We start from the raw sequence: 273,905 nt of genomic DNA on the forward strand, positions 1-273,905 counted from the left end.
TTACAGCGCTGTTCCCAGAGCAGTTGAGACAACACGCCCTTCTGCAGGGCACAGATGATGTCTCTCAGTATATTGAGGGGCTCCTTTTGTACGACAGAGAATCAGACGAACCAAAAAAGACAAAGAAGCCAAAACGGAAAGTTATTCTGAAATCAAGGAAAGTGGCATTCGTGGAACTGAAGAAAGGAAAACAAACTAAAGCTTCAAAAGGAAGACCCATTCCCAAACGTCCAGCAAGAAAAACTGAAAGAAAGAAGCCTCCTAGAGCTCCTGCACCGACTAAATCAATTTTCGCTCCAGCGTTGATCGAAAGTATTCCCCAAGTTTTCAATAATGCACAAATTGTTCTAGCCAGAGATGCCGCGAATAACGTCGGTGCGGTGCTGGAAAATGTGTTCGAAGCTCTGATGCAAATCGTTCTATCGCAGAGAACGACAGAATCCGAAGAATTAAGCGAAAAACAGATAACAGAAGCAGTTATTGAAATATTCCCAAAACAACTCGCGGAACATTCCATTGCAACTGGAAATAATAAACTTTTGACGATGGCTAAAGGAAAAAGTGATTAATACAAAATAATAGTTTTGATAAAAATATTACGAACTTCTTAAAGAAAAATTATAGATCAATAAATTGAAGTAATACCAGTGAATTAAAATGCAAAGTTTAATAACAAAACTGTAACTGTTGAAATCTACTTTAAAGGCTCTCATTCGCGTCGTTACGTATATTAACGATGGCAATCAAGTCGCCAAAATCAGAAGAAGGTGGCTGAGAAGGTAAACAAATTGTGCTTAGGGTTGTTAAAAGAACTATATCGCTTGCATATTTAAATTACCAAATGAGGTGTAAACTTAAAGTCTTAAAATAGATCTCAACTACAGTAATCATTTCATTATTATAGCACAAAATGCCGAACAACATTGTTACAATGATTCCACGACATTGGCCGGTTTTCAGAATGTCGTACAACATCGTGAAAATATCGCAAAATATCTTGTGCTAATAAGGTCATGCTTATAGTAAATGAAAAATATATTGTACAGTTGTTAACAGCAACAAAAAATAGAACACATCTGTAACTTTGTTATTCATTATCGCATCTTCACAAAATTAGTGACAAAGGAAATAGCCTAAAGGGACAGGATCTTTGAGATAGACAAATTGATTAACCTAGTTAATCAATATAATTAATTATCTCGAAATTTTTCCATTGCGGAAATCGAAATTTTTTAATAATTCCATTCAGTTGGTTTTTTTGTATGCATATGTATCAAATTTCGTTTTGAAATTCTCTGTAGTTCTTGAGTTATATTTAATTTTGTTTTCCGAAAACTCCGCCCAGAAAGAGCCAGCCCACCGGGGACCGTATATTAAGTAAATCTCAACTTGTTAATATCAAAATAAAGAGTTTTTTCGCGTTTTTATTTCAGGGATTTCAGAGGAACAAACTACACATCTCAGATTTATCTTTAATATGAGTATGATTTTTCAAAATATACATAAATATTTTTTTTCTTTATTTAAATATCGGAGCATTTCCTTTTTTTAAAAAAAGTCAATTCATCATTTAGGCTTTTTTTTAATTAATTCCGCTATAATAAATAAACATTCATCTTAATTTTTATGTCGAATGAAACACAGTGTTTAGCTCACTTCCTCTCCTTAAAACGTCACTGATTGGCAAGATGCGAATAAGCAAAGGCATTTTAAGCCAATGAAGTTATCGGTTTTTATTTCAAGGGAATCAAATATTAATCGGAAAGAAAATTTATTAAGATTACTACTTTATGCTACTGTTAGAATGGCAGAGTGATGGACTTTACGAAGCCCTTTATTATGCTAGAATATCTCGAACTAAAGATTCGAAAACTGTTTTTTCATAAACACAATTGCAAAGAGAAAATTATTTCATAACATTAAAGGAATCTTTAAAATATTCTCAACCTAATTAAAGAAATTTATGAATGAGTGCTCAACAGTAAACCAATCTGTATATAAATAATAAGCTTTAATTAATTCTCTTATTTTAGCATAATTAATTTACTGAATGGTAAGAAATGATACGGATTTCCTTGGAACTCTAATTTATTTACTTGCAAACGATGACTGCCAGTAAAGAGTAAAAATTAATTAAACATTCCTGCAATCCATCTATCTTGCAATCAAATTTTATATCGTCTGTGTGGAAAAAAGCATTTATTTTTCTTTTTTTAAAGAAAGTAAAATTCGTGTTGAATTAAAATCATTTGATCTGAAAATAAATTTAACATTTAACTAACTTCGATATTATAATGACCGTTAAAGCTCGTGCTTCATGAATTTCTATAAATACAAATAAATGTAATTTAAGCCCCTCAAAAAGTGGGTGTTGCAAATCGAATGCGAGAATTTTACAGTTTTCGTGAATAATTCGAAAACTTTTTAGGATACGAGCTCAATTTTTTGGACTCCGACATTTTAGCATGCCAGCTTTGCGTCCATGCAAAAATTTTCAATACTCTGTTTAAATTCCCTTATTTTTCCATATTCTTCATTAGAAACTTATAAAAAATTATTCTATTTATGCATTTATCTCGTGATTTTAGAAAAAAATTATAATTTTCTTTAGGTGAGTGGAAAAAGTTTTGAGAAATATATATAATAGTTTCCGAGCTGTCGCTACAGGTTCATAAATCATTTAACATTGGAAGGTGGCATTTTTGAAAACCCTATAGCTCTCGCAATTATCATCAGAATTCCATAAAATTTGTTTCAGTGGTTGATTTCATTACGATAAATCAATTCAGTAAGGGGGAAAAAACCCTTAATAACCGTAATGATATAATTTCGAGACAGCAATTAATTAACTATGTTAATTAACTTATTAATTAATTAATAACTCAACAAAGCTGTCCCCTTCAGTCATCTAGAACGACACCAAATTGTGTGAAGATGCGACAATAAAATAATAAAGTTATAGAGGTGTTTCATTTTTTTTTGACGCATGTACCAATTTTCCGTCATTGTCGGTCAAATCATGCCAAATATTAATAATTCGCCAAAGAGTTTAGGTTTGCAACAAAATCCTTCTTTTTTTCTGATTGAATATTTCAGAATAGTACTCACATCAATATAATTTTGCTGTGTGGTATTTAGACGGTGGTTAATACAAGATTTGGGCTCGATTTATGAATAATATCCATTTATCAATTTTTGGGACGACTTTTCGACAAATGCTGTTCTGACGGACTTTTTGATATCATTTATTTTGTATTTCTAATTCTTATTCATACCCGAATTTTACAACTCAACAAAAATTAAAAATCGTGCGATGTAATAATACAAAAAATTATTTAATAATTTTGTGAAATTATGGTAATTTATTATACACTAGCTTTCACCCGGCGCGTCGCTGCAGCAGAAGAAATAATTTTTGGAAATATCGTTTGAAATTTAAAATTACTGTCTGATTTAATTAGGAATGATAGAAAGAATAATTATTTTCTTGTCGACAATAAGTACATTCACTGAAATTGAATGATATATAAAGGAGAAATATAAATAATATTTATTCTATTTTTTTTACTTTATTATTCAAATATACTTGAAGGTAGGAAATATTTTTTTTGTTTTTCCGTCTTCAGCAAAAACAAATAAGTTTCTTGGCTACCCAACTCTTGAGCATCCAACATACAACTGGCGATATATTGTCTTACGGCAATACGGTACGGCAGCGCATAAAATACGAACAAACAAATATCCATTTTTATATATTAGATATAATATTTGTACTATGCCTATAACCCTCGCGCAAGTGCCAGTAATAAGCTGGCAAAGTTTTATGCCATCGGATGAACGGTACGACAGCGCATAAAATACGAACAAACAAATATCCATTTTTATATATTAGATATAATATTTGTACTATGCCTATAACCCTCGCGCAAGTGCCAGTAATAAGCTGGCAAAGTTTTATGCCATCGGATGAACGGTACGACAGCGCATAAAATACAAACAAACAAGTATCCATTTTTATATATTAGATATAATATTTGTACTATGCCTATAACCCTAGCGCAAGTACCAGTAATAAGCTGGCAAAGTTTTATCGCCATCGGATGAACGGTACGGTAGCGCATAAAATACGAACAAACAAATATCCATTTTTATATATTAGATATAATATTTGTACTATGCCTATAACCCTAGCGCAAGTACCAGTAATAAGCTGGCAAAGTTTTATCGACATCGGATGAACGGTACGGCAGCGCATAAAATACGAACAACCAAACATCCATTTTTACATATTAGAAGATATAACATAATGCTAACGTGTAATAGTTCCATGTGAGTAGTGAGAGTCATTAAGTTTATATAAAATATTTTCTAAAAATTCATTTATTGCCATTCTTACCGTTTGTGAAATTTTTAACTAAATGTTTCGACATCCAGTACCAATCGCATGTAAGAAAAAACGCTGCAGATCCTAATATTGTAAGAGCAGAAATTTTTCTCATAGCTCCGCTTTACGATATTAGAACCTAAAACGAGTTTTATTAGAAATATAAATGTAGAGATAATAATTATCGTTTGAATAAATAAAAATCACATTAATATTTTAAACAGGACAAACTACATCAAACACAAAAATTAAGAGAGGCATCAGAAAATACTATCGGAACCATTCTTTTATTGCTATAATATTTGTAATTTTAATAAATGTTTTTAAAAATTTAATCATTAAATATGATTTGAAATATGCCTCTTTTTGTTACTATAAAATACAGTTAATTTCATTGCATCTCTAATTTTTTTATCCATTTTTTTTTAAAATTATAGTTTTAAATTTGGATTTTTTGTAGTTTTTATTTTCATTTAGTGAAAAGCAGATTAGTTAAAAGTGGTCAGTTAAAAGCATTTTCTATTTAGTTAAAAGAATCTGTATTTCCATTAATTGATAAATTTACTTTTAGGTTTTAATTTTAAAATTCATTTTCCTACTTATTACAATATAAACTTAAATAATTAATTTATCTACTTATTTAACCAACATAATTAATATACTTAATTAACACAATACAATTGATTAAATAACACTTTATAATAAGTTAATTCTAATTTAAATTTAAACTAAAATAATAAAAAATGACCTTCATAAATTGTATATACAGAAAGATAATTTTTTTAAACATTTTCCTCTAAGAACCTGCTTTTAATTTATCAGAAATTGATAAAATTGCATTGATTAAAATAAATATAATCTTCATTAAATCTCATATTGTGTAGAAATAAATAGATACTGAGATATTTATCTTGTAACAATTAATGTTTTCAATTCACCAAAAATTGATGAAGAGTATTTTCAAAATTGGTTGATAATTAAGTTAATGCAATTAATATGTCGGAATTATCATCTGATCGTCGTCGAATAGTTAAAATATTATTTAGATAAATTTATAGATTAAAATAGGTAATAAATCTTTACAAAACAATACATATACTTTTTTTAATATATTAGTATATTAAAATTATGATAACATCGCGCTTAGAATTATATTGGTATGATATACTCTGACATTTTTTTTGTAACAATTAATGCTTTCATTTCACCAAAAAACGATTAAATTGCATTTTTAAAATTGGTTGATAAATTAATGCAATCAATACAGTAGAATAATCATCTAGTTTCAGTAGACGGTTAATGTTAAATAGTTATATTATTTAAATAAATTTATAAGTAAAATAGGTAAAGAATTTTAAATAAAGAATATATATATATATATTGTTTTAATATATTAAAATTATAAGCCCGGCAGCATCTATCTTAAATTAACATTGGTACGACTTATAAATATATTAAAATAAATTATATATTGAAGCAATACTTACGAAAATTTATCACAAATGATATTTCGCATAGCTTTCGCTTATTTATGTCCTAGTATTCTCCAAATACAAGTGTCCCACTGAATGTAAAGGACACAAAGTGGTGTTAGAAAATAATTGAAGCTTGAAAAACGTTGCCATAGCAACAAGAATTCCAACGCATTATGTCGTCTCACTTCATTAATTTTATCATGTAGAACATGTGTTTGGCGCTTCTAATGAAAAGGGGAAACGCTGAAACTCTACGCTTAATAATAGATTTTTTAAGTTTTGAGCTATCTTGTAGAATTTCTGTAATTTATGTTGGAAGAAGAATGTAAAAATGAAAATATGGCAAATTTTAACGCATAATGTTAATGGTGAGAAAAAATTTGAACCAAAAAAAAAAAATGTTTATAAACATTATGCGATTATATAATAGAAACTAGATTATCTATGGTTTTTCGTTGTGCTTCTTTTACTCAAATTTTGTAAACCATTCTTATACTGAAAAAGAAGAAATTAAAGATTTGGAAAAGAAGAAATTAAAAAGATTACGTTCTTAAAATACAAATATATTTTTCTCTCATGGAAGCATAAATTTTAGAATGTATCGCTACTTGTAATAACCAGTGGCAATGGCCTCCCAAATAATGTCTCGCATATTATTTAATAAAGGTGTTATACACCCTCCTGAAAAGTTGTGGACATTGGACAGGCTACGAATGCCGTATGTATTAGATTTTATTAATGAAGCTCCTTGCAATTATGTTCATTTGCATTCCGTTTGAAACATGCCGATACAAATAGTAACCATTATATCAGATATATTAATTACTAAAAACAGTTGATACTCCCGGCTTTGGTTGCATTTAGTTTCGAAGACTTAACTTCTTGCGTATGATTTTGCCAACATTATTACAACTATTTTTAAGTACCAAATTGTTAGACATTAAACCGTGTTAGTCTAATAATCTTACATATGTTCTCTTAATTGTGTGCATGAACCACCCTAATGGAGATCATTCCCAGAATTATAATGCTATTAAAAACGTAAATATCTTGACAGAATTTACGTTTTTAATAGCATTATAATTCTAAAGTAATTAATAGCATTATAATTCTTAGGATATCCCATATGATTTTAATCTGCGACGAAGAATTCGCTGAACAGTCGATGATTCTCAGATTCCAAAGAAATTGTAAAAGACAGCACTTACATCTTCGTATGGAGAATAGTCAAAATGTATAGTTGCACATATGTATAATTATAGTACAAATGTATAGCTACTTCGACGAAAACACTAAATAAGCCGTTTTTATCAATATTAATTTCTCCAAAATAAAACATGGCTCTATTGATAAACAAGATAATGCTACAGTACAAACCGAGTTAACCGAATTAAAAGTGGGGGGGGGGCGAATAAGGAGTTTTTTTTTTTTTTTTGGTTAAAAGATGAATGTCTTTGATTTTGTATCTAATTTCAGTATGTAATTCTGGAATGTTCCGAGTATAAAAAAAATTCAAAATTCTTTTGTATGCTATACTTAAACTCTTCATTAAAGTTAAAATCACGTTTTTAGGATTACACAAAGCACATTAATATAACATATGAACTAATTATTCAATAATACTTGGTAACTTTCGCTTGTTGCCTTTCTCCAAATGTTTCCAAGTATCAGTTAGTTTAAGTATATTAACGTCCCGCTTTTAAGCAACACTAGGGCTATTTTGGGACGGGCTTCGTAATTTGGAACCGCGGTTAGATGACGAGGACGATACCTGAGCTGGCATCCTCTCTCCAAACTTCCACACCACGCCACGGGAGGGCATTTGGTCCCGTCGGATTTAGCGCGCACCAGACCTGCTTACCACCCGGTTCTTCGGTGGAATCGGGTTTCGAACCTGAAACCCTTTGTTACCTTACCACTAGGCCACTGCGAACCTTCCAAATAGCAATCAACCATCATCTATTCGTTAAAAGGGCATCGATTTTAACAAGGATTTAAAGATAACGATTATTCCCATGATGTACAGTAGCTTCCGATTTCATATGTATTTCGGATAATTCGGGCTTCAATTAACAATGCTCCAAATAATAAATAAAAGTACTTTTTTTAAATCTTTATTTCAAAGAAATCTACATCTTCAATACATTCATTTAAAAACAATAGTTTTTTAATTAATATTATAGATTCTAACATGATTTAATAATTCATTCATTTTTATTAAAATCTGATCAGATTCCAATATGTATAAAGTACTCTTATTCACAAATTTTGCAACATAACAATTAAAGGAGAAACATTTCTCCAACTGAAATAATACATTTCAACCAAGCTCAGGATATCAGTTAGTGAAATTTATAGTTTTTATCAGCATCATAATTATATAACAAATAGATATGAAACATAACTCTAAATCCATGAAGATTATCTCTTGAAAATATAAACAATCGAAAATATTTTCGCAAATTAAAATCAAATATTATTTTCTAAGAGATACAATTATATTATCTTTTTAAAGAAACTTTTATTTATTAACTATAAAAACTGATCTCGTTTTTTGATTGAGGCTAACAATTAAAATTTGCCATTTTATAAACTTAAAGAGAACGATTCCTTATATTGTTAGATTAGAATGAAAATAGATGCAATTTATTATTAGAAGATTTTTTTTTCTATAGTTTAAATGCAACTTTAAAATAAGTGCAGTAATTTAATTTAAAAATTGCAATAACTCAATAAAAAATCAATAAAAGGTTGCGATTTTTATTAATAAATATATTGCTAACCAAAAAAAAAAAAAACCTGGAGAATTCATTATAATTCAATACATTTTACACAAGAAGGAAATATGTTTCAATGAAAACACTTCTCCAGTATTTCAATAAAGAGGTTCAAACGAAATTATGCTTAAAATATTAACCTATAAATACATTTTAATATTTAAAATATTTTATATATATAAAGAAAGCTTTTTCACAAAAAATAAATTTTTTTTTAGAAATTTTTATTAATTTTAATTTACAAAGTAAGTAATACAAACATCAGCCTAATGAAAATAACCATATTTTAGAGGTGTATTTTATTTTAATACTTTTAAATGATTAATAAGATAATTTTGACAGTAAAATATTATTTTCAGAATTCGAAAAATTATAAGCAAAATAAATTATAAAGATAAAAGTTCAATAAAATTAATCAAAATTTCACCATTTACCTCAGTTTATCTATAAAATAAAATTTAAGTAAAGATTTTTAGGTATTATAATCTGAAATTAATTTTAGTTAAAACAAAGAAATGTAAAGCAAAATCCCAAAACCTCAAAACAAAAACACAGTGTACTTTAATAAAACAATAGTAAGAGTATTTAGGAACATAAGTCATAATTTAAATAAACACATACATGCTTTTACCCGAACAGATCAATACATCTATCAGTAACTAGATAGCAGATTTAAAAGTTACAGCAAAAGTATATTATTTTAAAACAACTCTATGAAACTATATTTACAAAATGTAAACAATAAGTATGAGTTCCACATATTACTACATTACTACATTTACTAAAAAAAAAACCCACCTGAATTTAGATTATAATTTCTGACATTTTATTAATAAAAAAAATTTTTAAATTTAAAAGAGAAAAACAAATTTTAAAAATATAAAAACAGGCTAAAGAATTTTTAAAATTGAAGTCAGATTAATAAATTCAATAATGCAAGTAAAAAAAAAAACTGATTATATTTGATTTTTTAAAAAGAAATTTAAAAATATGAATATATATAAACATTTCAAATAATAACATACTTCTAGATTTTAAATAGAAATGAGTGATGGAAACAAAATAAAATAATGAAAATAAAGCAGGAATTAAACATAAAATAACAATGTTTACAGTTTTGAAGGCAAATGAAATCTTGGATACAGATAAAGCTTGTTAGTTTCACATTAAAAACAGCACAACAAATATTTGCAATAACTTTTCTTGCAGACAAAAAGAAAACCCTTCTTTCAATCGACATCCATATATAATTGGCCAGTGTTTGGCACTTTAAGCAAAATAAGAGAAAAGAAACGTCTTTTCAGGAACACAAAAAAGCTTTATTCAACCTAAAAGGAAGGGGGGAAAAAGATTATATTAGATTTGAAGAAGAACCAATAAGTTATGCAAAACTGTAATATGTTTGTTACATTCCAGATGCAAAGGGCATTAACGTGTATTTAAAATATTTTCGGAGCCTTTTAGAATGTAAAGTCTATATTATCAAATGTTCGATTTGATCGCGTTTTTTCTGGACTAGAAACTTGTCTCGTGATTTCCATGATAAAAAAACATTTTTGTAAAGAGTTTCCCAAAATTAACACAAGATTTGTATTTGCCACCATTCGTGCAGTAAAGTGTTGACAGCTCTATTCAAAAAAACATTTGACAGCTGATAGTTTATTGCCTAGTAAAATGGAGATTTGAATTAAAATTAATAATGGCATAATAACTCAATTGATTTAATTAATGCAAGATTTGAATTTAAAGAAAACACTGTATTTTTTTCTTTCAATTGTTATATTTTTATTGAATCGTAAAGTACACAGAATAGGATTATGTATGGAATAACACATGGAGCAAATGGCTTCTACAACTTTGCTGGTACATATGCACTCTTTTGTCGAAATATTCCATGACCATTTTGCATAAATGTGGCTGAATTTTGTTGATGCAGCATTGAATTTTCTCCTCCAATGTGCACATGTTTAAAGGCTTGCTGGCATAGACATTTGACTTCAAATAACCCAATAAAAAGAAATCCAAAGGTGTTAAATTACACGATCTAGGGGACAATTGTCAAATTTTCGAACTGCCAGATTTATCATTTTTTAAATTGTTTAACAATGAAAACATCTTGCTCTTCCATGTTCTTGTTCTCCATTTCTTTTCCTTTAAAATTGACAAGAGTATTATTTTAATTCATCTTCTACTACTTTCCCTAATTTATCAATTGTGGTGGGTTTGCATCTAGAAAGAGCTTTTTTCAACAGACAAAAGGCACAATAATCCATAGATGAAAGGCATCAGAATTCCCAGAAATGTGTTGCAAAGACATATATGCAGTATCTGCGCCAGTCTTCATTATTATAAGGAAAGTAGTTGTACCTTTTGAAGCATGATTTGTCACTTTGTTTTGATGAAGTTCTATTCTTCAAAAGTCAATTGAGATAAAGAATTCGAATTGGAATAAAGACATGAAGTTTCTTCTGTCAGTATCGGACGTAAAACTTTCTCTTGATAATACGTTGAGTTGATTTATCATTTTCACCACTTTTTAATTTCCCAATTTTTACTTCCGGAGAGAATCTTGCGATAAGCGCAAAACCCATATGCAAACTTTCTTTTCAGGAAGAACTAGGTTTGTATTTTCCCCTTCGTTTAAGATACTAAATAGACCTTCTTTTGTTGTAGTCATTTAGATTATTCCATGCTTCATTAAGAGTCATAATATATTTCCATTTATCTCTTGTTAAATAGTCTTCATACAGAATTCTACAAATTTTTCTGCGTTAAGCCACATGCCATGCAAAATCTGGATAGCATTATGTTTCCTCTAGCTTTTTTAAATTCCAGTTTTGATTTATTATTTTATTTTTCGTATTATTAAGTTATTTAAAGTTTATTAAGTATTTAAAGATTTTGAAATTGATTTCTGCTTTAGCGAATTTGTTCTTGTTACCAGAGATTTCATTTTAGAAACATTTGAGATAATACATAACTTTTTATGAATATTCCTTTGGAGTCTTCATCTTAGGTAAAAGTAATGATTGATGGATTTTTTTTTTCATATTAATAATGTTGCTTGCTTTGGAACTAATAATTTCACAATATTTTAAATTATCAAAATAGGAATATTTCACTTCGGAAAGTGCACAAACTTATCTTTTAATCAGAAAAAAAAAAAAATATTTAAATGTAGCAGACGATATTTTTATTTGAAATAATAAGTTGACAGAAATTTTTATTACAAAACATTTACTTAAAAAAAAATTCATTATCAAAATCGTTCTAAAAGTTTGTAAATATCTTCTGAAATTTAAAACTTTTTAGTTAAAATCGTATATTTTTTATCACTCCTCAATACATTTCACATTCCACCATTTCTCAGTGAATTAGGCAAAGAAGAGCAAGCCATGGCTGCTATTCTAAAATTACAGTTAATATATATAGCTATATTTTCAAATAATATCACATCAAAAACGCTTAATAGAAAAAGGAGAGTCGCAATGAAAAGCGGATTAGGTTATTGGAATACATTCTGTGCATATAACATTAAAGTATATTATGAAAACGTTTTCTTGATTCAAAATCTGAGATCGATTGAAAACTGTCAGTGTGATCCATATTTATCAAAGAAAGTCTAAATCGTATTGAAAAATATATAGTCACTCAGAATCAGTCTAAAGTTTGATTTCTTTTTTTCTTTCTTTTGTCAAAAATGTAGATTTTTAATTTTCTTTTTGAACCACATAAATATACAGCAAATTTTTGTTTCAAAGCACAAAAAGTTCAGAACACTAATTAACAACAAAAAAAATTATATCTGTGTCATAAAATTAAGGACTAATGGAATTATTATCGAATTAACAGAAATATTATCAATTTTTTGAAAAACGAAAATGTACTATTTGAAGATTTCAATTGATTCTAGCCTATTTTTATTAACAAATTTCTTGTATTTCAAAATTGAAATGTCTATTAGATCTAGGTTTTTATAAGATCTAATTTAGACTAGTTTTGGTGTAAGGAAAATAAAATTTAAAGTAAAAAAAATTGCACATATGTAATGAAATAGCAAATAATTGTATTAAGTACAAAAATGTCAAGTTTAGAATGTTAATGAACAGTAAAAAAAATTGTATCGTTTGTAAAAGTTAGGCCACTCAGAATCTACATGAAAGGACTTACTTTTTTTTAAAAAAAACAAACATTTACTTTACTTTTTAAAAACCAAATGTGTATAGTTTCAAATTTTCAATGCATCCTTTAAATTAATATTAATACTTGTATTTATATTCTACAAACAACAAGCAAGGGAAAAAAAAGAGGCAAAGGGGATTAAAAAAAAAAAAAAAAAATTTTTTTTAAGAGCAAAGTGGGTCTACAAACTACAAAATTAATGTTAAGAGCAAACTAATAATAGTTCATTTACTTAGCAATAGTTAGAAGCTAAGAATTACGAGCAAAGAGAATGAAATAGGGCTAATGTTAGGCAAACTATTAGGCTAATGTTGAAGCAATGGTTTACATGGATTTATCTAAATTGGCAGTTTACAATAATAGAAGAACCATCTCTCATAACTAACGCAAACAACAGACAGAGTCAATTATTGAAACAGGGATTAGCAATATGAAAGAGTTAAAAATAGAAAGAACTGTGAAGTAGATTGCAGAAGCTTCTAAGGAAGTTTGGGATTTCAAACAATGAGATGGGTTTATTAAATCACGGTTGATGGACAAAAAAAATAACTTCCAAAATTTGAAGCGAAATGCTAATCCACATATGCAATTACAACAGTCTAAAAATAAACATGAAATAAGACTTTAATTTTAATGGGAAAACATATAATAATTTTGAATACTGAATGATATTTGTAATCTTTTTTAAGTAAACTTTTTTTTAAGGTTTAATTATTTTTATTTTTCCGTATTTCAAAAAGTAGACTAATCTCATAAGATAAAAAAAATAAGATCAGTCTAGTAAACAGATTCAATATAGAAACGGTTTTTATTTCTGTGGTTGCAAGAAATTTGTTAAGAAAAAGAGTAGACTGTAAGTAAAAGTAACTGTTAACATCTTTAATTGTGAACAATTGGTTATTTTACTGTTACATATTTTTTACTATTAATTAACATTCTAAATGACTTTCTATTAATATTAAGAAACATTCTTTTTATATCTTTTTTTAAAAATAAAAACGTATGTTTTTACCAAAAGTAAATAAATAAATAATACTTCAAGGTCGATATCGAAAGTTTTAAATATTTTTCTAGTTTATAAAAACTGTTTTTTGCTAAGTATCAGACCAAAGTGAAGGTTTTTTTTATCTGCTTCAAATTTTGAATTAATTTATTATAATTACACCCAAATAAACATAATGAAGAGATCAGAATAGAAGTAGAAGCAATTAATACTGTAACAAACAAGAAAACAGGTAGAGCTTGAACCATTGATGTGTTCCATTTAACAATTAAATATAAATAATTAAATTTATTGTTTTATTTTTTTTCTTTTGATGATAATGGTTTATATCATTTTATCTTTCAGATTTGACATGGAAATACCCTCTTTCTTCTTAATTCCATAAGATACAATCTAAAATAAAGTGGCAGGAGTCAAAAGAAAAAAAAAAAATATTTTGCCTTGAAAAGAGTATTTTCCAAGAACTATTTAACAAGTACAAAATTATAATTAATTATTCCAAAAAAAATTCGAATTTTTTTAAATTAAAATTATTTACTAGTTGTTTTCTTAGTTGCTTTCCTTATTATCCCGCATTTTATTGGATTCATATGTATTGCAATGAATTATTATCCTTAGAAAAATCGGGTATAGCAGAATGCAAGATTTGCTTAGTCACATTTATATTCAGTTTGAAGCATAAAAGTAGAGAAAATATTCTGCTTCGATTGGCAGTTTACCAAGTTTTGTTGGAGATGTTAGCCATTGAATGGCACAGCTGGAAATGTAATTTGTTCAATTCTATGGATTGAAGCTGCTGTATAAGTGAGGATAGTTATTTTTAAAATGAATAAAGAAATGTCAATTGTATAAAAGCAAAAATAAGCAGATGATTTTTACAAATAGTGCTTATGAACAAGTGAACTTTGATTAAAGTGGATTAATATTCAACTTATTTCATTTGCCCGAGATAACTCAGTTTATTCTTCTGAGTAAATTGATGATAAAACAATAGGCATTCAAACTAAAAACAATTAAAAACTCCATGAGGAACCTATATACTATGTTTTGTTTTAGTTCCTTATATTTAATAATGGAATAAAAAGATGATCTTTTTTATTAATTTCTTCCAAAACTTTTTAATGGAAGTGGTTAACATTCAATTGCAGTCGAAAGAAAAAAAGGTAGAAATTCATTTTTTATCATAAATATATATATCTGAAAACTTTCAAATTACAAATTTTTTGAAGTTATTTAAGTATTTTTGAAATTTGATTAGACATCATATACTCCAACATTGGTTATCCAGTCATCAGTAACACTTCTTAGAGATATATTACATTTAGCATAGTATCAACAAATTATTGAAGAAGAGATATTACCAAAGAATTTTAATTAAAACAAATATTTTCAATCATTATTTAAAATTATTTAAGGTACCTTTATTATTGACCAAACAATTACTTGTTAGACATTTATCATTTTTTTTTTCATTAAATAGCAAGTACTTTTGCTTTTTTAAAGTCATCATTGCTCAGTTTTACATAATAATAAAAACCCATATTTACCCATATACATCATAATAAACAGCCAGGGACTTCAGTGTTTTTGTATTCATGATGAAAAAAGGTTCCATTCCCCCCCCCCTAACCATGCTAAAAAAAGTTTTCACCAACAGAATTGTTGACCAAAGTTTCGTGTAAAAGGTATTTGCAGTATTTTTTGTTGTTTAACCCTATATATAGCCATAGTTTCCGTTTAATTTCCTTAATAGCTGCGTAAATTCCATAACTGTTGGAGGGTATGAGAGATGCACCAGAATCTCTAAATTTTGTATTGTAATAATTTGATTTCTTCTAAGCATCAATAAATCTTATTGTTGTGAAAACTCCATATAATTATATGCTTTGAATTACCTGAACATGTTTCAGGAATATCACTCGTCCAAAATGAAGACTCCGGGCAGATTTCACATGTAGTTTGGCCTGCAGAAAGTTGGAAATGACCAATAGGACAAGGAACACATATACCATTTTTTTCAATAGTACCAGAAGGGCATTCAACTAAAATTAAAATAATAACAATAAATAAAAAAAAGGTAATCAATACAAAAATAATTATTTGTTACTATAAGCAAATCTTAGGGTAACACTTTTATTTTAAAAACATATTTATGAAAAAGAATAAAGTAAGAAAATAAATGGGATAGTTTATTTTTCATTTTCTTCACACTGAATTCATAAAAAAAAAAAGCAAATCAAACAAACTGAATTAATGAATATTTGACACTAAAATTAATTCAAGATTTTTCCCTAAATTCTTAACAAAGTATACATATTTTTTAAAAAATGATAATGTTGAAATGCATGAATACTGCTGAATAAAAAGGTATTATGAAGATCCTTACTCTTACTCTTGATTTATGAGAAAATTATTTAAATACATAAACTTAAAAACTTAATAACTTGACAGAAATGTAGCAAGATCCATTATATTAATTTTGTATGGAAGATCACAGTTTTTTAAATAATTTTTAACACCCTCTAACAATATTTTAAGTAAAGATAATTTAAGCGTTATGATTTATTTTTATTTAAAATCTCATTTAGATATACTTTTAATCTTTACTGAAATTTGTCAAAATAATTGTCATGTCTCTATATTTTTTCTTAATTCATACACAATACAGGAAAGGCAAAAAAATTCAAATAATGTTCAAATAAATATACGGCAACAGCACTTAATGCATCATTGGAAAATTCTTTAAGTTTCTTCATCCTCCCCCCCCCCCCGGTAAGATAGTTTATTTCATCATTTTTCATTTACTCTCAATTTTAACCTTATGTTATTTAAGTCAAATATATTTCTTTCTAACTAGTTATGCTTGCTAAGATTATCTTTTGTTATGTATATTAAAGTTCAACAAAGTTGGAGTTTAACTTTGATTTACTTTTCCCACAGGAAGAATAATTTGCACATGGAGACAAAGTTGGAACACGTTCCTTCACACCAGAAAGACTAGAGAAAAATCGCAGACATTTTTTCCCTTTAGTAATTTTATTAAGAGAGTTCAATATGGACTTCTTTGCCATGTGCCAATATTAGAAAGATAATCTTAGTATCGTTAAAAGGAATTCATAGATACTGGAGATTTTTATTCCTTCGTTCATTTTGTGAGAAACAAAGAATCAACAATTTTTTAAAGTGTGTGTTAGAAATAATAATAATAATAAATGAGATTTGGATCAGAAAATAAAATAAAATTTTAGAATAAAGTAACATGGAATAATTTGAGATTTAAATTTATATCTTTACATGTATCGCAGATAAAAGTAAGTTCCCTATATAATCTTTTTATCACAAAAGTTTGTAAATAATTACACCAATGCAACTATCAGTAAAAGTAATCAGAAGAAAATATTCATATATATGAACAATTTTAATAAACATTTGTGCATCATTTACCAATAATATTAAGTTTTTAAATGGAAAAGGTTTTGCCTTTTGTTATACATACCACACTTGTTTGTGCTTAGATCAACAGCATATCCATCCTTTTCACAGACTAAGAAAAAATGAGACTGCTTATACGAATCTTGGAGCAATTCCACACCTAAATTTAGCAAATCTTTCTTAAACTTAGAATCCCTTGATTTTATCTCTTTTTGAGTGACATCTAATAGTGTATCAATTTTTATTTCTGCATCTGGAACTTCAGACTTTTCATAATCAGATGGGTCATAGGAAGCCTATAAATAAATAAGAGGTATCTTAATATACACATATTAAAAATAATGGCATAATTAGCTTTTTACGGCTACCATAAAGTGCCAAAATTTTTTTCGCCAAATTATAAAAATATACTCTAGTATTATATTATATATATATATATATATATATATAAATGCCAAACTGGCAAAAATTTTTCTTGGAACTTTTTGATTGCCATTACAACCGACAAGTACCAATATAATTAAGAATATAAAAAAGTAGAAACATTTTTTCAAAAATTATAATTTTTCATGAAAAAATTATAAAGTATAATATTAAAATGTATCATAATTTAATAATGTAAATGTTTCAAAAGATAAATTATAAAACATTTTATCTCTCCTCCGATTTTAATTTCGTAAATATAACATGATTTAAATTCTGTAATAAAGGGCAACAATCAGATTAATTTATTCATATTTAGGATTTGAAATTGAAAAATTATTGAAGTTCATAAAACTAAAATTTTAAATCTCTAAAGTAAAATAACACTTTTGAGCTGCTTAAACGATAATCCTTAACATCCAACTTGTTTTAAGTTCATTATTCTTTCAAGTTTAATTTCTTTCAACATTATTAAATAATGATTTATACATAATTAAACCAAATTAGTTCTGTTTTAAAAATAACTACTTTTAGCAATTCATTATATAATTTTCAGTAGCAGGCAATAAATTAAGCAGAAAAGAACATCAGAAAATTTCACAGTAAAATATAGTGAATTTAAGATATAGGCACAACTAAAAATATTATATTATTGAATGACCAATGAAAAAAAAAATCATAATGTCAAGAATCCAAAAAACATTCAGCTTATATCTTCAGAGCATCAAGTATTTCAGCATCTTTCATTATAAAATTTTGATGTAAATAGAATGCTGTAACTGTTCATGGAAAGAGTAAGTCCACATATTATAGTTTAGGCAAGATTTCCTTTTTATTTTTTGGGTATTTATTTTTTATAGGTTGAACTAAATAGTTTAGCGATACGTGATGCACGGGGATAGAACCTGGGACCTTGCGGTTCGGAGTCCATAACTTAACCATTATGCAAAAGCCCTTGCACGTGCAGCGTAGTTCTTAACTGGCTTATATGCTATTCACCACAGATTCTCCCTCCAGTGAGTCGGAGGTGAGACGAACGATATGGGTGTTGAGTGGCGATTTATTGAGCTGTTGTCTAATGGGCCTGTACCCAGTTGAGTAGCGCCAAGTGTTATGGCGAGCGTGTGTCGGTGAGTGGTTGCTGATACTGTGTCAAGTGAGTCTGACGACTTTGGCTGCGGGTAGATGGCGTCACAACAGTTGTTACGAAAGTTGAAGGTTCATCATCCAAGGTCACCAATTTAGCGATACATGATGCGCGAGGATAGAACCTGAGACCTTGTGGTTCTTTAACCATTATGCAAAAGCAATTGCTCGTGCAGCGTAGTTCTTAACTGGCTTATATGCTATTCACCACAATAGCAAATAATATTTTTTCTTTAAAATAACGGCTAGATACTTCCATTTTTGACAATATTTCAACAATGAAATAACTGGAGAAAATCAACCAATAAATTGGTTATTTGTGCAGAATTTTATGGCGAGATATCCAGTTTTCTGAATGAAAATGGAAGCTTTCATGAATTGAGCAGGCAAAATTACATTTCTTTCTTAGTTAAAAAGATATAATTATACAAATAAAAAGATTTACAAGCTTAAAAAATTAAATAATATCAAGCATGAATAATACCAATACAATTATGTATTGAAGTTTCACTCTTGGAATAAAGTTTAAATATAAATTTTGAACTTCATAGTTTTTTAAAAAAATTATCCATTTATAAATATGTTAAATATTATGAAATATTCAAAACATCATGTATATGACAAACCCGATTGTAATGTGACAATTGTAAATTTTTTTTTAAAAACTATAATCAAGCTTGTCATTTGTTATCTAGAATTTTTATTTGATTCAAATATTTTGTTAAATATTTAATTGATTTATTTATCTTGTTTATCTTCTAATTTCCAGGTCTAAAATAGAAATTAAAATAATAAATTTTAAAAATTAAACAATATGCTTCACTTTGTATATCTACAGTCATTTATTTGAAAAAAAAGTGTAGATTTCGAGCAAAATATAAACTCTTGATTCGCAAATTTCCTCTCTACTAATAATAGGAGTCAGTTTGTTGGACGAGAGTCAGACCCTTCACAGAAAAAATCCCTGGTTTGAATCTTTGCCTGAGGGTGACCTTTGAAAAAGTCTTCGGGCCAGATTCATTTTATCTTCCTTTTTGAATTTTGACAATAAACTTAATATTTATTTCTAATTCTATTTTGGTTAGAGTATCAGTCTGTTAGTATTTACAAGAAAAAGTGTTTGAGAGCTATAACATTTGGCACAAACATATTTTGGATGGAGAGGATGTCCAATTCAGTGAAATTATTTTAAAATATTTTGATTAGAATTTTAATTAAAAATTAAGCAATATTTTAAAATTGTTTCTAATGATAATGTCTAGAAATATTATTATATAAAAATGAATTTTATGTCATTTCAAAATACAAAAAGCTTGTCTCTTTAATTATATCAATTTAGAGATGATGCAATTTTTGAATTTCAACAAAATAGATAATGAACACAAAAACGTTTTTAATACCATTTCAAAATATATATAAAAAATAGTCTATTTAATGATTCAAATTTAATTTTCTCACAAACATTTCCTGAAATTTGACAATTTTTTAAAAATATCTTTATGTACAATTGTTATTATTGCAATGAAATTCAAATTGTTTTCATTTGTTTCATCAAATATTTAATCATCAGATTTTTTTCCATTAGTAAAAGCACAGAAATATTCTGTTTAATATATAATGAGGAATAGGAAAATGAAACACAGTATTAAAAAAGCTTAGAAAATAGAAATCCTGGATAGTTATATTTTTAATAAAACTATGATGAAACTAGACTCTGTTAGGATGGTTCATATACACAATAAATAGAACAGTTCTAAGGCTGTTCAATTTCAACTCTCCCAATTTCATGACTATATATATATATATATATATATATATATATATATATATATATATGATCTTGAAGGAATAATGGTTATTAAGTCATAGATAAGAAGTTTAAATGAAATTAATTACAACCAATATTCCATACTAATTAGTTGGTGGTTAAAAATAAAAATGCTTAAATAATAAAGCAAAAATAAAAGGTAGTATTCTTAATGCTGAATTAAATCTTATTTCAACTACGATTTTTAACCAAAAATAATGTAACTAAATTTTTAATTTAAGTACTTCTTCATAAAGAATTAATTCTTTCTTTTTCTAATTTGGAAACATAAATGCAAATAACAATAATGGTAGAGTTATAATTATTAAAAGTGAAATAATCATAACTCTCTAATTATTTATCTGAAGAGAAGAAAAAAGTAAATTATTAAATGGAAAGAAATTAAACCTTTAGTAGCCAGGTGTTGTTAATTGTGTGTCTTTTATTTGAAGGGTCCATGAAACAGCTGACATTGAAAAAACTACAATTAACAGAATGGCACATTTGTTCATTCATAACAACCAATAAATCCTGGATAGTACTTGGCAATTCAGATTCGTAAATCTCATCGCAGCGTTCAACATATGCTTTGAAAGTCAGTTCTACCTCAACAAATGTGTTTTGTAATCGACCTATAAAAATAGAGAAAAACAGTTTTAAATCCACAGCTCATAAATGAGAAAATTTTTTAATCCTTTGTATAAAAAAATCTTACCCAAACACTCTGGCAGTAAATGAGAGTTGTATAATTTTTCGTGAATCCACAAACCATCTATACCATCACATTCAAGTTTTCCAGAATTTAATAGCTCATGTTTAGATGAAAATTCATAACCATCATCACAGCTGATGTTACAGTATACTGGAGGTTCATATGAGCAGTTGACAGAGCCTTTATGTGGCGGTTCAATAAGCTTACAAATTTTATCTAAAAAGAATATTTAAAAAATAAATTTGCAGGAAAATGAGAATATAAAATTATTTGCTTTTAAGGTGCCAATATAAATTATTTCTACAATATTACATAATTATGAGTACCTTTAACCCACCCTTATAGCATTGTAAATTATTCACAAGCTTAAATTATAATAAACTAAACACTCAAAAATCATTCTCAATTTCTTTGTGAACTTTTTGTGATATTTTTGCAAAATTCATCAGTGAATTTGGTTTTTCTATCCAGTTTTTTGATGACGGAACTTTATATTTCTAATATGAAAATATTCATCTAATTTACAATGACTCTTTTATTGTAAAGCTGTAAAAGATACACTTAAGTAAAATGTCTTTTGCAAAGAAAAGAACTGAACACTATTATACAAAATAAACAAATGATTCTCATATTTGGTTTTATTATAACATTTAGAAAGATATTACAGAAGAATTACTCAGCAATATTATAATAAACTAACATCTTATTTGAAGAATTCTAGCTAAAACTTTTCTTTAAAGAAATCTATAACTTATATTAATAAAATAAATATTTTGATTCTACAAAAATAATAAATTCAGCCATGAAAAGAACATTGCATCTCACATTCAAAATCTTAAATCTAAATGCATGTATAAAAACAGAATACTCTTCTACAATGCAATATTACAGTTTTCTTGAAATGTAGAAACACAGTAGTAATGTAATGACATATTTTTAGTATTTCTTATGACTAATGTAGATTAAAAAATCAGTTAAATAAAAACTTGTACTATATAATGTACCTTTACTACTTTTTAAATCAATCAAATATATTTATAGACTTTTGATGTTTTACTTCAATAGTCAAATAAGTATACTTACATGGTTGTTCTGTTGTAGAAAATATTTCAGCATGTTCTACTGTAGTTGTAGTTACTGATTTGTTGTTCACCAGATCAAGATAAAAGTGACATTTTGCAGAAGTATCAAGTTCAAGGTCCTGTGCAGTGCATTGTACTTCATATTCCCCATAATCTTCAAAGGTTTCAGGTAAGCAAGTAATATAAACTGATGTGTCGTGTGCAGTATCAAATATTGGGAGTGATATATTTATCAAAGATAAATCATTTGTGTATACAGTAGAATTCTCACATCCAGAAACCAATATTGGTGATTCAGCTGTAAAATATTATCAGAAATGAAATGAAAAGTCCATGGAGAATAAGAAAACTATTTAACACTCCATCTTAGAAAATGGATAAATGAAATGCATTTTTAACACATATTGGAATATACAAATTCTGCTCAATTAAGTGAATGATCAAAGCAAATATAGTTTCATTTTGCAGAAGATATTAGCATAAAACAATTGTATTTTAAATATATTAAAATGTAATATTAACAGGAATATTTGAACACTTTTTGATTCAAAATAACAAGACAGACTGCCATGATTTCATTGGGGTACTATAATTAAACAACTGTTCCATCAGAATTTATTTAATATCTCTATTTATAATATGATATCTTTAAATCTAATTTAAATCTTGATTTCCTAATTTTAATCTTAATTTAGCCCATATTAACTTCATTCTAACATGTTCTCTTATTTCCTGATCTAATTCCCTCTCTTTATTTAATTATTTTTAACCATTTAAATTGGTGACTTATGCATTTTTTCATGCTGAGAGTGAAGGGATAAGATTCCCTTGCCTACGTCAATATGTAGCAAAGAAATCCCTATTAGAATCTGATAGTAAAATCACTAAAGGGAAAATTTCGGTCACTTTGCTGTTATATCGCGATGTAAAGAGATGTCAATTTATCATCACCTCTCCTCTTCACAAATTACGACTACATGTAAAATAAATCGAAATAAAAATCTCAAATGTTTCTTCTTTTCCGCCAAGCATCTGCTAAAACATGTTTACACGCACATATTATATATGTTAACCATTAACCTATATATTTATATATCGGAATATTTCATGGGATACTTACAGAAGATTCATTTATATCAATAATAATATACTCCATGACTTTGCGATAATATAATTAATAAAGTATTGTGATAAATAGCAATTTGATTCATAGCAAAAGCATCTGGATGCATTCACAAAAATGGTATACAAAAGCAATTCAAAACAATTTGATATCAGAGATTATAATAAATAACAAATTTATAGTAATTTTATAATGGATTTATATGTTTAGTAAGATATCATTAAACCATTAAAAATATGATGCTAATGGAAATAATTCTGAGGACATATACAATATTTTATCTCACTACTAAAAAGCATAAAAATTAATTAAAAATTTTAAATTGAATAATATTTTATTGAAAATCATTAATCATAGCTATAAAAGAAAGATGGGTAGCGCAACATGAAAAAGTGGCAATGTTACAAAATGCAATTGCAAGCCTCAACATCTAAAACATATATTTACAAGCAGTTTCAAGACTGAAGAGAGAGAAGACACTCTGAATTTTTAAACTTTGCTTTATTTCATCCTGGGAGGCATAATTTATGTACAAAAAGTGTGGATGGAACTGATGTCTGTTCACAAGCGATACAAGAGCAGAAGCACAAAGGAGACATATATTTATCCCCAATGATTATATACTGCGAGATTCTGATAGGGATGTCTTCACATGTGTCGTTTTAGGTAAGGGAAAAGTAGGTATATTTTAAAAGAATTTGCGTAGCTTGACAAATTATTTAAATAAAGCTTAAATTATTTAAATAAAAAAAGTGGAATTAGATCAGAAAATAAGAGCAAATTTTAGATTAAGTTAATATGGGTTAAATTAAGATAAAAATTTAGAAATTAATTAGAATTTAATTTAGATTTAGAGATATCATTGCAAACATATGCTACACAAACATGACTTATTTGCAGCTACTGGATCGATGAAAGAGGCAATTTTATTAGCCATCAAATATATATGTAAACAATTATTTCCACTTTATTTTGAAATTGTTCAATTAACCCTTTAAAGGGCCATTTTTTTCTAATCATGGTATATTAAAATATTTTTAGGATTGAGATTGGCATAAGAAAAGTGATTTATTTAACTTATTAGATAAATTTAATTTGATTAATTAATTAATTTGTTTAATTAATAATTAAGTAAAAAATCAAAACATGGAATTTTGTGCGAGATAAGGAACTGAAGTATCTAAGTTTCTGTCTTATTGAAAAAAAGCATCAGAGCTAATACCAATCTATATAACTTCCTTCGAAGATTGATAAGTTTAATGGGAAGCATACTTCTCATGCCCTTGAAAGGGTTAAACAAATTCCAATTTCAACAGACTTGATTTTTTAAAAATATTTTCCCTCAAGCATATTTTTTATGCTATAAAATATTCTTAATGCAAGTTAATCGACAGTATGATCTTCATTTTTATACATAACCATACAGAATGAAAAAATAATAATTAAAAAATAAACCTACACTTCAAACAAAGAGGGTTGGATGAGACATTCCACTCTCCATTAGAAAGACATACAGAAATTGACATATTTAGTTGGCTGGTAGGAAGTGTAAATCCTTCATTACATATAATTTCACAAATTGTTCCAACTGAATAAAGTTTGGAAATGGTAGAATTACAATGTACAAATCCATTTTCAATTTTCTCTGGATATGAACAGCTAATTTCTATAACGAAATAACATATGTTGTTATGATAAGAAAAAAAACAACAACTTAAAATTGTATATAACAGATAAATATTTCAGATCAAAAAATTTTGAAAAAAATATGAAAAACAAAAACTCTTAGTATTTGATATTTCAAATGAATGTTTTCATGATAACATTCCCACTATTAATGCAAACAAAGAAAAAAAAAACATTTTATAAAAAAATATTAGTAATCATTTACTTTGCTACCTGAAACACCAATATAAAACATTACATTCAAACACACATTAATTTTATGAAATAAAATAATTCAAATTGCCGAAGAACAAAAATATCATTTAAATATCTTTATTATACATAGATAAAATTTGTCACAATAAAATTTAACTTCACTATTAAATCACTGTCAAGCCTATAAAGGGATTAAATAAGGATAAAATAATATTAAAAGTAAATCCCATGCAAAAATTCTATTTCCAAAATCCTTTTTTAGACCAAAGTACAGAATATTATTCAGATGCCTTTATCAAGGTCTCCAAAGTCAATTTTTGCAAGAAAATCGAAAAGGAAGATATATTTTATTTACTCAAAATCTAGAACAAAAGGTTAGGAATTGTCCCCACTGACCTTTGAGTAAATCTTCACCCAATCTAAAGAGTTGACCTTATCCCCATAAAAAAATTCATAGCTTTATAATTATTATATATGTATATATATAGATAATTTGCATATTAAGATGAGGATAATATAATTAAAAAAATCGTACACAACAAATTAAGCAATAGAAAATTAGATATTAAAAAATATTGTATTTAATTCAACTACCTTCTCGTGATAGTGCAGCCACATTATTTGGTACCTGAACATCCAGCATAAAAGAGCAAGAACCATTAACTCTCAATTCAGGATCATACGCTAAACAGCTTATATTCTGTTCAGCATATTCTGTGATATTTTCTGGTTCGCAAACTGCTTTAATAGTTGCTCCACTTGAAGATATAAATTGTGGAACATTGTACTGAAAAGTGGCAAGATCTTCAACAGTCACTGAATAATCAAGACAAGAGTCAGCTTCAGGAACTGGAGGTGCCTGATCTAGATAAAATAAATATAGGATTTGTATTAAGAATTGCAAATGATGATTATTTATGAGAAATATTTTGACTTTAGTATCTATCACTCTACAGGCATAACAAAATACAATTAACAAAACTTCTACAACCTTTAAATGCAATGTGTATTAAGAAATGAGGTTATACTTTTTAAAACCTTCATACACATTATAGTGAACGAACCCATCTATTATTAGTTATTAAAACCGTTGGTAGTGTAATTTTGTGTTATAAAGATATGCTTCAAGCAAACACTAATATTTCAAGGATATCGCGAAAAAGGAAAGCTTCTTTAATAATCGTCTTCTTTATAACAAATCTACATACAAAACTATAATAATCATAGACACAAAATCAGTTTATGAGCATTCCTTTAAACATCATTAAAGCATAAAATACAGAGATAATGCTTTGAATATCTCATGAAGTGATTAAGAAAAGTATTATCATGCAATGGGAAATTGAGCCATCAAGTTTTCTCTGCTAAATGATTCATCACAAAAAGAAAATGTACCCTTCTTATATACAAACACAAAATCTATCTGCTTATCTGTGATGTTCATTATTAACATTATTATAACCAAATGTAACAAAACTTTTCTAACTAGGCGTAGACTGAATAGCCCTGTGGTAGAATGCTATGAAATGAAGGTGACAGTTCACAAGATCATATCTGACTGCAGGCAAGTTGCCTAAAAATTGTTTTGTTTTTGATTTACTTTCTATTATTTCTTGTTTGTTCTAGAATGTTCTTATATTTTCTGTATCTTTCTAAATCTGGAAGATTCCAGTCATTTTGTCTTGTAGATAAAAACAAATGCAAGGTTTAATTCCTTGCATAAAGTCTTGGGTTGAAATTAGCAAGTGACTTTAGTTAATACACAGTTTATCTATGCGACAATATTAATAATGTGCCTAACATTATATCATGTCTGTGTTAACTTATTATTGACTAGTTGTTAACAACACTAACAGCAATTAGCTTTAATTGTTGTTATTTAATGAAGATAAATATTTATTTTTTTCCTATTCCGTTTATTTAGGTTGATAAAATAATATAATTTTCTACATAACTTTATGAGATGTACAAACTAATAAATAAATAAAAACTTGTAATTCATATCTTCAGAACATTATCGTATATTCAAAAACAGAATAACAGCATACATATTATGATGAAATGACATTTCTGAGAATAAGAGAAGAAATAATGCAATTACATTTTGAATTGCAGAAATGAACTACTTAACATCGATCTACACTTCGTAAAAATAACCACTGTAATTAAATTTTTTTTTTTTTTAACCATCAGAAACAAATGAAATTTTTTAGTCCACAATAAGTGTACCAAATTTAAAAACAAATAAATAAAGTCTAAAAATTTATATGGGCTCTCAAAATATTTAATTTTTATTGAAACACATTTATTTAAAAAATTGCAATAAAATGATGATGCTAAAATTGCATTGATAAAATTCCCACTTAGTTTGACATATGTTAGTATATATACATATATTTTGTATTTTATGCAAAATCCTTTGTAAGCTGTTAGTTTTGAAACTCTGGCAGGATTAATGCTACGTGTGCTGCATCTTGCAATAAAATTTTATAAAAACAGATAATTGCTAATGCTGACAAATTCTCACATGGAAGTCATCTCATATATAAACTTTCGATTATTTCTAATTTATTCAAACATACTTCTAAAATCCAAGTTTAATGACAGCACTCAAAGCATCTTAAATTTACAATGCGTATAACTAGTTGGTATCCAAATATTAAGCATAATTGTTAGTTACATGGAAATGAAGGAAGTCAGGTTAGAATAGCGGTCATAAAAAAGGAAAAAGTTAAAGTAATAATAACCACTTCTATTACCCAAAGAAAAAAGAAAAGTGAGTATAAGAGGAGTTCACACTTTATCGAAAAACAAATGAAATAAATAAGTTATGCTGCAGTTTAATAAGAATGTGTATTAAAGAATTTGAGAGCTGATGATACTTGATATGATGGTGCAGATGAATAGTAGACTCAAAGAGTTCCAAACATCATGAAGATCTCTTTTCAGTTCTGGAACAGAACTGAAAAGATGATGGACATCGATGAGCTGTATGTTACTCTAACACATTCTACATAGAATTCACATCAGATGATTGAGTAGGCCACAGTATGTGTTGAATATTTTCCATTTCTAAAAGTCATCAATCAGGCCTGGTTGGTGACAGGGTGAATTATCATTATTAAATATGAAGTCATGATCGACGGAACCTCCAAACAGGCGAAAATACAGTGATGATCAAATTTCACAGACACCATTTCAAAGATATTAAAGCGTACATGGCTATCCAGCATAATGCCTAGCAATGGCACAATTCTCTTTATAGGAAAACGATACCTTTATGTGATATTTCCCTTATGAAAAGAAATTTCAAGTACTTGTCATATCATTAGACGATGGAAATTAGTGTTCAGACTAAAGACAGATTGGTTACTGAATATCATATTGGTCCATTGTCCCATATTTTAGTACTGATGTTGCAAACTCTAGTTTAAAGCAGCGCATTTATGCTTAGATATGTGAGAAATACAAAATGTTGGTTATCTGGGATATTGATCAACATGAGTGAGTTTCCTGTAAAAAGTCTGTGTGGAAACTCGTAATTCTGTCGGGGTTGTGAGTGATGAACCAAATTCTCAGACACAACATGTCTCTATGACGTTAAACGATTATTGCCAGATATTTAGCCTCGGCAAACAGTTGGGCTCTTGGGCAACCTGGTGTAGGTGGCCTGTTAATATTTCCTGCTATATGAAACTTTTGTCATAGTGCAGAGGCACATTCAGAATCCGAGACACTTCGGTTTGTGACTGTCCGGATATAAGCTTTCTACAGCTTCTTCCATTTGCAAACACGTCCAATTGAAGTCTATGTGCTATCATTCTCAATGTACCGTCTATGGACATCTGTTTAATCGTTAACAATATTATATATATCAACTATATGCACTTTAGTTTAAATTAATTATATTAACATTCCGTTTTAAAGCAACGCTAGGGTTATTTGGGAACAGGACCTCGTAATTTTGAATCACGTTCAGATGAAGAGGATATCTCCTCTGGACTCCTCTCTCTGAATTTCTGCACCATCCAGCTGGAGGACATTCGACCCCCGACAGATTTAACCTTTAACCTTTTCGCCGTCCTCTCTAGCCCACGAAAATTTGTTTTTCGTCGCATTAGAACAAACAAAAATAAAAACTCAAACATTTACAAAGCGTTTTAAACGTTTAAAAGTTTTAAAATGTAGAACACTTCCAATGCGTTACGGCCGTCCTGCAGAAGTTGCATTTGGACGCGCTAGACACGTTATGGATGACAAAGAGTTTAAAGTGCACCAAACTCGCTTACACCGCAGTTCTTCAGTGGAATCGGGTCTCGAACTGTAACCCCACGATCCCAAAGCCGAGGCCTTATCACCACATCACTGTGGTCCTCATGAATTGTATGCAGCAGACGTCTTGAATATTTAAATTGTACATTGTAATGTTTCGCATAAAGACAAATTTTCATCAGATGATTCTTCAAAAATTATTTCGAATAAATTCACTATTATTTAAGGATTTTTATCATTTTATAAATAAAGCTTAACTTTTGGGCAATAGTGTATAACAATTTGTAACAAAGGTTTAATAAATTCTACACAAAAAATTGATTTTAAAGTTTTTCTGTATAATAAGTAGGTAATTTTTATTTAAAAAAAATCCTCTTAAATATCTCTTTACAGAATTTAAATCTCATTCCAATTCATTAAAAAAATTTTTTTTTGCTATGTACTCTTGACATAAAGCATATTTACCTTTTTGTAAATAGTAATTATCTATAAAAATTTGAAGATTATGCTTTTGAAATAAAACATTTATTAAAGCTTGATAATATCGTTATAGAAAATATCTAAAATCCTTCCGTGGGATGTACGATGAAAAGCCGAACAGGCTAAATAATAAATAATGACGTTTTATTCAATACACATATAGCAAAATACAGATAAAATGTACACAAAACAGAACTTCAACTAAACAGTAGCAGATAACTTTTAAGCAATCGTAGCAGCACAAAATATTGAGAGTATTCAACTATTCCCTATTGATTCAACTACTACTCACTACTGAATCTGTTACTCGGCTTTTCGCAATTTCCGTGAAAGGACAAAGGAGCATTTAAAAGGATATGGTACCTGTGGTCCTAACTAAGATGCCACAAAAATTCTCGAATGTTCTGGGCTCTACATTTGGATCAACTAAAATTGTCGGCAAGGCTATGGGTCATTGACTCAACATTCATTACTATATCCATTAAGCTATTTTTCTCACCAGGAGATTCATTGTGCAGGGAAGCAATATTATAAATTCTTACCAATATAGTAATTGGGCTTTATACTTTGGTCAATAAAATGAAATTAATGTTTATTTTTTTCATGTGCACTGTAGTCATTAAAAAAATTGATCTCAAGATTTTGATTTAAGATCTCAAAGCTTCAGACATCTACGAGTCCAAAAAACACACTTTTGGCCTATATCAGCGGACATGATAATTCAAACTCTCAATAAATTATAAATATAAAATTTAATCTGTAGCCTTCTCGCCAAATTTCAATGCAATTTTGGACGAGAGGCATCTATCATTCTGTCCATTCATTCATTCATTCAAGTTTATATGAACACAGTTACTTAAAAAGTCTAAAAATGAAATTTCAAATATCGATATATGATTATAGTTGTAGATTTGTATTGGATTTTGAGTCAGATCTTCCAAATAATCGCCCATCTGTTTGTCTGTATATTTACAAGTGAATGAACATACCTAAAAAATGCAACGATTTAGACAAATGAAATTTGGCACATGATCTTGTTACTATAATTGCAGATGTATCAACTTCAGACACAAATAATCGAAAGGAAACCATTTGAAATCTACACTCAATTTTCTTTGCTGTTCTATGAAGCACCATATTATGTTTTTATAAGAATAAATCAAGGGGGAAATATTCTCTCTGTTTATCTATAAATTACAAAGCCATTGAAATAAATTACCAAAAATGCTAGCCTTCACCAGCCAAAAAATTAGGAGAAATCTTGACATCTTGCAAATAATGGAGTTTAGCATAGTTTAAAAATCACCATAGTGAATGTAAATAAATAAATAAGTACCAAAAGCTCTTGGCAAGGATATATTAAAAGAGAAATTATTAAATAAGATAACAACTACTTACATGTACACATTGGAGACATTATACTGCTCCATTCCTCATGACCAATGCAAAGTTTTTCAGAATGTTCCAAGAAGCTTGAAGGAATAACATATCCATCATCACAATGATAACTACATTTTGTTCCGATAGGGAAAAATTCCTCATTCTTTGATTCTGAACAGGTCAGAGACCCAGATTCTATTAGAGGTAACTGCGCACATCCTAAAATTTCTAAAGAAATATATTATAAAAATTATGTTAAAAATTTGTCATTTAATATGACCATGAAGGAGAAGATACATAATGATTTCAGCAGCTTACCTTCTCTAGCAAGTTCAGTTATACCATTTACTTTCAAAATTTCCAACTCAAAGATACAATGACTTTTTGTTCTTAATTCAGGATCTACAGCAGTACAGTTGATATTATAAACTCCATATTCGGAAATATTTTGTGGTTCACAATTCACTTCAACTTTACCACTATAAGATTCGAATTTTGGAATTGGGACTTGGAAAGTACTTATATCATCAATCACAGTTGATCGATTAATGCAAGAATCATCAACAGGAGCTGGAGGCAATTGATCTGTATATAAAATCCATAAATTAAAGATGTAGAAATATAAATCAGGAACATAAAATGAACAATACAATCAATAACAAAATAAGGAAAATTAAAGCATTTTAATATACTTCTAATCGCTGTATCAATAAATGAAACAAAAATAATTTTTTTTTACAATTTAAAAATTAATAAAATATGAAATTTTAGACAAAATAATTAAAATAAAAATTAATGGAAAATACTGTAAATAATATGAATATGAAAATAAAATTTTCTGTATTTTTATTTTAAAAGATATTTTGTAAATGAAAAAAAAAAAAAAGTGTTATTAAGCTTTTAATTGCTGTGCTTCTGTGTCATATGGGTGTCAAATTATCGCTTCCCAAACTTATATAAGCTGACATTAAATTACCATAAGATGTTATAATTCAATACAAAAATTTTAAGCACCAAACTAACCAAATTCCACAGCATAATAAATAGGTATGAAATAAGAATTTCCATTCAATAAAATTTTGAAAATATAAATTAACCAAATTATTCCAAACCAAAATCATTTTCTTTATAAAGGAAAATTTAAACATCTGATGTCCTTTAGAAATTTTACAGATCTGAGAAATTTCTACTAAAAAAATGTTATTAACTGTATCAGTAAAATAACATATTCCTTTAAAGAAAGGTGTCATTTCATTAAATGATCATCGGCTCATTAATTTGATTTAAAAAAAAAAGTAAACAGCATTGTATGTAACAAATAGTATGCTGATATATACTAAGCTCATTTATATATTTATATTTGCTCATAATTTTGATATTATTTTGCTCATATTGATATATTTGCTCATAATTTTGATAAAGCAAAATAAAAAAAAAAACCAGTTTATTATAACAACATACCATAACATAGTTGGAAATAATATTAAAATTATACAAGCAAAGCACATTAATTTATTACTAAAAACATGGATGCAAAAAAAAAAAAAAAAAAAGTTGAAAGTACAAAATAAATAAGTATTGAAATTAAATTAAATTAAGAGAAACTATTTTACATTTATTAATATAATGATTAAAAATATATTCCAAAGTGCTTTGAGATATCTTCGAAATAAGATTTACAGTGGAGTTTCAGTAATTTATAACTGACCGGATCACTACAGAAACATTTCTCTAAAACCTTAACTAAAAATAAGTGTGTTTAAAAATGGATACAAATGGAGAAAATTATAATTTTTATAAATCAAAATTTAATACACCATTTATTTTTAATGTTTTGAGTAATAAAACAAAATTTTAAAGTGCAGTAAATGTTACTGAAAATTTTTAATTATTTTACAAGCAGCAATTTATCAAACAAATTTATTTTACTAAATTATAGAATTCATATAATGCACTCAAATATTTCAAGTAAAAAATTTGTCAATGTTATTTAGAATTAATACATTGCATAGCTAATTATTAGCATTAAATAAAAAATACAGAAAATAAAATTTTCTGTATTTTTATTTTAAAAGATATTTTGTAAATGAAAAAAAAAAAAAAAGTGTTATTAAGCTTTTAATTGCTGTGCTTCTGTGTCATATGGGTGTCAAATTATCGCTTCCCAAACTTATATAAGCTGACATTAAATTACCATAAGATGTTATAATTCAATACAAAAATTTTAAGCACCAAACTAACCAAATTCCACAGCATAATAAATAGGTATGAAATAAGAATTTCCATTCAATAAAATTTTGAAAATATAAATTAACCAAATTATTCCAAACCAAAATCATTTTCTTTATAAAGGAAAATTTAAACATCTGATGTCCTTTAGAAATTTTACAGATCTGAGAAATTTCTACTAAAAAAATGTTATTAACTGTATCAGTAAAATAACATATTCCTTTAAAGAAAGGTGTCATTTCATTAAATGATCATCGGCTCATTAATTTGATTAAAAAAAAAAGTAAACAGCATTGTATGTAACAAATAGTATGCTGATATATACTAAGCTCATTTATATATTTATATTTGCTCATAATTTTGATATTATTTTGCTCATATTGATATATTTGCTCATAATTTTGATAAAGCAAAATAAAAAAAAACCAGTTTATTATAACAACATACCATAACATAGTTGGAAATAATATTAAAATTATACAAGCAAAGCACATTAATTTATTACTAAAAACATGGATGCAAAAAAAAAAAAAAGTTGAAAGTACAAAATAAATAAGTATTGAAATTAAATTAAATTAAGAGAAACTATTTTACATTTATTAATATAATGATTAAAAATATATTCCAAAGTGCTTTGAGATATCTTCGAAATAAGATTTACAGTGGAGTTTCAGTAATTTATAACTGACCGGATCACTACAGAAACATTTCTCTAAAACCTTAACTAAAAATAAGTGTGTTTAAAAATGGATACAAATGGAGAAAATTATAATTTTTATAAATCAAAATTTAATACACCATTTATTTTTAATGTTTTGAGTAATAAAACAAAATTTTAAAGTGCAGTAAATGTTACTGAAAATTTTTAATTATTTTACAAGCAGCAATTTATCAAACAAATTTATTTTACTAAATTATAGAATTCATATAATGCACTCAAATATTTCAAGTAAAAAATTTGTCAATGTTATTTAGAATTAATACATTGCATAGCTAATTATTAGCATTAAAAAAGTATATATTTACAATAACTGAGGGAACAAAGTACAAGTAAACTAATTTTTTAAAAAATAACTTGAATCAATTTTTTAAACAATTTTTAGCTTTGACTTGAGTCAACCAAAATATATTTAACCAATGAAGTTTACCAAATTAGATTTTGATATTATGAAATAGAAAATTCAAAGAATTCAAAGAAAATTCAAATTAATAATAAATTAGAGTTGAATACATTCCAATTAGTCAAATTCAATTGTATAATAAATAGATATGAAATGTGAATTCTCATTCAGCCAAATTTTAAAATTATTAATTAAATTCCAAAACATTTTTCTATATAAACAAAGTATTAAGAGTCTCATATTATTAGGACATTCTAGGGATCAGAGATAATTCCTCATTAAAAGTGTTCAAATTAGCCATGTTCACTGTGTGTAAAACAGATTCAGATTTTAAAAATCTAAAATTAGTTTTTAAGTAGTTAATTAGGAAAAAGAGAGCCCCTAAAAAATAAATTAAACCATAGTGCAAAATAGTGATAAATAGAAATTGCAACTACAACTATTCTCATATTGAAATTGCAATTTACAACTATTCTCGTATCTTTTAAGTAAGTAATAAAAGAAAACCTTATAATGCATGCATCTTGATATTAATTTGTTGTATTTTTCTTACAAAATATAATTATTAATTATTTTTTCACCTATTTATTAATGTAAAAATTTTTTTTTACCCCAGTATTTTTTTTAATATAAACACAATTACCTCTCATTTGTTTGTATGACAATTTCATTTGTTTGACAACATATCAGATCTTAGTAACACTAGATCTTTAAATAAAAAAGATAATTACAAAAAAACTGGCAACTAAAATGAAATATTGTAATCAAATAGAACATAAAAAAATAATTGATTTAAAATACTTACAAACACATGTAGGTACTAAAGAATAATCCCACTCTTCATGAGAAACACACATTAAATTTAGCAAAGAACTGGTTGGAACGACATATTTGTCTTTACAAGAATAACTACAAATAATTCCCAGAGGAAAATAATCTGCCTTCTTGTTATTAGAGCAATTTGCTGATAGCAATGAAGCAACAGGCAATTCATGACAAAAAGAGCCTGTTGGTATTGAAATAATTATTTTTTAAAAAAAATTCTACTTTCACTGATAAAAGCAAAAATCAGAAAGAAAAAATAAACAAGTTGGAAATATCCTTGCTTCAGACTTGACTCAAGAAAGGGACAACAACAACAATTTCATAAAATAATGAATCGTACCAAACAACAAGAAGCGAAATAAATACGATTCATTGAGCACCAAGATGAATAAATTTATTCAAAAAACGCAAAAATGATCAAATTTTGATTCCGAAATTGTTGTAATCCCATTTCCACAAAAATGTGTCATGTCTGCTGCTTAAATGGCTACAAGAAACTGAATCAACTACAATAAATAAGATGCAAAAATTGCAGTCAAGCTAAACTTCAGATCTTTTCCTTTTTAAAAGAAAATTTTGTATGCAAAGACAGGTATCAGCACTCACACAATAGATAGATACATGGAAAATAATTAAAAAGGGTTTCACTTTTTAAACAAGGACTATTGACTGTAAAGAGAGCTTTAATTTTTAACTTAAATAATAAAACTATTCAAACCGAATATACTTTACTTGACCTTGAATTACTTTAGTATAACCATTGAAAATCTATTAATCTGATTTTACCTCATATAGTTGGAAGATTAACTAATAAATTTACCAATATTTATACCATTAAATAGAAATTAGTGCATCATTATTGAAATACTGGCATAAAACAGTAATTGAAAATTCACTTCTATATGATGTTTCTGTATGTTTTTTTTTTTTTTTTTTTTTTTTTTTTACACAAAAAAAATTTAGAAATAGAAAGTGTAATGTATTAAATTGCAATCAGCAACCCATCCAAATTCCTTTTTTATTTGGTTAAATTTTTCTTAATGTTTAGATTACAAGGCAAAAGAAAATTCGGAAAACATTTTCTATGGGGTGGGAAAACATTTTCTACAAAGAGGGGGAAAAGTACTTTTCCACTTTCCAAGAAATTGCAAAACAAGGTTGTCATTTCTTTGGAATGGTAATGGAATTAAAAACTTTTATTCCTGCATCAACCATCTAACTATCCATCATAGAAAAAAAAAAAAAAAAAAAGGAAACAGGACGGAAGATGATAAAGTAAGTGATCAGAGTTACAATTTCATTTAAATGGTAGATTAGATAGAGAGTTAAATCCTTACAGTTTCTTCTATGTACAGTATCTGTAATGTTTAGAGGAAAATGGTTAGTATATTTTTTATTTAATGGCATTCATAGGAATGAAAGTTAGAGGATGATTGGGATTAATCTTGCCAAATTTTAATTCATTGTTGAGGAGCATCAAATTAAATTTAATAATAAACAATCTTTATATTTTGCAATATTCTGTTAGATTATTCCTCTTTAATCAAGACGGCTTGTTTTGCAAATAAGTACTCCAACATGTCCCAAGACCTAACCCACAATTAACTAGTCTATGCTACAGCGTGTAACATATAAAAGATTGCCACACCAACTAAAACCATGACAAACATCATAGTTCCAAGTCCACTTACAATATTTATTGAATTGCAAAAAAAAAAAAAAAATCTGAACCCCAGAACAAGTTCAGAAATAAGATAGAAATACAATTAAATTTAACTAAAAGTAAAATATATGAGTAGCAAAGAATAACTGGTACTGGGACCAAGAAATCAAGGAATAGTATTACTAAAACTACATATAAAGAATCATATGCCAAAGGGGCAAAACAAATAGCACCAACTGGAGCAAAGTTAAATGGCAGATTAGATGGAGAGTAAAACCCTTATCATTTCTTCTATGTATGCATATTATACTAAACATACAATTTCAAAAAAAAATTAAAATGGATAAAGGAATGGGTTATGACATGGGGAAGAATGTCATAAAAATAAATTGATTAAGTTTATTAAATAAAAGGTATAATAAGAGGAAAGTCTAAAGAACTATTATACCTAATCTGAAATTTTTATGTACAGATTCTTAGCTATGATATGAAGAAGTATTCCAAGAAAGACATTATAGCACCTGCTCAAGTAACTCTCATAATGTCTGGAAATTTCGACAAAGGGAACACATAGAATTGTATGTAATTGAGGATTTGTTTATTTAAAGTGCCTACTCCCCCATACTGAAACATCATATAGAAGTGACTTTTCAATTACTGTTTTATGCCAGTATTTCAATAATGATGCACTAATTTCTATTTAATGGTATAAATATTGGTAAATTTATTAGTTAATCTTCCAACTATATGAGGTAAAATCAGATTAATAGATTTTCAATGGTTATACTAAAGTAATTCAAGGTCAAGTAAAGTATATTCGGTTTGAATAGTTTTATTATTTAAGTTAAAAATTAAAGCTCTCTTTACAATCAATAATCCTTTTTTTTTTCCTATTTTTTTAAATTTTATTTTGTGCATCATAGGCTACAATAGCAATTATTTTTTTCTGTTGAAATGCTAAGTTTTTGTAATTTATTTTTCAAAATGTTTCCTATGGAAAAAGAAATTTTAGGGTGTTTATGGAACACTGCATGAATAATTAAAGTAAAATCTCCTGCATAAGCTGCATCATTTTTTAAGGTAAAGAATTTCATTAAAGCAAAAATTCAACACATAAAGAATCAGATTTGAAATTTATAGATGTACAGCAGTTACCTCGATTTTTTTAGGCAATTTCTATTTTAAAAGTAATTATAAATAAAATTTGAAAATTGAAAAAGAATTTGTAAAATAGTGAAAATATGTTCCTTAGTACTAAAGCTACACATTTGCGATCCAAAATTGAAATCCCTCGTGGTTAAATTAAAAGTTATTATTCAACACTGATAATTCAAGAATTAAATCACTGGTATTATCATGTGGTTGGAAATGAATGCTAAATTAAGTTAGATATTTTTAATATTAATAGTCATACACCTCATATTTAAGATATTACATTCAAAAAAGAATTTGAATTTAGAGTTTAAACAATAAATAACACTATTATTCCTAGAAGAAGAGAGTAGTGCCCCTCCTGTTTTAAAAGAATTCAGTGACTTCATCCTCATAGCAATCGAGCTGCTAGGTGATGTAGTCATTGAAGAAAAAAATACATGCTGATCTATTCCACTTTGATTGAAATGTAATAGAGTATATACTAAATAGTAGTTAAATTTTTAATGAAAAAAAAAATTATTTTTTGCAAAAACATAAATTTAGTTTAGCATATAAAAACATTTCTTAAATCCTCTAGCAATCCAGTCATAAATACATATAAGATAAATTGAGTTAGCTTATACAAACTGAATATTTTAAAGTTCATTACTAATATTTATTAACTGAATACAACATTAAATGAAGCTTCGGTGAAGACACAGTCAGTAAGATGCCAGAAAAAATATTACAAATACACTGAAAATAATGGGAATATAGAAAAAATGATGGCATCAATTTATCTAACCAAAATGCATTTTTTAACAGTATTCTAGGACTGGATTCTAGGATAAAAGAAATTAATAAAATAAAACTCACCTCGAATGCTAATATTATATGAACATGATGAAGAAAGGCCCAGTTGTTTATCCATAGCATCGCAATGATTGGTATAGTTTCCAATGGGCAATGTACCATTTAATGAGCATTTCACTTTAATTTTGCTGCCTTTCATTGATGATTTAAATTTTGGTAGCTTTATTTTAGCTGATGCCCCATCTTTTGCTAAAAGTGATTGAGATATGCATGAACCTCTTCTAGGTTTAGGTGGTATAGATTCTGTAAAATTGATTAAAAATTTATTTAATAAAATAAATTTATATACAAATAATTTAAAAGAAAAATTGTGAACAATATTTTTATCCAGTAAACATGCCCGAATCCAGTAAACATGCCCAAATTCAAAAGGCCATACTGTACTTTTGCTTCAAATTTTAACATTAGTCATTTTCCAAATGCAATAAATAGCAAATACAAATAAATGAAGGAATTTAAAATCTTACAATGCATAATGAACCCTGATATTGAAATCAAGTTTATGGTTAAGTAAGAACACGTTGCAATAGTTTTTGTTATCATTCGAATAAAGAATTTCTATCCCATCTGAGCTTCTATCAACTTAATCATGCCAGCACCAGAAAATCAAATTATGCTTTTCAATTTTTAATAAAGTTGATGAATTTTTTAAAAATTAAAGTTGAAATTAAAGCCTCTTGTCAAGATGCGAAAACTTGTACAAGATTATAAATAAAAAAATTCTTTTTTATAGCTAAAATGGTCACTTACAGAAAAAAATTAATAAAAACATAGTTCTTTATTCAAAAAGTTTAATAATGATGTGAGCAAACTATTTATTTATTTATTACAAATGCCCAGAAGATTAGCTTATGTAAGCAAACTAAATGCTATCCCATGGGGGGGGGGGGAATGAACCTGGAAATAGATCAGAAAATTTTGTGTTGTGTAGGGGAAGAGAACATTCTTTGAGAACAAGAGCCTTTAAAGAGCTATGGAAAAAATAAAAAGAAAACAGCAAAAATCAGTAATAATTACAAAATAAGTAACTTTATTGGTAAATTTGATAACCAATAAAGTTAAAATATTAAAATCTGTTTGTTAAAATATTAATATCTGGTAATATTTGCAAATTTAATATTTGAACAAAGTAATATGAAACATTTTGGAAAGCCTTGTTCAAAGAAAAGAAGCCATAATTTAAAATTTAAACTCGATCAACCAAGTTTTCAAATATCAGATACGATTTACAGTCCCAATCGATTCGGACAAAGGAGGTTTTATTGAACATTGAACATTCTTAAATAAGAAAAGGAAAGAAAAAAATCAGCAATTTAACTATGTTACTACAGATAAAATGCAAACATATTATTTAAACCATAAATTTAAAAGCTTATGACATGTAAACCAAACACTATGAGAAACACTGCACTTTTATAAAGATGTTAGATATACTAGCAATAAAATTTACACTGTAGAGAAATACTTCTCATACAGGAATGTTACATATAAAGATCAAGGAAGGTAAAATGCAAATTATATTCAATAAAATCGTACTTTTACACTGTGGTACAGTAGTTGGTTTCCACTGCAGCTTTGAAGTACATTTTCTAGACTGGAATTTTTTTAGTCTAAGTGGCATTACAAAACCATTGTTGCAAATGTACTTGCATATAGTTCCTTTTGGGAAAGAATGAGTTCCCCCATTTTCACAGTGTAGTTTAGAATGGGAAACAATAGGTGGTGGTGGACATGAATTTTCTGAAAAGTATTTGATAATTAGTTCCATAGATATAAAAAGGAAATTTTAACACTTATGATAAATTTCTCACACATTGATAATTAATCAGTGCTAAGATCCATGCATTTCCTTTAATTTTGATATGCAATGTGGTCAATAAATCATAGGTATTTATATAGCACAAATACAAATAAATATATGAAATGATATTGCATAGGTCCAAATACAGCGTCATTTTGTATACAAAAGGAAAAATGATTTATAAAGAAAAAGTAAATCAAACCAGGTGTCACTTTCAGTGGATTATGGGTTGTAAAACAAAAATAAAAAATTAGAAATAGCTTAGCATGATTGATTAATATTTAATCCATATCTTAATACAAAAATATTCTTTATAATTATGCATATATAATTTACTCTTACGATTTATTTTTTGGAACAAAAGTATAAAGAATGTGAATTATGCCAATTTTTGTTTACCTGATCTTAATTCTGGTGACTTTCAATAATAAAATAATTTAAAATTGTTTGTGAACTATGAAAATGTGGATAATTGAGCTAAGTTATAGGTTAGTACAACATTACACATCAATTGACTAAATTGATCACTATTTTAGCAATCAATAATACAATTTTAATCACAATACAGCATATTCAAAGAAAACATATTGTAAAGTAAATTATGAAATAAAAAAAGCCAAGCTTTTAATTGCAAATGTAAAAAAATTTACTTCAATAAAAATGAATCTCTCTCTCTCTCGCACGCGCTCGCTCGCACACACACACGCACAAAGAGAGAGAGATAATGATATTGTGTGTGCTTGGTCCAATACTTTCTTTGTGAGTGAGCAGAAAATACCCAAAATTTAGTTATGAATACCCTGTACATTTAAATTTAAATGAATTAGAATAAAATTTTATCTCTATCTTTATGGTTTAAGTATACAGAAAATTTTCCATGAACAGAAGAGAGTTTTGAACATTGACTAATTTTGAGGAGAGGTAAGGATTCAGCGTTAAGATGGACAAGTATTCGCTGCATGCCTTGAAGTGGAAGAAGAGAATTTCCAATACTCACAAAAGGGAACATATAATGCTGAAAACCCACAAGGCAGATAATACAAGCATTGAATGAACAGGTTTATATCATATAGGGGCAAATAATTGATTCCCACTAATGATCAGTTTCAGTTCAAACTTTAAACTTCTGAAATGTTTTTGTGTTAATGGGTTTAAGATGAACTGTACTGTGTTAGCAAAAGACTACAGTATTCATATGATACCAGACATCTGTTTTTATAACAAGAATAGTACTATAAAGTTCATTTTTGCAAATGAATATTTCCCAACCACAGAAAATATTAATTTTTAAAAATGGGTTAGTAAAATCTTAAAAATAAGTACAAGGACTCTTGGAAAATAAAATTAAAATTTAATTTTTAAATTAAAATACTTAACCTAAAAATTAAAGATTTTAATAGTTTGATCAAAATCTCTTATTAAAATTATCCTTCAAGTCAAAGATAAAATTAATCCTGAAACAGTGAAAGAATAACATAGAAAATAGTTGAGTTAAAAATTATAATTAAAAAAATTGACACAATAACTAATATTTAAAAAAAATGAAATGAATAATTATAATATACATTCAGAATCTAACATAATTTTGTTTTACTTGATATTAAAATTGCCACATATTAAATACATTTATTTATAATATCATTCAAATTTACATATTAATGACAGTGATGTGAATTTGAAAGAACTATAAAAACAGAAACTACAAAAATTGTGTCAGAACTTATATAAATATAGAGAATTTAAAACAGGATTAATAAATTTAATTCAGAATTTTCATACCTTTAACAGTTACGCTGAAAGTGCAATGACCAGTGGTATTAAGCTCTTTATTATGTGCAGAACAATGGTTAATGTAAGTACCAACACTAATTCTTCCTGTATAAGTACAGTTTCCATACAGAATTTTATTTCCAGATGAATTCTTCATGTAAAATCGAGGTGGTTTGAGCTTTGCAAATCCACGACGATTTGCAGTAAGAATCACATCTTTGCAATCTCTAGAAAAGGGTCTTGGAACAAATTTTTCTGAAAGAATGAAGGTTTTAAGCATAGAATGGTAGATGATAATTTATTATAAAAAATCAATGTAAACAATTTATTTTATAATGAATGTTGATGATTAATTAACAGCATATTAATCTAAGAAACAGATCAATAACATAGAAAATTCAGAAAAATAACAGTAAAAATTTCCTTATTACTTAAAAAAGTATTAAAACACTTTTATGCAGACATTTATAATAATAATAAAAATAAAATTTGTTTAAAAATAAAAGTAAAATTTCCACCTACCCTTGAATTAGCAATTAAATTAGAAATTAAATTTCAGATATTAGATTTAACACCTAAACAAATGAATATTTGTATAACATTAGAATGACTGTATTTAAATTTTTTTCAATAATGAAGTCTCTTGCTTATTAGAACTTTTTGCTTTTTCAGTTGCTTTTAATGTAACCATCGAAATGCTCTAAAATACAAAGAAAAGTTTTTAATGAATTCCTTCTCAGTCTGCACATATCTGTCTACCTATACATAAACTGCTTTAAATCAAGTTATGAATTCAGAAATAATATTAAAAATAATAGAATAAGTGATATGATTTCTTTGAAAATTTCTAAGTAAAATTAAGAATATAATTGGCAAAAAAAAAAAAAAAAAAAACAATTACTGCCAAGGGGGGAAAAATATTCCTTTGTGAAATTCAAAATATCATTACTAATTTTCAATATATATAAAAAAATTATTTAACAAAATTTAAAATTATGCAATTTTTGAACTAAATGCAAATTTTATGACATCACTGACAATATCAATTTTTATATGATTATATCAATCATTTACTCAAACAACAATTGAAAAATGAAGTTTCTCTAGTATATATCATAATTTTTAGTATAAAAACTTTTGAGACAATCTACAATAAACTGTAACTGGCTATATTCTTTTATAACAATATAACTAGCAGAAATAGCATCTCTACAAATTTCTCCTATACTTTCTAATAAAAGTGTAAACCCCTCCCTATTTCCATCACAAATATTTAGGGATCTTGAACAAGACCATGAACACCATGAGTAATGAGATTTTAATTTTCATAACCTTACAAATGTGCATTTAGTGTTTCATAATACAGTGATGAAAGTATTTTCAGCAAACAGTAAAGTAGAAGAGTATGTGTTTTGGATACCTTTTTATCAATCCATTAAAAATAAAATGTGAATAAAACTATAAATAAATTTATATATAACCTTGTTACTAATTTTGGTAAAAAGATTATACATCAAATTTCATTTATTTAAGTCATTTCATTTTTTAGTTATTGTATTTACATGCATACAAATGTATAGGTTGGACAAATTTGGTTCAAAATCTGATACAGATCTATACTTTCATTCTATGATTGTGTATCAGATTTAACTTATTTATAGCTCGTATTTGAAGTTGTGTTCATTTAGGCTTATACAGACAAACTTTGTGTGAATGGATTTTAAAGAAAATTTGATAGAAATTCACAAATTTTGCTTAAGTCCATATACCAAATTGCAACTGCTTAACTCAAAAATTTTTCTGAATGATTTCACACACATACATATAGACATAATTCCAAAAGTGTTTTTTTTGGGGGGGGGGGGAATAGTTTAAAAAGATCTAAAATGTGGAGATTCCTCAAAATTTCTAGTTTTAATACTTTGATAATCGCAATGTTTTTTCCTTTAAAATTTCATTTATGAGAATAAGTAAAAAATCAGTAAATTACACATTAACAATTAATGAATGTGTTTAACTAATGAATTTTCTTCCTAATCTTATAAAGGCACAGAAGTTTTAATTTTTCCTCAAGTTTATACAAAAATATAAAATAATATTTTTTTATAAACTTATACATACAATAACATTTATAAAACAAACAAACTAGTAAAATTAGAGAATTATCATGTCAAACATTTTACACTAAACCTACGCTTACACTCCGGGATAGACGAATCATTCCAATGTGGTGCATGGCAAGTTATTTTGCTTAAATGACGCTGTGATTTGGGAATGACATAACCAGTGTCACATTGGAAATGACAGGAGGTCCCATTCTTGTATTTGGATTTAAATGATGCTTCTTTCACATCTTTGTTATGGCATCTTACTGATCCATATTCCGGCTGTCTAGGATCCGAGCAGTATGTTGCTATAAAAATAAATTATTATTTAGTTATTTTTTAATAAAATAATTTTTATACTCTAAAAGGAATTTTCAATATATATATGCTTTGAATTCATTTGAACAACTGATAATTTGAAGAAAAAAAAATCCCTGAATCCTACTTAAAAATATATTTGTTATATATTAATAATATAACTAATTATAATAAATTAATTTATTATTATTATTAATATAACACAATCACTAATAATAACTGGCCATCATTCATAGTACCTTCATTAGTATTTAAAAAACCACTCTTTTAAAGATACCAATTTAATAATCGCACACATTTTCCCTGAATTTTGACAATTTGAATATTTTCCAACATTATATCACATTGTTGCCCTGAAATTCAAACATTTTCCTACATTTCTTCAAATATTTATTACATTTTTCCGTGAAGTGAAGTTATTCCATTTTCAGAAAATAAAGAAAGATTCTGCTTGAATCTGCGAAGTTTTACAAGATAAATAAAGAAATAAAATTACAATACCACAAAATTTAGAAGACAGATAAATCACAAATATACATGTTTAATAACATTATAATGTCATGGTACAGGTCTCCATAGGAAAGAGTCATGTACAGAATGAACAGAACAGATGGAAAAAAATTAAATCTCAATGAATGAGCTGTGAACTAAAAGCGATTAGTTTTTAATAAGATTTATTAGTGTCATTATAAATCATTTTATAAATCCCTAATTATAGCATCCTCAGTATTTTCTCTAATATAAATTTTAAAAATCAGGTTTAAAGGAAATCTTAATGGACATACATTTGGCTTTTTCCCATAATCAAATTTTTCCTTACCTATACATTGTACATTGCTGTTAGGTGTCCACTGGCCATTTTTACAGACTATTAAAGCATTGCTGGTCAACAAATTTTCAATCAAAAATCCTGGATAGCAGAAAAATTGGCACACACTCCCATCTGGGTACATACTTTGACCATTGGAATCGCACACAACTGTACCATCAGAAGGCTGTCGAGGTTTCAAACATGGTAGGTTTTTCACAGATGGAGAATATTTGTATGGAATCTCTAGAAATGAAATATTTGTGGAAATTTAAGTATAAGGATAAAACAGAGTTTTTTCAAACATATTTTAATTCATGCAATATAGAGTAAAATCTATGAAAATAAGGTGACATAAAAATTTTCAATACAAATATTCTAAGAAAATTAGAATTTCAATCTGTTTATGATCCTATAATACATTGTTTTAGTAAATGTAAGTAACTTTCTTCTTGATGATCAATTAATTTAATTTTAATAATTTTCTTCTAGTATTGGTTTCAGCATTTCATATTTTTTCAACCAACATAAATTATACCTGACGAAAAATCTAGTTTATAGAATGCAAATAAAAATTAGTTTTTAAATAAACTTAAAAAAATTATGTTTTTTAGTCTAAAAAATTATAATATGTTTTTTAGTCTACTAACTATTAAAAATACTACAGAAACATCAATTAATTTAGAGTTAAAATACTACTATCATCTAAAATACAAAGCAGCACAATAAAGGTACAATAAATCATCAATTGAGTGAAAAAATAATCGCAAAATTTCATCTTCGCAAACCAAAAACTAAGCCAAATAAATGCATTCAAAAAATTACATGGTTTAAATGAATAAAAATGAAATAATTTTTAAACTATGCAATCAAATGACTTTTAAAAGAATGCTAGAAAAGACAAAAATCTATTAACTTAATTATTAAAAGGTAAACTGTAAAGGTTACAGTTAAAATTTATATTATATTATACATATGTGTGTGTGTGTGTGTATGTGGAGCAGCAATGAAGAATAAGAATGCAGTTAGAAAACAGTTTTTTTAACAACTTTATTCTGATTTTCATACATGTATTGGAATGAAATAATGTTTAAGGAAAAATCTGAAACACTAGTCAAAAAGAATGAAGTACCATGCATTTGAAGAAAATACTATATATTGCTTATTTGTGTGCGTTTAATTTACTTTCAAACAGAATAAACAATGAAGTAATTCATAATTTGAATAAATTTCTTAAGATCATAGTTAATTAACAGACAATATTGAGAAACAATAACTTGTAATTAATTCTTTTGGCTTTTTTTATTCATATGTGCATTTGGGTGCAGTTGTAAAAATTTTATATTGTAGATAACAGAGATAGAATAAAATGCAATATTATGTTGAAATGTCAGTACTATTTGGAGATCAGTGATAATAAAAATGACATAATAATAGGAAGTTAAACTTACTTTTGCATTTTGGAAAAGATGAAGACCATGACATTCCATCTGAATGTTCTTCGCAGATCAATGAGTGATGACCTATTAATTCATAGCCAACAGAACAAGAAAAATTACATTTGCTTCCCCAAATTGTTCCATGAGAACAATGCACAGAGCCATCATTTGGAGGAAAAACATCTTTGCATTTTTTCACTGAAAATAAAAAGCATTAAAGAAAAGCAATGCTGGAATCAAATACTAAATTTAATCAATAACATATTTCACAAAATCATTTCAGATTTTTTTTAGACTTAAAAACATTAATGTGGCACACAATTTCGACATATAACACTAAATATAATTTAAAAGAGACAGCTATAGAAATACTTCAAAACTTTTTGTAAATAGAAATGGTGAACAATATTTTAAATATAAATAAAAATTAAATGCCCAGAATTAAGTGGATAATTACCTACAACATCCAATGTATACTGGCATGAATGAACATGTTGATCAGCTATCCATACTGCAAGTTCAATTGGATAGTTACCTCCAGGAATTTGAGTACCTGGTCTTGGTCCAGCTGTTATAGCAACATTTATTGGCCTGTTTTGACGAGCTAAGCTTCCATAGAAGAAAACAGATTTACAGGATTTTTTTTATTGATGGAACAAGCAAATTTTAATTATGATATTCACTTATTAGCTGAAAAAATAGTAATTTTTCTTCATCTTCACTTTTAAAAAAATGATCATTATTTTGCAATATCAGGAAAATTAAAATTTATTATATGTTTGTATCAGTTCTTATTCTTAAAAAAAAAAAAAAAAAAAAGCTTAACTAATGGTATTTTCCCCATTTATTCCACAGCATGAGTACTAATAAAATATTATTTTTCTTTAACGTGGAAGTAAAAAAATGTACTATGTGTATCAATTACCGTAATCTTATGCCACAAAGTGGGTTGCTTCATAGTTTTTCATAATTCAAAATTGGTATTCTAAAACGTATTTCTTGAAGCGATACAAAATACATACAAATAATGAATGACTTAAGAGTATTTTTGTATATATATATATATACACACACACATATACTCTCCATATCAGATAAACACAGTCTTATTTTTAGACACCTTTTATAGAAAAAAGACAACCAATAAAATTAGAATGAAATTTGAATTTTCATCTTAAAGAAGTTATTTACAAAATTTTGAAATATTTCTTTCAAATCCATTTGGAACATAAAGCAGAAAAAATGTATGGAAAAAGGAAAAAAAATCTTTCTAAATCTGATGTTTTTAAAAATTAGAACGATTTTTAAAGAAATTTGCATTGTATGAAAATTGTTTAGAAAGGAACAACCATCTCTTATCTTAGCATTTGTTTTAAATTTTTATTTGATTAACTAGTTTTTATTATAAAATATGCAATCAAAATAGTTATATATAATATATATTTTTTATTGAATGTAAGGCTTTTTATTAAAAAAAAAATCAGCCAACATTTATTAAAAATTTAATGACTACAAATGTTTGTGCTGGTTGGCTTAAATATTTTTTTTAAATACAATTGGTAAATTTACCTCTGATTTTATTGAATGAAGATAAAATAAAATGTTCTCCAACCATAATGGTACATATTAAAATTTTAAACTAAGGATAGTCACAAAAAAATAAAAAGATGATTTTTGATCTTATAATGTTTATATTCATAAGATGAAAGTATAGTAATATAGATAATCATAACTTTCATATTTATTAACATAAAAAAACAGCAACTGCAAATATATTTAATATTAAAAAAAATAATAAATAGATGTAAATTTTGATCTTTTAAATAGAAAAAATAACAAAAAGAAACACCTTAACATATCTTGAAATTTAAGATGAAATTAATTATTTAATTCTTTAAAAATAAAAAATTATGAAGAAAAGTTTGCCAAATTATAAAAATTAAAGGTAGTCTCAAAATTAGCAGAAATTTCTCAAGGGGGGGGAAGAAAAGAATATTTCAAGAGATAAAATTAAAACGCAAAAGAATAACACATAAAAAAACAAAACAAGAACGCTGGACATATTTCTCTGTGTATATATATATACACATGACCCTTATTTAAACCAAGAGGAATTGTCTCCTCAAAACTTTCTTGCATATTCTCTAATAAACTTGCCTCGCTAGAGAATGTCTTATATGGCATTGGCACACAATAATTATGAAATATCAACTTTTTATATCTATCATATCATCTTTAGCGAGTTATTTAGTTATTAATCCATTATAAGTTATTTAGCTAATTAATGCATTAATAGTATCCAAAAATCAAATTCATGTTTTAGACATATTTTTATAAACTGATTGAAATACAACTGTACTTGTAGTCACAAAAAACACATAACAAATTTGATATATAAGTGGATGCATTTTTAAATTAACACGTTTCTGAAAGTACAGACCAATAGACAATCAACTTGTAGTAAAATTTGAAAGGTATCTATATTATAGATGCTGAATCTGTGACTGAATTTTATCTATCTAGCTCCCATCACTTTGCAATTATTGTGTTAACATATATTTGAGCAGCAGGACTTCCTCTGAATAGATTTTACTCAAAATCTGCAAATTTGGTGTTAAAATCCTCTAGCTCAAAGTGTATTGGAGTTATTTTTTTTCCAACAGACAGACATTTCCCAAAAAATGTGTTTTCCAAACCCCGGGAGGTCTAAAACTTGGAGTCTTGGAAACTTGCATCAAAATCACAAGTTAGATTTTTTTGACGATTACAATACTTTTTCTATATTACGTATATGGGAAAGTAAAAAGTGAGATTTTTTTAATATCTTCCCATTATTTGCATATAGCAACTATCATTATTAAGAGGCCAAATATTCAGCCCAAAATTGATAAAACAAAGAACAGCGATTCAAAATAGGAATAGTTAGAAAGAAATTAAGCTCAAACACATAGCTGAAGGATTGCTTTTATTACACAATAGTATAAAAATAAATTTACAAAAGAATATACATCTCATAACATTGTTAAAATATTCGAAATAGATTCATCAGATAATATCCAGTCATTAGTTTTAAAAAATTACTTTTGGATAAAAAAAGATAATCAACATTAGAAAAATTTCCAGTTCAAATGTTTAAAAGAGTGAATACACCCACTCTATGTATAAATATGAAAAGCCATATATTTTTTTTATACAGTCATTTCCATATAAAAATATAGTCATTTTATCACAAAAGGATACATTATTTTCAGATCCATTACAAAAACTGGAATTACATATTGTATTTTAATATAATTTGAATAATTGTAATGTTTCATATATCAACATTCATAAGAATAAAATTTCATAAGAAAAATGTCACCAATTGTAACTATGCATCAAATGTATAGCTGGTCTCTTATAAAAATAGTACATGTGAATACTTTTATGAATAGTATTTTCTTTGAAGAGATACAATAATTAAAATTGTGATGTGCATGATTAATCTTTGCTATAAATCCCAATACATACCATACAAATTATTAAATATTCTTAATACTATAAGACATTAGAAAGTATTACACTGATTATAATAAACAAGGATTGGACACGATGCAAATCACTGTAAATAATCATCTTCAAATACACATCTAGATAACTTCAATTTGAGTATTACAATGATTTTAACACCATTTTCAGAACATTTCTTCCTTTTTTCAAAATATCTTACATAAATATGTGAAAAAAAGAAAGACTATCATAAATAAATTCATGGTTTATATGTTTGAAATATTTCTATGAGTGAAATTCATTTCAATGCTCTCAAATGCCTGTTCAGGTTCCTCACAATGCTTTTAAATACTTACATCTCTCTAAGATGTAAGTTCTTGACAGCAGAAGATATCAAGAATAAATACTAGGTACAGCTTTGATATAAGTCCCTCATAAGTGATACATTTTAGATTTTTTCCCCCCCAATCGTTTTATCTTGCAACTCGGTAAAATTAAAGGTACAGGTCAATTCTAACAATACATTGTTTATATAAGCAATAAAAAAAATGCCAATAGAAAATATCATCAACGGGGGAATTATATCAAACATGCTCTAAATACTAGACAAATGCCACTTTTCTGTTAGTACAGAATTTTCCAATTATATGCCATGTATAACAATTGTATACTACAAAGCTGCGAAATAACTTCACATTCAATATCATTTACTACATGGTACATTTTGGAAGTAATTATGCTGACAGAAATACATGCAGTTTCACCAAGGCTTTTTTTTTTTTTTTAAATAGCATAAAAATAAATATCACAGTATAAGCATATGCATATATCTCTATATATATGATTAACTTCCAGGTCACCTACACAGTTCCATAGATATTCTATTCTACATTTTAAATAGCACAATTATTCATATTAGATGTGTGAGTATATATTATTATATGAATTAAATATTGGTCCCATATTGCATATAATATAAAAAATACAATCTATAGCACCTAAACCCTGCTTGTTTTTGTTTTTTTACATGGGGAAAGCAATTGCCAGCGGCAATACTTAATTTACCAAGTCATTTTCTGATATTTCATATACATTGTCATGCAAATAATCAAACACCTTTTTAATCTGAGATTCATCCACATCATGAATAGAACAATACAAGGCAAATAAATCCTTTATAGTAAACAAGGAATGTAAAGTGATACCCATTTTCCGCAAGTTTTCCTCACCACCTTGTAATCGATCAAGAATTGTAATACAATCTGTGACAACCAAACCCTCTTTTCGAAGATCTGCAACTGTTTCGATAATACTTGCTCCGCTAACGACGACATCTTCCAAAACTAGGCATGTCTCGCCACGATTTATCACTCCTTCGACCATCTTTTTTGTGCCATAATCTTTACGTTCTTTCCGTCTCACTAACATAGGAATCTCATGATGGGAACAAATAAAAGACGCAATAGGTAGAGCTGTATATGGGACTCCACAGATTGCATCGGCTTTGATGTTAAGAGCTTTCATCTTTGCATAGATGGCCTTTGATACCGAATTAAATACTTTTGGATGGCTTGTCATATGTCGAAGATCGATGTAAAATGGAGATAATGGGCCGGTTTTAAGAGCAAATTCACCAAGCTTGAATGTGTCGATTTTTAATATTTCACGCAATAAATCATTATCTGGTTTCATTTTAATGCTTCGATCAGTCGACGGATGAAGTAATTATCTAGTAATTGTCGCACGTGCAACAACCGGCCGGATATTCAAAATTAAAGATGATAATTCAAAGCCTTCACTTCACTTCTTTTTAATATCAAAGGAAGAAGCTGCTTTCACCTATAGTAGTTACGTAGTTCAAAAATCGTACTGACAATTCCAAACATGTTAGGAAAAATTCAATTTTTTTTTTTTTTTTTTTAACACACGCAAAGGCATACAAGCTCCTTTTAAGAATACATTAATTCAAACTGATGCAAAATCAACGTACATTTTGTTCACTAGAGTACGTAATCAAAGTTTATCATAGTCAAAGTTTTTAATCAAAAGATCTTCCACTTCTCGCATTTAAAATTGATGCAAACGTATAAATTCATAAATACTATAGATTTTATTTTCAAGAAATTTAATTTATAACTCCAAACTATTTGAAATTATTGATTATTTGGCAAATTAGAGCCTAACAATACTAATGTTCCGCTACACATTATTACGAGCATCTCACCAATTTTTTGGTTTAGAATCTTCATATGATTAGAGATGTATAATCCATGTTTTTTCAATTCAGTAAAATATTTAAATAATACTGTTTTAAAAAATCTCTTACGAACACTGGAATTTAATAACTTAATTTACTAAATATTTCCGAAAAAATATGTAATAAAAATGAAATAAATTACTATTATATTTTTCACTACATTTTCCCAATGGATTTTTAGTTTTTTATATTACTTATCTATCATTATTATATGCTATTATTATTAATTAAATAATATTATAATTTTGCAATGAAAATTCTATTTGATCTTAATAATTATTAATAGTGAATATTAATTGCAGTTTCGAATAATTTGAGGTGAATAATGTTTTGATATTAAATGATTACTGTACATTGGTAATTTACAATGGAATGAAGTCATTCAATAATAATCAGTGAACAGCAGAACTGCCTACACAGATTATCAAATGGAGAAAAATCAGAAAGAATAATAATCATTTAGGGAAGATTTTCCATGCTAATGAGTTGTAGGTAGTCGAAGAGGAATTACTGCTATTGTAGTATTCTTTCTTTCTTTGATAAAATAGAAAGGGAAGAAATTAGTACGTTTCTTCTCTCCATCTCAAAAATACCTACTCATATCCTGCAATATCAAGGAGATTGGATAAAAATTTGTCAATTCTGTCAATAGTTGCCTTAAACAGGAGCGGATACAAATTAATATTTAAGGATGGCTCATTCTCAAAAATATAATCTTGGATACGTAAATTTTCAGGTGGGATTTTGAAGTCAATATAAAGCATCAAACAGACCAGGAATAAGGCATTTGTGACTAAACTTTGTCATTATATGTGGTATAACTTTATTTTAAATCCTAAATTAAAGCTGATGCTTTCAAGATTCAATTATTTAATTTCGAAGGAAATAAAAGAAAGTGTTAGTACAAATCGTTACTTAAAGCTTCCAAGCTTCGACCATACAATACTTGTATTATATATATAATATCGTGAATTTTATAACTTATTTGATAATATACAACATATAGCATTCTATCATAGGCGGGCTGTTTTGTCTAAATTGTAAAGATGCATTGCACCGAGTGAAAGTAAATAGGTTTATATAACCGATTTCTATCAAAGTTTTTATATGTCAAAGAATCATATATTTATATTTAATCAAATATATACAGTGGCTCCCAAAAGTGTTCGTACACCAACAAGAATCAATTATAAACCTCATTATTTACCATTATATATTCTTATTTTTACATGAAAATTTTTTTCATAGCATATTTTTACAGTTCTTAATAAAGCAGTGAAGAATAAATTTTAATTACGATGCAAATTAGTTTTTTAAAAATGACAATAAATAAAATTGCACAAAAATAGGACACAAAAGTGATCATACACTTTAAAAAAAACATCACTAAATATGAAAGTTTCTAAATTTTTATAAATGTATAGTATTTAGTAGGATATCCTTTATTCTTTATAACAGCTTTTAAACGTTTGGGCATAGATTTAACTAAACGGTCGGTTACTTCTGCACCGATCTTGTTCCATTCTTCGATCATTACTGCTTTCAGTTGAATTTTCGATTTAATGTCGTGACTTCTTATTCGCACCTCTAATTCTTTCCAAATATGTGCTATAGGGTTTAAATCCGGTGATTGAGCTGGTGTTTTAAGGGTTTGAGGGCAATGATAGAGGCAAAAAAGATGAACATTCATGGCCGTGTGCTTAGCATCATTGTCTTGGTAATACACAAAGTTGTTTAAAATGCCCAATTTTTGTGCTGACACTTTTAAATTATTATTGAGAAAATTTATATAAACTCTATGATCCATTATACCATCAATGAATACTAAATTGCCTACTCTAGCCGCTGATATACACCCCCAAACCATGACATGTCCACCGCCATGTTTTACTGTTCCAACTAAATTCTTGGGATTAAGTTCTTCGTTTTTTTTTTTTGTTTTTTTTTTCTTTCTCCATACAATAATTTTCCCATCCGACCCAAAAATGTTAAACTTACTTTCATCTGCAAATAAGACACGATTCCAGTAGATCTCTGGCTGGTTTATCATAGATTTGGCAAATTTAAGCCTAGCAATTCTGTTCTGACTTACAAAGAATTTTCTTCGTGCAGAGCGGCCATCTATACCAGTATTCCGAAGAATTCTACGAATAGTTTCACAGGAAATAGAAGTTTCATTTGATTCATTATATTGTGAAGTAAACTTTATTGCACTCAGACGTGGATTTTTTAAGAAATTTACTCACAATATTTCTTTGACTTCTAGCTGACAGAATTTGAGGGCGACCATTACGGGGCTTGTTTGCAATCCCTTTTCCCTCTCTGTAACGTTTTATTATGCTTTGCACCGTTGAATGAGGTAGATTAATTATAGTTGCAATGCCTCTAATTGATTTTCCAGCTTTAAAATGAAATATAGTTAATTTTCGTACGTCTAAACTCGTTTCTTTACGAATGCGCGTCATATCTAAGAATAAAGTAAATAGAATAAATAATTGTGATATTAAATACTGAAATAAAAAGATTTTAGTGTATTTTTCAATTAGAAGAAAAATAAGCCGCAAAAGATATTTTTATGATGAATTTAAATAAATAATGTTTGGATGTACGAAGACTTTTGTGTTCTAATTTTGTGACATTTTTTATTTATTTATTTTTTAGAACAATACTACTTGATTTTTTATAAAAATATTTGTTCAGTTTTATTAAGAACTATTTAAAGATGATAATTAAAAAAAACCAACTAATAAAATGCTTTATTAAGAAGTATAGAACACAATTTCTGCAAATTTCTTTAGTGTACGAACACTTTTGGGAGCCACTGTATGAAGCAATAATCCCTTCCAGACTACAAAATATGACCAAAAGTTTGAGAAGGGGATCCTGATTCATATGCCTCTAACCTTTTGTATCCCCCCCCCTACTATAATATCCATGCTTTTTTTGTTCAGATCTCTTCAGTGTAAGAATATTTAATGTAAAATCAACATAAAGCAATACATTGTTAAATTACTTCACCATTTTGTCAGAAGTATCTATTTCTGTTATATTTTATAATTTGTCAAATATTAGTCATCTTTATTACCAAGAATAATGAGAGAAAAATTTTCCTTGGGAAAATCATCAAAAGAGTTCCATCGAGAAACACCTCCACTGAGCACACTAACGTTCAAAATTTTAACATAATGCCTATGAAAAAGAAATCATGACCATTTCCAATAATTTTTTTATATATAAAAAATGAAAGCTCGGTAAAAATAATGTTTGAATGGTTTGCAATAAAATAATGAATTTTAAAGTATTAAAATTTAAAGCCGTCGCCAATTTATTTTTCTTTAGATAAAATAAATTCTTTGCAATGCAAAAGCAGTTAAGGCATATTATTACGATGGTTAAAATGAATTATATATCTCTTCAATAGAGAGGTGAATCACGAATCACTTTTTAAAACATCCATTCAGGAAGAGTATCCACACGCGTTCCACTGCAGTTTCTCTTCAATACTTTCAATGTACGCCATGCTAGAGTACATCGAAAGCCTCCCTTCTCCACCCGCATTAACTGAACAAACATTACGAATGATGCTAGAGAAATGGAATGACAATTACAATTTTCTATATATAATTTTTTTCTGTCTCATTTCATGCTTGCCGATTCTGATAGATTTTTGCCATGTCGATCTGTTTGATGGAGAGTGGACAGAATTTCATGGCGTTGTGTGATTGTGAATGATTAGATTTGCATTTTTGCATGAATTGTTTTAGCTATTTGTTCCAAATTCAAAACTAATTATATAAAAATAATATCTAAGCCAATATCTATGAAATCATCATACAGCAATATATGTGAGCGGGAATGATTTCCTCAAAAGTGTTTTGCACATACTTTGATCCCTCCCTCGCTTGCTTGAAATTGGTGACCTAAAACAAGGTTGTGAATGCTACGAGTGTTCAGATTTTCATTTTCGGTGCTCCGCATACGAAAGTTTTGTTCTTTGCAGTGTAGTAAAGAAAATCGATTATGCATTTTGGGTGTCTTTTTTTCGACTGAATCAAACAAGAATACGCTACAGAATTACAATTTTAATAACTAGATAACTTATCAAATATATTTGTCTAAATTACTGTAATTAATGCGTTATATGCATATGAATGGATAGATCGGCAGATGTTTATGGATTGATTTAAATTGAAACGGATCTATACTTTAGATGTTACATCTGTGCAAGGAATTTTATCCAAGTAGCTTTTATAGTTATCGTGTTTTCTTGCACTCAAACTGTCATAAAAACAAACTTCCTGTGATTGGGTTTGCTGAATATCAAATATGTTTACAACACATACTATAAAAGGAACAGAAGAAAGAAAAGGGGTATATTTATGAGATATAATAAGAATAATGAGAAATTTATAATAAAAAAATGAACAATATCGATTTCCATCTATCAGAGTGTTCTGCCAGTAAAAAAACGTCGTTGCCATACGCAATGCTATTTGCAGTCGTTGATTGTCATTTAATTCTTTGAAAGTTTGACGAATCTTATTTTTTCACGCTCTCCCTGCCAAAGTCTCTCATCACTGATTTCCATAGAAAGCTGATAGAAACCTACAAATTTGATCCTAAGAGTCATTTTGGGTAAATCAATAGTGCGTTTATGTTCTTTTTAAAAAGAAAGATTACTATTGAGCGAAAATAAAGTACCATCCCTCAGGAGCAACTTATCTTTGCTACGCCACTTATTATAGTATAAATGAAATTATAGTAAAATCTACTGCTTACCAATATAGAATTTCGAATATTTTTATCCACTGAATTCAGAATCAATAAACATGGCAACGTTGTGGTACAACGTAAGACAGCGTACAATTAGAGGCTAAATGCACAGTTACGTTTTCCACGTGTTTATAATATCACAGGAATTGAATCTATTAAATATAACCAAAGGGAGTTGTCTTCACAAAACTTTCTTCCATACTTCCTAATAAAGGTGTTATCTCAGAGAACACATTGGAAAATATTGGTGTACAATAATTAAGAAATATTTATCATTTTTATTGAATCTGCCATGTGATAATGGTGAGTTTTTTTCGGGGATTAATCCCTAGCATGCGTTAATAGTATCCAAAAATCTGGATTTTGTTTTAGATAGTTTTTTTCCCCATCCGATTGAATTAAAAATTTGATACAAAATTACTACACTTGCAGTCCAAAAATCCCATACAAAATTTGAAATATTTAAGTCATTGCGTTTACATGTTTCAGAAAGTACGGACCAAAAGACAATCATTCCGGATTTGGCTCAAAATATGACAGCTGTCTACACTATAGATGTTAAATCTGTGTATCGAATTTCATTTATATTCATTTTTCTCTCTTCGTTTTGTAATTATTGTTTACATTTGAACAGACTCTCTTAGACTTGGATAGACAGACTCTCTTAGAACATTTTTACTCAAAATTTGACAGTAATCGGCAAATTTGGTGTAAAGACCGTATACCAAATTTGAACCATCTAGCCCAAAGCGTTTTTGAGATATCTTTGTTACAGAAAATCTAAACGAATGGGCATTTTCTAAAAATGTGTTTATGGAACTCAGGGAGTTCTAAAATGTGAAATTTTTCAGAATCCTGAGTTGCAATTTTCTGAAGAAACTATACTTGCTCTATACTGCATATACGAGAAAATAATAATTCGTTATGATATTCAATTTAGAAAAAAATAATAATTGATTATAGGAAAACATTAGCAAACTGATAAAATGGAAAATAGCAATGTCATTTATAGCAACTGCCATAGACTGCAAAACGACCTCTTTAGCACCCACTGAAGCACCTTTAGGGTGGCCTTAAAAATAGAATGAGATAATCCAGATATCTTAAAAGGTTTATAAGTAGAGAAAATACTTTTTTAAAGTCAAGTGTTAATCTGTGCTGAAATGGCTCCAAAAATAACTTCATTTACGCTTATCAGAAAAGTTGTTATTGCTTAACAATGAAGAACGTGGAATAGGATAGATATTCAAATTAGTAAACACGAGATAATGGCACACAAGGGATCATGTCATTAGTTAAACTGCGTGTCAGTTAAAAGTTAATTGCCTGTTATTTATTTCCTAATGCAAATAAAGCTATTGAATATTGATACATTTTAATAATGTATTTCGTTTCCTTGACGAAAAAATGAGGATAAATGTGAAGCATTTTTAATTTGTTTATATTGATATTCTGAAGGGAAGAAGAAATGCAGTAAATCCTTTCCTTTTCAAAATTTGGCATAAAATAATTGAGAATTGAACCTGAGATTAAAAGAAAAGAAAATGAACCGAAAGCAAGAACTTCACCAGAAAATGATGTCTCAGAAATCAAATCAAATTTTTTTCATTAGCTGAGAAATCGCTATGTTATATTTACATTTAAATCACCAAATATATTTTAATAAATATATTTCGTATTTATAAATTATTTATGACAGAAATTAATGATACAGATATTTTTATTTTCACATTTTCAAGATAAAGCATTGTAATCGTCACAAAAAACAATCCAACTCGAGATTTTGACAAATCTGTACTTTCAGACTTCCCTAATATTTCGATGAATTCATTTTAGGCAGATGCCTATAGGAAGAATACCTAATGTAATGGTTCTCATGACAAGACTTCGGTAAAGAACTGAGGAAATTTTCCTGATCATGGTCTTTAGAATCCAAAACCACCCTTCGTACACAAGTTTGTACACGAATATATATATATATATATATATATATATATATATATATATATATATATATATGCGTATAACATTTTCCCATACTATCTTTTGAACATGATAACAGGGGTAATTTGAACAGGAGTAATTTTGTTTGAATTGTAACTGGCTTGGAATGTGTTGCTAGAAATTTTAAAACATCGGACGAATTCGTAAATGGCCCATCTAGCTCAAAAGGGGTGGAAATGATGGGGGATTAAAATTCCCATTTCGCTATAATTTTCTTAAAATTGAAGATAGAAAAATAAATCCAATTAGCCAAATGAGCGCCTCATTAAGACGAACAACTTTTCAGGTTTTCCGGTAACTGCGATATCTTAGAAGTCAAAGGCTGAAAAGTGATTTTCACGCCCTGATTTTGACTATTTCTAACACGAACAATTTATGTTAACAGATAGTAACTCAGATTTAAAGGAATCTACTTTGTCTTCGAGCTTGCAGAGAGGAATTTTTTAGGATTATATTTGTCTGTCTGCCACTGTTTTTAAACACGGTAATTCAAAAACACTTTAAAATGGACGGATGAGATTTCGTATGAAATCCTTACATCACATTTTCAGGTTTATATAAAATTTTGAATGAAATACATTAGTTGGAAATTTATGTATCAGAGAGCAAGTGAAATTAATTATAAAATGCAAAGTCAAGCAGATGACATTTAATCACTAATTTTAGCATTTAGATAGTTAATGCATATCAGATTTAGAACTAAATCTGTCTAGATGCTGATAATCAGTCGATCGTTTATTCGCACATAATATAGACCCAATACATGATTATTCAAATAGACAATGACTTAAGTAATTAAAAACTGGTATGTAAGCTTGGTACTAAAATTGTAGTTCTATGTCAAATTTATGCTTCATTCAGCAGAAAAAATAGGTAACCGGCAAATCAGTAGAAAAATACTCGGGTTTCATTAAAATATTATGGAGCAGAAAACATTCGGTTACGGGACTCGGAAAATAAAAATCTGGACACTCGTACCATTCACGGCTTTGGCCAAGTTCCACGAGTACTGCACTTTGGAGGAGAGATAATACTTTTATTTGGAAATATGCGAGTAAGTTTGGGAGAAAATACTCCTGTTAATTTATAAGTTATAGCGTTTTTTTTTTTAGTTTATATATCACTATTTGAGCATTTTATATTTTAAAACATGGTTTATTACATATTATATCAAATTCCAAATAACAAGCAAAAACAAACCAAAAATTTTGGGTCCAAAGATAACCTTAAAATGATTTAAAAAATAATTTTAAAATGTCATACGGAAAAAGAAGTTTAATCTAGTAAATAAGATAATACCGTATAAATCATTCTTAAGTATAACGTTTTGCTTTTTTCTTCAAATCAATCAATCAGTTGGGCAATAGACTTTTATTGACAACATATGAATAGTCCCTAACTGCGTTTGTCTTGCTTATTGATTCATTTTTTACTTCTTAAGTTTATGTTTCCATTTTTCCATTTTCATTAATCATCGAATTCTCAAACTGAAAAAAATAAGCGAAAAGTATCGAACTTTCAGAGTAGAAAAGTAAGGAAACGATAAGAAACGAAAATTCATTCCAAAAATAATTTCAGAGGGTGCTGCAGCCCTGCTGCTCTAATCCCAAGAACGTCAGAACTCTGCGGTAACGATTTTAACAGACACATGAAAAGCGAAAAGAAATTTATATTATATATATAATGAAAAGTCCAGTAAAAAAAAAAGAAAGAAAGAAGGAGTTTTTAAATCTTAAACGAATTAATTGATTTTTAGTAATTAGCACAATCATCAGTATCTATAGCACATCTATACTGCTTCCATTTCGTAATAAATATACAGTGCCTATGCCACTTACGAAGAATTATGGCATTATTACAGTATTCAATCAACTTTTCTTAGTATTTATTATAGTAAGTTGTAGATGGATAATGTTTATAATAGTTGGTTTTGGCTATTAGCTGGTACAATGAGATGCTGATTGCTTATAGTTCAAATTAAATCACTTGCACATAACTTGACATTCAGGATTCCTTCAACAAATTATTACTTTCTTCCATACGAATTATATAGAAAGTAATACAATCGTCAAAAAATTCGAATTCGAGATTTTTACGAATTTTCAAGTTTTTTGGCCTCTTTCAGTTAAAAAAAAAATCTATGTGTGGGAAATGTATGTGACAAAGACAAATTTAAAACTCTTTGAGCTAGATACTTGGTATACTGTCTTTACATCAAATTTGTAGATTTCTATCCATTTTTTTACGAAACCAATTCAGAAAGAGTCTGTCTGTTGGAGAAAGTCTGTCCGAATACAAATGGACACAATAACTACCAAATGTAAAAGATTAAATTTGATATAGGGATTCAGTATATATAATGTAAATTCGTATCGATTTTGAAACCAAATCTGTCAAAGGGTTGACCATCTGTCGTTCTATGTATCTGCATGCATATAAACGCGATAGTTAAAAAATGTGACAATTTAGATAAATCAAAATTAGTTCATAATTTTAGCATTTAAATTGTTGATCCACGCTAAATTTTGGGAACTTGTTAAATTTGAAACTTTTAGCTCTATATCAACTGTTGATTTCAATTGAACGGAAATAAGAAGTCCAAAATATATATTCCTTTCTCTGTTAATTACATACCACTGATTATTTACCATGCATCGTACCGCAGATTCAGTGAAAACGCTAGTTCACGGCAAAGGCCGATCTTCTTTTTTGTCCGACAATGGCATGCATTTATTATACAAGCACCGATTTTCTTTGTTATATTATATAGCACACAGATACTTGTTATATTATATAGCACACAGATGTTATATTATATAGCACACTTTAGATTTCACTTGTGCGAAATTTAAAGATCTGAGCACTCGTAATGTTCATAGTCTATAACTGTACTCTTTCCTTGTGTTCTCTTCACTTATCCATTTTGTCCACGCAGATGAAGTTTGTGGATATACTTTCCTATGTGAAATCGGTTCCCTACCTCCCCACGAAAGTTGAACGATAAGATTTGAATGACCCTGCATATGTACATAATAACTATGAAAGGAAATAAAATGCTGTATGTTTTGGCAAATAAACTTAACACTAAAATTGAAGATCTTTATCAAGTTTTAGTGAGTAATCCTCGCCTATAAGGTGTATGTTCTCTATATTTGATTGTATGGTTTGATTATTTAGAGATATAGAGGTTTTCCGCACTTACCGCAATTGCTAGTGATATATTTACAATGGGAAAAAATTATTTAAAGGATAGGAAGAATTATATTTTATTTGTGTGTATTGATAAAACTTATTTTTCAAAAATTTACGAATTCTAACTTTTTAAAGGTCTTCTGGTCCTACCAATCATATTTAATTAAACATCGTCGACGCTCTGAAACAAACGATATTAAAATTTCTAACATTTTAGTAAACAAATATATTTTAATGAAAATAATTTGAAAAAGTAACACAATGGCGTATAATGTCAATTTGCAAGCGATTTCTTAAGATTGCTCTTGAGGTCCTGAACTTGTAAATGAAATTCATCTAAAATAGTGATTTTCAACATTTCATAAATCGATCAATTTTAGTCGTAGGAAAATTGATTTTTTTTGTTTAAAATGCCAGTGTTAATATGTTACCAAATATAATAGATAAACACTGGGGGATATATAAAAAGTTAGAATTTGTAACTTCTTCAGAAATACCTTTATTGACTCAAGCAACCTAAAATTAATTAAAATCAACAAATACAATTTTTTTCAGTCATTTGAAACATTTTTCTTTCCACTGGAAAACTACATTTTTATCACCATCGTTTTATAAATTAGTTATTGTGTCACGATAAAAATGCATACTTTTCATATTCACTAATTGTTGCTTTAACTCATATCGTCTTATTTTGTTTGTATAAGTTGTTTAAAAAAAGTTTTACTCTGGGTTGATAAAAAATTCCAGACTTTATGGATATGTATGTGACGAAAATTACCGAAGAATTTCATAATCACAGTTGCTTTCTTTCTTGCGTCATTTATAAAGCCGAATATCAAATGGGAAAGTGCTCTCTTTTCAATTTTCTTTTACAAATCATTTCTCAGTTTATAATTTTACTTGTCGTGCCATGAAATAAAACACAACAGTGCCACATTTATATAAATTGTTTTGGTACGCACGCTCCATTGTTGCCAAATGAAAATACTCTTACCTTTTGAATTATTGTAGTTATTTGCTTGCGCATTACGACTCCACCCAGAGTAGATATAAAATGCATTATTTGTGCTGACCTCGCTGTGGCTTTAATTGAAGACTAAAAGTGCTAAACGATATAAATGGCCTAAAAATTCGGGTATTTTTCATGAGCAATGGTTAATAACATAGTAAATTGGAAAATTCCCTCCAAGTAGTTAAAAAAAAAGAAAAAAGAGTAAACACGTTGCAAATGTGAATGTTCTTTCATCTAGGGTTTTTTTCCCCTTCTTCGATTTCCCATCATTTTCGTTTTGGGTACTTAAAACCTTTTCCATCTTTTCCCCTTTGTTCTGAATTAAAAAAAGAAGAATAGCTATTTTAACTGGCATCATGAAAAAAGTTTTTTTTTTTAATTTTAAAAAAGCTAAAAATTAATTTTTTTTTTGTAAATAACTCAACTGTAAATCTGTCATTATGGGATAGTATTTTTTTAAATTCTGAAATGCCGAAAAATGAGCCCTTCCTTAATAAATACATTCGACATATCACAAACATCAAATTTATAATATGAAAAAAAGTTATAAGAGAAAATATTTCAACGGAAAAAGTAATTTTAGAAATTTTTATCGAAGTCAATCTGTAACAATTGTTTAGATATTATTAATTTCGAGTATTGGTTATAAGGAAAAAAAAACCCCTTCTATGGAAACCTTTGAGATGGTAGAAATAAGAACATTCACGATATATTGTTTTTCTCTACAGTCTTCTGATGTTTAATTTTAATCATACGGCATAACAAATTCTTCTAATCTTCATGTGAACTTAAAGTTTTGAAAATAACATTAGCTAACATGATTCAGATAAAATAATAAAATAGTAATAGTAGTAGTAATAGTAATAATATTATTAATAATGAAGTAAAATGAAATACCGGTGGCAGACGGAAATTGCTGGAACTGGAGTTTCGGCGCGAGTTTCACCGCGTGGTGCCGTCAAAGTGATATTCTGGGGACACTGAACGCATTTGCCATCAGTGTCTTGGGATGGAGTGGAGCTACTTTCAGCTGAAAATATATAGAAAAATTAAAGTTAAAAGAAAATATCAGCATCAAATTAAAACAAAATACCATATCAATCGCGATGAAATGAAATATATCAAAGAAGAAAACCTGCCAAACATTACTAAAAACAATTTTTTTAGAAATTATTAATGAAAGTATAATGGCAATTAAAAAAATAAAATGCAGATGTTTTCATATTTACATTATCCCTTTCTATGTTTCTGGCATCATTACCACATTTTTTGATTGACCCCCAAAATTAAGTAATTGATCAAAGTGATTTTCCATGACTTATGTTACGCCGGTTTATATCATTATTAATCCGGTCCTTTAAGAAATAAAACAAGTGTAACAACGTAATATGCAGAACATCCAACGAATCGCGACTTAAAAATTAATTTCTAAAATATAAGAAGTAGGCATACATTCACAGTTGAAATAATGCTTAGAATGACATACATAATTATATTTTATATTGTTTCAGTCAATCGATGTAATTCTGTAGAAATTACGAAATTAAATTTTTACATAGTGTTTTAAAGTTTTATTAGTCATCTTTTATAAAAAAATTGTGTGTATGTGTGTGTAAGTTTTTAGCTGTTGCATGACCGAATAGGAGACACTTTTTAATTTTTAAAGCTTCCACTATTTGTCATCCAGAAGGTATATTATGCACAAGAAGCGATGATGAAACTGACGTTACATCGCGTTACAGGAGCAAAAGCGACTGAAATTTTTCCTTTCGATCACTATGATATTCTGATAACGATTTCTATGAATTTACTATGATATTCTGATAACGATTTCTTTGACACGTATCTATTTAGATAAGGGAATTTAAAAAGAATGTTGCAAACTTTAAAGATTTTTATCCCTTCACTCGGAGAGTGAGAAAATGCAAAGGTAAGCATTTTTATTGAGCTCGTGTAGCATTAATTAAATAAAAAAAGTGGGAATTGGATCAGGAAATAAGAAAACATTTTCAAATGAAGTTAATATGAGTTAAATTAAGATGAAAATTAGGAAAATTATTAGGATTAAAATTAGATTTAAAAATATCATTATATATTAAATAAAAAAAAGTTTACTCTCTTGCGACTGAAAATGATCGTATTATAAAGCTTTTCAGCCTATTTCTAATGGTTTAAAAAGTAGATATTGAATTACGATCAGAGTGGACAGTCTTTGAAAGGGTTTCCACTTAAATCGTTTACGCTTCTACCTGTTTATTTCAGAACGAAAGCTGCTATAATTCTAAAATCGATGCTAAGGTATGGTGAAATGGTTATGCGCTATGAAATGAACATAATCATTGAAGTACGAACTGATGGCAAATTCTAGAGTTAGCGTTTCTATCTTAAAAAAGGCACAAGATATGAAAATTACAATTACAAAGTTGTAGAATTGAAAAATACAATTACAAAATTGTTATCGATTTAATACAAAAATATTACACAATTATAACCCTCTTAGTTTATAAATTATTTTATAAACAATTTGAACAATGTTCCATTAATAATATAATATTGATAAATGTGCGGAATAAGCGATCATTAGTGGGAATCATAAGCTTTCATATGAAACAAAAATAAACAAAATTAGTAGTGTGACGTGGGATGGGGGGGGGGGACTTTTCTGTAGATTCTTTATTGGGGAACAAAATCAGATAAGTAGTGTTTTTGAATTTCTCTCGAAAATGAAAGACAGTAGAAGGTAATCAACATTCGATTACATTTTAAGTGGTCATTAAAAGTGTCGAAATCAGACCAGAGGTTGGTGCTAAGTAGTGATCTTTAGGTTTTTTTTCTAATTTTCTTTTAAATATACAATTTCATGTTACGTTATTTTATTTTCTGTCTCCTACAAGGCAGCAAAATTGCCACAAGAAACAGATAACACAAGGGACTTTGTTAATTGATTATGAAATAAACCTATTAAGAATATCAACATCAATTCAGAGTAGAACTCACCGTCATATCTTACTGGAATATATATCCTCACAGGCGAATGGAAAGCTATTACCGAATCCTGTCCAAGAGGTTTAAATGTGCGACTGGAGGCAATGTCTCTTGGTATAGTGTTTCCAAGGTCATCTCCCCCTTGAGCCTTGTGGGATGAATAGTGTCGTCTAGGTGCTGGACTGAAAGAATTTACACGCAAAATGATTCTAGTTGGATTATCCCTTGAATCGGAAGAGCTCAGATCACCATCGTTTCTTTTGTTCTGTGTGTCATCAGTTGGTAAGGGAGAACCTGGACTAGAGTCCACCTCGTCCAGAGGAGCGTCATTGGCAGCAAAGTAGTCATCGAGCAGTGGTTCGGGTGTCATGTGCTTGTGCATACGGTGGCGTATCCGATGTTCGGGGATAGGTGTTCTGGCTGAATATAAATAATAAAATATATTGAGTAAAAAAAATTCACATTACTTATTTTTTCATAATTATACGGAACACTAAAAATTATTATAAGGCATAAATTAATAAACCTTAATAAACTGTCATATTGTTAACAAAATATTTCAAAACTAGCCTCTTTGGTGACCAGATGTTCGACCAGATTATTGACTTTATATAAGACTAATATGGAATAATTAAGTCATAGTGATTGTCCATCTGGCTGCGGTAAAATCTATTATGACACTTAATAAACATTCTTTGTGGTGTTTATTTCTTGTTTCTTTTACATCTTGTTTTCTCTGACTGAATAGAGAGCCATTCCTCTCCCGAGCATTTCTAATAATATTTTACGATACAATTAATTAGCAAAGTTTTAAATTAAATGCAGCTATAAAAAAGTTCAGCGAAGCAGTCCGATACGTTCGTTTAGAGATTTGGGCACTTATTAATTAACGGTGAAGGATTGGCGATTCGTTGGCGAAAACAATTTTCTAAACAATTACTATTTTCTTCCTACATTATTATTATCATTATTAAAATGGATAAATTGGGATTTTTAGCAGGAAAGGTTGTCATTCACTAATACCAGAGAATCAGAGTTAATAAACATAAAAAAACTTCAGTGAACGAAGGCAAGTTTGAAGAAAGCTCTTATGCAAATCATCTTTTTGGATCAAAATTTTAAGAGACGAAATTTCTTGGTCTTTCTTTCTGTAAATTTTGCATAACAGATGCTTATATTCTGCTCATATATTAGAAATGCCAATTAGCTGTAAATTTGGTTTTGGTGCTACATTTGGCGAGTTTCGGCTCTTTCACCGTTAATTAATAAGTACCGTAATTGGTTTATATTTTATTGTTGCCATTCTACAATAAGCAATAACAGTGATTTCTTAGCCAGAAATGTTAACTTATTATATTTGTAGATTCTATTCCAAAGTAATAGTTTTATTTGATGCCTTGGGACTTAATTATCATATCAAATGGACATATTTGGGAAAGGCAGGTGATTTACATTTGACGATGAAAAAGGTTCTCTTTGTGGGACAAAGGTAATTGATATTGTAAAGGTCTGAATGAAAAAGGACTGTAGAAATAATCACCGCAAGGTAAAGTATCCTAGCATGTGATTTTTTTCTCCTATTAGCAATTAACCCTTCCCTTCATGTTAAAACACATCATAATGAACATAATTCTATACCATGTGGAGTACTTTAATATAGTGATAATTTAATCCTTTGTGTCTCGCTAATAAAAGCATTAAATGTGCAATATACTCGGAAAGTTAAGAGCTAAAAAAATACGTTCATCCAAAATTGATTTTTTTCAAATAATTTGAAAAAACATTTCCAAACATTTTCTTGATAAATGGCAAAAATCATTCTTTTTTTGCTGCTGATCAATGCTGTTTTTGATTATCAAAACTCGAATCCATAAAGCCACAACCACTTTTGACAGTAAACTGAAGAATATATTATACTAAGCTGAATGTTGTTAGCAGGTTTCCATGTAGCAAATGTTTTTCTGAATAATAAAGGCATCGATTCGGAAATTTCTAACATTCTAAGCATGTATAAGAGATTGTATTTTAATTTATTACTACTTTGATTAAATAATAATCAAGCATTTTGTAATTTGACATCAGAATCGATCCGTTATGAGTATAAAGGTGATAATAAATAAAATTATTTTTAAATTTCATCACCGCCAAATTACACATTTTATTATATTCAAGACATTTAATATAATGTTTAAATTTGTAATATTCTTCGATTAAATAATTTAACACTTCAAGTGATATTTTATGCACAGTAGCATCGCTTAAACAAAATTATTTAAATAATTTTTTTTAAATATATTATGGTTTAAAATGAAATAAAAAGTATGAAATAATTTCTCCTAGCTCTATATAAATTCCTAATCCCTAACATACTGTTCTGAAAATTTCTGATAGTGAATTTTAAAAATTCACAATGGCGAATTTTCAGAACAATTTGCATGTGGCTAGGTGAAATTAATTTATACTTTTTAATTTGTTTTAAAAATGTGGTATATTAATTATTTTCTACTTTTTAGTCGTGTGTGTATGTGCAATTTTGCAATCGATTTTAAGTTAACTTCTTGATTGGCAAATGCCTTGTCGATAATGTAAGTAAAGTCTTTGATTGATTGCAAAATTTATACTGAACAGAAAGATAGATAGACAGACAAGCAAGTATGTTAATATGGCATTGCCATCCAGTTCTGAACTTTAAACAAAGTTTTATGTGTTCTAGCTGTAACCTCTTTAAAAATCGATATCAAAATTTTCACTGAACAGACAGATAGATCGAGCAGAAAAATAACTTAATAAAAATATGCTAATAATCTTTACTTGTAATGACTTTTAAAAAAAGGTGATTTAATATATTAAATAGTAAAACGCATGCCATGGTGAATGAAAATAAGTCCATAGATGAAAAGACAGACTAATAGATATGTCACAAGGAAAATGAAAAGAGTCCACAAACCATCTGGCTGAATATATTTTCTTGTGTCTTCATCGTATTCCATCAAAATCGAAGATGCCCGGATTAGGCCTTCCTCGTGCGGATCCGGAGGTCGGATTAGGTTGTTTCTGAGTGGACCAGAGACCTTGGGGACCAGGAGCCGTACTTCCGCTTTCGAGAGTGTGTCCGGGGAAGATTCTTTATCGTAACCAGATCCCTTAGAATTAACGATCGGTATGATTGAAGCTTCGATGCGGCCCACTTTGCCAGATTTCCTAGAAGGAGGCCTCTCATGACTGTCGCTTTGCTGATGATGAAATTCATCAAGGCTGGTATTAGATGAAGTTCTGTATAAAGACAATTTAGAAATAATGTTAGCATTTGAATTTTTTTATTATGCAGTTATTAAATTTGAAATTCTTAAGAATCGTATTCTTAAAATTCTTATTTAAAAGTCTTGATTCAAACTATTTGCTCTCGTTAAAGCAAAACTTTTCATAAATTTTGGGTATAATTAATCTTGAAAATATTTTCAAGATTGTCTTTTGGCCAAATTAACAATTCATTGCCACCCTTACTTATACATAATTCTTAAATTGTTCTAAAAACACTAGAAAAATAAAACTTGTCCACAATTCTTTTACAAATCAAAAATAGCAAACAATTCCAATAGAAAATTGAATGCATTAATTAAATATACATTCTAAATATTGATGGGTTATATAGAGAATACATAATGATATTAAAGATTTAATCTATATACAGAACTCAGCAGCATTTATAAACATAGTTTTGCATTTCAGTACAATAGATAACAATTTAATGGAATTTCTAAAAATCATCGAAATTGTTTATTATATATATAATCAATTAATGACATTAATAGGTTAATATCAAAAAAAATGCGATTAATATTAATAATAGTCGGAAATTATTAATACTGTCCCCTTACATTGTGAAAAACTGATGAATAAATTTTATCAGTACCTTTATCCTCTCTTTACGAGTAAAAAAGTTAATATGTGTGCGCGTTTTTCTTTGTGTTAGTGTTGGAGTGCAACAGGCTACCAAATTTGATACACCTCGAGCAATTCGGAGCTCTTTTTCTTTGAAATTTTAATTAATAAAAATTGTAATAAATTTTGGAGTTCCTTCGAGATAATATCCGAAAATGTTGTTGAGCAAAAACGAATTTTACAATTCAAAATTAAAAAAAAAAATTGTCTTTTTAGTGATATCAATTTAATAAACGTGCAAATTTTTCTTGAATTTTGGCAAATTTTTAAATATTTTTTTCTTGATTTTTAGGACTTGATTTTTTATCTGAAATTATAACCGTTTTTCTTGTTTCATCAAATACGTAATCGTGTGATTTTCTTTCATTATTGAAAGCTAAAGAGGTAGGATACTGTTTAATACCTCTGTAGTTTTACAAAACTAAGTGAACAAATCTGAAGTTGCAATACCGTATAAGATAGAATTATACACCTTTTTAAACAGGCGCAAGGCGCATTTAAATTTTTAATAACGCTATGATGTCTTAAGATTGCTCTTCGTTAAGAAGGTTTATGTGCACAATGAATAAAACATGCAAATTATGGACATGAAGTTACATCTAAATGATTTAATTGAAATAAAATATAACAAATATTACTGACGAACCATTATTCGCCAAAGGCGACTAGTTTATAATAAACGATTTATTCACATTAACCATAACAAAGAGAATGAAAATCAATTTATGTATAGTTGTAACACAGACTATAAACTCATTGTTAAAAAAATGTTTCAGGTGCTCATGACCACTCGTTCAATCACCTTCTTCTCGCTACGGAGACACTTGAAAAGTATATAACCTACTAGACAGTTTGGTGGGGATTAAGAATTGAAGAGTTGAGTTGGAAATCTTATCTTCAAAGTCCTTGATAGAACATAGTTTCATAATTTTAGTATTATTGCATCAAATCAGCCATTCTCTTATCAATATAAGTGCAAGTAATCAAAATTTCCTTTTATTTTCCTGATTTACTTCTTAGAAAAAGTTGAGCTCGCGATAGAAATAAGCGGTTCTTAAGAATCAACTGTCTTACTAATTTCTTAAAAGAAATGTAACAAAATACATAAACAAAATTGGAGTATAAAATCTCCTTTTGCTAAAAGTTAGTATAAGAATGAAATCGAAAGTTATTGAAAAAAATCATTATATATATCTTCTGTAATATATTGTTTATGTATGTTAAAGGGCTATGAGACCTTTAAACTTTTAATTTTTCGAAATTTTCTTTATGATTTTATTTGATAATCGTAACCCTTCTGAACATTTCTTGTTATTGCACATGTGTGTACATTAATTAATTAATTTAAAAGATATGGTCAAAAACATGAAGGTCACTGTTGATTTTTCACTCAGAAATATTTATTAAAGTCATTTTTCTCAATACTACATTTTCAGAGCTTGCGCGTAGGATTAAACAAAAAGGGTTCATGGTCAATGTGAAATTTTCCAGACATGCTTCTACACACATAATAAAGAAAATCATCCAAACTCAAAGCATTATTATGTATAATTTTTTTTCTAGTTCTTGATACTGTGCTAGAAATGTATTTTAAAAAATTGTTATCAAGTTTTAATGACATAAAGGTAAAATAACTCCAGTAAATCCATTGCCTATGAAGTAATGTTTTTTTGTGAATAAATTGATGCACCATTTGTTAATATAAGTTGTTTGTTTTCAGGAAAACTTTGCGCGCAAGCAAATTCTGTCTTCGACAATTTATACGGAAAATGTTTTTTTTTCGACATATATTTTAATTAATGAAAATTATTCACTCACTCAAACATTCACAATTATAATTTAAATGTGTTATAAAACTATGGCGAAAAATTTATTAAGTTAAAAATTTTTTTCTTACGTTGGGAAGAATCCCATTTCACCGATTTTCGAGGTCTATTTTAGCCTCTTAAACAAGAATTCAAATATCAACATAAAAACTGAAGAAATATTGATTTTATTTAATATCGTTTAATTGACCTAGTTATGCATTATAAAAGTATTCATTTATTTGATCATTAAGTTGTTAAATAATGCATTCATTAAGACACCAATAAAGAATTTATTTTTGCACTTGCGTGAAACGCTGAAATAATTTCAAAGGCATGAAACCTGAAACTTTAACAAAGTAGCAGCAATTTATCTTCAAAACGCTGACTTACCAACTTTCAAAACGGAGATAGACGTAATTAAGAAAAAAATACACTTAAGTATTTCAGACTAAATTTACTTTAAGATATCCTGCAGGCTTTAAGAGCGGAAAGCTCCTTGAAGATTTATTTTAGCCAGCTCCAAAGTACAGTTTTGCGGAACTAACCTCATAATTTCAGCACCCTCTTCAATGAAAAGACGATAAAAATGCTTCATAAATCTCTTAAATATATTCATGAAATATTTCACAGAGAGTTAATTTTTTTAAAAAATATTTTTATTCGTCTCTAAATTCATTCTTCTAAATTTCTATTTTTCGTAAAATTAGTAGACATTTTTAATATATTCATTTTACTGTAATGAATTATATAATTAGAAATTTGTGTTTATTAATGAGTACTACTTCTTACATTGGTTTGAAGAAACTTTCAAAACATATTTAAACTTATTTAGTTTTTTAAGAAATTCATCGAGAAAATTAAAAGTACATTTAATAATTGATCGCATTTTTATGTAGTTTTATTGCACTCGACTTATTTTATGTTTATCATGGAATTTGTAATCCATTTTACATTCAATTCCTTATTAGCCAGATATTTTATATCTGGCTACAATGTGTATTTCTTTTTTGTATTATCTACTTTGTGTATTTTCATCAAGAATATGTATTTTAATACTTTCAAAATTTAATTATCAATCAATCAATCAATCGTAATCTATTTAAATTCTGTTGCAGTGGCTCAACTAGATAATTAATTTCAAAAATTAATTATATTTATAACTAGCCAACTTTGGCGACCACTTGGTTCTGCAGGAATATTGGGTATATTTATTTTCAAATAAATCATTAATGTACGACTTAATATACCTGATAATCCCAAGAAAATATTTGAAGCATCAAATTGTGATTGACATCAAAGCTGTGATTTTTTAATAACCGTATACCAGTTCTGTTCTAACCATACTAATAAAGTCGTACGATATCAGTACTACCAGACTAAGAGGGTTGTACAGGGCATTGCATGCGTCATAATGACATCACATTTACAGACACTCCAGATCATGCACTCGAGATTTATTGAGAAAAAATTAGTACAAAAAGTCAACGATAGATGGCCTTGCAGTTCGACAAAACGTTCTTCATAATTACTATACGAATTATGGGGTTTCTCTACAGCTCTTCTGCAAATCCAAGATCGTTTAGCATCTTAAAGTTTTTCATCAAATTAGAGGAAGTCGTGGCTTCGCTGACGGATCACCCCGTATCATTTCGTTTTCGTTCACAACCCTTTCCATTCGTTATATAGTGGATTCCACAGCGGAACGCAGTAATTCCACACTGATTCCACGAACTTGCCGAATAATGCTCCTTTCACAAGCGAGAATGTTGCGGTTTGTTCATGGTAAACCCTATCTTTTTTTAATTCCCAAAACTCAAAAGTCGTTTGGGATAATAAGGCGGGAAGAGAACAAGACTCACGACTCGAGCGAGGAGACTGGAAACTCACGACTGAACACCATTTCATCCATTTGACATAAAACATGCCTAATGTTAGGATGAATAAAGAAAGGAGCACCTCTTGGTTAAAAAAAATGCATAATAAGAATGGTAAAGTTACTACAATTCTGGGACAACAAAGGCTTTCAGAATGTACTGGAATCGTTTTAGAGCGACAGGTTTCAAATCCTATTTCAATCACCTGTTAAAAAACAAGGCCCAATGATGAATGCTATAGTGAATCCACAACGAACTAAATTTCGGAGGGTGCAAGGGCATTTGATTGATTTTATGAGTGTATTTTGTTGCCCAAAGGTGGTAGTTACGAGTATTCATTTGACCATTCAATTAGAAATTGGCTATAGAATTTCAATGGCTCTATATTTCAATAAGGTATAGAATTTCTTGGCCTTAGAAATGCTTTATGACAAAACATTATCGACTGTCCTTCGTACAAGGAACAACATTGCAAATATTTCTCAGCTACAGCGCCTTTATCGGACGTTTGATGAACATTGCATATTTTGAAAGGAAAATTAACAACAATTTTGTGGCATTAGGTAGTTGCTTCAACGACTGCAGTGGCAACGTTTTCTATGAGTGCAGATTCCACAACATGTCGCCCTATACATGGTAAAAGTCCAAGTTGCCTCATTCTTTTGAATTTTTTGATCATGCCGCATAGAGCGTAATATCACAGGTAATCAGCATTTGTTTTTCTGCCACGAGATGTTTTTTAATTGCAGCAGTGGAATCTAACAATTTTTGCAAAAAAATTTATTTATAGAACTTTGTCTATTGTCTCGGCATTGTGAATATGTACATCAGCGAAGTATTGCTCGTCTTCCATTTTTACTGTATTCGGGATTTGCAAACGATGTTCAGTCGTTTAATTTATGCAAATAATTATTTGTGTACCATCTATTGAGAAATATTTCTTTTCAAATTCATGAATCTCGTGAACAGAATCTGGAGGATAATCCAAATTTCACTTCCTTATAACTCAAACAACACACCACACTGCCGGCCGAGTTGGGAAGTAAAATGCCGGCAGCCCTCTATATCTTTCCAGATTTGGTATTCCAGATCAAATATTGTGTCTTGTGGAGCGCCCACACAAATATGCACACATTCTCTTTGCTTATTAACAAAAACAAAAATTATAAATTAAAGATTACAAAATAAAATGTTATTAAAATTAAGAAATTCTACTTTTTAGCATACTAACTGTCATGTCTCTTAACCTCCACGGGGCTGTTCCGACCCCACGGCCGAAATGAGAGAGAGAGAGAGAGAGAGAGAGAGAGAGAGAGGGACAGACAGACAGACAGACAGACAGACACAGAGACAGAGAATTGCGCAGGTGTGAGTGGCTGATACCGTTAAGAGTGTGAGTTGGTAGTAGTTCCGGAACTCCGAGAAAAGAGCTTAATTTAAATCGGAATTTAATTGCATATATGTAAATAGTCATCAATCCTTTAATCCATAAGATATAATAAACTTGTGTTGCCAAGAAAAATGTCATCATTTGTGTCAAGGCACGCGACATTAATAAAACACTATTTGTAAAAACTATTTTTATGAACTTTATTCATTTATGTATTCAGTTTCAAATTGATCTAAAATATTTCAAGAAATATAATACATGCAATACAAGTAAATTGACACTTACTTGTGGTTATGCTGATCTCGAGCACATACTTCATAAAAACATTGAAGATAAATTAAGATTGCTGAAAGAAGAAAAAAAAATACTTAATGATAATTTAAGAACTCTTTAAAATATCTTAAACATAAAATGCTCTTCAGCGACTACTATGCAGCTATGTTTGGCAAACACCAAAGATTTAAAGCGCAAATAAATTTAAATGAAAAATTAATATATATGATAAACACGGTTAACAAAATTTTCCAACAGAAATATTAGCCTTTCAGTCAGAAAATTACTATTTCCAAATGGATATGAAGTGGTTAAAGTTAGTGCTGCAAACTAATTCACACACACACACACACACACACACACACACACACACACACACACACACACACACACACACACACACACACACACACACACAGCTTAAAATTACTAACACCAATAAAATAACTGTACATATAAAATACGAAAATTATTGCCAATGTTCAAGTTTAAATCAAATACATATGTTAAATTTGAATCCAACAGAAGTGATAGAAACAACATTAAAGGGTTCCCGAATAATTAAAGGACCCAAATTCAGTATTACTTGCGATACTTTCATTTCGGGAGAGCAAATAAAATAACATTTACACTACCATCATTTTATCTTATCGTTAACGAATGAAACGTTATTTTATAAAATACCTAGGTATTTCATGAAATAATAGATCAATAATATTTAATAGTATCTTATGGTTTAAAATTCAGTGGGTAAAGTGAAAATAACCAAAAGATTCATATCAATTTTTTTTAAAGTAATAGTTACTATAATGCGGTATGAAAAGTCATTGTAATTAATGTTCCAAGTTCGAAAGACTGTAAAATCAGGGTTTTATCAAAATTTATAAAAAACACAACAATAATAATTGTACATATAAAATACATAAAATGTATATTGAAAAAGATTGTAGCCAATGCTCTTATCATATTTCCAAAATACTAGATTTTTTTTTTAATCATAATATTTCTAGGCTGGTATTCTTTCTGTAAACACCATGATATAGAAACAGGAGTTGTCTTTTTGAAACTTTTCCGCATACGCTTGTGTCTCAATAACTGTATGTCAATTGCAAAAAATATTAAGGAAAAGGCCTTTTAGAATCTGAACTTTGGCGATCAATCTTTGGGATGCACTGTGCATTTTTTTACGCCTGTTTTATCAGCACTTAAAACCAAAATTCGACACACAACTATAATGCTAGACAAAAAAAATCACATATGAAATTTCATTTATTTAAATCATTGCAGGTTCGAGTTACTACATTTGCATGCATGCATGCGAAAGTACAGATTAATAGATGGTCAACCCTTTGAGTGATTCGATTCCAAATTTAACACGAATTTTTATTATAATTCTAAATCCGTATACGAAATTTAATCTGGCTTTATTCGTTTACTAGTTATCTTGTATTCGGATAGCCAGACAGACTTCCTCTGAATGGATCTAGTTCAAAATTGGGTTGAATTTACAAATTTGGTGTAAAGTTCATATGTTAAATTTCATCTGTTTTCGGCGATTACTGTATTTGCTCCTTGTATATTTCGTACACGAGAAAATATAAATTGATATACATAAAATGCAACCGCTGATGCATTCAATCCGACGAAGACAAGATAAACAAGAGTATCAAGTACGATGTTTCGAATATAGAAGTTCGAATTACTTAATTTTTTTCAATTAATTTTAAATAATTTAATAAAAGACTAAAAATTATTATTAAATATTTCTGAATAAAAAACATATAAAGGAATTGATACTTTTTACTTAAATAATGTTTATATTTAATTAAATTTTTACTAATTACCTCAATTCTAAAATTTTAGTAATTCTAAAATTACTATTTTATAAGTATTAAATCTTTAAACAATTACTATTAAAATTAATTACTAAATTATTGATATTTTCAATTAATCTTCATTAAAATATCTGAATTAAGTATTAAATAATGTATTTTTTCCTCATATTTATATAGATACATAAAAGTCATGTTGAAAAAAAAAAGCTGTGAAATTAATGTTGGGAGAAAAAAACGTGGCCCTCACATGTATTGAGATAAGGCTTAAGAATCACCAAACCAGTTTGAATCACGAACTGAAGATTTGTTTGCCACCAGTGCTTATTGAGCTGCAAATCATTCCATATGACAACGTCCATGTTGTTGTGTCTTACTTTTTGTGAAACTCGCAGGTGCAAAAAGTGGAGTTGAGTGATTTTTTCCCCCACTCATTAGCAAGTTATTTGAATTCACATGGTATCTAGCAACAAGGTCATACAACTGATAATAATGATTAGCTTTGTTATCATTTGTAATAACATGTTATTTATGGAGAGGATATTGGTGCGTCTTCATATTTTGTCACGTACAATATCATTAGTTTGTATTCTTTATAGTCCTGCTTTTCAGAAAAAATAATTGGAAGCTGATTTTGGAATTAATGAGATTTAGTTTCATAGCATAATTAAATATTGTTTAGAAGTCAGATAAGTTCCACAAATACTAGAACAATTAGCAATAAAAACAGAACTATGCAGGTGTCGGCGTTTTGAATCCCTCAACCCAAAATTTAAAAAAAAAAAAAAAAAATAGTTAAGTAAGTCATATCACTGACTCTCTAACCCGCCCGAAGGCACACGGATAATAAATACTGAAACGCCGCAACAGCATCACTGGTGGAAAATGTGGTTGAGTTCTAAAAGCCATCACCGGCCATGGTACAACCTTTCCCTAATGAAGTATCTCCCGTCATCAATGGGAGGAGCCAGACCCTCGCCTTTTTGTGTACCCTCCAGGATGGCGAATTCCATCCACCATGCCGGAAGCATCTCATCCTCATTTTCGAGGTGCCCCCCTGGGGAAAAAGTTAGTTAAAGAATTCTTGTTTAAATCATTGTACCAACAGCGGGGTTAGTCTCTTGGAATCTCTTCTATAACAGAACAGAACGCCGTCTCATGCCCCCGTATCCGTGACCATTCTGGTCACTGAACGGTTTGGTGGGCATGTTACGGGAATTTTATTTAATTAACAAAATATTTACAGTAGGAAAACGAAACAAAAATAACTATATACAGAATTTACAATTATATAAGAAATTATATCATGATGAGACCGTTTACATAATTTTTCAACTTAGAAATATAATTTGTAGAAATAAACTTAGAAATATAGTGCTGAGAGATAAAATGTGTAAAAATATACATATAATCTGTGTTCACTTATTTTTTATGATATAGTAGACCAGGATGCAGTTAAAAAAATCAGATGGAAAAAATTTGAGAAATGGAAATGAAGACAATCTCTGATTGATTGAAATGTGTCACAGGAGACTGCGGTGCTTGTTTTTTCCCTTAGTCTTTTTTGGTATGAGACTTGATGTTCAGAGCTATGGAGGCAAGAATAGGTCTCTATTTTCACTTATAAATTTGATCTCTTCTATAACAAAGGTGTTATCCTTCTGAGGCGCAATTTGGCCAGAAAATGGCTCTTGGCCACTAAACGTCCAACAATCTCCAGGTTAAATTATGGACTTTGGGCAAGGCTGTGAAAGACGTGTTAAGATTCTTATTTCTAAATATAAGAGATGTATATCGTACTATAGTAAAGAAAACCGCTACATATCTACCCTTTGCACTCTGATGGTGCCTCTCCTTCACCATTCAAGACGGTGCATCATTTTAACGTTTTATTTATTTATTTTCAATTTTGATTGTTAGAAACGCCAACAAAATGTTAAAAAGATGTAGATTCATTTTTTAAAGGGAAATTTAACATAAAACAACTGTATGTATTTATTTTTTAATGTAAAAACAAATCCATGTCTTAAGTGAATAATTATGCATCGAATTGCTTTTCCGAGTGCAAAAGGTTAATTGCATGCTACTGGCTTACAGGTAGAGTTGCAAACAATCGATATTTTGTATGAATATTAGTATTTTTGCTGAATCTAGCATGCAACTTTTGGCAATTTTTTTAAACAATTAATTGCTTGCATGCTATTATAATGAGCACGTACAAAAAAAAAAAAAAAAAAAAAAAAAATCGAATATATACTTTGGAAGTTTTTGTTTCCGACCGATTGAAACTAAAATTTCATTTAGAGCTAAAATTGCAACACAAAATTACACACTATATTTCATTTATTTCGGTTACTGCGGTTTTGAATTACATGGAAGCAAAAATACAGAACGGCAGAGAGTCACCCTGTATCGTATATGATTTTCTATTTCATATGAATCTACATTTTAGATGGATAAAATTTGGAACTCAAGTTTACTATCTTATTCCTTTTATTTTATATTTTTCATGTTAAGTTGAATTCGTACAGCTAAACACACACCCTTGGAATGGATTTGAATTGATCTCAAACCATGAATTCCGTTCTCGATGTAAAATCAAACCGGTTTCGAACCGAGTTATAGACTACTTATAATAATTGTTTATAGAATTATGTAATATTTGAATTTTTATCTGTAAAGATTTGCAAAAACAGGAATATCTCAAAACATATATTTGGGAGTTAGTTCTCAAATTCATAAAGGCATCTGCCCTTACAAGTTACTGTGCCCGTAAAGTCATGACATGGCTTAGGAAATGAACTTGAAAAAGTTCCTTTGACTGTGTCCTTAACCAACATTCTTCAAAAATTGGAAGAACACTGCGTAGGGCTGATGATAAAAAGCAATCTGATTTTCACCAAGGAAATACAAATAGAGAGCAGTTTCTCTTAAAGTCCCTAGGAAGATAACCCATATCCAACGGAGATATGTCAGAATTCTAACTCAATGGTGATGAGTTCTAAATTTACTTTGGGAAAAAGAATATGCCTCACTTCCACTTTGTCACGAGTCCTTGTTTCATGGACTGGACAAGGACTTCTCAAATTTGTAACGTATAAATAATTATGAAAAATTTATGCATCACCATGCATTTAAACTTACAATAAAGCAAAATACTAAAGCTTATATGCCATTTAAAACTCATTTATCTTGTAAAAATTGTAGTATCAAAAATTTGTAACATTGGCATATGCACTATGGGTTTAGAAACCTTGAATTAGAACAAGTGGGTTTAGTACCGCCATGAATGATTCCTAGTTTTTATTTCAATCATCAGATATGTAATATTCAGAATGGTAAGACAAAATACATATAAGGTATTCATTCAAATCAAGGTTCAATAATTAATTTCTAAATCGTTACAAATAAGCATATAGTTCCTATTGGAAAAATGCTTTAAATGGCTAAAGAATTGGATGTTCTTCAGACAAAAAAAAAAAAATGTACAACAGAAAAATTACGATAATAATTAAATAAGTTTTATGCAACTCCAGTGCTATAAGTTCATATTTAATAAAATATATTTATATTATGATTATACGTTGATCATAATATAAAAATATTTTACGTTAAGTTACGATTATACATTGCGTTGTTATTAATATTTAATTACAATAATTAAAATGTGAATGTTTTATTGCAAAAGTTTGATTCATTTGTGATCAAAAGTCACAAAGATATGAATTTCTTTATTTTTCACAAATTAACAAACACTTCGAGGAAACAGATTCCTTTGATTGGATGATCTTACTTGATGCAGATTTGTAATTACCCGAAATAGTCATATTCATAATTTAATAACGCAGTCCATTTCGGTCATAGAGCAGGAAAAGTTTGGCTTTTCTTATTTAAAATGTATCATGAATATTTTACAAATGTAATTAATAGGATCAAGTGCTGTTTCAAATTTTATATTTCATATTTTTTTCAGAAGTATATTGATTGATTTTTTCAGAAGTATAAGATTGAAACAAAAATAATTCTTTAGGCCATTTAAAGAATTTTACATTCATTTAAAGCATAAAGCAAGAAAATATCTATCTTTTTTTTTTTAGTTTAGCCATGATTAGAATGAATATCCTGTTTATAAAGAAATCCTTGTTTTAAAGTTTACTTAAGAGGGTATTTAGATTGGTTTGGTTTGGTTATATTAACGTCCCGTTTGAAGCAACACTAGGGCTATTTTGGGACGGACCTCGTAATTTGGAACCGCGGTCAGATGACGAGGACGACACCTGAGCTGGCACCCCCCTCTCCACACCAATCCAGTGGGAGGACATTTGGTCATAACGGATTTAACGTGCAACAGACCCCCTTACACGACGGTTCTTCGGTGGAATCGGGTCACGAACCTGGAACCCACCAGTTCCGAAGCCGAGACCTTACCACTAGGCCACCGCGGCCCCAAGAGGGTATTTAGATGTCTTAAAACTCGGAGACATAGCTTCACAAATGATATCTGAATGTGACATATGACTTTATTCTAAGTTATAAGAAATTAACAATATTATTTAATAAAATGAAATTCTCGAAACAACACTGGAAGTACTGCTATTCAATCCAGTTTTAAACAAACTTTTTATGACTAAACCTACTCGAAAAGCTTGTTTCTTACACTCAGAATGAATAAAGATATCGCAAAGAATATAAACGGAATAAGTTAAAGAAAAGGAAGCTGCGAATGATTAAACGGATGATCATAAATAATAAGAAACAATGGACTTGAACATGAGTGAAACATCGTAATTAGCGTAATAACAGAACACATTATCTTTGAGTAATTACTTTTCGGCGCACATACATTCACAGTTCCTTTTTTCTTTCTTGATAAACAAGCGATCACGGCGAACATTTATTTTGGGAAAACGGAAAAACCCCGCCCATTTTTACCCCCTCTAGAGAGTCTCTGCGTACTTATTATGGAAATGAAATTATTCGGAGCCCTAAATGAATTACTTAGAGAATTAAGATGCCAAAACAGAGCTTTTTTACTTTCTCTTATAAGTAATGTAGAGAAAGTATAGTAATAGTCAAAAAATACGAACGAGAGATTTTGACGAATCTTCTCGTTTCAGAAGTCCTTGAGTTCGAAAAACACATTTTAGGAAACTATCCGCTTGTCTGTCTATCTATGAAAAACGTTAGCTCACAACCTATCCGTCTGCATGTCTGTCTATGACAAAGATAATTCAAAAACACTTTGAGCTAGACGGTTGAAATTTGGTAAACAAATTCTTTACATAAAATTTGCAGATTTCTATCAAATTTTGTGTGAAATCTGTTCAGAGGAAGTCCATCTGTCCGAATATAAATTTACACAATAACTACTAAACGAAGAGAGCTAGATGCATAAAACTTATTACAGAGATCTAACATCTACAGACAGCTGTTAAACCGTGAGCCAAATCTAACAACAGGTTGACAGTCTGTCAGTCTATCCTTTATGAAATAAGTAAACGCGATGATTTGAAAACGCAATGACCTAAATATATCAAATTTGGTATGGGAATTTGGTATCAAATTGTTGTTCCAATCGGTTGTGTAAAACGTGTCTAAAACACAAATTCGATTTTTTGATGCTCAAATGTTTTGATGATCATAATACTTTCTCTTTGTATATTTCGTGTAGTGAAGGTAAAAACACTACTACAGTGCCCGAAAAAATTATAAGGACACGCGAAAAATCGCCAAATCTAGAAGCCTTGTTTACAGAATCGTATGCAAATTTTTGCAGCAAAAATAGAAGTAAAACTAAAATATTTTATGCGTAAAGTAATTAAAATTTTAAATTTTAAATTTGCTAAAATTTAAATTTTGATTTTTAAACCTAAATGAAAACGGAAAAAAGTATAAGGACACTGCTTTTTCTCCAGTAATTATTTAAGAATTTGCATATTTGAAAGCATAAAATGACAATTCCGAGTTAAAAGATTCATTTGCGAAAAGAATTTCCCACTCGGTGACTTTCAGTGTGAATTTTTAAACGATGCCCAAAGGAACTCAACTTTCTGACTCTGAAAAAGGAAAAATTGTTGCTTTTCGAGAATGTGGATTAAGTGGATGGGAAATTTCAAAAAGAATCAAGAGATCTAAAACGGTGGTTTATAATTTTCTAAAAAATCCTGGGATGTATGGTATGAAAAAGCGAACTGGGAGACCAGAAATTCTCACTCGTCGACAAAAAAGAATGATTGTAAGGAGAGCTTGCGAGAAAAAGAAACCGCAAATGAAGTTAGACAAAATTTGAGTTTACCATGCTCAACAAGGACTGTTCAAAATGTTTTGAGTAAACATCCTCAAGTTTCTCATGGGAAATTAGTGTCACGCCCCCCTCTTACAAATCATCATAAGAAAAGAAGAGTTTACTTTGCCAAAAAATTCATTTATCTTGGTCAAAAGTGGGCTGATGTAAATTTTTTGGACGAAAAAAAGTTCAATCTTGATGGACCTGATGGTTTTCGTTATTTTTGGTATGATCTGCGAAATACCAAAGAAGTGTTTTCCAGGCGTCAATAAGGTGGTGGCTCGGTTATGGTATGGAGCGCTTTTGCGGCAAATGGAACCACTCCAATTATATTTATCAACCGTAAAATGAATTCGGACAGGTATGTTGATATGTTAGGAGAAAGTTTGTTACCTGAAGCGCCACTAATTACTTCAGGGGACTATATTTTTCAGCAGGATAATGCTTCGATACACGTTTCTACGAGTGCAAAACTCTGGTTTGAAGCTAATTCTGTAAATTTACTTGATTGGCCGGCGAGAAGTCCCGATCTTAATCCAATCGAAAACTTATGGGGATTTCTAGCCCGAGAAGTTTATGAAAACGGCACACAGTATCAATGTACACAAGATCTTGTCGTCGCTATCAAAGACGCTTGGGCAAAAAATATCTGTGGACATTTTAAAAAATCTTTCAGGATATATGACCTCTCGGCTTATTCAAGTGATTGAAAAAAAAGGTAGTTTTCTTGATTATTGAAACATTTTTTAAGTATTTTACAACATGTCCTTATAATTTTTTCCGTATTTCCTTTAATGTTAAATTTTGTAAAATCAATATTTTGAAGCTAAATTATGTTTTTTATGTGGTATAAGTGTTATCACAAAATTATGCAGCAGAAGTAAGAAATATAAAAAGTTCATTTAGGTGAAATGGAAATAAAGCATATTTTCATGCAATTACATGTTGTCCTTATACTTTTTTCGGGCACTGTATTAAGGAAAAAAAGGAAATATAGATCTTAAATAAAAATCCTTAGCATACATGTATAAAGTTTTGGATGAAATTTATAAGACGATAGTATATTGAGCCAGCTCGATGGTCTACTGTATTTTACTTAGAAAAATAAAATACAATATTTGATTTGAGAATCAAAATATGAAATTCATCAAAGTATGATTAATATGAAATTTTTGGCCAAATCTATTAAAAAGGAAATCTCTTTGTCTGACCGATATCAATTAAAAAAACGCAATAAATTGTATAAATGTAATTTTGTATACGGTTTTATCACCAAAATTATAGATTACATCAAAAATTACGCTCATTTAACCAAAGAAAAGACAGCGCAGTGAAATGAGACAATTGCATTTGTTTTACTAAGTTAGACAAGCAATTATGAAACGGTAACTTTAATAATATAAATGCAAGCTATTATGTCGATGAATATAGGTTTGCATGTTTCCATATTTTCTCGTCAACGATTGGGCCAATTTCTTCAAAACTTTGCACTGTCATTCCTTAAGACAAGAGAAAAAATACTATCATCTTTTCAAAGTGGAAAAAAATTAAATATGCAGTTAGTTAAACATCAATTGAAATTTTGTCTTCATTCGGCAGTAACTTCGGAGAAAATTTATTGCACAAGAAATATTTTATTATTAAAATAAAATTTTAAACTTCATCTTTTCATGATAGTCTATTACTTTTCACGAAATTTTTTTCTTCATTTGATATAAATTCTTTTACAATTTAAAGCAGACGATTTTGAAATACGATAGCAGTAAGAGTTTGATATACTTTACCACTAATACTTTTTTTTTTGAAAATTTTATTTCGTATCTTTCAGAAATTTTTTGTTAGTAAAAAGTAGTAATTCCACAGTACTAAAAAATTGATACACACTTTATCTTCGATTGCAACTTCGAATGCAAGCAACCAAGGCACCAGATCAATTAATCAAGTGATGTAGTATAGTAAAAGGATTATGTGTATTATAACTTATATAAAATTAGAAAAAAATATACTTGAAAAAATAAATACATAAAAATAAAATAAATATATAATTTCATATTCATTAAAAATATGAAATTATAATTCATTAAAATAATATAAATTATAATTAAATCATAAATAATATTTATAATTCATATAAATTAAAATTCATTAAAAAGAAATCATACATTTTGAATTTTTAAATGGTGCAAACATGGCTTTTAGCACTAATATCCCCAATGTCATTGAGAAAATACCTAAATATTGATAAATTTTTACCAATTAAAATTAAAAATCCTTTCTTCTTGATCAGCATTACTTAAAAAATAACTACGCGCCGAATTTAAATAATTCTAGGTTTAACGATCTGCCCATTAAAGCATTTTAAACATATTTTGCAGTAAGCATATTATGCGCGTTCTAATTTACACAGAATGTACCATCTTATTATGTTAAAAACTGCCTTAAAAATACGTAATTTTATTAAATTCTATAAACACGTATTTCAAATATATAATTCGTAAGTACTCTTTTCATAGAGCCAAGAAAAATTATGTGCATATATGCTCTTTGGTTATAACGACCAGGAAAAGTCTGCGCACATTTGAACTTCCGATGCAAATGGTTAATATATTTAATTTATTAGTTAGATACGTGGCCATTTTTAAGACAGTTCCCATTCAAAATATGCTAAGCACCTATTAAAATTGGAAGCAGATATCTGTATATTCCCCAGCAATCAATTTAATGGGCAGAGGCATATCGTTTCAGCGAATGCATTTGAAAGCCTTTCATTATAAACCATTTTCTAATAATTTCAACTTGAGTAAGCAATTGAAGATCTCTTTCAAATGGCATCCACTCGATTCTTAATATCGCATGCAAAATGGTTACTAATTTTAAAATGGAATGTTTGGAACCAGATTCTAAATGTGGTCGATATATCATCTCTCCGCCTCAAAAGAATATGGATGCTGGGCGTTAAATTTTACCTCATAATGTCAATAGCTGGAATGGGAAATGGATGCGCTTTGGTTTTCATTTCAGCTACTGTTCTAAGGACATCTAAATATTAAATTTGGCGCCATTTTTATAAACTGAGTGATTATATTATATTACAGTACATACAGAGAGTGATTAGATATTTGGTGTTTTGAATCAGATCTCGGGGAAATATTATTTAATAGGGAATTTGCATACTATTTTACCAATTGAATAAATAAATCTCTATGGGGATTGCCGAGATAAGGATGATAAGCTTTCAGTTGAATGATAAAATCTTACAGCGCGGATATGAACTGTAAGGATGTGGGCTCGAGTTACTTCTATCTCCGTAACGGAATTTACTTCCTGAAAGAGAGGTTGTAACCGTAACCAGGAATGGGAATTAATCCTCAACTGTAATTACAGTCTACATACTATCATCATGATGATGATAAATAAATGTAGCCCGGTTGCCTAGGTATTGGGGATAGTTACAACGTGGATAACAATCGAGTAATCTAGCTTAGAATATACGTAAAGGAGCCGACATTAAATTTGGCATCATAGTCATATGACAAAGAAAAATGCGCACGTCACATCAAATCTGAATGCGTAAAGATTTATGATATCTTAAAATGCAACCCCCGTTGATCTTCTTGCAAAATGTGTAATGGATTTCAAAATTGAATCAGCTCGGCTGAAATTCATGAATAAAATAGAAATAAAAGTTGTTTTAAAATTGAACCCATTTATATGCTACTGAATAGATCATAAAAACATTAAATATTGGATTTGATAATATAACTGCCTATTCTCTAATAAGACTTTCATGATTTTTTTTTCTTCAAAAATGTAAAACATTTTCATAAAAAATAATAGTTCAGAGTGATCAGTTTATGAAAAATATCGTTACAGAAAAAAGGGATACAAATATAAATAATTAAAATTTAAAAAAATAACAAAATTCAATTTGTAAATTTCTTTAAGTAGATAAAAAGTAATATTACACATGATTTTTACTGCTGAATCAGAATTATTTTTAGCCACTATATTATGAAATTTCACAGTTAATCAAATTTCTGAACAACACGAACATAAGATGCATTAAAAGCATAGATTCTTTTATAAATCCGAAACCAAATATTATCATTTAATATAAATTTTCAATTGTTATTATACCTAAAATGCATACGTAATTCTGTTCGTAATTCTCAGATAATTTCTAGGAAGCTAAACAGAAAACATGCCTTATTTTGCATGCACAGTTGAGTCTCCATAAATCGAACGTTTCTATATATCGAACTTTTTTACAGGAATTTTGGATTTCCTATCAGAAAAAAAATCTATATATTGAATAAAAATTAACGCACAAAAGATTATGTATACTTTTTACAGACAAAAAGCGACAATTATTTTCTCTAAGTCATATGAAGAAACAAAAAGAAAAAAAAATATTTGATTTTTACCATAATAAAAATTAACGAAACCCAGAAAATTTTTAGAAAAAACCAATAAAGACTTGTCAGTTTTATATATGCTGTTTTTGGCATCACTTGCACTGATTCCTTTCCCCATTTCCCGTTAAATGTTTGCTTAAATCGATTCAGTTTTAGGTTTCTCATAAGCATGGCACTTAAACGATAATAATTAAAGTTTAGCTTAATAAAAAGTGTAGCAGGAATAACAAATAAACGCAAGGAAAAAAAAATCTTAAAATTTAGACAAGAACTAGTAATTTGAAAAATCGTTCATTTTTGTTCACTTTTTAAAAATAAATTCTTTTGCTATTTTAATTATTTTAAGTCGACATTAAACTTTAAAAAATAGCCATGAGTAATTGTTTTAGTAAGAAAATAGTGAACAAACTTGCAGTATATATTTCTATATACAGAAATTTCTATATATCGAATTCCCCTCTTTCCTAGAAATCTTCGTTCATTATATAGAGGTTCAACATTACATGGGAACGTAATTTCTTAACTCGTATAATGACCTCATAACAATTTTTACATTGTTTCTTTTCTTTTATTTGGTTTAAAGAAGCTGATGACATAAATATGTATCAAATGAATGCTCAGAAAGGACTAGTACTGTTGTTATTACAATCTTATACTCTTATCACTAACGCACTAAAAATAAGCTCAAACATTTTCCAAAAACACGACCAATTTAACGTATCAAATGTGAAACAGAACCTTAGAGACATGCATTTAATTTCCCTATAAACCTCCAGGCCTTGATTTGTTTAAGTGAAATATTAGGCAAGAGCATTAGCAGACTAACTGGAAAATCAGCAGGGATTTTGCACTTAATGTATGCCAATCCTTCGCTCTCCGAAAATATGCCTCACTGGAATACATCTAGTTATGCATCGTTTCCACATTCACTTTAAATTTGCAATGTCAGGTAAGTATAAAACTATAAACGATTAAAATATTGAATTAATTATCTACTTATTTAAAGAACAGGGAGTTCAAGAATAATTTGGATTCATTATATTGTTATTCGAGAAAAGAATCATGTTATTGAATCAAAAATGAATAATACATATATGCGTGTTAATTATTTGTGATCTTTGTTCATGAATTATTAACATATTCTTCTAATTTTGTACTAATTTTTCTCCCAAGAATCCATTAGCAGCTATAGCAATTATTGTTAGTTTTATATTTGCCAAGTAAAGCAATTATGTTAATTTTATATTTGGAATGAAATTAAGTATCGTTTGGCTATTCTAAGATCAATTAAGGGATTTAAGATTAATTTTTTATTTAAATTTATTAATTTTTGTAACTTGATAATAAATTATTAAAACAAACTTTATTTCTAAATACCTATATTGTAAATATTTGGTAACATACCTACCTTGTAAATATATAACACTTGCCACCCAGCATTTAAAAACAATTTTTTAAAATCAATTTCACAGTCGTAATTTTCAATTTACGTATATAATTTGTAAGTAATTAAATACTTTCTTAGATACTAGCTATACTTCTCCATGTGTTATAAGAAACAATATTTTGAACTCAGCATTGTCTTCCAAATAAAATAAAATAATAATGGATTTTACATCAGATAAACCACAGAAGCAGGTCATACCTATGAAGTTATGTCTAGCAATTATTGATTGATTGATTAAATTGTACTAATATTGTCACGTAAGTACTCTAGTGTGGAACTCAATGACGCACACAAGAAATAAAGCTAAACCAATTTATTAATTCAACTGAGAACACAGTGACTGACAGATCTTCTGCTTTTATATTAGCAGGGAAAGTTCCAGAATACTTTTCTGGAGACAGTAAGAAAAGTCCAGAACACTTGTCTGGTAAACTAAAGAAAGGTCCAGAATCTTCTGGAACATGAAATAAAGGGAAACATAAAATCAAGGAATTAAATATTTACACAGACTATGAATTGCATTGTCTCTAGCGGGATTCGAACTTACGATCTCTCTTTACGATTAAGAGACCAGTGCTATGACCATTCGGCCATGGAGAGTCGACTTCCTCTTTTCAATGCGGCAATATTAACAACTAGACCCCTCATAAACTGATTCTAATGTTTAATTTAGTTCAGTTATATTAACGTCCCGTTTTAAAGTAACACTAGAGCTATTCTTTGATGGAAGTAATTTTGAATCACTGTTCGATGACGAAGCTGGCACCCCCTTTCCAAACTTCCACACCACACCAGCAGGTGGACGCTTGGCCCCGACGTATTTAACGTGCACCAGATCATCTTACACGACGGTCGGAGGAATCGGGTCTCGAACCTGAAACCCTCCGGTTCCGAAGCCGAGACCTTACTAACCGATTCTAAGAAATCACAATTAAAAACATAAGCAATTGAGGAATTTTCTTATTAAAAATAGCTATCTGGAGCTCAACTTTGAAGGATGAAATCGACTGTTATTTAAAATTAAACGTATTCCAACAGTTTGTTCTATAAATTAAGAATTTCAAACATTGCAAGAGAATAGGTTTCAATGTTATTTTCTTAGTTTCATGCGTGATAATAAATGTTGCAATAAAGATAAGATTAAATTTATTCAAAGAGGCGGAGTAATAACCATCCAGTTAATAAAGTACGTTATTTTAATGTGCTCTCTTTTATTTTTAAGCCAATTAGTAATGTAAAGGATGTTCCAAAATTAACGCAAGATTTGAATTTGCTACCATTCGTGCACTAAAGTGTTGGCAACTCTATTAAAAAACCCTTTGACAGCTTATAGTTTATGGTTAGTAAAAATGGAGAGTTACACGATAGAACAATATTTCAAAAATAATAAAAGTCTGGTGGACACAGTTCGAAAATTTGAGGATTGGCCCCTCCATGTGGTATCACGTTATTGGATTTCATTTTATGGGATTATTTGAAGTCAAAGGTTTATTCCAAAACGCCCACAAGCACGGGTGCATTGAAGGAGGAAATTCAAAGATGCATCAACGAAATTCAGTCACATTTATGCTAAATGGTCAGGCAAAATTTAGATAAAAGAGCGTGTATGTGTTAGCAAAGCCGTGGAGGCCATTTGCTCTGTGTATTATTCCATACATAGCCCTATCCTGTGTACTTTACTATTCAATAAAAAACATAACAATTTAAAAAAAAACTTTATTTTTTTTATTTAATTTAAATCTTGTGTTAACACATTGTTCTATCGTGTAATGATCCATTTTTACTAACCTTAAATTAACAGATGTCAAATAGTTTTTTTATTAGGGTTGCCAACACTTTATTGCAAGAATAAGGACAAATTCAAATCTTTCGTTAATTTTGAGACACCCTTCATAAGATAGAAGGATTATCTACAAAATTTGGGTAACATAAGTTTAATTTTACTGGCTTGTGCTACTTGGACAAAGTTTTGCCAGTGATCCTTTAAACTATGAAACAGAAGATGGTTATCGGTTTTGTTTTGAAAACAAGCCTATTGAAAAAGATGAATTAACCTCATTTTTGCCACCAAATATCTAAATGTTTTATATCTATTATGATAAATGCGATTAACCTATTATTAATGATAATCGGTCATTATTCATACTAAAAAAAATATTTAAATAGGTTCTTATGAATAATTACTGAAGTTAGTGTTAACAATTACCTGTTATTAAGAATACTAAACGCATTCATTACTTTTATTACAACATGTAAACAGATACTGAATAATTACAATGCTTATGAATTATATTGATTTAATCGTATTTGGTAATAAATTGATAAAATAAACTTATGAAATATACTTTAGTTTTCTACATAATCTTTTTAATCAAATGATCCATTCATAAAACAGATTGTGCCAACTAAACAATTTAACTTGTTTGTAAATTTGTAAGCATTCTATCTTTTTTTAATGGATTATTTTAGGAACCTTGTGACCCGCATTAACGAATCAAAATAGGGGTTTTATTTTACAGGGTATTAATTCATCAGTGAATTAAAACTAGTTCAGATTTCTAATAAAAAAATATGGTAGATTGGTAAAATTTTAGACTTGATTCGTCTGTCATGCCTCTGTCTGATTAGTATGCTGTTGCACTCTGTGGCTTATGATTTATTCTACTTCAATATTTGCAGGAAAAAAAAGTTTCTTTTTGTTTTGGAAGTATTACTATAAAACTTGTAATATAATATTTCCTTTTCTTTGCATTTCTTTTTCAGCTAAAACTTCTACGCCAAACATCACACAATTTACTGATCTAATATGCTAGCCAATAAATATTATCACATAAAATAATTACTTAAATAAGAAAATTAATATACCTCGTTTTTAAAATTAACAAAAATGTATAAAGTAATTAATTCCTCTTACCCTCATCCAGATTGTCCAGAACATTTCTGAATATGAATTTTAAAAATTAACAATTACAAATATTCAGGATAACTGTATGAGGCTAAAAGGAGATTTATACTTCTTAATTTGTTTTAAAAATGCGGTATATTAATTTTTTGCTTTTTAATCATATGTGTGAATAAATTATTATAATTGATTTTAAATTATCTTCTCGATAAGTTGAAATTGGAATGGCGCCATCTGTGGGTAACGAAAATTTTTAATCGATTGCAAAATTTATGCAGAACAGACAAAGAAGAATTAAAGCGATAGATTTCATTGTCATCTAGATCTGAACTAAGTTTTAATTTTCCAACTCATCGAGAAATTAGTTTAAAACAGATTACCAAATTTACGCTGAATACAAAGAGAACAAAGCCAGTTGTTAAAAACGTGTTAAAATCATTAAAATCAGAAGTGAAATTTATAATAATAGTTCCTTTCAATAAAGTATTTTTTAACTGTGTTTTGATTTGAATCTTAAAATTTCAAGCAGTAATTCTATTAGCGGTAAACTTCTTAGTATAATAATCTTTATTGGCCGACACACTATTATCTCTAAATAGAGTGATGCAATATTCATGAAAAAATTATGCAAAACACTTCACAGGAGACTAAAAGGTACCAAATTTAGCATAAAATTACATTTTTGATAGAAATACTCCATAAAAAAAGGTTTTACAAAATTTTAATCAGATTATAGGTTAAAAATTAATCAAGATTTTTACATTGTTTTCTCAGAATTTTTGAAATTATTGCACACAAACTATTCTTACGTCTCTTTAAAATTCTCCAAATTCTTTCAGTGTGTGTGTGTGTGTGTGTGTGTGTCCAAAGCTTTTCAGTGTGTGTGTGTGTGTGTGTGTGTGTGTGTGTGTGTGTGTGTGTGATGTCTCTTATATCTTCCACTAATTTTTAATAGTTTGCAAGATGGTTTTTTACCACTTTTTTCTTTGTTTTAGTAAATGGATTTATATTCACGCGTTGCAATGAAATTGAATGCATTTTTTTTTTTTTTGAGAATCATTATCGCTAGCATACAGGCAAGAATAAATTACAGGAAATAAAATAATGATAGAAGAATCAAATCTATAACTTTATCATGCTGTGATGTTCTGGACAAGAGTTTCGAATCTTCTTTAAATTTATTTTTAACAACCCTCATAGATGTGCCTTAAATCAACAGAACGATTACCATGGCGAAACACCCTCAATTCAAAACAATAATCACTTTTAGAGCTTATTTTATCGCTAATTACTTCGGATTTAAAACATTAAGCTGTTTTTAATGATTGGAAAAATGGAACGAAAAGGCCATGTGGCGACAGATTTTTTTTTCTCTAAACCTTCTTATACTTTGAAAAGCTCTTAATAGTGCGTGGACTGTCATCAGATTTGGGTTGAAATGAGTAGAAATAAAATAGATATCTGAGGACGAAGTACGGAAGTACTTAGTCGTTAGCTCTCCGTTAAGTAATCGACGTATATTTCCATGGAGGAGACGATAAAAAAATAAAAAGTCGGCTTGCTTTATTGCCTTACTCAGCACTGTAATTAAGGTCGACCAACTGGCATCAGCTAGCTTCTCAGACACTTAGGTAACGTAACGTCAATTAAACGACAGTGAATTGGATTGGGAGACAAATGGTTTCTAGATCCGGAAGTTATGCGACAGTGAATAAAACAGGATAGTAGATGGCTTGTGCTAATGATCGGTATTTTCATTTGACATTTATTGTTACAGGATGAAAATGAAAATAAAAATAGAGACATGGTGGTAGTGCTAATACAGCATAAGGACAATTACTTTTGAGACAAAATAGAGCTTTTTTCCAAAACCTGACAATTAAGGTAAATGGTATTTTGAAATATGCTGCATTTTTCTTCTTTTTTCTGGTTTAATATTTTAGCATCAATTACAGAATGTGTTTTAGACTGATTTTATTGGACAAGTTGCGATGTATCATGGATGAACTTTATTTTTTATTTTATTTTAGTTATTTTTAGGTTTTCAATTAGGAATTATTGTCTCAAAGTGAGACAAAAAATAAGAATAGATACAAGAGACAATTGGATTCTTTTATATAGTAAAATACGACTTTAAAAAAGATAAAAGATTAATGATTAGGGTTAAATAGAGATGCGAATGAAATTTTTATAAAAAATTAAAACGTGCTATTAACTGTAATTTTTATCATTGAGGTATTATATTTTCAACTCTTTTTTACTTTCTCGTATATGTAGTATAGAGAAAGTACAGTAATCATTAAAAAATTTGAATTCATGATTTTGACGAATCACTACGTTTCAGACCTCACTGAGTTCGAAAAACACATTTTAGGAAAATGTCCGTCTATCCGTGACAAAGATAACTAAAAAAACTCTTTGAGCAAGATGGTAGAAATTTTGTATATAGTCTTTACAAATTTTTGGATTTCTATCAAATTTTGAGTAAATTCTGTTCGGAGGAAGTCCGTCTGTCCGGCTGTTCGAATATCAGATAACATGATAATTATAAAACGAAGACATCTAGATAGATAAAAATCGATACACAGATTCATCACCTATATTGCGGGTACTTGCCAAATTTGGAACAAAATCTAAATACAGGTTTATTGTCTGTCGGTCTGTACGTTCAGAAACATGTAAACGCAATAGCTCAAAATTGCAGTGATTTAAATATATCAAATTTATGGGATTTTCTGATTACAAGTGCAGTTTTATGTCATATCTTTATTTCAATCGGTTTAGTAAAACGTGTTTATAACAGAAATTCTATTTTTGGATACTATTAACAGTATGCTAGGGATTAATCGCCAAATAACTCGCCAAGGATTATACGATAAATTCAGTAAAAATGCCAAATTCGCGCCAAAAGTTAATATTCCGTAACTATTGTCCCCAGTGCCATCCATGCAAGATGTTCTCTGGTATGAGAAGTTTATTAAAGAGTATGCGAGAAAGTTTTTGCGAGATAACTCCACTTTTTTTTTTTTTTAAATACAATTTATAAGTCATGAAATTTCCCTTGGGAGTAAATCGTGTTTCTGCAGAAAATCAAATTCAAATCAAACTGAATAAAACTGAATCAAAATATTTCATAAAAGAATCAATTCATTAATTACATAAAATATTTACTAAATTGAGTATAAAGTATTTGAATGGATTAAGAATGAGATGTATAGAAAGCTATTATTCCTTATATAAAGAATAACATATTTTTCTAAGTGCAGCATGCTTAATTGAGGCTGCTTCTTGAGTTATTGTTTTCTCATAATGCAAATAAGTTCATTTTTACTTTCGCGTATAGGTAATATAGAGAGAAAAAGAATATAATCATAGTCAAAACGTTTTTATTGTATTATAGCCAACGATGTGCTTCGTGCACGGTGTTGGGGTGGAATGCCGTACCAAAGGTAATATAGAGAAACAAACAATGCGGGTGAAAGCAGATTTCCAATAAAATGAGTGCCAAAGATTTCATTTCAGTTTTTAGCAATTTTTGCTACGTGCAAAAAAATAGAAATATTAGACGATATTAAATATATATAGTATCTTAAAAAAAAGAATATATTTTAGCTAGAAGTCTACTAATTTTTTCTTACTTTAGGATATAACAATCAATATAAAATCTGAAATCTTTTTCAAAAAGAAATTAATTATATCCGGTCGAAGAGACACGAAATTTCTGTGGAAAGTAAATCCTACTTCTCTAAATTCTTGCACAGGACACTAAGCCATTACATTATGACCACTTACCTAATGAGCAGTTGGTTTGGCGTTGCATTTTGTAAAATGAGCATCAATTCGAAAAAGAATAATGTGTATCTGGGGATGTTCAATATCAGGAAATGGGCCAGACAGTACACAAGAGAATTTTTAGATTGCTTCATTTTACCTTCTGTTGAGAGTCTGGAACTTAAATCCAATTGAAATTTAAGTATTTGTAATATTTCTTAACAGCTTAAATTGCTCTTAAATTTTTTTCGTCGCTCTTGTGCGGTGTTATTCATCCAACAGATGTCGCTTTTTATTTTCTCACATAAAAAAAGAAAATATTCTAATCGTGTAAAAAAAAAAAAAAATTAAACTCAAGATTTTGAACCTTCACATTTCAAACATTTTTAGGCTCGGAGAATCTCTTTTTGGAAATGTCTGTCTGTCAACGAACAGGATAATTAAAAAAATGCTTTGAGCTAAATAGATGAAATTTGATATGTGGGTTTAACACCAAATGTGAAAATGTCTTCATACCAAATTTTATTAGTTATTTTCATAGACAGATGCTCATTTTTTCGATGCATTAGATCCAACATTTACAGCTTAGTTACATTTCAATTGATAAAATTATGTACTAATTTTCATCCAGACAGTTTGATAGTTTTTGAACTATGGTGTTGACATGACCTTAAGCAGATAGGTATTTCTTTAATAAATTTCGTATAAAATTTGACAGAAATCAACAAATAGGTTTTAAATCACATACCAAATTTCATTCCCCTAGTTTAATGTGTTTTTGAATTATCGTGTTCACAGATAAGTAATCTCAAAAATGCGATTTCCAGATTTATGGAGATCTATGATGATTAATCAAAAATTCATGGCAGAATTATTTAATGATTACGATACTTGTTATGCGAGAACAGTTTTTTCAATATCTTTTTTATATTTGGCATACGTAGAAGTAAAATGCATAAAAGCAGACAGTTATCTACTCTCATTCATGTTATCAGTTTCTTATCCATTATTAACCCTTTGTAGTCGGGAACATAATTTGATGCATTATTATAATTAATTATTCACTTAATACATGGACCTGTTTATTACACCTAAAAATAAATAAATGCAGCTGCTTTAAGTTGAGTTTCCTTGAAAAATGAATCTGTTTGATATTAACATTCTGTAGGTATTTTTAACAATTAAAATTAAAAAAATAAACAAAATGTCCAAACGATGTACTGTTTAGAACGGTGGCTGAGAGAAAACATTCGACTACAAAGGGTTAAAAATTCAATCCAACGCTTGTAAAAAAAGTACCATGTCTAGTTTACAGTGCAAATTGAAATATAATACTAAAAAACGAACATTACATAGCCCCAAAGACAATCGATAATGCAACAAAATAGTTTTTGAAAAGAAATGTTAGATTTTTTTTTTTATAGTTTTGGGAAACAGTTATTTTTCAAGAAGTATAGTTAAGGAATAAATTTGTATAATACAACTGCATCTAAACAATGATGATTAAATAAATATTTCTCAAAGAAAGGACGATAAAGAATAGGAGATAGTAAAGTACAATTCGATAAAACTGCATTTTATCATAATTGTTTAAATACAAAATCAGCGAACGATTCTTTCAAAACTCTAATAAGATTTAAGCTTTTAAGCCTTCAAAACAATTAAAATTTCTTTCAAAATAAAAATAAAATCTTTCGATACCTGCATCTGAAGAGCAAAATTCCAAACAAAATTAAGAATCTTCCTTTAAACTGTTCCATCTTGAAACCAACACTCAATAAAATTGATTTTAACAAACGATGCTGCGAACAATTTTTATTTTCTTCGTGAAAGAAAACAAAAGATTAAACTGTTTCTTTCCAAACGACTTTATCGAAAATTAAATCCAGCTTTATTATCATCAAGATAATTAAACTCAAAATTAATTCTGAAGATTAAATCGAATCCATTCTGGAATCACAGACCAAACAAAAAACTGAAGGCAAGATACTCAGGTGTTGCCAGTTCTTATTTTAGAACTTTATTTTCTTAATGTACGGAAAAGAAAAGGAATTTTAATTTAAAATCGTCATATCAAATATACAGTTGCATCTCGAATGAAATTAAATACATTTCAGTGTCTCAAAGTTTAAGCGTTAGCTTCGTACTATGATTAACTCGGTTCAGCGCAATTAATAAGATATGGAAGTTCTATTTCAGAAAATTCCAGAACTTTATTACGCGCCATTTTCTATCGTTGGAAGCAGCAGGAAATTAAAATTCCAGATTATTCTGAAGCAAGTGAAATTATAGTATGAAGTACTTAGCACAAAAGTTTGAATGATACTGCAAGTTTATCTAGAAATATTAATTGCAAATCAAATATCTTCATACTTTATCTAATTTTAGAAAATTTAATTTTTTTGAACAAATATTTCTGCATTTCTTTTTAACCACAAATTTAAGGGAAAAAATGTTGAATTTTTTAAAGATTGAAATCCATATTTATTATTTTATTTGGTTAAAAAGTTTTTTAATTTTCATATTCTTGAATTAGAAAATTTTCATTCAAAATTAAATATTTTATCTTAGAAATATTTATTGACGTTTACTTGGTTTTTTTGTATACATATTGCGGATTTCTTTTGCAAAAGATTTTTTTCGCATTTCTTTCTTTATTACTAACAATCATTTTTATTTTATCGTTAGATGTATTGTTTTTCTAACATTTCAAAATTTTTTGAATTACAAAATAGGAATATTTTTCTCAAGAAAGACCGAAAACATAATCTCTTATTCATTGATGATTTATAAATGCAATTTAATTATTAAAGTGAGTTTTCTAGTATCAGTTGATAGTTTAAAGCATGTGCACATTATCATTGTTAAAATAAAATATTTAAAACAAGTAGTTATTTAAATACACATTCCAATATAAATGTTATAAATTTTTAAACAGTCAGTAGATTTACTGTGGAACATAATTAGTTCCTGAATTTTATTTCCAATACGAAACACTTGTTAAGTGAAACAGTTTTTTTCCCATAAAAATCCATGTAAAATAAATCAATAAGTTTCATTGTAGGAAGCTTTTATCCAAAAGCAGATTATCCCAATCCATTTGAAATACATTCAAAATTATTCTAGTTAACGTATTTACAAGATAACATGGAAAAAGCGTTTATCTTATATAGATATCACAAAAACAATGCTAAAAATAGTCAAGATAAAATATAAGTCAATAAAACGAGCCCTAGTTCCTTTAAGAAGTTATCCATGTAACAAAAACTTGTGCGTATCAATATGTATACAGTATATATTGTATACAGTATGCGATATTTTCTGTCAAACAGTTCATAATTTAAAACAAAAAAGATATTAACCCGTTTTTCATCAACAAGACGATTTGTGGGTTCTAATGAAAAAAAGTACAACAATTTCCTAGAAGTCCCATCATAAGAACCACTGCCCTATATAGTAGTGATATTAAGAATCTACCTAATTAATTGACATCTAGAATGGAATGGAATGTAAAAATAATTGTCTGATTACAAGTAAGCAGGTGTTTGAGATGGACACATATTTTGGGAGTGTATATTTTTTGTCCTTAAGAAATATCCCTTGTAGCACTAATCATTTCCGATTCCTCACTTTACAAAAATAAAGTCAAAAATTCTTTGAAAACATGCCAATTTTGGACATATGAAAATCCCAGAAAAAATCAATTAGTATGCTAAGAATTAATTGGGAAAAACATGAAGCTGCATTGTTTTCATTTTTTGTCAAGGTCCGTTGCCGTAGGCGTAACCGTGATGCCAAAACGAGAAGCATGATGAAATATCCTTTGATGGATCACACTAATTCATTTTAATAATCTTCTCAGATAAATTAAGTATTGAAAGTACATGCATAAAATCGCTCTAACAATTATGCTTTGCGCTAGGAAATTTAGCTTTCACATTGCACAATCAACAATTTAATATATACAACAGAGTAAAGCAACGCGATTTTTTCAATTTGAATTGTAGTCTTGATCAAGCTTTCAAATTGATTTATGTACGACCCTGGCATTGCATTTAAAAATATTTTTTGTGACAGGATCCAATTCACAAGTTTACCGCATCGGCAAAACATGTTTTTGAAGATTTAATTTCATAAATAATTGGTTATACATGGATTCAAATTTATCCCCTTTAGGTAATATAATAAAAGAAGTGATTGCCACTCCAAAACTATCGTCTATATTCTAATAAATGTACTTAGGAATTGTTAACAATGGCCATTGAGGTTAATATTACACCCAGTAGCGTGCGTTCTTTTGTGATTTTTTGGCGACTCATTGATGGAATGTGGTTAAGGTACATTAACCAGAGCATTCCATCTGTATTTTTGGACATCCTTTTTATTTTCCCGTCGATAGAAACCAAAATTGGACACATAATTATAAATGCAGTCATAAAGTCAAATTTTATATATTTAAGTCATTGTACTTTTGAGTTATAGCGTTTACATGTTTCTGAAAGTACAGACCGATAGACGGTCAACACTTTTGGTGGAGTTAGTCCTAAATTTAATAGACATTGTTACGAAATTTACGGGGTTCGTTTGGATAGTGGGAGTTATATGGTGTGGAGAACACTCAATCAGCAGGCGGCAGTAGAAAATGAAACAACGACGTTTATTTACACGAAGACACACAGGACAACACAAAGACGACAACTATATACAGCACTAAATTATTTTCAGCCGAGACGTGCAGACAACAGCACACAACAGACTCTAATGCAGACCGTAGCGCACAACTTAATTCAGCACTCACTTGACTCCGTCGCTGCTCCGCTAATCTCTGGAAGGCTAGTTCTTTCTGTCGATTCCGACTACTCTGCCCTAGCAGCTGCGGCCGCTTCCTTTTATAGGTCTCAGGAGGCGGGGCTAGACGCCTCTCAACCAATCAGGAACGTTCGAGGCATAACTCGGTTCCTACTGGACGGATCGGGAAAATTCGATGTTTCGCGTATAATCTATTTTGGCGCCAAATAGTCGCCAAGCTCCGGGACCCTCCGACGCGACACCGGACTCCGTCCAATACCGATGACTGTAAAACATTCTTTCTGATGGAGGAACCAACTATGCTGGGAAGCAGCATTACAGATTCGTAACAATATTTACATTTTTGATGTTAAATCTGCGAATCAAATTTTATCCTTCTAGCTCTCTTCATTTTGTAATTATCGTGTTGACTTAGCTGACCAGCTAGCCAGACTTCCTCTGAATGAATTTCCTTCAAAATATGATAGAAATGTACTAATTTGGTGCGAAAGTGATGTATCAAATTTTTACCTTTATAGTTCAAAGCGGTTTTGAGTTACTGTGCTCACAGTCAAACTTAATTCCAAGAATGTGTTTCCAAACTCAGGGAAAATTGAAACATAGAGATTCCTCAAAAACTGGGGTATGATTTTTTTTTTGGTAATTACAATAATTTTTCTTTGTAAAATTCGTCTGCGGAAGAGGCCCAAAACACGTTATGAATTATCTTTGCTATACGATGAAACTGAACACAAAGTGGTACCACACTGTATAAGTATAAAAGTATGTACCAAAGAAAAGACCCTTGCTATTCTAAATTAGGAATCAAGTTGTTTGAAATATTGCTTACAGCTCTAATTTCATCATCAGGACATAAAAATCTTTTTAATTTTGAATTTTATTGAGATTTCAAATAGAATTAATTTAGCTGCGCTAGCGTCCCTACACTTTTGGAAGTTAAAAATATCTATTACATTTATGATCACGTACATTTTAAAAATAAATGGATACTAATGGAGTCATTGAACAAATGCAGAATGTTGTCCTTGAGATAAGCAATACTTATTCTAAAATTTACGAATTTCATGCAGTAGCTAGGTTTATAACAACATATATTGCAAGAGCATTTTATGTTTAAAAAAAGGATAGTAATAATACAACAAGGATAGTAATAATAACCCGTGTTCTTCCAGATTCAGCATCTTCTTTAAGCTTCTTATTGCATGTTAATGTCAAAGTGAATAAACAGTTATTCTTGTTCGGGACTTGGAAAAAAAGAGCCAGCATTGCAGACGGTCATGTCTTATTACTCACGGATATGTTATTGCTATCTGACTCAGAGAAAAGCACCATTCGTATCTACCTTCTACTGTTATTTACGAGCAAAACCCGACGTTCACGACGACATCCCATATAATTCCAACCTCCCAGTTTAAATAAACACGACGCGCACACCACCAAGTCCGCAGAGACCGAACTAAAAATAATTTTATTGCCCCTCGAGCAAATGGTGTTCACTTAGGCCACTTATTCTACTAACGTAGTTTGAAGGGTCTGCCTGCCCTTTTAAAGAAGCCGCACTTTTCAAAATCCAAGCAGAAAAAAAAAGGGGGTAGAAACCTCCGTTGAAGCTGCCAAGTCAAACTTTTGCCGACCGCAGAAAAAAAAAAAAAAAAAAAAAAAAGGGGGGGGGGATGAACTTTTCTCCGCTGCTCGTAAGTAAAACAAGCAAAGGCTTGTCAAAATCTGAGAAAGTGTCTGAAAGAATTAACGGACCTTAGCATGTCAACTCTGGGGATACGAAAGAGTGTATGGTTCAGCTACCAAAGGGTGCCCCTGTGAAAGCACAGTTAATGTCGAAACGTTGAAACCATGGTTTTAGTTACTTACCGTGGTATTTTAATTATATCTTTTACTTGGGGAGGGGGGAGATTTTGCTTTTCGCATGTATGTCAGCGTGGGAATCTTTTTTTATGAAGTGAAATTAAAACATTTCTCATCAATTTAGGCTAAAAGAAAAACATTGACATAAAGCTTCAAAGATGGCACTGGTTTCTTTAAATCCTTGGGTTGAAATAACGTGTGAACTCGTGTATCAAATTATAAAATTCTCTATATTTCAATATAAGTTAAAGTAACAATTAATTTAAAATATAAAAATCACTTGACGAGTTGTAAGTATCACCAGCGTCCTCTCCGTTGATTTACAGGTGGGAATTATAAATACCCGAAAATATGTTTGTCATTTAATAGGAAATGTATTTAAAATCACAGTTCAAGGAATAAATTTAGAAGTTGTATTTAAATAAAAGAATTCGTTATTTTTCAACGAAAAAAGTACAGTTGCATGTTTCAAGATCTCTTTTTTCACAAGCTTCAATCCGTTCACTGCAATAGTGCCTTTTATGGATTCCTGATTTTGACCCTTGAATCATAGAATCGATATTGCGAATGGGATTAATAAAATATTTTTTATTTTTTAAATTTAATGAAATTATTTATATTAACTGCCACTATGTTATATTTATGTCAGCACGAGCCATATATTTTTCCTTTTCAAATCATTATTTCTTAAAAACTGAGCTTTTCATTTATTAGAGTAATATTTTTCATAAAGACAGCTACATTTATATCCATGTTTCCTAAAAAGGAAACCATGGCAACAAGCTCATGACACGCTGATTTCCGTTTTGTAGAATTTATGAAATATTGCTTATTAGAGTTACTATTTTCTTTTGTTACTGCTTTCTTCCTATTTACTTTTAATACGTCGTTAGAATTGAGTATACATTTATTATATATAATTGATTACTCATAAATAATAAATATTTATAATTATGCATTTATTATTTATGAGAAATAAATTGCATCGTTTAAAGATTGATGCTTTTTGATAGAATTGCTCTTAAAAATTAAAATACGTTTTTACAGAATTTCAATCCATTTTGCTTTACGAAATTTCCCCTTCTCGGACTTGTTTTTCTGGTTTATTAAAAAAAAAATTTAAACGATCCCTGTTTGTTAGCAATGCCCACTTGTCAGCAACGAAACATTATCTTATCCATTATTTTGTCATGGAAATAATTTGATTCATTACTTGTTGATATCTAGAATCCTATCAAGGTTGGTGCCTATATTGAAAAGTCGAGTTTTGGCGAAAATATCGTGTCACGTGCCTTGACACAAGTGCTGACACTTTTCTTAGCAACACATTTATTATATCATATGGATTAAATGATCGATGACTATTCACTTATTATGTATTATCCAATTTAAATTCGAACTCATTTCCCGGAGTAGTTCCCACCTGTGCTCCTGCCGGGATCACACACAAACCCCCCTCCCTCTCTCTCTCCCTCTCCCTCCCTCTCTCTCCTCACTTCATCTTCCTTTTGGCGGTGGAGCCGAAACAGCTACTTGGAGGTTTGGGACATGGCATATCGAATACCATTTCATTAAGATCTATTTTCTTTTCTTGTCCAAAGATCTATTTTTCTTAACTTCTTTTTTACCACAGCTACGTAATGAATTTGTGGTGGTAACTTCATAAGCCAGATAACAACCTCCGGAAAGGAGTGTACACTTTTATCTAGTGGCTTTGTTACTCGGCTATGAACCCTAACGTAGCGAGTTCGAACCTCAAACTTGCACAAATTCGTGACCTGATCCAAGATCCACTTTTTGATTATGGTAGAAGGGAAATAAGACGTATTGGAGTGTGTGCGAGGAAATTTAGGGAAGATCACCCCTGCTAGTTCAGATTTTATTCGCCAAATAGTACTAGCAAAACCGCAAATCAGCGACTTGAATTATGAAATAAAACGTTTTGAAATTTGTGTCTTTTTTCTATTAAGATTCGCTTACTTTTGATTTACTTAAAAATGTGCACTAAAAAATTTCCTTAAAAATTTATTATTTATTTTAATATAATAATTAAATATAATTATTAAAGTAAAAATTTATATTTTTTGAACTCTTATTTGTAGTCCTTCTTAGTTATCGCATTAATATGAATGAGAATACACATCCCGGTTGTCATTCAGTTCTACGATGGATTTCGTTTAAAATTCAATACAATTTAAATGTTAAAACTGTTGTTGTATTTGTTATTCATCTAGCGTTTTAGCATTTGTAATAATCATGTCCACTTGCTCTAAGATAAACTTTTTAATGAATCTCGTCCAATATTTGATAGAACTTTCTAAATTTGGTGTAAAACATGTATCAAATATTATCTATCTAGCTCAAAGTATAACTCGTTATCCGAACTATCTATGTATAAATACAATAACTTAAATAAACAGACAACGTGTGTTTTTTTTAAATCAGATTTTGCTGAATCAAAAGATTTGTAGTCAAACATTAGGTCGAATTTCTTAATGATTACAGTATTTTTCTCCTATCATTCCAAGAAAGAAAAAGGCCCGTTAATAATAAGTCAAACGTAAGAATCTCTTGTCAAAATCAGTGGGACTGGTTTCCTCAAAACTTTCTCGCATACTCTCGAATAAATTTGTCATGCCGAGAATGCCTTACATGACATTACCACAGAATAGTTAATAGGTATTAACTTTTGGCGTGAATTCAGCATTTTTATTGAACCTATCTTGTTACCCTTGGCGAGCAGATTGGCGATTAATACTCGGCATGTGGTTAATAGTATCTGAAAATCGAATTTGTGCATTTGATGCCTTTTTCTCAATCAATTGTAACAAAGATTTGACCCAAACTGCACTTGAAGCCGCTACATATCATATCTAAATTTGATATGCTTAAGTCATTGCGTTTACATGTTTCTGAAAGTACAGATTGACAGGCGGTAAACCCACTCTTGGTTTGGGCTCAAGCTTTGGCTGGTTTCTATACTCTAGATGCTAAATGTGTGTACCGAATCTCATCTAATTGTTTATTTTATAGCTATCGTATTTACTTATATTCGAACAGCAGGACAAACGAAGTTCTTCTAAACAGATTTTACTCGAAACTTCATAGAAATCTGTAAATTTAGAGTAAAAGCGGTATATCATTTTTCAACCAACTAGCTCATAGCGTTTTTGAGTTATCTTTGTCCACATGCGTGGACAAAGACAGTTTTCGAACTCAGGGTGGTCTAAAATGTGAAGATTCATCAAACTCTCTAATTCGAATTTTTTGACGATCACTAAAATTTCTCTATAGTACATATACGAGAAAGTAAAAAATTGTATGAAAATCTGGACATTGTAATAATTAAGGGGAATTCTACTGCACTCTTAGTTTTAATCAACAAACATTATTTTAAAATGGAATAAAATTGGTCAAACTATAAAAACGCAAATAAAGAAAAAAGATTCATTACTGCTTATCTTAGAAAGTAGCATTTCTTTCATTCAAGGTGAAAAAAAAAAAAACGAATATATTTTCCCCCCTTTTAATTAATTTATGCTTTCTCAAGAATTCTCAAAAACAACAATGTCTCCTCCAAAACTCAAATGCATAATACTTTACATAAAACTAATTATTATGCACATAAAAATCCGTCCGAAAATGACTTAAAATTCCGCCGAAATGCATCCCAAAACCATTTGGGCACGCACCAAAGTACAAGAGCGGTCTCTTAATTATAGCGCGCTTGATAATTAGAAGCATTTCTACCACAGCTGTTAATGATAAGAATGTTAAAGTATCCAATTACTCTAATTGCAGAACAATCCCACAGGAGGAAAAGCGCGCGGAAAGGTCGAAATGCAAATGAAATAACTTAATAATTTACAGGAGGGAAGGTCAAATTTCAGACTTGTTTTGTTTCTGTCACTCGGATGGAAGCTGCCCACAACGGAGTCATTCTTCTCACGTATGAAATACCACGAATGCTTGCTTGGGAGATTGGAGTTGACTTGGCGAAGAAAAATAAAAGCACTGGCTTCCATCGTCATTACGCGCTTTTGATGATAAGGAGATAAAAGCTTCTGTAGAAACAGGTATATCTATCTGTACCTACAACGCGAATGAGTCTGACTTCTTGAAATACGGCTTTGAGAACAGAATTGCATTGTTTCTAGGGAGACATTATGAGATATGTTTGTTTGATTGTAACAAATTAACCCTAGAATGCATGGCTTTTCATTTTTTTCCCCAAGAAAAATACATGTGTTTTGAATACCTGTATATAATTTAGGAAATTTTAAAAGAATTTTGGGGGTTTTTTTCTGGTGAAATCTTAAAAAGCAATTGAAATGTGCCAACTGGCTACATTGTGAATTAAGCGATATCCCAGGGACATAAATCATGTTATACCAATTTGTAATAAAAGTCCCTTTATACTAATGAATTTTTTACATTGGAAATTAAATATTTTGATAGTATTCTTAAGGGTAGAATTATTCATACAACAAAAATCTTGGTATTTTTCTAAGTTTCCAGTTTAAATATTATTTTAGTTCCACTTTTATCATATATCGGTGTTTTTTGCAAATATTTGTCAAAATGCATTTAAAAAAGGATTTCCAATCACTCATTGTTGCCCTTTGAAAATAACTTGGAAATAATAATGGCTTATAAATGGAAATAAAAATGCGTAGCCAAATGGCTACATGATGTATTGAAGGTTTAAAAAAGTCTAGTGCATAAATATAAAAATCAATTAAATAAAGATTCTGACTACCCAATCAAGAAATGACTAGCCAAATAGATTAAATTTTGATTTTTGTTAAAATAAATTTTTAATTCGATTACCTATTATAGGCACCAAAAATCATAGAAGTGTGAGGATGTTTATAGAAGGATTGTATTATATATGATCCGGAATATATCATTGGATTTAAAAAAAAATTAATCTTAATATGAATTATAATCGTTTTCATGTTCTGGTCAACTTATTGATATTTTAGAAATTGTGTTTCAATAATAATAAAAAAAAAATACTCGAATTTTCTGCTAGAAGCATCGTTTCAAAGTTATGTTTTACGTTTGATTAATTACCTTTATTTTTAAAATTTAATCTCAGCTATACAGCAGCGACAACCGTACACACACACACACACACACACACACACACACAGCATTTAAGGCTTCACACCATACTGAATATAAATTCGGTAATAACACTGGGTTTGGTTTGGTTTAGTTTAGTTATATTAACGTCCCGTTGTAAAGCAACACTAGGGCTATTTTGGGACGGCAACACTAGGGCTATTTGGGGTAATTTTGAACCGCGGTCAGATGACGAGGACAACACTTGAGCTGGCACCCCCTCTCCACACCACACCAGCGGGAGGACGTTTGGCATGACGGATTTAACGTGCAACAGACCCCATTACACGACGGTTCTTCGGTGGAATCGGGTCTCGAACCTGAAACCCTCCGGCTCACAAGCCGAGACCTTACCACCAAGCCACCGCGGCCCGTAATAACACTGGGAATAATTGAAAAATTATATAGCAGTAATATAAAATTGGTACTTTACGTTTTTTTTTACTATTAAATTGGAGTAGAGATGGTCTTTGTGCAGTAATACGTTCTGAAATTACAGAGAAAAACTGCTAACATTGATTAATTTTTCGATTAAAGTAAATTAAAGTTTTTCAAAAATTTTACTTAGCCCCTAAACGCAAAATTTGATAACAATAAGCCAAATTTACCTTTGATAGAGCATTTAAAATGACTTTTCTATATCATGTACGTCTCAATTTAGATATGCAAGTCTCAGAACATTAATATATTGACGGCTTCATTTCAGAACCATAGAAGTCGAAAAGTAGCACTTAATTTTTAATCCTTTCATAACCACATCGGGCTGGAAAGGATTAATTACAAGTTGTGTCTGTCCAGGTTAATTAAAAAGTATATTATAAGTTATATTTGACTACACTATGAGACACATTGAGATGCCCAGCAGCACCAGCTTGTGACCCCATTTCCATTCATCCGACCAGCCGTCATCTTAGCGAATCCGGTAAACGTCTTCACCTAAACATCTTAGAACTCTCCTGAGGTATTGTAAGCGAAACTGTCAATAACGATTGAAGATTAAAAATCATACAAAAACTTACACACAAAATTACAAAGGCTGGGTTTCTGCGCATTTTCTTCCACTATTGTTTTTGCATAAGTTTTCGTTACTATTATGCATATAAATTGTGAATTTTAAAGTTACTGTCATTTTTTAAACGGTGAGTTTAGAAAAAATAGGCTGGGCCTTAACTTTTGGAAACCAATATATTTATGCCACAATGTATTAAATTATCTCAGCAAATTTAGAAAAATGTCATTCAAAACTTCCGAAACATTATAAATGACATTTAATTTTTTAAATATTTTTGTGGTAGGGCTATATAAGGATTTTTAAATCAAAGAACCATACATATTTAATAAGTATATTTCAATTAATTTTTCTAATACTAAAACAGAATACTATATTTGTTATCTATCTGCCAAGTTTTCGTATTTTAAAAATATCTAACTATAAAATTATAATTCACAAATATGATAACTAAATATGTAATTTTTAATCAACAAATAGATATAGTTATTGTGATAACAATTTGATTAATATGTCACTTCAATAGTTAACAATTTATGGAAAGTTATATTATTTCACCAAAAATTTAACCTTTTACGACATTTTACAATTAATGAATGCTAATTTTCTCTTGTGCATGTTATTAAGAGGATGTGATCATTTACATCTCCGAATCATATTTGGCATGCAATGTATTTCTTATGTAAATGAATGATTTAAATTGATGTGATTTTTTCCCCTAGATATACATATATGTGCATTTTTTGAGATGTTAATTTTACTTATTTTCCTGATGAAAGTATCTGCAGTAATTAATTTGTCATGCAAATGATATATAATTTAAATATTTTATAATTAGATATGTCATGTGAAATTATAATAATTTAAATTAATTTTATGTTTAAATTAATTTTTCCAAATAATAAATTATTCTGATTAAATTTCATATTTAAAAAATTATTCCGCATAATTTTCTTAATAGCTAAATTTAAGAATGTAAATCATTAATTGCATGGCATGTAGGACGTGAAGGACATTTAAATTTCGATGTATAAGCAAACTTAAAAGTTCATATAGTAATAAATTTTTTTGTGTTGGCATCGATTTTTTAAAAAATATCTTCCAATCAGTTCCAGATTGTGTGCAGTAATTAATGTTATATTAAAAAATTAATTTTAAATATTTAGTAATATTAAAAACTAAATTAAAAGTGTGGAACATTTAGAAATTAATGCTAGTTTAGAGAAAGTCCAAGTCCAAAAATGGTTTATATATTATTATTTACATAGCATTATAAAATTTTATCTTATTGCTACTTGGTATTAACTGTCAGTAAAAAAAGAGAATTACGCGAAAAGTAATTTTTTAAAAATGAATGGGGTGGGGGAGGAAAAAATATGCACCTATTTAGGCCTCTTATTACCGATTTAGGCTTTAAGAGTACACAGGTTAAATTTCGAGTAGATTGCATTTATCGTTTTTATTCTGGGGATGTCTCATCAGATAGCATACTGACCGCTAGAGATTTGAAAAGTGCGAATAATTGAGCATTGCACTGAAATGCGAAAATGAATAAAATCTCTATTGAATTTAAAAAAAAAAAAACTATTTTATGCTTATGTAGTAGACACAGCAGGATCCAAGATGCACCACAAGGTGATATGAACAAATTCACTATAAGAGGACAATGCTTGAAGTAATTTTAGTGTTTCGGAAAGACTTAATTGATCTCTCCGCTGCATTTTTCAACACAATTAAATTGCAATAAAAAATTTACAATTTTATTTAAAATAAAAAAAAGCTATAATATACGAATAATTAAAAATATTTACACAATTATATAAAATGAACGTTACCGAAACACAAAATAAAGAGCAGGTGCTTTTCTTTTATTAAAGTGTTTGGTGAACAATATTTACAAAAGACCCATGTCATGCGGTTAATAACAGGCATGTGGGTTTTTTTTGTTTATTATGATACAAATTATGCAAATCTCATAGGCGAGAGCCTAAAAATAAATATCTAAGCACTCTAGGCATGGCCGTGAACAAAAGTTCAGGGAAATAACTTCCGTTGATATAAAAACACAATAATGCCTATTGAAAAACTTTAAACTTATTTTGCTTTGCAAAAATAATTGGTCCATAATTTGATAAGAATCTACATTTCGGATGCTAAACCTATGCACCAGCTTTCATCTGTCTGGCTCTTTACATTTTTTAGTTATCGAGTTTACTTGCGCTCAGACAACTAGACACTTTCCTTGAATGGATTCCTCCAAGAAAAGTCTGTCTGTCTGAGGGCAAGTGAATTTGATAACTGAAAACATAATAAGCCAGACAGATAAAAGCTGTCTGGCTTATTATAAAAGCTGTCTGGCATGTTTAGCATAAAAAATATAGATGTTCGAAACTTGATAGAAATCAACAGATTTGGTTGGAAGTCCCTATACCATTATTCATACGACCAGCACCAGCTCAAAGTACTTTTTAGTTTCGAGACAATGTTCCATCATGTTCAGAGACAGTACTAAAAATACGTTTTATGGATTCAGGGGTTTTCGTTTCGTTTAGCTTAATTATATTAACGTTTTGTTTTAAAGCAACACAGGGCTATTTTCGGACGGACCTCTTAATTTTGAACTGCGGTCAGATAATGAAGACGACACCTGAGCTGGTGTCGCCTTCATTGTCTACACCATACCAGCGGCAGGACGCTTGACCCCGACGGATTTAATGTGCACCGGACCCGCTTACACGACGGTTCTTCGGTGGAATCGGATCTCCAACCTAAAACCCTCCGATTCCGAAAGCGGGACCTTACCATAAGCCACCGCGGCCTCAGGAAGGTTTTAAATGTCTCAAATCTAGTTTATGATTACTGTATTTCTTTATAACACTTCGTGTACGAGAAAGTAAAAAATCATGATAGAGTTTCTCTGTTCATTAATTGTACCAATATTGGTATTTATTTATTTGATTTGAAAAGTCTAAAAGTTTGGATGCGTCTCCAATTGTGGACTGTCTCGCATCACATTTTTGAAAGGCATCACAAACAACCATTTTGCCACTTTGTGCCGATAGTTCACTAATCAGAATGCTCTATTATGCAAGTGTAATTTAAAACAAAACTTTCTTTTAATATAATAAGGTGTAATACATCAAAGTTGACTGACATTACTAAATTAATGCTATTAATAGAGTGGGCGAACAGCTGGTAGATGCAGGCTAATTAGCAATTTAATTATTTTTCAGACTAAAAATTTATCAGTATTGTAACACTTTAACTAGTCATGTTTAAAGTACAAAATATAAAAGATAACTCATATCAGAAAACCCACACTGACTTACAAAAAAAAATGCAAATTCAATGAATTATTTATCACCACAAGGACATGAATACTTCGCACTTTAATTACTCTTGAGAGGAAAACGTGACTACGAAAGATAAAAAAAAGAGACAGCAGGGGGAAAAAAAAAGGCGCGATTAAAAGAAACTTGTTCGTGTTACGGGATTTTTTTTTTTTACTGATTTTTTTATATAACATGAAGACGTGATGTATTTGTTGGGCAGATTTCTTTTGTTCTTAAACAATTTTTGAAGAAGACAATCGTGTTTTCGCATAATTAATCGTCTGAGGGTAATGAATGAATGTTTGCAGAGTAGTAAAATTAGATTCTACGCAAAAACTACACCTACCCTCAAATTATGTAAATTGATATTAATCATTCATACAGCATGATTAATGTATATTAATGATTAATGAAATGAATACCAAAGAACTTAATGATTTTATAAATGGTATACGTGTTTCGAGCTTTGAATTTCATGAGCATTTCGGATAGAATTCTGAAAGAGTCATTCGCCAAGCTCCCATGGAAACATTTAAGAGTTATAAAATTCTAGTTACATTTGGCGATTTAGATCGTCAAATAAATCATTGTAACATGAAATAAATAACAAATAAAGTATTGTAACATGAAAATGCTTTAGACACGATTTGTCTAACGTTTTATACTTAGATGAATGTACGATTTTGATACAAACCTTCAGTTTTTGTTCGATCTTATGAAAGCAGGCAATCATAATCTTTAAGGCAAGAGGAAATCGCAGCGAATTTTTTACATAAAAGTTAATTAAAATATCACTTAATAAAAAAAAATTAAACGGCTTTTTTTTGTTTTTAAGAAGCTGTATTTTCTGAAAATATTCTCACAAAATTGATTTTGTACGATCTGAAAAAAAAAATATCGCTTTCGTTTTATAAATTTTATTTCAGTATTATTTTACTTAATGTTACTATGCATAGAATTAAATTTTAAAAATTAGATTCGATAATAGATACTGATCGTAATAATAATTATCACGAATATTATTATTATCAAGAATTATCTTTTTCATAATAATAATACTGAAAATCAATTGATACGCACTATGTAACAATATTTTTTATTAAGATAAAACAAACAAACAAATTTGATTGTTTCCTTAATAAACTATTCAATTAGCAAAAGAACACGCATTTTCTAATATTAAAACTTAGAAATAACTTTTCTTCGATATCAACAATAAAAGTAGCATTTCCAATTTTGCTTTTATTTCGTCAAATATACACGTTCTAATTTATGAGCGCAATGATTTGTAGTAGGCCGATTCCATTAAATCCATTATTGTTAATCAAATAGCAAAGTGAAAATTTTAACCCTTTCACTATTGATCCGGTCTGGCAGACCTGCGAACTTTTTATTTGAGAGGTATAGGATGTAAAACGAGTTATGATCAAAGGTCTCATTGCTTTACATTTTGCACTCTTCGTTTAAAATAGAAACTGACCAGTCAAGACCGAATTTAAACGGCCGGTTGGGCCGGATTAGTAGTGAAAGGGTTAAGACTTTCGTATTAATAATTTAATAAGCAATAAAATCAACATTCCATTCCAACAAGATAGTAGCTAAAGGCGGCTAGTTTTCATATTTTTAAAAAAAAATCACTCATATAGAAGCGACAACGTGCATTCAAACAGCTGGTCTCCTCGGAACTTTCTCACATATTCTTTAATAAATATACTTATGTATTATTAACCATAAGCCATTTGCGAGCAATACTTAGGAAAATGCCGATTAGATTGCTATCTTTGACGATTTTCTTTTTTGACAATTACTGGAATGCAGTTAATATAAAAGCATCAGAAGAGTAAATGTGTATTTTGGAGTCTTTTTCGGACCGATTGAAACCCAAACTTGACACAAAATTACAACTGTAGTCATCACAAAATCGCATGCCAAATTTCATACATTTATGTCCTTGCATTCTTGAGTTGCCGCCCTTGCATGCTTGTGAAAGCACAGACGACCAACAGCAAGTAAATACTTTGACGAATTTTATTCCAAATTTGATGCATATCTACATTTTGAATGTTAAATCTGTGTACGAAAACTTATTTATCTCTTCATTTGGTAGTTATATTTGGACAGCTGGACAAAGACTTTATTTAAATGGATTTTGTGCAAAACTACAAATTCGGAGTAGAGACTGTATGATAAATTTCATCCCTATGACTCAAAGCATTTTTGAATTTTTATATTTGCACGCATAATTCCAGAAATATATTTTTCGGATTGAAAGAGCTTGAAAAATGAAAATTTTTTGGTTCAAAATTTGACGCCGGTCTGCATTTTAGAAGCTAAATCTGCAACAAATTTTATCAGCATCGCTCTTTATATTTTCTAATTCTTGTGTTCACCTGCACTTGCAAATCTAGAGAGACAGACTTTCTCTGGATGAATTGTGTTCTAAATTTGACAGAAGCTGATACATTTGATTTCAAGTCCATATACTAAATTTCATGTACCTATTTTATTACAGTTATTGAGTTCACAGACGGACGGATTAACATAATTAAAAAAATCTTCGAACTTAGGATTGTCAAAACAGTTAATCAAAGTTTCGTGTTCGAATATTTTAACAATTATAATACTTTTCCTTTGTATACTTCGCTGAGTAAAGTAAGATGATGAACGGACCCTAAACCATTATAATGCTATGAGAACCCGAAAAACCAAACTTCACACGGCAGTTTTTTTTTTTTTTTTTGAAAATATTTAGATACAAATAACATATTGATTACATATGAATATTATTCAATCTTATCTACATATGAAATGGTCATTTAGATAAAAATTATGAATGCATTTAGTTTAACATGTTATTCGAATTGGTTAACAAAATAATTGCATTGTTGGAGTAGTACATGAGATGAACGTGTAGTGAATAGCATATAAGTCAGTTAACAACTACGCTACACGAACATATGCTTTTGTATGCAGGTTACGTTACTGGACTGCGAACCACAAGGTCCCAGGTTCTACTCTCGCTCATCACAAACCGCTAAAAACGTATTCGGATTCGGATAATGTTATATAGCGCCATCTCACAAAATTTTAAGGTACCAGTAGGTTATCATCCTATGGCAACAATGCAAGTATCACAAGCATTTACGAGATGCACTCGCTATATGACATTGCCAGCATGGGAGAAGATAGAAAAAGTCTCTAACAGTTAGTTAAAAAAAATGTTTGTGTGTTTGTGAAAATAATGTTTTTTTTTTCAGGAAAGACACCTATATAGATAAACTTAAAAATCAAAACCTTATCTAAACATAAAATTTGATACAAACCATTAGAGCAGTCTCCAAGATACACGAAATAAATTTTATACATATATACAAGAATATCTCGTTTAAAAGTTATAAAATATTTCGTACTAGAGGCTCGAATTCGTTTTAAACTTCGAGATTGTTCAATTAATGTAGGAAATATAGTTTCCTCTTCCAGTTATTAGCGACTGAAACACTAAAAAACAATATCTCTCATTTCGGTTGTTTGGTAAAGTCAATATTTTGAATTTGTTACATATTAAGACCTCAAAAAGGAGTCAAAAGATAAAAAAAAACTACTACAAGTAAGAAGTAGAAACGAATGATTCTTCCACCCACAACACAGCTCAACAATAGAATAAAGCGATTCATAATGTCAACCTTCCCTTTTCTTAAAAGTAACACCCATGTAAGGATTGACAGGCTACAGATACGAATATGTAGGCTTTCCCAAGATTCTTTTATTACCTTTTCATAATTCTTACAGAAGAACAGTTTGGATCGCATAAGCCACAACATACTATGACTGACAGATGTGGGTTTATTTCTGTCAGTCATCGCAACGAGTGTGGTTCAAATCAAAATCGGGATTGTCTAAAAGAAGGAACGTTTCGTGCTGACTCATGTGAGAAGCTGAAAATTGCTAGAAAATACTTGTGGAGCGATGGGTTAAGCAATTACTAAAATGCGCGCAGGGAAAATGCAGTTCTGTGAAATTGACCTTTTATGAACACAAAAACGTATTTTGTACATTTCAAATTAAAGCAGCGGTGGCGATTCCAAAATTCTTTTCTACTTCCTAATAAAGTAGAAGAGGAAGACCCCCGCCCCTCACTTCTCTGGATGAAGACTGTAAATCGATCTTAAGCAAGACAAGAGTAAGATTTTTATATTGAAAGTTCCGTACATGATCATTTTGTGCTTTACAGTATGGTGACTTACAGTTATATGCATGTGCTTTACAGATCCGCAGATACAAATCTATAGATGTCAAAATTGTGTACCAAATTTAATTCATCTAGCTCTTTGTATTTAGCAATTATTTAATTCATTTAGGCAGATATACTTCTAATTAATGGTTTTTAGCTCAAAATCTAATAGAAATTAATTTGTTTTGTAAAGACCATATACCGAATTTCTTCCGTTTACTCAACGTGTTTGAGTCATCGTGTTCACAGATAGACTGTTATACCCATACAGACATAATCTCCAAATTTCTTTTTCCATCTTGGAGAATTCTAAAACGTAGAAATTCGTCACAATCTTGATTGTCGAGGTGATTGAAATGACTGCTTATTAAGTAAATTATATATACATATCCAAACATATTACAGCAGATTTGTGACCGAGAAAAAGCTTTGAAAATTTCAAAAATTTGGTTTATTTCACCACGGGGGACATAATTTACTTACAAAGAATAAGCGGTAAGAAATACGTCAGTCTACAACGCGACACAAGAGCAGAAGAGACAGAAATTTTTCCCTTTGGTGGTTTGTACTACGAGATTTTTTATAGGGATTTCTTTGACATGTGTCGATTTAGGAAAGGGAAATTTAGGCATATTTGAAAGAATGTGCTAAGCATTAATTAAAGGATTTTTATCCTTTCACTTGGACCGTGGTAAAATGCTGAAATGAGCAGTTTTACAGAGCGCGTTTACAGTTCATTAAATAAAAAAGTGGGAATTGGATCAGGAAATAAGAGTACATTTTAAAATGAAGTTAATATGGGTTAATTGAAGATAAAATATTAGGAAATTAGTAATTTTAAATTAGATTCAAAAAATTATTACACATATTTTTAAAAAGGTGTTTTTTTAGCATAATTGTTGATGTAACCCTTCAAAAGTTTCAGCAGGAAAGAGCAAACATTTCTTCAATGCCTCCCCATAAAGCATTCTTTCCTCCATTCTTGTAGATCACCTCTGCGAGTGTGAAATCAAACAGTTCCTTTATTTTTTTTTCCCAATAATCTATCGAAGTTTTTATAAATTAAAGGTACTTTATTTCCTCCACCAGCATTGCTTTCTCTATCAGCCCGAGTTAAAAGATCATCCAATTCTTTCTTTTTAATTGAATAGTTAATTTCTCCCAAAAATCTAATTAAAAAGATAGTGTTTCATACACAGAAAATGTTGTTATAACCAGGGACACTAAAAGTCAACCAGAGACAAAGCACTGAACAAGCGGATCTTTCAAATATTTAACACTACCCTTTAAAAAGAAATATTTGTACTTCTTTACCTTGAGATTTTCGGCACAGAATCGGACTCTTCCCACTCTCATCTGAAGGCCTATCGGTGACAACTCGGCCTACATTCGGCAACGCATCGAGCGTAAAATAAAATTCTAAGGTTGGCCAAATTACATACAAACAATTAAGATTACACACTTTTTATCCCCGTCGATCTTTAAAACCTTCTTAACTCTTTGGATGGTAGAATAAATGGGTGGAGATTAAAAATAAAAAACTCATGCACAAAATCGTAGTTTCCAAATTTAGCCCGGCAAAGTTTTACAGTAAATCGAGTCACAATTTGGCTTTTCAAATGACTATGAGAAATTAAAAACTTTAAAGTTATTGATAACCTGTGTAAATATGAAAAATATATCGGAATGATAAGAGATATTTTTAATAGCCAGAGCTAAATAAAATTCAAATGCATTACATCGTAACTTGTTGTAGGAAAAGAAAACTAGGAATGTTTTGAAGCAAGTATGAAAAAAAATCGAATTCTTTCACTTATTAAAAAATAGCAAAATATTAGGAAATATTTAATGACGGTTCAAATTCACCTTGTAATACAAAATTATGTCGCTTAGCATTACATCTAATTAAACAGAGCAAAGTGTGATCAATATTTTCAAAAATAATTATGCTTTAAGATAATTTAGTTTAAAATTTGCAGTCAATATTAAGTAGAAATCTAGATTTATAACTGCTATTTAAATTTACAGACTTTAAAACTTTTATACGAATGAAGATATTTATTATTCTAACAATAGTTCCCTACGTGCTGTCTGTCATCTTGAATTGTCATTGCTAAACTGTAATAGGCTGCATATCGAAATAATTCACAATACTGAAGGAATATTATGCTTGTTCTTGAGTGCATATATCTTTTCTGATGCTTATTTTCCGATTAGATAGTAAAACTTCAATCTTATTTAAACATCACATTTAAAGCGATGCAATCAAGTTGACAATACGACACTTGTACTGAATATTTTGGCCACTCCCAACGTAGTATGGTTCACAGTAGATTCTTTGATAAAAAAAAAAGGGGGATACGGGTGAATCAAACTATCAATTTTTGTATAAATAAGGTATTGGTGAAACACCAAACGCGTTTTTTTTTGTTTTAAAAAAATGAAGAACTGCAGTTCTTCATGAAGCTACAGGCTCCCTCAATGATATATATAAAAATGAATGAAATTTTGATTTTAAAAAATAGAATTTTTGTTTGAATGTATCAGAAAAGTAATAAGAGTTAGATAGTTTTTCTTAGCAGAAAAGTAATATGTTTTTTTATCAATATATTTTCAATAATTATTGTTTCGACTAAACTTAAAAAATTATTCCATACGAGATTTCTTTTTCTTTCCATTGGTTATTTCATTTATTTACAATAGCTCATTTTTCATAACATAAATAATGATGCAACTAATTATTTTTAAAAGTGTAAAAAATAAAAGCATGCATAAATTTTATCCAACGGTTTAAATTTATTTAAATATTTAGTCCCCAGCTGCGAGTTGGGAGACAGTCTGTTTTCTACTACATCCCACGATTTCCGCGAACTAATAATATTTATCTACTACTGTTGCAAATTTGAATTATATCATGCTGTTATCGATAGCAAATAATAACAATCTGTCTAGTTTCAAAGTATTTGATTTTATTTTCAAATTCTGCATCTAAATAGTAATTTAAACCAACGGGAGTTGTCTCCCCAAAATTTTCCCGCATATTCTCTAATAAACTTGTCATGCCAGAGAACGCCTTACATTGTACTGACGTATAATACTTGCGAAATATTAAATTTTGACGTGAATTTAGCATTTTCACTGATCAATCATGCGGGGGATTAATCTCCAAATAATCTTGGCGAATTATTTGGCGATTTGGCGGAGGTTTGAAACAAGGAGATTCGTCGAAATCTCAAGTTATAATTTTTTGATGATTACTGTCTCAACACTACGTATACGAGAGAGTAAAAATCGTCTGACAGAAAGTTAAATTTTTTAAGCATTTAGAAAAGGGTTAAAAGAACACCATCTGACTTACTATTTAAAATTAGAACATAATACGCAATGTTGAGGTTGTAGTCGACGGGGCTTTAATCTAGCAAAAGTAGGTTTTAATCAAGCTTTAATATAAGCGGTACGAGTATCATATACTAGAAATAAAGTTTTTTTTTTTTTTTTTTTTTAAGGAACTAAAAATAGTTTTCGAAACAAATGAGAAGACAATGAAAAGTATTCTATAAACTCATCAAAACTATGTTACTTGACACAATGAACACCGGTAGCAGAAAATACCTCGTTCCACAAACTAATCTATTTAAGTCTTCATTATTTGTCAGGACTAGTTGACAGTCGGGTGCGCTTAGTTAAAGGGTGGAATGCGCTTTGAACCAGTAAAAGGCGGGGGAACATGAATCAAGGCCGAAATGTCGGCACCTATTGTGTTTTCGTCGCCTTTCAGACAAAACAGAAAACAAACTGGAAAAGCTACAAATTTCTCGTCTGGCTTCTTACCAAAGGCAAAGCGCTAATTTCACCCGGAACTCCAGACACCCCTGAATTCCAATTTGTCTAAATACTTCTAAATCTGGCCCAACTTTTGTATATCGGTCTTTAGAAAAATTGCGCAAGAATAGAGATAAATTGTAACCTTGTGAACTTACATGGAAAATAAATACATGAATTAGTATGAATATCTTATTTAGGCATATTATTATTTAAGATACCCGAGAGCGATTTAAAAAAAAAATATTTTAATGCTTAAATTACTTTTTTTTATTTATATGATAAAATAAAGAATAAAAGTGAAATTATTGAAATATATACGCAGCTTTTGATAAAAAAGCATGCTTAAATATAAATTTTAGCATTTATTTACAAAAACTAGAATTATTTTAGAGATAAATTGTTTTGGCTCATCGCTTTTTTTTTTTGTAACATATCTTGGAGTATAACATTTACCTAAGAATTATATTCAAAAATAAAATTTTTGTGTTTAATATACGAAATTATCTATGAAATTTTTTCAACAATATTTGCATCAAGCATAAATCCACTTCTAGAGCATTCAACATCAAATCCATTGTTCATTACATTCTGCATAACATAACGAGCACTAATTACAAATTTCTTTAATATATCTTGATTATTTTTTCAGATATGATGATATTCATACAGTAAAATTAGAAATAAAAAAAAACATCTCGTTTTTCAGAAAATTCATATAAAGTTTCACAAATGCTTAGAAAAAAGCGTCACTTACATGTTCATAGTTTCCTATAACTTGGCTTCTAACTGATATAGAAAAAAATAAAGATATGTTTAGAAATAGAAACACCTGTTTTTTGAAACTGGGAAAAAGAAAAGAATGCGAATTTTCCTCCTAATACATATTTTTCAATCTAGTCGGATACCTTAAATATATTTTTCTATAATCTACGTTTAATAAAGTATCGAAATTATCTGCTTTTCTCCATTGCTCAACTTAATCGGATTCCAATAAATTTATTTTATGTGAAGGAGGTGCAAAGGATAAAAAGCAAAAGTTTTTAGTTATAGCATACGTTGCACATTTACTATAACTAAATAGTTCTCATAAAACTTCTAAATAGAGACAAATGTGAAAAGATAAACAAATGCGCATAGAAAATTACAGAATAGTCGCTATGGGGAAAATCCTACAAAATACTGTGGTCCCTATTGAAAGCCATTAAGTTAGCTGCCAACATAATATTGCGATATATATCAAAAAGAAATTTATTTTACCCGAATGGCAGTTTAGTTATCTTAATATTCAATTTAGAAGCAACTCAAGGGCTATTTTGGGATGGCCACGTGATTTTGAACTTCGGTCATGTAAGGAAAACACCTAAACTGAAACTCCTCTCTTCAGACTTCCACACCACGTCTACGGAAAAAAATTTAGCCCAAGACGTCAGATTAAAGTGATCAGGCTCATATAAAGACAGGTCTTTATTAGAAGTGTGGTTCGAACTTAGAACCTTTCAACCCTGAGGCAGAGACCTCATCACTAAGCCACCACGACCTCAGCATGAATGGCAGAAAGTAGCACGTTCGGAAATTTTTCAAAATGGCGGAGTTTTACTTTTTGCAGTACAATAAAAACTAAAAGGTATATTCTCCACAAAGCTCCATCGTATATTACTTAATAAAGGTGTTACCCGTTTATTGCGTAAAAATTATGGTAATTGTGCTAGTAACCGCCATGAGTCCTCAGATTCTTAATTTCAGAGTTCAACACATGAGCGAGCGTTTTGTGCTTCGTAATATGGTTTAAAAAAACCGAATATACTTTCAAACTTTTTTTAGGTGGGAAATGAAATTTGATATAAAAGTACAATTTGGTAATAAAATTACTTAAATATTTATTTAAGTCATTGCTTTTTTGAGATATCTCGTTCACAACGCGAGAAAACGTACAGACCATCAAATGGACAGCGCATTGATGAATTTCATAATTTAATTTATAAGTTGTTACATATGAACCGAATTTTATATTTTTAGCTTTTAATATTTTATAATTAACGCGTTCATTTGTACTGGAAAAACTTTTTTAAAGAGATTTCATAAAATCATTTGACAGAAATCTACAGAGGATATTTGTCCATTTTTAGAACGATTTCGATAAAGAATTTTAGAAAAAACAAAGACTTTGAAATGAGAATTTCTGAAAGCAGCGTATTATTTGAAGCGAGAAATATCGTCTGTTACTTTTTAATGTATTTTCAAAATATCGCATATAAATAGATTATTAGTTGGAAGATACATTTTTACGCTCTGCAAAGAAATATTCTCCATTCCATTCCAGTCCAAATTGTGAAATGCGTGATATTAATTCTTTAAATACAAAATAAAGAACGTTAATAATCGAAAAAAAGTGGCAATTATTACTTTTATTTAGAAAGAAGATTCGAGACGAATATCCGGAAAAAACACATACTGTGAAATTACTGTTAAAAAGAGAAAATTTGACGATGCATATATCAATTCCAAAGTTTAAATACATTTATAGCAATAGTGAACAAAATAATAAACAAATTCCAACTAAAAAGGACAAAAAAACAATATTCGTTAGCATTTGTTGAGGCATGTGGCTCACCACAGAACAATTTCTAAAATGTTGTATGAAAACTACAGCAGGTGATAAATGGAGATATATTATAGCTCTTGATGAAGCATGGGTTTACCTAAACGATTGCAACAAAAATAGGATTCTTTACTTTCAAAAAGGGGAGAATATACAAATCTAGTTCCATCAATGCAAAGAAAGTTTCAGTGAGGGGTTTATCACTGTCGCCGTTATTCTTCTACAATGGGAAATTAAAGATAGAGAAAAGTGTGTGGGGGGGATATTAAATTCAACTCAACGTCGTTGAGTTTTACGTCCGTTATTAAGAGCAAGTTTCACGTCCGTTATTAAGAGCAAGTTTCACGTCCGTTATTTATGAAAGTAATTTCATTTCCTTATTCCATTGACTTTCAACTAGTTTAAATTCACCAAGACTAAGCTATACATCGAAAAGTACCATTACATTTCTTGCGAAAGAAACAGACTGATCAAGACTGACGCAGATATTGCATATATAGCTTTTGCGCATATTCCTCCGAAGTCCACTGAGGCTTCATCTATGGACAAATTGTGCCTTTGTTCTGTAGAAAAAAACTCTTACTATACGCAAACGCACTTCAATCGGTGGATTCTAAAAATTAGTAGAAAAGGAATTGAAATCAACTTTCCAAGAAATTTTAAGAAAAGCCCCCCCCCCCCCCCCCAATCACGATGCAAACTTGCAATCCAAAAAATATGTTAGCTGATCAAGCATAAAAAAATAGTCTTTAAATTTTAAGCATTCATTAAACAGTCCGAAATCGTTCTAAAAAGGTATAATCTCTCTCTGTGTATCACTCACCAAATGAAATATATATCAAATTTTATCCATCTAGCTCAAAACGTTGAGTTAACAAAATATCGTGTAAACAAATCGTGTAAACAAAATAGAAGACAGACTTAATTCTAAAAATAAGTTTTTGGATTTGGGGAGAACTGAAACGTAGGGATTCACCTCAAACTCGAGGTAGAATTATTTGACGATTACAATACTTCCCTTATATTTCATATGCAAAAAAGTTGAATCGAAAAATATTCTTAATTAACAAAAACTGTAAAAAAAAAAAAATTGAAATGAAACAAAACTTGATATCTTTGAGAGGACTTTTTAATTTTTAAAGTCGCAGAAAAATGTCTTAAGTGTTAAATGTGTTATTTTATTATTCAAAAAAATCTCACGATTTCTTAAAAAATAATTACAATACTTTCTTTTTGTTCTCTACATAAACCAGAAGGTGAAAAAATGTTATTTGTAGATGTAATGATCCATAGGCCAAATTCAAAATTTGAAAGAGGCAATTTTTTAAAAGGATTTTAAAAATCCCTATTAAATCCTAAAAATCCCTATTTATCCCTATATTCCCATTTATTTCATCTTGCTTTTGAGTTATTAATTTCAAATACAAAGGAAACATACACATAGAAAAATTTCAAAATGCGTTTAAGCAATTCAGGTCGATATAAAATGTGAAATTCCTTCAAATTTCAAGGCATAATTAGTTGTAATATATTTTAGTAAATATTAAAATTAATTTTAAATTTAATAAATATTAAAATATATTTTACTGCAGAAATGTGGAATTCAGCATTTTTGGAATCGAATTTTATTCGTCAGATCAGTTCATTTTCTTTAATGCAATAAATTTACAATATTTTTAATCAAGTGCTTTTTGATCAACTGTTTTCATTTTATTGCTCAATTAATCAAACTTATTTTTCTTTTCGGTATTCATGTTTAACACAATTCATTTTTTTGTGGAAATTCAGCTACTTTGTGTTCCAAACTATATTATTTCATACACAAAGAAGTAAGAAATTTCAAGCTTCAAATGTTTTTATTATTTTGTACATTTGATTAAAAAAAAGTTTATTAAGAAAAGGAAGGATTAGAAATATATATTTATCTTACACGTAAGCATATATTTCCTTATTCAGTATATAAAAATATGTAATAAAGTAAACTTGATTCAACAGTCATGACAGACGTGCTAGATTTTTATCCCATATTCCCGTTTAATGAAATAAGATGATGAAACGATACAACGCAGACAAAACACCTGTTCCAGGTGACCCACTTAGTAGGATATCTGTCGTTTCTAAAGCACAAAAGTGAATATTTTATAAGAAGCCTTAAAACTGATGTCATCGAGTTACTTCTGAACTTAAAACAGCTGCTTTTAATAAATAAAAAAAATCGTATATTTAAATGTAAGTATATCTCGTTTTCTGTAAATGAAACTGCATGAAATATGGATCCAAGGCAGTTACTATTCATCAATTAAGAAATAATAATACCAGCTGTTTAATAAATGACGGATTCATATTCTTTTCATTATGGATGGGAAACTCATATCGATTTCTAAAAATCTTTATATATAATTTAAAATATAGTATCGAAAAATACCAGCTGCAAATAAATAATGGATTCATAAATTCAAATTCGTCTCATTATGAATGAGAAACTCAAATATATTGATTTCTAATAATCACTAAATTAAAATATAGCATTCTAAAATAACATGAATAAAATAAAGGATTCATGAATTCAAATTCTTTTCATTCAGGATGTGAAACTCAGTGATTACTAGGTGATATATTTAATTTAGAATATAGTATTTACAAATAATACCAGCTGTGAATGAGTAATGAATTCATAAATTTAAATTATTTTCGTAATGGATGAGAAATTATTGACGATTCCTAAATATTATATATAATTTAGAATATAGTATTGAAAAATAATACCAGCTGCAAATAAGTAATGGATTCATAAATTCAAATTCTGTTCGGTATGGATGTGAAACTCGTAGTGATTACTAGAAATCAGTATATTAAATTTAGAATATAATATTGAAAATAACAATACTAACTGTAAATAAGTGGCGATTACTAGAAATCAATGTATTTAATTTAGAATATAGTACTAAAAAATAACAATACCAGCTGCAAATAATCAATGGATTCATGAATTCAAATTCTCTTCAATTATGGATGAGAAACTCATACAGATTCCTAAAGATCGTTATATATAATTTAGAATATAGTATTGAAAAATAACAATACCAGCTGCAAATATTAAGTGATGGATTCATAAATTCAAATTCTTTACATTATGGAATAGAATCTCGTAGTGATTCTTAAAGATCAGTATGCATAACTTAGAATACAGTATTCAAAATTAATATCAGATAGATTTGTAAGCAAGTTCAGATTCATTTCATTGTGGATAAATGGTTCATAATGACCACCAGAGATCGAAATATGCAACTTTTAATATAGTATTCAAAAAGCTATGTCATCGAACTCCAATTGTTCCCAATTTAAATTTATAGGAAAGGAAACAGCAATTAGAACCAAAGAGTAGCTCATTCATCGTTTGGTTTGATTTATTGACATATTGTAAGCTGACGTAAGACCGGCATTATTAAGGTGTTATGATAAAATTTTTAATTGATATTGAATAATAAAAAAATTCTACAAAAATAAAGCATTTTTATTTTAATTATAAATATTTTAAAATTATTTCAGTTCTTAAATGTTAATAATCTGCTTCTACCAAACATATTAAAACATATTACATATTTTTCTGCCGGCGTCCTGGCCTAGGGGTAGCGCGTCTTCCCCGTGATCTGGGTGTCCTGGATTCGAGTCCCGGTTCGGGCATGGTTGTTCTTCATCTGTTCTATCCGTGAGATGTGTGAATGTGCCCCCCTGAAAAAAGGGGCTGTGCAAGCGAATGTGATGCGTGAGTAACTAAGACGTACTCTTGGCCCTAATTGGGCTACTAAAACAAAAGACGCACCCTCGGTTAAAATCGCTCACTTCGTCAGTGAGCTTGTCCAGGGCAAGTGCTATTAGAAACAACAACAACATATTTTTCTATTCAACATATTTTATAAACAAATATTTCATTTGATATGAATATCGATAAAATTCTTTGATAAATATTTATATAGATATCTAATAAATCATTTTTTACCTGTCCTGTTCAAAAAGTCTTAGAACAGCTTTTGAAGAAATTGCACAGCAACCTTGATTTACAAAGGGCGATTCTTCTGACACATTACGAAATAATGCAGATGAGATATAAACCGCCCTTTAAATTATACTTAACATAATGCATTAAAATTTAAACAGCGCACAGAACACCTGTTCACAACAAAGCAGTGTTAAAATTCAGAGCATTCATTTACAACCTAATATATGATCACCTTGGAGTTTTTAGGATATGTCATATTTATAAACCTGTATAAATGAAACTGAGACGCCCATTAAGCATTTTGTGCCCCTTAAAAATAAGAACTATTGTAAAAGTTTTTTTTTTCAAATATTGTGAAGCGTAAAGGAGACTTTAATGTTGATTTCCTGATATTCAATTAAACAGCATTTTTTATTAATTAAAAAAATACGCCAAAAATATATCTAAATCTTTTGCATGAGCAATATAGCCACATCCCAAACCTGTTTAATATACTGAATTTTAAATAGCCATAACATAACAAAACGAAATATGAGATTTGTTTTATCGTATTGATATTGAAAAATGTTTCTAACTCGAAAATAGTTTTGAGGCTACTTAAAAATGTAATCAAAACTCGGATATGTATCCATCTACATCGCTATTTCTACGATCGACAGAGCTTTAAATTCACCGTTCAAATTAATAAAAATATATTTCAGTTTCCACTCACAAAATTTTGGTTCGATAAAAATTTTAACTTAGGAAAAAAAGTTCCGAGATTTTTAAAGTCTTTTGGATAGTATGTAATTTTTCGAAAATCTACGAGATTTTAAAATACTTTGGTTACTGTAGTCTTTAGTGCAGCAGGTTTTTTCATTTTTATTAAAAATGTTGCAGACACTATACAGACTTACTTTCTCATATATGAAGTATAATGAAAATATTGTATTCGTCAAAAAATGTGAATTAGAGATTTCGACGATTTTCCTCGTTTTATACCTCCTTGAGTTCGAAAAGCACATTTTTAGAAAATGTCCGTCTGTCTGTGACAAAGTAACTCAAAAACGCTTTGAGCTAAAGGAATGAAATTTCGTGCACAAACTTTACACCAAATTTGTAGATATCAAATTTTGAGCAAAATCCGTTCAGAACTCTGTTCAGTCCGGCTATTGGAATATAATTTAAGGCGATAACTACAAAACGAAAAGATATAAATATATATAAATAGATATGTGTTAATATGTTCCAAGTATTTAAGTTTCAGTCTGAAATTATAGGGCCCAGAAAAACGTAATCTTTCTACACAAGTGAGAAACATTCTTCCTAAAAGAATTAAGAAGTTCCAAATATCGCAATTAATTAATGATATGAAATTTAAAAATGAATTATTCCATAACGCGTTTGAACAAAATTTAAAAACGATGGCTTGTTTTCGACAACACAATTCTACCAATGAAAATGGCAGATGCGGATTCAGGCATTCTATGGTTAGCACGCATTAGGAGGCCTCTTTTTGATAGATTTGGATTCACACCTTAACTCGTTTTTAACAACATTTATTTTAAGCAATCTTTTTTATTTCAATAACTACGTAAAAATGCATACAGTTTCGTTTATGAGGCACATGAGTCTTATAGATGACCCATATTTTATTACAAAATAGCCGAAATATATTGCATTATGCATAACGGAATTTCGTGATCTTGGCACATTGTATATATCGCCAAGATGGTCGCATTATGCATAATAGAACTAGATTGCGATATTGGCGTAATCTGATAATAACCAATTCAACTCGGGAGGGGGGAGTTATAGGACGCAAGTACCTGTATTTATTGATTCTTAACTAAATGGTATCCTCGTTTATCATTTAATCATATACTATTGATATTAAATACTGTATTAAGTGAACGGAATGAAAAAAAAAATTAGTTCCCGATAAGTAATTATACACCACACAAAATATTGATAGTATTTATATACTTTATTTTACAATACATAACATTTATATTTTAGTAATTTTTATTATTTATTTGGAATGGTTAATAAGATTTTTTTAAATCTGCGCCACCCCCGAACTTTTTCAGCCAAGAAGCCTTAGGCAGCTGTCTAATCTGCACTCTTTCATATCCATTACTGGCAAATGGCACTTTGAAAAATATGTTTAAATGTTTCTGATCTCTATATTTGACAAATGACTTCGCTTTCTGAGATTAAATGTTTTAAATACGTATAAATAAAGAAGAACTTTCTAGGGCAGAAAAATTATAGTAAAAATATATCTGATGTTTATAAAAAAACTTGAAAATAAAAAAATCCTAGGAAATAAAATTATAAATACAATTTTTTTGGGGGAAAAAAACAATATTCACATTCTAAAAATATTCAAATGTAGAAATTATAGAGGAAAAAATAAATTAAATAGCAAGGTGAGTTATTTAATAATACACTTATGGTATTAAAATAATTAAACCTTTAATCTGAGTAGGAATAATATGATTGTTTTTTCGGAAGGTCCCTTTGTAGGGCATATTGCACCAAACATACGGTTGACTGAATAATAAACCGTATGTTTACTTTAACTATTTTAAGAAAAACAACCTCGCAGAGAACAAAAGTAAAAGAGTACTTTAATTGCAAAAAAAATAATAAACTTTGATTAAAATAAATAGTAATAAAAATGAATTTTAATTTCAATGAAAAAAACCAATAACTGAGAAAAATAACAAATCTAAGGCGTGATTTTCTCTCATTAATTTCTTTAGGTTTAAAAGGATGAAACGAAAATTTGACCGATAACGATTGAAATAGAGAGTTTATTATATGGAAAATAAATATTATTTTATTATCCATATGGATAGTAAAATTGAGCACACCGCAATTAAAGCAGGTGAGGACCCATTCCTCGACAAATAAATATCTTTAGGAGTGAAGTGTGTAAGCAATTTTTAACCCTCAGCCGAGATCAACCGAATTTTTCTTTTTTTTTTATTTGTGTTCAACGTGTATACACTTCATTCCAAATTTTGATTTTAACGCGATCGATATGTAATTTTTTCATCTAGCAAAAATGAAATCTTATTCGTTTTATTAAGCTTTTTTTAAAAATTTATTATGCAACCATTATTATTGCATTCGATGTGTATATCACTTCACTTTAAAAAGGGGTATTGGAGGGACTTTAAAAAAATTCCGCAGTTAATGGTTAGCTATTTGAAGTTTAGTTATATAAAATTTTCTCTTTTTAAAGCAACACTAGTTCTATGTTGGGAGGCACCTCGTAATTTTAAATCGTAGTCAGATGACAAGGGCGACATGTGAGTTGGCACTCCCTTGTCACCAAACTTCTGCCCCAGACCAGCGGAAGGACATTTGGCTCCGACAGATTGAACGTGCACCAGACTCGCTTACAAGACTGTTCTTTTATGGGATCGGGTATCAAACCTGAAACATTTCGGCAGAGAAGCTGAGACATCCCCCTCAGCCACCGCGGTTTAAAAGTATTTGGAAAAAAAAAATGTGCAGAACAGCAATTTAACAAATCAATGCCTTTCAGAAAAATGTCACATTACTTTATAAACTATTACTTTTACTACAACAAAAAAAATCTCCCATCAGACAGTACAATTAACTATGCACTTATGTGGGTATTTTTTTCATAGAATTGCATCAATTATTCAACGTTGATAACATCAATGCGCTCCCTAGTGATGTAATGTAATTGAATTAATTTATGAAGAAAATTAATAAATTACATGAGAGCACCTAGATTTTAAAAATCTGCTCAAATCAATGGAAAATTTAAGATGATATAAACAACAGCATCATTTAATAAATCAATGCAAAATTTTGAATTAAATATTATGGAGGGAACTCGTCAGAGCCAAGAGATATTAAGTCGTCAATTGTAAGAAGCAAGTATTTGGGAAAATACTGCTGATACATGGAATGAAATGAAATGAAATAGTTACAGCTCAAGGCTGTTATCGATACCCCCTAAAATCGATTACCCCTTAAAAGGCCATTTTTTACAGTCTAGATATTTTAAAATACTTTTAGGATTGAGACTTACTTAAGAGAAGTGACTAGCTTAGCTCATTTGATAAATTTAATTTGCTTTGATTTATTAATTTTGCTAATTAATTACAAATTAAGACACCATTTTGTGAGAGATAAGGAATTTAATCATCCAAGTTTGTCTTATCGAAAATGTTTTTAGGACTTATGCCCATTTATATATATTCATAAAACGACTGATGAATTTGGTGGGAATCATACATCACGTGGCTCTAGAATCGGTTAAATGAAATTCTTTAAAAAAATATTCATTTATTATAGTGATTGTTCATGTAAATATTATTTTTGAACTTTTATGAATCCATATTACACTGTCCCTTCTTAACCTAATAAAGAACTTCTGCGATCTGGCTCTTTGCATCACATAACTTCATAACAGCCAGGGTACTTCCTTCGGTATCTGAAATGTGAGACAGAAGCTATAATTTAAACTTAAAGAAAAAGAAATTCCAACTTAGAGTTTTGCTAGTAGGAAGAACAAGAAATTCCTGGCTTCGCTAACGCTTGAAAAGAAAGGTTTCTGAGGAAATTGGAAAATATCTGGTACGGCACAAAAACGGAAAGAAAGCTAAAAAAAAAAAAAAAAAAAAAAAAAAAAAATGCGGCAAGCCTTCTTTACTATTGGTAGCATTCATTTCATCGAGAAAAAAAAATCAGTTTTCCTTTCCTTCCCCGAAGAACAAAATATCCTGACTAATTAAATGAAGACTGTAAGCGGAAAACAAAATCCCACTGAAGGGCTTCAAAAGATCGTTTGATCTGATTTCGGTCATTTATAAAAACACTTTTTGAGCCAGAAAATAAATCGAAATTCTTTTCAGAAAACTCAATGAAATCACTTATTTTTATTTGTAATAACTGCATAAATTTTTTTAAATAAATATTTGTATATTATTTTTGACTTACAGATATTTTTTTAATTCCAGTAATATCTATTCGACTTAATGAAGAAAGACATTAGAAATTACGTTCAGCAATAACGCTGAAAGATTGCCGATTTAATAATTCCACTTCAATGTTTTTGTTGCCATATTTATTACAAAATAAAAAAAGTGTCATCATCTAATATCAACTAAATTTTTGAATTAAAAAACTTTTTTTTCTTTCTTGTATACATAGTATAGAGAAAGTATAGTTATCGTAAAATAAAATAAGAATTCGTGATTTTGATGAATTTTCACGTTTCAGACTTCTCTGAGTTCCAAGTTTAGTTTAGTTTAGTTATATTAACGTCCCGTTTAAAACAACATTAGGGCTATTTTGGGACGGACCTCGTCATTTTGAACCTCGGTCAGATGAGAGGACGACACCTGAGCTGGCACCCCCCTCTCCACACCACGCCACAACAGCGGGAGGACGTTTGGTCGTGACGAATTTAACGTGCAATAGACCCCCTTGCACGACGGTTCTTCGGTGGAATTGGGACACGAACCTGAAACCCTCCGGTTCCGAAGCCGAGACCTTACCACTAGACCACCGCCCCCCCCCCCCCCCCCGAGTTCCAAAAATACATTTTAAGAAAATATCCGCCTTTCTGTGACAAAGATAATTCAAAAACGCTTTGAGTTAGATGTTGAAATTTGCTATATGGTCTTTACACCAAATTTGCATATTTATCAATTTTTAAGTGAAATCTGTTTAGAGGAAGTTTATTTGTTTATTATTATAAATTAACACGATAATTACAAAACAAAGAGCTAGATCGGTAAAATTCGGTACTCAAAATTAACATCTGTAGTATAAATTCTTGTCAATTTCTGAGCCAAATCCAGCCACGGATTTACTGTCTATAGGTGTGTACTTTTAGAAACTTGCAAACTCGACAAATTAAAGGTACAATAACTTAAATATATCGAATTTTCTATGTTATTTTGTGACTACAAGAACAGTTTTGTTTCATATTTGTTTCAATCGGTTGAGAAAGACGTGTCTAAAACACTAATTCGATTTTTGGATATTATTAACGTGTGCCATAGATTAATCGCCAAATAACTCGCCAAGTTTCTGGATAGATTCAGTAAAAGTGCTATATTCATACCAAAAGTTAATATTTCCTAACTATTATACGCAAGTGCCATGTAAAACGTTCTTTGGCATGAAAAATTTATGAGTTTGTGAGAAAGTTTAGGGGAGACTACTCCACTGATCTTTAACGTTTTGCTAGAAATACTTGACTAACATACAAGATCTTTAAAAACTGAAGAAAGGGCTTTCTTTTTCTCTTTCAAAAAGACGATACCAGGAAAAAAAATTGAAATAAACTTTAATTTTTGAACAGAAATATCTTTTTCTTTCGATGCAGTGGCACCACTGGGAGTGTGCTTTCTTCCATGTTAACCTATTAAATGAGAATGTTTTAAAATTCTTTCATACATGGGGAACTGAATATTTGTGTACTTATTTCAGTTGCTATTAAAAACCTTAAAAATGTTATTCAAGTTCTTATTTTATGCAAAACAATATTCTCATCTTCAAAATATTTTGGAACATCTCATCAACGAAACTTCCTATACATTACAATTCAGTAGTATCTTCAAACAACTTTTCAAGGTCCAATGCATTACATCATAAATAAAATTTAAAAAAATAGATCTTCATAACAAAACATCTGACATCAGACTCATTATTAGAAAACGCATGCTCATATTCAGTGCATGCGATGTTACTCGATTTAAGAATTCCACTTGCACAATGCTTTTTAAAAATATCCGCACAGTAAATTGCACAATTAAAGAGGCATTTATTTATTTTTGATTCATTTCCTCAATTATATATCATAGTTTTAGCATTTTGGAGGGAATAATAAGATGGATCATTATTCCCTCCAGAATCTAGAAAAACCTGATATTATCAACATAATGAAATCGTAACTTGGTCAGCGGGAAGGTTTTATATGAGGTACTAAAGCAGCATTTACAAGAGAGCGTGTCCAACCCACGCGAGTTTTTTTTCAGGAGTTCTGTCAAGAGGAATCTGAATTGCGAAAGCTATGCGGTCAATACCATGGTCAAAAGATTTCATGGCCATTCTGTTGTTGTACAAACGTCCCGAACAAGGAATTGCAGTCAACAGTTTTTATGACGCCATCTTTTAAAACATTTTGGGCGCTGCATTGTGTTAAACAGCTGGATATCCAATAAAAAATGGTTCTAGAAAACAGATTACAAGTTAGAACAGAATATTTTAAGCTTGTCTTTGGTACGTATGTTTTTCTTCAAAATTCCCAAAATCGTCCGGTTGTTTAAAGAAGTATATAACAAATTTTTCACACCTATGCGTTAAAGTAAGGAATTTATATAATACTTTTAGGATTACATTACATTATATACTAACAAATGAGTATATATTATTAGATTATATACTATTATATTGGCATCCGTCTAAGTGCGTAGCTAGAGAAAATAAAAGGATTATTTTTTAAATATAAAAATGGTTGTTAACACTATTTCATTTATGGAATAGCCAGCTGTAGCGACCAATTTGTTCATTCCGAGTACTGACTCTTTTTGGCTGTTAAATTATTGAAATGTAACGATTGCATTTGAAATTTTGTCTTGTTATTTGATGACTGAAAAATATTTACTGAATGGAATAAGTATACATTAAATTACTCTTCGTACAAATTGAAAAGTGTATATATTAATAAATAAAGAAGTGTAAATATTACTTCAGAATCAAGAACCAAAGAAAGCAATTTTTAAAATTAGCAAAAAAAAAAAAAAAAAAAAAGTAAATAACAGGATTGCATCACTATACGGAACAATGAAATTAGTTCAAATGTCACAAAAATAAAACATTACCAAATGGATATGAAATTAAAATGTAGAAAATTGTAGTCGGAATATTGGTTTTTTGGCTGTTAAATTATTGATATGTAACGCGTTCATTTAAAATTTCGCCTTATTATTTACTGACTGAAAAATATTAACTTAATAGAATAAATATACAATAAATGACTGCTCGTACAAATTGAAAAAAATGTAAATACTAACAAATAAAAGAAATATAAATATTAATTCAAAGTGAATGTAAAAAAAGCATTTTTTTTTTTACATTAGCAAAAGCAAGGGATTGCATGTTTATATGGAACATTGAAATTAGTTCTAATTTCATCATTTAAAAACAAATGGGAATTTAATCAAAATTAAGAAAAATTAATACAGAAACAAAAATTATATCATTGAAAAGAGAATTTAAATTTGAAGATGTAAAAATCTTTGCGAGAAAATATTTTCCGAGAGATACCTCTAAAGAACCACAAACGTGAAATTAGAATTTAGTAAATTAAAAATTAAGCAACTTTTGAACTTTGAAAAGATGACAGAATTTTTTCTGTTTAGTAGAACTAATTTCAAACAAACTGAATGAATAGAAATTGAATTTGTATTTATATTAAGAAACATTCATAATCCTTTGTATTTTCAGATTGGAAAAATCAATCTTTGAGCTATATGCTTTTCCAAACTTCTATACATATTTCCATTGAGTTTTAAACCTTCATTTAGAAAAACCTTTAATACAGTCATTAATTAGTACTGCCATCATATAAGAGAAAGTTTGAATAAACTTAAAATCTTGCAAACCTATGCATTTAAAAAAGTTCAGACGTATTTTTAAGGTGCAATAATTTTAATTGACATATTTATGCTTAAAGAATGATATTAAATACTTTCAAGGAAATAAATAATTGAAAAATCATTTTATACTTTTACTTTAAATTATGAAGTGAAATAAAGTTCAGTATTATTTTAGATTAACTACACGAGCAAATTCTAAATGCTCGAAAATTACTGAATTACTAAATCTGAAAAAAAAAATGAAATGTTATTTTAAAAATCTAATATGTAAAAATGAATTTGTTTATTCGTATTTTATGCTCAGCCGTACCGCTCATCCGATTGCGATAAAACTTTGTCAACTTATTGCTTTGAAACTAGAAAATCCACGTTTTTCACATTGCCAGTTGGATGCTCACGAGTCGGGCAGCCACGAAATTTGTTTTTGCTGAAAACGGTACTTTTGTGTACCCTAAAGTATACTTGAATAATAAATTCAAAAAAGTAGAATACATATCATTTATACTTCCCCTTTATATATCATTCAATTTCAATAAATGTATTCATTGTCGACAAGAAAATGAATATCATTCTTTCTATCATTCCTAATTAAACATTTCAAATTTCAAAAGATATTTACAAAATTTTTTCTTCTGCGGCTGCAACACGCCGGTTACCAGCTCGTAATAAATGAATTTTATAACGCGTTATGGTTTCTTTTAATAATCATTTATTCAAAAAGACATTAATTTCTTTTTCAGTACCTTATTATTCCTTTGAAGGAGAAATATTTCAATCCACACCTGTCTTTAATCTGCACCTGTGATTATACTAATGAACTACAGATTTTTATAATGTTATTCATCAGTGAAATCTGGCAGCTAAGATGTCCAAACAGACATGATTTTCAAAAATGATAATAAAATGGAAATTCAAAGCTTAAATCGGATAGATCGTGACGCAATGTTATTTTAGGCTTGATTCGTTTATCTCTGTTTGATATTTAAAATTTTTACATTCTAAAGCAACGATAAGTGTACCCAAAAAATATATTCGTTGAACACGAATATAAACCCAATAACCAAAGTAGTAAAAAATAATGCTTGAAAATATTTTTGAAATTTCATTAAAATTAGGTCAAATAGTACCAAAATAAAATAAAAAGCGTATTTTTTAAAAAGTGGTACAGATATTTTTTATACAGTGACACATCTCAAAATTGTTGAGAAGAAACGTAAATATGTCGATCGATTCTAATTAATGCTGTAAATTAAAATTGAGGCCTTTTCAAAGCAAGCACTTATTACGTAAAAAACAATGACATGCCAAAATTCGGTAATTCTACGTCAAATAGTGCGTTCTGAAGAATGTTTTATACGATTGTCTCAATATGCATATCACATGATGCAGTTTATAGATATACCACGCTAGCCTATAAAGGTTATGTTAAAATGATAAAAGAAAAGTGACATTTAGTTTAAGAATTGAGAAAAAGGATCCAAAAATTATTATAATTGCAAATGATAGCATGTACCCAGGTCTAATAATTTAGAAATTAGCTATTAATACATGATTAGAAACAACAACTTACATAATGTGTAACATCTAGAAGGAGAAAATGTAACATCTATTTTTTAGGAGAAAATGTTTAGATTCGAATTCTATACTGATTATATATGAACATTCAATCTTATATTCAACCTTACCTACTTATGAACTGATCATTTAAATAAAAAAGACGATGAATGAATGCACTTAGTTTAATATGCTATTCGAGACAATCTGCAATATTACAGTATTCAGTATTTTACAGTTTATCCATCATTACTTACATTTTTATACTTACAATCGGTTTTATTATGGTGAAGTCGGATCCTAAATGGCTCTCTATGACATTGTCAGCATGAGAGAAGATAGAAAAAGGCTCTAATAATCAGTCATAAAAAGTGTATTTTTTATTTGTGTGTGTAAAATCGCATTTTTTACCTAGGAAATACACCTCTATAAATAAAATTAAAAAGCAAAAACCTTACCTAAATATGAAATTTGATTCAAATTATTAGAGCCATTTCCGAGATACACGAAATAAGTTTATATATATATATAATGTAAGATATTCGGAATCCTGTCGGCTTTTTAATATGTAATAATTATTGTAAGTGAAGCATGATGCAGTTTGAAGACAGTGAGGAGATTCCTTTTATCTTTTTAAATTCTTTTTAATCCATCGGAAAAGCATAATTATTTACAAGCAGAGACGCGGACAAGACGTCCGCCACAGCGCAGTACAAAAGCCGAAGTGGGGAAAATGGGGGCCGAAATAAATTATCCCTCGCCTTATATAACCTTAGATTTTGATAGGGAAAATATTTCTTCACAGTGCCAATATATTAATAAGATTCTGATAGGGATTTCTGACACATGTCGATCACATGTAAGGGAAACACAGGGATCTTTTAAGAAAGAATGTGCTTACTGGACATTTTTACCTCTTCACGCCGAGCGTGTGAAAGTATCGGCGTTTAGCTGACTAAGCAATTTTATAAAGCTTATCTTGAATTAATTAAGTAGAGAAAGTGGAATTGGATCACGAAATAAGTGAATATTTTTAGAATGAAGTGAACTATGGGCTAAATTAAGATAAAATCTTGAAAATTAATTAAATTGAAATTAAGAGTTTAAAGTATCATTACATATTACATATTATTATTATTATTATTATATATATATATATATATATATATATATATATATATATATATATATATATATATATATATATATATATATATATATATATATATATATATATATATATATATATATATATATATATATATATATATATATATATATATATATATATATACACAAATTGCAAGTTTAAAGACATAAGATGAATATAAAACACTTTTCTTATGTTGTGTTATGAACATGACCATTGAGACAATTTTGACTGGCTTTGAACAGCAGAAGTATATGTTGTAGGGGCGATTTAAAATCTCGGCGGTATCTGACTCAGAGTCCGAAAAGACTGGAAGTTTCATTCCCCTCCCCTCAAAGTTTCTTTATTATTGAATACAGAAAGGCAGTTTTAAGAAGCCTAATCATGAAGAATAATTTTTGTATTGAAATTTTCTTGATGACTTTACTATCTTAAAAATTATCTGCCGAAAATAAAATAATTTATTCTACTTTTTAACTTCAGCTCCCAATGTCGAAAACTCTTATCTGTTTCATCTTCGAATCTCTTACAGCCTCATTGCAGAAACACTTAGGAAATTAACGATAGAAATAGCAGAGCGAGATTTTTTTTTTCGGTGAAAATGAATCTATCTTCGCCTTAGGTTCTGATTTTTTGTTCGGGCGATTCACAACTTATTATTTAACTGCTCTTTTTATTTTGCTTTTTATAAATGAATTATTCAAATAAAGATAACAGTTTTCCAGAGAAAAAGATAAAAGCATATTTTGGAGTACATTTTTAAATTGCACTCCGGAGATAAATGGGATTGAAGCAGATTAAAGAATCATTAAAACTTTGCTTAAACAATCATACTAAAATGGAGAATATTTAAAAATCTAATTTGAAATGTAAAGAATTTCAGTTAATAGAAAACAATTTTTGATATCGTTTGCAGTATTTTCCTTTTTTAGAGTTGACGAGATGCCACTACATAAAATAAAATACAAAATCGGTAAAATACATAAATTTCTGTATTTTTTAAAATTTATTTATTTATTTTATTTTATTTATTTATTTTATTTTATTTTATTTATTTATTATTATTTTTTTTAGTTTAGATACAAGAAATTATTTTTAAAAAATTCTGTATTCCAAGGTTCTTTAAATAGACAAAATAGTATATAAATAAAAAAATTACTGACAAAAATTTTAAGTGTTTCATTTTATTTTTTGATTCGATAAGTTTTAAGTTTAAGGATATCTAGTGCATGCATGGAGATCCAAAAATCTGAAAATGTTTAGTTGCGAGTTGCGATTAAACAGAGACCAAATTATTTTAAAACAAAATGTTTTATTAAAGGGAGGAGAAATATCTATTGGCTAAATCCGTTATAATGTTTTATGAGTTATTTTTTTAATTTAATGAACTTTAGTGATAGCTACCGATTTACCAACTTGATATGAATGACTGCTTGATTGACAATTTAGATTTATGACTTGATTCTGAGCTGCCGACAGATGGCAAGAACGACTCAAACCCTACCCAGTCTATACGACATTTAACTATACGAGTATGAGTGACGTACTATACACGCTATGTATTAGAGATGTGATATTTAATGTGCAATGGGATCATATACATGAACTATCTATTCTCGAACATTCAATCTTGAAACGCTGCCATCAAACTGCGATTTCTTAAATTTAGATTGAATCAACATATAATAAATATATTGATTATAATCGCCGAATTTTACATTTCCACACAATAAACACATTACGCAAGACTTTTCTTAGCGAAAATCTAGTGTTTTTTTATATATAAATTCCGAACAGCCGGATTTTAAATATTCGCATTGATAAGGATTTGAGTGAAAACATTTCCATAAAATATATCGGTGAGATGCCATTATAATAAATTTCGGTCTAAAAGGTGTTGCCACTATCAACGGCGTTTTATTTACTGCCTTACACATAATTTAAGATTCTCTCATCCATATTCATGAGATTTTCTCGCAAACATACGATTAAATGGGGATATTTTTTTCTCTATTCATTTTTCAGTATGTTATATATTTTTTAACCTTATTTTTTAAATCGTTATTTGAAAGCAGCTTTTGCAAACAAATATTTTTTTTAATGAAACGAAGTTTTATTTATTATATGCTACTCGATAATAGTACAATATAATTAAAAAAATGTAATAGTTGTAAAAGAAACAAATTAGTCTATTTTCTGTTGCAACTTTTCGATTTTCGCAGACTGGCTTCCAACCCGCGAAAAAAGCTGCTGGACAATATTCTTATTTATGATGAATTACTTGGATTTCGTCTTTTCTTTTTCTAATTTTTACTTTCACGTATACAAAGTATAGAGAAAATATGTAATCGTCAAAAAAAAAAAAAAAAAATTAACTCGAGATTTTGAATGAAAATCCAAATTTCGAAACCTCCCCGTTTGAAAAACATTTTTTGGAAATTATCCATCTGTCTGCGGCAAAGACCACTAAAAGCACTTTGAGCTGCGCGGGGAAAATTTGGTATGCGGTCTTTACACCAAATTTGTAGATTTCTATCAAATTTTTAACTGAGTCAAAGGAAGTCTGTCTGACCGATTGTTCGAATATACGTTAACACGATAACTACAAAATGAAGGATAAAATTCCTCACATAAATTTAATATCTATAATTATGGACATTTATTTTGAGCGACATCCAACAAAGGGTTGATCGTCTGTTAGTCTGCCCTCTCAGAAACATGTAAAAGCGATAATTTAAAGACGCAATGATTCAAATATGTCAAATTTGGTACGTGATTTTTTTTTATTTTTTACTCTATTTATGGGATTTTCTGCCTACAAGTCTTATTTTATGTCAAATTTTTCTTTTAACCCTTTCTATGGCCATGGGAAGTATGCTTCCCACCAAATTCATCAATATTTGTATGGAATTATGTAGTTTTATATAAGTTCTGACAAATTTTTCAATCAGAAACCTAGATGCTTCATTTCCTTATCGTACACAAAATGGTGTGCCTTGATTTGTTACTTAATTAATAATTAACCAATTAATTAAAAGAAATTTATCTAATAAGCTAAATGAGTCACTTTTCTTAAACCAATCATAATCCTAAAAATATTTTAATGTATCCTGACTAGAAGAAAATAGCCCTTTAAAGGGTTAATCGGTTGCGATGCGTCTGAAACCCAAATTCGAGTTTTGGATACTTTTGGCGCTTAATCCCTGGTATGCGGTCAAAACTCTCGTCAGGATCACACCACAGATTCAACAAAAATGTTACATTCACGTAAGAAACTAATATTTCGTAACTATTGTACGCTAGGGCTATGCAATGGGATAACATCTTTATTACAGCGTATGCAAGAAAATTTTGAGGAAATCCACTCCCGATGGTTATTAGAACAGATTACAAGAAGGAAAATTTAGATTTTTTTTTCGACGAAAAACAAAATGAAACAGATGTTACAATGCATAAAATTAGCAAAATAACTTTCAGATTTATGGATGACTGCCTTTAATGGGATTCTGTTACCCAGTTACACCTGCAGGATTTATGAAGATTCCATCAGCAATATATGTTTTAGACTATTATTCATGCCATTCGAATCGAAATCGGGCATATTTAAGAGGGTTTCGTTCCAGGAAAAGCAATCATCTCAAACGATCCTCAATCATTACATTGTTTCAATAACCACAAACAAAAAGGTATATCATCCTGAAGACATGCCCATCTTCCCAGAACAACAATACGACCACTTGTACCCATCCCCAGATGTTTTCCGCTCACGTTCTAAGTTGACCACTCCCTGGCGAAAGGTCAGGCGCGGTCGCTCTTCAGGAAGTGGTTTCGAAAATTCGTCATTTTTCGCCATTTTTTCGTCATTCACCTAGAGGTCAGGTGACAATCACTCCTGCTGGGCCGTGATAGAAATTCAGCCTACGCTTTGTCTGCACCGATAGCAGATCAAACGGAGAACTGGGCCATTTTCTTTTTCCTCAGAGAAACAGACAATTTCATGTTTTTCTTCCCCTCTTGCATTTTTCAAAGTCTTGAAATGTTGAATCGTCGAAGATCTGTAAAGATCTTAAGAGATAGTAGTCCACAATCTTTCAGATTTGATACATCACAAGATGGAAAGAAGATGGCAGGGCAATCAACTTCACCAGAGGATACGAAACACAAATTTCATCAGATAATTTTTTAAGAAATAACAGAACAAATTTCACTAATGCCATTATTTAAAAATATAACCGAACATTTGATAGATACTGCTTACTCGAGAAGCGGCAAGATACATTGACCATATTTATATTAGTTTAATTATATTAATAACCATTTTGAAACTATTAGGGTGTCCCAAAAGTTTCTTTCTCATCACGCTACGAATGGCCTTATCTGGCTCTGCTTGTGCAAAGAGGCAGGCTTATCTATTAGCCGCCTATGTCATCGGTTTCAGTCGTACCAGAGGTCTTTTAAAGTACGTTTCGTTTGTGCCACAGTTTGCCCCCCCCCCAAAAAAAAAGTTTGTCCATTTGGTGGGATTGGAAAGGCTAAATCTACGAGAATTTACCGAAAATTTTCTACTAGCTCAATCCTCAAGGTGAAACAATAAATTCTACGAAATACTGCCACCAACTGGATCGATTGAAAGCTGCCATAGCAAAAACACGACCAGAATTAATGAACCGACGACTTGTTGTTTTCCATCATGACAACTCGAGACCATATATTGTATTAATCGTAAAAGAAAAACTCTTACAGTTTGATTGGTATGTTTTACCGCATCCTGCATACTTTACAGATCTCACTCCATCTGATTATTACTTCTTTCTGCCCTTAAAAAATTATCTTCGCGATAAGCGCTCTAAATCCATCAGCGATATAAAAGCGCACCTCGAGGATTATTTCTTGTTCAAAATACAACAATTTTGGAAAGAAGGCATAATGAGGCTTTGTGAGATGGAAGAAGGTAATTGAGCAAAAATGTTCTAATGTAACAAAATAAATAATATCTTAAAGAGTAAATATTGTGTATTTCATATTAAAAATAGGAAAGAAACTTATGGGGCACCCTAATACATGAAGAATATTTCACCCAGAGCAAGATTAAGCCTCGGAAGGGTTCTCAGGTAATTTATGTTTTGGGATATACTTTTTAACTCCGCAATTCTGAAACTAGAGAAATTAAATCAAAACGAATAATAAGTAATTTCTAAGTAACAAACATCAATGAGAAACTGATCTAATAAAATATTTAATTGCGAATCGTATTCAAGGGAATTTGAGTCAGTATCTCTCGTATAGAAAATTAAATTTAATATTGTTTTAAGCAAAAGGGTTAAAAAACAAATTTTTTGTACAATTACATATATCATTACAAAGGCATTAAACTAAAAAAAAAAGTTCTAAGGAAATTCTAAGAAAACCAAGTTGGTTTCGTTAGAAATATAAGAAAAAAATTTCATAATCCATGCTAGTCTGAAAAAAAGAAAAAGAAAATTCTAAAAATATTATGAATGATTTTAATTTGAGGTATGTAATAAATATAATAATTTGATGTATGCAATAATTGCAGTGGTTTGATATATGCAATCTTTTAGTTCTGAATGATTCTATTTAAGTTTCAACATTTTCACGTTCCCACCATTCATAAAAAAAATTTTTTTTTTCTACTGCTGGAGGTTTTTACAATAAAAATGAAGAAATATAAAGCACAAAACTCTTACAGAATAAGGAATTTATATGAAATATGATAATACACTAAAATTTATAATACATTTTTTTAATTATACTTCTCTAAAAAAATGAAATTTCGTTCTGACAATATTCTGAGTTCATTTAATGATTCTCTTTTCGAAAATTAACGCATTCCCTGCCACGACTCACATCTGATATTCGGGCAATGTATCTAATTAGATACCCGCTTCTTTGCTATCTCTTAAACATTTAACCGGTTTTGACGAGTATACTCCTCATGAAAAAAAGTACATTTTCCGTAATGACGAGTTTATTCAATGGTAATTACTATATTTATTAATAATTGTTGATTATATTTATAATTAATTATGTATTATATTGTTACGAATCTGTGATGCTGCTTCCCAGCAGAGTTGGTTGCATCATCAGAAAGACTGTTTTACAGTCATCTGCATTGGACGGAGTCCGGGTGTCGCATCGGCGGTCCCAGAGCTTGGCGAGAAATTTGGCGGCCAGTTGGTACTTGGCGACTTTGGCGCCAAAACAGATTATACCCGAAACATGGAGAATTTTCCCGATCCGTCCATTGGGAACCGAGATACGCCTCGAACGTTCCTGATTGGTTGAGCCCCACCTCCTGAGACCTATAAAAGGAGGCACTCTGTAGCTGCCGGTGGTAGTTGGAATCGACAGTAAACAACGGGTCTTCCAGAGATTAGCAGAGCAGCGACGGAGTCAAGCTAGTGCTGAACTAAGCTGTGCACTACTGTCTACAGTAGAGTTTTGCTGAATGCCGCTGTGTGCACGTCTCGGCTGAAGATAATTGTCTTCTCTATGCTGTATACAGTCGTCGTCTTCGTGCTGTCCTGTGTATCGTAGTGTCAATAAACGTGTTGTGTGTTCGTCTACTGAAAGGACTGATCATTGTGTTGTGCTATCTTCATACCATACACAACCACTAAATACACACAAGTGAACCCGACGGATTGATAGTGATAGAGGGAAATAAGTAACAATATTTATAATTAATTATGTATTATATTTATGTAAAATATAATGATTATGACAATTTAGATACGCATTTTCCGACGAGGACGAAACAGTTAAATGGTAAACCATTGTAAAAAAGGGGTCACCTAATAAGATGATTTGGTAAAATTATATATTATCTGTAACGTAACGCATAGAAGCGTAATGTGGCTGTCAATGTGTTAATAGACAACAAAACAGACTCCCAAATGTAATGTAACTTCCCAGATTTATAAATAAAATTCTTGATTTTTCTTATTTGATAAGAGCAGCAAACATGGCATCTGGTAACGACATACCAATGGCAACCATTCATCGATAACAAAATGAACGGCTTGCCAATGGCCCTATCAGTAACAATACCTCACAAATCACCTTTCAAATGTAGATTCACCTTCTATGGAAAAAGTACACAAAAATGAAATTGACATTTTCGTCAAAAAGCAAGTATTCAAAAGTAAAATAAACCTGTCATCCACATTTAAATTGACCATTTTGAACTTTTAACTAGAAACTATCACAAGAACAGTACCGATAGCTAAATTTAAATATTAAAAGACGCCGACGAACTGAATATCTATTCGTAGATATAATCTTCTTCCTCACTTATAGTGAGTTCCCCGAATAATAAAACCCTCAATATTTCTGGGGAAAATCCATAATTAAAATATCTCAGAAAATGACAGCGAACAGCTTCATTAACGAAGAATGGCCTGCCTCGCTTTCAGCTCTCTAAATTAACTTTTGAACACTTGTCAAGATGATGTGATCTTCACTATCAATTCGTTTTATTCCAAAAATATGCCCTCGGGTCCTTTATAACACCAGCATTGTTCGATTTTTAAAAGATCGCATTCGCAGAAGCGGGCAGGACTTTGTTGAAGGCACGACACTTGATTTCAATCAAGGCTTCTCGCATTCAAAAGAACTTGATAGAAATCCATTTAATGCGGGAGCCTTTTTGCGCTAAATTAGGATTTCGCTATTAATCATCCCTGGCTGAAAGTAAAATTGCTTGGAATTTATTTGTTAATGGTTTATTACAACCTATTTATAAACAGAAATTTATTGGTTTGGAATTGAAAGTAAAGTTTAGTGTGTTTTTAAAAAGAAAAGGGGGTGAATATTTAATAGATAAGATTTGATGGGTTCTTTGTAATAATTTATGGATTTTGAAACGAGGAAAGAACCATTTTCTCGATAAAATAATTTTTGCCGTAATTTCCAAAACATTCTGAAAGTAAAACAGTACTGATTAATCATCAACGGAAAAAATAACTTTAGCCGTTTTAAAATTCATTTCTTGCAAGTACCAAGAGATAGATAATGTTGAGTTCCGTAGTAATGGTCTCACAAATATCAAACGATCACCATAACTCTTTAGACCACATGTTGACTGTAAGTGATCTTCTCAGATGGAAATTTACAAAAAAACTTGAGATTTGGCCCAAACCGATATTTTTAATGACCTCTTTATCTCTATTTTGAACTAAATTGATTAATAACCATTAGTTTCATTTGGGTAAATTTAGTTTAGGTACATTAACGTTCTCTCCAGAAATTACACAGAGGTTTACACTGACCAAGTTAATTTGAACCATGATCTGATAACGAGCAAGAAACTTGAGCCGGACAAGTCCTTCCTACTTTTTCGCATCACATTAAATTTTGATCTTGTGTTCTCTCATATTTGACCGTAAGGATTTAACATGCATTTAGAGCAGGTTTAAGCGTTCTAGGGATCTAAAATAACGCAGTTTTGGGATGCTTTAACTTTTAGCATACTCATTATTATTGAATTTAATTTAATCACAATTTTAACAGTTTTTTAAGTCTCAAATATTATGGCAAAGTGAAATGGAAAAACATTTAACAATGGGCAACCTTCAAGAAGGTTAATAACAATGTATCCTGCATAAAAATATAAAATTTAAATATAAAATATTCCAAAAAATTTAAAAACTACTTTTTAATATCGTAAAACCTCAGTTAACCCTTTAAAGGGTCATTTTTTTCTAGTCACATTATGTTAAAATATTTTTAGGCTTGAAATTAGAATAAGAAAAGGGATTCATTTAGCTTATTAGATAAATTTAATTTGATTAATTAATTAATTTGGTTAATAATTAAATAACAAATCAAGACATTTTGTGTGAGATAAAGAACTAAAGCATCTAAGTTTCTGTCTTTCTAAAAAAAATTTGTCAGCACTTATGCCAACCTACATAAATTCATACAAAGATTGATAAATTTGGTGGGAAGCATACTTTCACGGCCCTAGAAAGGGTTAAACGAAACTTAGTTATCTGAAATGTCTTTGAAATCTCAAATCAAAAATCTGTTCTATACTCTGAGAAAAATCCATCGTGAAGGCGTGAGTACGCTAAATTACGCTAGCGAAGACAAAGTATATATTGACGTATCTTCATAGTTCTAAAAATATAATTTTAGATTTATTAAAGAAGATAAGCGCATACTATAATGAGAATTTTAAATTTCTTTCCAATTCCAAGCATTTTAGGATTATATACAGTACAGCATTAGTTACAAAACAGACGTTCAAAATTGAACCGAAAAATTCATTATTTGCTTCCCTTAACCAACACCCAAATTTCTCTTTCAAAGATCAGCATATCCCCTCTCAAAATCTCACTCTCCCTGTTCTAAATGTGCTCATAACACAAAAGATCCCATTCAGCTGATAGTAATTAACCTCTTCACTCACGAATTTCATTTTCCAATTATATGACATCTTATTTAGGACATTATTATTATTCCAATCCCAATAATAACACAAAGGATGCTTGAGGATTTATCAAGAGATTTTTTTTTCCAGTTTAAATGACGCAATGCATTCATTTAATTGCTGTTTAAAAATTTAATTATCCGATGTACATTTCAAATACGTCTTTATAGAAAAAAAAGTTAAATAAATTTATGCTGAAACATTTGAGAGTTCTCAGAAAACCTCTCTATCCTCCGCACCCATTTGGGAGAGCATATCTAACGAACAAGGCAAGCGCTTCAGGTATTGATTCAAAAATAATTAACGAAAAGAGGATGAATTTCGCGTTGATGATAGCCAGACGTCGCGGGCGTCTTCTGTAGTTTTGTTGAATGGATGTCTGAAGCTTTTTAGTACTGTTAGAGTTAATTTGATTAACCAGTGTTGCATTAAAATTCAAAATTTATTAGGATTGTTAGTTTATAATTAAATCAGCTAATTGCAAAACAGAGCTGCATTGATTTGCAAGTAAATTAGAAATCATGAGCAAAAATTATTAAATAAATCCTAAAAATAACATTTTAAAATTTAAGCCTTATATGATTTTAATTCAACAATATTCAATCTATATTATTCTTAAATGAAAACAAAATCTTTCTGGAAATACCTCGAAATATGGGGGAGGGGGGGAATTAGATAGGCCCCTAATTGGATTATTTGATCATCCAACCCTACATGCATTAGATCCATACAAACGATTTATTCCTCAGAACCGAGTTCTAAATTCATCCACCTCCATGTTCCGAAGCCGAGATACTACTATGGGAGTAATAAAATCATCTGCTAATATTTAACCAATAATTTCGTAGTTAATAATATGGACATTCGGATTTTGTGTGTGTGTGTGTGTGTGTGTGTGTGTGTGTGTGTGTGTGTGTGTGTGTGTGTGTGTGTGTGTGCTTAAAGTAAATTGTGTGGGTTGCTCTGAATCCTCATTTAACCAAAAGCAAAGGCATCTGAAGCTATTTAAAGCATAATAGAATGAATATCATTTCATGCAAGCATCCCATGATATAAGACGCTTATACATTGGAAAAATGAATGGCATATTTGGTGAACATCAGTAACCCCTAAAGCATTCCTCATTTACATGGAAAACGCATTTTTAACACTGTTTTCTTAAATAAAAGCTCGCAAGATGATGAATGGTGTCTTTGCCGTGATGCTCCCCGTAACCAGAAAAGAAAGCAGCCATGTCTGAAAAGATTGCAGGGTCGACGCAAAAAGAAAGAAAGAGAAACGCAACAATTTACTACCATTTACGAGAAGTGCGTTGACGCTTCCAGCGGGGAGAAAGACGTTGCCGAAGCCTTGACACATTTTGACCCCACACAAAGGTCGGAATTACGATGTCTTTTTAAAAATAATGAATGGAGTTGCAGCTTTCAAGAATTTGAATGAAAATGCCCACCTTCAACTTGGCGTAAAATTGCATCTGAGGGATATGAACCTTCGCTGACAAGTTTCAAGTTTTAGGACAAAGCTTTGACCTTTTTTTTAATATCCAACTCTTAAGAAAATAAAAGTTGGATTTGAGGTCTTTGTTAGTGACAATATGTCAATAGATACTACCTATGATACATTATGTAAATCGACTTTTTTTTTCTACTTTTAATGTATTACAGTTTGAATTATTCTAATAAAATATTTATTTACGTTCTTATTAGAAATATTTATCTGCATTTAAAATAATTAAGAATATCAAAACCAATCCTTCAACTCTAACCGTTAGTTCTATTTTGCCAATTTTTGTTTCATATGAAATACTATATCCTACTCTTCCCCCATCACTTTCGCGGGGAAAACAATTATTTTATTGTACATTCTTTATGAGGGGAAAAATGGAAAAACGACAAATTAAAGCAATTTTTATTTCAAATTAAATTTTTATTAAAACTAAAGCTTCTAGATATATCAACAAAATTCGGTTTTCCTCCATCATTCACCCTGCCCTATTTCCAAGAGAAATCCCCAAAACCTATTACTGCTTAGGGAAAAAAACATTACAGACTCATCTTTCGATCTGAACCACTGGCTCAATTTCATTAATGCCATCAATACCTATTTGGAACCTCGTTGACGTGTTGACGTTTAAATACTTTTTCATTGATCCTCTGTTTACCACCCACCCACCCCCATTTTCGAAAAAAATCTCGAAGATACTACTTCACTCAATGGGAGGGGGAGGGGCGGAAACACAACGGCGTTTTCACTATTACCGCCCAAACAATAGTTCAAATCCATGGTTTTCTTTTAAACCCCATGTATAAATGAGTCTCAGTTCTGCCCTTCTCCACTTTCCAATTTCGACATATCACAAAATAAAATCTTCACACACTCGCCTGCATTAATAGTGAACTGATTTTGCCAACTAATTTTTCCACGTGCCTGCATAGCAAAATAATAATAATAATAATAACGAATGAAATTCTTAATTTATACAGGTATTTTCATTTGGTGTGATAACACAATTCATCAGAATTGGATGACATTACTAAATTAATACTATAAGCTGGTGGGCGAACAACCGGTTCGTCAAAGCGGCTGATTATCAAAATTAGATAAGCATATTCAAAAACTTATAGTATATAGTATAGTGATATAGCTTATAGTATAGCCATGGGAAACATTCTGGGCATTTAAGGACGGGAAAATTTATGGCTAATACAAGATTAAAACTGTCGACTTTTATAAGCTTTGCCCTGGGGCGCTCCAGATCTAGAGGGGTGCAGTACTCTAGTTAGGAATAGGGAGAATAAAAAAAAAAAAAAAAAAAAAATGCAGGGAAAGTCAGAATGAATACCCCTATTTCATAAGTGCATTATGCAAAATGTGATCAATGCATTCATTAAAGATGTACTTGCATGCAGAGGTAGAATAAGCAAGTACTGAATGTACTTCATACAAATGTACGATACACGCTTCTTTTGTTATACGGTCTACATCAAGTATGAAATGTAATTCTTGCCACACTTTGTGCACCATGTCTGTATGAGTTTTTTTAACCCTATGCGCATTTTCCCTTGAGGATTCGTAAAAAATAGTGGGTATGTGCCTCCATGTCCAAAGACCATGACTGATACACAGCTGCTATCGCCAGCATCAATACAGACATACTGCTCAAAATTTCGCAAGAATTACATTTCATATGTGATGTATACTGTATAGGAAAAACAGCGCATGTCAAACATCTGTGAGGAGTACATTCAGTACTTGCTTATATTATTTGTGCATGTATGCACAGTTTTAATGAATACATTCATTAGATTTTGCGTAGTACATACGTATATGAAACTTACCCTGTATATGGGTAAAGAATTGCAAAATTACAAGCAACTTCTGCAGTAAACCGACATTGCAAAAATATGCATATACTTGCATTATAAAAATATACATTAACCTTCTTTTAAACGCAACATTGGAAGCCATAAAGTAATCAATAAAAGGTGACATTATAGGAAACACTGATATATCCTGGCATATAGTTTATTAATCATGAATATAATTGAAACATAGAGGAAAGACATATTTGAACGGAGTTCATTTTTTGTGCAAATAAAATTTACAATTGGTACAAGAATTATTAAATTTCTCCCTGAGCATCGTACTCACTAATGAAGTAGTCGCTTAAAGCTTTTTACATTAAGCCAGCTCGAACTGTCATTGACAATAGTAAAACGTGGGACGCTTGGTCATTAGATGTGTCATGCCAGACAGAAAGTAATTATTGTAAAAGAAATCAATTGACCTGAATAAAAATTAATATAAGCATAAATAAGGGATTAAAAACGTACTTAGCGCAATAATTACTACAAATGACAAGGCGAAAATAATAAAAAAAGAATAGGTTAAACCTAAAACGAATTCAAATTGCGAAAAGAAAAAAAAATCTATTAGAAATAGCAATGCCGATGGAAATGGCAAGAAATATTTGAATATAGGGGGAAAAATAATTAGGAATGCAGATTCATTTTTATCCTATAACTTGCTTATTTTTGATCATAAAATTAAAAACAAATGTTTCTTAACATAAGACATGATAAATAGAGAAATAAAAATAAATTAGTAAATATATGCAGGTTATGTGGAAATTTTTTTTTCCCCAAGAGTGAATAATATTTCGTTTAAGATATCTTTCTTTAACAAAATTATTTGGCGCAATTAAATACATTTACATAAATTTAAGAAAAATAATCGAAGGAAAAAGTTGTTGGGCAGTAAAAAGTTATTATAAATACAGCGATTTAAAGTCCCATTCCGGATGCCTAGAGAGAAGTCGAGCAACATTGAGGGTCGCAGAAAACTTAAGTCTGAGGTGTGTTAGAAGTCATAAATATGGAAGGTCAAAGGTCAGAATTCTAAGAATAAGGCGCGTCTTTCCCCGGACTAATATGAGTGTCTGACTATTTTTGATTGTTATCGCTTTAGTGGCTTTAAGCAATTTAGATCCCATATATATATATATATATATATATATATATATATATATATATATATATATATATATATATATTTTCTTAGAAAGAAATGATTGCCATGAAACTTTTTTTTAAAATGAATTTTAGGATTTCTTTTTCTTTTTCCTTCTCCTACACAAGTTAAAATATTTGTTAGTTTTCAACGATTGGGTTAAAAGCTGGTTGACATCAAGCCAATTGTGTAAGTACTAATTATCTTATCTCATCTCATTTCATTTTCATGTAAAAATATATATCACGAATAATATGAAATAAGTGAATTCTTGATACAAAAGAATGCGAAGAATTTATTTTACCTTATTTAAAGACTACATTGCATTCGATTTTTTTTTAATTTTGTTCTGAGATTAGGGATGATACATTCATCAAATTTAATTCATAATAATATGCTTTATATTCGCAAAAAAATCAGGGCATTAGTTAACATTCAAAGAAATTTTTGATTAAATGCCTACCTGCAATCTTAAAATCATGTAGAAAAAAGTGTATTTGTATTATCCAAGATATTTAAGATAGATGACTAAAGGTAAATAGGTGAAAGGTCGATTTTCTTTTGAGAAATTATAAAATTATTTTTCACTTATTAGTTTTAATATTTGAACACGTTTCTTTATATAACCGTTAGAATTTTGTTTCAAAACCCAATTTTTGGGGATTTTACATCGATTTTTATATTTGTATTTAAATGCTTATAAATGCTATTTTACATGTTCAGATGTTATTCCTTAATAGAATTTTCTCACGAAAAACTTCATAAATTAAAATCTGATTCATCATTTTTGTTCAAATTTGGTATAATTTCTCAATATCTTTTGCAGTTCCTAAACTAGAAAATAAGTAATCTATTCATTTAGAAATATTTTATAGTTGTTTTAGTGCTTCACAATGTGAAGAATATTGGAAATTTAGTGCTATATATCAGCCGAAACCCAAAATTTGAGGAATCAATAGAAATACGGCTTATTTTTTTAATTCAGGAACTAAATAATATATTTCTTAAGCTATCTACAAAATGGTAAGCAAATTATTTGATGAAGTTCGAAACTAAAAGATTTTTTTCGTTATATCTCTTTGTAGGGGGAGGACGACCTTTTATTCCAATTTTTAAAAAATGCCATTTTGACTGCATAGATGTTTTTTTTCAATCTTTTTTATGCAAATATTAAGAAAATATAACTATTTTTGAATGTTTTTCAAAAAAAAAAAAAAAAAAAATCCAACGTAGCCACATACCTTAATAAAAATATCCATCTCAATTTTATAATAAATAGAAATTTATAATTTTTTTTTTTTTGGAAAATATTATTTGATACTATGTGTAATATTATAGAAATATCTTTAAAAATTAAAAATGATTTTTTAAAATGAAATTTGAATAACAGCATTCAATTTGTAATAATCAAAGTTGTTTATTAAAATTTTGTTGATGTATTATATTTCCTATTGTTTCATCGCAATCCCTTTAAAAGCAAATGCTGAAATACTGTATGTTATTATTTCCAAAATTATTTTCTTGTTGTTATTTTCAGAATTATTTTTCAATTCCTACTATTAGCTCAAACACACACACACTCTCTCTCTCTCATATATATTTCTTGTTCAAATTTTCAATCATTAATAAAATACTTTTTATTCATCCACTCAAGTTCAAATACATTTTTTAAAACTTGTAGTGGATGACACTTCATGTTAATGCAGTTTTTTTTAAAATATTAATTAAATTTGTCCACTAATTTCTATTTGGTCGCCAAATCCGTCGCCTTGTTGCCAAATAATCGCTACGTTTGTCACCAATTTTGTAATTATTTAATAAAAAGTAACTAAAATAAAAAAAATTGTTGACTTAAGTAGGAATTGACTTCAATTTTGTTTTTTATATATTACTTGTTTCTGTTATTTCCCAAATTATTTTTAATTCGTTTTTTAAAAATTTTCTTTTTGCTTAGCCAGCATCCGGGGTTACATCTTCGTGTTTCAAAGCATCCTCGAATAATCCACTTACTTTCATTAAACTCAAGAATACGAAAGGAAACAACATCTAAATTCAGAGAAGATGATATCACCAAAAAGAATGTCATTTCGAGCCCAGTGAACTCTTCTCAACGCCGGGCCTGCAAACCTCCCCCTCCCCTTTCATAATAAAAGAAAACCAAAAAAAAAAAAACCCTCTGGAGACTAAAACAAAAATTAGACTTAAATATTCTCACGAAAAGGATATTACGAAATTCTCGCTTATATTTTTTATACTCATATAGTACATCACACATCCAAGGGTCAGCTTGCACAAACATTGCGGTCACGTGTAGCTCGTTGCTTATCTGAGTAAGTAATCTTGATGGGGAGTGACACAGTACGCCCACTCTAGCACGTGCGATGGATATGAAAAAAACGGAGGAGGCAAAAAAAAGGGCCATTACTGCACTATCCTCCTCGGTGAAGTCGGCGAGATGAGCCTGTTAACAGCTCAGATTTTGGCGAAGAGACATTTCAATTACATCCATGGTCACACATTGTGAATGAAGACACACTTGTCATTAAAGGGGTGCAACAAAAAAAGGTGCCTGGATGTCGTATGATTAAAGCCTACACAGAAGACAAAGTCTTTTCACAATGGCCATAAACTTCAGTTTAATTAAATCAAGGGCAGACGAGGAAAGTAGCTGGCATAGTTTCGAAACTAACGAGGAGCTTCTGCATTTTTGAGACAAAACTTTCAAAAACTCACTTTGTTATAAATAAATGAAACGGGCACTTTTTCTTTTTAAGGTCATAGGCTAAATAGTACTTAACCCATGATCTTAAAAAGGGTTAGAAGTAATGGAAACGGTGCTTAACCTTTTTAAAATAGTAGGTTAATTTGCGGTAAGATGGATAATTAATTTCTGAGAAATAAGATTTCTAACGATGTTTAGAACTAGTTAACATTTCTTTGAAATTGCGTAAGAAGTAAATAATTTTCAGCTAGCCTCGCTTTTAAAAAATAAAATATAGATGGGATTTTTAAACCAAATTGCAGTTTTCACGTTAAAAGTTGTTTCACATAGATTGAATTTGTAGGAAGTTTATAAATACATTTATGGGCATTCCATTAGTTACTTGAAAAATTACATCGCTAAATCTGCGTAAACTTTTTCAAAAGATAACATTATTCAAAAGTAAAAATAGCGTGAAAAAAAAGATTTGGTTTGGTAAAATTTCTGCAGGGGCTGTATAATTGAATTTGCCATTCCCTCTTTAAAAACAAAATGCAGGAAAATAAAAATAAAAATTTTAGTAAAAGAATTAAATAATAAGTTTAAATAAATTTAATTAAATAATAAATTAGTAATTTGGTAGAATAAATTTAGTAAATTTACTTTAATAAAATACTACCAGTCGGCGACCAGCAATACCCTCAAAAGATTTAGTCATGTGAACCAATTTTGATAAATTACATATTATTACAGCAAAAAAAGTATTTTAAATTATTCTTTTAAACATAATATTTCATTTGCTTAAATATGCTTGTAAACTCATATAATAAATTGGGGAAATCAATCCAGTCGTTAAGGCAGGACATTTTATTTAACCTTTTATTTTGCGATTATTTTGTGTCGATAATTCAGGATTTTGAGAAGTAGATGATTACTTAGACTTACGTTGTGATGTGATGCTTAATCAAAATAATGACCTGGGGGAGTGGCTTTTTAGTTTTATTATTTTAACTATACAGATTTATTTCAAGCACGAGGAAATGGATAATCCCCTTTTAATTTTTAATTTATATAAATCATTCTCACTCTAATTCTTAAGAGAATCACTTTCAACGGAATCGGAACTACATCAACACGACAGAAATATTGCGATAGATATGGAAAATCATGTGATGTCACAGCCATATGATAACTGTAACCACGCATGTGATTTACTTTTACGCTTACTATTATATGATATTTCGAAGCCATTTAAGAATATATAATGAATTCCATAATTGAAATTGCATGGTTCCAAGGGCAATTTTACTGTTAGGCGACTCCAAAGGATTATCAATAAACGTTTCTGCAATGGACAGAGAACATTTCTATCAAATGAAATCAACATTAGCAGTTCGGATTACCACCTTGTCAAAATAGTTCTTTAGTTGCAACATATATTTAACTATAAATTTAACCATAATACCAAAGAGATACCCTCGCCTTACCTGAACACTAGAAGGGCATGAATTAACACATTGGTGCCAGCGTAGGTGAGAGTTGAAGGTAAAGGCATAACAGTAATCACCAGCCATGCCTTCCCCCATGGAAGGTACGTTCCGTCACCGGAGATAACTTCATACAATTACTATATCCACTTGGGAAGTAAAAATCTGTTTAATTATTTGTTATTTCTCATTTACATATCTGTTAGTGAGAAATAACAATTCATTCATCATAACATCAGTTTTCCCGCTGCGAAAAACTGTAATTGCTATGTGTTATTACATTAATGAATTATTCATATTCCAAACACAAGCAAATGGATATTACAAAAAAAATATATTTTAACTTTTTCCGCATTTAAAATTCTTTATTCATTAAAAAAATTTGAAATTCGCTTATTTTTGACTTTATGTTAGGCATCGCTATGCATGCAAATATGAAAATATTAGTAAGAGGCTCATATTTATTTTTATTAGCTCTATATAAACTTTCCTCCATTTTGGGTCCTGCGAGGTCCTTTGAACCGGAACAGCATGACGCATTTGATGATCATCAATTCATCATGAATAGACTGTTACGAGTCTTAAGTTTCCAAATGCATATTTCGTCCTTCGCGATGTTTACAGTCTTGGTGTTTGAATACAACTATATGTGCCAAGCCAAAGAAGAAAAAGAGCAAAAACGATTACTATTATGTATAGTAATAGCTCTCTCTAAAATAGGGGATTCTAAAATTTTACGTTTGTTCCAAATAAAAGAGAATAAATATATCTAAATCAGAATAGAATAATGGATTGAGCTTCAGTTCATATTAAAAGAAATTTTTACAATAAATGAAATGATAAACGGCATTTGAAACTATCAATAGATTCAAAATTATTTATAATTTAGTGTATAAATATTCGCGTATTTGTTATAATCATTTATAATTATAAAAAAACAAATAATATTCGTAAAGTAGAGTTTCTATATCATAATAAAACATATCTATATAATACATGCAGTAAATATTGAATAAAATTACAAAATAACTTGAATAAAAACTCATTGTTTATGAAGATTTATGTGACGATGAACCAGCCATACCGCAACTTATTTCGATATGCAGAGCCTTATTTCATTTAAATAAAAATCAGGTTAGAATCGCGAGGTCAAATTGTCGAACGTTTGCTTTTAATTAAGAGGAAGGCTAAATTAATTATTAAAATTATTCGATTCAAAAAAATGTTTCAAAGGGCGCCAAAAATAGAAAAAAGTATATATCTAAATAAAAACAATTGAAATAAAATTTTAAAAGGGCGTTATTTTATCACAGTCGAGAATTTCCGACTAGGCAGATGCCTAGAACCACCCTGAAAAAGGACGCAAGCATGTAGAATAGAAAGATGTTAGTAAATTAGCTGCCAAATAATTTTCAAAAAAAAAAATTCTATGAATTATAAAATATTAAATTAATATTAGCATTTTATCGAATATGATTGAATCCTACTTGTTTCAATACGTTTATTTGGCATTCAGGAATATTGCAATAATTAAGAAGGAGATTAAATAATATAAATAGTCAAGGATGGCATAAGCATGACAAAAAAAATAAATACATTTGATCTGAAAAAGCTACTAAAATAAAATGTGAACGTAAAATAAATTATTAACATGTTACTTCAAAAGTGTATTGAAATGTGAAATTAAATTGACCAATTTATTAAATGTGGACTGTATTAAATATGTATCACAATGTGCTCTGCTTAGAGTAAAAAAAAATGCTATCATTGCCGTTGGTTTTATATTAATTTCGAACACACATTTAAATCTTTTTATGAAAAGTTTTTTCAATCAAAAACAACGCAATGCCTGTTGTTGCACAACCCCAAATACAACAGACCTATATAAGTCTATGAAAACCTAATGTATCATCAGTGGAACATATATCTACTTTGAGGTACTTTCCTCTAGCGGCTATGTATTTCCCGCAACAGATCAAACATTCCGAAAAGTTCTAATATTATGACAAATCGTCGTTTCTGTCAAATCACATCAGGAATTGGCATTAAAGGTTTCTTCAAAAAAAGAATAAAATAAATATCACCAAGGCGTCAGTGCAATGTCTGTTGCTTCAATACAACTTTCGCCAAGGTCCCTATACCACCAGTGTTGTAGCATTTCCAGTCTCATTAACAAGCATGGAAAAAAAAATCCCATCATAAATCTTTTGCGAGTTGAATTGGTTATGAAGGGCGTAATACATATCGGCTTATCAAAGCCGTTCACTTTTTTTTCCTTCAAGTTTGTGATGTCCCCTCCAATTGACTGCTGTCAAAATGTGTCGCCTTCCGACACTTTCTGCATCCCACCGCATTAGCAACTGTCACATATTTTCATTAGATAACTCACTCTTAATTTTGTATCCTGACTTCCAGTTCCTAGTAAAGTCAGACAGCGAGGGGGAACTTGATACTCGAAGAACCGAATGAAGATAAAAGAAAAAAAAACACTAATGAATCATTTGAATATGTGAACTAACAAACTGTCCAGCTTTGTTTAATCTAGGTGGAGAAGAGAGTGCTTATAAATTGTCATTCTAGCTCAGTGGTTAGAGATGAACTCGATTACGTAGTTTGGAGCCAGCCATTATTTCATAGCTGGTTTATTGTTTCAAACTGTATATAGATTCTCTTATCTTTATGTTTAGTTACAATATTGCTAATTCAAGTTCATTCGAATCTTTCCTTAAAACTACTCTAGTTATCAGGTTACAATAATTCGATTTTATATACATATAACATCATTCCATATACTCTTGCACAGGTAATCAGAAATGGCGATTATTTAAGCAAGTTGGATAAGTATGAAGTGTTTTAACTTTTTCCTATTAGTATAGAGAAAGTATAGTAATTGTCAAAAAATTCGAACGCGAGATTTTGAGGAATCTCCACGCTTTAGACTGCCCCCCCCCTTAAGTTCTAAAAACAGATTTTTTGAAAATGTAAGGTTTTTCTATCTGTGACAAAGATAACACAAACGCTTGGGCTAAATGGTTCAGATTTTGTATACGGTCTTTCTACAAATTTACAAATATTTGTCAAATTTTGCGTAAAATCTTGTTTTTTGCAATTTCTAAAAATTATTAATAATGCTTAAAAAAATCTAGATATTCTTGAACTAGAGCACCTTTAGAATATTTTATAGAATAATAGAAGATTATATCGTTCTATAGATGATTCTGTAACACAAAAAAGTGTTTCTTTTTTGTTGTCCAAATTCTATAGAATATTTTAATGATTTTATACAGTTCTATAAATTCTATAGAGGTGGAAAAACTAGAATCCCCAAATAAAAACCAGCAAATTAGTTGCTGTCTTTAAAATATATCTATATTGCTTTCATCATAAAAAACGGAACTCTATTAAAAAAAATTGACACTATTCCAAGAAAAATAATTTCTTGTCGTAAAGAACCTGGAAGTATTAAAGAGTCCTCAAGTAACAAAACAATGCATAATTGTTTTCTGAAAATTTTGCAGCTTTCAACCGAATGTTCTGAAATTCACATTTTCTCAACTGGGAACCATTTGATTATGCATCTTCTTGAAAGCTTCTGAAAATAATGGACATTTAATTGAATTATACCTTTCAATAGAAAACATTCCTTATTCTTTATTTTAATCTCTAATTTTCACATTGGAAATAATTACCACTAGGAACTCTTCCGCCGTGTAAGTATATGTGAAAGTCGAAAGTAAAACAATCCAAATTTCTTTTTAATGATTTCAGTGGAATATTATGCAGAAATCGGTCACTTTAGACTGTATAATGACTCGAATTCATGAATTTTTATTCACGAGACTTAACATTTGGCACAAGATTGCCGTAAAAATCCTGCCAAAGCCTTATATGATAGCCGAATGCATGCATTCCATACAAAAAAGAATGCAGTGTTATTGCAACCATTGCTAAAATCAAAGTACCGTATTTCATGGCATTGTTTCAGACAAAAATAAAATGAATCCATTCTGTTATCGAATGAAAAAATTAGGAATTCCAATTGCATTTCATTAGGAACAAAATTTTGTTATACTGCGCCAACATCGGAACAAAATACATTCCACACAAGCCTTGCAGAATTGTAAACGGCTTGCTCTTTTTTTATAGCATTTTTCGTGCCAAATATTTTAGTGCTTTTATTTTCCTTTTCAGCAATTGTGTCTTTAAATCGGGGGAGGTACCAACAACTTTTCAACAGAAATGTAGAAAGAAAATTTCAAGTAAATAGGAGGAACAAAACTGGCGAGACAATTAAGCGATGTTTTGGGTGTTTCGTTTGGTTTGGCGCCAAGGAGGTGTCTTATTTTTTTTCATTTCATTAACAACTGTCAAAAAGATGCGACAAACTTCATTGTTTGTCGTAGAACGATCTTTGTACGTCTTTCCCTTTAAAAAAAAAGGAATGAAAAATTAAAAACATACAGTACACCTCGCTAATATGGAACACTTGCACCCTGATGTAAACATTTCCACTTTCCAAAGAGTTAAATGCCATTTTCGGTAATTATAAGTCAAACTATCAAGCCTGTAAAGCGCCAACCCATACCACGCGAGCGAGCGATTATTTTTACTTTCACGTATGCGAGGTAAAGTATAGTAATCGTTCAAAAAATTCGAAATCGAGATTTTACTGAAGCTTCAAAGTCTAGACTTCCTTGAGTTCGAAAAACAAATTTCAGAAACGTCCGTCTGTCAGTCTGTGATAAAGATAACACAAAAACGCTTTGAACTAGACGGTTGAAATTCCATATACAATATTTACACCAAATTTGCAGATTTCTGTCAAATTTTGAGTGAATTATGTTGAGGAAATCCGTCTGTCCGGCGGTTTGAATAATTATTGAACGAAGAGAGCTGGATAGATAAAATTCGGTACACAGATGTAACATCCATAGTGCAGAAATCTGGCAAATTGTGAGGCAAATCCAACCAAGGGTTAACTGTATGCCCGTCTGAATTTTTCAGAAGTATGTAAACGCGATCACTCAAAAATGCAATAATCTAATATCTAATAATTTAGATATATATATCTAAATAATTTAGATATATTGCAATTGATATGGGAATTTATGATTACAAGTGCAATTCTGTGGCAAATTTTTATTTCAGTTGATTTGGAAAAACGTGTCTAAAGCACACATTTAATTCTTGGATATTATTGCCACATTGAAAAGAGGCAGTCGACTCTCCATGGCCGAATGGTCATAGCACTGGTCTCTTAATCAAGAGATCGCAAGTTCGAATCCCGCTAGAGACAATGCGATTCACAGTCTGTGTAAATATTAAATTCCTTGATTTTATGTTTTCCTTTATGTCATGTTCCAGCAGATTCTGGACATTTTTTTAGTTTACCAGACAAGTGTTCTTGACTTTTCTTACTGTCTCCAGAAAAGTATTCTGGAACTTTCCCTGCTAGTATAAAAGCCGAAGATCTGTCAGTCACTGTGTTCTGAGTTCAGAGTTGAGTTAATAAATTGGTTTAGCTCTACTTCTTGTGTGTGTCATTGAGTTCCAGACTAAAGAACCTACGTGACACTATTAACACATGGCAAATGATTAATCGCCACATAAATCTCTAAAGATGACCCGTTAGATTCAGTAAAAAATGCTAAATCCCCGCTAAGAGTTAATACTTCGTAATTATTACACACTAATGCCATTTAAGGCATTCTCTGACACAATTTGTTAGAGAATATGCGAAAAAGTTTGAGCAGGCTACTCCCGCTGATATATTAATAGAAAGAGATAATAGAAAATATGTTACAATTAGTATTGAAAAAGCCAACACATTTCAGAGTATCAGTTGAATCATTACATTAATTAAAAAGAAAGAAGTTGATTGTTTTTCATGATTTATTATTACTTCAAATATCAAATTATATCTTTTATTATTAAACAAGAAATTGATATATCAGCATCTAAGTCTTCATGCTACACGTTTAAATTGAGTTAAAAACTAGTTTATAGGAAATAATTAAGCTCGAATTTCCTCTTTCAAAAACAGTTTAAATAAAATTAGAAACGTCGCTATAAGTTAATGATAAAAAAAAATGTCAAACAGGCATCTGTAACTAAATACACAGAAAAGACACTAACCATTTATTACCGAGTGTCCTACTCTTTAATACTTTTCGAATATAATTAGTAGTTGCGATTCTTAGATAAAGATTGTTCAAGAAAAAGAATTGTTCAACTCTTGAGATTAACCTTAATTATTCCTCTTACACGTAACGTGGGTGACTAATCTTAAATAATTGTCGTTACTGATTCAAAGCAGTAATGAGGAAAGTAACTATACAAATAGCATTCTAAAAGCGTTAGATTATTTATTAGGATTTAGAGCACACAAAGAATTTTTTTCCCTTGTAATTCCCTTCTCGTTTATTTTTTCCTTGTAATCAATTTAATTAGTTAAGCTGAGCATCAAAACAGTGTCGATTAGGCAAACTAGGTAAATGTCTAGAGTCACTAGGCTAAGTAAAGGCCGAAGGCAGTCCATTAAGACAGTCATCTACTCAACCAATAAAATTTATAATTCTTTTAATCATAAAATATTAAGATATTGTTAAAAGATTTTCATATGCGTATATACCATTTATCTTTATATTACATTCATTTAGTCATTGTAGTGTTTATAAATACAGAATGTCTACTTAGATAAAAACTATATATGGATGCCTCGCAGGAATAATAAATATATAAATGCATTTTCACAAAATTAATAAAATAAAAAATTAACCTAAAATAAATTATTATTTAAGGTTAATTAAACACTATTCTTTATTTAATTTTCTATTTTATGTTGCTTAAGCTGAAAATGTTACTCTGTTAAAAATGTGTAATGTGTCTAAAGACTCTTTAATTCGCTTTCTTTATGCTTTTATTCGAGAAAAAAAAAGTGCACTGGATTTTTGTATATTTGACGTGGATTAAGTGAAAAGAATTGTTTTATTAATGCTTTTGGAGAAAGGAAAATGTAACTTTTCTTTATGTCGTTCAGAGCAATAATTAGGCCTTCAAAAAAAAGCCATTAAAAGAAATAAATATCATGTCCTTGAACATAACTAAATGTGAATATTACTGATTCATGCTTTTATAAAATTCTTCAATGCGCAAAAATATGTCTAAAAAATCAAGAAAATATTTATTACAATTTTTTTTCAACGTATCAAATTTATTTGAAATTTAAATTAAAGCGCACTTTAAAAAAATTCAAGATTTTTGTTTGTGTTGCGACGGAAATTTTATTTAAAATAAGAAAAAGAACTAGTTTTCCAGCCCAATCACTAGCCCGATTTTACCAACGTTTATTCTATATGAAAACTCATGTCTTACAGATGTACTATCCATGGCTCTTGTCTCCACCACTCTCCATTTTCAAAAGAAAATTCAAAATCATTAAATGCCTGTAATTACGGGAAAAATCAATTTCGCCAGTGCTTTTTTTCTCTATTTGATACCTAAAGATTCTAAAATCTACCATAAATGATCAACTATCCATCCGCTCTCCATTTTCAAGAAATATAGCAAATGAAACCTTGACTCAGACTCCAGACTCAAAAATAAGACCGATTTCGCCACTTTGTATTCATAGTGAACAAAGATAATGCTTTATTTTTATAGTGAAAATATAATCCCTTATAAGAATAAAGGTGAAAGTGCGTGTATCTCTGTGATGCCGCTCTACAGGCCAGGCATTTCACCTTGGAGGGTAGGAATGCGCACTTCTGAACGAGTTTGACATTTAAATTAAAAATTAAATTGAATTTCGCAGTTTTCGGCAATAACTTTCGAAAACATTAGTGCAAGAAAGGAAATTTTACGCCATTTAAAAATTTAAAAATTTTTTTAAGGATATCTATTTACTTGTTGTGCAAATTTTCCCTAAATTTTGGCAATTTAAAAATATATTTGCATAATTTCCAACAATAGATTACATTATTGTTTTGAAATTAAAACTGCTTTCATTATTTTAAATATTAATCATGTGATCTTCCATTGTTGAAATCTAAAAATTATGCTTGCTCCTTCGTAATTTAAAAGATGAATAAAAAATAATTAGAAAGCCGCCTTTTCTAAAGAACGGAGCTCTAACAAAAAGTTTAAAAAAAAAATTAAAATGAAATCTACGATCGCAAATTTCAAGTTATCATGTGAGAACACTATTATTTTTTAAGTCATTATTTGTCTTAATTAATTTAAGTCGATTAAATTAATTTAAACCGGTTTGAAACAATCGCGAGACTTTTCTCTTTTTCTCTCTCATAATGATATATTTTTTTAAGCTTTCATCTTCAATTTTAAAGCTGGCAAGCAAAGTTTTGGATCTCGACAGATTTTGAGATGAAATAATATCTATGATGTCATAGTTCTATGTCAATCTTTTAAAAACGCATCTGCCGTCAAAGAAGCATACGTAATAATAATGCAATACTGGTATAAGCAGGTAAAAAAATATAAGCGATTAAAAGATGGTGGAAATTGCTATTTATGCTTTATTCATTGCCTATGCGATTTCGAGCTTCAAAACCCTATAACCAAGCAACATCATGCGAGAACATGATAAAAAAAAAATTACGGAATTGTGAAAGTTAGAAAATAGATGAACCAGGCAATTACGCTTTTGAAACACTATGATTACATAGAACTGGTGTCCATTCGATAGATTCATGGGCACAATGAATATATGTAACACAATTAAAAAAAACATTGTTTAATATTTGCCTATTTGAAGTAATCATGGACATAAAGTTATAAACCAGTTAACAGAAATTAAATATAACGAATATTCCCGGCGACTAGTGAAAATTATTGTTCAGAACTGCTTGCTTAAAATAGTACTTTCATTGGATGACCTAAGATGTAGTTTATCAAATTAGGTTAACTTTATGAATTTAATTCTATTAGTATGATGGGCGATCTGCTTGCATGGTGTTAGTTATTCTCAACGATTCTATAATGGAAGAGAAGAACATTAATTCTTCTTGTGAATGCATTTTATCATGTTCTCGGGACGGCGCCACTTTTATTTTCTGCTTTTAACTTTGAGAGTTGTTTAAATTAGATATGTCTAAATATTATTTTTATTTCTTTATAAATTCAGTCCATTAACAATTTTATTACTTCCTTTATAAGCCATTAGATATTTCCTTGATTACATGAATGCAGGAAAGGACATGGATATAACAGAAAGAATGGAAAAATAAAGAGTTCTTTACAATTTCTTGTTCTTGAGTGCGTATTATTATATATTATATATATATACACACACATACACACTCACACACAAGGACGTTACTTATTATCAGACGACAAAAATAATTTACAGCCAAATGTTCTATTCATTATGTTTCTATATAAGTGGCATTGGTTATCGTATTACTTTTTAGCTTGAATGATTTCAATTTTTAAAAAATTTCCCTTTTAACGCAATAACTTGCATACAAATGAATAATTACAAGATTTCCTTTGGATGGAGTGACAAAGCAGTAATAAGCAAACACCGAAGAAAATTAAGTAACATTTACGAAATTCTTGAAAAACGGTGCGTAGGAAAATAAATGTTGTAATTAAGTTATGAATTATTTTCATTTCACATGAATGTCTCAAGCCATGCAAAAGTTGTATTTCTTAACCAGCGGGTGTCATCTCTCCAAGCCTTTTCTCACATACTCTCACATAAACTTGTCATGCCAGTGAACACCGTACATGGCATTCGTGTACAATAGTTACGAAATATTAGCCTTTGGCGTGAATTTAGCATTTATAAATTGATTGTGTCATCCTTGGCGAGTTTTTTGGCGATTACTCCTTGCCATGTGTCAATAGTATCCGGAAATCGAATTTTTATTTTAGACACGTCTTTTTCAATTGATTAAAACAAAAATTTGACAAGAAAAATTGCACTTGCAGCCAAAAAATCTCATATCTAATTTAATATATTTAACTCATTGCGTTTACATGTTTCTAAAAGTACAAATCAACAGATAATTAAACCATTGTTGGGTTTGCATAAACTTTGACGGGTGTTTATACTATAGATGTTAAATGTGTGAACCGAATCTCACCTAGCTAGCTCTCTTTGTTTAGTAAATATGATAACTTATATTGAAACTGCTGGATTCCCACTGAACAAATTTTATTCGAAATTTGATAGAAAACTGCAAATTTGGTGTAAAGACGATATACCAAATTCCAACTGTCCAGTTGGAAGTGTTTTTGAGTTCTTTCTGTCACAGAATGGATGGATGGACATTTTTCAAAAATGTTTTCGAACTCAGAGGTCTAAAATGTAGAGATTTGTTAAAAACCAAATTTGACGATTATTATACTTTCTCTTTACTACGTATATTAGAAAGTAAAAAAACACACACAAAGAAACCATCGAAAATACACAGTGTAATGTAATAATAATTAAAAACACACACAAAATGTTGATGAGTGGAAAATGCATGCCATCGTGACCTCCACGGCCTTGAGTTAATTCCACATTTTTATGAGCAACAAAATAACATCTTTATTAGAGTACAAAGAGTTTATTAGAGTACAAAAGTACAGAGAGTTAGAGTTTAAAGTTCCACAGTGACCACTCCAGCTATTTGTTTTTATTTACTGACCAAAATTCCGAAAACCGTTTTCCCTTCTTAAGGGCAGTTTGAAACGTGAAAATTGTGCAATATTTTCCCGGTTAAAATACATTCTTCTTCTGTACTTCGTGCACGAGAGAATAAAAATTATAAAAAACATCGACTCCAATGCTTTCCCCTTTCTCCCCAAGTCGGATAATAATGGATTCTTACAAACAAGGTCTTGTTGAAACCTAAACCAATCGCTTCAGGGCGAAGTAACCTTTTCATTTTCACACATGTTCGTCCACTGATTTTTAAAAACTAACAAGGTAAGGTGAGAAAACTCTTTCGTAAAAAGTTCATCAGCATATGTGGAAGGTTCATTTCTGCGTGATGGCAGCGCTGATACCAGATTTTTTTTTCCTCGAGTTCTTTCTCAGCGAGCGCTAAATCCATTAGCTATTAATTCGACCCGCCGACGGTAGAAAGTGTCGTGGATTCTCCGATGAAAGAGCCGGAAAAACAAAGCATCGTGTTGCCTGTTTTGCATTCATTAATATTGGTGTATTCCATTATTCATAGGGCAAAGATTAACACTTCATTGTTTTTATTCGATGAAAATGGCTCTTTATTTTTATACGACGAAATAGCCCTTTATTAAGCGATTTTATGCATTGTTACATATGAAGTTATGACACTGATATTCTGTTCTAAATAATATTTCTATGATAAAAATATAGATAAAAAAATTTATTAAATTAAAATGACATTTACATGTTGGCATTTTATCTACAGTTTACATTACATGATGTGCACGATTGCAAAGTTTGCAAGTTCTATAGAGTACATTATCTGGAAAACCAAACTTCGCTCGACATTTTTTTTTTTTTTTGGAGAAAATACCTTTGCCACGAATTACATACTGATTACTAATTAATATTTTAAAATCGTACTTGCATATGAACTGGCCATTTAAATAAAAAAAAATCATGAACGCACTTCGTTTAACATGTTAATCGAAACAATCGGCTATATTACAGTATTCATTTCTCAGTTTATCTATCATTACTTATATTTTTTAACTTATACTCTGTTTTAACATGGTGTAATCGGGTCCGAAGCGATGCTATAGGACATTGTCAGCATGACAGCAGATAGAAAAAGGCTCTAATAGTTAGCTATAAATGTTTTTTCGTTTGTGTGTAAAATGTCATTATTTTAAGAAAGATACCTCCATAGATAAAATCAAAATGCAAAAATATTAAATATAAAAACATAAGTAAAAAAAAGCAAAAACAAAAAACAAAAAAAAAAAACGCGACTCTAACCCAGGACCCTCAACACACGCGTCATTCATGCTTTTCTGACTCTTATACTGCACTATCCACACTTCGAAATGCAATGCACTTATTCTATGAGTTATAAAAAAATGCTTTTTTTTGTGTGTGTAAAATCGCGATTTTTTTTTTCAGGAAAGATACCCCATATCGAGAAACTGAATTAACAAAACCTTATCTAAATATAGAATTTGATCCAAATTGTTAGAGCAGTTTTAGAGGTACACGAAATAAATTTTTATATATACAAGTTAGTTAGTTATTTTGGATTTTGTGGCACAAGAGCCAAATCTGGCTAAGCTGCGCCAAACATATGGTTGAAGATAAAAAATATTCAGTGAAGTTCTAAAAATTATATATACAAGAATTATTCTTTTAAAGTTATAAGATTGTTGGACCATCAACTTTGGACGAAGTTATCTCTTAGATAGCAAGTGTTTACTAAGAAAGGGTTTCTAAAAAATTTGATTAGATTTTTTAAATTAAGAAAATCAAAAGAGATTTTAACATTTTGACATAAGTAAATTCATAGCATATTGTAGTACAAAATACAACTAAATTCAACTTTAAAAATTGAAATATAATCTATTGTTTCTTATGGCACTTGCCACGGACAAGCCCGCTGTTCGAAGACTTTTTTATCGTAGAGCCAACTACACACAAGTCACCACCCTTTTTACGAGGCGGACTTCATTCACGCATTTCATTCACTCATCCACAGATCGTAATTTAGACCTAAATCAGAGAACGATCACTCCTGATCCAGCATCCCCAGTGGTATTACTCTCGACATGGAGGACTTGGTGACCACGACAGATTTATACGCGCGTCAGCCACCAAGCACGCAGGGAATCTTCGGCCGGCCGGGTTCGAACTCGCAACCTGAGGGACGCGAATCCAACGCCCTACCAACCAGGCTATCTCGGCCCGAAATATAATCTGTTCAGAGATAATTTTGTTTCAAAACAATTTTTCCACAACTTAAAAAAAATAAAAATATTTTTCAACAGTATCTCATTTTTTTATGATTTCACTTTTTAATTCACATTTTTATATACTCACTTTCATATCTCCATTGTTACTATATTAAATACATTTTTGTTCGCATGTCATTGTTGCCTAAATTAAGAATAATTTTTTGAAAAATAATATAAAGACAGATGAATCTGTCTTAATTATTTTTGTTACTTCGAAAGAAAAGTACGAATCTTTAGCATTTTTTAAAAAAACCGAATTATATTATTACTTAAATTTACATATAGATAACTTCATACATCTATAAAAATTCAACACTAATCCATTATTCGATGACAGGCATAATCATATTAGATTTCCAGAGCAAATTTTTAAATCTGTTTTGATCAACTATTGCGCTTATGCTTCAAAATTGATGGAAAAAAATAGACCAAAAAAAAAAGAATTTATGATTAACAAAATTAATAAACATACAAATGATACGAAAATTTATGATTTCATTTTTACTTTTTCGCCTGCAAAGAATGCAAATTGAGAAAATATTACAAATTTCATCTGAGATTTTGAAAATTCCCTACTTTAGACCTTTTCAAGTCCCAAGGAAATCACTTTTTTAGAGTTAAGTTTGTATGTCAGTGAAGATGGTAGTTCAAAACCTAACAAACTAGATAAATGAAATTTTGTACTTAGTTTTGATACCATACTATAGATATACGTTAATTTTCGTAATCAGTCGGGTAAAAAGCAAATATCTGGAATGCAAGCTCGATTTTATTCAGCATTCGACAAAGTAAATATAAAACGTACCATATTGTAAATGTTTTGCAGGATAATAGGTTGAGTCTTTTGAATCCCTTTGAATTCAAAACGGCATTTCGTGCAGACAGGGACATACCGTGTACATATAATAAAGTGATGATGCTGAATTTATTGAGACAGGTTACAGCGCCATTAGTGGCAAAATAAGAAAGTTACAAAATAACTAAAAAATAATAAAAATCGGCCAAAAGTCCAGTTAGAAAAATATACCATAATACAGACACAAAAAAGTTCATGCCGTCATCTAACATCCACGTAGATATAAGTGATTAAGTTTATGAGCTTTCCTTGACTTGGGAAAAAGGGTTCGTCTTAAAATTGAAAAATATGTCTCCTCCACGAGTGCGTTTTTCCGATTTTATTATATTTGTTTATTTCTTTCATTGCTTAAATTTCATTTCTTCGATGCTTAACTCAGAAAAATGTATAATAATACAGGAGAATATATTTATCATTTTTAAGATAAATTCTTTTCGCAAGTTACAGAAAATTAATAATTTTAAACGCAAACAATTTCGCCACTTTTAAGATAACATCATGAATCTTCTCCTGTGTTTATATCATTATATGGCGTACATTTTTCTAATGACACGTTTCTACCGATCTCTTATTTCTTGAGTTGTTTTCTTTGTAACTTCCTTATTTCGACACTAAGGCCGTTGTAAAATATTTCTATAAATTCAGCATAGTCACTTTACTGTAGGTACACATTACTTCCGTGGCTATACGAGAAGCCGTTTTGAATTTAAAGGACTTTACCAATCATCCGATATTTTGGGTGCAAAATTTTATTCATCTATTCATCATTCAATTATTCATCTATTCATATTATTTTATTCATTTTATTTATCTTTCATATAGAGATTTACAAATAATCGATGTATTTTACCAAAGTTAATGCAGATCTACATTTCTGACCATTAAACCAAATACCAATAATGGAATAAGTAATTTGTATCATCGCGCTTTAGAAATATATTCATTAGCACGCGGATGGATAGACTTTCTGTAAATAGATTTCATCGCAAAGTAGATAGAGATATACAGCTTTGATGCATCTTTGCTAAGTACGGTAGATAAGTTAGATCTCGTATAAAATTACAATGGACTAAGTTTTTCCATTTTAATATAAATATTCTAAATCAATAGATGGATGTTATTCCAAAAATTGTTTACTCTGCCCCATCGAAGTTGATGCGGATGATTAGAACCAGAAAACGAACTGAAGGGAAGAGCGTGGAGAAGGAGAACCCCGGGAGAGACGGTGCCGAGAGGAAAAAAAGATGGATTTTCGGAGCTCTATGAGGTTTACGCACTAAATTTTGTTATAGTGTTCTTGTATGTTATGTTTCGTCCTACGTCAATTAAATGTTGTCAAAAAAATTTAAATATGGTGTCATACCAATTATTTTCGTTTACATTTACTTACTAAAAGGGCAGTCTTTGACTTATTAATTTTTCTGATGAGAAATAAAAATTAAAAAAGCTCGGCAGCGCCAACAATAAGAATTCATCAAAAAGCTGAAGTGGAAATTTTTTTCGATTACAGCATTTTATTTTGTATTTCAAATAAATGGAGAAGCAAAAATATCAACTATAAGAAAGATTGAATTAGTGAGGTTTTAATGGCATTTCACGATCATTTTTCTTCTAAATACACAATCTTTCAAAAGCCTTTTTTCATTACCTTATTTCTACTAATCAATTTATCAATGTCTGTCCAAAATATTTTCATTCATCATCTGTTACTTTCGATAAAATTTTAAGAAACGACACACCGATTTGTTTCATAACAGAAATCAACGTCAAAAAAATTAAACACGCTAAGACCAGGCAGACAAACAAGCCTTTTCTGCCAAACGATCTCCAAAAATTCTCAGTCAAATAAAAAAAGAAAGACAAAACAAGACTGCTGGGAGCACTTAAATAACTCAAACAAATGAGCTCGCAGTAATCACCTGAACGGAGGAATTTTTCACAATTAAGGCCTGTTTCGAAAGATGAAATAATTACTTTCGGCCCAAATGAGGTAATTATGAGAAGTGATTAACAAAAACAATGGGCATCTTTCTTCTTATTCGGGACGTCAGAAAGCAAATTATTCAAATTCGTTTCCACCGAAGCGAGCATTCTAAGCTTCGAATGGCGGTTTCTCTTTAAGAAAACTTGCGGTCGAGTCTAGCCTTTTCCGTTATTTATTTAGGCAATTCATTAAATATTTCTGCCTAATAAATCTAGCGATTTTTCAAAGGAAACAATTCATAAATCGATCGATTTAAATTAGGAAAACGTATTCGAGAGTCATTTAAGTGGAATATGTTATTGTTCATGGGTCAAAAAGTTGAAAATAAAAAGAAAAGCTAAAAGATGGAAATGAATACGCGTTACGATTGTCATGGTAAAACACTAGTAACGAGTTTTTCCACAATAAAAAAATTGTTTGACATAAAGCAAATGTATTATCCATCCCTTAACTATTTTGTTTTTCTTAATTATTAATTTAGATGACACCCTTCCTTTAGACAAGTTTTAGTAATTATATTAATGTCCCGTTTTAAAGCAACAGTAGGGCTATTTTGGGGCGCACCTCGTAATTTTGAACTGAGCTCAGATAACGAGGACCACACCTGAGGAGGCAACCCTCTCTCCAATCTTCCACACCAAAACCAGCTGGAGGACGTTTGGCACCGACAGATTTAGCGTGCACCAGACCCACTTACACGACGGTTCTACGGTGAAATCGGGTCTCGAACCTGAAACCCTCCGGTTCCGAAGCCGAGAGCTTACTACCAGGCCACCGCGACCCTCCTTTAAGGAAGGTACTGTCTTTTTTAGTCAATTATAGAATGCATGACTTTATATTTTTTAATAAAAAATATGCTTTTTGAAAAATTTCATAATTTAGGAAAATTATTAAAAATTTTTTTAGTTATTTTTCTTTTGAAATTAAAAAAAAAATTAAAATGCTCCAAATAACCACATTATGAATTTAAGAATTTCCCAGTGACACAAATTACATTATAAAAATTCTGCGATAAAAACGCAAGGAAAAGTCAATTTTTACCAATATATATATATATTTTTATAATACAAGGAAAAAAAATATTTTGATAGTATTTTTAATGATATAATTATTCATACAACAGTCGTCTTTTAATTTTTCCAAGTTTACAGTGTAAATCTAATTCTAGTACCACAATTGCCATAAATCGGTCTTTTCTACAAATGTTTAGCAAAAAGTATTTAAAAAAAAGGATTTTCAATCACTCACTATTGGCCCTTTGGAACAGTCATGTGACGCTTGTAAGTGGGAATAAAAACGTGTAACCAAATATCTACATGATGAATTGGAGGGTTAAGAATGCAAAAGATACTTGTTGTTTACAGTTTATGCGCAATTTTTTTATTTCGAGTAATAGTATCTTCTTCGAATTATTGCGTCTGAATTCATTTGATCTTTTTGAGTCTACTTTTGCATGAATAAAATTTTAAATCCCATGTTAATTTTTAAATATAAATGGTTTCATATAGAAGAAGAATTTATTTACTGAAGTCCGATCTCCAGGACGCGTGTGTCCATAGGACCGTAAGGGTTAATTTCAGCTTTGAGAAGCCATAATTCTATGCCTGTGTGTTGACTTTTGTATCACTACCCACTATGCAATATGGCCGGCAAGATTTTAATATTTCTTTTTCAACCCGAAAGAGTTACTTCTACTTGTTCTGTTATTTTTTTTTTTTGTTCCGCTTTTTTTTCTTGTATAAAAGTAATCTGTGCTTGTTCTTGTTACAATAATGTAGCGTTTCTTGAAATTCTGAACATTTAAGTGGAAGAATCAATCCATAGTCCCACAACCGTATGACACATGGACACGAAAACTAATAAGCTAATTTTTTTTCTTCATGAAACGTGAGGAAACAAAATATACAAGTTTCCAGCAAAATTAACTGCTCTAAACGATAAACGAATTTTGAGATTTACCTAAAGAGACAAAACTTCAAAAATCTCTAACTAGATTTCTTTTTGATAAAAATTATATTTTGTTTAATTTCTGTTAATTATTTTCAAGCGTTTTTGCGATTTTGTTATTTAGGAGGGGGGGAGGGTTCATCGTGTCTTACTAATTCTTAACATCCTAATTTCCAAGTTTAATTTGAGAAAATTTAACTAGAATTACGTCATTATCGACGTCCAATGTTTTGAAGTATTTCCACTTTTCGTGTTTAATATTTAGAATTTACCCGTTTTTCATCGATATAATTTTATTAAAATATTCAGGAGCTTGGTAGAAGGGTTATTATTTTGTGAGGATATTGAAAAGAAAAAAAATCAACTTTACCTAAAATCTAGAGAGTTTGAACGAAATTGCCCTCTTCCAAACCAATAAGACGTTGATAGCCCGTTATTTTAAAACGCAAGAGATACATTTGAGAATAATAACTGGTGGTTTATTAAGTAGACGCCGGCAGTTTGTGTGGCCTATATAATTCCAAACTAAATAAGTAAAATTTACCAGTTTTAATAAATTGTTCTAGCTTTCCTCCTTTCTCTGGCTACGACGCAAACGCGTTAGATTATTTTTAAAATCCAAATTTGTTCTGTTAAACAGGTGCACAGTTAAACTTAAAATCTGTATAATTCAGTATATGTCATACGCAGGCTAAACTCCCATTTAATTGGGAAATGCGTATTTGGATCTTGAAGGTTTGTTTAAAAAATTTATTATTTTCTATATTATATTTGAAATCAAATTTGAAAGCACGAAGTAGGAATTTTGTCTTTGTTTAACAATAAATTCATAGTATAATATTTTATTGTATGAAAAAAAAATTCATTCCTCATCTTCGCTATTGTCTACAGTATTAAAAAAAAAAGAATTTTTCTCCTTTTTGTCAAAATTTTTAGAGCATACATAACATTTACAAATAAACGATTTTAAAAGCAAACACAGTAGATTTCATTGACAAATGGCGGAAAGTTACTGTAAAAAAAATGTGATGCGCATGCTAAGTAGGATATGTATAATATATTTACATGTGCTTTGAAATTTAATTAATAAATTCTTATCAATTCATTCTAATTATTACGTGCGAATTACTACGTTATTCATATTAATTACTACGTCCGAATTACTACGTTATTCATATTAATTACTACGTCCGAATTACTACGTTATTCATATTAATTACTACGTGCGAAGATATGCTTATAATACCTATATAAAGGAGTACCATTTGGAGTTGCAAATATCCTATAAAAGCTAATAAAAACAGGTTGCTTCAGAGCAACCATGCCTAATAAAGAGTTAAAATAAACACGGCAATAGAATAATAGGAAGTGCGGATACAAATTACAAAGTTATTACAGTATTTATAAAATTAAGACAAACACTTTATAACCATACATTTTATTAGAGTATAAATGCACATTCAAGTGAATAAGAGAAATTGTAAATACAACGAGTGTCTATCGATAGGTATATTTGGAAGCAATATTTTAATTTTTATCTTACATATTAATAATTATGGCAGTACACTTATATACTATTCTTGCCATCAAATAGTTTAGTAAAAATAAACAAATGATAACAGTCTATTCTTCATAATTTTAATACACTAAAGTTCAAATAATATAAATATGGAACTATCACCACCCTAACCCGTTGAAGAATTCAAGCGTCAAATTGATTTGTTCCACAATTACAATATTTTCTCTTTGAATCTTAAAAAATAAACTATAAATAAAGCTGAAAAAAATATGATCCGAAATACAATTATATTGAAGGAACACTGTATTTTATTTTTGAATTTTATTTTCACTTATCACCAATGTTGTATTTTTGAATAAGCAGGCGCGTAAAGCGGCTGAGTTGAGGGAACAACAGCCGAGTCGAATGAAAACATTTATTAGCCTAGTTGCCAAATAAATTTATATTATATATATTCCATCAGTCATAAAATATTAGGTCAATATTTGCATTTTGACACTTTTTATAAAAATTATGAGCATCGAGGTTCTGCTTAAATAATAACATGCAGAAACATGGAAACTAGTTTATGTATTTTTACAAGGTTTACTAAAGAAAGTTAAAGATAAATCATTATATGATTTTAAGTTTAAAATGCATTGAAATTTGAATTTAAATGTATCAGTTTATTTTTAAAAAAAGGCCTCGATGTAGGTATTGCCTGGGGCAACAAATTGCCAAAACCCACGACTGTTTATCACAAACCATTGAACCAGTTCTATTATAAAAGAAAAAGGCGGGAAAGAAATACTAAATGACGAACAGAAAGAAACTAAGTTAATTCAAGTAGAAAAAAGGAAAGAATTTTACTACTACAAACTGGTTTTGAAAGTATTTTTAATTTAACGTTACATTGGCAAAAGAAAACCATAGTGAACTTCAGTTTCTTTTAAAGAAATTTTATTACATGCACATAAGAAAGTTAACGTCAGTTATTATATTATACAGTTCCATTGCATTTTCGAATCTTTCCTCTTTTAATAGTTAAATCTCCGAAGAAATTTAACAGCTGGCGCAAAAAACAACAGCAACCACAGAATGAAATAGTACAAAACAATTTAACTGCTACTCTTTCTCTACAGTTCTCTTTTTGTTTAATTTGTCGGATAGTAAAGACTGCAATTTCCATAATGCATGTTATTTGAAAGGAAATATAAAACTTCTTTTAATTGTGTAGTATATTATTGAAGTAGCTAACCACCGGTCTTACATTTCTCGGACAAAGAAATTTTATTATCATTATTTGCCAAGTAGAAAGAAGTATCAGTCTTTCTCGAAAACTCTTTCCTCTCTAAAAGTTTCAAATTTCTATTTAGACACTATAATACGGTATATTTTAGTGCAACCGTTATAGGCGAAGTTAGAGGGATTTTATTTGTTTATTTATTTTGCCCAACTAGTTTTCTAAATTATCTTTGCTTGATATTAACCTCCTTACGGCGGGTTATACCCTGCAGGCGTTTGTATCGCCGTTATTCATTTTTTAAAATTGCAAATTAGTTTTCGTATAATTTGCACTTTTAAAAAATTAATTGTAAATTTTAGTTTTCTTCTTTAAATCAGCGATAATAATATAATGTTTATAATCGTTCATTGAGGCTTTTTTTTAATAATATAGATCCCTTATGGAAAATCTCTCTAATATAATGTCTTTAATTTCGAGATAACCATAAAATTTACAAAAATATCCATTAAATAAAGCATTTTTTTTGTACGAAATATTGCGCTCCAATTTTCATGCTTTAAAAATGAATACATTGACTAAAAATGATTAAATCTGATTAAAAACGGCAGGCCTGACAATATTTTGCAAAAGCATATTGTTTTTACTTTCTCATGTACATAGTACAGAGAAAGTATGGTGATCGTCAAAACATTCGAACTATAGATTTTGACGAATCTCCACGTTTTAGACTTTCCTGAATTAGAAAAGCACATTTCTGGAAAATATTTTTGTCACAGAAAGGTAGACGGACAACTCAAAAAGAATGCGAGCCAGACGAATGAAATTTCGTTTACGGTTTTTTTATATGATATTTGTAGTATATTTTTTTTAATCAAAAATTAAGCAAACATCGTTCAGAGAAAGTCTGTCTGTGCAGCTATTCTAATATATTTTAACACGATAATTGCAAAACGAAAAGAGCTAGATAAATGAAATGCGGTGCCCAGATTTAATATCTATAGATTAGACCAAAGTTTGAACCAAATCCAACAAACGGTTGTCAGTTTTTCAGTATATACGTTCAGAAACACGTAAAAGGAATCACTCAAAAACGGAATGAAATATATCGAATTTAGTATGGCATTTTGTGACTACAAGTGCAGTTTTGCCATTTTTTTTTGTTTTGTTTCAGTCTGTTGGGATAAAGAATTTAAATCACAAATTGGATTTTCGGACAATTAATCGCATGCCAAGGATGAAGTGCCAAAAAACTCGCCAAGGATGACACGATAGATTCAATGAAAAAATTAAATTCACGTGAAAAGATTAATATTTCGTAACTACTGTTCGCCAATGACCAAGCAAGGCGTTCTCTGGAATAACATCTTTATTAGAGAGTATGCGAGAAAGTTTTGGGGCGACCACTCCCGAGGTTATTGATTTGAAAAAGAATTTTACTTTAAAAACTAGTAGCCAAAAATGAAGGATTCCTTTCAATATTGGATAATGCGCTAATAAAAACGAGAAATTGGAAGTTGAGAAAGTTTCCACCGTGCATCTTCCAATACACTTCATGCACATAGATGGTCCAAGACCATTTTCCACGCTTTTTATAACTAAAAAAAGTCTATGCATGGAATTGATCAATGTGCGGAATTAATTCACTTTCTCCTATATGCAAAGATGAATATTTTAATCTATAAATTATTCCCCATCTAAAATAAAATTGGCTCATGTTCTTGTCATAAAATGAGAAAAATTACTGTGGACTTCTCAAAATATAAAATACAAATTAATTAAAATTCAAGCAAATATGTAATATTAAATTAAAAATTTAATATGTGTTAAAATTTAAAAAATTACGTTTTTGATGTTAGCCAAATTTTTTACAACTTTTCCCGGATTTTAGTAAATTTCTTAAATTGAATATGGTACGTTTGTAAAAATGTTACCTTTATAATGATAAATGCTTCATTTTTGTTTAATAAATTCAGCAGTACTTTAATTGAATACATAATCTTTTTTTTATTATGAATAAATTCAATTTTTTTATTCTATTAAGCAATACCATCGATATTTTTGTCAGTATTAAAATGATGACAAATTGGTCTTTTTCTTCGTTAAATACGACGTAAGATTCTTATTTCCTAGAATACTGATTTTTTCCATTTTATAGTCTAAATATTTTTTTCATAAAATATGATCTTTTAACAGCCTGTTTTATATTGAATGATTTTCATTAAATTCATATTTTTTAGCTTTATCAATAAGATGGTGAAATTTTAAATGATTTCCATATAAGTACCTTAATAGCTAGGTGAACCCAATATCGAAGGCATAAAATTTGGTCAAAAAAAATTTAATAAGCAAATAAGTGGAAAAATTCATCTATTTCCAGATTTTACAAAATAAATTTTAATTCTGGGAATGTTAAAAAAATTCAGAATATTTGTACAATTATGAACTACCATTCACTTTTATCTGACACTTTTGCAGCATTTTTCTTTTCTTTTTTTACCTTGGTCTTAACTTACTGTGTTTACATACACACGTAGACGAAATTTATAATTTTCTCAAATATCAATCTATCACTTCATTGATATTTAATAGCTTCTCGAGAAAATTTTTAAGCCTGAATTATGATTAATAACAAACAATCAACAGTCACTAATAGCATTCAATCACTAATAACAAACACAGGAAAATAATTCATTTTTTTTATCTTGAATTAAAAAAAATTTTAAAAAATCTTTAAATATCTGCTCTGAATTTTAAAGATGGTTAAGTGTCGAATTTGCATCAAATCAAGGGTTAAAAAATCGCAACCATAACAAAATGCTCAAAACTGAAGTGCTTTCATTGAAAATGCCTTTTTAAAAACTAGAACAAAAGCAAATTTCTTTTTAAAATAATTTTGTTTTCAGCTGTATTATCGCTTTTGAATAAAAGCTATTTTTATTTTCTTGCAATTCTACGCCAGTTAATTATTTTTATAAACATAATTTGCTCGTATAAACAGGAAGTACTTTATTGCTTATTTATTTTGACGAAATTTGAGTGCATATGATATAAACGGAAATTTGATGCTCATATAAAGGATTACAATGAACTGAAAACTTCAAAGACTGATGCCAAAATCAATCAACATAATTTTACTTCATTATTTTCTCTTTTATTCTCCGGCGAATAGAATAGGTTTTTATTTTAAAAATGTTGATTAGAAGATGATAAATAGAAATCATTCATTTTTAAAAGAAAATAGAGAATTCTAAGAAAGAAATGGATAAATAAAGAATGAAAATAGTAATATTTTCGGAATCAAGAACGAAAAAAATGTAAAATTACAAAATTGATTCACATTCGTTGGAGGAATGTTCATACTAGTGATCTTTTAGCATGCGTTTATGAAATATTTTGAGTATTATCCGACTCATTTTGAGTATCATTATTTCAGTTTTATTACATTATAAAACATTGTTCATTTGTTATTTAAAGGTGTTTGTAATATTTTTGATATTTATATTCTTTTATCATTAATATTTTAGTTTTAATATTTTTAAAACGATTTCTAGAAAATAAATTTAATTATGAAAATTTCTTTAAGGTTTAATCACAATCGAAATCATACATCCATTTAAGGATTAGACAATTTCTCTGGGATCCTTTCAAAATAGTTTTGTCAATTCTTCTATTTTCTCACACAATTATTCATAGGCTATTTTAGTGGTGTTTTTATTTTATTTTTAAAGTTGGCAATTTGCACGAAATTGTTTTTCCGAATTCTTGAAATACCTATTTAGCGAGGCAAGCTGATTAAAAATAGAAGGGAAACTAAAGTTTACAGTTGAAAGCAATCTGATAATCTTAAATAACTCTTCTAGCAAAGCAGAGGAATATTCAAATATATGTATGATAACAGATGAATTTCAATAAAATACCCAATTCAATATTTGGATATTGCAATTTGTATATAATCATTAGAACCCCATTCACTTCAATCCTTTCATTAAAATGACAAATGTAACCAGCATCAGTTGGAGAAAATTAACATTTAATTAATTTCAAATTAATTCTCAGTTCTATCCAATTACGGAACTGATAAATTCGCGACTCAGAGTTTCGGAATGAGAGTTTCGATCGAAACATAACTTTTAATGTATGCCTTCATTATCAGGTAGCCAGAACTTCTATAAATTTAATTAAATCTTCATACTCACATGAAAATAGAATTTTATTTGTAATTATATAATAAACCTTGCGTTTCTCGGAATGAAAATATTTCATGTCAAATATAAATAATGTAAAATATATTTTTACGTGAAATTTTACCATACACAAAATCCTCTTACCTTTTGCTACTCTTTAAATTAAAACCAGAATAACAGATGAATCAAATTTTTTTAAAAACATTCTCTGAAATATAATTTTCTACTGAAGTTATTTTGAATAGTTAAAGAATGACACAAAGTCTAATTTAACATTGAAAGCAAGGTAAATGAATAAAAAGATATTTTATATCTAATATTTTCATTCCATAAGAATGGTAATGCTAACGATAAAATATTTTCCATATACGAAAAGAACTATGTTTCATATATTAAAGAGTTCTTAACAAAAAATACCTAATTAATTCTCGCGAGAAATCCATTAGTATTAACTAATGTTCCATAGTATTTTTGATAAAAATCTTTTCAAAAGTTTGAATTTTATATTCATCATCTATAGCGAATACTGAAGCTTTTTTTCTTTTTACTTTTTCGTGTAAGAAATATACAAATACTGTATTTTCAATTTTTATAAGCAAAATTGAATTGAATTCGGCCTAATTGTTTAAAAAGAAAGATGGAGTATAGATACATACACAAACTAGCTATAATGACTTATTCCTACTAAGATTTCTTATTAACAAATTTTCAATGCGTTCAAATCCATACTTATATATTTCATATTTTGCTTTTTGTATAAATAATTACTATTTGCATAATCTTCAAATAATTCTTAATATGATTTTTATAAAACTGAGTTGGTTTCAGATAGCGCGTACTTCAAATAATGCTATGCACTATTTCTATCACAGTAGTAATAGAAATAACGCAACATGCAATAAAGCATATTTGATTTATTCCACAACTACGATCTTTTCTGCAATAAAATTGACAAACCTCTCGTGACTATGAATAAAAAAAGTTTCTTAACCACCTGATGTCCGGAAACTTGTTAAATCATTAACACCCACGCCTGGAACAAGAAAAAAAGAGTCTGTAACTGTATCCACCCAAACATATTAGATGTGTCATACGGCATTGGATCCAAGTTGTCTGTACCTTCATCAGTCACTAATTGTGAAAACGCTTCATCTGAGTCTAGTGTTTCTATCAATAGAAAAGCTACTTCAAAGCTAGACTTTTTCGATTTTAAAATAGAGGGAAAAGACTAAAAAGGATTTGAAACTCAAGACTGTTGGTAACGGAAAAAAAATGTTCACTTTTGTGAAATTTTTCTTCATGCAATTTCTAAACTTGTTTCTGTTAAGGGAGCTCAAAAAATAAGTTACACTCAAACAATATCTGACAAAAGCATTGAAAAGTCTGCCAAAAGACATTATGGCAGACATACAGCACAGTATTACTTTACATAATCTTCAAGTCGCTGCTGACATTTGTCGAAACATTATACTAATCGTTCGATTCTCTGACGGTTGAAAAGGGCTCTTTGGTCCTGGAGCCAGTTCAGAAAAATTGTCTGAACCTGGCTATCGTTTGAAAATTGTCTTCGAACCAAAAGCTTTTTGAACTTGCTGAATATGTGAAAGTCACATGGTGCCAAATCGAGACTGAATGGTGATTGATGCCGTACCACCCTCCCAAAAGTTTGAAGCAAACTTTACATTTTGCTTAGTTTGTAAGGGGTTTCATTGTAAAATAAAGTCGTTGTTTCTTATGGCACTTGCCATCGACAAGCCCGCTGTTACGAAGGCAGCGATTTTAAGCCAGTGGGGAAGAGTTCTGGTTTTTATAATAGCGCCATCTAGGGCCAAGAGAACGACTTGGCTACACACACGTCACAACCCTTTTTACGGGGTGGACTTCATTCACGCATTTCATTCACTCATCCACAGATCGTAATTTAGGCTTGAATAAGAAAACGATCACCCCTGATCCAGTGCCCCCAGTGGTATTACTCTCGACATGGAGGACGTTGTGACCACGACAGATTTATACGCGCGTCAGCCACCAAGCACGCGAGGAATCTTCGGCCGGCAGGGTTCGAACTCGCAACCCAAGGGACGCGAATCCAACGCTCTACCAACTAGGCTATCCCGGCGTAAAATAAAGCAAATGTCTTTACTGAACTTTCCAACCACATGATAAGCACAGCATGGCCAAATCTGGCGCTTATGAAACAAAACCCATAATAATAAGAGCCTTCGGTGAGCTTTCCGCGTACCTGGGCTTTCATAACTGTGTGCTAACCACTTTACCGTTTCATAGAACGACTCGGTATTAATAACTGTCTCTTCCACATAACCTTGATATAAACAATTCCTTCGCAACTGAAAAAAACAGTAGCTCGCTGATTTCGGAATTTCCAATCTTATTGTCACAGACGTATATTCATTCCATCAACTCTTGTTTCGTTTCTTGGTTGAAGTGATGCACCCATGTCTAATGACCGGTAATGATGCGGCTTAAGAAATCATTGTCTTCCACAGAATAACGCTGAAGGACTTTCAAGGAAGTCGCAAACCTTAATATACTTAAGTCCGGAGCTCAATAAGGAACACAATTTGCGATAATCCAGTTCTGGCAGACAATAGAACGAGTAGTGCCAACAGACATTCCCAACTGTTATGTAACATGTGCAACTCTCACTGCGATTTTTGAAAATAATGTCTTCCACCTGCTGCATTAAAATGTGTTCACAACAGTTGAGCTTCCTTGCTTACCGTATTGGTTAAGGCTTTCTTTTAATTATGGCCAGTCACCCGTTACAAAAGAACTAAACCATATAAACAAGGATCAAAATCGGTTAAGACTGGGATTTTTTTCAAACGGCTGGCAAGATTTCAAACATTAGACCTAACATTGCACATGGTTCATTAGCTACTGATATTTCCACGATGCATCTCCGTATGCAAACGTTTTGCCTAGAAAAAAAACGTACTGTTCCGCTTACTTGAAAGTTGGAATAAGTTTCTAGGTGACGCACCATTTTTTTCTCGTACTACACAGCAATGATTGCCACTAACCGATGAAATTGCTTTGTTGGAAGCCGTGGAATTCAATTATCTACTCAAGCTTGGCTTTGTTCATGAGACTACCATCCGTAGGAGAATCTTATTTTTTGAGCACTAGTTGTATATTGGATAATATTCCAACCTGAACATAAAAAGATAAACAATGTCATAGTTACTGGCAAAAAGATCCGATCATCTTTCATTCCAAGTTCTGACCTTAAATCGAATAGTATGCTCAATTCAAAAAATGTTGGACTAGCTTTAAGCCTTCTAATATACTTCAACAATGTGATGCTTTTTGTTTTGAGATTCGTAGTACAGAAGACCCTGTATACTCCATTTCTTATTTTCTTACTTTTGCATATTTTCTACGCATTCTTACAGAAAATTCTATGCACGAACAACAGGAGAGTTCTTTAGTCCACTTTCTCCAAATAGATTTGAGTTGATACTCAGTATCAAGTATAGGTTAATACTGATACCTAATTGTGCCTGATACAGCCAATCGGTAACTAATTTTTTCGTCGGAATGAAATCAAACAGTCGGTGGGTAAAAGTTCTCACATTTACGCCGAGATGAGAAATGAACTGATACCTTTTTGTAATATTAGGAACATATTGATACTGATCCTCAATTGTACCTAAATTGTACGCTTTATAAGTTAGATAACAGCTACGAGACATGAGTAATTACTTTTGTTTGTAACTACTTTGTGACGTTTCACTTCCGGGTCACCAATGTTGCTATTGCCGATAGATGAGGACCGAACTCGCAACGTTTGTGTTTGTAGCCGAGTAACAAGACAACAAGACAAAAGTAACTACTCATGTCTCGTAGCTGTTATCTGGCTTATAAGGCGTCATACCCAATACTTGCCCTATAATTTTATATTTAATACACCCGGCTTTGTCTGTCTTGTAGTAAGTAGGTATCAAAATACTATATTTTAACAGATGTTAATTTCAATAATAATATTGACTCAACCAAAATTACTCGTTACCGATAACAAACTTAACTTTAATTTTTTACTTGTTATTATAAGTTTGTATTTGTTATTAATTAAAAAGTAGAGATTTATACAAAATTTGGGAAACATGGCAAGAATTGAATTTCTTTATTTTTAAATATTTCGTCATATATGAATTTAAAAATTATATTTTTAGCTTTAAAATTTTAATCATTTCTGTTTTGTTAATTTTTTTAAATCGCTACATTTCGAAATTCTATTCATGTTTGGCGCTTAGTTTTTATTTGTTTTCATTTAATTTAGTAAAAATTCAGCTTGAGTCGCACATTTATCCCTATTCAAAAAAATGTTGAAAGCAAAATATATTTCTTTATCGAATATTTCATTAATCTTGTTTACAAAATAAACATCGCAAGAATAGATTAACAAATGCATAAGAAATATTTTTTTCCATATAAAAGTAAGAAAAAATATTTACATTGATAGAAATCTTAAGACATGCTATAATGCCACCAAAGCAGAAATGCGAAATAAGAATAAGCGATATCGTAAATATCCAATTCTTTGTTTAATACTGATACAAATATCATCCCGATACTTTATATCAGGCTGAAACACTATGTATTAAATTGATAGGCTATCATCCAGAAAAGATTGGTATCCGGTAATGACGATACCAAATTGGAATTTTCCTTCTTCAGGAGAGGCAGTGATGAAGAAGTGGTGCGACTTTGGTTTAACTGTGATTGATGGGTAGGTGAGAAGAAACGAAAGGCTTTGCTGATGTAATTAGTATGGTGGAAGACGGTGATTTTTTTCAAGTAGTATGTGCACCGTTTCATGAGGTAAAGGAGGATTATGATGAGGGATAAAATATATACAGTTAAAAAAATATCACGCTTGCTCATAAACATAGTTGGGGCAGGATATCAAGCTAGAATATATCAACGTAATATTTTGTCTCATACAGATATTACCAATCTATTGATAATATAAATTTGACCACATTCGTTTTCAAGCAGTATCAATTGAGTTCAAAATTTGGTATCAAGTACCTCATACTCATAGCTCATCAGTTTAGTGTATCTTTGAGTACATATTTGCGTGCCAGATACAAAGCATCAGTTTGATATAGTATCGCTTAATCTTATCTTCAAAACTCCCACAATATTATACATTAATGTTCAGCTTTGTAATATAAATGTGTATTACAAGTATATACTCAAGAATAAACAAAATAGTTAAGACAGTCAAGTATGTATTTTGGACGTCTTCCATTGACTCATTGGGTCCAAAATTTTATTCAGATATAGGGGTTTGGTTTAAAGATATCAAACCAAAATTTAATTAATCTTACGCATTCATTGTCAAATTTGCATTAATAAACACACAGTGGATAAATAGTCAACGTTTTGATCAATTTATCCAACAAATGGGTACCTATCTAATGATAAAACCATGTGACAAATTTATCTGTTCAGTACATGCATACAGACAGATAGGTAGGTAGGCCAACTTCCTATAGATGAATTTCCGTCGGCGTTCAATACCAATTTACAATTTTGGGAAAGAGACCATATATAAAATGTATTCGTATAGCTCATTTTATATATTATTTGAATTAAAAAAAACACAGACATATTACTACTAGCATTCAGCACATTAATGCAGATAATGATTACAGACACTCAAAGCTTCCCGTCGGGGAGAAAGTCAAATCATGGGTGTTCTGTCATGATAAAATGCTAGTTCATAGATCGCACCTGGGGCCAAATATTGATAATATAAAGACATCACATTCTGCAATCAACTTGCTTTTCGATATCATTTTTTCCTCGTATTTAAAATTTTCTTGAGATTTATTTTCAAGTTAGAAAGAAAAGCAGTTACGAATGCCCAGGAAAATAGTTCAAAAGTTGGGTTGTAATCAGAACTGACATCTTGTATATGCCAAACGTTAAAATTAAAAATGTATAGTTACACAATAAATTATGTAGAAAACACAAAATAAACAGGTTATATTTTAATCCATTCTTTTGTGATAAAAGAAGTTTCAAAACTTTGAGATTCATAATGGCTTTATTCTTTTCTTGTGATTATAAAATGTGGAGATTAATAAAAATATCGAATTTTAATCATCACAATATCTCCTAGATATTGAATATATAAAAAAATAAAAAAGTTTAAGAAACCTACAACATCTTTTTTTTATAACTCTGAAAGATGGCAATGTTAAAGAAGAATTGCGTTAAAAATCAGCACATGAAGATATTTTGAAAGAAAGGAAATAAAATGCAATACAGTACTTTGTTACATTGACCTTACTACAGTATCAAGTTACATTGACCTTTTAAATGTTTCCATTCATTATATTTAAAATTGCTAACGAAAAAGAAAAAAATCTATAGAAAATGTTATCATAACTATCATTTAAAAGTGGATCCTATCAGGTTTTTTATTTGATAAATACAATAAAAAATATAAGTGATTGCATTGTTCTCGAAAGAAAATCGATGATGCGTAAATTTCTTAAGATAAAACAAATGGAATCGAATTTCCGAGTTGGTATTATTTTTCATTGTTTTAGCAACTTGATGAGAAAAATTTTCCAGGGTTTTTTCAGGGTCATCTTTAAATAGTCACAATGATGTTGATATAAATTTATTCTAAAATGGGTTTACTCTATTTCGAAGATTTTTGCTTTATCGATATAATAATTCGAAAGAGAATGCAAATGAGTACTTTGGAAGAAAAATTCAAATTGTAATGCACAAAATTTACTTGATACATGCCATTCAACCATTCAGTCTGAAACCATGCCATTCAAATCGCTAGGATAACCCTCGTGATTATAAGAATTTGGGGAAGGCATGTCGTTTTGGGGTATAAAATGGATTGCTAAATATATCATCGCTTATATAATACCAATTATATCAATTTTTCCAAATTTTACATGACCAAAAAAGAACTAAATTTTTTCGAAACTAATGATAAATATTATATTTTTTTTCACATCTATTATGAACATCAAACCGTATTTTCTTAGAAAAGATGGGGAATAAAACTTTTTTTCCTTGCTTTTCTGGAACTTCTAAAATGTAATTAGTGATGTCTTTTAATTGATGATATTTAAAAGTAAAAAATTTTAAATAGGAGAAGTTGCAATGTAATGGTGTTTGTCTGAATATAATCGTTCAAAAAATATCCAATAATTTTAACTTGAATTGGTGGAGACAATTTTCTAACCACAAAATTATAAACAAATAGAACCATTTTCTATTATAAAAAACCACTCCACCTATATATATAAAACCCATGTTAATAATATTGCTTACTAAATTTATAAGGACATATTTATTATTTTCTTATAACTGTTCTTTGGCAGCCAACTGTTTTGCTGTGAATACTGGTTCCGTTTATTTTCAATTAAATCTATCATGGAAAATTTGATATATACCCCCAACAAAGTATTTATAGTGTCAAACTGTGGCTATAAAATTCTTATCGTTTAAATAATTTTATATTTATTTTGTTCATTATATATATGGAACTTCATAAATACCAATCATGTTCCAAGATGATAAAACGTAACGGTTTGAATGCTTTATTTACTAATTACACATCACATTTAGAGTTATTGTAACTTCATTTTTTTATAAGCTGTATATATAATAAACAGAATATTTCTTACCTTTCAACGGTAGGAGAAAATCATGCAAATAATAATCGATAAAATAGTAAAAAATGCCTAAATTTTAATAGACTAATGCATTTTTTTTTAATTTAGAAAAAAAAATTAAAATATCAAAGTTCAGGAAAATGTTGTGATAACTTCATTCAACTCGTATTCCTAAAAAAGAATTTTTTTTAATTTTAAAATGTGGTAAGTATTATTTTCGCGCAATTTGTGGGAAAACTCTAAACTATTGCTTAATTTTTAATTAAATTTTCAATTAAAATTGTAAAAAAATAGTAGTAAAATTAACTTTTCCACTCTTAGTAGTATATCTGTGCCAAATTTCAGAACTCTAGATTGTCCAAGTCCGTAGAACGCTAGCAGATGCATATACACATACACATTAATGCACAGACTTTCTCACCTTTTATAAATTATCTGCAGGTGCATAGGCGATCTAAAATTGAGAAGATAATTTATAATATATTTTTTTTATAATCCTTAAAATGAATCACTAAAATGGGCAGTAGTATTAGATTACAGACCATTGAAGTTCTTCGTACCATCCTATTTAAATGGCAATTATTCGTTTGTTTCGTCTACGATTACGGGCGGCCGGCTTTTAAGCGTCCGAGTAACGGTCAAAAGAGCTTATTTGTATGTCTTTATTATGTGAATGATATATCTCCCATAATAAATCATTTCATGAAAAGTTACTTATTAATAAACAGTGGAAGAAAGGATATTCTTTGTCATCGAGTTCCCATGGGAGCTCTGGCGACCCAAAGGCTCCATCACACTTCCCTTCTTTTTTCCCCCCTTATTTTAAACTTTTTTTTTTTTTTTTGCTTAATTATATAGTTTTGAGAACATGAATTCGCAGAATCCGTGTGTTTTAGTTCAAGAGAAATAATTCTACCCCTGTTTTTATGATAATAAGTAATACTCTTGCTATAAAACCATTAAAACATGCAAAGGGAAAATATTATAATCGTTAAAAAAAATTCGAACTTAAGACTGTGGCAAATCTTTATGCTTCAGGCCACTCCGAATCCGAAAAATATTTTTGGAATTCCGTCTATCTGTGACGAGGTTAACTTAAAAACGCTTTGAGCTAGAAGCATGAAATTTGGTATACATCTACTCAAAATTGGTAATTTATACCAAAGTTTGAAGGAAATCCACCTCGAGGAAGTCTGTCTGAATATAAGTCCGACTGCTCGAATATAAGTTAACACGATAATTACAAAACGAAGAGAGCTAGATAGATAAAATTCGGTACGCAGATTTAACACCTATAATAGACATTTTATCAGATTTTGAACCAAATTCAACTATGGGTTGACTGTCTGTCTATCTGTACTTTCTCATGAATGCAAACACAATAACTCAAAAACGCAATAACATAAATGAATAAATGAAATTTCTAAATCTACAGTTGTCGACAAATTTTGATTTCAATCGTTAGGATAAAATTGCGTTGAAAATACATATTCGATATTCTGGTATATATTTCAAGGGTAAATTGCCAATGACAGCATGTTAGATTCAGTTCAAGCCAAAGATCGATCTTTTGTCATTATTGCTGCCCAATGGCATGGAATTTATATTAATTGCATGTCATTTGCAATCAACAAGTGCCGATTTTCCTTACTGTACTACAAAATACGCATTTCTCATTTTTTTAAAAATAAAAATCTTATCATTTGTGTCGTTCAGGACCTTGCCAGAATTCGGAATTTTATGAGAGAGGGCACTAACTTTATTAAAGTATATCTAAGGAAGTTGCGGAGAAACCACTCCCACTGATTTGAAAATGAGATGAAAAATCAGAAAACGCTATTAACAAAAATGATTAAAATAATAGTTATAAAAATATAAAACTAAAGTATAAATAAAATAAAATATCTAAACTTATTTATTGGATTTCATCACACATATAAAAGCTTCCTGAATATTGTAGTAATAGAGAATTTGTGATCAAATTACTTGCAATTACTTAATTGTTACTTTCAACTACCGCAACATAAAAGGAAATCTTTTGTTCAAAAACATCGAATAATGAATGTTTTAGGCTTGATGGGTGTATTTTTAAAATTGTCTCTTATTTACGCAGCATGAACGACTTGTACATTCAAAAATAAGCATTCAATGCCGCCATTTCGCAATGTGTAGGTTTATAAACACTTACTAAAACAACGCAAGGTATTTAAAATGCTGAAGAACCCTCCAGCTGGAATCCCGCGATTTCTGCGAGTTGGCAATCAGTCCATTTTCTGTTGCATTCCACGTTTTACGCAGTTTAGAGTGTTTATTTTTACGATTACAGATTTTTATTGTATTATATTATTATCGTGTAACATATAGTATCAGTTCACTTTCTTTGAAAAATATTTGAAAATATCGCATCTAAATAGTGATTTTAAAGAATTATGGAGTCAGTGGGTTAAAAATATTTAAAAAGTTTATTCCTAGAATGGGGGATGACCCGAATTCCACAATTCTATGATTTCAAAACTGAAATTGCTACTAGGTCACCGATGTACCATTATTCGCTAGAATAGAAGTGGGCATTAAGTTGATCGCGATCGACCGGTGGATCGTCATGACATTTTGGGGTGACTGCCTTTACTAGGACCCAAGATGCGCAAACTAAAAGATACATATTTATGGAAACACCGACGAAAAATTCCAAGAATATTTCTGACGAGTTGTTTAAAAGCGGTGGTACATTAAACGAAGAGAAACATGATGAAATAAAACTTATCCCCAAATTCGAAGGACGTTTTCAAGAATGTACTAGACTAGAACCAACTGTTACATCCGTACGTTACCGATTTGGCAATGTTGATGTGGGAGAAATAACTGAAAATATAAGTTATATATTATCTTTATCTCTAGATGAAAACGAAGTTTTTCTCTTTTAAAATGGCATAATTTTAAAAGCACGTAGTTCAGAGCATACGAATGGCTTTTGGAATCTAATGAAAGTATCCTAATTTTAAAAAGTTCCATATTATTTAACATCGTTCTTTGGCTCCACCTACCTATGTGAATCAGCACTTTCGAAGATTAATATAATTAAGACAATATATCATTCCGGTCTCGCAGACGACCACTTAGAATCCAGTACAAGATTAGCAGTTGGTAATTAATTATATACCGAGATATTCTAGATTGGCGGACAGTATGCAGACTAAGTCTTCCATTAACTATAACTGTGGGAAGTAACTTTAGATGAAAATTATTTATTTTCTAATGCATTTTGATTTGTTTGATATTTAAATGCATCATTTGATATTATCACATTTGTGGCTATTAATAATAGTAATATACAAACATAATATTTTGTAGTTATGTAGGTAAATACATATTCAGTATTTATTATTAATTTATAATAAATATTGTAGACCATTTTTTAGCTCACCACACCAAAGCCACTGGGTGGACAGCATCACCTTGAAAAAATTGGAAGCAGCCCGTACCTTGGAAAAGTCTGCCCACCCATGCACTAGAAGATTGATTGAATAAGATTTGAAATAAAACTTCAAATACAAATTCCTTAGGTGCCGTGACATTTAAAATATTTCATAATTGACTCCACTCCAACACACACAGACATACAGACTTCTTAAAATTTCTGGTATAGCTTACTTCAAATTCGTGAGTTCCAAGTCTTAGAGTTCAGTCACCAAAAAATGTCACAAAAAATAAAACTTGTTTTGCAAAATTTGGGAAATGCTTATAAATTGTCACAATTTCATAAACGTATTTCTAAAAAATGAAAAAATATGATGATCATGTAAAAAGTATCAGAATTAAAAATTCTTACAAAAATATTTGTCTTGATTAAATACTTTTTGGTATGTCGCTAGTTTTGTCGAATTTTTGGTCTAGTAGCAGATATAAAATACAATAAAATGAAGCAATTCCCGACTATAATAAGAACTTACAACTTAGCAATTTGTAGCTGTAATAAAAGGTAAGTTATGTATAGGTTAAATTGACGTAAGTCGCTTACAAAAAATAAACAAAACTAAAACATTACAACCTTTGTACAAATTCAATTCAGTGTAACCCTATATTAAATTTCAACCCAAAGAATCCCCTAAAAAAGAATAACATTGCAATATTTTCATTCCGGAACGTTACAATACCTTTTCGTTACCAATAATATTCGAAAAACAAAGGAAATATCGCTTACACCACTATAGCCTTAAGCCGTCTATATATGTGTAGAATTCGAAAGAAACAAAAGGGATCATTTGAAAAGGTAATTTTTAAGAACACTTCACGAACTAAGTATGCCGTAGATAAACAGAAACAAACGAATGAAAAAAAAAAAACCCCGAAGAGCTAAAAATGCCAAAATCAACAATGCATTGAACAAAATCAAGGTTACTGGAAGATCAAGGTTATACAAAATCTTTCCAAGTTCGTTTCTTCATCTCAGATATTAGGCGAGTTTTTTTTTTTTTTTTTTTTTTTTGTCTGGAACTTCAAGAAATAACTTGATAATCAGCAATAACGTTGCGGTAACAGTGTACTATTTCAGAAGCTTCTCGAATTTTCAAATCTCGTACCGAATTTCGCGAATATGTAGTTATAATCCAATATTCATAAGACTTCTAATAAAAAGTGGCCTTAACCTAACAGTAAACGAAGCAACAAATTTCAGCAGAACAAATTTATTTTGAAGCAGAACAAATTATTTAAGCAGAACAAATTTATTTTGTCTTTAAGCAGAATACAAGAATATTTTTTTTGATAGTTTTTATTATTTCTTTTTTAATTATTGATACGAGTAAAATCAGTACTGAACAAACTATTATCAAAGTATTTATCAATTAATTAAGATAAATAAACAGTAATACTTGAATTATAACAGATAATTATAAAAACTATTTTTTAAAAAGCGTAAGCTTATAACATGAAGTGTTTTTCGTGCTGTATACGCATACAACTGATGCTCTGAATTATGCACTTCCTAGTTTAATTCTGTTTCATTGACAACAATCATTAATAACATTTTTGTTTAAAAATGGCGCTTTTTAAAGTAATGCGAGATTTATTGATATGAACGTCGTACTTTTTATACTTTGTTAAGATAATGAGGCCTTCATTTCAATTGGCAATCAACCACTATTTTATATATCAAAGCATTCAATGCATGAAGTAGTTAATAGTTATACACCAGAAATTTACTTTTCATTTTTATATTAAATTAGACTAAAATAAAATTGTTAAACTTAAAAATCCAAAACAATTAATTGTTCAAACAATAATTGAAATCTAAGCCAACTTAAATGCAGTATTCAGATATTTAATTCAGTTATTGGATGTAGCAACATTTTTGTAGCATTTTTACTTTCTCGTATAAATAGTATATATAAAGAATAGTAATCGACAAATTAATAGAGTAATGTAAATAATAGTAAGATTTAGAAATAGATAGAAATAGAAAGAATATTAATAGATTCTGACGAATTTCCACGTCTTAGACCTTTGAGTCCGAAGAACAATGTTTTTGAAATTGTTCATCTGTCTGTCTATCTGTGGCAAAGATAACTCAAACTTTTTGAGCTGGACGGCTGAAACTTTGTATATGGTCTTACTAACAAATTTGCAGATTTCTATCGAATTTCGAGTAAAATCTGTTCAGAGAAAGTCCGTCTGTCCGAATATAAGCTGACGCGATAATTACAAAACGAATAGAGTTAGATAAAATTCGATACACAGATTAAACATTTATAGTGTAGACATCTGCCAATTTTGAGCAAAATCCAACAAAGGACTGACTGTCGATCTGTACTTTCAGATGCATGTAAAGGCGATAATTCGAAAACGCAATGACTTAAACGCCTCAAATTTGGTATGAGATTTTGTGATTACAAGTACAATTTTGTGCCAAATTTTTGTTTCAATCGATTGAGAAAAACGTATTAAAAAAAGCACTAATTCGATTTTCGGATAGTATTAAACCGCATGCCAGAGATTAATCGCCAAATAACTCGCCAAGGATGATAAGAAAGATTCAGTAAAAATGCCAAAAATTTATATTTTGTAACTACGATATACAATTAACCAATTATTTAGTAATGAAAAAAATTATATAGCTTTTCTTTAAATAAAATTCTCAAAAATTTATGCGTTCTCAATATATTAAAATATTTATATCCTTAAGAGACTTAATATATATGACAATTACTTCCTTAAAAATTTCAACGATATTATATTCAAACAACACATCCGCGTGGAATTTAATCCTTTGCTCTCGGAAAAGTAATTCGATGGATAATTATTCATCATCTCATACGAAGATTTGTTTAATTCCCTGAAAAATAAACAAATCTTCGTATTAGATGAGTAATTATGCATCGAATTACTTTTCCCAATGCAATGGGTTAAATTCCACGTTAGCACAAAAGTTCTAGTATTGATCGTCTTGAAAAATTCATTAAAGATTATACAATTTGAACTGCGTAGAATTGACCATAAAACCACTTGAAAAATAAATATGTATAATTGTTAATTTCCCCTGAAAAATTAATCTACATATCTACTCCTTTTTAACTGAAAATTAAAAAATATATATAAACAAAATGACAAAGTAATGCACATTTTTAAATGGCGCCTGACAGGAGACTTACGAATGCAAAGGGTTAAAAAATATTTTCACACAACGAGAGCTAGGATTCAACTAAAAATTTAAATCAACGATATCTTCAGCTCTTGAAAGCTACGTCCGAGGGTTTTTACATAGAACTATTTATTATTTCGCAAGCTCAGCACAAGGATGAAATATCGCCTTAATCTTGAATTTTGCCATTTAAGAAGATTAACTGACCTTCTACTTTAGTGGGTTCAAGCCTGTAGCGACGATGGTTTTTATTTACACTCTTGGCTCACGACCTGCTCCCGAGTGTAGATTAAAGCATCTACACTCACACCCTCCTTTTCCCACTTGATTTATGTTTACGCTATTTTTTTCCCCCTCCTTTCCCGTATTGAGTTACAAAAGTAAGCAGCACAAAAATAAAACGTCTTTATCAATAAATTGATGTTCAACAGTTGTTCAAGAGATAAAAATTTAAGTAACTGCGGCATTCGTGTTGATTCATGTTGAGTAACAGGGTATTTCCCCAGAATGATTAAGGAAAAATAGGGAAAGACTCTTACCAGTTTTTACCAGTCATGATTCACCGAAATTCTCACAAACCTCACAGAGTCCGAAAAACACATTTTTGGTCATTGGTGTGAGTTTTAGTGGCGCAAGAGACAACCGTGGCTAAAATTGGCCACACATTTTTGGAGTTTATCTGTGACCACGATACTTCAAAAACGCTTTCAGCTAAATGGATGAAATTTAGTATGTAGTCATCACGCTTGTAGATTTCTATTAAATTTTGAACGATATCCATTCAAAAGAAGTCTATCTGCCTGACTGAGCATAAGGGAATTCAATTGCTACACAACATAAACAGTTAAATAACAAAATTTGGTACTCAGAAAAATGTAATTTATCGAATTTTGAGCCAAAACTGTAAAAGTATTCACCATATGTAGGGTTGTATTTTCACCTACTTTGTAAACGCGATACCTCAAACATTCGATGACTTTAATAAATGAAATTTGAAATACACGTTATTGTTTTCAAATGCAGTTCTATTGGCTTTAATCAGGCGGGGAAAAAAAGACTCCCATATTCTATTTTTGGATATTAATGTATTGACCGGATGTCAGAGATTAATCGTCGAAGATCACACAAGTTTAATAAAAATGCTTATTCACGTTACACATGAATATTTTATAATTTATGTTCGCTAATACAAAGCAAAGCATTCAAAGCATCAAAGAAAAGAAAAGCGACTTTATCCAAGATGCACAATTTTATGCTGGAGAAAAGAATCTCTGCTAGAGATTCTTTTGCGAGAAAGTTTCGGTGAAACCACCTCGATGATTTTTTAAGTATAACTAATCTTGCCGTATTAAATGAAGTCAATTCAAAAGACATCGCATGACAAATATAATCTATCATCTCCTTATACAGGTTCTTTTATGTATATAAAATTAATTGCATTTGTTTGTAAAAATACAACGGGAAAAGATTTTGTAAAATTTTATAGCAAAAAAAATTAATTATTTTTGCAAATCATTTTCATTTTTTACACTTCGATTCTAAAAACATCTTTCACATCAACTTTTTTTTCTATCAAAATGCAAACGATTATTAAAAACAATGTAAATGTATTCTGATAAAAATGTAGTCTTGCAGTTTAGTTTAGAATTGTTTTTGTGAAAATAAAAATGTTTTTAAAACACAAAAATTATTTATTTTTAGCAAATTTTTTATAAATCATTTCGTTTTTTAAAAAATTTTATTCGAAGATCTTGAATCGTTTAAATAAATTTCAACTTTTAAATGTATTCATGGATTTTTTTTCTTTGTTGCCATTTTTTTATTGTACTATATCAACTTTTCTATTGAAACTATATCCGTGCTCTATAATCAACCAAACTCCGGCAAGATCCCAAAAACGCTTTATTAAAAGAGTGGTTATTATACTCATGTTTTCGCTTTGTCCCTTCATATTCTTTGAAATGAGTATTGATAAAAATTACTCAAATATGCACAGATGCAATGCAAGAACATTTGATGAAAACTGCCAGAAAAATTAGAAAGCTTATGGTACAATGACTTCTGAAAAATGGACCTATTACGACGCACACCATGCAGGGAAACCTCCTGCCATCAACGATGTTTCGAACAGCCCCTGGAGATCCCACCACAGACCTTATTTCAAACCATTAGTTGACAGCCAATTTACGCATCCTGACCTTCCATCCCTGCATTCGAGGTGACCTCTCAGTAGGAAACCACATTTAATCATAAAAAGGCAAATAGAAATTATGCGATAGAGAAAAATGTCATAACTCTCTCCCCAAGGATCTATTAGAGAAAAAAAGACAATAAAGTTCAAATCAGAGTGCAGAAGATTTAATAAATTCAAAAGATCAGCTGATAAGTTAAAGGATTGGAAAATTTTTATAAATTATTATTATTCGGAAAATATTTACAAATTATTATTATTCGGAAAATATTTACAAATTATTATTATTCGGAAAATATTTACAAATTATTATTATTCGGAAAATATTTACAAATTATTATTATTCGGAAAATATTTACAAATTATTATTATTCGGAAAATATTTACAAATTATTATTATTCGGAAAATATTTACAAATTATTATTATTCGGAAAATATTTACAAATTATTATTATTCGGAAAATATTTACAAATTATTATTATTCGGAAAATATTTACAAATTATTATTATTCGGAAAATATTTACAAATTATTATTATTCGGAAAATATTTACAAATTATTATTATTCGGAAAATATTTACAAATTATTATTATTCGGAAAATATTTACAAATTATTATTATTCGGAAAATATTTACAAATTATTATTATTCGGAAAATATTTACAAATTATTATTATTCGGAAAATATTTACAAATTATTATTATTCGGAAAATATTTACAAATTATTATTATTCGGAAAATATTTACAAATTATTATTATTCGGAAAATATTTACAAATTATTATTATTCGGAAAATATTTACAAATTATTATTATTCGGAAAATATTTACAAATTATTATTATTCGGAAAATATTTACAAATTATTATTATTCGGAAAATATTTACAAATTATTATTATTATTATTCGGAAAATATTTACAAATTATTATTATTATTATTCGGAAAATATTTACAAATTATTATTATTATTATTCGGAAAATATTTACAAATTATTATTATTATTATTCGGAAAATATTTACAAATTATTATTTGGAAAATATTTAAATAATTTAAAAAATATCTTTCAAGGGAGTTGAATAATACATCCATATAATACCCTCCTTGAAATAAAAATAATTCAAACTTTTCAGTACTTGTAAACTATTTAATAAAGTTATGCATCAATTGAAATTTCAATTCCATTTGAAATGAATGTAATTTTAAATATTCTTTTCTGTATTATTTATAGTAATTCCTTTTGAAATATAATAATGATTTTTTTTTTGTTTGAAAGCACTTAAATGCATTTTAAACATTTTAAAAAATCCCTCACCATTATAGATTAGTATAGTTTAGTTATATATTTAGTTATATTATTATATCATAGTTTAGTTATTATTTATGGCGGTTTCTCTTTAAGAAAACTTGCGGTCGAGTCCAGCCTTTTCCGTTATTTATTTACGCAATTCATTAAAAATTTCTGCCTAATAAATCAGCTATTTTTCAAAGGAAACAATTCATAAATCGATCGATTTAAATTAGGAAACGTATTCGAGAGTCATTTAAGTGGAATATGTTTTTGTTCATGGGTCAAAAAGCTGAAAATAAAAAGAAAGAGTAAAAGATGGAAATGAATACGCATTACGATTGTCATGATAATACACTAGTAACGAGTTTTTCCACAATAAAAATATCAATTGTTTGACATAAAGCAAATGTATTATCCAGCCCTCAACTATTTTGTTTCTTCTTTATTATTATTTAGATGGCACCCTTCCTTTAGGAAAGTTTTAGTAATAATTATATTAACGTCCCGTTTTCAAGCAACACTAGGGGTATTTTGGGGCGGACCTCGTAATTTTAAACCGCGGTCAGATGACGAGGATGACACCTGAGCTGGCAACCCCTCTCCAAATTTCCTCTCCATACTAGAGAGAGGACGTTTGACCCTGGCGTATTTAGCGTGCACCAGACCCGCTTACACGACGGTTCTTCGGTGGAATCGGGTCTCGAACCTGAAACCCTCCTGTTCCGAGGCCGAGACCTTACCACCAGGCCACAGCTGCCCCACTTATTTAGTCAAAATAGGGATGAGAGGAAAGATGAAAAGAGGAGATGGCAAAAAGATAATACATAAGATTTAATTTAACAATAAGATAAACTCGGATTATACACAAACTTAGAAATTGTAAAAATTGCAGAAAATGTGCAATATTGCCTGGAAAAGGTGCTAATTCACAATAAAATACTTTAGACCTTTTATTTACTGTAAAGGGCTTAAATATGAAATTATAATGAATAAATAGAAGATTACTCTTCTTGGCTCCTTAGTACACAATGATGCGTCTGACACCCGCATTGAATCACGGAATTTTTAGTTTGAACTCTGTAAATAAGCGACAGAATTTATTTAAAAAATGCAAATATGCATCGAAATATTTTAATATCTCAAATTTCCTTATATTATTATAAGAATCAAAATAAATGACCAAAATAAGATCCGTCTTCCAATTTGGAAATTAAATAAATTTGCATGCCCAGGGGTTAAAATTGGTAGTTCACTTTTTCACAAAACTTTTTTTTTTATTTAAAACTTTTTTTATTTGTTACTGAATTTTTTTTGAGATTAAAAATGTAAAATATTCTTCGTGCCACTCATAAAAGCTTTATTGCTGTTTGAATGAGCCATATAAGCAATCAAAATGAAAGTTAAGACTTAGAATAAAATAGTACAGTCAGAAAAACACGACACTCGCATATACGTAGAAAAAACCTGAAAGAAAAAGTTCTAATGGGGCGGAAATCAAAGTCAATGAATGATGAATTCACCCATCTGCATCTCACCCCTTAGCGAGATAAAACTGTCGAAAGCTTATAGCCTCGCGATATTAAAACAAAAAGTACAGTGATTGAATCTGGAAAACTACAATAGTTTTTATCCATAAAGAATGTACAGTGAATTATTATTCATTTTAGAGATTTTCTTAAAAATGGAAAACTGTGGGAGGATAGATTTCCTGGTGAAAGCTATGCAATAAATTTCAGAATTAAATATTAGGTGACACATTTTATAAGCTTTAAAGAGTATTAACTTATCTATTATTATTTTCGCGGTGTGAAAAAATTATTGGTATTGAAAATATAAATAAATTTACCAACGTACTTTGTGAAAAATTCAATACGCAGCTTCGAGACTGAATGAATAATTGATAATAGGTCTATAGAAGTTCGTTGCTGTTATATACAGGGTGTCCATAAAAGAACTCCGGGGTTTGCAAAAGTCATATCGAATTAACGGAATAAGTTTGGCCCACATCAGTTCATTTTGAAGAAGTCAGATACTCGGATTTTATTCACATCAATTTCAGTTTGTTTTTTCAACACTATGTAGCGTCGTACATCATGGACCTTGAAGTAAAGTAGCAGACGCTCATTCCATAGTGCAATGCGATAGCAAAGCCACAACAAGAGGCTCAGTGTGTTTATCTGGATTATAGAAAGTAAATCAATTTTCCATAGTACAGCAAAATTTTCGGCGCGAATATAGTGATAGTAATGCCCCTACGGATAAAACTATTTGTCAATACACGATTCGGCAATAAGTAGACTGGAAGGGCAGAGTCTATTTCTTGGCTCCCAAGAAGCCCGGATCTGACTCCATTGGATTTTTTCTTCTGTCGAGAATCTTGTTTACGCTGAGGAAATTCGGGATGTAAATCATCTCAGGCAAAGGATAATCACTTATGAAACAAACATCACTCCAGACATGCTGGTCAGAACATGGGAAGAGGTTGAATATCGTTTGTATGTGTGCCGTGTCAGAAACGGAGCACTTACTTAAATCTACTAAATAAGAATCTTGATAAATTAACCTTTAAGAACATATATAACATTAACCTAATTTTACGATTTAATTAAAAAATTAACATCAAAATCTCGGCGTTCTGTTATGGACACCCTGTATTTATTCAGCTAGTTGTAAATGACTTTTTCATTCCGTACCACCCTGAATATAAGTGTTTTTCTTTGAATAATAATGGGAAAATAGCGAAAGGGCTCATTTCCCCGCACACCCAAAGAAACCACAAATATTTTTTCTTCTGAATAAGCCCAAAATTTTTTTAAAGCCATTTATGGTTTATTTCAGTTAATGACCTGCACTCAAAATCATTAGAAAACAACTATTTAATGCTGCCTTGTGCAAATTAATTACAAAGTTCATGACTTGGTTTCAATAATAACAAATGAGAACTTGTGTTCTGGAGCACAATAGGGTGGATCAATCGACATGAACTTACCAAATTCAGCACAAATATACTTTATTATGACTATAAAACTCGGAACAATTATTTTACATATTTTAATTAAAAATTAAATAAAAATTAGATGTTTTCTTTTCTGTCGATAGCATCGAGAAAATTCTCAAACAAAAATGGCAATAGGACTATCACAAATTCAAAGAACTTTTTTGAATTGAATTTGAAAATAATGATAGTCTGTTACATAAAATTTCAAAATTATACATTCGAAATTTTAACCTTACTTAACTGTTGCTGATAAATAAAGTAAAATAATCGAATAAAAAAATTGTATCGTATCACCATTTAAATTATTTCTTCCTTAACACGTCGACTGCCATGTCGTCCATATTCGGGTGACAACAAAAGCGTAGAACAGGGGTGAGCATTAAGTCGATCGTGATTGACCGGTGGACCACCAAGACATTTTGGGACGGCCGCCTTTACCAAGAACTAAGATGCGCATACTAAAAGAAATATATCTATGGATCATTGTATTCTCTTTATCTTTTGAGGAAAATGACTTCTTTTTCCCTTTTAAAATTACATAATTTTAAAAGCAACGTTGCCCAGAACCTAAGAATAACTCTTTGAATCTAACAGACGAAGTAGTCTTCTAATTTAAAAAAATTGCATATCATTTAACATTGTTCTTTGACTCTACCTTCCTGTGTGAATCTGCATCTCCAATGATGAATATCATTAAGACAACATATCATTCTCGTCTCACATACAACTATTTAGAATCCAGTGCAAGATTAACACTTAGTTATTATATTGCCGCATTGAAAAGCAGTCGACTCTCCGTGGCCGAATGGTCATGGCACTGGTCTCTTAATCAAGAGATCGTAAGTTCGAATCCCGCTAGAGACAAGGCGATTCACAGTCTGTAAATATTTAATTTCTTGATTTTATGTTTTCCTTTATTTCATGTTCCAGAAGATTCTGGACATTTCTTTAGTTTACTAGACAAGTGTTCTGGACTTTTCTGACTGTCTTTCTTACTGTCCAGAAAAGTATGCTGGAACTTTCCCTGCTAGCATAAAAGCAGAAGATCTGTTAGTCACTGTGTTCTCAGTTCAGAGTTGAGTTAATAAATTGGTTTAGCTCTACTTCTTGTGTGTGTCATTGAATTCCACACTAAAGAATTTACTGGACAATATACCGAGATATTGAAGAACAGTACGTAGCCGAAGTCTTCTACTAACCATAACTACGAGAACTAACTTTAGATGAAAATGATTTATTTTTTAATGTATCTTGAATTTTTTAATATTAAATGCATCATTTGATATTATATTTGTGGCAATTATTATTATATAGTTATGTAGATAAGTACATATATTGTATTTATTATTAAGTTATAATAAATATTGTATTCTTACGGTACAGGGTGGACAGTAACAACTTGAAAAAATTATACCCTGTAAAAGCCTGCCCACCCCTGGCTTAGAAGTTGATGCGAGAAGAACACGTCTATATTTAATATCTCTGTTTTAACGCGTTGTTCACCGTGTGAATTGCACCTTCAGTCCAATTAGAAAGTGGTCCGAATTAAAAATATGAATCAAGGCGACCAATATTTTATAAGGTTAGTTTTAAAAAATGGCAGTAAAGAATTTCATAAAATTCTCAAACATTCATCTGAATTCCACACAGTTTTAGAATACCTTAGAATTTGTTATATAAGTAACTAATTACAATTCCAATGTTATAAAACTCAAATAAAATGCCTTATCACCTATTGTCTCATGTCTTATCTTGATATTGCAAGCATATGAGCGAGTCGCGGAATTGTAATGAGGAGTCTTCTACTGATTCTGAAAGATTCAACTCGTGAAAAATCTGATAGTACATAAATATGCCACTCACGCATTACATGAAAGGCTATAAATGATTTTGGATTGCTGAGTCTGAAAAAAAAGAAGCCAAGAAAATTGGATAGGAAAAGAAAAAGAAAGATGAAGATATTAAAAAATAGATGGAGAAATTTGAGAAAAAGAAATTTTATCGACTGAGCAATTAGGACGCTTTTAACTGCATGCGTCTTTCCAGAAGTTGCATGATTTTAAATTATATTAACCACTTAACTGTTTTGCCCGAGTGCCATACGTGCATCGATTTATTGAATTTTGATAGTTGCAAGCAAAAAAATAAGCCATTCATGATGATTATAATTCAATATTAAAATTACTTCAAATACATAGATAAGGCAAGTATGCAATGGATTTCTATTTGAATCAAAATAAGAAAATATTCCCAAAATAGAAGGTGTCATCTTATTAGATAGTAAAGAAAATGAAACAGTTAAGGGGTTAAAATAAACTGTTAACAGTTGAGAAAATTTTTTTGCATAAAACAACTATTTTTTATAACGTTTTGTATCAAATGATTTTTTTTATATGCTGAATATTTTTTTAAATATATTTTGCAAAGATTATGTGGGTTTTTATTGCTTTCTCCAATACCATGTATATACTATTTTAATGTCAAAAAATTCGACATCCGAATTTTGAAGAATCTTTACATTTCAGGCCTTTCCGAATTTGGAAATTCTACATTCCTTCACACGTAGTGCTTTTTATTTAAGTTCTTTATTAAAAAGTATATAATAAAAAAAGCATTGCAATGGTCACAAAATTCGAATTCACGATTTTGAGGAATCTCTACGTTTTCGACCTTCCTGAATCGGAACAATTCATTTTTCTCACTATACCTGCCTGTTAACGCTTAACTTACAAAGGCTCAGAGATGGATGAAATTTGGTATGGCGTTTTGACATGAAATTCATTGATTTCTTAAAAAAATACTTGGGAGATAGAGCTCCACTCGGTAGTTTTTTTCTTCTTCCTTTTGTAAAATCGTAAATAAAATCCTACCCTATGGCTCGCTTAAAGTTATAAGCGAAATCTAATTGGATTGCAATAGCGGGTTCAAACATGAGAAAAAATACATGGGAATCCGAAGCCCTAATCACTACTCCATCTCTAGTACGCTCATGTACAGTCACATGCCAATATTAAATTTTAAAAAAATGTGTGTGTGTGTGTGTATGTATAATCACGGTTTTCATTAGATACCTCTAGATAGATAAACTTGTTGTTGTTTATAATGGCGCCATGGACATTCTCGCTGACGAAGTCAGCTATTTTAAGCCAAGGAAGCGTCTCTTGTTTTAGTAGCGCCAACTAGGGCCAAGAGTACATCTTAGCTACTCACACATCACATTCGCTTGCACAGCCCTTTTTTCAGGGGGGCACATTCACACATCTCACAGAACATATGAAGAACAACATGCCCGAACCGGGACTCGAACCCAGGACGCCCAGATCACGGGGAAGATGCGCTACCCCTATGCCAGGACGCCGGCTAGATAAACTTAAAAAGCAAAAACTTATCTAAATATAAAATTTGATCCAAACCGTTAGAGCAATTTCTGAGATATTCGAAATTATATAATCCCACTCAAGAATTGCTCGTTTAAAATGATAAGATTTTAACGAAATCTGTTCACTGGAAGTTAGAACATTAAAAACTGGAAATGGATATAGTTTTAACATTTAAAAAGAAAATTCCCATCACATTTTCAACGTAATCCGTCAAATGAGCATCTATCAGCTTCAACTTCTGCATGTAATTAGAAGTGTTAATGAATGATCAGAAAACAAAAAAAAAGCATCCAAAATACGTATTCGCATGATCAATTCAGTAAAAATGCGAGATTCTCGTCAAAGATCTACATTTCATAATTATTCATCAATGCCATGCAAAGTATTTGTGGTCTTACTCAAAATCCACAATTCGATGGGGAGGGATGATTCATTTTAATTTAGTTTAAACTAAATTAATCGCGTTTTAAAGCTAAGTCTGATTTGGGATGCACATCGTAATTTTTGAACCGCAGTCAGTTGACGAGGACGACACTCGAGATGGTCCACCACTCTCCAAACTTCCACACCACACCAACGGGATTACATTTTGCCCCGACGGATTTAATGTGCACCAGGACCCACTGACAAGATGGTTCTTCAGCGGAATCCGGTCTCGAACCTGAAATCCTTCGGTTGCGAAGACGAGACTTTACCACCAGACCACCGAGGCTCATGGGGAGCTAGGGAGTATGATTTTTATTGGAGAGTACGCGTAAAAGTTTCGGGGACCACTCCTGCTGGTTTTGTGAAACTTTGGGCCCTCATGACGTCACGACCTTTCCCAATATCAACAGTTTTCATGCAAGAGGAGATGATTTTGTTTTCTTTCTATCGTGTGACTATTTTTAAGCCAAATTTTTGCGCAGTAGCTTCTGAGGGTAAAGACCCCTGAGCACCAGAGTTCAGAAATCTGACTTCTAGCTCAAATGAAGATAGCACACACACACACACTCGCTTGCACAACCCCTTTTTACAGGTGGGCTCATTCTCGCACCTCACAGAGAGAACATAAGGAAGAGAACAACCATGACCGAACGAGGACCCGAACCCAGAACGCATAGATCACGGGGAAACGCGCTACCCCTAGGCCAGAACGCCGGCAGGAGAGGATATAGCATTTTCATTAGGTAGAAGGTTCGGGAAAACTATTCTGCTGTTTACTTAGACTTAGCAAAAAGGGGAATAAAAATACTTTTCTTTTGTATTAACAAAAATGCTCATAAATTAATTATTTTCACTCTTTTTTAGGACTTTTCTTATGATTTACTGGCTACATTTCCTTGATTAATATTTCACATCGCATATACCTATAATTTAAGAATATCTCGAATGATCAATATATAGGATTGTCCAAACTAATCTTGACCCAAAAGCTAAATTTTTCGCCGTTACGGAATATATACATGTAATGATATCTATAAATCTAAATTAAATCCTAATTAATTTCCTAAATTTAACCTATATTAATTTCATGCTAAAATGTTCACAGGTTTCCTGATCCAATTCCATTTTTTAAATTTATTTAATACTTCAAGGGCTCTATAAAACTGTAAATCTCAGCAGGTTCTCAAGTTTCGAGTGAAGGGATAAAAATCCTTAATGTTTACCAATATTCTTTTAAAGATACCTAAATTTCCCTATCCTAAATCGACACGTGTTAAAGAAATCCCTATCAAAATCTTATTGTAAAAACTATTGAAGGAAAAATTTCGCGCTTTCTTGCTCTTCTGAACTTGTGCCACGATATAGACTGACGTAGGTATTTTTTTTAGGTATTTTTGTGCATAAATTGTGCCTCTCGGGATGGAATAAATCAAGGCTGAAAAGTCAAAAGTGTTTTCACGGCCACGCATCTGCTAAAATATGCTTATATACATATACATTAAATTGAAAAGTTGCTTTAAAAAGCATAAAGAATATGCTAAGCATTTGATTCTTTGAATCCAGAAATAGACTGCTGAAAAAAATTTGTCTGAATTTTTATACACTTCTAAAGTTCAGTAAGTTATTGATACACTAGCATTTTAAATTTTTAAAAAATCCCATTTTTCGGCAAATTTTTTTAATAAGCTTTTCATTTCCCTATTTTAAGAAAATCAAAGGAAATCTCAAGCTAGTGCCTTCCGTTAATTGTTCTGAAGGTGGTAACTAAAATGGTTGGAAATCGTTAAGAGTTTTTCATAGTTATACAACTCGATCAAATTTAGCTGCTTAAGTATGAATCTATTAAAATAAAGATTTTAAATAGAAGTGTTTGTAATAAATCATTTGTCAAGATTATTTAACTAAACGAACTTAAAATCGATGATTTTCAATTGTACAATTATCGATTCTAACAACATAAAAATTTAAAGTATTTTTTAATCGAAAGTATATACCTTTCTGAAACAGTTTAGAAATCAGATACTCGGCCGTGTTCAAACTGGACACCTTGTGTATATATATATAAAGAAAGATGTTTTTACAGTTTATGTAGATCTATTGGAATAAATGATTCGATCCGATTATATTATATATTCGGAACATTCCACTTAAATGGTCTATATGATTTCAAGAAATGTTTTATATCATTTAAAAATAAATCCATAATTAAATTCTAATTAACCAAGGAATAAATAGCCTTGCCCAGAATTTATTAATATTTTCTGCAATAAGCACTGTAGTGAGAGTCCATTATTGCAGAATCCTCAAATCTAGCAATGCAAACCACCTCTCCAGATACTTAATGATCGACTACTGCTTTATCTACTGCTGTAGAGCACCATTAACCACATGCTAGGCGGTTTTTACTTTTTCGTATGCAAACAAATTACTGTAATCCTCGAAAAATTCGACCTCGGGATTTTGATGAATCTATCCTTTCAAGACCTCCCGGAGACCGTGGTAATTATTTTTGGAATTAAGTCTCCCTGTAAGTTCTCCCCTGAGAACTCATAAACCCTGAGAACCCCTGAGAACGTAAAAAGAGGAAACAAGGTACACGAACGAATTTGAAAGAATTTACTCCAAAATTGTATATTGAGATTTTAAGATCAAAATTACAAATCTGTACAGAAAGTTGAATTCGAATAATAAGAAAAAGCCATTGCCTTACGATTTTAGACACAAAACACTCAATCTTGAAATTTGCATTATATATAAGATATGCCCGGGGATTTATATTTTTTAATTTGAGAGATGTAAATTTGATGAATTGACTAAGCTATGTCATAAAGAAAAATAGAACTCTGTGAAATAATTTAAAAAATTAAATTTGGAACTTAATTTTTAAAAGAAATTAATTAAAAATATTTGTTAGATGTTCTAGTTAAAAAAATTCCTTCAAGCTCAAAATGTAATAGACATTAATTTATTAATAAATAAAATTAATAAAAAAATGAAATTGTAAACAAAATCACGGAGCAATAAGCACACGGAAAGCATATAGCAACAAATACATTAATAAATCATTTATGCATTTTTCTTACATTCATACCAGTATAAATTTTTTAACTATAAAGTTTTAGAAGTATATATGACAAAGGATACAAAACTTTAATTATACGTCGTTTCTTCCATTCTAAAATTACTATCCCCCCCCCAGTTTATTATTTCTATCAAAGGGGAAACATACAAGGAATTTTTACATCGAGAATCAAAAGGGGGAAGGACATTACATTAAAATCACGGAGGGATAACAGTATTCCTCCGTCAATTAGCCTATACTAGGACGAAGAAAAAATATACAGATATTCCACCTGTTTTACAGAATGCTATTGTAAAATTGCCTGGGTACTGTAAAAAAAAAATAACGGTGAATTAATTCTCTTTGACAAAACTTTTGTGGGAAAAAAGACTATATGCTTATTCCCATTTATAATGCAATATCTAAGACGAACTGCAAATCAAATGATATTTGTTTTTGTTCAATGTTTACCATAATCCTATAAAATAGGAAATGTATAAAAAAGTATGATTTTTTCTTTCTTTTATAATGTTTAAATCTGAAGTTTAATTATTTCTTTCACTATGTAATAACATATTAATACTACCTCCAAAATATTTCAATTACTGCTTTGAAAAACTGTATTAGCATCAACAAATTTATAATAATCAAAATTGTTCATTAAAATTTTGATTATGCATCTTTTTACATCAGTCCCTTTAAAAGCATAAAATTGTTGCTTTATTTTATGTCAACAACTACAAATCAACATGAAGAAATTCTTCGAGAAATTCTGAGCATTGGAAGTACTATTTCTTTACATTTTCAATGAATTCTGTATTTATATTCTAAAACCGTACTTCAGCCACAAAAATAGCAAAACACGGATTTAGAATTGATGATGTAAGTTTAATATATTATACTTTTTGGAATCTTTTACCCTTTCAAGATTGAGACTAATAATATACAATTATATAAGAAAAACATTGCTTTTTTTTGTTGATACTGCATTGAAATTATGAAAGAAACGATTTATAGAATAATATCCATTAAAAAAAGAACTACTTGTTTTTTAATACAGGAAGGACTTTATAAAACATTTTGAGTAAGAACATATCATTTGCATAATTCGCAGCTGTATTAAATAAAAAATAAAAATGAGCAGCTGTATTAAATAAAAAATAATAACGAGCAAGTATATTAAAATAAAAATGATACAGAAAAAATTAGAAATTGTTTATCGTTTGGAAAGCAAAACACTTTGGTAGCAGGAACCAATCAATTCTTTTGTTTCGATTTTTAGCAGTGGAAAATTGAAACTTCTATTCTAAACTCGTAAATGCAGGAAATAAATCCATAAACTATTCAGATATATTATTTGTTTATCCATTACTGTCTGTAAAATTGTTCGATTTATAAGTGTACATGGGCGTGAGATCTTCAATATTACCACACAAAAGCAACTTGTCATTTTATAGCCACGGAGAACAATAGACAGTCGCCTTTGATGTTTGTGATAAACTCCGTTAAATTTTTCCCATTTATCGCATGTAAAACTTTTCGCTGATGCATTAAGTTTTGCTGGCAACGATATCAGGGAAGTTTTACGGGGGAAAAAAGAACTTTTTTCATATCAAATAATGATTCAATGACTATATTAAAGATCTTGTGTTTATATCAACTTTTACGAGTATTATCGCGTGAATACCACTTTGAATCTGGGTAATAAAATATGAATCTTGTGAGCCCCTTCATAAGTTAAATTTTTCCTGACATCCAGATATTCATATAAACATAAATCAACTGCAGAGGTCTCTTCGAAACCTTCTCGCAAAGCTCTCCAATAAAAATCTTCTCCCTCTTCGCCCGTATAAAATTGCAGAAATTTTGTAAAGGCGCAAATACCTTGCTTGATTTTGATAAATTATAGTTATGGAATATTAATCTTTGTCATGAGTCTAATATTTTTACTAAATTTATCCTGAGAATATATAGGGTGTTCTTTAATTATTGTCGTACCTCATAACTTTCGAACAAAAAATATTACGCAAAAACCGATTACGTATTCGTAAATTACAACTCAAAGAATTTTATTAATGATATTAAAGTGTAAAGCTTGCACAATTTCTACTTTGTAGGCATTCAGCTGAAAGCGATTATGTATTAGTAAATTCGCTGAACAAATTTTGACTTTTGATAATCGTGCGGGTTCTCCGAGCCCCATATTCTACAATTATGTTTATTCACTTTTTCTTACACATGAAAAGTGTATTCGTCACTGAAGAACCATTTCCAAAGGTAATTTTCATCATCCTGAATTCGAGTCAAAATTTGTTCAGCGAATTTACGAATACATAATCGCCTTTAGCTGAATGTCTACAAGGTGCAAATCGTGCAAGATTTACACTTTTATATCATTAATAAAATTCTTTGAATTGTAATTTACGAATACGTATTCGGTTTTTGCGTAATATTTTTTATTCGAAAGTTATGAGTTACGGAAACCCCGACAATAATTAATGAACACCCTGTATATCATATCTCTTTCTGGCCATTTGTATAAAAACCTGACACGGAACTATATTTGATATTAAAAGGTCACCCGGTTTCATCGATTTAAGTCATTGAGATTATGAATTGCTCTGTTAATATGCATGTAAAAACAGACCGTCAGATAGTCAAATTTGGTGCAGATTTGGTTCAAAACCTGTAAAAACTTATCTATAATATAAATTCGTTTAAATTTTAAGCGGATACTTTCATGCTATGATCGTTCTGTGTCATTATTTACCCCAACTGCCATTTTTCTGGTTAGCTTTGAAGATTTAGTACTTTCATATTGCCAACAAATTTGACTAGTAGATTTTAACACTGAAATTTTAATATGCGACGTTTTTGCCGTATGTGCATTTCAGTGATATGGGTCAGTTCTCATATAAAAAAAAGTAAAATTTGACAAAAAGATTTCAAACTAAGGGAAATTTTAAAGCGCAATAATTAAAATTTTAATATCTTTTGGGTTAAAACTGTGATAGTTTTGTGGCAGAGTGGATAATTGTAAGTTCAAGACCCGAACTTCACCAAATATCGACCAGTACGTGGACTTTTATATGTTAACTCTTTGACTATTGAAACGTCCGAAACATCCATGTAAGTAGAATATGACGAATGCTCGAATATCGTACTGTGCTGTTTAGATGACTCAGCATGAAAGGAGGAAAGAAAATCTCAATTCATTTCTTGCACAAAGACTTTTATTTGATATTAGCTTAGCAGGTTGTTAAACCTGTGTGGCAAATTTATTTATTTAGTTCGTTAGTTTATTAGTTAGTTCGTTTTATTAGTTTATTTAGTTCGTTTAGTTCGTTAGTTATGAAGTGACCGAGATCACGGATACAGAGACAACCAAACAGATTTCTTTTGAAATGATTTCGTTCCTATTTTGATAAAAATGTAGGTTTCGTTTCAAGTCCATATACCAAATTTCATCCGTTCAAATAGAAATGTTTTTGAGTTACAGTGCTCACAAACAAATAGATATGTCAAAAAATTTTTTTTTTTAAACTTGGCAAGATCTGAAATGTGGCGATTGGACAAAATCTGTTCGAAATGTTTGACGATTAAAATACTTTCTCTGTACTTCATATACGAGAAAGTGGAAAGGGTTTTATTATCTTGAAAGAAATATAGGTAAATGGTATGGCAATGCACTGAGCTGAATCTGTCCAGTAAATTTCCTGTTCCTGAGAAAATTTGTATTTGCTTGGGTTTCACAGAGTGGACCTTTTTAATTTTGATTTTGTAAAGTTGTTCTTTTTAGAGTAATTTTTAAATAAGTTTAATATGTTATTGATTTTGATAAGATTTTCAATGCGCTTTAATAATATGGGATGAATTATCTCATAGTATTTAAGACTTTTTTCATGAACAGCAAGAGAACTCGAGCACTTTTAGAATCGAGTTGAGAAACAGGGCCACTACTTCTATATAATATCTACATCCTGTCAATCCTTCAATATGCAGAGCAGAAAAAGGATTTAAATTTTTTCTTATTCTTCCCTATCTCTTATGTTTTTCGGTAATAGTTTCAAACTAGTTGACACTTGGGATTTTTTTTTTTTTTTTTTAATCTTTACTGCATTTTAGAAGTTTTTTAGTTTGGAAATTCTTTTTGCTACTCGAATCCTTTCAAATATAATTAAATATTGTTTGCTAAAGGATTCTAAAATCCTCCGCGCTTTTGCGCATGCGTTAGGATTTGTTTAATTCGGCAAAATAAGGGTGAGAGGAAAACTGAAAGGTGGGGATGTTTATATTTAAAAATAAAATGAACTGATTACTCACAGATTGAATTAAAACGACACGATACTCACACATGAAAAGAAATTGGACGAAAAAAGAACTAATAGTGCGGAAATCAAGGACAAAGAATGAAGAATTCCGGAAACGCGCTCATCCTTCCGCGTCTCACCCCTTAATGAGAAAGAATCGTCGAAAAGTGGCCGTCTCAGGATACCGAAAGGAACAGTAATTTCTCTTCAGTGTTGTTATATTCACGTTTGTGTATAATTACTATTCACTTAATTGAAACAAAGAAAAAAAAATGAATTTATTGGACAAAAAAATGGGAGGATGACCGAATAACCACCTAAAGTGCAATTCTTTAGCCTGAAAAATTGTTTCGAATCTCGCTATCGTAAAGTCTATCATGTATAGAAAGTTAATGTATATTAACTCTGAGCGATCTCTTGACTCGTTACTCGTCTTGATTTGATCGGCTTCTTAAAATTCACATGTCTGCGGTTTGACCCCGCTCAAAGTAATTTCCCTCCGGTTCTGGACATAACGCTGAGAAAAAAAACATTTTAACTCTGCTACTTTCATCTTTATCAAAGGAATAAAGCGTAGGAAGAAGGATAAGAACTATATCAATCTACAAAATCAAGAAGTATTAAAATGTACGACTGAGATTAGAAAAACTGGCGGGAGTGGTCTCACCGAAAAAACCGCCAAACTTTCTCTATACTCTTCAAAAAAAGGCATCTCTCTTCTCCCATATAAAATTGTGGACCTTTGTAATGCCGCGAATACCTTACATGACACTGGTAAGAGATAGTTACGAAATATACATCTTTGGCTTGAATTCAACATTTTTGTTTAATCTATCGGGGATATATATTTTGGGCATCTTTTTCCCAGCAGATTGACGCCAAAATTTGGCATAAAACTATATTTGTAATCATAACATGCCGATTTTATTGATTTAAGTCTTTGCTTTTATTAGTTATTGTGCTAACATCATGTGAAAGTACAGACCGACAGATGGTAAACCTTTTAACGAATTAAAATTTGATAAGTATCTGTATTTTAAATGCTAATAAAGTAATATGTACCAAATAATATAATAATGTTTGATACCCTGTGTACCAAATTTTATTCATCTGGCTCTTTGCATTTTTGAATTATCGAGTTCACTTGTACTCGAATAGCCACCAGAATGCCTGTTGATAGATTTGAAAGAAATTTACAAATTTTGTCGTTATTTCACATACCAAAATTTCAATCGCTCTAGCTCAAGATGGTTCAGTTATTAAGTTCACAGACAAAAACAATGCCAAAAATGTGTTTTTCAAACTTAAGGGGGACTGAAACGGAAATTCGCCAAAATCTCGAACTCAAATTCAGTGCTTCTGAACTTCTTATACGAGAAAATAAAAATGATAATATACGCTTTAAGCTAGCTCTTATGGCTGGAAAACTCTGTTAATGAAATATTTTATCACTGACTTGATCAATGTATAGGTGTGGAAAAACATTTAATCCACGATCCGCCCTTGATACTGACATACTTCGTTTAATTGCCATATGTTAGATTAGAGAAGAAACTTCACAAGCGATAATTCAAGTTTCATATCTCGAAAATATCAGTTCAAATTATTGTATCTATTCCTAGTGGCATAGGAAAAAGAGGGGGGGGGGGTCAAAGGATCTACGGATGCCCCCAGCGTTTATTTTAAGGGACTGGCTTACAGAAAAATGTTACTGCGCTTGAGTTCTGTTAAATGTTACTACGCTTAATTCAACGATATACTGAATTTCAACCATCTACGCTTAAACCGTTTTTTATTTATCTTTGTCACAGACAGACGGACATTTCCCAAAAATGTGTTTTTTCGGACTCTGGGAATTCAAAACACGTAATCTCGAATTCGAATTTTTTGACGATTACTATAATTTCTCTACACTACTTATAAGAGAAAGTAAAAGGGTGGCAGTGACATAAAAAATATAAAAAGTTAATAATTAAAACCAAAAATAAGAAAAAACGCTTAGCTAATATTTAAAAAAAAACACCTTAAAGTGTTTAAATATAGAGTGATACAGAGAATATTTGGATAATGATTTTTCCAAATTTCATTGGATAGTCGTGATTAAGATCCGAAATGTCGTTCAAGTCAGTAGCCAGAAGAAAACGATTAGCAACATTCAGAAAAGCTATTAAAGCATGAAGAACACCGATAGAAGTTCGGTCGAGCACATGCAACTCTTGACAAAATCAGTTGTCGGACAAGTAATTAGCGATTCTTTCTCAGTGTTTTCCACAGAAATCTGGAAGGAATCGGTCAACTCTGCTCAAATACAATTCAATCAATTGTTTCTTTGTTTAGTAAACAAGGAAAATTTGAAGTTCAAAGTGATTAACATTCTATTTTTCTTGAAGCTACATATAGTTTAATAAGAGGCGAACTTCGTCACATTTTGAATGAATCAATCAAATAATGGTTAGCAGGAGTGTTTCGCCATTAAACTGTCACGCAAACTAACACAATATGGTGCGATTTATGAAGAACACTGAATATGCATTTTGAGTGTCTTATTTTTTACTTTTCAGAACTACAGTTTTAGTGACAGGTCAACAAATTCATTAGCTTAAGTCATTGCGATTTCAAATTCTTGCCTTTTTATACCCTAAATATATAAATCGACAGACGGTCAACTCTGACCAATTGAATCTCCAACAGATCGATAATTCTAATATTTCTACATTTTTAATTGCAACTATCTACCCATTTATAATTTTAAATTGTCATGTTCATACAAATATGGATAGAAATACAGAAATACTTACTAGACAATTTCTGTCGAAAAATTTGATAAAAATGTCATATGCTTAATACTATGCCTGTAACTATTTTTGAGTTATCGTGAACAAAGACCGACAGACAGACAATACCAGAAATGTGTTTTTCGGATTCGGAAAGGAGTGAAGATCCTTCGAAATCCCGATATAGAATTTTTTGACGATTGTAATACTTTGTACTTTTTGTATATAAGAAAGTAAAATAATGGGTTGAATCCTAGTTTAGTGTACTCTCGAGTTTGTCGCCAATATGATAACCTTCTTCCTCCAAAAAAAAAAAAAAAAAAAAAGGAAGCGGAATAATTTTTATAGTAATCTTGATACTGACTTGTTTACAATTTTTTCCGCTTGTTGAGTTATACATCTACTGCAGCAATTTTATAAGAAATGAAAATTAAAAATAATCGACAAATAAACATCCCTTAAATAATTTAATTAAATTACCTTTTATAATTTGTAGTATTATCACTGCTAATAAAACATTCAGTATTATTTTTAAAGTGATCTATGCACAGATAATATTTATCTTTTTGCCATTTTTACCGAATTATGTTATTCTTATTAAAATCGTCTGCTTACGAATCTCACCAGAACAGAAAACATCTGCTAGAGTTTTTTTTAATCGTTTGTTTTTATTTCAGTTTCATTTTAATATTATCTTACCATTCTAACGGAATTACTTACAGTTTGTTATTCTTTTCATGGATTTTCCATGATTATTCGATAAGTCTGAGTATTCGATAATCCGATGCCTGATAATTCGGATAATCAGAAATATTATGATCACAATTTGGAGAAGTATCATTTTTGTGAATTCGATGACTACATTTCGAAATATATATGGCGCCAACAGAACGACATTTGCTTCACTGAAAAGTTCTGTTTTTAAAAGAAAATCGTTGTCTTCTCAAATGAAGAATTAGTTGAACAGAGTAAGTGCATTTCTTCTAATTTCTTTTTAATGAAAATATTAATCTAGCTATTAAGAACCGATATTTTCCTTTTTTTTTTCTTCTGCTGTTCTTGTTATTCTCAGAATCCTTACTTTAATGAAATGCGAAACCATTAGATTTCTACACCCGCTGCTAGCGAAGTCGTGAGATTTTTTTTAAAGTACAAAAATTATGCCCGGTGCCTTTTTCAGATGCCAAAAGCATTGAGTGTCCGATTTATTCCATTTTCTTTGAGGTTATTCGAAAAAAAATTATGTTCAGTGTGCTAGCGAAGCTATTAGGTTTCCGCTCCCGCTTCTCGCAAAGCCGTAAGATGTTTTTTAAGTTAAAAAAATTCTGCCTTGTGCCTTCTTTAGATGCCGAAAGCATCGACCGTTCGAATTTTATTGTCTAAAGTACATACCGACGTAGCTAGTTTGTAGAAGTTCGTTATTTCATATTTCAGGAGGACGGGTCAAAAATTGGGTTAAAATTGATCAGGATTCATCAATTTTGACCCATAAAGGTTCAAAAGGTTCTGATATTAAACAATCGTCGTCATTAAATCTCACAATTTTAATAAAAATGGTGGGTAGCTAACTTTTCTTGATTATTGTTTATATGATCAGTATCTTGATTGGTGACTTTGCATTACTGGCATCCTTGACGAAATAAGGTGCATTAAACTAGGAATTTACCAAATGATCCCTTACCAACGTATCCGAGACAGATAGTATATGGAAGAGCTGTTTGACCAAGATAGATTTAATGCACATAAGGCCGTTTACACGACAATTTAAATGGAATCCGATTTCGATCTTCAAATTATTTGATGTAGAAAACACAGACAGCCATCAAGCTATTGACGCTTACTAACCTTTTGCGATAGGTGTCGCTGCAACGGTGGCATTTTCATATTCATATTTCAGATTATATTATAGATTTATATTATATTATAGATTCAAATTTTAGGTTATATTATAGATTTATATTATATTATATATTCAAATTTTAGATTATATTCATATTATAGATTTACATTATTATATTACAGATTCATATTTTAGATTATATTTATATTATTATATTATAGATTCATATTTTAGATTATATTTATATTATATTATAGATTCATTCTTTATATATTTATATTATTATATTAGATTCATATTTTAGAAATCGGCATATAAAATTTACAATCAAAATTTAAGAAATAGAGTAATTTTCTACACTACTTATTTCTGAAATTTTGAACACGAATTAAATGATATGCCAACTTTGATGACTATATGAAGATGTTGTCACTGCAGCAGCAACGATCACAAAAAGTTCAAAGGCAAACAATGCGGAAAACACGATTACTGCACGATATTGCTATCCAACAAAAGGGGTATACTCAAAAACTGACTGCCACCAAAATACTACAGCCTGTAAAAGGATACATTACGAAAATTTTGATTACTACCAAGCTATTGAGGCCTAACGAATATAAGACTGTTGATTAGATTGTAGAGCATTAAAATGCTTATCAGTCCTGAGTAAGCAAGTCGGAAATAGCAGAAGGCGTTAAATTAACGATGAAAAGATACTGAATGAAGCAATAATTTATAATGAAATGAAGTAACTGTATCCAATATTGCTTATTTAGATAAATAAGAAAAATAACTTATGACGCTCTACAAAATTAAACAATTTGAAATGGTATTTATTAGACAGTTTATGTTGCATCTTTCTACACGTTCGTAATAACGTTTATCTGAATTAAAGAATACATTCAGAATACTGTTGATAAAAATTTGTAAGTCATAAGAACATCTCATTTAGGTATTTTAAAACATGGGAAACATGAAAAGCAAAAAGGTTTCTAAAGTTAAAATATAAAGGGAAAATAAATGGTCTTCAATATAAATACCATCACCATACTTATTACCATTTGAAAAATGGTAACTTATTAAAATTTTAAACCGATTCTGAAAACTATAGATAAAATTTTGTTGTCATAGAAAAATTTTGGTAGCATGCATTCAAGTCATGGTAAACTGAATGATGGAACTGTGTTTTAGAAATTGAAAAGTGTGTGTAGATCAGTTCTTAAAAATGTAATTCCGTTACCGTCGCAAGGGTGAATTAACATTAAATAACAACGGCTTCTAGAATCCTTACTTAGAACGCCTTAGATTTAAGATAAGAATTTATTGTTAAATGAACATTTTTTTAACGACACATTTTTCTGAACATAGGAAAACGAATGACAAGGAAGTTTCAAAAATTGAAAAATAAATGAACAGTTCTCAATACAAATATAACTTAATCAACGTTCAACATGTTTATTACCATTTGTAAGTAGTATATAGGAGTACAAAAAATACAAATAATTATTATAAATATCGAATGATATTTTAAGCAATGCAAATAAGATACAATAAAATTCATCTCGCTACTGATAAAGTGAAAAATATTTCTTTAATAATTTTCTGTAATGAATAATTTAATGATGTTTCTTTAATTTTTTTCTTCTCTTTTATATTATTCGTTCCAACGGTTTTGAATTGCTTACCACTGGACTTTAACAATTTTAACGTCCTAGAAATCATCGGCTTTGTTAATATAGTATTTTAAATTGGAATTACTTAAAACTAACGAACTTTCTACATCGAAACAAAATGCAAAAAAGTTATTAACGTTGTGAACAATAAATTTTAATTCGATTTCATCAAATATATAAAAAATGTTCTCAAATGCCATTTTCATTAACATTGTATTAAGGAGTATTTTTTAATCAAAATAAATATAGTGTAATGCCCTTTAAATGCATACTAAATAAATATTTGAGCTTTAGATGAGTGACAAAGAATTATATTTTTATATAATTTCAAAGATAAAATCAAATCATTTCACCCAGAAAAAAAATATTTTCACACAGTTTGAATTATATTCCTGTTCACGGATCTGTGAAGAATAAAATATCTGCAACACAAACATCAAAACTTGATGTACACATTTTAGACCGCAGAAAAAAAACGGCAAAAAATTACTTTGAAACATCCGGAACAAATGCCAATTTTTACTTTAGAACAACTCTTTACCTTATTCTATTTTTTATACTTGAATTAAACTGACACAGAACAATATTATAGAATTTCACTTCAGTATCACTTGCTGTTGGAGGTTGCGTTGGAATTGTTTATAAGGCAAAGATTGATTTGTCTTACTCAGTTCTGTTGCTTGTTTTTAATGGTTCATTTTTTAAAACTCTTCTGCTGTATTCATATGTATTTTCCTTGTTTTAACGTGAATATATACAGAATGCAATTGTACTTATCCGTAATAAGTTAATACTTAAAAAAATAAAATAGTTTTAAGATTAACAATTTGAATATCCTTTAATTTTTGTTTTTCGCTGGGTTACATTTCGCAATGATTTTCTTGTAAGATTTTATAAAATCAGTCCACAAGACGAAAGAATATTATTGACAAAAAGATAATTTAAAATGGATTTTAATAATATTTAAAATAGTTTTGAAGAATTAGAGCAAACTCTTTTCAGTTATTCAAAATCACGGTAGAATAGTTCGTAAACAATGCTGTACAGTAATTGTAAAGAGATGGACATTTAGACACTTGTGAATTATTAGTCCGAATCTTAATACTTAAGACAACGTTAATTTGCGAAATAAGATGTTTCTATGTAAAATCGTATAATACCATGTTCAACAATTCTATCGAATATCGAATATTACCTCAAATTATGTCGCAATTAAAACAGAATATGAATAAGTAATATTTATAAGCATATTAAGATAACTTTCTTAATGAAGAAAATAATATAGGAATCGTTTTTAAAATTAGAAAGCAGAAAGTTAAATTTTTATTTTAATGTGGCTCAAATAAGAATGCATTTATTGAATCACCAAGTTTGGAAAGACCAATTTGCATATACTACTACTAGTCTAGAAAAATTTCATACATTTTTATAGCATGCTTATTATCTTTACTTACATTCATAATATATTTTTCCAGTTTTTTTCATGCATTCAAGATTTTAAAGATGTGACAGAACATTTAAAGTCAAATACAAATTTGTAAAATGACCCATCAAGTAAAAGATTGCATATTAAAAACGTAACGATGCAATTACAAATACTCTTTTCAAATCGATTTTATTAATCCAAAACATATAATAAAACGCATCTTAAAAGATTCTTTTAAGTTTCCGCAATTTTAATGTACAGCATTTCAAATGACAGTAATTTAATTTTATATTTTTTAAAAAACATCGAAACTAGATATTTTACTTGATAAATAATGTATCTTAAGAAATGTATCACAATCGGATAAAATATTCTTAATTTTAAAAAGTATAATATCGATATTCAAATATCGAACAAAATTAATTTTTTTCCGAATCATTTTAACCAATCCAAATCTCTGAACCGCCCTCTTAGAGTTCAAGCACCTCAGTCTCAAGCTTAAAAAAAAGATAGAGTAGTTAGGTAAAAATAGTAAAGAATAAAAAAAAAACAATGGTCACTTACCAATGCCGAGCAAACGATAAACGGAGAGCAGAGAGAAAACCGCCATGCCTCACAGTCGCGAGCCGAACGACTCACCGATTCACGGATTCTACAAGTGGCCTGCAGGAGCGCTGCCAACCGTTCGAAAGAAAAACAAAAACGTTCCACGGCGTTGATTCGGAGGCGGGAATCGAAACTAGCCTTCATTCGGTTCTCGACCTTCCCTACTGCTTCGCGCGGTTTCAGCTAGACTTTTCATTCACCTTATTTCTTGTTCTTTTTATCATTATTATTATTTATTTATTCATTCGCTTCGAAAGTGTTAAAAAAATGTAAAAGTGGCAGAAACTTTCATTTTTAGTTTTCATTAAAGTAGAAAATGATAACAAAATTCTGAATTTTAAAATTAACATTCTGTTAAAAAAAATTTTTTTGTAAGATGACATGATGCCAGAAATCGAAAAATAATTCTAAAAAATGACGAACAATCTGGCGCGAAGAGACAAATCGTTTGCTTTTGAAATAGCAAAAATGATCTATTTTATTTGTTAAAAAGCAGACAATATTATTAGACAGAATTTTTTTTATTGATTGAGCTTCAATATGTCGTTAAAATCGCAAGTTTGAATGTTTTAAAATATTTTGATGACTTTTTATTAAATTAGAGAATTTTATTTTTATTATTTTTCAAATTAACTAATTTTTCAACTGGCAAAATATGTCATTATGATAAAATTCATCTAATAAATCAGACACAATTTTGAAGAAAAAAAATTATAATATTGCAAATAATACCAGGTAATCTTAATTACACAGGCACGCATTTTCACCATTGCGTTTTAAAAATTTATTTTTATAAACAATAAATTATTAAAAGCAAATTAAATTTTAAATTTATCTCTAATTGTTTGTTTTAGCAATGTCAATGTTTGTAAGTCAAATGACTATATTATCTAAAATGTATCTTCATTTTTATCATCCTATTATTGAAGAATGTTCCTGAATAAAGTGATGAATTTTTAAATAAAATAATTGAATTAATTTGCGCAAAATACAAATCTATAAACTAAAATAATTTTTAAAAAACTTTTAGTTTATAGATTTTTTTTTTTTTTATTTTTTCAGACTGCAATTGTTCCTAAAAGTATTCAATATATATATAAAAAAAAGGTATGTAATCATTATTACTGCAAGTTTAAAAATTAGAGATAATAAAATATTTAATTGAAAAACATTAAATATAGAAAATATCTCTACATTATTTTAACAAAAATTATTTAGATTAGTGAACAAATTATTTAATATTTTTTTATGTTTTATATTTAATTATACCCATAATTAAATATAAAACATTGTCTGCAATCCCACTTTCTTAGGTCGGAGAACAGAAAATTTACAAGTTCGAGGCCCCATGAAATTTGCCATATCAGCAATTGCGAGAAACTTTAACCTTTAGGGATCAATGACTACCCACTCCTTTTTAGTTGGTGTGGTGCGGAAGCCTGGTAAGGGATGCAAGCTTAGGTCCATCTTTATCATCCAATTACCTCTTAAATCTTGCCCACAATATCTGATTTCTTAGATATAGTACTGACTAATATTCACTCGAAATTACGAAAAACACTGCATACTTTTAAATTCATTATATCGTGATTTCCAAATAATTAAAAAATATTAATAGAAAAATATAAGGTTTGCTTTCTAGCAGAGATGAAAGGAAGTTAAATCGTGCCTGGAGCACTCCATGATTTTTTCCCACGCCCAGTCTTTATTGGTGGGATTAGTTGTGTAGTAACGGGGTGACTGGATGTAATTAAAAAGAAACATCTTCATTGGTGGCTTTCCAAGTGCAAACGGTGCCAAGAAGATGGTATTATTTGTTCGGCTTTTAATCATGCTTTTCTTTTAAAAATTTTTCATTAACATACTATCACTTTGTCTCCATATCCCCCCTAAGACCACTGCCCAGGGTCGTCTATACCCTTTTGCCCCTCGTTCGCTCTGTTACTGTTACGAGATATTCAAAGCAAAATTATTGTAACAGAATTGCCAAAAAAGTCAAATTATTCTGTCTTAAAAATTTTGATGTATCACATTGTTTTGCACTTCCCGGAGGCTGAAAAAAAAATTTATGGAAGAAATTTGTCCGTCAGTCCAAGAACGTTGTAAGTCAAAAAAACGCATCGAATTGGAAGAATTAAATTTTATAAGCTATTCTAGCATCGAATTTGTAAACTTCTATCAAATGTTGGACAGAATGAGCTTGAAGTCTTCTGCTTCTCCGTCTGTATGCAAATAGGGAAGTGCAAACAGCTAAATGAACAAAATATGGCACATAATTTTATCATCAAAAATGTAGATGTAAGTTAAATTTGGACCTAATCCTTCAAAATGATAATTGCCTGTTGATTATTAATATAAGTGCACCAATGAAAGATGGCCTTAAAATTAATTCCCCTGTTTGGAGACATCTGCAGCCAAAGCTACTGAAAGGAGTACGAAACAAAATTTTATATATATAGATTGTGAAAGACATGAGTTTGAGGAAGATTGGTGTATTGGGTAGGATCGAACTCGCAACGGTGGGGTTTGTAGCCGAGTAACAAGACCACTAGACTCGTATCCGGAAGTTGTTATTTGGCTTATAAGCTTCACGACAAGTTAATGAATGCAGCAAATAAAAATTAAACAATAAAAATCCATCTGTAGGATTTTTTTTTTTGCGCTATTGGGAACAAAAATGGATTAATAATTACCAATGAACACTTGGTGAATGTATTAAGTGAAATGTTATTAACATTCGAGTGCTGAAATTCACATGCAGGATTGAATAACATACAGTATCAAACTCACTGAAAATATTTTTTTTTTTATTAATCAACGTTAAGGTCTCTTGATCCGTGTGAAATATTTTACCAGTTGTTACTTTTCTCGAGTAAAAAGATATCGTATCGGAAAATATCAATATCAAATCATCATATATTTTTGGAGAACTTATCTTTTAATAGATTATATATGAAATTTGGTTCCGTTCATTCATCTTTCTTGCAAATGCCTCCAAATATTAAAACTGTTTTATCGCAACCCTGTAACACTGACATAGCGTTTAACTCCTTAATCGTAACGTCTGTATGTGATATGGGCATCGAATCATAAATAAATTACAATTAAAACATTCAATATAATTGTACTAAAAAATTAAGCATAATTCACAAGTGCCTCAAATTTCCTATGGACTACCTAACTAAAACAATAAGATAGCACATTCTCAAAGTGTCTATTTAGAAAATGAAAAATTCAAGATAGTTAAGAGGTTAAAGAGTTTAAATAGGTAAGATATTTAATAAAATATAAATAAAAACAGATAAGTGACAATGTCACAAGCTATTTAATATATTCAATAAAAAGTGAGATTATCTAGAAAATATTAAAATATTTTTATTAGTTGGAAAAAACAGTAGAAACATATTTGAATATTTCCTTAATTAATCCATGATTATCTCTCTCTGTTCTTAAATGACACTTTTCAAGCTGAATTTTTAAAAAACGTAATTAATATATATTTTTGGAGAAAGAAATTATGCAACGTCCTTTTGTTAATGAGATCTTATTCCTTCAGTACGTAATTTCTAAGTAGTTAAGAATTTAAGTACTGAAATTGTCAATAATTAAGTAATCATTTGACATACATATATGGAATCTCTGTGCTATAACTTGTATAGTAATTTACATTTAAACTTCAAAATAAAATCTAAAGCTAGACATCAAGGTCAACTTAACACACAGTTAGATAAATCAATGTTACGCTAATAGAAATTTCTTTCTCATTTAACCGAAGGGGAAAAAAATCCCATCGCGCATTTAACAGTTTCCATTGAATGAACGGTCTCGACGAATTTGCATTCTATTCACGTTAATTTCCAAACGAAATTATTGCCCTCTCTCAAACTCTACGTGCTGTGGACTGATTTATCGACATGTCTTAAGGAGAAAGAAAAAGTATGGCAGTACTAGTCGAAAGTTTTAACAGTAACTGAGTTAAAATGCGTTGCAATAACCATCAATATCACTGAACTGTAGCAGGTGTTATTTCTATATAAATATATTTATATTCCAATGCTTGTTTTTAAAAGTTTTTTTTTCTTTTTCTGAAGCCTTAGGTGAAAATTGTTCACATGTATAATAAGATTAGTGTATGTATGGATGTATTGTAAATAAGATATTTCAATTAACTGCTTTAAAACTAACTAGATAAACTAATGTATGGATTTCACCAATTTTTACTTTCTAGTGTGTATAGTATAGAGAAAGTACAGTAATCGTCAAAAAAAAAAAAAAAAAATTTGAACTCGAGATTCTGACGAATCTCCACGTTCTAGACCACCCTGAGTTCGAAAAACACATTTTTGGAAAATGCACGTCTGTCTGTCTATCTATGAAAAAAAATAGCTCGAAAACGCTTTGAGCTAGATAGTTGAAATTTGGTATGCGGTCTTTATATAAAATTTGTAGATTTCTACCAAATTTTGAGTAAAATTTGTTCAGAAGATTGGTTTGGTTATATTAACGTCCCGTTTGAAGCAACACTAGGGCTATTTTGGGACGGCCCTCGTAATTTTGAACCATGGTCAGATGACGAGGACGACACCTGAGCTGGCACCCCCTCTCCACACCACACCAGCGGGAGGACGTTTGGTCATGACGGATTTAACGTGCAACAGACCCCCTTACACGACGATTCTTCGGTGGAATCGGGTCACGAATCTGAAACCCTCCGGTTCCGAAGCCGAAACCTTACCACCAGGACACCGCGGCCATGTGTTCAGAAGTACGTCTGTCTGGCTGTTCGAATATAAATTAACATGATAACTACAAAACAAAGAGAATTAAACAGATAAATTTCGGTGTACAGATTTAACATCTTTAGTGTAGACATCTATAAAATTTTGAGTCAAATCCAACAAAGGTTTGACTGTCTGTCAGCCCTTACTTTCTAAAAAATGCAAACATGGTAATTAATTCAAAGACGACATGACTTAAATATATCAAAATCAGTATGCGATTTTCTGACTACAAGTGTAGTATTGTGTTAAATTTTCGTTTCAATAGGTTGAGAAAAACGCATCTAAGACCACAAAAATTCGATTTTCGGAAACTATTACCGCATGCCAGGAATTAATAGCAAAAAACACCTAGTCAAGGTTTACACGATAGATTCAGTAAAAATTCATGCCAAAAGTTAATATTTATTAGAAAGTTAATATTTATTGGCAAGTTTATTAGAAAGTATGTGAGAAAATTTTGAGGAGACTACTCGCGCTGGTTATTTCATATGAAAACTTGGGACCCCTAGATGCATCATCAAGGATCGTTTGTATCCACTGCCTCCTTATTCGAGAGATATTGCAAAATTAAAACTTTGAAAGAGTCTTCGAACTGAAACACTGTCTGATTTTACCAATTTTCATCACCAATTATTTTAGCTATTTTGCAAATATGGCTAAACCAATCAGAATGCTGTATCATTTTTATGAATCATATTTTTAAATAATATTCTCTTTTTTTTAATACAATGTGTTTTATCAAAATTGAATATTACTATATTAATACTTATTAGACTTGTGAAGAAGCCGTCCATGCTTGAAAATAATGTAAAGTGAACGAGCGTACTTAGAGCCTGTCCGCTCATTCTCTTAATATTCCTAAAAGTATTGTTTAGTTTTGCTATATTGACGCCCCGCTTTAAAGCAACATTAAAGTGCTTTTTTTGGGGGGGGGGCTCATTATTTTAAACCGTAGTCAGATGACGAGAACAACACTTGAGGGGCAAGGATATATCTGAAAGACCTGAAAGCTGAGGGGGGGGGGGCATGATTAAGCTATAATAGCCATCAACGATCACAGTGAAATTACCCCTTAGGAGGCACGTACCGTTAATCATAGGAGGTAGCCAACCCTACACCATTTCTGTAACCACCGGATGCAACATGCCGGAGTCTTCTTATTCTCTTAACTAAGATGTCAGCAGAAGGAGGAGAGGATACGGCAATATAAACTGGCTCGATGATGATCAGAATCCTTTTTCCTTAGCTCCAACAAAGAATGAAAATCATGCTTTCAAATATTTGATTATACAATGTAAAAAATTTAATTTCTTAGCAACAGTGAAATCTATTGTTAAAACTTAGGCAATTTTTTTTTTTTTTTTTTTTTTTTTTTTTTTTTTACGTTTCCATAATTTAGAAAAATAACTACACGGAAATTAAATTTATAATGCACATAAATATTTTTTTAAAGTTTTAAAGTGTTGTTAAAGTCAGTTCTATGCAGTAATGATAGGACGTATTAAAATCAGGTATCAACTTAGAAAATTCCAAAATTAAGCTTCATTTTTAATTAGTTAAAATTCCAATTAAAATTTCAAAAAACTCGGTCGAACATGCGCATTTCCATCCTTCAAAATATATTTGTGCTTAATTTGATAGCTTTAAAACAAATGGTTTGTCCTATAGAACGCCAACCACACACACACACACACACACAAATTTTCCTTTTTTATTAGCAAATGTAGAGATAATGTATTATAGAAAATAATTTTTCACAAATAAGCTACCTGTTAATGCCACTGATATGAGTCAAAATTTCAATTAAAATAAATCAATTAACTAAAAATTAAATTTTGAAAGTATTAATGTAAGGTAATGTCTAAATAGCACTCAAGTGGATAAAATTTCAAATTTCTAGTATGTTTAAAATTGAGTGAAAAATAAATTACAAATTTCATCTTCAACTACTCAGATTTAAAAAAAGTACAGAAAGAATATTATATATATTAAAAAGAAAAAAAACATAATGCAGAAATAAATAAAACTGGAATGATTCAATTATAGCTTAAATCATAATTTGAATTCACATACAATGATTCCGAAAATGTTTTTTTTTTTTTCGTTCTTGGGGATATTTAAAGCATATTTAAAGCATCTGTTTATTTTATTTACTTATTTTTATTTTTTATTTATTTTTATTTGTTTATTTATATTTTTATTTGCTTATTTATATTTATATTTACTTATTTATATTCGTTTATTTATTTATATTTATATTTATTTATTATCATGTGGGAACATGATGTTGTTTTGGTTAGGGGGTTTTGAAGCTCAAAATCACGTAGGCAATGAATAAAGCATAAATGGTGATTTTCATCATCACCTTTTAATCGCATATATTTTTTTCCTGCTTTTACCAGTATTGCATTATTTATGCTTCTTTGAAAGCAGATGCGTTTTTTAAAAGGTTGACCTGCTTTTACCAGTATTGCTTTATTATTACGTATTAGTTTTTAAAATAAGATAAGTTTTTAAAAGATTGACGTAGAATTATGACATCGTAACTGTTATTTCATCTCAAAATAATCGGTCGAGCTCCAAAACTTTGTTTGCGAGCTAGAAAAATTGAAAATGAAAGTTAAAAAAAATAATATATATATATATATATATACAGAGAGAGAGAGAGAGAGAGAGAGAGGAGTCTCGTGATTGTTTCAAACCGGTTTAAACTGGTTAATGACTTAAATGAATTAAGACAAATAATGACTTAAAAAATAATAATGTTCTCACATGATAACTTGAAATTTGCAATCGTAGATTTCATTTTAATTTTTTTTTAATTTTTGTTTATTATTATTTTTATTTTTTGTCCTTAATTCGAATATGAGAGAATTAAAAGCGATTAAATCTGTAATAAGTAGTCAACACTCTGGACTGTTCAGCTGATCTGTACCTAACATCTGGTCACCTATATTAAAAAACCTTAGAAAAGATAAATAACGTATTTGATTTTTCTTAAGTTTTAGTGTTTTTTTATTCATATTAGATTGGGAACAAACTCCTATGAAAACAAAAAACTTTTCTTCGAAATCAGGGTAAGTGGTAGACATTTTCTTCATATTGCCATTATCATTTAAATCGGGACCACCGTGTTAAATCTGATAATTAACAAATGAAAGTATTTAAAGTTTGAAAGCCCACTTAGAGTTTACAAGTGACCATCTTGAACTTTCAAGTGCAGAATCTCATATAATGACGTCAATTATCGTCAATTGTCGCTAAAAAGCGCATTTAAAAAAGTATAATAAAAACTTTTTTTATAAGTTTCAGACGATGTTTTGACTTTATTTGATGAACTTAATCGGAATATAAGGTGACGCAAACTGTATATCAGCAATATAATTGTAAATTTTAATTTACTAAAAAAAAATTTACTACTATCATTTATCGTTCTATTTTATTAGCACAAGAAGATGAAGCATATCAATTGCAACGTTATAATCATTTCTACCTCTATTAATAATAATAGTGAGTGTGTGTGTCTGTGTGTTACACCATTCGACTTAGCGTTACCAAATGAAGGTGAGATTATGCACCTTGTAATGATTTTTTAAAGAAATTTTGATTTAAATTTTAAATAATCAAAAATTAAACGAAATGTTGACGATTTTCCGTGATAAATTTCGAAAATATTATAAAATAAAAAATGATTTTTTAGTCATAATAAATAAAATTGTATTTTTCAAATAAACCAATTTAAAATTCCTGCAAATGTTTTCTGAATTTGCGCAATTTTTTCGAAAAATATTTTAAATTATATTTTGAATAGTCGTTTGCATTGTTGTCTCAAGATTCAAACCGTTTTCATTGTTTCATCAAATCTCGAGATTTCACAAGATTTTTCTTTATTTATTGAAAGCTAAGGAAAAGGTTATTCTATTTAATATCCAATGTGGTGAAAGGAATGACCAATAAAGAAAAAGAAGTCATATCACCACGAAAATTAGAAGATAGATAAACCGAGAAATTTCGTTTTTTAATAGCCCTATGATATCATGAGACTAGTTTCCTTTGTGTAAGATAATTTAGTGCTTAAAAATTGTTTGATGATGAAAACGGGCATGAAGTTATGCATAAAACAACTTAATCTAACCGATGTTGGATTAAGGCCGAAGAAGCTAGTCGCCCAAGGCTTTTCTAATCTCTAATAATAATAAAGATGTATGGGTCTATGCATGATAGCGCTCTACAAGAGAGACTGTTAAACTGAGATTTACAAATTTTGAAAAAAAAATGTACTTTAGAACGTACAAATATGCACCCCGGAGAGTTTTGTTGTAGTTTTAATTAAGTAAAAATAACAAAATTTTAGCATTTTTCCGATGTAAATCCCCAAATTCACACATTACTGAAATTATATATATATATATATATATATATATATATATATATATATATATATATATATATATATATATATATATATATATATATATATATATATATATATATATATTGACATTTTAAAGCTCAATAAACTATTTTTGAATGCCGATTTAAAAGTTGTCCAAATTTTTCTTAAATATTTTGCAATTAAAATATATATATATATATTCTGTTCCATATTTCTAACAATAGATTATATTATTATTCTGAAATTCGAAACATTTTCATTGTATCATCTAATATTTAATACTGTAATGTTTCTGGATTGGCACATCAACTGTATTTATTGAAATAAACTATTAACTTATCTATTCTCTTCACAAAATTGCGAAAAAAATATTCTAAATTTTATATTTAAATTTCAGATTTTCTCACTAAGTTATATATATTTTCATTTCCTCGTATACGAAAAAGCAGTATAATCGCAAAAAATTCAAAATCGAGATTTTAAGGAATTTTTGCATTTCTGACCCCCGTGAAACCGAAAAACAATTATTTTTTAAGTAAGGCTATCTATCTGTGTACATGGTAATTCAAAACATTTTAAATTAGACAAATGAAATATAGTACATTATTTTTATACCAAATTTGTAGATTTTTATCAATTTTTTAAAGAATTTCTTTCAGAAAAAATCTGTCAGTACCGCTATCCGTGACACTATAGCTATAAGACGAAGAAAAGAGGCGGATGGGTAAATTTTGACACACAGATTAAAAATCTAAAATAGGAATCCATGTCAAATTTAAAATTAAATTCAATAAGGGGTTGACATGTCTCTCAATGTGTACTTTCGCATGCATATGTGTACGCGATAGCTCAAAAACGAAATAAATTAAATGAATGAAATTTGATGTGTGATCTTGTGATCTGAGTAAAATTTTGGATTTCGAAAAAAATTGTATCCAAAATACTTATTAGGCTTTCGGATACTTATCTATCAACCGCAAACCAGCAATAAATCGAAAAAAAAAAAAAAAAAAAAAAAAAAAAAACGAGGATCGATTTTTCGTAACTTTTTACGCCAGTGTCATGCAATTGATACGCAATTATCAGTTGTTTTTTTTAACTATATTATGAAGCACATCACTTCCATATGTGGGACCATAAAAATAAAAGTTTGATTAAAATTCTATAAAAATTGCAATCAAAATATAATATTCCTGAATCTTCTTTTTGAAAGATATGGAAAGATTTAAGAGAAGAAAAAATGAATATATGATTTGGAAGGTTTTAAGGTAGGTAGGTGACTATGTTAAAAAGTCGTTATTATTTATTTTTTTTTTGCAAAATTATGAAGTTTTTATTTAATATTTTTAATATTTAAACAGGTTTCTTTCTAAAAACGTCAGGAATTTGTTTCTAAGTCTATTTTTTAGGCAGTTACACTGATTTTTATATTTGCATTTGATAATTCAAATATAAAAATTGACTTACGTTTTAATGTTAACTTACATTTCCAGGTGCCATTTTTTCAAATTCTAATCTTTGATAGAATATTCTTACGAAAAATCTCATAAATTAAACTCTAATGAATACATTTTTTACAAATTTTGTATAATAATTTCTCAATACATTCTGCTGTCCCTGAACAAGAAAATAAGTAATCTATTTATTTAGAAACATTTTATGGTTGTTTTAACTCTTCACAATGTGAAAAAAAAATTTGAAAAATTCGTGTTTTGTATCAATCGAACCCCAATATTTATAAACTGAATAGAAATGCAGCTTATTTTTTAGTTGAGGAAATAGATTATGTGTTTTTTGAGCTCTTTGCAAAATTTTTAGCAAATAATTCGATAAATTATTAAATTAGATTTTTGTTTTATACCTCTTTTTAAACAAAAAAAATCCCTTTGTCCAATTTTTTAAAAACTTTTGCCACTTAACTGATGTATTTTAGTTTCATGGATGTTTTTCCAATCTTTTTTATGCAAATATTAAAAAATATAACAATTTTCGAACATTTTTCATTAGAAGAAATCATTTTGAATTTAGTCACATACCGGACGTAGTCTATTTTTATTATCTATTTATTTACTATCTGTGTTTAATAATAATACAATTAAAATCATATAACAAAAATAACTAGAGCATATTTCTTGAATACTTGATTTTTGTTGATCTTATGCGTAGTTTATTTCCCCCAACATTAGTAGGCAATTCTAAAGCAAATAAGTAAGCTAATGAAAAAAAATCTGCAAAGCAATTTGAAGAACAGCTTAAAATGTTAAAAAAAACTAATACTGTTGATTAATATGAAGTATGTGACTCTAGGAAAAGAGCAAACTGGTTAGGCGACATCACAGCAAATCTAAATAAGCTCACGAAATTTTGCTATTTGACCACCTACCGTCTGGTTTTTACACAGAAACGTGTGCGTGCGGTCACGTGATTCCTCAATTGCTTCTATTGCTATGTCACTGCCAACTTGCCATCCTATATCAACTTCCATAAAAAGTGAGACTCAGAAACGGTTTCACTTATCTTTCTCAAGAATGGTGATGTTATTTTTCTTACTATTCCCCATTTGACTAGTGGTTTCTTGTAATACCTTCATCACAGAAATGCATAGTATTAAAGTTTTTTTTTCTTTTTTAAAGAATTAGCAAAAGTTTTCAATTTTGAAGCTCTGTCTTATCGTAACTGGAACTGTGAGACGTATACCATATTAGATTTGTTTAGAAGAAGCCATAAATTTTGCGCGATATTAGACACGATTAGAATATATATATATATATATATATATATATATATATATATATATATATATATGTTTCCACAGTTTCAGATCCAAATTTCAGAAATCAATTTAGTTTATCTCTACAGTTCATGCCATTTTTTTTACAAAATAAAAAATATTTTTTTAATAGAAACATATAATTCAAGAAAATTATTTTAAAAATTCTTAAGCATTTTTTTTTCATGAAATTAAAAAAAAAGTGTCAAAAGGTTATATTATGAATTAAACAATATCCCAATGACAAAAACCCTATTATAACAATTCGTCAATAAAAATAAAGGTCCTTTTTTATTAATATATTTTTACGAAGCAAAAAAAAGCATTTTGATTGTATTTTTAATAATAAAAATATTCATGTAACAACCGTCCTGGTATTTTTCCAAGTTTCCAGTTGAAATCTAATTCTAATATCGCTATTATAATCTATAATCGCTATTATATTTTTAATGAAAAATCATTTAAAAAAGGATTTCCAAACATCCATTGTCACTCTTTGGAACAGTCATGTGAAATTTATAAATTGAAATAAAGCATGTAGCCAGTTGCCTACAAGATGCATTGAAAGGTTATTTGAGTTAATCCTGTTTTTTAACCATTATTATGCTTACTAATATTTTGTTATGTTTATTAAAATTATAATTTGTTAACAAAATCGAAATAATTGAGACTTTTGAAGTGAGATGAAAACGTAATATAAAAACACCACTAACAAAGAAAGTGAATATGGATGCTTATCAGAAAAATTTTATGAGGCTGTAACATTTGTATACTAATACATTTACATAACGCATTAGTACAATCACATCTTCTAATATGAGATAAAAATTTATTGAAAGAATTCGTCATTTAATCCGCTATTTGGCTCATTCAGTTTGTTGGTAGCAAATATAATAACTGAACATTATTAATCCTTATAAGTTAAAAGAATTTTTTTTTCTCTTTGAAGCAATAACTTTATTGAGCCTAATGCAGTTTTAGACTGAAATATAACCCTCGAAAAAAAGACGATCAATTACTTTGCGACAAACATTCAAGATATTCTGTTTCAATATCTATTCCAAATTGACTGGTATAATCTAATTATCGTCGGTTATACTTACTCTCTGGGTAAAAAAGAAATGAGAAGACCACCTATTCGGAAGTGACTACCTACAGCGAAACCCTATTATTGTTTCTATTTTAATAAGGAAGCAGTTAAGTCTAGACGATTTGGCGCTGTAGATTGCGTTCATTTTTTTTTTTTTATCCTCGTTCGTATTGCAGAGTTCCGTCCCTCTCCCTTCACCCCTCTCCCATCTCATCGAGTTAATATTAGAAAACTAGCTCATTTCGGTAAATGCAGAAAAATTCATTTTTCGAGATATAAAAATAACTAAGGTAAAATAGTGTTTATTTCTGAATTACGGTTTTATTGAATAGAATGATTTTTTATCTAAAAAAATTATTTCCGAAATCCATTATTTTTTAAGGAGCTCCATTTTTTTCACCCTGTGAATATTTTTAATTAAAAACTAACTTTCCCGCCAAAAAAATCTTCCATTTTCCCCACCGCCAAATGAGTAAGGCTTCAGTTTTTTTTTTTTTCTCCCAACAGTAATGAGTCTAGGCTTAAGATTTTTCGGCTGATTATTTCAAGCGATTCTATTTATTTTCTTAATGTTTGATGCATTTAAAATTAAACATTGTTAATGAATCGATCTTTCAGATTCATTCTGAAGTACTTTTGAATTAAAATAAAACAGAATAAAGGAAATTAAAAATGTATAATCTGCATAGCGTTACCCCAACTGACGTAGCAAAATTCACGCATTTGCGTTACCGTAACTGGCGTTGAAAATTCACGCATGCGCATTGTGTTCTGATTGTTGATATGACAACCATTATCAACGGATGATTAAAATTATTTTTAGGTTAGTTGCAAGTTTTTGTAATTAAATTGTATTTATGTTAGTTATATATTTTTTGTATAGGCTTATAGTTTTAAGTACATCGTTTTTTAAGTAATTTTTTTTACCCTGTTTTCAACGGATTATTTTAAACGATTCGTTTTATTTTCTTAGTGTTTGATGCATTTAAAATTAAACATTGTTAATTAATCGTTCTGGTCATGATGAATCTGAGAATATTTTGTTGACAAATTCTTGAAATATTACATAAATTAGGAAAGATATTCTTTAGTGCTCATAAAGTTTAAACGCTCAGTGACTGTTTTCAGTAATCATATTACAAAAAAATACTTTGTTTCAATAAAAAATATTATTATATTAATTTCAGATTAATCCTTTCTACTTTAATTTAAAGTATAAATTCTACGGGAGCTAACAGAAAATTAGAGAGACACATATTACGTTATGACTGAAGGCGTTTATAACATTATGAGTGAATTATATGACTATCAAAATTTGAAGTTTTAAAATATTTTGATGAAAAAGCTATTAAAGTAGGAAGTGCATAAAATATTTAATTATTAAAATTTTAACGAACATTAAGATTGGCGAACCGGCTGGTCGCCAAAGGTGGCTAGTTATTATATAAATTAAAATGCAATTAATTACCAATTCTACGAATAATAAAGATGAATGTGGTGTGCATATGCGTGCGCTTGCTGGCTCTCTCAGGTAAGGCTTTTCGAACTAAAGCTACCAACTTAAAGAGGTATGTACCTTTGAGGTTGGGTATGTATATCATGTAAGAGAGTTGCCATTTTTTTAATTAAATAGAATTCTAATTAATTAAACATTAAGCTGAATTTTGGGGTTTCTTAAATTAACGCTCATAAATATTATTATACAAAAATAATTTTATGCCAATTAAGAATTTAAAAAATATTTTTCATATTAATTCATCAGGCATCAGTCGGCAGTCAATTCATCATTTTATATCATCAGTCGTACGAAATTTCGCTCAATTTTGACAATTCTTTAAAAAAAACTTTTTTTTTTACTGTTTTCCAACTATATAATTGCACTTTTGCTTTGAAGCTAAAGCCGTTTTCATTACTTCATCATCCATCTGATTACTTGATTTTTTTCCCATTGTTCAAAGCTAGAAAACAATATTTCTGTCTAATATCCGTGTAGTTTACGAGGCGTATAAAAAAATGAAATTACTATTCCGTGAAAATTTTTAGCAGCGGTTTTATATTTTCAACAGCGCTATGAGGATCATTGTCATTGGATTGGTCTATATTAATAAAATTCATCTACACAATAATTAATAATTAATTTGCTTTAATTTCCAATTGCTTAATCTACAATTTGACAGTGTCATGGGCATGAATTTATATCTAAACATTTTAACTATATATATATATATATATATATATATATATATATATATATATATATTTATACATATATATATATATATATATATATATATATATATATATATATATATATATATATATATATATATATATATATTTATACATATATATATATATATATATATATATATATATATATATATATATTTATACATATATATATATATATATATATATATATATATATATATATATTTTAAACTCTCAATTTCAATTTAATTAATTTCCAAGAATTTATCTTAATTTAGCCCATAGTAACTTCATTCTAAAAATATTCTCTTATTTCGTGATCCAATTCCACTTTTCTACTTAATTAATTCAAGAGAAACTTCATAAAATTGCTTAGTCAGCTAAACGCCGATATTTTCACACGCTCGGCGTGAAGGGGTAAAATTGTCCAGTAAGCACATTCTTTCTTAAAAGATCCCTGTGTTTCCCTTACATGTGATAGACATACGTCAGAAATCCCTATCTGAATCTTACTAATATATTAGCACAATGAAGAAATATTTTCCCTATCAAAATCTAAGGTTATATAAGGCGAGGGATAATTTATTTCGGCCTTTTTTTCCCCATTTCGGCTTTTGTAATGCGCTGTGGCGGACGTCTTGTCCGCGTCTCTGCTTGTAAATAATTATGCTTTCCCGATGGATTAAAAAGAATTTAAAAATGTTAAAAGGTCTCTTCACTGCTGGTCACAACTGCATTCAGCTTCACTTAAAATAATGTTACATATTAAAAAGCCGACAGGATTCGAATTTGTTACATATATATATATATATATATATATATATATATATATATATATATATATATATATATATATATATATATATATATATATATATATATATATATATATATATATATATATATATATATATATATATATATATATATATATATATATTCTCTTATTTCGTGATCCAATTCCACTATCTCTATTTAATTAATTCAAAATAAGCTTTATAAAACTGCTGAATTGGCTAAACGCCGACATTTTCACATGCTCGGCGTGAAGGGGTAAAAAATGTCCAGTAAGCACATTCTTTTTTAAAAGATCCCTATGTTTCCCTTACATGTGATTGACATGCGTCAGAAATCCCTAATATAAAATGATGAATGGGATTTCTGTATTAATGTTTATATAATGTGAAAGTAAGGGAAACTTTGGTATCACTTTTAATAGGCCTTTAATTTTTAATTTTTCTTACTTGACCACAACTGTAAGGTAAAACTGTGTGTCGAGAACCCCGATATACTTCCACGTCTTGTAGTGGGAGGAAAATTGTAATGATATTTTAAACTCTTAATTTCAATTTAATTAATTTTATCTTAATTTAGCCCATAGTAACTTCATTCTAAAATATTCTCTTAATCCGTGATCCAATTACACTGTCTCTACTTAATTAATTCAAGATAAGCTTTATAAAACGGCTGAATTGGCTAAATGCTGACACTTTCATACGCTCGGTGTAAAGGGGTAAAAAAGGTCCAGTAAGCACATTCTTTTTTGAAAGATCCCTGTGTTTCCCTTACATGTGATTGACATGTGTCAGAAATCCCTATCAGAATCTTATTAATATATTAGCACTATGAAGAAATATTTTCCCTATCAAAATCTAAGGTTATATAAGGCGAGGGATAATTTATTTCGTTCCTTCTTCCTCACTTCGGCTTTTGTACTGCGCTGTGGCGGACGTCTTGTCCGCGTCTCTGCTTGTAAATAATTATGCTATTATTATGATTAAAAAGAATTTTAAAATGTAAAAAGAGTCTTTTTATTGTATTCAAACCTGCATTCTGCTTAACATAATATATATATATATATATATATATATATATATATATATATATATATATATATATATATATATATATATATATATATATCCTGGTTTTTCTGTAGAATAATAATTTTTAATGTTGAAGTTATATTTTATCAAATGGTTAAAATTCTTTATTTTGGAAGTAAAAATTCATTAACTAATTATTATGATTAAATTTTCAACAATTTTTTTTCATAAGTAACATTTTATGAAATGCTTATTAAAGTAAATAAATTAATAAAAAATATTGTTTTTTTCTCCAATCAATTTATTATTATAAAAAATTAAACTAAAATAATCATTAAAACGTTTATTAAAAAAAATTTGAAATGTGAAATCTAATTATTAAATTTTAAATGTGAAATTAAAAGAATGGTCTCATAATGTGCTCTAACAGGTACCAAAACATTTTTAATTCGTTTTAATACGTATTTCGCATAAAAAAATTAAGCATATAACCATTCCTAAAAGGTATTAGTGTACAACTTGCACTCAGAAAACTTATACTTTAGAATGTGTTGACAGAGGGGGGAAATTTCAATAAATTAGTCAGCCAATTGCAGAAACAAGAATTACTTTACATCATTAAAATATTAAGATAGAGCAACAAATAAAAAATGTTACTTGACTTCAAAGAAAAATATTCCTGTCGGTAAGTTGGAAAGCAAAGGTTAATTCCCTTGGTCAAGAGACTTAAGATAAAGAAAATATTACTCCCTCCGCTATTTCCTCCTCTAATTCATAAGTGTTAGAACAATAAGAATGAAAGAGAGTGGAAGAGAATGTAAATAGTAACTTCCTAAAGAAGTATTATATGCATGAGTTAAAAATTACTCGGTGTCAGAAATCACTTTTCAGAATATAACTTCTAAAAATATTAGTATTATAACAACCAGCGCCGACTATCGGCATTACAGAAATGAGATAGATTTCCTGTTTTAGTTTTTGAGGAGAGTGAAAAGAATTGTATCCATTGTAGTTTAAATTTTTAACACTGTGTTTTGTGATATATACAATAGATTAAATTTAAGTACTTGTACAAAAATTTTCGAGTATTGATTATGTGGACGGACTTGCTCAAATGTTACAGTATCGAAAACATTTCAGAACAAATGTTGTTCTTTATAATGAAGAGATTATTCGTCTAATCTATATTAACATTCTGTCATTTATCCTCATCTTTTGAGCTGGATAATACAACCCCGCTCTCGGATAAATTTTGACAACAACATTGCACCAAGCTGCTCAAATCCAAAACCGTGTCATGAGAGTCATTGCAATGAATAATATTCTTATGAGGAATCTACTTAAAAAGAAATTTTTCATGTGTTATTGGAAAAAATACTTCGTAATAATTCATCTTGCTAATTGGAACTTTAACGGTTTAAACCTATTGATTACGAACACATTAAAAAGAATTTTAAATAATCATCATAATATTTCAAAATAAAGAACTGGACATATTACTGGACGAAATTCATATCTAAATATGATCAGATATAAATTTGAGCGAAGCATTGAATTGAAGTCACATAAAATATGTTTGAATACGAAACAGTTTAGCTTTTCAACTTGAGAAATCTAATCCATATATCACATAAGCAGTTAAAGAAATTTTTAAAACATATCGCAAGGATGTGTTGCCTCACCACTATTTTCACAGATCTAGTTTCTTCAGATAACCATTTCTTTCGATTCACCCAGAGGCTTTTCTAGATATCAGTTTTCAGTTCTTATGTGGACACTAAATATCAATTTGATGACTGGATCATTTCAAAACAATATTCTTTTTTCTGACCAATAAGATAACATTGTAGTTTCTTAAGAAAAATGTTTAGAACTACTTTTTTCCGTTCTGAGGATAAATAAATGTATTTAATTATGATAACACAAGTATTTAACTAACTCGCTGGATTCGAGTTAACATGCCCAGAGAGTTATCGCTGGAATAAGGGATAAACTTTTCTTTTGTGGTTGTAATATAAAGATGTGTTCAACATGTTCTCAATACTGTCACTCTATTTTTTTTAAATCAGCTTATCAAAACAAACTTCTGCCGGTGCCATGGCATAGGAGTAGCGTGTCTTCCCAGGTTCGAGTCCCGGTTCGGGCATGGTTGCTCTTTATCTGTGTTTTATCTGTGAGGTGTGTGAATGTGCCCCCTTGTAAAAAGGGGCTTGTGCAAGCAAATGTGTGAGAAAAATGGCAGGGTCCATCTTGACATAGCCTTTATAGTTTCTTCAAAAACAAAACATTAATCTAACAAATCAATCTTAATGTATTGAAGATCGTAGAGTGAGAGTATTCTCCAACATGATTAGAATTTATAAGTTTAATCTTCTACGATTTTTTAAATCTTTAATTTCAGATGTCAGTCAAAGAAATGAATGGACCAGCAAGTATGACACAACTACGATTGTATCATTGTAAAGTCAAGAATTTCTGGATTTCTTTCAATGGAATTATGATAATAGTCTTCCATTTGTATACGAGCATTAATGTTAAGATAGAGGACTAAGCGTTTCCCCATGGTGGTCGCATACAAATGCTATGAACTCAAGACAGTTCATGCTCATATGGTGTATGTTAAATAATTAAAATCGATTTAATTTTGGAATTTAGTACACATCTGGCTTGAGGAAAATATGCAAAATGTCACTGCACAATACGCTGGGATGTGAGAAATTTCATAAATTATATGACAATGTCATCATGTGAATTGATTAACTTCTACCGCGATCTTCAATCAAAATTGAGCAAATCAAACCCTTTTAATTATTTTTCTTTGTCATTAGGGGCATTCCATCTTATATTGTGCCGGTCAATGTAAATTTTAACTAGATGCTAGACTCACTGATGTAAGAGGATCATTTGCATTTATTCTTATTTTCATTGACCCAGCTGATTTCTTGCAGCTCAACTGCTTAAAATTGACGTACTTCTGCAATTCTGAGAAATACGTAGGGACTCGAGTATCTTCTATGTCATTTGATTGCAGTTTAGTTATATTAAAACCCCGCTTTAAAGCAACACAGGGGCTATTTCGGGACGGACTTCGTAATTTTGAGCCGCGGTCAGATGACGAGGGCGATACCTGAGCTGGTGCTCCCTCGTCTAGCTTCCACATCACACTAGTGGGATGACGTTTGGCCTCGATGGATTTAGTACGCACCAGATCCGTTTACACGAAGGTTCTTTGATGGAATCGGGTTCGAACTTGAAACCCTCCGGTTCCGAAACCGGGACCCTACCACCAGACCCCCGTGACCCTGCAGTTTAGTTTAAATACCTCAACACATTAGCTTATCGCAGTGATCTAGCGAGAATAGGAGGTAGTTGCCTTTTTTTTTTTTTTTAGTTTTTGATTTTGTGCTGTTTATTGGCGCAAGAGCCATATTTGGCTGTGCTGTGCCAGAAAAGTCGTTGCCTCCGCTATCAAAATGATCATAATGAGTATAAATATCGATTTTATTAAAATATGTGTTAAATAATATAAATTATATTTGAATCAAGTACATTTTAAAGTTAATCGGGAATCAATTCTCACATATTTTCGCTGCAATTCAATAATATTCTCGTCACCTTTGAGATATTTGTTTGAGAATCAGTTTGAAGGATGTAGAGCAGCAAGGCCGTTATCCAGGTCGCCTTTGAGATCAATGATAGTTCCTTGGAAAAATATTCCACCTGTCATGAAATAAGCAATGAACTATCAAAGTTGGCCTTCGAACTATTGAAAATAACTTCATTTTTTAAAATTAAAATGACTTGATCCCAACTCAAATTATTAAGATTTCCATGATTTAGGATTTTGCCTTGGATTGCTATCCCTCTCCGGAGCAATTAATGAGATCGGTATTTAATAGCAATATAGTGCAATCTTGACTTTGGAATCTAAAGAAAATGGGGTTCGAAAAGTTATTCCGTCCAGAATCCGTCTGATATGTATTCTAAATTGAGGTTCAAGAAAAAAGTTAAAGTTCTTGAATGTTGGCAGTAAAGGATCGTCAAAATCGTTTGATGTGGAAGTTTTGCATGTTTTTTTTGTAATGCGCCAAAACAGACACACATATTCATATTTATTATTAGTAGAGATAGTGTTTCCATCTTAAACGATACGGTTGCAAATTCGTAAAGCAGTTGTCTTTCCAGATCATTCCCTTATATTTTATACAGAATTTTTATTTGATCCTAAGTTTAGAGATAATATAAACGCTGAATGCTCTGTGTAAAATGCAATAAATGAGCAGTTAAGTAATATTCATAACAGAACGGGGACTCACCGGAATACCAAAGCGCATTAAATAAATACAACCGTAATTATATTTTTGGAATTATTTCTATTGTATTTATATTTTTAGGAAAATGTTTTCGGTTTAGTTTAGATCTTGTGATCCACAGTCACAAATACATTGTTTTATGAGCCTTCATATCCAAAGTTTATTTAATTTTGAATCAAATATTTAAAAATCAGTTTCTGAATTTTTAACCTTGAAGATACAATTGTTATGATTAATTTTAAAAATTATCCATATTCTAAAAGCGAAATTAAAAACGAGGATAAAAAAAATTGCAGTTTAGAACATGCAAGGTTAAAAGATAATATATAATTATATGTTTTAAAATGTGTAAGTTAGAAGCCGACGTAATAAAATATATGAAAATGAAAGAAAAAGTGATTGACTTATAAAGAGAAGCAAAATCTTAGTCAATGAACTTGTTTTCAACTTGTTTCTCTTACTTAAATATAATTTCAATCTAGTTTTCAACTGTTAAGTAAAAAATGTAATAGTCATATAAGCAACATAACAAAATACCACCATTTTTTTTTTTTTTTTTTGCAAACTTACCGCCAAGGGAAAAGAATAAATAATAAGCATAAATGAAACATAAAATGGTATCTACAATAAGCTAAATATTATACGTATCACTAGAAGGTCAAACTAAAAAATAGTCATTAAAAGGACATATGATATGCCAACTGGACGAATGAAAACTTTTTAAAGTGCCGACGTATGAGACAATATTATTTCAAACAGTAAAAGAAATTGCAACAGTTTTAAAAACAGTGTTTAAAAATAAATTCTTGCGTGCGCGTATTAGAAGGTGCTTATATTTCGAATAAAAATGTAAATGTTTAAAGAGAACAATTTAATAATAGCAAATGCAAGCGAATAATAGATGAAATTAAACAATAAATTAAACTTATTATCTGAATAAAAATTAAACATTGACAAATTGTGTTTAAATTAATTAAAAAGTAATTGTAAATTAAATAATTGGTTTCTCAAAAAAACTAATTTTTTAAAAAATTTTAAATGACAGATGAATAAACCTATAATCGCTTTACTCTCATTTTTAGCAACCCATAGCGTTTAACCTTTAACAACATATAACATAGAAACTCCATTTAGGCTTAGCTAAGCCTTTTTGAGTGTTAAGAGTTATATGCATTAAATTCCGTTCTAATCTCTCAATAGGTAAGGTATTAAGTAAAAAAACAAGCATTCAATTACACACACATACACACACATATATATATGCGTGTGTGTGTGTGTGTGTGTGTGTAAACAACTAGTCGCCTGTGACGATCAGCTAGTTTACCAGGAGTAATGCTCTCTGAAATTTTAAATTAAAATTTATAAATCTAACATAATAGCTGCTTCAGAAAAATATTTCTAATCTTCAAAATTTGATAATCATATAACCTATTCTATTGTAGAAGCTTTGTGACATTCAGTACATTGTACTATATATCTCACTAAATTTCTATCAGCTGCTGTAAGATTCATATTTGAATTTGAAATAGAAGAGATAAAATTTCAATAAATAAAATTTTTTTGATGAAACCAAACATATTTTCTAAAAATATGACTACAGAAAATCGAATCCTTCAGCATTATATTCTAATGTGTACCACAGAATATGATTAATAATTTATATAATATTTCCCAGAATCATTTAATAAAAAAATTTCTGATGGCTCATAAAATTCGCTTTTCCCTTCCAAAAACCTTTAAATGCGATAAATATTATTTTATTTCCAACAATAAATGTACTTCTGAAAACAATTATGAAATCTAAATTTTATACAGTCCTCCGATCCTGTGAATCATATTCAGTAAAAATATTTTGACCGTCTAGCGTTTCAATCTTCTGGGATCAAGCCTGACCGAATCATAAAGCTTTGAATATCATCATTTTAGAACAATCAACAGTATCAGTATTCTCTGATTGATATATTTTTTTCAAGATGGCCGATGGAGAAATCGCGCGTTTTTATAAGTGGCAGTTTTCATAACTAAATCAGTTTCCATTGTAAAAGCGTGGAACATTTTTTTTAGATATTAGTGTCTTAAGAAAATGAAATATGAGTTACAGAACAGAGGAACTGTATAAAAGTTTAAAATTCGTAATTCATCAGAGTATTTATTGATTCATATATTTATTCATTTCATTTAAACCATTTTTTATTATACACGCCAATTAATAAAGATTTAGAAATAAGCTATTGGACCCTGATTAGAGTGGACATCCTATGTATATTAAACTGTGTATGCCTTAAATGAAACTGATTTATTGAATTAATAATACAGCTATTTTAAAACGTCACAGAAAAAATTTTTCTCGCTGTGATTTTTTTTTAAATATCGGATTTCAGATTTATTCTATTTCATACAAATAACACGTGCTGAACATCACACTTTCTTAGGTTTAGTTTGCAGTACGAATTAATTTAATGTTTCACTTTGAGTTTTTGTCAATGTGATGGCAATGCGCTGATGAAAAATAAATAAATTTTCCCACACTTTCATAAGGTTAACTTATGCAGGGTACAGGTCTCGTGCAGGTTAAACTTATTTTTATGTTATGAGAAATAAATTGCTGGAAAATGTGATTAAAATATTTTTAAAAAATTTATTAAAATTAGAAATTTAATTTATAGATTAAAGCCTTAGTATAATTGAAAAGATTATTTTTTAAACTTTAAGATGAGATAAAAATCAATTGTGTTATAATTTTTTCGGAAGTGATTACTTAAAAACATCAGAATTTTGCTTAAATTTTAATTAATTAAAACTCTAACTAAAATTTAAAAAAACGCTTTGAAGTACACATTCTTATCCTCCAAAATATAAATGGACCAAGTTTAGAAGCTAGCGTCAAGCAAGAAGCAAGTTCAGATGATCTAGCGTCTAGAGCGTCGTTATAAACACGTACATACACGCGCGCGCAAACACATATTCAACTTTATTATAAGTATAGATAGATATAGAGGGACATAATTTGAGCCCAAATTTGACCTCCAACAACTATTTTGAGCAATAAAGTTTATTTTGTATTGATTGTATCTAGTATACTGACGCTACAATTTCAAAATGGTTATGATCAATCAAAATGTGTATGATTTTCATGAGCCTATTATCACACAAAAAATATTTTTAAACCACTTTAAAATGCAAAAAACCAAAAAACCAAAAAAAAAAAAAGCGTTTTGGCGATGCAATTATTTTTTCACACAACGTTTTTTTTTTTTTTTTTTTCAAAAATTATTCTTAAGCAAATTTTGAAACAATATTTTTCATTGTTTTAGTACCTGCTTTTTTACATACACACGTTACGATCGTATTAAATACTTTTTTCTGTGTACATAAACGTCGTTATATAATTAATAATAAAATTTAAAAGTGGAATAAAGACAGACGATGTAAGCTTAAACCTTATTATGCTACCACGCTTTGTTCTAGAGGTTCAAATGTGATGTTAATCAAACGTGCCGAATGATATGAGCTCAATACTAAAATATTTGCTCCTTAAGAGGTAATACTGAAATATATGAATCATAATATTTAATTCTATTCCACCCCTCCCCCCCCCCAATTTTTCAAGATTTTAATCTTAAAAATATTTTAGCGTTTCCATAAAATTCAATACCTGGCTTGATGAACTGTGCTAAAAATTTTGAAAAATTACCAAACTTCTAATTCATTCTTTAAATCATGGGGATCGTAGTATAGAATTATTTCTCTGAACTTATAAAGTACAAAATTAGCCATAAATAGAGAGTAAAAAAAAACGAATGCCAAAAATAATTTATTTTACATCAACAAAAATATTAACAATAATAAAGAATAACATTTCATGAAACTTAAATTACTATGCCAATATTCATGCACTACAAATGTGAATGGTTTTTTTATATCCAACCTGGAATGTCGCAAAATAAAATTTAAACAATCTTCACCTTATTAAACTTTATAAAAATATTTAAATAATATATAAAGAAATCAATAATAAACTGTCGACAACAAAACAAAAGATGATTTAACAACTTTCAATTAGAAAATAAAATACTCTGGTGAAAATTCAGGAAGTCCTGAAATATCAAGAAAAGAAAAATAATTTTATATAAATGTTAAGTCATTTGAAATTTACAAGATAATAAGTCCAAACATTTTGATAAAAACTTTCAAAAAAATAAATGATTAATCCTAATTTTTAAGATCTGAATTATTTCATTTATGGACTAAAAGTACCAGTCAGTGTTTCACCTGAAATTTATCCCATTTGATGTTCCCATGTAACAAATAATAATAAAAATGTAGTCTTGGAAACATTTTCTTATACAAACAATATAAATATTTTTTTTATCAAATAAAGAACCAGGACTTTCTAAATAAATCATAAGATGAAATTAATTTCAGCTATTTGCTTAAAACTTTAGATAAAGTTAGTAAACTTTAGATGCAAATGAAACAAAAATCTGAGTGTTTCCATATTTTGCTTTGCATAGTATTTCATAGAAATATTAGACGATTTAACTTTAATAGCACATATTGACTTACAGTCCTGTTGCCTTATCAAATAGCAGAACATATTGGCTAATACAAATACAAAATTTTAATATAGTTTTGTCTAACATTTTACGACAGATAATCTTTAGAGAATTTATATAGTTTTTTAAACTTCTTGTTTTATTTCAGAAATCGTTGGTTCTTCATTGCTATCAGAGCTCTTTTTTCGTTTCGATAAGTCAAGAAGTTCACCCGTCGAGCTTGATGATCGTTTTTTAAAAGCAAAACGCTCGAATATGTTCGGTTGAGCAGCTTTAGAACTTGGTAATTGACCGATTGGATCTGGAATTATTAGTTCCTCAGAAACATTTGCTGGTTCTGGTGCGGATTCATCCTCTTCCTCTACTTTCAGTCGTCTTCTTCTGACAGTGACCTGACTTCTCCCCAAATACTTTTTCAAAGCTTTCTGAGAGAATACATTGACAGGAAACCGATCTTTATCAGAAGGAAACACACCGGTAGTCAGGAATGCTTTCCTGATGATACGTTTTCCAAAATGTTGGTTCCAAGTTATCCCTAGGAGTTGTCCGAACAACTTTTGGATCGTTCCGAGGCTCTCTCCCTCCCATGAGATGAACTGATCGTTCCAAGCTGATTTCAAAACAGAGAGGCATGTTCTGCTCAGTGGTTGTAGATGTTTATTAAGTTTTGAAGGAAGTTTTACCAGAATAACATTGTGTTTCACCGCTTCTGCTAGGCATCGAATGGTAACTTGCAGAGGGCTTCCATCGAATAGCAAAACAACACTTTTACCACCTCTGGCTAGTTTATTTGGTATTTGAGGAATGAAGACATTCTCAAACCAGTAGCTGAATAAAGTTCCATCTTTCCATTTTCGAGCGGATGTTGTGTAATAAGTTGTTCCTGGAGCATTTTTATTGGCCATGCAGGAAGGTAACACACATCTACCTTGGAACATAATGAGTGGGTGTAATTTTTTTCCATCAGCTCTTATACCAACGACAACAGAAGTGTGCAACTCGCTATCTTTGCCTGCAGTTTTCGAAACGCATTTTGCACATCTTGAGGGAAATGCGCATGTTTCTTTGAAATTGTCGCGGAACAATACCTCGCAAACGTTATAAACTCGGTCGCCATCAGAATCAGTTATGTTTTCAGCCTCATAAAGAGCTTTTATATCATCATAAAACTGATACACAGGGAAAGGATCCACTTCATTCAGATGCTTGTGAGCGTTTTTCTTGTCTTTACGGGCTCTTATTTCAGGATGCCGTCTCAAAAAGTTTTTCAACCATTCATAACCAGGTTTTCCATCCTGCCACCTGGTCTTAATACCTTCTTCTTTAACAAACTCAGCAACCAAATTTTTAATTTCACATCGGCTGTAGCCATAGCCGTATTTTCCAGCGATCTTCAAATACTCGGCAAATTTTCGTTCAGATTCCGTACTTATCTCAATTGGCCTTCCTGCACCGTGCGCTTCCACAGGAGCTCGTCCACTAAGTTTTTTGTTTAAAGTTCCGTATGGTACTTTAAACATTTCAGCAGCTCTTCTTCCTGTAAATTTTCCTGATCTAACGCTAAGATATGCCAAACGCATTGCCTCTGCAGTGTAGCTGGAACATCGGATTGTCCTTTTTGGTCCTTTCCAAGACATCTTTGTTTCTAATAACTGAATTTTTTCAGGTGGAATAAGAGAGTTCTCAACAACACTCAGCGAAAGCCAACTACTTTCCAGCAGAAAAGCAAATTATACCATTTTTTGAGAGGTTTGCCATTGGCGACGAATTATCGCCAAATTCTAAGCTATAGGTTGCATCGTTGCTCATTAGATATTTTAGTGGTGTTATAATTTCCATAATAAAGATATTAGTCAATATGAATAATTAAAATCGTATGATCAAATCTAAATAACTCTGCATCTAAATCTCTTAATTAGTGGTAATTAGATGCCTTGTATTTAAATTTGAATGCTTACTGAATTAACAAATAATGTATCGTTGAGATTTCTATGTTATGCAAAATGTTTAACAAAAAGGAATCAGAGATTCAAATTTCAACAAGATTTAATAGGAAAATTTTATTATTACAAACATAAATTTAATCAAATTGGAGGGTATTTTTTTAAAAAAATAATTAATTAAAATGGGTTTTTTTTATGTTGCTCTTTTTAGCAATATTTTTACAAAATATGTTTTGATTATTAATTATGTTTTTTCATGTTGCCTCTTTTTGTAATTTTTAGAGAGTTTTTTTTTAAATGGTTTTTTACTTTTAATTATGTTTTTAATGTTTAATGCTTTTTTATATTTTAATTAATATTGCAAATTCAGGTTTGAATAAATTTAAATAAAAAGAATGAAAATTCAAAATTTGAATTCGATTTTGCTTTTGATCTTTTTTTAAATAATGAAACAATTTTTATGATCGAATATAAACAAGGATTTAATACTTTAAATTTTTTTATACTTTTATACAGCAATTAAGTTAATAAAAATGTTTCATATTTTATGAAATTTTTAATTTTTTCTTGTTTTTGAATAATAGCTGAATTAATTAACAAGCTGTTAAACATTTAACATTTTACAGTGAAAGAAATAATCTTAGCCTTTTCTAAGCATTGTTTTTCATTTTTTTTATTATTATTATCAAGCATAGTTAATTACCAGCAGTTCATGTTGAAATTATTGATTTATCGAAAATAATTAACAAAATAACTCAAATAAAACATCTTTCTTCATTTCAGTTCGAAGTAGGTCAACACATTCTATAATGGAAATGTCTTGTTTGTAATATCATTCGTAATGTGATATATTGCCAGAATTTCTATAGAATATCTAATTTGCAACACAGTTTTGTAAGAAACATTTTATGAAAATACACTTCGCATTATTGGTATACATTATTAGAGAATCTTAAAACTAGAAAAACAAATCAGCCAATTCTCCTTAAGCGACTGAAAATAAGCATTCATTTATTAATTTCACTTTTTAAACGCATGATTTCAACAGGAAAAGACATTTAAAAAAATAATTATTTCATAAATCTTCTCCATTTTGATTGTCAAAGAAGTAAAAATAAATAAATAATTTTTTAATGAAATAATTAACAGCAATTTTCAAAAATGATAATAGATTAATTTAGCTTAGCGACATTAATGTCTTTTTAAAAACTACGCCAGTGCTATTTTCGGATGAACCTTGTAATTTTGAGTAGTAATTGGAAAGATGACGCTATCACTTCCGGGCCCTCTCCAAGCTTCCGCAAATCACCAGCTAAAAGGCAATTGGCTCCGAATTATTTAGTGTATGCTATCCTCTCTTACACGGCGGTTCTTTGATGAATCAGATTCCGAAACCGAAACCTTATCATCAAGTCCTACATGAGATTGATCATTTGAATACTGAGAAAAGTATTACTTAATCACATATAGAACCACAAAAAAAAAAAAAAAAAAAAAAAAAAAAAAAAAAAAAAACTTTTTTGAGTTTTGGAATAGTTTTTGCAAATTCAGTTCAGACTAGTCCAGCAATTTTTAATACGAAAAATTCGAATCTGTCTGAAAAGCATTAAGATATATTTTCGGTCGAATAGTTTATGATTAATTGTTTTAAAATACAAAATAATTCAACATTTTCAAAGAATGCTTAATTATAAATGAAAGGTCGTTGATATCTTGCATACTTGCCAAAATGATGTTTTAGCTTGAATCAATCGTCTCAATTTTAGAATGCAATTGCAGATCGACAAACAATGAGCTAAAAACACATTTCATAGTAAAGATGTAAATACTATAGCAATAAGAATGGAGTAATAATCAGAAGAAAAATCAGTAATAAAGTTTACAGATTTTATTCTTTAATGTTTTAAACTACAAAGGCGAAATTTTTTTTCATCCCAATCCACGTTTAAAAAATATTAATATCCATAAAATAATGATAAATAAAATATATCCAAAGCTCTGATTCGAACCATCGTAACATAATAATGTTTTAGGGTTGATTCGTCTATTTTTTAAATTTGCTCCTAGTTAACAATTTCTTGGGCCTTGGGAAGTAGGCTTCCCACTAAATTTATCAATCTTTGTATGAAATTATGTAGGTTGGCATAAGTTCTAACAAATTTTTTTAGTAAGTCAGAAACTTAGATGCTTCAGTTCTTTATCTTACACAAAATGATGTGTCTTGATTTGTCACTTAATTATTAATGAACCAAATTAATTAATTAATCAAATTAAATTTATCTAATAAGCTAAATGAACCCCTTTTCTTATTTTAATTTCAAGCCTAAAAATGTTTTAACATAATATGACTAGAAAAAAATGGCCCTTTAAAGGGTTAAATAGCATAACATGTGCTCAAACATGAATTTTAAGATCATCTCTAAGCGTATCAGTATAGAAATCAAGTAACTAAAATAATGAAAAGAATTATTGTAAAATAAATTATTTTTTGAATTTATTAAAATTACTGACAAAATTGAGCAGAAATAAAATTTGTAAATTTAATTTTTTTTTAATTTAAAAGCGGTATAAAAGCTAATTTTGTGCAGTATGTTTTAAAATTATTGAGAAAAGGATTTCGATTAACTTTTAATCTGAAACCTAATTAAAATATTTAATACCAGTTTCATAATGAGAATCTACTACCTAAGAAGCAAATATATACCTAATTTAGTCGCTCTAGATTCAACGATTTACATTCGAGCATTTTTTTTTTATCATGTAGTAATTTATACATGATATGCCAGCCTTTAAACATTTTCGTGTAAAGAACGTATCATCCCTAATTTTTATTTCTCAAAAAATTAAAAATTGAAAAATCGAATAGATCTGTGCTAGCTAAGTATTTACTCGGTATATTTTGTCCCATATAAAATAATAATTATTATAATACAAAGAACTCTTTATTGCCTTTTCATTGAACCCAAGATATATTTCAGTTTGACTGTGTGAAAAGAATTTGACGAAAATTCAGCCTCTAATTTTTCCAATCTAAGCCTAATCCTTCCTAATCTCTATCTTTAAAAAAATAATCAAAAATTAAATTCAGTAGGAAAAATCAATATATTGTTTGAATTGTAATACAGGATTTTTTACGTTAGCTTTATCATGAACATTGGCACAAAAAAAAAGAAGGGAAAAAAAAACAGCCATTCTAACCAGCCTCAAAGTTTGGGAAAGGGGATATTTAAAAAAAGAAACATGTAGCGTTCCCCTGTTCAATTTCGGAACGATTTAGTTTCTCAATTAATTTAAAGATGATATACTTCGTTTCTTCATTCAAGTAAAAAAGCACATTAATGGCATGAAAGTAGGGTTTGTGCTTCAGAACTGGAAGGTTATGGGTTCAAGGTCCCATTTTACCAAGTCCATCGTTTCAGTGCGTCTCACAGAAGTAAGATTTGTCATCTTGGGTTGAAGTCTGCCAATTTATAAAAGTTTGGACATTGAAATATGGGTTTTTAATAATCTGACAATGCCTCAGCTTGCGAAGTCAGCCCCGAAATAGTTTCGGCGTTACTTAAAATTGGAGCATTAACCCAACTGAATTAAAACTAATCAAGAAAACATTCAAATAACTGTAATTTTTCTATCGTTTGTGATTTGGATAATCTGTAAATGTTTAGCAAAGAAATCAGTGAATAATTTACATGAGCAAAGGTATTCTATAATCTGAAATAAAAAGGGTAAAAATAAAATATTTATATATTTGGAAGTTGACAAAATATATTTGCTGCACTAGCATTGTAATATAATCAGTAACATACTGAATAAAAGCTGTTGATTTTAAGTGAAGGAAAAAAAAAAGAAGAACAATAAATGCAGTAATTTTAGGGTTGCTTCAATTTCGAGAATTTGCAAAAAAAAAAATCGCCAAATAGTGCAATACCATACTCAAAATTTCTATCAGAATTACTTCATTTGAGAGTGGAGTTGTTTTATGACAGTATGTGATATATCCTTCTGATATATCCATGGATGTTTTGAAAATTATATTTAAAAAATGAAATCTTTATTTTTTAACATATATGAAATTGATGTATTTTCTCTCATACATTTTTTTCTTTTTTCGTAAAATAAGGAAAATTTTATTTGACTTCAAAAGTAGTTTTTAAAATCGCTACTATATGATGTCAACTTGTTATCGTCTGATGTACAATAGAAAAAAATGAATGAATAAACATCAGCTTATGATAACGCATTAATTCGTAAAAAAAAACTAAGAATCTGAGAAAAAAGTGGTTCCGGATTTGAATGGAAAAATCGAAAAATAAGATATAACGATGATCTCTGATTGGTAATGTCGTATTTGTAATATCTATGATTTCTTACAATAATTACATTTTATTTTATATATAGGTGTTTGATTTATATTATGGATTGAATTCAATTAATATAACAAGCATTTAAAAAATGGTAAAGAAAGTGGAAGATAATATCTAAACAAAAATTATGTTATAAAATTCAGAACTAAAAATCTATTAGAGTTTTGGTACATTTCAAATAAAAAGTTAGTTTCAAAATCAGTGACCTATTTGTTAGTGCCCTCTCAGCAATTTCAAGTTTCATATGATCCAATTTTAAAATTAGCTTTTCAGTTCCACTTTCGTTACTATTTTTTCTATTCATTTCATTAAACTTATTAATGCTTTCTATTGTAGTTAATATGTATATATCCTCTTCAAATTTCATTGAAACTATCCTCGACTTTATAATTAGTTTCATTTTATTATTTATTTATTTTGTAAAAGTCCTTGCCTTTCAAAATGTCATGAAAGTTAAACTCCAGATTGCCATTTAACCCTTTTTGAGAACCTAAAATTTAAATTAATGCCAAATTCACTTTCAGTTTAGGTTTGAATTTATACTGTATTGAAATCTGATACAACTTCGATTGGTGTTTTCGTCTAGTTAATGAATTGCATTTACAAAATGCAATTGTCCTTGAATTAAATCAGTTAGCTTCCTGTTCAATGATACATCAGGTTGTAATGAGTATTGGTTTGTCCCCGTAAAAAAGCATCTGCGACAGATTGTTTATTTTGTTCTTCTTCCTTTGAAGCTAAAGAAGAGCTTTTTAGGATAAATCTCGCGGTTTTTAAATTTTCGTTGGCGTAAGGATAACATTTTAACTGACATACAAATCTGCAAATACCTGTACAATACATGTGTTGATTATTAAGATGTGCACAAAATATACCGATGTGATACAGAGGCCTTTCTTTGTATTGAAGAGAGTAAAATTTGCTATAAAAATATTAAAATCATGGTATGTCGACATTTTCCATATAGACTAATTCTGGAAAAGGATAGAATTCATATTTCAGCAAAACATCGAATCATTATGTCATAATGGGACGATCATATTGTGGGGTGAATATTACAGCTAGATATCAACAAAATATGGTGAATTATGGTGAGGTGCATAAACAGGTAGGATTAGGCTAAATTCTAAACATATTACGGCTGAATACTTAAATGTTCTAATTAGGGCCTGATTAAATGCTGTGGTAAACTTTGGGCAAGTTTCGACTACCACCCCTCTTTTTCGAATTTTCATAACCAGATATTTTTCATTGATTTTCATTAAAGATCGATTCAAGCAATTTATAATTTATAATTATTATGAAAAACTGAAAAAGCATTTAATTCTAAGCCATCGTCCAAAGCGTTGATTTCAGTATATAATAAAAGAATGTAAAATTTAAGTTTACAAGTAATTTCAAATCTAAATGGTGAAACTAAAACTGTTTTTCTGTTTAAAAAGTTTTAATGCAAAATTTGACTGGGCTCTGATGATCTGTTAAGTCAGTTAGTTAAATACAAATTTAAAGAAGCCAGTTAACCGAAAAAAATAATAAATGGATCTCTTAAGTGTGAAAGCAAATCTGAAAACATGAAAAATAAACCTATGAATGAAGTTATGAAATTGCAGTGATATTAATTTTAATTTGGCTTTTACGTAATTCTCATAAAACAAATAAAAGCCAAAGAATTAGATCACTCTGAAAATACTGCAGAAATAATCTTGCATTCATGAGGTCCACCAAAGTTAAAGAATTTTCACTTTTTTCGTATACGTAATATAGAAAAACTATTGTAATCATCAAAAATTTGGAACTAGATAATTTGATGAATCTCCAACCTTTAGACCTCCCTAAATTCGAAAAACATATTTTGGGAAAATGTCCGTCCGTCTACCTGTATGACTGTGACAAAGATAATTCAAAAAAGTTTCGACCTAGACGGAGAAAATTTAGTGTATTGTCTTTATACCAAATTTGTAAATTTCGATCAAATTTTGAGCAAAATCTATTCAAAAGAAATTTTTCTGTTCGGCTGTTCGAATATAATTTAACATGATAACTATAGAATAAAGAGAATTAGATGGATAAAATTCGGTATAAAGATATAATATCTAGTATGCGAGAAAGTTTTAGGGAAACCAGACCCGCTGCTAGGTAGTTGATTACTTTGAAAAATCCGCCTCTGTTTATAGTCCGCCACAATCAAGCGCTGATTAAGGTTTCACTCAAAATCATGAAGAAAAAAAAATGTTTATGTTTTTCTAAAGACCATTAATTTGTATTTAATTATATCATTCACTCGAAGATATATAATTCACCATATCCAAAACTGTGATTAAAAAGAATACCAATGAATTTGTGTTAGGAGTTTTAATTTTTTTCCCAGTCAAACGGTGTAATTATCCGAGTTTAAATATCAAATACTTTTTTCAGCAAAAGAAATTTTGAATCAGTTTCAATTTTCTACTCTTGTATTTTCTACTTTTTTTGTATTTTTCCAAATACTATCAATATTTAATAGAAGATTTTTTTTAATTCATTTGATAAACACATCAAAATAAAATCTGTGCTCATCACATCCTTAGTTGTTTTTGCATAATGAAAGTATTAAAGAAATTATTATATATATATATATATGTGTGTGTGTGTGTGTGTGTGTGTGTGTGTGTGTGTGTGTGTGTGTGTGTGTGTGTGTGTGTGTGGTGATATTTTAAAATCTAATTTAAATTCTAGTTAATTTCTTGATTTTTATTTAAATTAGCCCCTGTTAAATTCATTCTGAAATGTTATCTTATTTCCTGATCCAATTCCCACTTATTTCTTTAATTATTTCTAACATGTGCTCTAGAAAAATGATAACTATTGTATATTCTCACTCACCGAGCGAAGGAATAAAAATCCCTATGATCCACACATACAATTCAAAGATACCCCTAATGTTCCTTTTCCTAAGTCTTCCTTTTCTAAGTCTTTCCTAAGTCTACACGTGTCAAAGAAATCCCTACCAGATTCTCTTGGTAAAATTACAGAAAGGAAAAACTTCTGATACTTTGCTCTCAGATCACGTTGTAAACAGACGTCATTTTATCATCTCTTCTTCCTTATACATATTATGCTCCCGTGTAAAATAAACTGAAACTAAAATTTCAAATGTTTCTTCTTTTTCAGCCAAGTGTCCGCAAAATTATGTTTACATACTATATATAAACACAACAAACACAATGAAATTTGTATGTTGTGACTTATGGCACTTTACAAGGCCGTTGACAGTTATCTATCAGCGATTTAAGCCGAATGAGCGTCTCTTGTTTTTTTTTCAGTAGATTCAAATAGGACCAAGAGTACGACGTGGCTACTCACAAGTCACCACTGTTTGTATGGGGCGGACTTCATTCATTCACCCATAGATCGTAATTCAGACCTGAATCGGGGAACGATCGCCTCTGAACCAGTACCCCCAGCGATGTTACTCTCGAAATATAGGATTTTGTGACCACGACAGATTTATGCGTGCGCCAGCCACCTTACACATGGAGGGTCTTCGGCCGGCGGCGTTCGATCTTGCTGCACAAGGGATACGAATCCAACACCCTACCAACCAGGCCAACACTCTATCCCGGCCTCACAATGCAATTTTGTTTGGTGGTTTGAAATTTGTCAACTTAAACCTATGTGATTCTACAGGAAGCATGCGGAGTATCTATCCTTCCCAATAACTCAATTAAAAGATGTTTTAAATGTTTAAAGAGAGAAGAAATTCGATTTCAAAGTAAGGTGAACTCGGTACTCTAGACCACTCTTTTGTACGTAAGCAGCAACACCACAATTACAATACAGAGAGATCATACTGAAAATCGCCAGATCCTATCAAAAAGAGTCTATAAAAAAATATAGAACACTTCATTGGATGCTACTCACACATTTCTCAAAGAAATATTGCATATGATTTGCGTTTATACGCGGTGGATTCCAAGACTTCTCATTATTATTTTTCAAAAATCAATGCCACATGCGTTTCTTTTCCTCCTTATAATCCTGATTTAGTAGCATGCATTTTTCCTATTCCAGAATATGAAGAAACAGCCCCGAAGTAAATGTGCTTTATCGTCAGAAGTAGTAGTAAAATCTGTGCAGGCGTGCGAGAAAGATGAATGGATCATCGTTGATGATTCAAAAGAAATCACACACCAGGAAATTGTTTAAAAAGTGACGCATTCAAATGATGAGTTGATCGAAGAGCCTGAAATAGAGGACGAAAAACGACAGCTGATCGTTGGTTTCGATCACTGGTAATCCTAATGGCGCAAAATGCCTAACAATATTATTATGATACCTACGCAGTATTGTATAACATTCAGAAAAGCGAGTAACATCGTGAGGATCATGTACTATGTCTTGTGCTATAACTAAATCAAACCTAACTTCGTATTTTGTTATGTCTTTTAATAGCCTACTACATTTTTAAAATGCCTTGCCTTTTGTTTAAAAGTGATAGTTGTACCAGATGTAGCTTGCGTACAGTACATTAATATTTTTTTTAATCAACTGAAACAATTGCAATACGTTTGTGTTTGTCATTTTAGGTTGCTTTAAAATTTGTTGACTGTAGCTGAGATCTTTTTAATGAAAGGATTAAGGGACATTACCGCACAAAAATGTTGAAAGGGTTGCATAAAAAACAAAACAAAAAATTACGAGTGTTTTTTTTAATGAGTTATTTCTATGCTATATTATTAATTATATGTTGACTATCTATTGTAATCCCAAAAATGCGATTTTAATTTAATCAAGCGCAGTCTGAAAAAAGAATTTAGAATTCGTTTTGCACGCAGAAATTTTCTGAATTATTTACTCTTAATAGATACAAAACAGTAATCGATATTTACGGCTTAATCGAAAAAATTCTTCTTCTTTTAGTTTGGTTATTCGGTGTTGTACAAAGCTTAAAATTATTGGATATTGTAAATATTTAACTGTGCTCTAATTCTATTTATTTGTCAATGACAAGAAGATTCTAAAATATTTGTAATAATCTAAAGGCGCTTTTTACGAACTCAAATCAGCAGATTTTGTTATAGAATATGTGTGTTGGATATGGTTCGGACTGATTGCTGTCATGAATTGATGGTATGAGCAAATATGTAATTAAAAATGTCAGATAAACCAATATTTTAATGATTCAACATTTTTACTATTCATGCTCGAAATTGCGATGGCAAACAATAATAGAAAATTCGCAACTTTCGCGCTTGAAATAGAATCTAAAAAAAGGGTTTCGACCATTTCTAGCCCATTCCCAGTAGCAAATGACAATTCGAAGGAAATTTCATCGAACTCATTTCTTAGTAATTCTATCTAATTTTTTTTATCGTAATCTCTCTCCAGATAAAGATCTCTCTCCAGATGGATAATACTTATTTTCCATATTTGAACAGGCTTTGAAGCCAATCATGAAGGATTTTTCTACCAAGGATAGTAGAGTGTGCTGGATATTAAATATTCCTGCTGGCTGTATGCCAAATCTGCGGATTATGCTCACTTTTAAGTTAATCTTTCAAAGTCAGTCCACACCACACCAATGGAGAGATGACAAAGTCCGTTGGATATCCAAATGTCTAGTCCACACAATACCAATTATGAGCATTGTACACTTTTAAGTTGGTCTCCCAAGATCATTTCATGCCATTACAACGACAGGGTGTAGAATAGTTGGATTTTTTTTTTTTTTCAAGTTTCAAGTTTCAATTTTCCAGTCCATGCCAATCTAACTCTGAACGTTGCACAAACTTTTTAGCCGAACTTCATAACTGCACCATAGAAGCATCACTCTTAACCTCTTAGAGAATGTTATGTTAAAGTAGACCGCGAGTACCCCCCATCTCCAAACGCCCAAACCTCCTCCTCTCACCCATTTTATATAGCAGGTGTCCAATCCAAATGACGCATTAGATTTTCATCATATCTAACTGCTACCTCACTGTTTTTTGAAAGAAGAAATTTGCATGAGTTGAAAACCCAACCTTCTATTCATTCCATGCAAATTCTGAATGGGTTTTTTTCACATTGATGTTAGATTTCGGAGTACAATTACTCCATTGCATGTGAAGAATAATTTTGAACATCCAGCTTTAACGAAAATAAGCATTTTTATTAATTGATTTCAGAGAAGACCTCTGACATCTCAAAGCACCATATATTATTTTATTACACAATATTTCTTTCAAGTTCTTTTTACCTATATTCACATTTCTGTCAAATATTTTGGACTCGTGTACTTATTTAAAGATATTTTTGGAATCTTCATTCTCAGAAAACGAACATGTTGCTACCTGTCACATTCACTTATTATTGTTACTATAATCACATAAAATCCTTAAAAAATGCTTTCATAACGAAATTGTTTTTAAGACATGGAACAAAAAAAAATCAATGAAAATACTTGAAAGTTACATTTTTCAGAGTATGCATAACGATTTACAAAGAATTTCACGTATAAAATCCAAGAAATGTATTGCACTTTAATATCTATTACAAGTGCGTACATTTCTGATACATATATAAAACATGAAAAAAAATTAGAACGAGTAACATTCCATCATATGTATTTAATTATTTAATGAATAAAAATATGCGATAGCAGTTTCATAATCATTTTTCAGAAAATGATGCAGAGATAAAATAAAAATAATTCAAGTTGGAGTTAATAACTGCAGATACGGTTTGTTGATTAGATACGGATTTTTAAGGTACTCATATAGATTCATTACGCAACAGAATTCCAAAAGGGGAATGAGTCTGTTTGTGTTAAAATAAAAATATTGCGTAAGTTCATTGTAAATGTTAGATATTTCTATCATTTGTTTTTAACTATAAATATTGAGCAGTTTCAGTGCAAATGTTTAATATTTCTATCTTTGAATATGCAAAAATTAATAGAATTCTCATTAATGACTTGAATTTACGTGATGGAACATATTTATGACAACACGAGTATATCCAACTAAATATCGAGCTACACACTCTATTTTTTAAAGGAGAATAATGCTCATTGTTGCAACAGTCTCATGACTAAATAAAAGAATAAATAATTAAAAACAAAATGTAGCGCATATCACAGAACGGAAAAATCAATTCAAGAATAATATCATTTTCAATCATAATAAACTTAATTTTTAAACTCACTTTTATTAATATAATACAAAGTAAAAATTTATTTTAATTATTTCCTATTTTTTAATTTTTAATTTATATATTTTACAGATTTTTTTTAAATCAAGTTTTCTTAAATTTTCAAATTGTCAAAATTTAATAAATGTAATGGACAGTTTAGTTCTGAAAATATTTAAATAATGTATTATTTTCAAAAATATGTAACTGTATAATATGTAATGTTTATAATATAATATGTAACTGTTTCAATAATATGTAAAAATATGTAAATTTAAAAATTCTACCGTAGCACGAAATAAGTAAAAAAAATCGATTACAAATTTTATTCTCATAGACATGAAACAAAAAACAATCAAATGTAAAACAAAAAAAAAATTATGATGAAACCAATGATCCTAAAGGAAAAATAAATACAATACAAAAATCGTTTTCAAATAAAAATCGCTTGCAATATTAGTATGGAATGATTTCCAAAAGTAAACATGCATTTACTTTGTATACATAATATTTAATTCTCTATTTCTTTGCAAAGAGAAATTTCGCAGAATATTTGATGTTACACCAGAAAATTGCATTTTTTTAAAAAAAATATGTTCGTTTAACATCCGTTTTAAGCGAACTGGAAAATTGCATTGCAATAAGCATATTGCAAACATTTTTACTATTTTCTTTTCGCTGCAAAATTTTGTGAAACAAACTTCCAATGTTTATTAAGGTAGGAATTATATTCATTATTTTCTTTTCGTTGCAAAACATTATTAAATAGATTTCCAATATTTATTAAGGTAGGAATTATATTTAACTTATTCTTTTTTCATGAAAATTTTAATTAAAAGACATGATTGATATTCAAATGTTATCCACAAATAATAAAGTAATAAAAATTTCCAAGAAATATTATTTTATTTTTAATTCCTTCAAGAACAAATAAAATAAGGTTCAAATGTAATATTGAAATATCACATAGAATGTTTATACGTGTCTTTTGAAAAATATAAAACTAAATCATCGTTAAAAATGATTTTAATGCAATGCCATATACTTATAAATTTTCATTGATATAAATTGCTACTATTAGGTTCGTTGTTTGTTATAGAAATAAATTTGCAATAGAAATATTTCTATTAATGTTTGATTCTTTTGGTTCAGGTGCTGACATTTTACCGTAAACCAAACTTTTTTTCCCACAAAATAAATTTTTTTCTAGTATTAAAAAACACTTTTTTTTTTCAAAATAATATCCACAAAATACATTAGCTCAGAAAGAATGTAAAACCTGACGAATATAATCTAAAATAATAATTATAATAATAAATAATAAAATAAAAAAGGAAGAAAGAAAAAAAGTGATGAAACACACATTGTTATATCTATAAATAGAGATCATTTAATAATCCTTCTAAATTTTGATTGTCTATTTTTTTCAATCATTTTCTTAAATAAATAAGCGAGGAAAAAGTCATTTCATTGTTTTTGTTCATCAATCATATTAATCCGTTCCATACTGGCTAAGTAAAGTTATTTCTAAAAAAGTCATTTCAACTGCGTTTCAATACAAGTACTTAATTAAATCAACTTAGTTAATTGTTTTAATTCAAAGGAAAATATCTTTATTTAGTAACAATCAGTTTATTTTTTCTTTTCAATTCTAATTTAGAAGCATTCCGTTTTCAAAAAAAATTTATTTATTTCAGTTGGCAGTCGAAAGAGATTCATTAGTGAAATCAGGCAAAAAAAAAAAAAAAAAAATATTTAGGAAAATGTTTCTGATTTATTTTGGAATTCGAAGAATTTATTCTCTGAATTCTATTGTCAAAAAATAAGGGTAAAAATAGTCTTCAGAAATCCATTACAGAAAAGAAAGAAAAAAAAGTAATTCAAAGTAATTTTGGGGCTTTACTTATAATTGCAAGAATTTTTTTTTACTCATAAAATATTGTTTTTCATTGATGAATAGTTGATTTATCGGGATGAAAATATTTTTATAGATAAAGAAAACTACCTATTTAGTTAGTTTTCATGAAATTTTCATTCAAAGTTTGAAGCTAGAAAATCCTGAACAAAACTTTAAACACCTATTACCTAACAAATGCTTTATTATATCAAATCAGCTGTTGATGGTTAAGTAGTAGTACAAGCTAATGTTCCTAAAATATCTATAGAGTATCGATAGTATCGGTGTCGATAGTATAGTTTCGGATCTATCGATTGAAACAATCGATAGTATCACCTTGCTCAAAACTTCCGATAGTTTTCTCTTGAACAATACTATCGATAAGCAGACTTTCAATCCATAGTTTCGAAGCTATCGATAGTTTCAAAATTTAAAATAGATTTTAAACTATCGATTGAAACTATTGATCATTTTCTTTCTAGCAATATTATCGACTATTCATAGCATTGAAATTATCCCACAGTGGAACAGATATTGTGATAATAGGGTCTAAGTAACATATAATACTCTATTGATTATTAATAAAGTTTTATGAAATCCGAGTTCTTTCTTAAATTTATCGTGCAATTTTCAAATATCGATAGTTTTTCTTATGCAATAGGTCGTGCTTTAGATAAAACTATTGATTGAAATTATTTATATTTATAAGTAATACACGTACGTGCAGATGTATATATCTTACTGACTAGTTAAGTATTTGCGGGTGTATGTTTGAATTATGTACTACGTACTTCGCAAAATCAGTATGTGCTTAGGTATATTGCCCATTATACATGTATGTACATTTGTGAGCATGTAACGCACGATCTTTGCAACGACTGTATCCCTATTATGTTCATACTTTACGATAAATGTGATTAATCAGTGATTATTATAATAATTAATACGATAAGGTATAATTTCCCAATTTGTAAATGTGCTGAATTCTTGAATATTGAACAAATTAACCGGCGAGTTTATATAAATCAACGAGTAAAATTCAATGCAGTTTTTTTAGTAGTTATTAGTCAGAGGAATACTTTTCATTGGACACAAGAGGACAAAATTGTAAAAGAATAACAATATTTTATTATTTACGATTAAAAATTCAATAAATGGCTACTTTAAGTCGCATGGATCTAGTCTGAATGACATTTGAATAAGAGATTTACAAGTATTATTCAATGAAAGACCTGAATATAAAAAATAAATTTATTATTAAAACTCATACAAAATTGTTACATATAGAAAACAAATTAAACCCATATTCTAGAAGAAAAAAACATTTTTCCAAATAACGGTTATTTCTACTTCTACAAATTATTAAATATTTTATGTTACTTATTTAGATATACTAGACTGTTATGATATTTAGAATTAGAAAGTTTACCAAACTTTTTACATTTGCATTTATTAGACTTGCATTGTCCCTTTCCCACGCATAGCTATATCTCTGACCTCCAGAAAGAGGTGATTTTCCAACGCATTCTCGAAGTGATATTGCTGGATTTGTAACATCGTCAAGCAAAATAAATTGCTCTTTACAAATTATGAATTGATTTCTGATTATAATTGTAAAAGTCTTCTTTCTTTTATCCCTAATTAATAAAATTCTTCATTTTAAACTTCTAATACCATCACTAATAAATTTCATGAATCGTTTCTTGCTTCGTCAACATCTAGTACTCGTAATTTCTCTGTGTCACCAACTTTACCAGAAAGAAATTAAACATCTGAAACTTTCGTAATTTTTTTGCCTGTAATTCTAACCCTTCTATAATTTTTTTATTTGTTCTTACCTGTTTAAAATATCTGAGTGTATTAAAGGGACTACTTTTTCATCTCGAACTACGTAAGGAAGTAAAAAAAAGAGTGTGTGCATCCAACATCGATAAAGACCACCAACAACGAAAAATGCCGGACTTTTATCGCATCTGCTAGTTAGGAATTACATAAACTCGCCTGTTAATTTGATAAATATTCAAGAATTCATCACATTTACCAATCTTAATGGTAATTATACATAATAACCGGTAATTATATATATAATAGCCGGTAATTATATATATAATAGCCGGTAATTATATATATAATAGCCGGTAATTATATATATAATAGCCGGTAATTATATATATAATAGCCGGTAATTATATATATAATAGCCTGTAATTATACATAATCGTTTGATTACTTACATTTATCATCGTAACACACACATATTATTATTACGTAAGTGTATATTTATAACTTAGAATTATATATATGTTTTATATCAAGTATATTTTATCATATGTATGTACAAAATTGCGTACGTACTTTTGTACATGTACATATATATGTTTAGAATGTTAATTCATACCAATCTTCTAAACTTTCAAGAAATAATTTTAGCTTATTTTCTAAGCCATCTCATTTCTGTCCTCACTTCTTTTAGATTCTAATTAATAACATATATTACAGAAGAAATCTTAGATCGCCACGATATCTATTGTGAATAATTGCAATAAAATTAAAATTAAAAAATGGCAAGTGAACATTAAATAACATTTCATACGTACCATCTTTAATGTAGTTAATTGTCACATTTTTTTTTTCATATAAAGGTTGACAACACAAACAAGAATAGTATATATATATAACAAGAATAACACACAAACAAGAATCGTAAGATACATTAGAACTCTGAAAGAATAATGAAAAAAAGCATGGAAGAATTCTGAAAAAAACACAAAGTTATTTCTAAAAATCATTTTTAAAATTGAAAATATTTCATTTTTTATTATCTTGTATATGAAATATACAAAGAAAAAGTATTGTAATCGTTCGAAAATTCGATTTCGAGATTTTGATGGATCTATTCGTTTCAGACTTCCCTCAGTCTGAAAACATATTTTTGGAATTATATTTCTATTATATTTGAACGCGATAACTCAAAAAACTGCTTTAAGCTAGACAGTCGAAATTTGGTATATGATCTTTACACTAAATTCATATACTCGAAAATTCATTCGTCTGTTCGAAAACTAGCTAACACTATTACCCTTAAACTGTAAAATGCTAGACACAAATGCTTTATCATTTTAAATAGGGATTCGTATTAAATTTTGAATTTAATCCATCAAGGGATGGTCGTTTATCGGTCTGTACCGTATGAATGGAAAGGCGATAACTCAAAAATGAATGAAATTTGGTATGTGATTTTAGTAATTGGGAGGGGTCCAATATGTAGGAGCTGGAAAATAAAAATCTGAGCATTCATGTTGTGTTCTCGATAAAGGGGAGCCTTGCATAGGATCCCCACTTTATCCGGAGAAAGAAGAGGAGTAGAAATGGTACCTTTATTAGATAGAATATTGCAAAGTTTGTGAAAGGCCATTCCCGTTTTAGTTTCAATTTCACACTTTGAAATAATATTGATATTAAGATAAAAACTAACCAAATTAAAACTCTATCCTTAAAATATACGTGCGTACAAAGACGTGATCATATCTAGTACGAATATGCATACGTAAGTATATTCTTACATACATATGTATCCACGAACAATTGTAGAAACGTTCATAAGTGCGTTTGAGACTTTCTTCAGCAATAGTGCTTTTAGCTATCTTTTCTGTGAAATTTTGGCTACAGTTTTAAAGAACATTTAAGTATTAAAGGATATACGGCCTATATGAAAAATATATGTTTGCAGTAAAATATTATAAAATAGTTTTCGCTTACGTATATTTCAATGAAAGGAAACTGTGGAAAATTATTAATTGCCTTTATCAATACGATCATTAAATAATTTTATATTTACTATAACTTTTTTAAATTTCTATGTATTTTAAACTGTTATTTCTTAACTATTGGCTAATTTTCAGTTATTCGAAATTTCTTATAAAAAACAATTGCAAAGGCTACATACAGATTTTTAATTTAAGATTTATAATTAATACTTAATTGAAATATAATTTTCTAATCATTTCAAATATTTTAGATCAAAATCTGTATTTAATAATCCAGCTGTATCTTTGCAAGCTAATTCATGTATCATAATTCTTTTTTTTTCCCGTTAGGAAAATGATATTCTTGTAATAATAGCACAGAATATTTTCTTTTAAATTCCGCTGCGCCATCTATTAAACGATTTCCACAACTCAAATTTACTACCTTGGTTCCCTTTGAAAACGCATTAGAGAACTGGATGCTTAATTTAGGTTCTACTTTCCAATGATAATTAAAATTGAAACTTTTAATTATACTATAAAACTTAAACTATTAACTATTATATATAATTAAAACTATTAACTATACTATATAATTGAAATTATTAACTAACTTCTCCTTTAGTTTCTCGTATATTTACACAACATTGGTGCGGTGGTGGTTATTTAGGAGTTTTGAGGCTCAAAGCAATGCACAATTTGCGACTCTATTTCTAATAACTTATCAAAACATTTCATTTTCAAACTTAGTCAACATGTCAATCATTTATTTTGTTTTAATTGTTTATTTTAGTAACTTTGTGAAAACATGCATGTTTTTATATCTTTATTTTTTTATTTATATTTTACATTACATGTTATAAAAAATTGACGGAAATAATAAATTTTGTTGAAGTGTTAATCATAACTATTAATTAATGATAGTTAATTAATGAATTCCTTATAATTAATCCATTAATTAATTGTACTTAAATTTAATAATATTTTAATAAATAAACCTGAATATTCATTGCTATTTTATCATAAATAAATTTGTATTTTTTACAAATTTATATGTTAAAACAAATTGGATAGTAAGTTGATTGATCGTACTACCTTTGTCGAACTGCCTACAACACCTCCCCCCACCTTCTTGAACCCAGTGATCCTAGGCAGTTACCTAGTCTGAAATCCGTCACTAATATAGCGTGTTTTCTGTTAATGAAGATAGATTACTCACTTTTTTTTTAAATTCTTCCCATAGACAGACTAGTCTCCCATTTTGTTATAAATGTTGCCAATAATTGCTCCAACTTGTGTGTAATCTAACTCTAAAATTCGCGACTTTTTTTTTTTTTTTTTTTTTTTTTTTGCGCAGATTTAAATTATTTGGCAAACTTTTCTTTATGAGTACCGATTTAAGATTTATTTTAGTATCAAGATCACATACCAACTTTTATTCATATGGTGCGCCCATTCCAAACATTTATTTCCTCCTGAACCTTATGACTAAGCTTTGTATTTCTAAGAACCCCCAACTTGCTATACTTTTCACTTCTGAAACCGTTCCTTCGTAAGGTTTTTTTTAACAATGCTGAGGGCTTAAAGCAATGTTAATAATGTTAGGCTTAAGGGCAGAAAGCCAAAGGATTCGCAATATCTTAATAACATTTGCTGGATTTATTTTTGATTTTACATTTTATTTCCTTTCCTAACAGTTTTATGACAATTAATTTCGCACTAACTTATGCTAAACTTATGTTAAAAGGTAACAATTTTCACCTTGGAAACCAAATAGTCAATTAAAAAGTAACTTCAATGCAACCCTTGAACTCGTTTACTGAAGTTGAATTTTTTGAAGATTAAATTCAAATGAAAAATATACATATATACAATTTCACGTCTGTTGCAGCATCAGATTTATAGCAATATTTCTTTTTAATCTGTTAACCAAGTAGTTAATTTATATTCAACCCGTTTCGCATTGAAATATTTCATCATACCTGGTTAGCATGTTGATATATGCATAAGGCACTTGCAGGCATATATTTCTTTCCAAAAGTTCTGCATTTGTGAAAGGTATTAAATATTATACTGCTTTAACATTAAATATTATTTATTTTTTTCGTTGTAAACTCGGGAAGCATTCAGAATAGCGTAACTTCTGTTTTCCTCACGAGCGTGGGAAAATAAAACTCTACTTTTTTCATTCGTTTTAATTTCTTTGGTCAGTGTTTCCTACAAACACAATTACTTTCATGCATTCTTAATTGTTTTGCTACGTACCACCTGGGATACGTGTACCACAGTTTAGAAAACTCTGATCTAACTTGTTGCGCTTTTGCATTAATGTGTTCTCATAGATACTGATAAGCCAACAGAGAAAATTTCTTCAGACAGATTTCGCCCAAAATTTTAGACAGTTACGATTTCAGTGTTTCGACCACGCTCCTAATTTTATTTGTGTAGTTCGTTCCGTTACGGTTAGTTCAAAATATTGTGCAGTATCTCCACGATTTCGTTTAATATTCTTAATAGCGAACAATATCGTGAGATACTGTAACAGTATCGTATGGTATTTAAGCTGATGAATATTTTGAAGTCATCCTGTTTAAAAATATAGATTATTCTACAATTTATTTATTTTTGTATTTAGAGTAATATAAAAATGCAGATTAACTAAAATCAAAATTTTGTAACTATTGCGATATTTTCTCTTTGTCTCTCAATATCTGTAAGCACAAGATATTGTATGATACCTCCACGATGTGATTCGATATTCTGAATGCTGGATAATATCTTGAAGATATCGTAACAATATCTTGCGGCAATTTGTGTTATTAAAGAGGCATGCAAGAAACTAAAATTTCAGTGCTGAAGTGCATTTTCCTCAGACATATTTCCTTTCTATCAAAGAGTCGAGATTATCCATCACCACATGTGTGCATTATGAATGTTGGCAATACCTTTTGGACACAAAGCCTGCATACATCTTCCCACGAATTTCGCCCCCTCAAGTGGTTTGCGACAAATGCTACACTGTAGTTTTCGTTTCTCTTTGTGTTTACTGGCAATTCTCTGAATTTGTAGGTCCAGTAACAAAACCTACTGTCGAACTCTGTGGTTTTGGATTCATATTTATATACACATAACTGGACAGACTTCCTATAGACGAATTTCACTCGGTATTTGATATAAGAATTATAGAAATATAATAATATACTAGATTTCATAAATATTGCTCATTTTGTAATTACCATGCTCAAACACAGATGAGACAAATAAGTATAATTCCAAAAATGAATCCACTGCACTTGGTGAGGTCTGAAACGCAGAGCTGCATGAAGCATCAAGATCGATTTAAAAAAAAAAATATGATATTTTCTTTTTGTACATTCTTTACAGGAGAAAATAATTTACTGAATTATTTAATTATAAATTATTCTCATTCATTTTATTTTTCTTTTTAGTATCTGACTTTTCAAATACTTAACATATTGATTAAATTCTAATTGCTTGATAACTTTTTTTTTTCGTTATTTACAGATCATACTCGTTGCACTCTGCTTAATGATTAGCTTCAGAAGAGTGGATATGGAATATATTGATTGTCAAAATGCAGTCTGCGAGTACATGAGTTGCAGAATGGCGGAAAAACTGTGCAAGTTCCCTGGGGCGAAGAGGATAAAAAATGCGGCATTTTGTGGATGTTGTGACAAATGCGTCATTGTTAAAAGTATGTTAGACAGTTTACTATCCAAAATATGTGATACAAGGGATGTTTTTTTAGACTGCGAATTTTAAAAATTCACAATCACAAGTCATAAAAATCTGTGTAATGCTCGAAGAAATAATTTTAAGTTTTTGGATCCATTTTAAAAACGTGGTATATTGACTTTTTTTCTTATTTAAATCATTATTTTCTGCTTTAAAGTCTTGTATGTGTGAAATTTTTTTATCGTTTGTTTTTATTTTAAATTAACTTCCCGATGAGCTACAACCGATGACAAAATTTGAACCGATACAGATAAGAAAGCCAGTTAATATTGCATCATCATCCAGTTCTGAACTATATGTAAAATTTCAAGTCTGAAGCTTATCAGAAAGTTAATTTAAAATCAATTGCAAATTTTGCAATGAACAGGTAGACAAACAAGAAAGCGATTTAATAAAAAAAATCTTTATGCTAAAATCTTTATGCTCAAAAATAAGAATTCTGACTAAAGTAACTCTAAAATTAGCATAATATGTGAATAGAATATTCACAGTGAATTTTCTCCCTTTTCTTTTCACTTTAATATACAAAAATATTTTTTTAAAAGAATGCAGAGTAATTTGTAAATCTAAAGAGTCCATAATATTTTTCATTTAAAATAACTTTTTAAAAATATATTACTGAGCAGAAATGGGAAAAAAAATAGATTCAACAAATGCATAATACTTATAAATATTGTTGTATGAGATTTCATAAGATTACAATAAAAAGAAAATGTATAAATGTGTATTGAAATTGGGAGGAAAAAAACATATTTTGAGAAAAAGTCGGGAAGAAAAACCCTTCGTCTTTCTATTACGGAAATTCTGCTAAATACATTATTTACGAACTTCCAGTTTTTCAAACCTATGAACATTTTTCTGTAATTAATAGAGTATTTCTTATTTTATAAAATATTTTTAATTGATTGTTTGTAGGTGTAAACCGTCACAATTCCTTTCCAGGGTTTAAAATTCTTATACCTGTTTTTATAGAGGGAAAAAACTTATTCTACTACACAGTTTGAGAAGGAGAAGAAGTGATATTTAAAATAAAGAGATTTAAAGAAATGGAGGGGAGGTGGGTTATCAGCGTTTTACAAAAGAAAAATTTTTTTCTCATAACTAACATTTTACAAATTAAAAAAATGAAAGATAAATAAAGAATGATAAATAAAAATTAAATTGTGAAGTATAAAATTTTTCTCGCATGTAAATACAAAAAAAACATACATGTGTATTTCAATTATTATTTTCACATTCCTGATTCTTTTTTACTGTACAAACCACAGTCAAGTAAATGTTGAGATTTAATTTTAGTTTAAAATTAATTAAAAATTAAAAATAATTTGTTTAAATTTCTTTGTTAAAATTTACTAACGTGAAGTCAGATAATTATTTAATATATTTTATGAATTAGTCATTATATTATTCAAACTTAATTTTTTAAAAAAGCTAAAATTTAATTTAAAACCAGACACAGACGACTACAAACCACGAAGCATCATTATTTATGACTATGTATGTTTTTTTATCTTGGAAAGACTTTTAAAAGTTGAGCAGGAAGAATGCACGGATAAAAAAAAATGAAAGAAAAAAATTCTGTACAGGCCTAATGATTCGAATTTCAAAAGAGCTATGTTTGTACATGGCGTCTAGACTAGCAAACATTAACAAAGATAAATATATATATATATATTTATGCGAAATAGTCCTTGACATTTGTAGCAGTATTTAATACAGCTTTAGAAAAATCATCCAATAAGATATGATAAAACAAATTTTCCGTTTCTTGTCTCCAGTTTTAATTTGGATGTTTATTGTTTCTGGTGTTTCATGAAAATTAGTTCAAAAGAAAACATCGTTTGCCTGAAATATTACTTTTCTAAAAATTTATGAATATTTTTGAAATTACTTGTGTTTTCGCAATATTCCTGTTCATAAAACTAATATATTTTTAATGTTCGTGATAAATTATTTTATATATAGCGCTTTTCAATGTTCATATGGCGACCAATATGTGCTTCAATTTAAACATTTTTTTTTCCTTTATTTCCTTTTTTCTTTATTAATGAGACAACATAATACCGACATTTTTTAAACAATCACAAAAGTTTTAGTTAGTGTGAGTAAAAAATATACTGACAGATATATTTGTGATTATATAATGATTAATGATATTCAAAACTCTATCATTACTGAAAGGCCCCCAATGCCCGTTTAATGAAACTACGGCAGATGTCCGAGACACTAGGCTGTCATTGAGGAATTCCGCCCACCCCTTTTGTTAAGTGTGATTGACTGAAGACCTGAGGTGCGTGCTTTGTTCTTTAAACCGTTTTACGATCAGCTCTGTTGGATGCTGATCGGATGCCGAAGTAATCTCAGGACTTGGCGACAAACTTAGCGGTCATTTGGCGACTTGGTGACGAATTTAGCGACTTTAGTGACAAAATAGATAATATTGTAATTTTCCAAAATGTTAATGATAGAGCCAATAGGAACCGAGATATGCCTGATTGTTCTAGAACCTTCTTTGCCCTACTAATTTCCTTAAAAATCACCCCTCCAAAAAATCCATATGGGATGTACCCAGGACGCATCGACCTCCTAAA

The 273,905-nt window shown here is 29.5% G+C and overlaps 3 protein-coding genes across 3 annotated transcripts; all 3 read right to left on the bottom strand.

Moving 5' to 3' along the window:
- Positions 1-9,562: 9,562 nt before the first annotated feature.
- LOC129983888 (uncharacterized) lies at positions 9,563-222,612 on the bottom strand. Its single transcript, XM_056093580.1, has 22 exons — positions 222,475-222,612; positions 76,657-76,717; positions 70,305-70,630; positions 67,370-67,777; positions 65,270-65,402; positions 48,103-48,254; positions 47,658-47,843; positions 46,219-46,452; positions 45,170-45,388; positions 42,985-43,230; positions 40,941-41,144; positions 39,408-39,647; positions 31,878-32,144; positions 31,578-31,787; positions 26,022-26,291; positions 25,006-25,212; positions 22,425-22,721; positions 21,345-21,557; positions 21,038-21,261; positions 17,318-17,549; positions 15,717-15,863; positions 9,563-9,964 (listed from the first exon to the last, which is right to left on the bottom strand). The coding sequence occupies exons 1-22, from the start codon at positions 222,518-222,520 to the stop codon at positions 9,960-9,962; spliced, it is 4,527 nt and encodes a 1,508-aa protein (XP_055949555.1). The 5' UTR covers positions 222,521-222,612; the 3' UTR covers positions 9,563-9,959.
- LOC129983889 (uridine 5'-monophosphate synthase-like) lies at positions 50,745-52,944 on the bottom strand. The gene has a single exon (XM_056093581.1). The coding sequence runs from the start codon at positions 52,824-52,826 to the stop codon at positions 52,191-52,193; it is 636 nt and encodes a 211-aa protein (XP_055949556.1). The 5' UTR covers positions 52,827-52,944; the 3' UTR covers positions 50,745-52,190.
- A 25,680-nt stretch (positions 222,613-248,292) lies between the features above and the next one.
- Positions 248,293-250,161, bottom strand: LOC129984426 (uncharacterized). Its single transcript, XM_056094303.1, has one exon. It carries the CDS (start codon positions 250,094-250,096, stop codon positions 248,585-248,587), a length of 1,512 nt encoding a protein of 503 aa, XP_055950278.1. The 5' UTR covers positions 250,097-250,161; the 3' UTR covers positions 248,293-248,584.
- Between the last annotated feature and the right edge of the window lie 23,744 nt (positions 250,162-273,905).

This window comes from Argiope bruennichi, chromosome 9 (assembly GCF_947563725.1).
Source record: "Argiope bruennichi chromosome 9, qqArgBrue1.1, whole genome shotgun sequence".
NCBI lineage: Eukaryota > Metazoa > Arthropoda > Arachnida > Araneae > Araneidae > Argiope > Argiope bruennichi.

Excerpts from the sequence above, each read along its gene's own strand:
- LOC129983889 (XM_056093581.1), bottom strand. The coding sequence starts at position 52,826 with ATGAAACCAGATAATGATTTATTGCGTGAAATATTAAAAATCGACACA.
- LOC129983888 (XM_056093580.1), bottom strand. The coding sequence starts at position 222,520 with ATGGCGGTTTTCTCTCTGCTCTCCGTTTATCGTTTGCTCGGCATTG. Across the intron at positions 43,231-45,169 it reads GTCTATCCCGGAGTGTAAGC|AAAAATTTGTTCCAAGACCC; the intron begins GTAGGTTTAGTG and ends TCATTCTTTCAG. Across the intron at positions 39,648-40,940 it reads TACTGTACCACAGTGTAAAA|AATCTATACCACCTAAACCT; the intron begins GTACGATTTTAT and ends TCAATTTTACAG.
- LOC129984426 (XM_056094303.1), bottom strand. The coding sequence starts at position 250,096 with ATGTCTTGGAAAGGACCAAAAAGGACAATCCGATGTTCCAGCTACACT.